We start from the raw sequence: 259,674 nt of genomic DNA on the forward strand, positions 1-259,674 counted from the left end.
CGAACCCTGGGAGGTAGCACAGGTGGGTTGCGGTTAAACGTCGGGAAAGTCCTAAAGTCGGGTTATTGTGGTACCCCGACGGGGTGCCCTCCAGTGATAAATCATGCCTGCGCTTGACTATTTCCCGATACGTTACCCTACACCCACTCCTATTGGTCCAAATTCAAGCCTCAATTAACCCCTATCCCTTTAAGGGGTATAAAAATGCCAAAAACATGAACGGTACACCAAAGGCCGTTATAAAAAGTCAAGGGAAGTATGTATCACGATATTCACAATTTATCGAACAATGTTATTGACTCGGCTAGTTATAAACAAAAAGGTTTATTCGTCACAAAGACGGGCGGCTTAGGAGACAATGCCTTCGCTCAAGATGTCCAAGTGATTGATGCAACTACATTTGAAAGAAGTCGAAAATATGAAATATATAAAATATAATGCTATATATCTAATATTTTTATTCAGTTTTTTTTCTATAAAGTCTAGTAAGTTTACCTCTTTATTTGTTGAAAACCAATCCAATCTTCTAGTTCGAAAGTAATTAGAAAAATATGGCATATGTTGGAATACTTCGGCCGGTGATCCCGGGTCCTTTCAAGGCGAACAGATCGATTATTCAACCTCAACCAGGTCCTGGAGGGCGGATGAATACACCTCAGCACATAGCGACGGGAGGGCCAGTGGTTCAGCCTGACGTTGATGAGCCCCTCACAGAATTCGGGGACTATGAGCAAATCATATACAGCCGAGAAGTAGACAAGGATCCCTATCGTTCTCACTTTTCCGGATTTAACGCCCCAGCCAGTCGTGGTTCTATAGGCGGCGGACTCGGAGGGTTTAGCTCTGGCGGTTCCGGCAATGGTGGTTTTGGTCATGGTGGCCCTAGCGGTTCTGGTTCATTCAGCGGTCCTAGTGGTGGTAGTGGGCCAGGTAATATCAACCCGAATAACTTCATCGATGACGATAACCCCCCTCTTCCTCCAGGCCCAAATCGTATAACGGTTGGTCTTGAAATTGAGTTTGCGCTCGCTGTAACAAGACGCTTCCAAGGCTTACAGGATCCCCATCCGAATGATGGGCGGTGGCAGAGTGTGAACCTCGTAAACGAAAAAGACAATAATCCGCTTTTCCGCCTTTCACTCCGTAATTTGGTAATAGACACGTTAAGACGAAACGGAGTGGTAGCAAATAAGACACAGGAAGACGAATTCGATATTTTCGATGACCAAAGTTGGCTATTTGACCTCAACGACGGTCCTGAATGCCCAAATTTAACGATCCTTAACTATTGGCAACCATATTACGAATGGGACCAGCGGAAAAGTCTGCAAGATAACTGCGTTTCGGCCGCTCAGGTGATGAGCGCCCAGTTCATTAAATTCCACAACGATAATAGTCTCGAATTTCATAGAACGAGGGACGAAACCTTAGAAGAATTTGCAGATAAGAAACTTCCACTCTTCATAGAGGGTCTAGCTTACCAAGAACATCCTGATATTGGGAAGATTAACGAGGAGATAGCACGTCTCTGGCTGGAGATTCTTGAGAATGAACGAAAGCGATTTGAAGAGAGTGAAGGGAAGTTCGTTGACAGTAATTGTGTCCAGATTCCTGGGGCAGATCCGAAGTATTATGCGTGGACATGTTCCGTCGATGAAAGCATAGCAATAGACTCGGTAATTCCGCGGCACTATGTAATCCCAAATGACTCGCTTCTACCTCCAGCCGATCCCAATTTTCGGCTTATACCACTGCCGCCGGGACTATACAAATGGTGGCCAGGAGAATTAAAATCACCTATATACGACTACGACAATCCAGCGACTTTAGAAACTATCCGCAAAGCAGTAAGTATTTTAAGAAAACTGATATCGGGCATCCCATCTCCCCTATCTTCAAGAAATTGGTGGCTAACTTGTTACTGCAGTGTGCCGCTCTTCGAAATACTTACCGGATTCATAAACCAATGTCAGCTTTTGGTACAGGATTACACGTCCATTTTGGACAGGAAAGAGGTTGGACACTTTTACAGCTTAAGAAGGTATTATCTCTCTTATTTTTACTATTTGGATTTTTTATATTTCAAGTTGCTATCGCTTTCGAGCCCTTAGGCTCAGAGTTGGAAAAATATGAAGAAAGGCTCGCCTCAACGCATTTCAACAAAACGAACCAATGCTAACCAGATACGTTTTATAGTTTACAACGCTTTGGTTGCTCCTGGAGCAATCCCTCGAGAAGCTACACCGAAAAGATCGCTCGCATTACAATGCATTCGCCTGTCCATTAAGGAGTAGATGCCCAATTAGTCACGCACTCTTTGGGAACGGTCAAATGGCAATTCAAAATAGACAACGCCTCCCAGATACGAGAAACAGAAACCCGCAGCGATCATATGAGTACAAGCAACTCATGAACATGCATGTGCCTTTTGACCTCCCAGCGAGCAATGACTTTACCCAGGCGGTACGAGAAATCATTGCCGAGGTTTGGCAGTACGATACCATCTCTGGTTTGAACGATGGGATGACCAGTTATAGGGACTACGGATACGTTATGTATCGTCTCAGGGGCCACAAGATCACGACGGGTGCTGACAATGCTATGCAGACACTTGAGGTGAGGCTTATGCAGGGTACATTTGGTATGTTAAGTCGAAAGTTCTCTTTCCCCTTCTCTTTTCTAAAGAATAAACCGCTAACTCTTGCTATTATTACAGACGCTGACCACATCTGGAGGTGGATGAGTATCTGTCAGGGCATGATTAGATTTTCTAGGGACTCAACCCCCCAACAATTCAACAATGGACTGCGGCATATGCTCTTATCTACGGAACATCCTGGACGTGTCATGAATATACCAGTAGACTATTTCAACTGGTTTAACAACCACAAGGATGCTAATGGATACTTCAGATACCCTGATGATGACGTAGTAAACGTAAGTAACACCTTGTTCCTTTCCCCTTTCCTTTTTAGACGGTCTCAGGGATGAGGATTTTCTCATGCTTTGGGAACGTTCAAGCCCCCTCACTCTTTTCCCTTCCTTAAAAGAGATTGCTAACCCTTATTTTCTTTTAGTGGGCTGATCCTTTCATGGTCCCCGGATATGCCGATGTGTACACCGGCCTCAGTAGCCTATAAGTACCTACCTAGGTAAGTTCTACAGTGAAGAGAAAGGGGACGGAGAGTTAGACTCTAGTAGATATCTGTAAGTATGAGTAGATTGCTCGTAGATAAAGATCACCTTGATAAATACAATTCCGTCTCGTTGACCAACCTAGTCGGATCGGTTGAAGGACCGGTAGCAGCAGTAGAAGGTGCTTGGCTAGGCAATTAAACACTGTACCTACCGTATCACCACTATTTTGAGTGATAGCGGTAAATTAACCGGCCACGACGCATTGAGCAATCTCAAGGTTAGGTACCCTCCGCACATCAAATCGTAGCAAGTAGTATTGAAAAGAGAGGTCTAGGCCAATTCATGCGTAAGTGGACAGTCTGAGGATATCTTGTTAAATTGTGTATCCCTTTGAGGATATCGTTCGCTAGTAATAGTCGGCAGCAAGTTATAACATCAATGTATGCACGGAGAACAATATAATGTCACGATCTTTTGCCTGTATTAGTTATGAGCATTGATGGTACACAGGCCGAACCATCCAACCCAACGCCGAACTAGCCGAACCATTTTGCTTCCGAATCATGTCGTAGCCGGGCTTCGGCACTAGAGAAGCAAGTATATACCCCACCCTTCAAACCTTCAGCCACAAACTCAGCACGCCTTTCGCGTACTCGACGATCTCGTCGCCGCCGAGCTTCGACTCGCCGTACAAGCGGTCGACGAAGGAGATGGGGACCTCGGCGACGGAGAAGCCCATGGCCTTGGCGCGCACCATCATCTCCATCTGGAAGGTGTACCCTTTGCTCTCGGTGCTCTCGATGACCTTCTGCAGCACGGCCTTCTTGTAGAGCCGGAAGCTGCCGGTCAGGTCGCTGACGCCGGGGCGCAGGACGGTGTCGGCGAACAGGTTGGCGCCGCGGCTGACGAACTTGCGCTTGAGGTCCCAGCCGTACACGCCGCCGTCGCCGGCGTACCGCGTGCCCGTGACGATGTCGAAGTTGCCGGCGCGCTGGCGCGCGATCATGCGCGGGATGAACTTGGGGTGGTGGCTGAAGTCCGCGTCCATGATGATCACGAAGTTGCCCGTCGCGAACTGCAGGCCGTGCACGTACGCCGTGCCCAGCCCCAGCTTGCCCGTGCGCGTCTTCAGCACGACGTGCGGCGCGTACGCCTTCACCAGCTGCTCCGCTACCACCTGTGTTCCGTCCGGCGAGCCGTCGTCGACGATTATGAGTTCCCAGTCGAGGTTGCTATGAAACCGGTATGGTTAGCCTTTTTGTCTCACTAGATGAGACAACAGATATTATGGAGAACACAAGGGCTTTGTTAGACATACTTCTCGGTGAAGGTTCGGTTGAGCAACCAGGTGACGATGGGAAGATTGCGGCGCTCATTGTATGTCGGTAGGATGACCGAGTACTTGTCGTTCGTCGCAGCCGCCTTCTTCGGAGCCATTGTTATCGTATTTGTAGAATTTGAGACGGGTAGATCGAAACGAAATAATTGAGTTCAATATCGACCGAGGATTACGTCGAAAGTAGGTTGCGGGTATAGGTGAAAGGAGTGAACTGGAGTTGGCAATCGGCCGTCGGTCGTCGCGTAGCTTGGACAATTAAATTGGAGACTTGAATTGAACACGCTGCGACGTGACAACTTTAAACATTATAGTGGGTCACGGGGGAGCTGGTCATATGACTAAGCAGATCTAGCCCCTTTTTACCCCTTTTTGGTGTAACCTCTATTACAATCACTAAATACTGATTAGTTGCCTATTTGAGCGAATAAAGTCACCAATCTCTCGGTCCCCAAGCTATAAACTGATTAACGATCAGAATTCAATTTTTGAACGAGGGAATACTTTTGGAAGCAAATTAGGACGAAAATTAGTATCAGTATATGATGAGATAATCAATTTAATGCAGTCCCTAAATCTTGTTTCTAAATCAGGGCACTACCAATAGCTACGTAGGCTGATAGGTTATAAAGTCGAAGCCGAAAGCAAAGAAAACAGGTTGGCAACACCTAGGAAATCTAGCATCTAACCCAGACAAATCTATACGGGGCTCCCATCCTTCCTCTCCCTCGTGCTAGCGCGCGTGTCTACGGTGTGGTTCTTCCCGATGCTCCGCCAGCTCTTCAGACTGCTAAAACTAAACGTGTGGTGGAACTTGCGGCCACCCTCCTCGCTGCCCTGGGAGAAAGCACCCCGTACCACCGCCGCGTCCTCAAGCAGTCTAAATTGGCGCTTAGTCAACTTCCACAGTTCCATACCGGCAACGAATATAATAGTCGCGGCAAAAACCAGGCTCCACTCCCAACTGATAGCCGTGTGCTTGAAGACATTCGTGTTGACCACGGGAATGTAGACGACAGGGAACACGCTGACGGCGCCTAGGACCACGGCCCAGAAGAGGAACCTGTTTTCGTAGACGTCCTTAAACAGCGGGAACTTGGAGTCGTCGTCCGGCTTCAGCCGGAACATCGACCGGCGGATATCCTTGAACTCCCAGGCGCTGACAAGAATCAGCCACGTCAGCTCCGCGAACACGGTAGCCCGCGCGCGGAACACGGGCTCGCATTCGGGCGAGAACGCGCGGTTACAGTCGACGCCCAGCTGCCCGTCGTTCACGCCGTAGATGATGATGACGAAGGTCATGAGCGACAGCGTGCCCATGAGCAACCCGTAGACGAGCATGTCGACCAGGATCTGGTTCGTGAAGACGCCGCGCTTGCGGTCGTGCGGCGGCTTCCGCATCACGTCGCGCGAGGCCTGCTCGCGGCCCAGGCCGAAAGCGGGGAATGACGAGGTCAGCATGTTGATCCAGAGGATCTCGAGGGGCGAGATCGGGAAGACGGAAAAGCCGGATTGGTCCTGGAACCCGAGACCGCAGATGAGGAGGATGACTTCGCCCACGTTGGAGGTGAGCAGGTGCAGGATGAACTTCTGGATGTTGTCGAACATGCGCCGGCCCTCGCGGATAGCGGCAACGATGGAGTTGAACTTGTCGTCTGTTAACACGATCTTCGCTGCGGATTTGGCTACATCGGATCCGGAGCCCATTGCGATGCCAACGTCGGCGCGGGATAGAGATGGTGCATCATTGACGCCATCGCCAGTCATGGCCATAAAAGCGGACCGACGGCGCAGTGCTTCGATCATGCGTGTCTTCGTATCCGGAGCGCAACGAGCAAGCACGAGCGGTAATTCGGGTAAGGCATCGATCTCTGCATCAGAAAGCTTGTCGAAGTCGGTTGCCTTCTGCACGATTACATTGGCGATATCATGACTAAGAACGCTGAGGTTCCTGGGAATAATGCCTACTTCCTTGGCAATGGCTTCGGCGGTCGCAGGGTGGTCACCTGTCAACATATGTACCTACAATGTCAAGGGTTAATATTAGGTAACAGCGGGTACTGAAAATCACTTACTCTTATTCCAGCAGAAGAACATTCGGCAATCGCTGGCGTAGTCTCCTTTCGTGGAGGATCATAGATTCCTGCTAGACCTAGGAGCGTCAGGTCATTCTCAACACGCTTGCGAATATCATCATCGCTCTCGTGATTTTCAGGCGAGGCCTTCTCTTGATACTTCCCTTCCCACGGTCGCGAGGCTACTGCAAGAACACGCTGGCCCTGGCTCGCAAACGTGTCCATCTGTTCCAAAACTCGCACCTTGTATTCATCAGTTAGAGGTTCCTGGGAGCTTCCAATACCGACAGTAGAGCAGAGGTCAAGCACTCGTTCGACGGCTCCCTTGGTAAACACCATGCTATGCTCGATGTTTGGACCGTTGTATATAACCGACATACGCTTGATACCGCTGTCAAAAGGAAATTCGGCAACTTGCTTCCAGCCTTCTGCTTCCTTAACTTTTTTGCCTTTCTGAAAGCGGTGAGCAAATACTTGTAAAGCGATTTCCGTCGGCTCGCCGGTGACTTGCCATTCGGGTCGGCCATCTTTAGGCTCTAGCTCGTGTCTCACTGTAGCCAGATTACAGAGAGCTGCAGAGAGGAGAAAAGCTTCTAGCTCAGAGTTCATAGTAGCTACTTTCTCGTTTCCCTTCTCAGGTTCAGAGCGATGAAGCTTTTCATCTGGCACGTCGAACTTGAGAACGGCGGCACTACGCTCCTGGTCAAAGTCCCGCTTTTCGGACTCTTGGCTCTTATCGTCAAGCTCTGAGAAAGTGACAATACCTTCAGATGGGTCGCTCGGATGTTTCGAGTCCTTTACAGTATAAATCGCCTTGGAGGGAATCCATACTTTCCGAACGATCATAGCCCCTTGAGTCAATGTGCCAGTTTTGTCGGAACAAATGTTGGTAACGCCGCCAAGTGCTTCAAGAGCCGATAAGTCTCTAACAACGACATTGGCTTTTCGCATGACTGTCACGGCAACGACCATGGTTATAGTTAAGACTCTGAACATGAGTATAGTGTTAGCAATGTTCTTTTGTGCACGAATGTGGCAAGAGAACTTACGCAACGAGAGACTCGGGGATAATAGCAATTCCAGTACTGATAGCATAAATGACAACTTCCTTAGGAACATGAAATTCATTGACTGCGAATACGATGACTGCAAGTAAAAGGGCGGATCCGAAAAGCATATAAGCCAATTTCGAGAGCTTAATCTGAAGGGGCGTCCCTTCGGTTAACCCAAGGAATTTACCTACGAAATCATATATACGCCTAGCTAACCCGATAATCGGCTGTCGCTTCCCGTACTTCTTATAATTCATAGAGCGGCCGGCTTTGTGATGCTTCTTCGTGGTTGAAGCAGCAATCTTGCCAACTTCGGTCTGCATGCCGGTGGCAATGACAATGCCTCGACCACGACCTTTCCGAATGGTTGTTGTGCCGTAGGCAACATTAATCCGGTCACCAATTCCCAGCTCTTCATTTTCCAGGTGTTCGACTATCTTTTCGACAGGGACAGATTCGCCGGTAAGGGATTGCTCGTCAGCAGCCAGATTCATTGCTTCAAAAAGACGGACATCGGCAGGAACTGTATCACCCATTTTGAGAATGACGATATCGCCAGGAACAACTTCAGCACTGCGACTGTATTAGCGCCTCTTCTTGAAGTAATAGGCAAGGCGGGTTTACTTAGGGACGACTTGAGTCCTACCGTCACGGAGTACCATAGCGCTAGGGGCGGAGAGGGCTCGGAGAGCATCCATCTTCTTCTCTGCGCCGTACTCTTGGTAGAACCCGATTGAAACATTCAGCACGATGACGGCAAGGAGGACGCCCCCTTCTACCCAATCGTTTACAGCAAAGCTCAATGCCATAGCAAAGAAAAGAACCTAGACCCTCAGGTTAGCCATATATCCATCCCTTTCTTCCTAGTAATAGTAACATACCAAGATCATAGCATTGAATAATTGCTTGAGAAAGATCTTATACCAAGGAATAGCCCCACCAACATCTAATTCGTTAGGAGGGTAAATCTCTTGCAACTGCGTGACCTTTGTAGAGGAAAGGCCTCTTTCCAAATCTGTATCAAGTGCCTTCTCGACATCTTGAGTAGTTAACAGAAATGGATGGCGCTCGAATTGGCCAGCCATCGAAGTAGAGTAGGAGTTTATACGAGTATCCTCGGTTCGGAAACTGGGTCTTCATTAATGATATATTAAGTAAGAATGGTCGTCTATAACATAGGTAGTTTATCAACTTGGAGCAACTGTTGGCTTAGCACGGTTGTCTTCTAGATGATCCTACACTAGATCTCGTGTCTTTCAATACCATCCGAACCTGGGGGTATAGATCTCTTTATAACTTTAGACGAGAGCAAGAAACTCGTTCAGTTGAGGGGTCTACGCCACCAAAGATGCAAATTCTTCAGCGTCCTGTCGTCAGCGCCAAGTAAACTAAGAACACTTATCACGACCATGATGTTCTAGGTATACTTGTGAAGATGATAAGTCACATCGAGTGATGTTTAGTCCCAAATCGAGTAAGCGAGTGTCTACCATTGGTTGAGATGAGTGAAGGAAATAGGTAAAACCCGGATCCCAAGACATGCAAACGTCAGAACTGGCTATCGGTAACAGCATAGAACACGGATGAGGCTCCTAGACAAGAGATAACCGAGGGTTTTCGTGCGAAGTGCTTTCATATAAGGCTTGGTCCCAAGGCCACTGAAGCCTTGGCTTCTCAACACTAAGACTTGGCTCGAGGTATAAGATCATTTTAAGAGGCTCAAGAACTTGCGATTGAGTTGAATGGCGTGCTTGGTGTGGAGCTAGTTGTCGAGTGAAAGGAGTTCTGCACGTGCTAGTCGCGCTAAGTGGTTGTATTCTAGCCACGTGACACGAAGGCCCCTCGCCCTAACTCTTGGCCAAAGTGTCTTGGCGGTAGAATCTCGGTTAATCGGCACCATGTTTTGTTCTGGTCATGTGGTCCGAGCTTTCTTTCCTGTTAGGAGCTCGAGCCACTTTCATCGGAAGTATTTCCCCAATCGCTCTCCAATCTTTTTTTCCTTCGATCAATCATCGATGCATCACATCATGTCTTGCGCATAGTGATCAACATGAATCGACGAGTAAAATTACTTCTTTTCGGCAAGGTGGATTGCAGATCCCCATTCTCCTCCACCTAAGGCGCTCACCCGCTCTGCCCGCCCACCTATCAGACTTTCTGCCATGAGCCTCAGCTGCACGTATACGACACAGTATCCAACGCGGATAGAAATGTCAAGAATATTCCTACGCAAATTTTACAATTCGAAGCGCTACTCAATTGATTGACCTGTGCAGCTGTGGTGCTGTGGATGTTTTTCTTTTGTGTGTAAAGCACATGCAGTTCAAGTTGGTTGGCTGGTTGGGATGACCAGTCAATAAGTCCGACATAGTGGGTGTCATCCCGAGAAGCTGACAAATGGGGGAACGGCTTCGTCAGTCAATACAACAACGTTTGAACTTGCCGGAATCAAGAACATACCAGTGTTTGTTTCGGCCCGCCGTCTACCTTGCCTCTGAGTTGAGTTGAGCAATCCGTAGACGGATAGATGGATGGGTGGGTGGATGGAAGCAAGTAAAACTACCTAACCGCTAGTTGGCTAATTTGGGTTGATTTTATTATTAATACATTGTTGATGTGCCGTACAAATGTCCTGGCTTCCAAGGTATGGTCTGATGGAATGTTGGGTAAATTCTACTTGCTACTTACATATTTAGGGTTGACTGGTCTGACTGGTATGGACGACCAGATCTAGTTACAACTTTGCAACCTCCTGCAGCTTCCCCTCATTGGATCGGATGCAAGTGCTCCTTAGCTCCAGATATTTTCCCCCTTACTCCCCTGCTCCTTGACAGCCCTGGCCGTGGCAGTTGCTATGGGTTGTGTTATGTTTGTGTTCCGGTTGCGTAAGGATCTGGAAGCAAATGTGGAAGCTTCGTCCTCAAATAGTTTTCCCGGTGCCGTCGTGGCTTCTGATTCGTTCGTGCTACTAAACTGTGAGATGGATCAAGAAGCTTGATCGACCTCACCTCGCCTTTTTTTCCAGTTTCTATTTCCTTTTGTCTTTCTTTCATGTCAGCTTCGAGCAGCATCTTAAACACCTCACTATACCCAACAACCATCTTATATCGTAACATTGGATTCCCACGTTTTATAATTCGCATACCCCGTTAACGCCGGATGTCCATATAAATCACCCTACACACTGTGCGCAACCTTTAGCCGGCTCTTCTGACGTCATCAATATGGCCGAGAACAACACCAACGGCATCGAAAAAGGTATTGATTCCATTAATTCTGTATTTTTATGCCATAAATTTTTCATGCGACCTTCACTCAAACTCAATTGGGCTTTTCTGGGGCTTCGCGCGCTTTCCGCGCTGGTGCGACTAGATCGCGACATTGAAGTGGCACAGTGCGCTAACGTTTAGGACCAGTTGCAAATGGTGATGCGACAATTGCCGAGTCGCAACCTAGCATTCCACCAGCTGCTAAAGAACCCGTAGACGCAGGAGACGATTCCACGAAGCCGTCGATTGCGACAGAACCCGCGACTAAGACCGCGACTGACGCTACGACCGGCACTGCAACCGTCGCGCCTAGCTCCGAGCCTGCGGCGCAAACCGATGCTGCCGGTACTCCCACTCTTCCAAAAGAGGAGTTGACCGAAAAGGTCGGCGAAGCTGAGAAGCTAGCTTCGCAACCGGAAAATCCGGCCGATTCTGCGCCCACCCAGACTACCACAGACACTACGACAGCCGGAGCCTCGTCGCTTACTAACGGTGAAACCAAGGAGCTCCCCAAGCCAGTCACCGCTGAAGAAATTCGTGATCAGGATCTGCCGGACGCTGCTCCTACCGAGATGACTGGAGCACTTCCTGTTGATGAACCGGCGGAGAACGCGCCAAAAGTTGATGATGCGCCGAAAGCTGATACCGTTCCAGCAGTTTCCGAGGCTGAAAAGTCGGAAATTAGCACCGGAGATAAGCGCAAGCTTAGTGAGGCATCCAATGATGGTGATGATGCCGCTGAGAAACCTGTGGAAGACGCGCCGGTTGAGAAGAAGCAGAAAACTAACGGAGCTACTACTAACGGCCCGCCTAAGAAAGTCGGTCGACCAAAGAAGGACAAAAAGGAAAAGAAAGCCGCTCCGTCCGTAGGCAGAACTGCAAGGAAAACCCGAAGCCAGGGAGCAGCTGATTGAATGACCTGTGATATCGTCCGAAATATAAAATTCTTCGTCATTCCCTCTTTACCATACATCAATTGGGGTTGCTTTGCTTTCTGTATGTTTATGGAACCAAATGGGGCGGGCGCTGTGTGGGAGTCATGGCTTCTCTGGTCTAAAAAGGCGGAATGTTTTCACGCCCATGCTTTTGTGTACATATTTGACTGCTGAGGATCAAAGAAAACTATTAGATGCAGGACTTTCCTGCTGATTTCGGACTTGTCCTCTCAATGTTAGCGAGCACCAGAGCAGCATTGCGCATTACTGGTGATGTGGACGTCAAGATGTAATATTATACTGGACTGTGGTGAACTGAAGATAAGGTGGAGTGCCTTAGCTTCCCGTGCCCAGCATCTAGAAGATATCAATGGGATAAATCGATAGAATGATCTTGTTGATATGTGTTGGCATTGTGAAAGTTGATGAGAGGTCCTCACTTATGAAATACAGTGAAGCTTCAATGCAGAATGCGTTGCTCTCAACGCCTCTTATTTTAGCTCCGAAGTTCACCTACTAACTGAAGTGACTACACTAGAATATGTGTACCTACATACCTACCTAGGTCTGGTTAAATGCGACGATGAAATATCGAATAGCTGCATATCACTCCATACATAGGTACACTAGATTAGGTAGTTCAATGAGTAACTAATATCGATCTGGTGTCTTATTACCATTCATAATTACTATCGTCAATCTCTTAAGCAATCCATTGCACATGATTAGTACCTGAGTAAATCTAGAAGATATTTAAGTGTTTGACTTCTGGAGACTACGCATAGAACTACGTAAACTTTAGCGACGGAGACCTTGCTAATTTTCAATTACCTACACTGTGAACGGACTACGTACGTATTTTGAGACTCAAGCCACATCTTTAGCGTAGCTTATTATGGTATGCCACATATCGTTTGATGACCTAGTCCTCGCGGACGCCATCTACGTTTTAAGTCTTCATAATAGTGTGCGTATTATCTGACTTGGATAAGCTTGGCTTTGGAAGAGTCAGTCAGTTAAAGTACCTACTATAGGTAGATATCGTAGGAGATGCTACGACTGGCGTGATGGTATCTGGAGTTTCAAGAGTCCTCCAGGACGTGAAGTAGAGTGACGATGGCTTTCTTGAGAGTACTAGATAAAGACAAAAATTGAAGATGATCTATAGAAACGGTAACTGTGGCACCTGGGTAGCTCATTGAGTTGCATCTATAACTATGCCGAAAATTTCTAGGCGACCTCGATCGCTCTCTTCCTACCTGGTGCTGACGCGCTGTGCGACGCGATAGCCCCAGCGCAGTAACTAACACGATAGTGCCAACTCCGGATTCGAGCGCCTCGGATTGATCTTGTGCTGGCACATTTCATCGAGTGGAAACATGCGCACATACTGAGATTAGAAACGGAGGCCGTCAAGATATGGTATGGATGAAGATTGGCACTCGCACTTCTAATCACGAATAATTCATTCTCCTCTGAATGGTTGAACTGGTTAAACTACGGCACGGCACCTCCGTGACGGCGTTGATCATGTGAAACATTCCGGCGTCGAGCTTACCCGCCGGGTCACAAGTCTTATTCAAGAATGTCGTTGGAAAAAGAGACTGAGGCAGCCGGTCATGACGTCCGAACTAACTAACCGCCGTATGTAACTGTAAATGGCGATATTCCGGCCATTTCATTGGTTGTTGTCTGCGGTCTTTAAAAGGTTCGACATTTACGAACTGCCAAGGATGAGGTTCTGTGAATTTCCAAGCCCCATTCCCGACACCCTGGCTTAGGATCGGCGGACCCCTAGTAGTACGTTACAGAAACCGGTCCTTGGTATTTTCTAGAAACTTAAACTCCTTGTATGGTACATGAAGTTATTATATTTGAGATTGTGTTGGATCCAGTTATTGATCGTCGTAGAGATGTGTAACTATACTAAAATTGCAATTGTAATGGCTCTTCGAGTGATGCACATACAGAGGCACATGATAAGTTGTTGGATAATGACATGCTCTCGAGGACAACAATGATGGATGTCTTGCATTAAGTATCTACCTACTAGTAATGGAAAGCTCGTATTCTGGAATGACCCCACTAACTCACCATTAGCACCTATTGGGTTACTTAGATACGCGGCAGTGTTGTCCCTAGTTAATTCTGAACGATGGGCTGGTCAAAAATAGAACATTTGGTTGGGAATTGAATCGCCTAGCCATTCTATTGGATACTGCACCTGGTCGAGACTCTCTTAAGCTTGACTTTGTCCAGGGGTTAAAAGCGGGCCACATGCAAGATACAGTGAATACCTGGTAGATGCATCTAAGCAACTTTATACGTGCTTGGCATAAGAATTATCATTTTCGAATACCATGCACATAGTAAGAAGGCTTAGAAGTTTTGTACACCTATCTGAATCAATTTGAAAGATCATCCAACATAATGCTAGAATCAGCGGGAGATGATCTATATATAAAGTTATAGACAATGCTATGGGAGCACCTGCAACGTCACATGCAATACACGTGGTCATATACTATGTATATATCCGTGCTGCCCGTGATAGGCATGATAGGCTATTGAATTTACAAGCCGTCAAGAACCTTAGAATGAATGCCGAATATTATTATTTGACAATGACAATTCATCTAAATGAAGGCTTATTTTATACAGACCTACCTACATATGAAGTACCTGCTAATGTGAACGGAATCAGAAATAACCGAAATGTTTATCTTGATATGTACCTCAGTACCCAGGTTTGACGTTTCGTTAGATGAATAATTCCAACCATCGAATAATACATACCCTCAAGTACCCCTAAAATTTTCGTAACTTGAGCGCCCGGGTTACCGTTAGCGCAGTTAGTACATCTCGACGTGTCCCAGACGGCGAATGCGACCTTTCGTCATTCTCTCTATGGTCCCCTAGGCCTAGAAGAGATCCCAACAGAAAGTCATCTGTCTTTCTCTAAAAAATTCTCATAACTCGCATCCATCCATAACACTCGCTTTTTCACCCTCCCGAATAATACGTGGGGATACCTTCTTTTCTACGGATATGTATGCACGTGAGCAGTGCATAAGTACTGAATAAGCGGTAACCTGGAACCGACGCCTATCACGCCTATCTAATCTAATACGTTCCGAGGTCGTCTCTCGCCTCGAGCACGTACACCAGTACCGTCGATTCTCTCGAAGCCAACCTACGTAATACAGTCTTCTTTATCCCTTCGACCGTGTAACCTATTCAATCATCGACTCAGAATCGCGGTCGCGTCGCTCGTTTGCGCCCGCTTTGTGTGCCTCCCACCCTCGCTATATTACGATTACAACGACTGCCTTTGTTAGGAGATAATAACTTGTCTTTTACCCGGAAAGAGACTTCCTTCGTGACTTGACTCCCACGAGATCAACATAATCCGAGGATATCTTGCTGATATATCACACATCAACATCTCGGGCGTTTCCTATGCGATTCTAAATACGCCTAAAAGATTGATAACCGTGGGGGCCCCATAAAGGCCAGGAGGTAATCGTTGGGAACCACTTCATCTACTGACCCTATACGGGTCTATACGATAGGATGGATGTCTGGGGTCAAATACGGCACGTAACCTGGAGGCGGGACTTAAATGCGGGCGAAGAGTTGCTCCAGTTGCTGCGGAACCCTTTTAAACAGACGGTAAAGAGACAACCTTATCTGCTTCGATTATAGAGTATAATAACTGACTCTACTCCATATTAGCTTACAGACGGTGCCATATGGTCTGCCTTGGGCACATCGGTAGGATTTACTGCCTTCATAGCTATCGCTTTCTCCTTTCTGCGACCATATAATTCCGTCGTCTACGCACCGAAACTCAAACATGCCGACGAAGAACATGCGCCGCCTCCAATCGGCAAAGGGTATCTGGCATGGCTCCCGCCCTTATGGAAGACGACCGAGAAAGATATGATCAACCACGCTGGCATGGACGCTGCCATATTTATTAGGTTCACTATTATGTGCCGTAACATTTTCCTCGTACTTGGCGTTGTTGGATGTGCTATCCTCTTACCGGTATACTACACGCTTAACAGCGACAAGACAGGCAACCAGAAGTGGTTCATGAGACTCACGCCGTCTAATGTCAGCGACCAGCCTATCTGGGCATTGGTAGTGACGGCCTACCTATTCAACTGCATCATCATCGGATTTCTCTGGTGGAACTATAGGCAAGTTCTACAGCTTAGGCGGTTGTATTTTCAAACCAAGGAATACCAGCAAAGTTTATCTGCACGGACCTTGATGGTCAGTCTTCTCTATTATATAATGCTTAACGATCGTGATGTAATTGACCAGCCTACAGTTGAACGACATCCCAAAGAAGTATGCGAATGATGAAGGCATCGCGAGAATCATCGATGATGTAATCCCCCACGCCTCGTTTGCTAGGACTGCTGCGGCTCGCAATGTTAGGGACTTGCCCAGTTTAATCCAACAGCACGACCATACCGTTCGGAAGCTTGAGAAGGTACTGGCTATATATCTCAAGGATCCTCAAAACCTGCCAGCTGGCCGACCAATGTGCAGACCTTCCAAGAAGGACCCCTCGTTCAGCACTTATCCTAAGGGGCAGAAGGTCGACGCCATCGAATATCTAACTCAACGGATTAGAGAACTTGAAGTTGAAGTCAAAGAGGCGCGAGCGAACATAGACAAGCGCAGTACCTTGTCGTACGGCTTTGCTAGTTATGACGACATCGCTGAAGCTCACAGTATCGCATACGCCCTGCGTAAGAAGAAACCCCAAGGGGCTACGATCGTATTGGCGCCGAAACCAAACGACATTATTTGGGATAATATGCCTCTCACACCGGCGAACCGAAGCTGGAGAAGGATTATTATCAACCTTTGGATTGTGATGCTAACATTAGTCTGGATTGCGCCCAGTGCGATGATTGCTATTTTCTTGGTCAACTTGAGTAATCTCGGATTAGTCTGGCCGGCCTTCCAAGCCCAATTGTCCGCAAATACTGGCTTCTGGTCCATCGTGCAGGGTGTGGCGTCTCCGGCCGTACTGTCTCTTGTCTATCTGGTACTCCCTATCATCTTCCGCCGGCTTTCTATAAGAGCTGGTGACCGCACGAAGACGGGACGCGAGCGCCACGTCGTCGGCAAGCTATATGCTTTCTTCGTCTTCAACAATCTTATCGTCTTCTGTCTCTTCAGCACCATCTGGAATTTGGTTTCTTCCGTTGCCAACGATCCCCAGAAAGCTTGGGACACGCTGTCGGATTTTGGCGTGACCTTATTCGTCTCGCTATGCGACATCTCCTCGTTTTGGGTCACTTGGTTGCTGCAGAGAAACTTGGGTGCCGCCGTCGACTTGGCCCAATTATGGACTCTCATCTACAGCTTCTTCATGCGCAAATTTTCGAGCCCTACGCCTAGAGAGATGATCGAACTTACGGCACCCCCATCCTTTGATTATGCCAGCTACTATAATTACTTCTTGTTTTACTCTACCGTAGCCTTGTGCTTTGCTGGTCTTCAGCCCCTCGTTCTCCCGGCCGCTGCGTTGTACTTTTCCATCGATGTGTGGCTAAAGAAATACCTGCTACTATACATCTTTGTCACGAAGACGGAGTCCGGTGGGATGTTTTGGCGGGTACTGGTCAACCGGTTCATTTTCGGCACTATCCTCTCCAACTTGGTGGTCTTTTTGACAGCTTGGGTGCATGGTGATGGTATCCACACGATGGCCTTCGCATCCGTACCTTTGCCGTTTATCATGGTTTTCTTCAAGATCTACTGCTCCCGAACCTTTGATGCCAAAATCCACTTCTTTTCGACTAGGAACATCCAGAAGCATCCGGAGGGGGCAATGTCTAAGGATCCGTTGCGATCAGTTGGTCTTGCTACTCGGTTCGGCCACCCGGCTCTTTACAAGCCCCTGATCACGCCGATGGTGCACGCGAAGGCCCAGAATATTCTGGCTTCTATATACAAGGGACGCCTGTCGGATGGTCGGGACGCCTATTCGGGAGATACGATGTCCACGTCTGGCTACTCCGACGCCTATATCATGAACCCGATGCACGCCGGCAAGCCTGGAAAGGCGGCACACCTGCCAGGATTCGAAATAGTCCCGGAGTCGAGGCTTGATTTCGAGTATTACAAGACACGCGCCGAATTCGCATCCGAACATGGCGGCGGCGATATTTTCGGTCGCTCCAATGATATCATGCGCCCCGGCACTCCTGGTAGTAGTGCGTGGAATGGCAGCGAACCGAATTCTAGGTCCGGGAGTCCTACAATTCCGAATATTCCTAGGATGGACAGCCCGGGTAGAGTGCTGTCACCTAGCGCGGATATAGGCATGACATACCCGAGTGGCTACAACCAACCGTTAGGTAGTCCCTATGTCGTCGAGACAGGACCCGGTCGTTCGCGTAGCCCATTATACTCGCAAGGGAATGATAGTGCATCTAACTTGGTGGGAAATGCAGCAGCGATGCCCGTCGCCGCGCCTATAAGAGAGCGCAGCGTAGAGCGTCCAGGCAGAGCGCCAGGAGGGGTAGGAATGTTGGGAGGTGGCCCACGGGGATACGGCGGTCTACCTCAAGAAGAAGACTTCGGCCCCGAGCAGCACGATCCCATGCAATATAACTACTTCCGAGAGGCACGGGCTCCGCGCAAATTTTAGTGGGCGGGAAGCTGTAGCTTCTTACGAAGGAGGGGGCGGAGGGGATGACTGTACATACGATCCGGCGTAAGATCATTAAAAAATAACGCGTGGCTTTTGTTTATAGAGGGGGGTTTCCTCCCCAGGCGGCATACCTTGGCGGTGACGGCGTTCTATTTTACTTGCTCTTCGGTTTTCTTTTTCCCCTTTTCCTTTTTTAACATGGCCACGAAGAGGGTTAGTCCTGAAGAAAGGGCGGCCGATGACGAGACATTCCGTTACTGAGTTATAGGCTGTAATAGAAGAAGAGACGCATGATGACGATTTAACTACCGAGTTGAGTTCTCGCGGACGAAGACGGGTTGTCTTTTTGAGAGGACCTCGCTTGTTGTTTTTTAATGGCGATTGTGGTACCTACCTTGTTTATAATATGCGCGCCGCGGGAGTGAGAGAAACGCTCACGAGATCAGGGCCTAAATACCAGGTATTAATATTCAGAACATTTCAGTACTGCGGTCTTATGGATTCGTATGCGAGCGGCTGAGGATGCGATGGGTACCTTAGGTACACGAGGCTTTCGGCTAGGCGCTTTGGTGTGCCTAGGTAGGGGTAGATATGCAACCTCCGTAGTCGTTGTCACTTCTCAGATTCTTAGGAGGCTTGTCGGGGCGTTTTATTGGGTAACTTAGCATGTAGTATTTATCGCCAGCATTTCACGGCATAGACTCTTGTTGGTTGGTTTGAACAGTTGACCTGCGACCTGCAGCCTTTCCCCGCAAGCTGTAGAGCCTGAGCTTTACGTGCAAACGAAAATGCTTGCTTTACATCCAACTTATTGAAGTTTCCTATCTAATAATTTCTAGGCCTCGTCCTTCTGTGGTGAACTTCGGATTTGATTCTAAAGATGCCTAAAGTTTCGTACGACGTGTAAGTCTGTTACCAATCGCGACAATGCACCCGATGCTAATCAATGTGTGTGGTTTATAGCATCGCGGCCTCGAAGCCGTTCAGGTTTCTCGTCGGGCCGGATAAGAAAGAGTGTTTCATGCACGCTAACCTAGTCGCGCGAATGTCTAAGCCCCTATGGACACTAGTGAATGGCAAGTGGAAAGAGAGCGAGGGATGTTTGGTAGATTGGTCCGACGTGGACGAGGAGACCTTCGTTCGGTTCTGCGAATTTTCTTACACGGGCTATTACCAGGCCGCCGAGCCTTTTTCTATAGAGCCCCCTACGCCGACTCCGCCGGAGGGGAAGGAAAGTGGTACGAAGCTGATATCCCTCTAGTACAACATAGTCACTAACACATATTGAAGATAAACGACGTATGGAGACACCGAGTAAAAGTATACCATTGATGATAGAAGAGCCAGCGCCAGAGCTAATGGTAAGGGATTCATGGGGAACCCTTATGAGGCCACCAAAAAAAATCACAACAACCTCCAAGAAAGATGTTATGTTGGATGATTTCAAGAGATATGTTGATGAGGCAGTGCCAGACAGTGCACCCTCGGAAGCATCAAACACAAACCCCTTGATGAACTACTCTGAAGTTTTCTTGTCTCACGCTCGTTTATACGCTTTTGCCGACTGCTACGCTATTGACGACTTGACGAAACTATGTATTCGCAGATTGCACCGTGCATTACTGAATTTCAATCTCCACGGGGGAACGAGGGCGGCCGATGTTGCAAAGCTGATCGACTTTTCGTACAAGAACACGCGGAGTGATACGGTCAAGCAAGACAAGCTGAGGGGCTTACTTTCCGCATACATTGCTTGTCATGTTGAAGAGATCTGGCCTAACCTCTACTTTCGAGATGTTATCGAGTTGGGGGAAGTAGCAAACGATATCATCGGCAAATTACTGAGAAGGTTGGACTAGTCATACCTGCTCCAGGAGCAGACATTGATAGATAGGTTAGGAAGACGCAGTGGGTCAAAAGTTTGCGTGATACTTTACGCGGTCTCGACGACGACTACGTTATTGAGGTCCTAGATGGCAAGCTCTACTAACAATTGTATCAACTTACATCTTCTCATCCTCAACAATTCTTCGCATTATATTAGCATCGTGAAAATTGTGTCTACTGAAAAGAAAATATTTCGTTAATGGTTCATCTACTTTCTATGGATGAGGAGCTGGTCTTCTTCCATCACCTATGAATCTCCTTGGACATGGCGCCAAATACTGGAACCCTTCACTGACGGATAGGTAGCTTTAAATACACATGTGTATGCGCCACGCCAGCGCATAGTAGGCGCGCTCTCGATATTACAGGGGTGCGGATCCCTTAGTATCAGCTGGTATATATGGCCCCTCAAAATCGAAGACCAACCCAGAACGAGACCAGCCACAGAGTAACTCGTCTCTTCAACTTCACTATTTATAACATGCTCATATTTGAAACAACAATGATATGGATCCAGTGAGCGCAATCGGCGTGGCCGCTGCCGCTGTACAGTTCGCCGAAATTGCGATTAAAATTACGAAGCGCATTGCCGTCTTCGCAGTATTGCGCGATGTACCAGAGGACGCCGAGGGGCCTAAGGCTTTTGTAGAGCGCCTGCGCAGCCAGCTTGGCCTTCTCAACACTACCATTAGACGAATCGAGGAAGGGCTCATGGGCTCTAACGAGAGCTTGCAAGACAGCGAATTATTAGAGCTCAGGGATTATATATCGAACCTCAACCGCCACGGCAAGAGACTTGATGGATTGCTCAACAAGTATCTCCCGAACGATGGCGCTTCGGCCCCCGCTAGGCTGCTAGCAGCTCTGAGGAGTATCGCATCTGACACTGAGATCAAGTCCGCGATGGATGGCGTCAACGAGCTACTCCCACTATTGACCACATTCCTTCTCACTTCGATATTCGCGAAAGGCAGTCTCGCTTTTAGCCAGTCTAGGAATATTGGGGTTGAATTGGGCCGTGGTCCTACGCACCCAAGTTTCAGCGCGATCTATCAGGTTTCCCGCCATGAGGTCCGGCATTTTATTGACAGGCCTGACTTATTGACCGAGATCGATCGCATTTTCGGCACTGAGCAGACACAATTGCCTAAGATTGCCATATTACAAGGCATGGGCGGCCAGGGGAAAACACAACTTGCTATCCGGTACTGTGGAAAAGCTCGCCTCCAAAAGAAGTTCCAGTGCATATTATGGGTAGATGCTTCTACTAGGGCCTCGACGGTGCGTGGCCTGGAAGAAATCTCGGAAAACCTCAACGACAGCAATCAGACTTTGTTGGACTCCGACGCTCGGGTGGCATTTGTGAAGCGCAGGTTGACGGCCGCGAATCTATCGTGGCTCCTAATATTCGACAACTACGACAATCCTGCTGCATTCGATCTTCGGGAGTATATACCTAAAGGTACCCTTGGAAATGTACTGATTACTAGTCGAAGTGAGGATCTGGAGAGGGTTGGGCCGGTGATGCGCATTTCCGGCATGACTGAGGACGAGGCAATTAAATTGCTATTCACGCTACTCAATCATGCCGACAACGAAAGGAACCGGACCGCTGCGGCTGACATTGTTAGGCGACTAGGTTATTTACCTCTCGCTATCGACCAAGCCGGCGCATATATGAAGGCTGAAGGTGTCCCCTTGGCAGATTTCCTCCATTGCTATGAGCAATCTGCGAGGGATGTCCTTGAGTCGGTTCCGAATTTATGGGAGTATTATGAATCTACTACCAATGAAAATGGAGAGGGCATGAAAAATACTACGGCGAAAACGGTGTTTACGACATGGAATTTGTCATTCACGTTATTGAAGCCTGATACCTCCGTAGGTGCTTTGATGGTTACCATCCTTTCACTACTAGCATTTTTCGACGAACACGCGATATCAGAAGAATTCTTCGAAGTTTATTACTCCGCAAAGAAGCCTGACCAGCAACCGGAATGGATATCTCTCTTCACCGACGAGGAAGGCCGTTGGTCAAGCAAAAAATTCGACAGTGTGATGAGGACGTTCCTGCGGCTGTCGTTGATTACTTCACTCAACACAGAAAGGGCAGACACCAAATATGCTTTGATATCTCTTCACCCTCTTGTCAAGGATTGGATCAATCTGCGCCAGGAAAAGAGCATCCACAGGGCGAATTTTACGACATTCACGAAGATTCTAGCGGCTAATCTCTCGGCAACATTCTGGGAAGACTCGGTTTTTATTTGGGGGTTTCGAATATCTGTCGATCAACGGCGGCGATTAGCTGAACATATGACACCTTGGATGGATATGTTTAAACGGCATAAATCAGATATGCGGCCTACTATTATCTGTGCAGAGCCTGAGCGGGACTTGACGACTATTACGGCAGAACAACTTATAGCTAAATTCATTTATGATATCGACCAACATGAGAATAGCTATGAACTGTCGCGCTGGCTTTGGGAGTCATGTGACATATCGAATAAACATATGCTGCGAGTCAAGTTCGACGCAGGCAACCAACAAGTCATATCTCTTCGCGCAACGGACGAGGCGAGAGACAAGAGTCGAGAACTTTTGCAATATTGGAACTCAGTACTTGGTGCAGATAGCTCGACAGACTACATGCTTCATGAGAGCCGTCTCGTCTTCGTCACGTCGCTGGTACAAAGTGTCCATGTAGAGGACAAGCAGGAATGCATCGACACCTGCAAGGTCGAATTGGAGAGACTACCGAACGACGAGGAAAATATGCCACTTAGACATCGTTTGTTAACCGAACTCGCATATGCGGCGCATTATTGCTACCAGAAAGATATCTATAAAAAGACGTGTGAAATCATGTTAGACGAGACGGGGAAACGTGGTGGTGACGACTACCGGAAGAAAATATGGTCTCATAGAGTCTGGGACGCCGTCGTGATGATCGTTACTGATACCTTCAACGACCCAGACCTCGCAGATCGCCTCAGTCTTCTTGCGCTTGAGTGGGCGAATGAAAAATATGGTATAAATCAAACTTACATCGTTCGATTCTACCTTTTAAGGGCGCGAGTCCTCCTGAATATGGGGAGGTTCGTTGAAGCTGAAAAGATGACACGAGATTGTATCGCGATCGGTGGAGTCAATCGCAACCACTACATCCAAATCCACCAGATACTAGGCCACATCCTTAAGCGTCAGGGGAGATTCGAAGAAGCCTACGAAGCTTACAATTCGGCCCTTCTACAAGTCCAGGGGTCAAAGGTGCAAAACGAAACATTGAACCTGCTGGATTCATGCGGAGAGGTTGCCAGCTGGTTCAACCTTGGACTTGCCGATTCCCATTACACGCTAATGCTATCGCTTGCTAAGAATATACACAATTGGAATAGTGTAATCTACACCACAACGAGGTTGTACTGGGTCAAAGTAGCAATTGGAACCAAGGTCGCTTTGCAGGACGCCGTGGAGCTGCTTCTCGACGCACTGACAGTGTATGGAATTGAAATTGTCTACCAAAAAGATTACACGCAACCGACGCTTCTGAGAGAAATTCATACTACTATACATTTAGACGAGCCAGAGTCAGTGGAACATTCAAATGGAAACGAGGCGGTTCATAAAGCACTCACGGAGGACTTTGGTGGCTTATACTGTTGTGGCCTTGATCTTTTAAATTGGTTGGCAGCGCGACTGCTAGGGACTGGGCATATCAACGCGGCTGAACGCGCTTTTCAGCTCGCTAAATCCGAATTCGAAAAAACCGCAAATATGGATGACTACGCAATAACACGATTTATCAACGGCATCTTTGATTACACGAGATTGCGTTTTGTAGTTGACAAAGACGTCCGAAGAGTACGAGACATCCTAGACTGGGGGAGGATCGTCATTCGTACAAGGGTGAAGGGAAGCATGGAAGAATACGACGGTTGGTGGGAGTACCAAACGACGACTCTTCTGGATCTAATTGAGACTCCTATACAACGTGCTAGAAGGAGGCAATCTAAGGCGATACGGAAGATATCTCATAGATTCTCGAGTATCATGAGTTTGAAGCGCTCTAATTCACGTTCACGCCTGTCATTACAGCATGGGTTGGTTCCCGCACACAATATCACTGCTTCACCAGCTACGCCGGTCGTACCTCAGACACAAAGCGACTCCATGGCAGGTGCGTCTCAGTCATGATCGGATTTTTCTGAGATGCGTCACATATTACGATTTATGAATGACATAGAGGGACTTATACGACCCTAATCATCCAGATCAGGGTAAGATCATTTCATGGAATAGTTTTGCTAGAGCTACGATGGGTTGAACATGTAGAAATATTTCGACTTCAAGTTTGAATTGTCATTATCAATGAGGATTAGCGTGGCGTACGGCTCTGATTAAGTATGAGGAGGAGGCGAAGCGTGAGTGTAATGGTTTATAGAACAAGCACCTAATTGAATCAATCTTGAATGCGCTACAACCTCCTTTTCTAGAGTCAATAGGTACTTTTCTAGGTACCTAGTATACATTACTGCTTTTTTATTATGTTATTATAGAGGAGCAGTCCGGGAAAGCTCCCTCTCTATTAGTATTTTATGGTGGTACCTTTTAATATCCCAATCATTAACACATTACATCGATATATACTATATTCCATAAGAGTCCTATCAGTAAACCTAATCAATCCGTTACATTCCTTCCAAGCGGTCCGTATCCCACGTTCACGTCATTAATTATTGCATAGTAAGTTAAGTCTCGAAAGCCTGGCGCCCGCGGTCTGTTCGCTGTAAGCTCAGCTCCTCTGTAAGAAGAGAAGACACGAGGCCAAGTCCGGAGAACCCAATCATGACGTAGAAAACGGCGCGCATGGCTGTGAGGTAAGTTTGTACAACGGGGCCGAGGATGTCGGCGGGGAGATCTAGGGTCCGTAGCATCGGGATGAAGGCTACGGCGTCGTGGGCGTCCCTTAGGGCGGCTAGCGACTCGGGAAGTCCCCCGATGGTCGCGATGACCGATCCGAACACGCTGCTAAATACCGTCGACCCAATAGCCAGTCCGACTAAACCTCCAAGACACCGCATTGTGAGAAGCAGCGCGATGGCGTGGCCGGTATCATCGACGCTTGGCACACTCGCCTGCATGGGGATATGTAAGAGGCGCAGAAGAGCACCGATACCTATACCCCAGATGATGGGTATGCCGTAGCGCATGCCGGTGGACGACGACTCGTCCAGAAGGATGAACAGGCCTGTCCCCAGCGTCACTAGTGCCCATGCCAGCCATATCCTATGCTTATACCCGAAGCCGGCCTTTCCGATCGCGATTACAGAGCTGATAGCGCCTACAACGCTAGCGACGCTCGTAGGCAACAGGGAAACCGCCGACAAGATACGAGTGTCGAGCATGACGGCCTGATAGAAGAGGGGTAAGTATTGCAAGAGCGTATACAACGTCATTCCATGGACAAAACCACCACATAACGTCACTATCGCCGTCCTCGAACGGAAAAGTCGGTGTGGCATAACCGGCGCCTCGGGCTTGGCCTCGTAGATTGCGAAACCGGCGAGAACGGCGAAACCTAGGAGCAGCGGCAGGATTGTCTGATACGACTTCCACGGATACAGGGAGTCGGCCCAGCTTATAGGCAGGACGAACAACGTACATCCGACAGTGAATACCAACATACCACTCCAATCGAGGCGCTTCAGCTTAGTTTCGAGGGTCGATTCGAGTCGTTTGAGCTTGAGGAAGAAGAGCAGCAGTGGACAGGAGATGCCTAGCAGCGGCAGGTTGATCCATCCTATCCACCTCCAAGTGACGAAGTCGCTAAACAGAGCTCCAATGGTCGGACCAAGGATGCTCCCGATGGCAATGGGTAAGGACATGATTCCGAGGTATAAGGGACGCTCCTTCAGCGTTGTCATGTCGGAAACGATGATCTCGCCGAGAACGTCGAGCCCGCCACCGCCTAAGCCCTGGATTATGCGACCGGCTATGATAGCGGCCATATTACGAGCGAGGGAAAAGGTGAGGGAGCCGGCTGTGAAGAGAAGAAAGCCGACGTACAGAGGCGGTTTGCGGCCTATGACATCGGAAATGGTCGCGTATAGGGGCTGGCTGACAACAAGGCCTAAGAAGTACGCAATTCCCGCCCAAAACGACTCTAGCGTGGTCCCATGAAGCTCGGATGCGATGGCCTAGAATATGTTAATACACCTCTACAAGTTATATTCACCGTGCTCTGTGATGCTCTCTACAACATTCGAATTGGGGAAAAGTGGCTAGGTCCTACTTACGGGAATAGCCACGGCAAGAGTCGTAGCATCTAGGGAATATAGAAAGACTAAGATGTTGATAGCAAGAAAGGAGAGATAGAATCCCAGAGGCTTCCCCCGAGATTCTGCATCTTCCGCTGTGTTGGCGCCGGTTTCGACATCATTTGCTCCAGGCGCATAGGTCTCGCCCGGCCCGATCTCCGTCTGTTCTGTGCTAGCACCCGACGTCTTAGGCTCGGTGCTCGACGACTCTCTTGCGCCGTTATTCACAGCGGCGAGGGCCATTTTACTTTCGTAAATCTCAAGATAGAAACGAGACGCCTTTTAGGTCATTGATGTTGCACATGAAAAGAAATGACGTTGGACCTTAGCGTCAGCAAGCCGCGAAGCAAGGCGGGACTCGGATCCCGATAAGTGAGAATGACTGCAATTGAGCGACTGAATACTTAGTCATGGACAAATGCCAAAGTCGAGGCACCGCTTAGTCCAGTGTCGACATAGCTAATATATCAGCGACATATCTTCGCTTGCCTGTGCCACGTGAACTTGACTTAGGAATGGGCTGACTATAAGTGTTGGTTTCTGTTGGTGTTTTTCTCCGAAGTCAGATTTGAGCATGGGTCATTCGAGCCGGACCGCCGGCCGGTTGAACTAGGACATAGGAGAATACCCCTTAAGGAAATAGGCTAAGCCGGAAATGGCGTTAGCGCAGCTAGAGCTAGAGTTTGGTAGGCCCAGTTTTATTCTTCGAATCTGTTTCCAGAGTTAACGAATGCACTTAAGCGAAATTACAGAGGACAATGCCGATCATTCCGTTAGGCAACTACTTTTCAAAGTTCTCAACTTCATTCATTACAACTCTTGATAAGCTACTGTCTACATCCTATGATATGAAGAGGCCTCCTATCCCCTTAACTGGCAATAGTCGGTGACCATCGCCGAGGCTCAAGTCGTAAGACACAGCTAGACGAAAGGGAAGTAGAACGGGATTCCTAACATTACCCGGACGACGATGTGCAGCCAACTTAGGTAGGGATCAACAGGCCGGGTCCTAATCCGACTGACCTTAACGGACTCCTGACAGGACAGTGATATCATTTTACATTGTATCTGCGATGACGCCCAATATTCTTGTTGCACTACTTTTCTTACGGACGTTATGCTTGGCGCTATTAGGTAAGCTTATTCGTCCTTGATCAGTTTGAGCATCACGTGTAAACCATACACCGGAGCTAAAGTGATGGCACCGCCTGCTATAACGTCTTTCTCGTCCATGTCGAGTTTCCACTCGAAGCGGGAAATCAGGGCTGCCAGGAGGCACCTCAGTTCGGCCCTAGCGAAGGTTTGCCCAATGCAAGCTCGCGGGCCATGTAAACTACGAAGACGGAGGTCAGTCGGGTCCCAAGTACATCCCGCGAGCAGGGCACGTTCTAGGAACTGAGGTAGCCCAAAAGGGGGAGGAGACGGGGACAAGGGTAAAGTAATGCGTACAAGCTGAGGAATTCATAGTTACTGGTAGCGCCACCTGTATTATTCGGGCGTCCATCCTTCTCGATCCACCGCTCAGGTTCAAACTCGGCCGCACTTGGGCCCCAAAACGTGCGGGATCTGTTGATCAGCCATGGTGAGATTAATATTTCGGTGCCCTTCGGAATGGAATGACCGGCCAGGGATGTGTCTCGAGCTGCGACTCGGATGGTGACCGGGATGCTTGGATATAGACGAAGCGTCTCGTTCAGCACTCCATTGAGAAATGGAAGGCGCTCTAATGTTCCCGAGATATCTAATTTGCCATCCACTGGATTCTCGGTAGATGCAAGTGCATCGCGGACTTCGCGTTGTAACCTGCTCTGCCGAGCCGGGTCGAGTGCTAGTAGATAACACGCCCAAGTCAAGGAAAGTGCGGACGTATCATGCCTAGAGATACATTTAGTTTGATCTACATCGTTGGGGCGGCGTACTTATTGAGATACATACCCTGCTGCTAAATACGTGAGGAGTTGATCGCGGATAGCAGTGTCCGAGAAATTTCCAGATTTGATAAGCAGCGACATGATATCGATATTATCGCCGTCGTTCTTTCGAATAGCCTCTCGTTTATCACTAACGAGCTGGCTACAGGTACGCCGTAATGTTGATCCGGCATGTTCGAAAGCTTGATTCATCTTCCAAGGAAGCATTCGGACGAATCGAACGGAGAACCACGCTGACAGGATGAAATATACCAGCATCTCTTTGCTCGGGTTGAATATAGTCTCATAGCTTTCCACTAGAGGATCATTCGAGTTGTTGAGTGTGTTGAAGTCTCGTCCTAGCCCAGCGATGCCGATGATGTTGAGGGTGACTTTACTCGCCCAGCGGGACATCTCAGCCTTCCCCATCAAGGGCTCAGTGGCCACATCATCCTCAGAATGCTGCTTTCTGATATTCTCTTCCAAAGCATCAGTGAATGCAAGCGAGTTCTTCCATATCATAGGATATAAATCCTTGATGCGGCGAAAGCTGAATGCACCAAGACTGTTCTTCCTGAGAAACTTGTGGTCTTCTCCCTCCGCTGTAACTAATCCACTTCCTATTACACCACTGAGAAACTTGCGCATATTGTGAGGCTTCTCGAAATCATATGAGCGGTGCACTAGTAGGTCTGCCAATACGGATGGCCCAGTGATCAGTAAGCGACTTTCAGTTACCTCCCTCAGCGCTACGATGCCGTCGTTCGGTACATCTTGAATTATATCCAACAGCAGCTCAGCCTGTGTTACCTTGGTGGCCAGCCGAGCGTAGATCATTCGGGGTAACCACCACTAGACAATTATTGTGTTAATCTATATCCAGTTCGCATTCTATCCTATGGGAATTTGGCGAACAGACCTTGGGCCTCGGGAAATGTCGCAAGGGACTGATAAAATCAGGATATATGATCGTGGAATATACGAATAAAATGGCATAATTAACGATAAAGACAAGCGCAATTAACTTGACGGTTTCTTGGAAATATGTGGTACCAATATACTTGGGCAACACCTTTGATATCAGTATTGATTCAATGCCAGCTACAAGAGTGGCGCCCTGCAGGCTGAATATTGATGTAGCCATCCTCTCGTTAACGTCTGGTGTCGGCTTTGCCGTGAAATAAAATTTATAAAGCCCTAGAATGTTTTTGGGATTATTTTGGAAATAAAAAGTAATTTTCTAACGAATTTAGAAAGAAACCATTGGGCTGAACAGTGCATCCTTCTCTCCTATGGCATCGGTGAGCCATATTCGTTGGTCAATGGATCATCCCTAATCGTCAGCTCTTGAACATAACCCCTGCCTCCTATGCTATTCGGCCGAAGACCCTAGAAACTACTTAATTTGATATAGGTATGATAAATTCTCTAGGAATAACCTTGGGAGACAGTCTCCGAGTATTCTACCCTAAACTGCCTAATTAGCAGACGAAGCAATGATCCAAGAGGATCTTTAGCAAGTAGAATATATAATATGTGGTGGGAACGACATTATGATTAGGTAGATGCCGACCTAGCTGTGTAGGTCCTAGGGCAAGTGTAGCTCGGCGCCGGTACTCGGGTCCCTGCATTAGTCGGTTCCTCTACTCCGGGCACTCCGGGTTCCAATTGTAGCTGCTGCATCTATCATAGCAGTTCTTGTGAAGGTTGCACCTGCCCATTAGAACCCCGCGCGGCCGGATTCCGTGTCGAAGCAAAGCGGATTCCGTGGCCGACCCCGCCCTTGGCAGGGTTGTTGTAATAAACAAGATATTTCCGATTACATAATCCAGGATACAATATTCTCTAATCGGGGCTCTTGGAAGATTAATGCATTAATGCATATTGGTTATCTGATTATTTTCTAGGTACCCTAATGAATCCGCCGCCATTACCAACTCATTTTTAAAAATCGTTACGGACTTATATGAATACTATTTGCTTTATACATCGGCCATCAGTGCATATATCTGCTGAGCAGCTTTGGGAACCTTCGACTTTCCCTCCCCCTTTTCGATGTCGATCATCTCCTTGGCCCATTCGCAGATTGAATTAGCCAGCAACTCTACCTCTGCTTCGGTATTCCTAGCATGGAACATGAGTCTAATTCTGCTTTGACCCTTAGGAACAACAGGATAGTCGATAGGAAATGCCGATATCTTTGATAATTGAAGGTGAAAAACTAGCCAGAAGTTGTAACGCTGGCGAGTCCACACCGGGACAATATGGGTCATAAAATCACGAAACTCCCAATTATCGCTGATAGGGATCGATAGGATGCCCATATCATTGGCCTCATCCCAAATTTCATGGGATGTTATGGTCGTCAGGAAGTGCTTGACCAGATCCTGAATCTTCTCTTGAGACTATCCTCAATGTTAGACTCCCTTTTCATCCACATTGCAAAAGAGAAAAGTAGGTATCTATGAAAATATAATCGAAACTTTCTCACCTCCTGTGTCGCACCGGACTTTAAAAGATTATACGCAGAGCGAATTGCGGCTACTGCAGGGAATGAGGGAGCAGTGGTGTAAATGACGGAGCGCGCAAAATTCAGAATCGCTAGCCTCACAGACTCGCTTCCTAATATAACAGCTAGGAAATATGGCTAAGCATTATTAATCAATCAATGTGGCGGTCGATTGAATCTTACCTCCCGATGAAGCCAGCGCCTTTCCGAAAGTATGTAGTCGGATTGCGATCTTGTCTTGAATGCCGAGCTCGCAAATGAGACCGGCGCCGTTTGGGCCTATTATCCCAGTCGCATGAGCTTCATCCACGATGAACACCGCATTCTTTTTCGGGCAAACTTCGTTGGCGATATCGATAAGCTCTTCTATAGGACAGATGTCTCCGTCCATACTATATATCGATTCAACGGAGATTAGCACCGAGCGCGACCCATCCCTGATCATGGACTGTGAATCGACGACGGATGCCAACGTGTCCCTAAAAGAATCTACATCATTATGGCGGAAAGGCATTCTGCAGAGAGCCAGGCTATGGGTCATGCCGTCATGTGTGCTTGCATGGACGAGCTCGTCGTAGACAATGGCATCTCCTGGTCTCGGGATAGCAGTATAGATGGCACCGTTGGCTTCATACCCCGAATTCAAGATAATGGCACTTTCCGCGCCGTGAAAGCCGGCGATTTCCTGCTCGACCTGCTCAATGTAGTCATAATTCCCATCCATCAGCCGAGAGCCCCCAGCATACAAGGAAAAGTCAGGGTGTCGCGCAAGTTCCTCTAGGAACTCGGTGCGCAACTGTCCTGAGGACCCCAAGGCAAGTAGATCATTGGAACAGAAGTCAACAGCCTCATCCGTCTTCCACGAGCTCTTTGTTCTCGTAGCCATGGCATGGTCAGCCCTTCGCACGTCTAGAGCCTCTTCGAGATTTCGATAGAAAGTGGGGGCATCTTTCATTCGTGGGGCCTTCGGTTTCTGGGCCTTGATCCACGAAGCAAGGAACTCTGGCGGGGACATCTTGAATCAACAAGGTCTGGCGAATGATAATTCAGCCCCTTGCAGTAGTTTAAGTCCTATATGATGGATTCTTGTTACCAGCAACGAATCGAGGTATTTGTGAGGCCAAATTCCATTCGAACCTGTCGAGTAGGGAAGTAGACTCCGCTGTAACGCGTGTGAGCCTGTATCCATCCCGTCTCGCCCGAGTTGATCTTAGGTTACATTCGGCAGCGGAACCCGACCAGGATCGTAGCAAATCGTCAGCACGATTGGGTTGGTGGGTCATTGTGGACGTCCCGTCCAACTTCCGCAGCAGGTCAGAACTCCATGGGTCTATGAATGCGGCTGACGAAAACTACAACACCCCGGTATTGCATTATTCAAGAAATAAAGACGGCATCATGGGTGCACCAAAGACTTTGAAAGGAAAGGTAGGGAGTTTCCGTGATTAAATGATATGATGTTTCTTGAAAGCCGCAAGGCAACCTTGGAAGGTAGTGCTAACGTTATGCACAGACTGTTTTTGTTACAGGGGGTTCCGGGGGGCTGGGTAAAGCAATATCTAAGGAGTTAGCTGCACGAGGTTAGCAATATGATTAAGCCATTATCCCCTCTTTGACTAACTCATACAGGTGCTCACATTACGATATTTGCTCGTAGAGAAGGTCCCCTTGAGGAGGCGAAGAAGGACATACTCACTGCTCGCTTGAGCGAGGACCAGGAGATCAATGCCGTATCGCTGGATCTCGCTGATGCTTCAAAGGTTGATGAAGCGTTCAGAGCCCAACCCCGAATTGCAGATGTCCTGTATTGCTCGGCGGGCGGGAATCATTCCGAGAACGGCTTTCTTGCGGACATCGAAGCCAAAGACCTTGACAATTGCATGAAAAACAACTATTATTCATCTGCTTACGCTGCCAAATCGTTGATTGACATGTGGTTGGCGGATGATAAGAAGGGATCGCCCCAAGGCGCTCAACCGCGATTTCGCCAGATAATCTTCATCAACAGTGCTGCTGCATTTCTGGGCATACCGGGCTCCATTGCTTATACGCGTATGCCCCCCCCCCCCTCCCCAATTCCTAACCCGAAGCGAGATATCTAACTTACACCTCTGACAGCTGCGAAATGTGCCGTCCGTGCTTTGGCGGACACGCTAAGAATGGAAGTCCTGCGCTATAACTGCCCAGCTTCAACCTACACCATCCACTGCGCTTTCCCGGCCGACTTCGTCTCTCCCGGTTTCGTCCTGGAGCAGAAGACGAAGACGCCGCTGACAAAGCGTATCCAAGGCTTGGATCGCCCTTTCGAGGAACTGGAGACCCGCTTTCCGTCTTCCGAGAAAGTTGCTACGCTCATCATCGCGGCGGTGGAGAGGGGTGAATTTATCATCTGCGAGGACTCGTTTGCTGCATCGGCCCTGTTTACTAATATGACTGGACCCTCGCCAAAGAGGGGCCTTGGGATCGTGGATTCCATCATGGGTTTGCTGGTCGGATGGGTCGTCTGGCCGGTCTTGAGAAGGAGATGGGAGTCTATGTGTAGACAGGATGGTGAAGAATCTAGGAAACAGGTAGAGTGAAACCTATGACATTGGGTCTGTTTATCTTACTGTCATTATGTCGTTACATTAATATCATGGGAAAGCTATCTGTTTCTGAGTCCATCTAATATTTAGCCCTTTCTTACCTAGAAAAGTGTCGAAAGTCCCGCTCCCGCAGATCGTAGCGCCTCTATAACGTCTTCAATAAATTTACTCTACAGCTCTTTATCATCTAGGTTCATCTCGCCAAGATCGATATCACATCCTATACATCTGCGTATGATGCGGAAATAATCAACCCCATATGCTTAACCACTTACTCAAGCATAGGTTAATTTCAGCAGGATGCTATAATAAAGTTAAAAGATGGCATGGACTACCATACCCCCATAATCATATAAGGGGTATTATTATAGCTAGTTTTGTGCCACCAGAAAAACAGGTTGGTAGAACGTTCAAACATGGTCCAGATAGACCACAATAAAGAAGAAAGATAAGAAGGGCAAAAGAAGAAGTGGTGAAGGATATTTATTGTACTGGCATTGAAAGAGATTTTGGAAGCTGCGGAAATAATTACCTAGGTACGCTAGCGTGGGTGCTAGCTTTGCTCCTTTACGGCTCTCAGGGTTAGCTAATATCTAGGAAATCCATCATTCTTGGATGTATTTCCTAGTCGCTTCTCATGGCTCACAAGTCCTGGTTTAAGGGAGACCGATGCAATGTGCATGAATTTGACGTCCATTTCATTTCACTGAAGCCGTATATCTTCGACTGTCATAAGACTACACCCTAGAATTTTCTTGGAGCAGGTTCACTAAATGGGCTGTAAGTGTTGAAGCTCTTAAGGCATTGGACAGTAATCTTCAGAGGGGCAATGCAAAATTCGACCAATCATCATTACGTTTCGTTGATACTAGTAAACTTTAGGGGTTGTTGCTAAGCCGAAGACCTCTGTATGAGCGTATGCTACATATGAGGTATGTAATAGAGTTTATTTCCTCTTAAATACATAATATTGCTATAGCCATATTTCCTAATAATAAGGCGTCGGGGCCGGAATCCGTGCTTACGGGCAAGGTTCCTTCGAGGGATAGGGGTTAATAATTCCGATTAATGCATACCATAGGCTCTAGGAGAAGGATGTAGTGTAAGATGCTGAATTGTAGATCTTATAGATCTATTAGATCTAGCAATTTATCCATATCCCCTCCAAGCTCCAAGCTAAGGGTATTTTCTGCGGAATTCCACAGAGCCTGGGATTATGCTTACTCCAAACACGACAACTTCGAACGGTGCGGGAGTCGAAGAGCATGTCGTCCCCAGTTGGCCGGAACCCAATGACAAGGTCATGGCCAATGAGTCTCCAGTCAATGGAAATGAAGGTACCAAGCATTTATCTAATGGTGTAAAAACCAATGGAAATCCTACCAACGGCGAATCTCTTAACGAGTGGTTGAAGAATGGCCACCATACAAATGGGCACAATGTTGCCGACGTGCCTGTTTGTAGCAACACCGGAAGCGGCACTATGCCCATTGCGATATGTGGCATGGCCCTTCGTCTCCCAGGTGGATTGACGACGCCTCAGGAGTTATGGGAATTCCTACTTACCAAGGGCGACGCACGTTCCCGGGTGCCCCAGACTCGATACAACCTATCCGCCTTCTATTCTCCTACTGGAAAACCAGGCACAGTTTTCACCGAGCATGGATACTTCTTGGATGAGAGTGTGGATTTAGGGGCGTTAGATACATCATTCTTTACGATGCCGCGGACAGAAGTTGAACGTGCAGATCCCCAACAACGGTTATTGCTGGAAGTCGCGAGAGAATGCTTTGAGGACGCGGGCGTTACTAACTGGAGAGGGAAAACGATAGGTTGCTATGTAGGGAATTTTGGCGAAGACTGGCTTGAGATGTTCACCAAGGAAACTCAACAATGGGGTCTGCACCGAGTAGTCGGCACTGGTGACTTCGTACTTTCGAACAGAATCTCGTACGAAATGGATTTGCGTGGACCGAGGTATGTCAACATCATTTGATCCATCATGCAATTTCTGACTAGGTATCTACGTAGCATGACTATTCGTACGGGGTGTTCGGCAGCCCTTGTGGGGTTGAATGAAGCCTGCATGGCTATCTCTAGGGGTGATTGCGAAGCTGCACTAATTGGTGGCGTCAACCTCATATTAGCGCCGAACATGACTACCGCCCTGACAGAACAAGGGGTCATCTCCAAAGATGGTTCCTGCAAGACCTTCTCAGCCGAGGCTAATGGATATGCTCGTGGTGAAGCAGTCACTGCTATTTACGTCAAGCCGTTGAGTGATGCTATTAGAGATGGAAACCCAATCCGAGCGGTCATAAGAGCGACATCACATAACGTGGATGGGAAGACTCCTGGAATGTCGCACCCTAGTACCGACGCGCAAGAAGCATTAATGCGAAGAGCTTACGAAGTCGCTGGCATAACGGACTTCTCACAGACAGCTATGGTGGAATGTCATGGTACAGGCACGCCGGCCGGCGACCCCATAGAGACTCAAGCTGTTGCTCGAGTATTTGGGGAATCTGGTGTTTACATCGTACGTATTACGCTTAATCGTGAACTCGCTCTTATAGGACTTTCTAACATCCTTGATTTCAGGGATCATCGAAGCCAAATCTAGGGCACTCAGAAGGCGCATCAGGGCTCGTAGCAATAATTAAGATGGTACTAGCCCTAGAAAACCGGACAATACCACCTAATATTCGGTTTACAACACCTAATCCAAAGATTCCGTTCAAGGAAGCGAAGCTCACGGTTCCTCTGGAACCTACTCCGTGGCCAGCTTCTCGACTCGAACGTGTGAGCATTAACTCCTTCGGTGTAGGTGGCGCAAATGCCCATGTGATTCTAGACTCTGCTGCTACCTTCAACGCGTCTGCCACAACACAGAGCACGCCTACTACACCACAGTTACTACTATATTCCGCGAATACCTCGAAATCACTCACCAGGGCTATTGATAATTATAAGCAATGGGTAGAAAAGCATCCGGATAAAGTTGCGGACTTAGCCTACACGTTGGCTCTACGGCGGGAGCACCTACAGCACCGAACATTTGCCATCGTCAACAATGGGGTGGCCGAGAATGCTGCACCACCTATCAAAGCGGCCCTGAAGCCCAATGTTGTGATGGTTTTCACTGGTCAGGGCGCTCAGTGGCCGCTTATGGGTAAGGAGTTATTACAGTCTAACGAAACCTTTAAATCCGCGATAAAAATGCTAGATCAACATATAAGAGCTGTAACGGGTAACGCGCCTCCTTACTCTATCGAAGAGGAGTTACTTAAACCGGCTAGGAAAAGTCGACTCAACACGGCAGAACTTTCTCAACCCCTCTGCACTGCTGTTCAAATTGCTCTCGTCGACACGTTCAAGGCCTATGGAATTGCGCCAAGTGCTGTTGTTGGCCACTCAAGTGGTGAGATCGCGGGGGCGTATGCTGCTGGTGCCCTTACAGCCGCAGAGGCAATCATCGCCGCCCACCATCGCGGTGCTGTAACAGCGAAGCAAAAGCGAGCGGGAGCTATGGCAGCCATAGGAATGAGTTGGGAAGAGACCGAGAAACACTTAACTCCTAATGTCACTATTGCTTGTGATAACTCGCCTAAAAGTGTCACAATCTCAGGCGACATGAAAGAAGTTAAGGCTGTAGTTGCGGTCATCAAGAAGTCAAACCGAGATGTATTAGCCAGGTTGCTACAAGTTGATAAGGCATATCATTCATATCATATGGCGGAGATTGGGGAAGACTATCTCTCATTGATCGGACAACAGGTAATCGGGAATGAGCCTACGGTTCCTTTCTTCTCCAGTGTGACGGGCAAACTGCTGAACGGAGAACGCAATCTGGGATCAAAATACTGGCGTGATAACCTAGAATCTCCTGTCCGATTCAGAGAGGCCGTTATTAGCCTATTAAAACATGAGGTCGGAAAGAACGCCGTTTTCCTCGAGGTCGGACCACATTCAGCTCTCGCGGGCCCCCTAAGGCAAATTTTCACTGAGGTCTCTTCACCCGCTCCATACGTTGCGGCGATGGCGCGCAATCAAAATTGCATATCTTCACTTTTAACCGCCATCGGAAAACTTCATTCACTTAACGTGCCGATCGATTTTGGTGCGGTATTTCCAAGTGGGACGTGTCTTCCAGATCTCCCTCGGTATCCATGGAATCACGAAGAGAGCTACTGGTACGAACCTCGGCTATGTAGGGATTGGCGTCTGCGGAAGCATCCGTATCATGACTTATTGGGAGCTCGTTCCACCGAGAGCACCGAGATCGAACCTGCTTGGCGCAATATGTTTCATCTTTCTAATGCGCCATGGATTCGTGACCACAAAGTTGGGGACGACGTGGTGTTTCCATTTGCTGGCTATATCGCCATAGCTGGAGAAGCTGTGAGGCAGATTAGCGAAGTAAACGAAGGATTCAGCATTCGGAATATCTTGGTTAGTATGGCTTTAGTCTTGGGTGAAGGCAAACCGACCGAGATGATCACTACTTTCCGCCCACATCGATTAACCAGTTCTCTGAATAGTTCGTGGTGGGAGTTCACTGTCTCTTCCTTCAATGGCCACATATGGACCAAACATTGCACAGGCGAGATAACAGCAATATCGACAAGCCTTAGACCGGCCGAAGCAATTAATGAGCTTCCCCGAAAAGTGAATGCGCGAAAATGGTATGAAACTATGCGGAAGTCTGGGTTGGATCTTGGAGCGTCTTTTCAATCGCTTGACGCCATAGAAACATCGACCAACTCCGAGAACCGAGCAACCGGAAGAGTGATCAATGGCCGACAGGGGGACGAGGCGAGTTATCATATTCATCCTACGGTTATTGATGGGACCCTGCAGATTATGAGCGCTGCTGCTGTGAATGGCTACGCACGCAAAGTCAAGAATTGGCTTCCGACAAGCATTGACAAGCTTAGTATCGTTCGGTGTGGTTCTGATATGATAACAAGCGTGTCGGCGAAGGCGACAAGTAACCATTCAATTCTCGGAAGCGGAAGCTGTACTTCTGGAGATCTTACAGTCCTCGAGGCCTCTGGCATTCGCATGACTCCTGCGGACGGCGCCCTTTCGAGTGATGTGGCGGATACTCACGCCGCAGCGCGATACGAATGGTGCCCTGACATAGACTTCTTAGATGTGAAGGATTTGATTCAACGACCAGTCGATCGCGCGCCTCATATGGCTCTAGTAGAGGAGCTTGGTTGCCTTTGCTTATTGTCTTCTCAACGAGCGCTCTCTAAACTAGGGGCTCACTTAGGTCACATACAGAAATATGCGACGTGGATTGCTTCACAGAATCAGGCGGAAGATTTAATTGGATTAGATGACGAATCTTTACAGGCCCAGATTGAACGACTTGCAGCTTGTCTCTCTGGAACTCCTGCTGCCTGTGTCGCTATCGTTCTTCTCCGGATATCGACGAAAATCGATCTCCTAGTGTCGGGTCAAGCATTATCAGATATTCTCTCGGATGACGAGCTTACTGGACTATATGAATTTATTAAACAGGCAGATATATCGGCGTTTATCCAATCCCTGGGCCACTCAAAGCCGAATATACAAGTACTTGAGGTCGGGACCGGAACAGGTTCGTTAGTAACTAATGTTCTTCAGAATCTTACTCGGTCTGACGGGCAAGTTCTTTGCTCGAATTATACCTTTACGTCTACCGGCTTTATTTCTGGGAAGGACCAGGAAAAGCCTTTCCCTAACATGGAGTACGCCACTTTAGATATCAGCAAGGATCTCGAAGAGCAAGAATTTGAAGGCCGCCAATACGATTTGGTCATTGCATCGAACGCCGTACACATAACCAAGAACATCCAAGAGAATCTGAAGAATATCAAGAAGCTCCTTCGTCCTGACGGTCGGTTACTACTACAGGAATTGTGTCCATCTTCAAAATGGATTAATTATATATTCGGATCTTCGCCTAACTGGTGGTACGGTAGCGCTGATGGCAGGCCAAGTGAGCCTTACATTGGTGTGAAGAGTTGGGAGTCCGAACTTCTGGCTGCAGGTTTCGGTCGAATTGATGGGATAATCTTGGACTCAGATGAACCGCACCAATTGACAGCGACTATGGTTGCAAGGCCTTCCAAGTCCACGGATGCTACGCAGAAATGCGTGACAGTGCTATGCGCAGAAGATGAAAGTGGCACGAGCGAGATCGTTAACCATCTGGAGAAGAACGGATACGAAATTACGAAATGTAAGGTAGGCGATTCCCCGCCTCCTGGACAAGACGTTATTTCTCTTCTTGATGTAGCCGGACCGTATTTCGAAGGGTTGGACTCTGCTCGTTTCGAATCTTTCAGAAAGTTCCTTCGTGGCCTTCAGGATGCCGGACTCTTATGGATCACGCCCCTTTGCCAGCTCGGATGTGAAGACCCCAGATACGCCCAAGTCCTTGGATTAGCGAGGACGATGCGCTCAGAGATGCTAATTGATTTCGCAACTTGCGAAGTTGACAATTTCAGTTCGGCAGCCGATAAAATAGTCCAAGTTTTGGCCAAATTCCAGAGGCGTGATGACGATGATGTCCTTAAGCCAGACTTCGAATACGCGATCCGTGAAGGGAAAATACAGGTTGGAAGGCTATATCCATTTGCCTTGAAGGATCAACTATTGGTATCAGAATCTAATGACAAGGCCGTTCTCGATGTTGGCACGCCAGGGCGCCTTAAAACATTACACTGGGTGCGACAACCACGCCAAGATATCCGTAGCGACGAAGTAGAACTTGAAGTGCACTCCGCTGGGTTGAATTTCCGGGTAAGACGATGCTTAGGGTATGACTTGATTATTATTTATATGCTAATAGCTGTATTCTAGGATATCTTAGTCGCCATGGGCATAGTCGAGCTCCCTGAACGCCAATTTGGGCTCGAGGCTGCTGGCATCGTGACCCGTGTGGGAGCCGATGTTAAGAATATCAAAGTCGGGGATCGGGTCTGTTTCTTGAAGAAGCATGCGTTTTCAACCTACCTCGTTAGCGAAGAAATGTTCTGTGCGAAGATTCCGGATCGCTTAAGTTTCGACGAAGCTGCATCCATGCTCATGCCCTATGTTACCGCTATCCACTCCTTGATAAATGTTGGGTGTCTTGAAAAAGGACAGGTAAGTCGTATCGACCTTTATCCTTCGGGCCTGCTAACAGTAAATAGTCCGTCCTAATACATAGCGCATGTGGCGGAGTTGGGCTAGCTGCCATCCAGATATCTCAGATGCTGGGAGCAGATATCTATGCGACCGTCGGTAATGATGAAAAGGTGCAGTTCTTGATGGATAACTATCACTTACCAAGGAACAAGATATTCAACTCTCGAAATGATTCATTCGTGGAAGGGATTATGCGCGAAACGCGGGGCGCTGGCGTTGATCTAGTTCTCAACTCCCTTTCCGGCGAACTTCTACATGCTACCTGGACCTGCGTTGCCGAATTTGGTTCTATGGTTGAAATCGGAAAGAGAGATCTGATCGGCAACGGAAAACTTGACATGAATGCCTTCTTGGCTAATCGTAGCTACTGTTGCGTTGATATCGACCAGCTCTGGAAGAAGCCGGCTTTGATGACAAGGTAAATAAACATTGGCACCGGGATTGCGCGATACTATATCAGGTTGACTATATGAGCTAACGAAATTATACAGACTTATTCGATCGACCATGGAGTTTTATGAAAAGGGGCTTACTACTTCTATCCAACCCCTGAAGATATTCCCAGCGACCGAAGCCGCAGACGCATTCCGATACATGCAAAAAGGACAGCATATTGGTAGAATCGGTATTTCTTTACGAAACTCAACAGAAGATCGTGATATCCATTTCGAGACCATTTCGAGACCTAAGACTCTAGACTTCGAAAGCTCCGCATCTTACCTTTTGGTTGGTGGACTTGGAGGCCTTGGGCGTGCAATCTCTACATGGATGGTCGACCATGGTGCTCGTGAATTGATTTACCTCTCACGAAGTGCCGGCGAAGGGCTAAGTGACGGATTATTCGTTACTGAGCTTAAAAGTATGAATTGTGATGTTAAGCTTGTGAAAGGAGACGTCACGAATCTCGACGATGTCGCCAAGGCAATATCGTCAGCAACATATCCATTGAAAGGCATCATTCAATTGTCCATGGTTCTTCGTGACCAAAATTTCGAGGCTATGACTTTCGATGAGTGGAATGTGGTAGTGGCGCCTAAAGTCCACGGAACTTGGAATCTTCACAATGCGACGATGGCAGCAGGAGCTGATCTTGATTTCTTCGTCCTGTTCAGTTCGCTTTCAGGGATCATTGGACAACCGGGGCAAGCGAACTACGCCAGCGGAAATACATTCTTGGACGCCTTTGCGCAGTATCGAAATGTATTGGGGCTTGCTGCCTCTGTTGTGGATATCGGGGCTGTTGAAGAGATTGGGTTCATTTCATCGCAACAAGGGCTAATGAACAAGATGAAATCTACTGGATTTAAAGGTGTTACTGAACAAGAACTTCTTGACGCGATGGCACTTGCCATGGCTCCTCCAGAATTTCGTAAAATTTGGTCCAGCGGTTCTCATTTTGTTGATGACAATACTTTCGTCCTTGGCCTCAGTTCGACAATCCCGCTTAGCAGCTCCACCAATCGAGCAATTTGGAGGAGGGACCGCCGCATGGCTGCGTATCATAACGCCTCGAGCGGGAGTGCAGACGCTGCCGCTTCTAACGAGATTCTAAAGACTTTTCTCGCTAGTGTTAAAGCCGACCCGTCTCTTCTCAAAGCAGCAGAGTCTTCTAAAACGCTTGCTCTTGAAATCGGAAAGAAGTTATTCGATCTACTACTCAAGCCACAGGAGGACTTGAACACTTCCCTGTCATTGGTTGATTTGGGCTTGGATTCGCTAGTAGCAATCGAGCTGCGCACCTGGTGGAAACAGGTTTTCGCCTTTGACATTAGCGTCCTCGAGATGCTGGGCATGGGTTCACTAGATGCCCTAGGCCAACATGCAGTAGAAGGCTTATTGAGGGTTTTAGTGGAAAATGTTGATCAAAAGGGTTCCGAATGAGGCCTGAGAGTCCCCCCCTGAAGGATGAACTAGGGGGCAACTTTGGATATCCTGGTGTCTTGTCTGTATTATTAGGTTCCTTTTGAAGATAGGCTCTATCAGCTGCCGTTTATGAAGTGCTATTTTCTCTCCGTCGCAGAGAATTATCATATGTCACATCCCAATCCTTCTCTATCAGCGTGAAGTGGACTAAGTCATCCTACCAGGAGATTTTCGCGCTGCTTGGCGATCTTGAACATGTACCCATATCCACGTCACAAATATGATAGGTAAACATATAGTTTTCAATTCACCGTTAAGTCTTCTCTGAAAAAGGGTCAATATATTAGGTAGGTACCTAGTAAGGGGTAGTTCCAAGATATGCTCACGGAGAGCTCCGGCTATCCCCTGAATGGGAAGACTTCCCCTATTCATGGTTTCTATCATCCGCCGTCGCACAATGTTTCTAATGTTGGGTTACCCCAGATCCCACAAAATGGCATCCAATCGCAAATAGCGAATACACTTGCAAGTTTGTCAACGTTGGAGCATTACAAATGATATTACTACATCTGCGGTTACCAATACCACCCAAGGGGTATGGGATCTATCGATCAACACATCAGGTTACATTCATAGGCGCATGTTTTAAATTCAAAATGTCACCTTTGAAGATCTGTTTCAACTTCTATTGGTCTTAATAAGATCGAAACGCACGTGGCAGTACAAGAGAATCGTGCGGAACAAGGAGCCGCCTTTACATGCACAACCGGACTCGATCCGATGTCACGGATCACCAATCTTGGCTCGGCCGAGTACGCTGCGTCACCTGTACTAGTTTCGACCTCGGTCCCGGGCCGTATGGACTATGTAAGATAAAGAAGGTACTTGGTATCGATAGATATCATCGGTAACGCAACAAGTAGCTGGGGGTCATCGCGGCACTTGCAGCCAATGCGTGCTACAATTGGCCCCTGAATCTGATCCTGATTGCCTCAAGGTAGCTTAGCTTCGGGTAGAGGAGACCAGTCAGCAGATAAATAACCATCGCTACGGTAAAAGAAGGATTTTGGGTTTACTTAACCAACTAGTACATACCTTGCGCCTATCTAATCCTTCGGCCCGAGATGCCTATTCAGGGTGTAGAGCCGCTCGTCATGTCGAACGTCGTTGCATTAAAGTATGAAAGAGGCGAGGTATGTTATAAAAACATCATTCTTGCTGGAAGATGTAATACATATATGTTGTATCATATCTACCTGACGGGACGAGATACGACCCACTAGATCTAAGTACGCACTTCGTGTCAACCCACCATCTATATCAAGCTAGTCCATCAGGGCTCCTGGCGCTTTTTACCTACTTGCTCGCCTATAACCCAGACGCGGCAGGATTCTACTAGCGTACCCAAGCTAGCAGCTTTTATCCCAATACCTAATTATGGCGAAGTGCTTTGATGGCGTAATTAACGTTGCAATATCGCGACTGGATTGTCTAGGCGGAGCTTACAATCGAGTTCACCGAGTCTGTAAGTAAGAATAGACTAGTCTAGGCCGAATCAGCGTTGGGTATGATCGTGATTTTTAATGGGTTGACGGATACGCTGAGGCTTACGGGAAACATCATATCTCGGAAGCCATGACCAATAAGCACTCTAAAGTGCCGAATAAGTCAAGGAAAAGGATCATTCGTACATATGGCACAGCCGCTCGGCATATGCCATGATATAGCCAAGCTCTGTGATTCTGTATGGGATGACTCCTTGGTGAATAAATATACTATTCGACAAAGCCTCGTACAGTATCTCCATCGACCCACACGCCCTTGGCATACCAGTATTACATCCTTTCGGTGCGAATTAGGTTCTACGCCTCCTTCTTACGTCGGATGAACAAGCCAAGCCAGGTAGGTATCGTGCAGCTTGACCGGAGCGGGCGTATATAGTGGATGGTTACAATCTAGTGGGTCAACGTAAGGCGTCTGGTCCCCAGCTTTAAAGCTCGAAACATGCAGAACGTGGCCCTACCGTTCTTCATATAAGCCTGCGCAAATAATCCACTAGCAGGGGTTTCACCCAGGACTGTTTCTCAGCTTCGAATAGGCGGACCCCTTGGGGACCGTTGAAGCGCTAGGAGCAAGCAGTTGATTGCGTAACATTCGAGGATTTAGTGGAATCACCAGTAAGCGCATCGAATTACGTATGGGTTTGAGCTGGGTCAGATCAAGATAGAACAGGTGGGATACCAAGACATAGGTAGCATTGGCCTTACGGCAATGCCCACCCAAGCTTGTTCACTGGGTCGGGAAATCTAACTACAGGAGGAACACTAAGGCCGCTTGCCTTGGACCCCAAATCCTCTTAATTACCCAGGTACCGACCAGGTTCGGAACTTTGGATGCGAAGGGCTGATTGAAATGAGCGGCATCCGCCTTATGTTGACATACATGGTCATGGGAGGCCGTTCCATTGATCATGTCTTCAGAAAAGCGTGTTCGGACACACGAGGAGGTAAGATCTCGAATTCATTCTGTAAATGTCTACCTGTTAGGTAAAGAAATCTAATTCTAGTCAGATGTCGAGGGAGACGAGCGGGAAGGATTACGCAGGTGAGCGGGGATCACTAAGACCCCAGTTACGTTGGCGTGAACGATAGCTAATCATCATGTCGGTAGTATGTGATCAATGCCGAATTAAGAAGATACGATGCGGGAGAGAGAAGCCATTTTGCTCAAACTGCACACGCCTTGGGCACAGGTGTGAATGGTCCGGAAATGGCAAGAAGGGTAGTCAAACGGCTCTACTGTAAGAGTTGATTGGGTCGAGCGGCCTCAAGTACACAATTACTAACATATGATAGAAGCCATACCATCGAGGGTTTAAGCAGACGTCTTGAAAGTTTAGAAGTATGTGGACTATCCCCGTTTTGTTTCCACATAGACTTATCACCTTGGGCAGGATGCACTGGCAGAAACACAGAACAGCGTGAAGCGGCTTGCAGCCGGCACTCCAATCCTCACGGACGATCCCGTAGTGCTGCAGCCCAGTCACACTTGGCCTACACCAGAGGACACCAGTCCTATAACTTACAACGCACCTATTTTCAAGAGGCCTCTTGGCCACTTTCTTAGGGGTCAAAACGTTGAGAACACGGAGAGGTACTTTGAACCCACGTCGCTCGAGTCACTCTTGTACAATATAAGAGACTCTATCATCGAGCCCCTTGTCAGTGGCGGATCGCAGAATCAGTGTGTGAGGGAACACGCCCTACTTGCGCAGCAAAAGTTCGATCTCTTAGTGATTCGGGAAGAGAAGACTATTCGGGATGGGACTCTTCCTACAGCGCCTCCTATTTCCATCTTAAAGGCTATGATTGAACCATATTTCTCAACCATCAACCCTCATTTCCCCATATGGACTAAAGAATCGTTCGAGAGAGTTGTCACATCCCTACAAGAGACAGATTCTTCCGATCAAGATCTAGGGCGGGTTGTATGTTCCAACAATTTGATACTGATGACCTTAGCGGCAAACCTGTTACATCCTCCTCGTCCGGATAAGTCGAACAGGTCTAGGTCGGTGCGCAATACCTCCTCTATTGATCTCGATCTTACGAAGGGTTTCCTCGCAAATGCAAGAAGAGCAATAGAGAATGCGGAACTCTTACTCTCACCTCGACTCGTCAACGTTCAAGCCCTCTTATCTCTAGTATGTTCTCCATTGGATGCATACCTTCTAGAGAGTATCGCTAATATGCGGTAAATAGTGTGTAGTAGCGCAAGAACACATGTCGCCAGTCGTCTTCATGAGGTTATTTAACATGGCTATGCAGTGCGCAAAGTCTATCGGGGTCCACAACTGGGAAATATGCGCCCGAGAACAAGAGGACACTCGAGAACAACAATGCGTATCGTACTGCCTATACATCCTAGACAAGGCGGTCTGCTGGACAGTCGGCGCGTCGATTTCTATCCCACTATCCGATATCTACATCGATACAACGTTGAAGTCGTCCCATGATATGACCATAGATAGCCTGATTGCTAAAGCCAAGTTAGCTGAAATTCAAGAAGAAATATACTTAGAGATATATGCTCGTCGAGCTCCAGCAAGGACCGAGGAACAAGTTCAACTGACTATATCCAAATTCAATCAGAAACTGCGAGATTGGTTGACCGAGTCTAATAAAGATCAGCAAGATCCGAGTACCACCGCGCCTCAAGAGTCTATCTGGAAAATTGAACACTCTATCGGGTTTACCTGTACCCAGCTATTATATATGTGGCCCTTTAGAGAACACCCAGATGTCACATCTCAACGCACAGAAGTCAGCAGGAGATGTATGAGGCTTTTACTTTGCTTATGGGGCTCTTCCGCGGAGCTAGGACACCAAGGGATACTTCCGCGGTTAGCATTTCTGGCTTCGACTGAACTCCTATCTTCTGTCCTGGGGAGACTAACTTTGTTAATATAGCATCGTCGCGTCTTACCCACCTCTGTACCTTTACGAGATCTCTGCGCAGATTCTCAATGGGGACGAGGAACAAGATTCGTCAGACGTGGAACTGCTGCAATCATTCGTCGAAATGCTTCAAATCATAACCGAACTACAAGAAGAAAACTCATACAACAGACGATTGTATGAGGTCTCGTCCATTCTTATGGAAGTCGTATCTGCCAGAAAAACCCAAAGTAAAAGGCGAAAAATGCATCACACTCCACCATCATCGACCTTGCTCTCGTGTTCAGCGTCATCGACGCGTACGCGTCGCGCATCTCCTTATACCCCTTCTCCAGATACCATGCATGCTCATTATAACGAAAACAACACATCTCCTCAACTTCAAAATAACAGCCAAGATACTTCGAATATTGCAAGTTCAAGCTTCGACTCGTTAATGTCCCCGGCCGATTCAGGGGGTTGCGCAGAAGACCAACTAGCGACACTGATAGGATCGCTAGGGAAGGGACCGTTCGAAAACTTCGACCTCCTCGATTATAGCGATACTCAGGTATCAAGAGGCGAAAACCTTGTGGAGAAAGAGATCTGGTGGGATTGAAAACCTGTACTTTTCACTCTCACTGTTCATCAAAACAGGGAGCAGGCACTTGTACACAAGGGCGTGTGGTAGGGTGCTTTATGGACACGAGGGCGTATTAGACCATGGCTTTCTCTATAACGAGAAATGGTAAAGAGGTACCTAGGCGCCGGGAGGTATCTCTCGGGTATTCGAAAGGCATTAGCTACCTAGTAAGGGAGCTTATATACCTGTGTATATAGGCCCCAGGTTTGCGCCATAAGGACTAAGATATTATTCTGATCTTTCGGATGCGGCGTTCTTTTTTCCTGGTTTCATGAGTTCCAGTATGAATCTCATGCCATCATTGCAAGGATCCGGTGGACCCCGAAAATAGACATCGTCGACGAATATTTCGACAGTTAAGCCAACATTGGACTTCTCGAACTTTTGTCCCCAAGAATCTTGAAGCTGCGCACCGTCAATTAACAACTCAATTGTGGACGTAACCTTGTCCATCTGAGTTAAATACTCCTGCGGATATGCATCCCATAACGGCTTGGGTAGTAAATTTGTCCGTACGGACCCAGGACAAATGGCGTATGTCCTTATGCCATCTTCTTGGTAGAACAACGGAGCTACTGAACGCATGAAATTTAAGATGCCGGCTTTGGCTGCTGCATATAGAGGTGTACTTGCTTGGGGATACTAAAACGTATAAGAAAGATATCTTTTTATAATTACGTACCTCCTAGGAAGGTAGTTAACGAAGAAGGGCACTTACTATACCAGCGATGCTTGATGTCATAAGGAGAACGCAGTCCTTGGCCCCATTCGTGTTTGCCCTGAAGTAGTGTTGCGACAGGTAACTCGTCTTGACCACCCCTTTCAGATTGACATCCATACTGGACTCGTCCGGTTCCGGTGGTGGCGATGAGAGCTCATGTCTTTCGAAGAACTCCCCCTTTTCCATAACACCAGCATTCGCAAAGACGAAATCGAGTCGGCCCTCGGTCTTGAAAACGGCATCGAAAGATGACGACAGAGATTCCCACGAGGCAACGTCGACTATATGAGAAACACAGTTACCTAGTTCAACTTCATTCAAGTCGAAAATGTGCACACGCCAACCCTTCCGCGAGAAGACGTCGGCGACTGCCAGCCCTAGTCCTGATGCACCGCCGGTGATAATGGCTACTTTGGAAATCGGCATTATCGGTACCTAGGTGCTGTATAAATACATAAGGATTCAAGTTGAACCGAATTGATAAAGTACACGGGAAGATCCAGGCGTTATATCTTATAATTTGTGAGCCCCTACTACTTGGCTTCCGTCCTGAAGACTGGAAATATTGCCAGGGGGATTCCCCGCACCGGCACTTTTCAGAAGGTACCCCATTTGTCTCCTGTTCAACCCTCTTCTTGTCAGTTCTGGTATTTTAGTAGGTATAGTAGGGTAGGACATACATACCTACAAGGTAGCCATCGAAATATCTTGATAGGGGCAGGCTATTACATAGGTACCTACCTAAGTACCTAGGTACCATGAGGTACTTAAAGATGTACGAATGGATGTAGTGTTATATGCCAGCACATGCTATGGTCGTAATAGACATCATGAAGTAATTAATTCAGTATACCCTTAAGAGCTTTGACACATATAGACGATCATACTTGTTGGCGCAATAATGACGTAACGCAAATTTCAAAAGAAATACGTGTGCGAAAGCCACAGACTCGACGTTGCCGGCTATAACGTTATAGGTTCAATGTTGTGAAGGGATCGCAGGTCTACTAACAAAGCTTCGAGAAGGATGTCGCGGAACACACTGATTGATGATCGGGTACTTATCTGCCCCGCAGTGGCTTGATCCCTGTGAAGAGCACGGCCCACATCCAGGTTTTAGTTGGTGATAATGGAGCCCCAGGCTGCTTCGGATTGGTGCAAAGCGCAGTAAGACAGCTGTAAGATAGTGGCCGCTTTCCCTTCTAGGCAGCGGAATCAACAAGGATCTCCACTTGAAAGTCGCGACGCCAACTCGAGTGCAGCTTCCTCCAGTTCATGATAGCAAAACAGCCTCTGGTTCTTTCCATTTTCACCGTACTTCTACAATATACATATACTACTGTAACCCCGGGGAACTTAAATAAACCTTGTAATACACGTTTTCCCTCCGTCCTCTTTTCGTGAATTTATCTTCTTCCTACTCATTTCATCCTTTTTTGTTATGAGCTCCTTCGCGACGAACACGTACCTTTCAACTGAACAACGATGCGCCTACCTGCTTGATTCGAATCTTGTTGCCGTCGTCGCTCGCCGTGATTATGGATCGCAATCCACCGAACTCTCCGAGAGTTCCGGCTACGAAGGCTAACGGAAACATCAACGGTAATGGTAACAGTAACGGGTTGGGTATCGGTCGCGGTGGTAGAAACACGACACAACCCTTCAGCTCCCGACGAATACCTCAGAAAAGTCCTAGCAAACCTGATTCGAAAGACAACATCACATCCGACACAGATACTAGTCCTAATACTGGCTCACGACACCCCTTATATTCGAGCCCGAAATACATTCCTCATAGCCACGGCTTCAGCGCATCAGCTAATAAAATTTCCGAGTCACCGCGCGAAACGCGAATACCTCAACCTAAGACCACAGCAGCTATTGCATCATCTTTCGATCGACAGAATAGCCCAATAAACAACCAAAGAAACAAGCAGAGACATCCCCAGACCCAATCTCTGGATATGCGACAGCCTTTGAACCTTAAGTCCGCCTTCGAGCTAGCTCGGCAGCAAGAGGCGGATGACACTCTCGACGATACCATTAGTATTAAGCATGCCTTCAATATGGCTAGCGCTGAGATGAACGGGCGCATAGACGGTTCCCCTAGTCCCGCTCCACGGCGCTTGCAGTCGAGACAGTCGTACAGCGCAGCTCCCCAGAGAACTTTGACGACTGGTACGAATAACGATCTTGGACGTCATCTTCAGCAATTCGATCGAAACCACCAGCTTAGTGCAGGCAATGGACCACTTAATGGCTTATTCGGTAGGAACAGAATTGGGCCTAAGGTGTCGGAAACCGGCAACGTCCTTGCTAAGACGACTAGCGACAACGACCTGAGAGGTTCCCCGGTGCGTCGCAGGGACAGTCAGCAGAATGCCATCTCAAGAGCGGATGAACATGCCGAAGCTGTTATACCTATTCCATCTATCGAGCACCAACCAGCCAACAATGATCGAAGCGACAGGGCTTCTTCGACTAAGAGACCGGCGAATCCGTCACCCGAGAAGAGCTTTAACTGGGAACTCGACGCCGACTTTACAGCTGGTGATCTCCAGATTTCCGAAAGTCCCCGGATACGAACCGATCAATCCAACGGAAGGTCTCGACGGACATCAAGTATTACATCTACGGCTAATGGCACGGCAAATTCACGCCGCAGCAACAATAGGATTGACGAGATTCGCCAGAAAGAAATTGAAGCTGCGAATGCTGTCTTGCCGGAAGAAGATGCATCATCGTTCAGGCGATCGAATAGCCGACTTGATGAGATACGAGTGCGAGAGATGGACGCGTTATCTAAGCGAGCAGTGGCTACGAGCAGGCTCGACGAGATACGAGTTAGAAACTCTGAGGCGCGAGAGGAGTCGCCGGAAACTGGGCGAACCTCTAACAGGGAAGAACCACGAGGTGGTTCACTCCAACTTAGTAACGAACATGCGAAACCCCCGGAGAATCAGCTGGGATTGAAGGCAGAGGAAGAACAAGTCGTAGATACCCCCGCCATTGTACCTCGAAGCACAAGTGAACAGAAACCTAACGAGCCACCTAAAGAGAGGGCAAATGCTTCTAAGACCGAATACGACAGAAATGACAGCCAACTATCGCGAAATGATTCACAAGACTTACTCCGCCGTCTTGCGCGGGCAACCAGCGCTAGTCCTCCCTCTGAGAAAACCGAACCAAGAGTTATTTCGGATACCCTACCACCGAAAGAAAGGTCTGATAGCAGAGAGAATAGTCGTTCACGTTCAGCTCGGGAGGAAAGGAAATCTAGGAACCTAGAGGTTAAGAACCTGGAGGTTAAGAGCTCTAGAGAAAGACCGACGGTTGGATTTGCTGGTTTACGATCAACTTCGTCTAGCGATTCTATTCGAGAAAAGGGGAGCAGCTTGCATGGCTCGGAAATGGATCCGTTGGATCGTATTGAAGCTGAGTTGAGACTTTTTGCCCCCCTTGACAACTACTCCGAGAAGGGATCTGTTCGAGCGCCATCTCCTGTTCCGTCGGAGCCGGCTGAAGAGGAGACGCCCCGAGTAAGCAAAGTTGACCCCTTGACTCAACCAACACCACGTGTCACCGGGGCATATGTTGAGACGCCGGCTACCGTTCGTGTCAAGCAAGAGAATCATGTAGATGAGGAAAAGGTGTCAGATGCCCCTAGCCGCACCCTGGATCCAATTTCGAAGCCGCGCAACAGAGATTCTAGCCAGCCGTCAAATAACGAAAGCGTTAAGCATGAGGACGATGATATTACAACTCTGAGAAGAACATCGGTGCCACGATCCTCTTCGGTGCCCACAGCTTCGCGTCGCGCTAGATCTGTTTCTAGACGCCGTCAGCCTCTGCGCCCTATAATCAATACAGCCAAACCTCCGACGGTAAAGGATGACATTCGTGCTATTCTACGCATGAACCAGATTGACGATTCAACCCTCGAAGACTTTGATTCCATTCTTGCCAACCAGGATATTGATGACGAAGAACTTCAGCAAATGATGGATGACACCATCGACAAGATCGACAAGGATCCTCAGCTGCCAGATCTCTCGGAGCGGGATTGTGAACTTCAGATCTATGATAGAATGAGCAAGTCACTGAGGACGGGTCTCCTGGGAATTCAGTCCGCAAAGAAGGGGATTGAACGTTTAGAAGACAGGGTTATGCATACCGAGCTCAAAGCAGAACAGACTCATACGGACCAAAATACCTCCCAGGAGAAATCGAAAATACATATACCCGTCAGTTCAAGCAGCTCTGCTCCCGTCATGCTCACACTTCCTGCTCTATACCGAAGAGATCCCAAACTCAGGCCAACAAAGTTCGGTATGCTAGCTATCGCAATGCTCATATGGTACACTCTAGAGTCGATCTTCTGTGTGCTTTACGTACCTCAGTATAATTGTACACCGGAAATACCCTGCGACTGGTCACCGAATGAGCCGTATTTTCCGTACGCTATGCCATTCATGCTAGATGAGTGGGCTACCGGAGGAAAGGGGAGAGCCCTAACATGGAAGGTCGGCGAAGAGATAGGAGACATCTACGCCGAGGTCTCAGACTGGGTGACGAAGAGAGATTTTACCCAGTTGGATGAGAAGTTTATGAACGTCTGGGAGCGCAAGCGACATCGGAGACGATTACGGAAGCGCGGCCTGGTTCCAAAATGGGTGGCGCCTCCGGATTACAAACCCAGATTTCCGCAATGGAATGCAGCGCGCTTAGCTATGGAAGCTACCGAAGAAGGCGACTATGACGCGGAGGACGAGACCATGGAGGCGGACGAGAGGCTTAGGTGAAACAACATGCCAACAGTCATAGCAAACCTTTAGATCTCACGATCTGCTGTGGGGAAACTGCCCTGTATACTATTTCCAGTCAGTATCTATGCTATTGGCTGTTCATAATACCATAGGCTATACGGGATGCGATTTTGCATGTGCTAAAGGTGGGACACAACTGGCGTTCTTTGGCTTCGGCTTTGCAGTTTTTCGTCAAAACGGCTTCAAAGGGCACGGAGTACTTCACGGTCAAACCAGCTTACGACGTCTATGTGTAGGCTAAGGCCACAATATTGAAATGGAAATCGATTTGATGGCATTTCGCGATGCACTGTTTACATGAACTCAAGTGCTAAGCCTTACTATTCCTAATTATCTGCTTCGTCGAATTAAAGCGTCGCTTGTGGATAAAGTCTCAACAGGTTCGACTCATAAATATTTATGCCATAGCTCTCTAGGTTTGTATTACGTCGGACTCCGACGTCAGCTCTCCGACGGCGCTTCAATTGTTCATTCGTAGAATCAAAACGTGCTAACTTTCATCACAACGATTACCGCTTACGCAATTAAGTTTCCGGGACAGGAAAACATGAGATCTAGCCGTCAGAACGAGATTTGCCGGTACCGAGTCGACGCCAGCTGATCGGGGTCTTGATGATGAAATGGAAGATTTTAGTCTGAGACGATTTCATACTAACCCCTTGGTCCACAATAGCTGAATTCCCGATTAGGCAATGGAAACGAATTGCAACAAAGCCGCTAAGACGTCAAGACGTCGAGACAGACCGCTATCGCGATCTGATGTCATGAATGCCGTCATTGTCTTTCATGTTGTGTGTGATGGCGCACAGCTAGCCGTAGCTGCAATAGCTCCAGGTGGTATTGTTGTTAGAACGCAAGGGATGTATTCGAATCTCAAACCATGAGCTCATCTACTCTGCAGCACCTCTAGACATTTAAGACACTACTCCTCCCATTTCACAGTAACAAAGTCTATCCTTACTTAAGAAATTACACGATAACTTATCCATTACAGCCATTACTAACTTATTCCCAATAACTTTCCACTTTAAGCATAATGACTTCATACACATCACAAGAACCGGAGCATATTCCAGGCTCCTTCCCAACAGACGACATGCTTTCCACACCCGTCGAACACACAAACCTCGCTTCTTCAACACCTCATTCACATCACAATAAATTGCATAAACGCGATGATCCCAGGGGGTGGACCGACGAGGGCAAGACTGCTCACGGACACCAGCATACTGACTCCAGCGTTGGCCTTACCGACAGGAGTGGCCTAGACTATGATACTCGAAATATAGTCAACGAAAAGGCTTTCCACTCAAACCAAACTCCTTTACAAGGACATACAGAACAAGGCAATCCATCCAGCATCACTGATTCACAGAGAGCCAATCAACATGAAATCCACAGGAAACCCGGCGTCATGACTGGCGCCTACAGTCAACTTGACGAGGACAATAATCTCAACCATCCCAAATCAAATGCGCCATATTCAACCCAGCAACAAACCGGTGTAGCTAGGGGTGTCGTTGGCCCGACTCCAGGAACAGGCGTCTTAGTTACGCCAGAGGCTGAGGCCAAACTAGGAAATGACAATCGTAACATGGTCAAGCAGAGTCTTAGGCATTCAAGCGACCTCGAACATGATGATCCATATTGGGGCGATGTTCCCTATGGGACTGGAACTTACAACACCATTACTGGTCACGGAAGCTCCGAGACACCTGACATGGGGTCCGTTCATCCCCATGGTTCCCAATTACACCATGACCGGGAGCAGTCAAACCCCCTTTCCACTGGCCACATCACTCCCCATGACGAATTAGCCAGCCACAACAGTTCGAAATTCAAAGAAGGCGCTGCTACTGGTACTGCTGCTGGTGCCGCCGCTGGCGCTGGCCTCGCGGCCTCCAAGCTTCCAGAACACCAAAAAGGTCATCATCATGAGAAAGCGGACATGGAAGAGTCCTCTTCTCATAAGAATGATGACAACAGCACCTCGACCGGAAGCAAAATTCTTAGCTTTTTCCAATGGGACAATAAGGAAAAGGATAGTAGGCCTGAGAGACATGAGGTTGAGAAAGAACATGAGCCCAAACAACAAAAGCCAATCCACAACGACAAGCCTCTCACAAAGAGGGATGCCGGAGCAGCTCTTGCCGCAGCTTCGGTGGCATCGGGTGCTAAGGATAATGATCGTAAACATGAGGACAGCAAAACTGCGTTATACGGGCATCCGGATGATAAGTTTGACAGTCGTGATGTCGTAGCGAAGGATTCCTACGTTACTACTGGCAATACCGGTCCTCACACTCAGAGCACCTCGCAGAATACTAACAAGGTGCTACCGATGTCCGACAATACGACTAGGAGGGGTCATCCTTCCAGTTCCCAAGTAGAGCCTACAGAACATAAAGACTCAAAGTTTGCTTACGGCCTTGGAGCTGCGGGTATAGGAGCAGGCGCTGGGTATGCTATTCATGAGCATGCCAACAAAGACAACAATCCTAACAGACATTCTACGCAGCCGGCGTACGAGAACACCATGGTGCCACCACCCAAGGCATCTACACAGCCGATGCATTCAAGCCACATCGACGACAGGGCTCAACATAGTATGGTTGCGGGTACAGCAGCATCTATCGCATCCTCAGGACAGAGGCAGACAATGCCACAAACCAACCCCAGTGCCCAATCTTCCCACACAGATCCCAGCCACCAGCCTCAATACTTCATCTTGCCGGATGGAACTCCGTCGGGTATGAATATTGGCGACCACTCGGGTGCACAGACCCACTTGGGTGAACAGAGGAACACGACGACCGGAACCTCAAGTGTCGCACGGGACGTCGCAGCAAAGGGCGACCACACCGGTGCCAAGCTCGCCGCAGCTGGCGCAGGTGTCGCCGGTGCCGGCACAGCCGCTCATCACGCCAACAAGCAGAGCCACGGCAAGAACACGACGACCGGGTCGCGCAAGGCTATGGATCTTGATTCAAACAACGTCCATGAACCGTACATGCAGGCCGCAGGAGCTCAATCCCACATTCCGACTGCTACCAGCCATCACGGCGAGCAGCAGCATATCCTCAGAGACACCATGCGTCCCAGCAACACGGCCCGCGACCAGCACGCTGACAATAATCTTGCCGTTTCATCGCCGGGCGCTCCCGGTACTATAAAAGATGGTAACCGTACGGGAGCCAAAGGCACTGCCGCCGCTGCTGCAGGTGTAGCCGGAGCCGGAGCCGCAGCGCATCACCACAATAGCAAGAACGTCTCTGACAATAATGCCGCGCCTTCTAGCACGACCCGCGAGCAGCGTTCCGCTACGACCAGCTCCCACGCCCCGCACAGCGCGTCCTCGACTACTAAATCGCACGCCCGGAACCGCGCGTCGACGGACTCGAGTCATGACGGGCAGTACAATGTTCTTTCGTCCGGGACGCCTTCCGGTATTAACCGCGAGCATCTCGGACACGAACATGGAAGTTCGGATAGTGGGGAGGGACTCGGTGGTTTCGAGACTGGAAGAAACGCGGTTCATCCCCCGGCTATGGAAACAGGGGCGGGTATTGGTGCTGCGACGAAGGAGAAAGAGACGGGGACGGGGTTGAGGAGGACGGGTATGGCGGCCGGTGCTGGCGCTGGTGCTGGTGCTGGCACAGGGATGGCTGCTGCTGCGGCTTCGGCGTTGAAGGCTGGGGATCGTGTGGTGCATCGGTGTGGCAAGTGTGGTGAGGAGAATGATATTACGGGGTATTTCCGTGAGTGATGGATGATGATGGGGTGAATTGAATGACGAGGCATGAGTGTGATGAATAGGGGTATGTTGGGCCATGAACTGGGGTTCTGCTGTTAATTATGATCTGTTTTGCACTTGTTTTAAATATTGATATCGATTTCATGGGAAAATGTCAACAATACGTATATGAAGAAAAGTGGCTTTGTTGTTTTTCTTCAAGTCAACGTCGTTTCATGGCAGGTGACTAGATCCTGGTGGCAATGTGAGATTATCATTAGAACTAAATACTTCCTGTTCGAGCTTCTGTCAGGTAGCATGTTGGATGACAAGTAAACCTTCCTCGTCAGCAAGCACACGGCCTTTATCATCTAAGATACCTACTCTATGGTCCTCTCCAGTATGCTGTCAAGGAAAAGTGTTAGCTGCTGTTTGACACCTAAGGTAAGTAGAATCTTGCCGTAGAAGGAAAATCGGTCAAGGCTTCATCACTCAACGTACGTAGTTGTTGAGCTTCGGACACTTAGGTATTGAGCAAATTACCAGTCAATGATTTGGAATTAACCCGGCTATTATAAGCGAACTGATGGGAGTAATTTATAATAATAGTTCTGCCACGGTTATTAGCTTAAATCCGACCAACAGGTGGCTGAGAGTTGAGCTGGCTATCAGGATCGTGAGTTCACTTATGTGAGCCAGGAATTTTCTTTCCTAAATCAGTCAAGGAAATAACACTCACAGTCATGTGTCTCTTACGTAGACTTAGCTGACTTGATCTGTTGGGCTACGATGATGCAAGACCTAGCGTAACTCCTAGGCTGAGCCCCCGAAATGTTAGCTTATAAAGAGATGAACCCTTCTTTCCAGACACAAGAGGCGAGTAGTTATTTACAGTCACTCTGATACCTACTCAGGATTCATAGATGACGTGGACGTTCATTATATATAGGGTCTATTTACATGGAGTACAATGAAGATTTCCCCTAACCTCCAATATCCTTCTTTATTTTCATATCAAATTTTGAAGGGGATTAACGATCAAAATTGACGGAAATTTTTAACATCTAAAATCCTTTTCACCATGGAGAGCTCAGACCCACCCGAGTTTCCCGACTTTGAAGTCGAGTCACTAGATGACGCGGAAAAGATCTTAGCCGTATTCAAGAAGATCGAGGACTACTTCGACAGCATCGAGACTGGGGAGATCCTGCCCACAGCCACGTACGAAGTGCTCGTCAAGGCTCTAGACTGGTTCCCATATGCGTTGAGGAGACTTGAAGAGGGCAAGGAAAAGTTTACTGATGACCCTGAAACGAAGGAGATAATCCAAGACGCTTTGGACATCTTGAATACTATACACCCAACAATCGAACCGACCATTAACGACAGCGACGAACTAAGAGAGCGCGAAGGGGAAGTCAATGGATCTTAGGATGTTAGCATTAGAAATCGGCGTGGTAGTCCTACATAGGTTAGGGCATATCTACACGGTAATATGGTCAGACTATCAAGGAAGTTTCACCCCTATTTAAACGGGAAATATTATTATCAATATGAACTCCCCTTTCCATGAAACGTACACTAAAATTTTTCTTATGATATTTCACCCGATTATATTCCTCCCTGGAAAAGTTCTTAGATATATGACAACCTTCTTAACTTTTAGTTTCATAAAATGTACCTAGAAGTATCTATATAACCATCATTCTTGATTATGACTCTTGTCCTTGTTTATTAGACAGCTAATAACAGCTTGATATTCATTATGGCAAACTAATCACGTAGTCAAAAGAGAACCTTTATTTAATTCAAGCAAATGCTCTGAGTCAATTCTGTTGTTGACTACCTAGATCGTTTGATTTATATATGACGTGTCCGCAAGGCAAGCGGGTAGGAACCTTACTATATATAACACCTGTGATCAATGTCTTCGTTACCCTTTTGATAACCAGACTCTAATTTAGTTCCGAAGTTATAACCGCAGATAAGTATGAATTTCCAGGGGCAAGATCTACCAACCACTTCAGTCCCGCCCGGCAATATATCTCGTGGGAGCTATAACCTTACTAGTAATGATATCGAGTGCATTCCTAGCGAACTTCGCAATTCTTACTGCGCGCATTTTTACGTTGAGTTCTTCGAGATCCATAAAGAGGCACATCTGACACCAGAATATCCAAATCACGCCATGATCGGGATCGAATTCGCGGAGAAATGTGGTGAATACGAGGGAGTTGTCATAGATATAGTCGCAGATTTCGATGACATCGTTAGCCGAGGTGACCTCGACTTCTCAGAGCACACGCCTGGTAAAATGGTCATTCTGCCTCTCGAGTACAAAGATGCTTCTCCGATCACAACTCGTACTTTTCAGTTTTCTCCCCCGCCCCAGACAGCTCCCAGACTGTTGGGGGATGTGCTCGCAAGTATAACGAAGGCCGGACTCCAGCACTTTGACTTTAGTGGAGAGATGGGAGGTCCGCTACTGCGTGGGTGCCGCGACTTTATGTAGGTTGGAGCTTGGACGGCGATCGAAACGAAAAGATTCACTAATACTAAGTATGAGATAGTTACCAGGTTTTCATCCATCTGATAATTTCTGGATATACTGAAAACCGAGTTAGAATGACCTGGCCGACCCCCCCGCTCCCGTTGCAGGTACAATACCTGTCTGATATCATGGGAAAGCATTATAGCGACGAAGGAGATGTCGAGCATCCCGTCCGTAGAGGTCGATTCCGTATCTACCAGCGTAAACTGATTGGTATTTCACTACCTTAAATATTAGGTAGTATTGTAAAGAATGAGACGTCACAGTTACTTATAATTCGTGTTGATGTTGGTGTTAGTGTTGGTGTTGATTTGCACATAGAGTTGAGCAAGTTGAAGATTCTAAATGCCCCCTGTTAGTCAAGATATTCTCTAAGGAGAGCTGCCGCACATACCAATTAAAGTTGACTTATACATCTTGCGTGGATAGTAGGTACGAATATCGCATGGATTATCCTTTTGTTCACGTAACACAGCTTCGCCGTACTGAAGTCAAGAGGTGAGATTTCCTTACAATGCAAACCCGTCTTAGAAGGAGGACAGAGAGTAGTTAGTGGTATGAGTAAGACTTGGATGATTTGTGTGAAACCGCACATATTTTACGTGTGCGTGATGACTTGCTAAATTTAGAATCATTCTACATCGATTATTTGTACTGAAGGTCTATTCAACCATCTTGGCTACAATCATGAATGTGTTCTTTAGAACTGTAAATCTTCAAGATTTGCAATTCTCAAACTACCTTTTCATGATGACATACACCGTTGTTTATCTCTGGTAAGGCTGGGCCTATGTAATGGTGTATGTACCTAATAATATCTTTTGGTGGCTCATTGGCATTCAGCCCCTTCGCTTCAGGGGTCGGGGCTCTCTGCCTTACCAGGAAATAGAGCTCCAATCTAACCCAGTCTAACCCCAGTCTAGGGCTGAAGAGCATTAAATGAGCAACCAACAGCACTTAATGAGTCCAGGCTTTGCGCTAGGCGCAGCACCTGGTCAGGCAACAGTTTAGTGCAGCTGTGATTCGCTGCGTAGCCGATGATCCCTGGGTTTTAGAGTCGCGCCAAGGGCAGCTTTACTTATCTGTACCAAACAAAGAAATGAAACTAGCGTAGCTCTGCCCGTGGCTTGCCCGTGTCTGCCTCAGCTGTGCCGCATACGGCATATTTAGCTGTACAATAGATCCCAGCTGCCTGGGTCCCTTACCAAATGTTGACTCGACTCGAGAGATCTAATGCGGTATGACATCTGTAGCGTCTCGTGCTATGGCTAGATAATCACTACTCTGTAAAGAGATGAAGTTTTAATTATGGAGTCCTCGACCCATTTACTTGGCGGACTTGTACCTCGTGAGATGTTTATTAATTTAGAGTAACCCTTATGAAGTGGATGTTTTGTTTGTTTCCTTCTTTAACTAATCCCACCTTTTGTTGACCTGCCTTTCCCGCCGAGAGATCTCGACTTTGTCCACGGCATCCATATAGAATATTAAAGTCCATTGTCTGCCTCCCTAGGTAGAAGCTAGTTGTCAGATGGACACTCAAGAGAAGATTGTCTACGTCGCGCCTGAGCATACCCAAGCTAGCCAACCTCAACCTCAGTACCAACCGGCGATGCAAGGACAGCCACCTGTAGGAACTTACGTGCAACAACCACTACCGCCACCGCTATCACCGCAACCGAAAGGGCTACCCGAAATGCAACAACCCCAGATGCAGCCTCAGATGCAACCCCAGATGCAATCGCAAGCGGACTTGCGCGCATATCCTCACCCGACCGCATATGGCCAGCAGGGTGGTGAATGGCAAGCGAGTCTTTGCGATTGCTCGCCATGCACAAGCTGCCTGCTATCCACATGTCTGCCATGTATCCTGCTCGGTCAGACGTCCGAACGGATCAGGGACCCCTCGATGCAATCGGCCGACATGATGAACAGCGACTGCATGATTCACGGTCTCATCACCGTCTTTACCGGTTGCGGCTGGATGTACGTTTTTTTCTTCCCCCTCGACCAATTTTTTTTTTACCCATCACTTGGGAAGGCAAAAGAGCTGACGTTTATTTTATTTTAGCTACGCGTTGATGAAGCGAGGCGAGATCCGCGAACGATACCAGATCGAAGGCAGCGGCTTTAGCGATTGCTGCGTTTCGTACTGGTGCCCGTGCTGCGCGCTGATCCAGCAAGACAACGAGGTTAAGGTGCGCCAGCGCGGCGCTGCGCCGGTAGCGCAGGGCTACCAGCCTCAACCCGCCATGCAAATGCCGGCACCGTCTTACCAACCATGAGCGCAACTCCTATAAAAGTTAATTAACTTTGAATCTCTATATTGGAATAATTGGCCTCGACGAAGTGGAAGCGAGATTAGGAGCATTCTTAATAATGGTGTGCCGATATTGCCGCGATTCTAAAACTCAGATGAGGCAAGAGTTTATTTCGCAGCGGCGGATGATACCTAGGTGAATATCGGTATCCCAGTAGGATAAATAGGATTGGTTATACCCAGGATGGATTGTATATAATAATTTAAACTTCGTCGGCGCGAAACAAGTCTTATAGGTGCGATTTCTTTTGAAAATATCAGGCCAACATACGTAATTGTGCATGCTGGTTCCGCGGCCCCGGGTACACATCTGCCTAAAGCGCACCGTCCGGACGGCGGAAGGCGGAAGGCAATTCGCATAGACGATCCCCAGAAACAACCCCTGAGCTTAGTTAATATGGTTTAGTTAATTAGAACATTTCATCTTCTAGCCTTTCCTTTCTACACTACTCTGTAGGCACCCTTTCTGATATTTTCACTTCTGAGTTTCCTAGGATTCCATGTCGAGAGCTATAGTTTCAGGCCGTGCAACCTGCGACCACCTTATAGCCTCAAATCTTGGTCCGATCTGAGATTCCGTAACAGCGAGGGGCGCGGTTTAAGAGTGGCACAGTGCAGTGGACGATGGATTGTGCATTACTCAAGAAGCCAACCTATTCGTCGCTGTCTCCATACTCGCAAACTTGATGAACCTCGACCCGCTGACTCTGATATAAATGCATGCTCCATGAGATGGCGCCCACTAGAGCGGGTGGCTTATAGGACGACGTAAACGGATTCAGCGGATACGGATGGAAAAAAAAAAAACCTGCACGATTTCCGTAGAGACTGATAAGTGCTTCAATAATGCCGACTCCTTTGCGATTTTGGGCAGTGCTCTGTATTGGAAACCCAGAGCAAGGAGATTGACGACGACGGCAAATTCACCAGCCCTCCAACTGGACAAAGGAGTAACATAAGTTCTGTGGGTTCAGGGGCTGGGCGCGGTTCAGATGCCATGAAGAATGATGCGGCAAAACGGTTCATGTAAGATGTAGGACGATAGTGTTTTGAGCAGATAGTAACGTAGAATGGTTAGAGATGGCCCAGGATTTTGATATTTCGAGGCAAGTTCTAATAATATCGCGATGAAAGTCTTAAGACGGCGCCAGTCGCTCAATTACCCACTCTTTCAGTATGTCTTCGGCGGCCGTACCTTGTGCCTCCGGTCTCTCCCAGTTCACCGTCAACTTGCCATACGCTCCGTCTCTCAACAGCCCTCTCAGCGGCACAAGAGCCTCCATCTCGTGCCTCCGCCAACTCCTGTGCCATGAACCGAGCGCGTGCAGCTCGACATGCACCCACCTTAGGCCCTCCAACTTCCGCATATCCTCCCAAATCTTCAACCACTCGCGACGCCAGAATTCCTCTCTCCTCACGAATCTGCGGCTCAGCCTCCGCTTAATCCAGCCCATATCCGCCGGCAGTGGCTCAATAACCGGCGGATGGCCCCGCCACGAGCGGAACTCGAGCCGGCGAATCCACGACGCGTATGACGTGGCGGCGAGCAGCGTCACTGTGTCGCGCGTGCACACGGAAAACGTATTGACGCTGTAGAGTACGGGAAGCGCCTCGGCGTACGCGCGAGAGCACGTCACCAGCAAGCTGAGCAGGCGAGCCTCGCGCACCGCGGTAACCCGCGGCCCTTCGTCTACGGGTCTTTCGAGCCCGATGAAGCGCGGGAGGCCCTGCGTGCTGACGGGGATGGGCGAGCTGTCCAGCGCGAGGCGGAAGATCTTGAGACGCAGGTCGAGGGGGAGCTTGGCGAAGAGCGACGACTGGGTTTGCGGGTGCCGCGGGATGGGGGGTCGTTGTTGCGCCCGCGGTGGAGGGTAGATCCATTCGTACGGTATGGGTTTTTTGTCGTTGGGGCGGCGACGTCTGGGACAAAGTAGAAAAGGCATCTGGGTGGATTGATGAATGTAAGGAAATTGTAATTCCAACGTCCCGTAAGCAGAGGAGGTTTCTAGTATTTATATTTTTATTACGTTCTGGGTGTTGGTGCAAGTATTTATGCTGCGCCTTATTGAAAAAGGGGGGTTAGTTACGACGTTTACACGTATAGTAAGTAGGTAGGTAAAGTAAAGGACTCTGGGAGGCATCCCACCAAAAACATCCTCAGTATGCATATATCTAAGAAGAACAGCACAACATTCACGCAAGGATCTCATTGATTCTCGTAATTAAACATATGTAGAGCGTTCTACCTCTACCTGACATGCCACAACCCCGAGAACTCGCCATTTACCTCTGTAAAGTAGAGTTGCGAACTACCTAGGTACTCAATCAGCCGTAGCGCCCATCCATTCACTCCTCCAGAGCCAGAAAGATCCATAAATTCCCGGGGCTCCGTGGTCGATGCCACATATGCCTAGGGGCGTGATTGAACCCATCAAGCGATGCTCGCCCAGATAATTTTGTCTGGGTGTGAATTCGAAAGTATGGTACACATCCCGGACGATAACTCGACCACGCATTCTGCGAACTGCATCCGGCGCCGCCCCATCCGGTACTTCAACCGAGTACTCTTCGCCATTGGCGGTGACCTTGCGGAAACGTATTCCCTTCAGAGTCGGTTCGGGACGATAATCATTCCCCTTGAGGAAATAGACATAGGAGCAGCACCATTCCCCTTCGTCGAAGCTCCGGAATAGATCACGTACGCGCGCGTTGTACCAAGACCACCACTCATAACCACAAAATGCGTCGAAATAACGACCACTTTTCTCCTTCTGGGCCACGAGACTAGGCGTAATAAGGGGAAACCTTGGCTGTAGAGGCGTGAATCCTTTTTGTCTCGTGTTTTCCATCTTGCTTCGGCCACCAGAATGCCAAGAGTCGAATAATTCGATCTTCTTAGGATCTGGGAGCTGGACGGGAACTTGAAGCAGCACCCAGATTACAGAGTTGGTGTTGGGGATATGTATAGGCCTGCCTGCCCCCCCGTGTACGGATGTGAAGTGAATCTTTCGAGCCATGAAATCCATGATGTGGAGCGCCCATGTCTGTTTTTCTATCCAGGCCTCGTTGAACTCTGGCTGCCGCGCAGCGCGGAATAAGAAGGTCCTCGCATATTCATATGGGACTCCGCCATTTGGTCCGCCTGACTCGTGGGTTTCAAGGGTGTTCATAGCCAAGACGAAAGAGAATCGCAGAAAGGTTTCGGAGTCGCATCTCAGGAGTCGCCTGGAAATAAAGAGCAACTGAAGGATCCGAAGTGTGTAACCAAGCCATGGCGTTGTATCTAAATGTGCGATTGTATTAGATAAATCACCCCGTACGTATTGTATGGAAAAGAAAAAAAGAAAAGAAGAGGAGAGAGAGAGAGAGAGAAATTGATACTAACATCCCCAGATTGGCAAAGTCGCATGGAAACTTATCAGTCCTCGCAGAGACTTCTCGGTGTCTTCATCCACGACATATTTATATTTCTCATCAAACTTCACAGTCGATGCAATCCGTCTCAATTCTGACAATGAATCTGGAAACCGGGACACTGCCACGGCCAGGCAAAGCCATGTCATCCTTGGACCTTCGTACTGTTGGCCAGTCGTTCTCGGTCTGTCGATATAGTTTCTCATAATTTGTACTAATGCGGTCTTGTCCTTGAAGGCTGTGGACGTGAGCTTGGGAAGCTAGCGGCTCGTGGTTAGCTTTTAGTCGGAAGATATCTTGGTGGAATGTAATCTTACATGATTCTGGAAGGACATCTCGAAAACAGCGGCAGTGTTGCAAACCGTATTCAGGTGGCGACACGTCCGGCTGAGAGCTAGAATATCCGAAGCCGGACACCATCCAGCAATGAGCTGGATCAGCTCGACGGGTAGATAGACTAATGGCGTCATGGTGTGTAGGGACACTTCGGGTAGAGCGAATTGATTGGACGGTTGGATGAGTTCTGAGGTGAAAACGAAGTGTAGAGAATTAGGATTAGGATTAGAATCAGGTTAATGCTTATGCCAATGATTATATATATTTTTAATGCCATGTTTCTACTGTCTACCGTACATATCCATTGATGCTACCGCTTTCACCACCTGCCTGGCCTGAGCACACACAGTTGGGCATAGCAACGCCAACTGTCTCTCTGGTGACAGACAATAGACCGGTGCATGGACCAGGTTCAGGTGACTGCGAGATAACTTACTGTACGATATTAACTGGCGTCTTTCCGAAGAGACTGAACTGCGAGGAAGGTGCATGGTAAAATACACCGTCATTTATATATTCCTTACATACCATAGCGGGAAATAACGTAGCCTAACAATCATTTAAAAGTCAAACAATCATTAATACACCCTAAGAAATTCAAACAATCATTAAAAACTAAACAATCATTGGCAATATAAGAATTATTACTCGCTTTTACAGCTGGCAAGTAACTGTTAAGCTAGGCTCCTAAAGCTATCAGCCAGGTAGTCTATACGATAACAAGGCTGACGATAGATTATAGTCCCCCTATAACCCACCCACCACCTTACAACCTTCGAACTTTCACAAAATTTCTAAGGTTCTAATATCTTCAACATCACCTACCCCCTCTACCCCCCTCCCTCCCCTCCTCCCCCCCCGCCCCTCCTACCTACAACAACAACAACAACAACAACAACAGCAACAACAGCAACAACACTAAAGTCAACACTTGCAAAAAAACTTAGGATTTTTTTCCCTTCTCACACACATCACCTACTACACACAAAAAAAACTTAGAATTTTTTCCTTCTTCCCACACTTATACACACACACATACACACAAACATACACACACACCTACACACACACCTACCTCTTACACATACACCATCCACTCGCATAATACTTTATATTTTTAACTAATACTCATGTATTAGATCTATCAAATAATCCTTATATACTAAGTCACCCTGATACTAACGCCAGTAGATCTGTAGGGTGCAGTAAACGCGTAGACCTATAGGACTATAGATCTGTTGACTAGTAGGACCGTAGATCAGTAGACCTGTAGACCTGTAGACTTGTAGGTCTCGTCCCCCGTCCCTGCTAATAATAGCAGGGACGGGGACGAGGAATAAGAGACCTACCTAAATACACCTTCCAATGATTATTCACACCTACCAATGATTATTTACTTGACAACCATAGGTAAATAAAAGCATTATAGTGATAATGGGTAATGGTTTTCGCGGAAGGTAAATCATTGTTCAATAGCGGGGGTTCCCGGTATGGTAATTTGACCTCCTTTTCTCGGATTACTAAGCAGTCTTGACAGTCGTGAAGAATGCTTCCACTAATTAAGGTTGGAGACCCACATATCTTCTCGGCACCTTCCTAGGTACTTGGGTACACAATGAACCTTGTCTTTTTTTGGCCATTCTAATCAATTACAACGTAGGATTTCTTACGTAATATTGACAGCAGCGGGGTTCATGAGGGACACACAAAAATAGCTACGAGTATGTACGTTGATAGGGTCCCTATTCGTTCTCAAATTACACAATGTAGCCCAAGCCCAAGCCCAAGCCCAAGCAACCCAACACATGCCTGCCTACCTGAGTACTAATTCGCTCTGCTGCCTTTTAGCCGCGAGAAAGAGGTAATCAGAAATATTTAAAATTATTTTCGAATTTCTTTAAGAATGGTTTGCTTTCTGGATTTGCCTAATGAGGTTCTCATCGCCATCCTTGAGCCCCTCGCAACCGCCGACCTCCAATCGCTCATTCTCTTACAGCTCACAAATCGACGACTCCATGCACTGGTTCGAGATGTCATATATAATATTCAAAATGTCTCAGCTGCCAGTCATAGTACTCACTTCGAAGAAACGCAGATACACCCCTTCCTAAAAGCCAAGTTCAAGGGATTGTTTAATACAGCAGATTGTTTCACAGCGGCGGAAAAGGGCAGGCTAGCATATCTTAGTCTCAATGGCGATTATATTCTTCCGTTTCGCAGGCTCCCGTGGGCACAACGCCAGGACAAGCGCCAGGTGTATTTCCGTCCCGAGGCGAGCTGGCGCGATCTCAATCTCACTTTTGGACAAGCCCCCATCACACACCTTGACATAGTCAAGAGCTATTCAGCTCCGGAAGGTGATTCTGTCGATTACTATCAGCTGGAAATGCCGCCGTCCGGTATGACAATGGGTCTTTTCTACGACGTTCTTCTGTGCGACACTGGCACGTACCGCCGTGAGACAGGAAGTTGGGAATTGATCGTCGGAAAGCGATTGCGCAGCTACGATGTCCTATCTGAATATGAATGTTTTATCCCCGATGATCGCGAATTAGTGGATTATGGCAAGGAGGCACGACAGGCAGCCGTGTTGTATGTGCGAGGTGGTCCTGTCAGCCGCAATATCACTAGCGAGGCCGAGGAGAATGAATGGATCTCCAGCAGTCAGAATAAGCAACGGCTGCTTCCGTGGCAGGGGCCGATCCAGAACTTTATATTTACGGGGTATTACGATTAGATCCGTACAATTAGGAATACGCATGGTCTCCAGCTCGACTCGATAGCATATCAGTTACAACACACTTGCAACCTACGGTCTACCCAAAGAACCAATAAATGGAGTTCAAATTGAAAGCCACTCGGGCCACTGTCCACCTGCCTACCTAGGATAGGGGAGAGAATAATTGCCCTGGTTTTCTACTAGAACGGCGCTATTTGAAGATCCCGCATCTTAGCGCCATCTCGAGTCATACCATAAATATTGTAGATTTGTATTACATACCTACCGGGTATCTCGTTTCGAGACAGCCTTGTAGGCTCGGCGAGGAGTGAAAGCCCGAATCTGACCGGTTTACTAATTCACTCAAGGCTACCGACTTGACATCACCCCGACTGCCGAGAGATCTTACATCTAAAACAACTCAATCTGACATATATCAATTGTCCGAACCAATGAAACCTGTGTATCGTCAAGAATTGGATGTTGATTTCCAACGCAGTATAGTAATTGCACATGAATAATCATGATTAACAAGCAAACTATCCGTCACAACGGGAAGATCATGGAAACAGCAATCAGTCAAAATTGTCGTAGATCTGTCCGTGGCGGTAAAGAGAGAAGTCCTAGAGCCATCGCTGCTTCAGCTTCATGCACCTAATCTACCCGCTAAGTTAGCATTGTAACTGACTAGCACAATGACACGTTTCAGGGCCGGTCGACCCATATCCACCGCCCCTCATTCGGACGATATCCCAACGTCAAAGACGCGACAGGACGTAACCTTGGCGGGAAGAGACAGGTAGAAAACCCAGCTGATGACTAATTCGTGCATAAATTAGACGGCAAACCAGTTTCCGTCGCGGGCCCGTTGTTTCCTGAAGCTTCTATACGTAGTATAAATATTGGACGCAGGAACTTTGGTAAGAGGGGTTTGTTCTGAGGGGTTCTTTTCCTATCTCCATCCCGATCACAACATTTAAACTCCCCATTGCAACATCAGATAAAAATCTCTTTACTTACCACAACTCTTACAACTTGACACCAACTCAACTTCACTCACCTAACAACCATGGCTCCTTTCGGCAAGATTTACTCCTACCCCAACAACTTCCGTGTTGAGCGGGTAAGTCTTTTCTCTTCCAGTTCCTAATCTTTATCTCCCAATCCCGAATCCCGTGTTGTCGAAATCTAACAGTCGTCGCAGGCCCAAGTTGTTGCCGCCTACAATGGTCTCGAAGTCCCGCGCGTCGAGGACTTCAAGATGGGCGTTGACAACGCGTCGCCCGATTTCTTGGCCAAGTTCCCCATGGGAAAGGTCCCGGCCTTCGAGGGTGCGGACGGGTACTGCGTTGCGGAGTCTGCCGCCATCGCCACCTACATCGCCCTCTCGGGACCCAAGAAGGACCAGCTGATGGGCGCCGACGCCAAGACCCAGGCCACGATCTCGGAGTGGATTTTCTTCTCGGAGAGCGAGCTGGTCGGCAACATGCTCCCGCCCGCCGCCATGGTCGTCTTCAAGATGACACCTTACAATGAGCAGCTCTACAACACATGCGTCTCGCGCGCCGAGCGTGCGCTGAAGCGAGTTGAGGTCGCGCTCCAGGGCAAGAAGTACCTGGTCGGCGACCAGGTCACGCTCGCCGACATCCTCGTCTCCGGCGTGCTGTTCTTCGCCTCCAAGTTCCTGATCGACGCCGAGATGCGCAAGGACCTTCCCAACGTCTTTTCGTGGCTGCAGCACCTGGCCACGCTCCCGGAGTTCAAGCCCCTCGGCGAACTGTCCCTCTTGGAGACTCGTGCTAAGCCTTGAAAGAAGTATTGATCATTGACGTCCGTGGATGAGAAGGTCAGCGATTAATAATGTACATCAATCTTCGCGGCTGCATTTCTCGAACACTGTTGTCAATAGTGTAAGAGAGGGGTTGATCAGAAGCCAAGTCTGAACTAGAGTACGCCCTATGTTTTACATGTCCGTTCGGAGGAAGAGTGGACCAGTCAGCGCGATGATGATGTCAAATAACCAACCAAAATAAAAATATATTTAAGCTTACAAATACCCTGCCCCTTCACGCTGATTGTTTGATTACATGTTCGACCCGGAAAGTCTTTCATTTATCGCACTGAGGTAGGTACCCGTTAGTCGGTGATTATTGCCCTGTTTGTCAGGGAGAAAACCTTGTGCGACGGGTGTGGGCCGGTATCCCTTCCCGTTTCCTTCCCACGCCACATGCCTCCTTCCGCCCAACCGTCTCAGCAGATTGCCTTTTTCGTTCGGTGAGCGAATCCCGATTGGCAAGGGCGGCTAGCCTAGCCTCTGCAGGGGATGGCGCCCACAGCGAAATATGGCGCAAGGGCGCTGAGACTTGCAGCGACGCAGGCCCACGCCCACGCCTTCCCGATTACAGGACCACCTCCGGTTCCGGCAAGTATAATTCGGACCGGGCCCTCGTCTCGGAGGGTCCTAACGATCTCATACCCTTTGTTGTCACACGTGCGACTTTTCCATTTTCAAAGTAGAAAACTCAACTTCGTCGTCGTTAAAAGAGACCGCTCCGGTTCTATGAGAATAAGGTGGCGTAGTACTATAGGTTTGATCCAAAGACGCTTCTTGACGACCATCATGGCGGCGCGGAGCGAAAGTACCCACCACGTCGTCGTCGCCCTAGAATCCTTCTTCGTCCCCGTCCCACCCTTCGACTTCCCCGCCGGCCACACGTACGAGCTGCGGGAGTACTCGCGGACGCGGCCCGACGAGGTCGCCGCGCGGATCAGGGACGCGGACATAGTCCTCGTCACCATAGCGCCCGTCACGGCCGCCGCCTTGAGCGCCGACGCGTCGCCGCGCCTGAAGATGATCGCCGTCGTGGCGTCGGGGACGGATAACGTCGACTTAGCTGCGTGCGGGGCGCGCGGCATCGTCGTCGCGAATACGCCGCATTGCAATACCGTGTCCGTGGCCGAGCACGCCGTCGCGCTGTACTTCGCGACGCGGAGGTCGCTGGCGCTGGCGCATGCGCTGGTCCGCACGGGCGAGTGGCCGAAGAAGGGCTCGTTTAAGGACGCGCTTAATGGCCCGGATGGCAAGCCGCCGAGGACCTGTCGGGATGAGACGTTGGGGATCGTCGGTTACGGCGCGGTGGGGAAGGCGATTGAGCGGACTGCTAGGAGCTTGGGTATGAAGGTCCTAATATCGGGGCGAAAAGGGGTGCCCACGGCACCCGAAGGCCGCACTCCATTCGAAACTTTGATCCGGGAATGTTCGGTCATTGTACTGTGTTTGCCGCGGTCTCCCGAGACGTTGAACACGATTTCGGAGGTCGAGCTTAATGCGATGAAGCCTTACGCGGTTATAGTCAATGTCTCGCGCGGGGGTATTGTGGATGAGAAAGCCCTTGTAGCCGGGCTTAAGGCGAGGAGGATCGCCGGATATGGTACGGATGTTTATGAGACGGAGCCGGCCGGTTCTGAGAATAGCCTCTTGGTGGGACCTGACACGGATGGTCTCAACTTGGTCACTACACCGCATGTCGCGTGGTGTGCGGAGGATACGATTGCTAATTATAACAGGGCGACGAAGGAGAACGTTGAAGGATGGCTTAGGACTGGCCAACCGAAATACCCGGTGTTATAAATACGATGAACTTGCAGACGAGGGGCACCAATTATCCAGGGACACTGCATTGAGCTTTGCGGGGTGCATAGAAATAGACATAAGATAGGTATGCCGAGTATACACAAACAAGCTATAGAAGTTGGAACCATTTGTCTTCATACCAAGGTTTGCAACGCGCGTTTACGAGCACCCTAACAACCTGCCGAGTTAAGTATGATTCTACACATTATGTCCTGGAGCTGGTGATAATCGTATACTCCTAGTCAAGGTTGACGATTTACATAGGGAAACCTTTTTTATATTACGAACTAGATGCTTTCCTAGGTAGGTGGTATTATGCCGAGCTATTAACATTCAGATCTGGTTGTCGAGCCCCAATGCTGGTAGATTCTTTGCCGTTAATTTCCGCATCCGCTCACTCTTTGCTCTTCGTACCTTCGAGCAGAGAAGCTTGGGAAGCCTCAAAGCTATTGCCTTTGCTAAAATGACGAAACTTGTCTATTCGATCGACTAGATATCGTCATGAAGCCCAAAATACGCCGAGGAGCAGGGGTCTGTCCCTAGGTAGCCTACCTGGCTCCGTGTCCACTCCGCACAACCAAACAGCTTACTCGGCTCACCGCTTGGCAAATGGGACGGCAATTTCCCAAATCCCTTCCGGCGCGGTTCCCGGGTCCCATCTACAATGTTCTCAGCTGGGCCCCATGCAGGTAATAGCGAAACCCCCCCGGCTTCTTTTTCAGGGCGAGTCAGACGATGATGGGGCGTAACGAAGTAGGATATTAATACGAGGCGAACGAAAGAATCTATTCCCGGTTTCTAGAACGGGATAGGGGTGGTCACGGGAAATGAATATAATTCTATATTTATGTACGATGCCCCTTGCCCCAGATTGAAGCTTCTTTCTTTTTTTCTTTCCTTTCCGCTCCAGCTTCTCCAGCTACTGACGTGACGGATCATGATGATGCAGTACTTGGCAAGATTAGCTCTGGGCATATTCGCGATCGCCGGTCCCGCGCTCGCCGCGCAGGTCGACATTCTAGACCTGCAAGACGGCGACTTGGTTCCGGGCAAGTATATCGTGAACCTGAAGCCGGCCGTAGACATAAAGGCCCACCTGAGCTGGGTGCGCGACGTACACAAGCGCAGCCTCGACTTGTGCGTCACGGCAGGGCTGGAGAAGACGTTCAGTTTCGCCGGCTTCGCCGGGTACGCAGGCGAGTTTGATGACGATACCATCGCGAAGATATTGGCCGATGCAAATGTAATTCATAATCCACCTAAATCTTTCCCTGTCACCTAAATAACACTGCTAACATTATTCAGGTCCTATCTGTAGAACAAGACAGAGTAGGCCGTATATCAGCTCTAGTACAACAGGGCGATGCGCCATGGGGTCTCGAGAGCATATCGTCGCGCACGCCAATCACCGACACAAACACGCGAGGCCACACATACTCGTATGACAGCACAGCCGGGAGCGGGACGTTTGCATATGTGCTGGATTCCGGCGTCCTGACCAACAACACGCAGTTCAACGGTCGCGCCATCAAGGGTTATAACGCGTGGAATGGCACGGAGTCCTTCGACGACCACTTCGGCCACGGCACCCACGTCGCCGGCACCATCGCCTCGGAAACGTACGGCGTAGCGAAGCAGGCCACCGTCATCGACGTCAAGGTCGTCAGGAGTGTTGTAAGTCAAAAACTCAGGACCTCCCAAATTCCCCACGCTTTTAAGCTTACGCGGAGCGGTAAAAAATTATAGGGCTACTCGACGCTCGCGCACGTAATCGACGGCATCAACTGGGTCGTGAACAACGTAACCGGAACGCCAGGCCGAGCGGGCAAATCAGTCATCAACATGAGTCTAGGTACTTCCCCTTCACCCCTTTACCCTTCACCCCAAGTCCCTTACCCTTTCCCCCCCTAATTTTCCTATCATCTAACAAACCTCCCCAGCATTCTCCACCTCCACCTCCCTAAACCGCGCCGTCGACGCCGCCAGCGCATCAGGCATCCTCTCCGTCGTCGGCGCCGGGAACGACAACGCGCTCGCCTCGACGCGTTCCCCGGCCTCCGCTAGCACCGCGCTCACCGTCGGCGCCGTATCCGCGAACCGCACGCGCGCCCCCTTCAGCAACTACGGGCCGGAGGTCGACGTCTTCGCGCCCGGCGTAAACGTCGCCTCGCTCTGGAACGAGGAAGGCGCCGAGTCCGTCAACTCCGGGACCTCCATGTCGTCGCCGCACGTCGCGGGTTTAGCTTTGTATCTCAAGGGGCTCGAGGACGGGCTCGACTCGCCCGCCGCCACGATAAAGCGCATCAAGCAGCTGGCCCAGTCGGACGTCGTCGTCGACGCCGGGGAGGGAAGCCCTAATCTGTTGGCTTATAACGGTATTACAGTGCCGACTTATTGAAGGGCTTTTACGTTTTATGAGGGATGGGGGGTGGTTGTTACTGGGTAGTGGCGGTGAAACTAAATGTAGATCGAATGGGTACCTACCAAAATGTATTCGTTCTCTTAGTAGCCGTCTCACTATCATATTATCTATCCTGTTGCTTTATTAGTCTCTAAAATGCATCAGCCGAAATAAAAATGATAATACGGGATATATAGCCTGGGAGAATATGGCTGGTAACATATGCGCGTGAGGTTTGCGCGGTCACGAATCACCTTGTCACATCAAAAGTTGAGATCGTATGCATCATCACCGGGACGATTATGATAGGAAAGCTTCTGCATTTCTCGACCGAGTATCAAAAGCTTGTGTCCTCGGTATCAACCTAATCCTAGTACAGGCATCGAAGCCTCGATGCCGAAGATGGAACCCTGGTAAGGAAAAACAATCGTACATGCAAAGTCGCGTTCCCCCCCGTACCTATTAGCAAGAACTTTTCTGGCCCTTTCCGTGCCATGCCCCCGCCAATTAAAACGAGAGTAAACGGTACCCTCAATCATTCATTAGAGTAGAGAAAGTATCAGCCTAATAGTTGGTGTATGGCATGACCACCGCCACCATTCAGCCTTACCCGCATTCTGCATCCAGGCCGGTTTCGTCTGCGATTCTGCGGACTACGCGATGCCTAATGGTAGTTGCCGCCCCAACCACCCTGTTGTTGACGGCCATAGTAATTCCCGAAGGCTTGGTTGCCTCCGTAGCCCCCGTAAGGCCCATTACCGTGGCCCTGTCCAGCGGTACCACCGATTCCATAGCTACCCGCAGATTGGTTCCCGTGGAGGCCATGGCTCAGGTGACTAGGATATCCGCCGTAGCCGCCCATGCCCTGCTGAGCCGATTGAGGAGGGGGAAGACCAGATCCTGCGGGCGCGGTGTTTGTAGCTGATCCCGGCCGTGCGGCAGCTGCGAGGGAAGGGCTTGGGCCGCCGGCGGCTTTCGTGTCACCGTATGGCTTTAGGTCGTCGTTGCCAGCTGTGGTGCTCGATGCTGGCGCGTTGGGTGAGTTGAAAGATTGCCCAGCCTGAGAAGGGTAGGCCGAGCCACGCCCGAACGTGTCATGCATTCCGCCAAATCCACTTGTACCAAGGCTGCCAGGCGCTACTGACTGAGCAGAGCCTGCGCGACCGTAGTTGTCGATGCTAGAAGCTAGACCAGTCTCACGAGCTCCGAGAGTTGATTGGCCAAAGCCGCTAGTCGCAGGAGACGAAGCGTGATCGTAAGGACCCTGTGGGGACATGCCGTACTGATGAGGTTGTCCATAGAGTCCACCCTTACCATAGGGGCCACCGCCGTAGCCACCTTGCCCATAGCCGCCACCATACTGGCTCATATATTGAGCATAATAAGGACTGGAGTAATAGGGATGAGAATACGGGTACTGGTTAGTGTGCGGCTGTTGGTGGAGATTCGACTGGGGCTGGTTAGTTTGGCCAGCAGCCTGCTGACCTGCTTGCCCAATAGGATTCGGGGTGTTGTGGCCGCTGTTATGAGACTCCGCGGCGGCAGCAGCAGCGCCGTATCTGGTCGGCTGAGCACCGCTTTGAGGGTATTGGCTCAGATTATCGTTCTGGCCAGCATTATAGCCACCAAATCCGCGGTTCGGTGCGTTCGAGGTTTCGTGGTGGTTCTGGCCACCGTGCTGCTGTCCATACTGTTGGCCGTAGTAGTTATTGTACGAGTTTCGGCCCTGGGGGTCAGCAGTATAGTACGACGAGTAGTCACTCGGCGCGGAACTGAATGCGCCGGTGGTCGGGGGTCCTGCTGTTTGCGTAGTGGGCGTAGGGAAGCTGTCGAGACCAGCCGAGGTAGTAGCTGTCTGTTGGCCGAACGTGTCGTACGGCTTCTGGGGGAACCCAGCCGGTTCCTGCACGTTAGTTTGACCAAAGCGTCCGAATTGTTGGCTGTTGGCAGGCGCTTGAGGCGCTACATGAGGATTAGTTGAATGCTTGATCTGGGGGTACTGTGGATACTGCGACATACGTTGAGCCGTGGTAGCAGCGGGACCGGTCGGAGGAGCTACGGGTGTTGCTAGAGGGTAATTAGTGTACTGGTTCATCATATAGAAGAATTCATAGGGTGTTGTACCAGCTGTGCCAGGTGCCGGAGGAAGTGAGGCGGCCGGCTTCTGGGCAGGCGGGAATGCTTCGGGCACTGCAGCCGGCTGGGATACCGGAGGCAACGAGGCACGAGGAACGGCGATAGGCGATTCGGGAGGCGGCTGAGTTCTAGTTTCGGGATCCTCACGGTCGCCGTCGATATCCTCTTCGCCACCATTTAGACTGAATGCGCCAAATTGAACAGCAGCCCGATCAACCTCGCGGTTTCCGGGCATGCGAACAGCTTCTTCTTGCTCCAGAAGACGCTTCTGGTAGCTGGGCATACGCGGAGCAGGACGTTCTGTCGCCTTGATCGCCGTCGTTGCGTAACCACTGGCAGCAGGTCGTGGAGTCTGGTGCTGGGCTTGCGAAGCTGAAAGTGGAGTGACCGATGCACTTGGCTGAGGTTGTCTTGGGTCCCACGAGTCCGCCGTAGTGCTCGCAGCTGTGTTAGTCGCTGGAGGGTTCGACGCGTCGGGCAGTTGTTCAAGATTAACTCGAGTCAGATCATCTTCAGGAGGGGGTAGTGCCGCTTCAGGCTCAATAACCTTGGGCGGCTCCGCAGCGGGAGGTTGCTCGATGGTTTCCTTAACCGGTTCCTCGACGGCAGGCTGAGGCTCGGGTTCAGCGACGGCAGGTTCAGCCGGGGGAAGGGGCTCAAGGGGTTCGGCGGGCTTAGGGGCGGGGACTTCTTTCGGCTTCGGGACTGGTTTCGGTGCGGTCGACTGACGAAGCATACTAGCCCAGGTCTTCTGAGTATTCTGTGGGATGACGGTAGGCTTCGAGGGGGCAGATTCAGTAGTAGATGCGGTGGTAGTAGTCGTAGCAGTAGGTGTCGTGGTAGTTTCGGTGGTTGATTCAGTTGCTCCCCAGGCAGAAGGAGTAGCATCGTCATTCGCAGCACCAGTCTTCCAATCGGCGGATTCTTCAGTCGGGACAGAAAGTTGCTGGTTGTCCTTGGATTGGTGACCGTTTGTAGGAGGGTGAATGGTAGCTCGACCTCTGCCACTGCCTCTACCTCTCTCACTGCCGCGAGCACGTCCACCTCGGAAATCAGAGCGACCGCCACGAACAGGTCTGCTGTTACCGGAATCGGTGACGGTAAGAGGCTCCTTAGCCTTAGGACGAGCGGTGGTCTTCTTCGGCTTCGATACTTCGCCCCATTGAGAAATGGTACCTATAAGAGATGTGATATTAATATTGTGAAACAGGGTGGCAAGGGAGAGCAATGAAGGGTTAAAAGTAGGTATGAAGTGATGGAAAAGGCAGAAGCTTGAACATACCATCTGCGATTCGAGTAGCAGCGACTTCAACGTCACCATCCGTCTCTTTGAGAGCGTAAAGGATATCAGCGTCGGACCAAGTCGGGAAGAGTTCCTTGATAGTGTCCAGCTTCAAACCATACTGCTTTCTCAGTTGGCTAACATCACCGTCGTCATCTAAGCTGGTCGCGTCTAATGAACTGAACTTGTCGCCATTTGTGCGTCTGTTCGCGGGGCCACGGCTAGCAAACCCTCCTCTGCCACCTCGGCCACCACCTCTTCCGCGAGAGGATGGTGCCTGGGATCGAGCCTGGACCTCAGCCATCTCTTAAGCTAAGGTTAGGCTGTGTGAAAAAAAAGAGATAGAAAATGAGAAATGATTCCCTTCTTAGAAGGGTTTGTCAATAATAGCAATCAAATCAGCGACTATGTCGACTTGACAGAATGCTATCGATATGGAGGAGGGAGAGTTCGTTGTGGATGTTGAGTAGGTAGGTTGAATGACGAAGGAGTGGGTTGGTTCCAGGTTGGTTATGGTTGGATGGTGGACGGGAAGAAGGTGTTTAAGTTTAGAGAACTAGGGTGGCGCGTGTGGTGGCACTGTTATGCGATCGACTCAACCACAGGCAAGGCTGACAGTGTTAACTTTGCCAATTTTTTAATTGACGCGCAGCGCTAGGCGAATTGGCCAATTGTCTGGAGACAATGGCAATCGGTGGTGAAGTAAGGAAGAGCTTCAATGTAGCGGAAAATGTTTGATTATTATTGTGCTTTGGGATTTTGTAGTACGTGAGTGTTAAGAACCTGAATACAGTCCAGAGCTTTGCAGCGAAAAAGGAAGTGCACAGGGTGAAATGTGGACCCTATGAAGGCTTTTTCGGCTGTTGGATTATCTGATAGTCCTGAGGTACGGGGCAGCTGGGCAGCTGGGCAACTGCGCATCCGGGCTTTTGCACTTGGGGCACTGTATCTGGTATTGAACGTTTAGGAGAATGCACTGACCCAAATCGGGCATCGTACCTACCTTTTGCGTGTTGAGTACGTACCTGGCCTGAGCACGTCTAGCCTGACAGGTAGGTAGGGATTGTACCCCATAGACAGCGGGTACTTTCCTGAGTCTTCTTAATATCTTATTGGCCAACCACAGGGATGGAACTGTGTAGAGGCACGTGCGAGTCAGCGCCTGCCATTTACGCACCTAACGGTATGGGGAAGCTTGGCCTAGCTAGATTTTGAAGGTAGTCGCTTAGGGTAACTAAGATCGATCTGCGTGCCTCATACTGGACGTATGCGGCATCACCTGAGTACTGTACCTAAGGCTTTAAATATTTCATGTATTGAAATGGATATCTTGGAATGCTTCTATATACATACTATACAAATACACAAGTGCATGCCAAACCACATTAACTTATGTATGTCAGAAATTGGAATTACTTGTAGAAATATCATTCTTGTTTGTTATTAAAGCAGCATCTAAGGGTATACATATGTGACTACATAACAGCCACATCAAATATCACCATTGATGGGCGCATATATGTACTTAACAAACCGTTGGAATTTACTAGATGGTACCTACCGATTTCACCTTTCCGGCAAGTTGGAGAAGGTTTAGCTAGCTGTCTCTTAGCGATACAACATTTGAATGACTTATGAACCCGGCATGTAATTGCCGTGATTGAAACGAATATCTTCGCCCAAGTAAATGATAGTCGTCGCTCTCCTTGCTTCATATTGGCGCCTAGTCATTTTGTTTTTCCTACCTACCTAGCAGGTAAGTAGTCTTAAGCTAGATGTCTGGCTAGGGGTACTTTAAAAAGTAGGTGATGGTGAAGAAACGTAGGCAATACTATGCGCAGACATGTTGTCGTAACCCTTGACTCCTTACTTGGACTATTGAAGACCTATCCTGTACAATTGCACCGGTATTTTTAGGGATAACCCCCTGTGTTTTGCATGGCTCCTGAAGGTATGGGTATCTACCTAATGAGTAGGTATGCATGATCATTGCCTGACTCAGTCGTAAGACGAGTCCGTCACATCATAGTGCCGTCTATCTGATCTTACGCAGTACATGGCAACCTTGAGTTCCAAGTTCTACATACATATCGGCTTGCTGCTTTGGCACAACATGCTAATAGGTAACTAGAATATTTGCATAGATAGGATTGGGAGAAGCAGCAATTGTATGTAGAATCTGTATGTCAAATGAAAGATTTCATAAAGTACAGCTTGAGGGCTGGATTGTGCACCTACCAAAAGTATTCATCTGTTCTATTGTAGGCTATGCCGAAAGTGGCTTAGCCCCAGAACTTTGACAAATAGGAAGGCACGTATCTAAATAGGTACTATGTACATGATATTCCTATTGATGTTCCACCACTTTAGTTGAAATACTCAACCGTGACCTCATCCACCATTCAATCAGCGACGACAACGTGGATGGCTACACAGGACTCGCGCGAAAGATCACACATCGCTCGCTCCAGCGCTTAATCCTCCATGTCGATTCAGCCGATCAGCTTCCCTCCTACAAGCTCTAGTGGTACAGGTACTCAGAAGCTGGGAAGCTTGAACATCCCCGCAATACCAGACCCGAATCTCGTCATCGGCACTGTTACGGCCACCGTCGCCGTCACTGTCGCCGTCACAAGCCACTCAAGATGGTGGTTCGAACGAATTCGCTGAAATCTCTCAAGAATATCCTCCCGAAGATCCACCAGTCATTGCCATTGAATAATCGCGAATCCCGGCAACTACTCGAATCCATTACGGCCTCCTTCCGAAAGAACCTCGACAAGGAACACCCGTGGGAGACCAGTAAAGATGACTCAATTTCGCAGAAAACCACACACCTGAAACAAGATCGTCCTCTTCTTAAGTCAGCCTCTACCTCTTCGAATCGTCCAACGGAGAGACACCTCCACGCGATCCTCTCTCACCCCCTCTTTTCCCACCAAGAACGCGAGAAGCCAATAGCCGGTGTCGACCCGTTTCATGTCTTCGATACAGCTGTTTCGAGGGGTCTGATGACACCGCGTCGTGCAGCCGGCTTCCTCGCTAAGGTCCGGACCCAGATCGAAGCTGAAGGTGGCGATATTCCACAAGCCATGGCGAAATCCGGCGCCGGCCTTCGGGTTGTCCGGTGGATGCGAACGTCAGGGTTAGAAAACAGACTTTATACTCTTTCGAATGTCGAATTCTATTTCTTCTGGACTCTCGTACCTTTCATGTATGCCGAGGGTCTTGAAGAACTGGTCTGGACTTGGGTAGCGCGCCTAGGGTCGCAGAAAGAGACTGAAAATACTGAAGACTTCTCTACCACGGCCCTGTACCGCCTGCTGCAGGCTATCAACAGACAAAAGGGAGTCCCGTATTCTAGGATACGCGGCCTCGATGATGCCTATGAGGCAATGTTACGGGCATATGATATATTACAGCCAAACGAAAACCAGGTAGCGTTTGGTAGCTACAGGAAGGCCTGGTCGGATTTGTCCTGGCGCTCTACGGTGCTCGCCTCGCGTTATCCAAAGCCGTCAGTTGATATATTTGACGCTTTCGTCAACGTTGGACGCTCTCTCAAGACCCCAATAGATATAGCTCATCTAGGATTGCATCACCCCCAATCACCGGACCACTGCGCCGCCGTTCAGTTTATGCATCACAAAATCAACGAAACTGAGCAGACCGACGATGACTCGCTAAATAGTCCGTTATATCGGAAGAGATTCGTCTGCTTAGCCTTAGATACGGCAGATCGGCTGAAGGAGGTTGGAGATGTCGAGGAGGTTTCCTGGATCGAACGCCTCCTTACGAAACTAGGCAATGATTTAAATTCTAGTATCTCCAATATCTTGAACACACAAGATGACCCAATGGGATCGGAATTGCGTACATGGCATACGGCATAATTTTCGCCAAATGGCAACGAGGAGACAGCTATGAAATTGGGCGGATTTTTATACCATAGCATGGGAAGGGATATGATATCAGGGTTATATCGGCGTTTAAGAGAGCTTGGGCAGCTACCTCATATCCAAGTATTGCGTTTACACAAATTCGATTACAAATATGAATACGTATTTAAATGATCCAATATATTACGCATTCATGATTATGGGCAGGAAGCAGTGGTCTAGCAGACAAAGGTATGTAAATCAAGAAATACCAGTATATAACCCAGATGCCATATATCCAAATAGCATAACAGAGAAACAAGGACAGGGTATCGTACAGTAAATCCAAGAGAGCTAAGCGAATGCTCAAGGCTCATCATACGTACAAGCCATCTCTCGTATATTCCATTCATCCATCCAGTCCCTCCCTTGATGCTGTCATTACGTACTATATATCACACTCGCCAATAGATCATTTTTTGGGAAAAAAAGGTAGACGATGGAAGACCCTCACGACTCCTCCATCTCCATCCCATTAACCACGCGCAACGCCCGTCTCGGGCCCAAAACCACACTAATAAAATTCGGCTCCCGCCCATCGAGCAGCGCCTCCGCCGAGCTCCCGCTCGCCGTGCTGCGCGTCGCGCTGCTCTTCGATCGGCTCACACCCCCTGCCCCCGCGCCTCCGCCGAACCCGTAGCTGTCGTACCCCCACGGATACCTATCCTCGCTCGGCCTCGGCCTCCCCGACCCGTTCCCCGACCCCGAGGTCCCCGGGCTGCGGTCCTCGCCCTCGCGGCCCGGCGTCCATTTCGGCTCGCCTAGTTGTTGGCCGACCCAGCCGAAGCGCTCGACGCCGGCGCCGGCGCTGCTTTGGGGCTGCCGGCTCTTGCGCAGTTTTTCGCGTAGACCGGCCGCGCTAAACCCGTTAACATTGTGATTATCGTTGTTGTTATTGTTGTTGTTGTTGGCGGCGGTGGTGGTAAGGGGGTTGTTGTCATCGTCCGCTGCTCCTGCCGCTGTTGTTGCGGTTGTGGCGCCCGAGTACCGGTTCGCGACCGCCATGTGCCGCTTGTACGCCGCGACCTGGCGGCGGTACAGCCACGCGCAGAAGCCGAGGTACAGGGCGGCGAGGCCCGCGAGCCCGGCGATCACGCCGGCGGTGATCAGACCCCCTTTAGCGCCCGCGGGGGCCGCGGTCGGGGCGCCGTTGGGGTTGTAGCCTGTGGCGCCGGGGCCGTTGGTGATGGTCGCGGTGCTGCCGGCTTGGGTGATGGTGAAGACGGGCGGCACGCCGGTTTTGAAAGGGCCGTCGGTGGCGGGTCCGGAGGCCGGTTGCGTTGCGGTTGCGCCGCCGTCGGATGAACCTCCTATCACTGATTGTACGACGCCGGGGACTTTATACCCGTAGCTGCCGGCGAGGACGCTGTTGTCCGGGTGCGCGTCCGCCGGATGGTCTGCCGCGTCGAAGGAGCTCTTCCATTTCAGGTTCGAGGAGTCGAAGTTGTAGATACCGGGGCTGTCGCAGGCGATCTCGGTACCGACGTAACCGCCGATCACGATCATCTGACCATCCCGGGCAGCACATTGATGACCGGCTCGAGCAGGCGGCTGCGTACTTGTGGTGGTGTCGACTTTGATCCAGGTGAATGAAGGGACAGTCAGGATCCACATATCCGTATATTGAGTCTGGTTACCGTACGGAAGCAGGTTTTGTCCTCCGTACATGTAGATGTTGAATGAGCTGGCGTCGGAGGCTGAATAGATGACCGCGCACGGATTGACCCTTACCTGGGGCGCTTCGCCGGAAGTCTGTTGGTGGTACCAAGTGCTCGTCTTGATGTCGTAAACATCGATGGTGCTCATGGAGGAGAAGGCATCGGTAGTTTCGTCGCCACTGACTACTCCTCCGCCTAGGCCGAGTAAAATTCCATTAGGCCCCCAGCCAGGAACGTACACGAGAACACCGTCGGCTCGTTCGCTAAAACCTTCTTGATTTTGAATCCCGCCCCAAGTGATGTTGCGATAAGCTCCTCCGGTAGGAGCGCCAGAGGAACGGAGTGAGTCGACCCCGGAATTCGCATAGCCGGGGTGCGTAAACTCAAGTAGGCTCTTCAAGTAGACACGACCGACCTGGTTTGACCAGCCCGGCGTGGTGGCCCAGTCTAGATGACCACCGAAATACCAGCTGACGCCTAATTCGGGGACAGAAACTCCAGCTCCTTCTGCGGCGCGTTGTACTAGAACGCCTTCAGGATCTGAGTAGTTCCCGGCTGACGTTTTGGGATCTTCAACCTCGGTCCATGTCGAAGAAGCAACATCATATACCCATGTCGAAATCGTGGATGGCAGCGTTACGGGGCTGTCGGAAAATTCGCCGCCATATAGATATAGACGATTCAAGTCGTTCCAAAGATAACCGAGGGACACGGCTGGGGGGCCCGATGGTTGCGGGAGGCCTGTCAGAGCTGGGGAGCTGATATCCCATGATTTAGTGACATCAAGGGCAATGAAGTCGTTATCTAGGTATGTATATATCAGCAAGTAGTCGCCATTGTTTCTCGTATATTTCACTTACTCCACGTGTTTGTTTCCTGATCGCCAGTAGTTTTCGCCCGGCCACCGTAGTAATATATTGTCCCATTGATGAGAGCACCTGGTTAAGGTCAGTCCCGTATCGTAGATAGGAAGAGGCTATATCGTGGGCCCTTACTTTGGGCGGCCCATCTTGTGCAGACACTAGTAGGGCTATTCTGGCGGTTTTCGAGGACGATACTCGGGGCTGGTTTAGTCACCCCTGCGTCTGCGCCGCTAATCTCAATCTTCTGGCGGCCATTATGAAAACTAATAGTGGGAAGAATAACTGCAATAAGTAGAAGGATCATGGGGAGCCTGTATAGCCCTGTAAAAGTGGGAGGTGGCGCACTGGAAGCTGTTTTGATTCTTGGACGCCTCTTCGGTGCCAATTTAGAGTACCACTTCACTTTCCCTTTCGACGAATCCTCACTATCAGGGGTCTTCTTTTCGACTGGCGATGCCACCTCTGAGGCCGATTCTATTCTTTCACTTGGTTCAACCTCTTCACGGCCCTCGGAAGTCATGTCTTGCTGATCCTGCTGGCCGTCCTGTTCCTCTCCAAACAATCCTACCTCAATGAACATTGATTGCCGTCCTTCCCTAAGCTTGCTAGACATGGGGAGTGTTGGGAACGTCAAGCTCTCTCTTAACCGGTCCGCGGTGACTTGCGAATTGAACCTCGGGCGCGCTGTAGGACTTTGTTTGCATTCGGGATCAGAATTTCTGTGTGGGACTGTGGTAAAAGTCATAGTGAAATGCTGCTTGGGTATCATTAAAAATATGGATATGTACGTAGGTGGTCATTTGGATCTTTTGCAGTGGGTGTCGCCACTCCATGTAAAATGGTGGCTATGGGAGGGGGGATGGCATCTTCATATATGAAATGAGGTCACATAGTAGCCCTCAAGGGTTTTTAGAGGTCGTTAAGCTGCATGGCCAACGACAAAAGGGCCAACCAATCTCTATCAAGCCACGGCTTACCTCCAGCTATAGAATTGGCAAGTAGGTATACTGAGCGTCACCAGGTAAAAGCTGGGTAATAATCGGCTGGAAGCCTCTTGAATGTAAGAGGATAGCATGCTGGCATATTAGCATGGGTTGTTGGCCCGCTACATCATGGATATGGCTATTGATAGCCATGATTGCATCAACTAGAGCATTTGCTATAAGGAACCATCAAGACCCGACGGATTGAAGGGGCAGAAGGGGGAAACTTGGAAACTTGTTCGACAGAAATCGGTAAGCATGCAGTTGCTCATTGCCGTTTCTGGCCAGGAACCGGCGGATACGTCCCAAGCGATTGGTTCTGGGGAAATGGGGCGACCAGGGGCAGGTTAACGATGACGACATACTCCAAGATCTGGTCGATCTGGATGTAGTCTCGCTGTCAAGACGTTGAGCGAAGCGTTGAACAAGATCGCTTGTCTATAAGGAGGTTTTGCTCCTAGCTGCATTCACATCCCTTTTTTGCGCTCTCCAAATGCTCGATCATGTATTGCCTACATAGTACAGGTAGAGGCGTATTATCTAGGTGTGTCATAATTGCACGTTTGTAGTAAAAAACCAATAAGAAGTTACTTGAGCGCTGAGTCATCAGCAAAGAAAATAAATATCTGGGATGTACTGTGTAATAATTATTGTGACCACATCTTTTTTCCTACTATACCTAGGTAGTAAGTATCGGAATCTTGTACTCATCCTATAATGGATTTATATCGTCATCTATGAAATTACCCAGTCACATAAATAGTACTGGGTAGGTACCTAGATTAGTGCGAGGACGTACTTACTTCAGCACATGTGGGTAGCACCTTCATATTTAGTTACTAGGTACATGATAATACCTCCAGGGCTACTGTGTAGGTGGTCCGTCCACTCTACGAAGTGCCGTGTGTAGTAACTGAGTAACAGCCCGCCGCAGCTCAGGGCAACTGCCATTTTAACATACACCACCTGGCAGGTGAAGTACCTTAGTACATAGAGTCGTCACCGACCTTGAGGATATTATTTGTTGTTTTCAAGTTCAACTTTATTTCACAACCTTACTACAGCTATATAATCTCGTCCAAGAAACTACTTCTTTCAATTTTCTTCCATCTCAACAATGCACCAACGTCCCCACCACCATTTTCTTACACACCATCAACATGGATCACATCGTCAATCGTGACCGTCAGGTCCCAAAGCGTCAACGACTACCCTTCCCGCCCGATATTTTTCTACGAATTTGTTCATTTCTATCACCATCAGATGCACGTTCCTTACGACTTTGCTGCAAGACACTAGCAAACATCGGCGCTCGGTATGGTTTTAGGAACATCACCCTTTATGTCAACAAGTCCGACTTTGACATGCTACGTGCTTTTTCTCGCCATCCAGTGATCAGCAAAAATATCAGGACCCTCACCTACATGCCTGAGACACTTCTCCGCGAAACACACCCTCTATACTATTCCATTCAGGAATATGCGAATTTCTCTGCTAGCAACTACTACATGACCAAACGCGTCAAAAAGTCTAAGCAGAACTGGCTTCCGAATGGCGCCTTGGATAACCTGCCTATCTCCATTGAAGATATCCAAGAAAACTACCGCCATTACATGATCACTGCCCAAGAACAGTTCCAGATAGTGGATGGGAAAGAAGACTTTGCACTTCTCAAGGAAGTTCTCCCCAAACTCACATCATTGGAGGGAATCTACGTTGGTAGCTCACCTTACAAAAGACGCTACTTCTCACCATTCTTCGCATGGACAATGGATCCATCGTATGAGCTACCCGTACAAGCTATAATGTACGGGCTCAGTGGCTCAGGCCTTCGACTACGCCGACTTGAGATAGATGGACTACTTCCCAGTATCCTGAACACGGGTTTCTTGCAACAGCTCAGTCCCTCATGCAAGTACTTGAAGTCTATCGATCTCTTAATCGAAGAGGACACCGAGGACTACGACGAAGTCTTTCGTGTCGATCCCATCTTTGAGAAGACTCGCCACGAGAAAGAGCCCGGCGCGTTGGCAAAGTTCCTCAAAGCCCTCCCAAACCTCGAAGAAATAGACATTACTTGGGACACGGATGATTGGGAGGCCCGTTATCCCTTACGAGAAGTTATCTACCCGGGCTCCCGATGGAGTAACTTACGGGACATCAACTTGCACAAAATCCGAACGGAAAGACAAGAGTTGATCGCTTTTTTCACGCAACATCGATTAACACTTCAGAAAGTCTCAATAGGATATTGTGTTCTGGAGAGCACCTCATGCAGAATTCTCTTGTGCCAGATGAAAGAGATCTTGAAGCTCACGGACATCTGCATTTACAACATCATGGAGGGTAGATTCGAGAACGGCGAGGACAATACTGGATTCATTTACGTTCCTAACCGTCTCTCTGACCCTTTCAGACAAGAATGTGACCCTTTCGGGCAAGAATGGTGGTTTAGTGACCCACCCGATCCCGAATGCCTGGGAACTAAGGTAGCCGATTGGTTTCTTCGCGATGCACCTTGTCCTCTCGTGCCTGGTATACAGTATCTAGAGGATCTTATGTTCGCCTCGCCCAATACGAAGTCCGATATCCATTAGCATATGAGCAACCGTTGTATTGCGTTTGCCGCTATTGCATCTCGAGTTGTTGTCAGAAGGTGGCATGGCAAGGAAACGGCACACCGGATATCTTGAGAACGAATTGCGTTGGGGAGGTACAGGGTGCTATGAAGGGGGGATGAAGCCCATAAATCGGGATGATAATGTCAATTAAGAAATTGATATTCGGACAACAAACGTCCACGACTTGCTATTCATGACTGTAGCAGAAATGTGACTCTTTAAATTGCCAGATTTATGATAAACAATTACTTTTCATTGAACAAGACAGACCGATGACAAGGCAGTTGAAAATGTTCGAGATATTCGTCGTCATTCCACTTCTTTAGTCAGGGTTTGTTTTCTTCGTGATTAAGGGGCAAACAATATCTTGGGACCTGACTCAACGTTGACGGCTAGTCGGCCTTCAACATTTATATCTGCGAGACTCACTCCAGCTCATCAGTCAGTCAGCTAAAATCACCATCTGTGCCTAAGTAGGTAGGTATGTGCCTGTACAGGTAGTTTGTAAGTCCCCCGGTTTTTATATAAGTGTTTTCTTCCAAATTTTTGGATCTTGGTTGAGAATAGCAATCCTCTCGAAGTTTGATAAACTTCCGCTGCGGTAAAATTATCAAATGAATCTGAGACAAAGCTTTGAACTCTCCGACTGCAGCCGTAGCATCGAACACGATGTTTATCATACTATTAATCTCTCTCATAACAAGCGTATATGGCCTTTGCGCACCATACCCCATGGGGAACGACTCAACCACGCTTAGCCAACCGACGTTCGCAACCACGGTTACTATTTCCGTTCGACCAGGATCGCGACGGAATAATCATACTGGCTCTGTGGTATCCGCGCCATACCCCACGGGAGCGAACCGAGGTATAGGTGCATTAACATCTCCAGCCGTTGCCAACCTATCCAATAACGCAACTGGACCGTCGTGTGGGTGGAATTGCTCCAGCCCAACAATCCAGACTCCTGTGCCGTCCCCGGTAGTTTTCAGCTCAGTACCATGGAATAACGATGACGACCCAAGTCTTCCTAGCGTGATAACAATATGGCCATGGCCTAACACTACTTCCCCGGACACTTCATCGCCGCCGCCTCCCGAAGTGCCGACATATACCCCAACGCCTCGGACCACTACCACCACTGTTAATGTTACGGGGACTCTTGGTATACTGGGATGTAGTTCTTCGACGTTAGTAACCACGACCACGTCGTCTGTTCCCGTCAGTCAAAGCACCGGTATTCCCATCGCATCAAACGGCGGTCCTCTGAATAGTCAGGGTCCGTCATCGACAACAAGCGGAAGCAATACTGCTGCAGATAATACAGCACATGCAGGACAGGCTCCGGCAGCAAACACTGGGCCAGGCACTTTGGATCAACAACCAAATACCAGCAGTTCTACCTCCGTCCCTATTACTTCGACTCTTACTACGCCCACCACCACCCCAACGGCCACCGTTAGAGTCATTCCCGTCACCGATTAGTTCGAGAACTAAACTGAATTAGTCGACGAGTTGTGGGAAGATATGAACCCTTCAGCTTTCTCTAGGGTTCGCTATGTGTGGGCGTTTAGTCTTAATATTCTTAGGCCAGGGAAATTTGGTGGAGATGTGACATTGACAAAGGGGTAATGTGCGATGGAAGGTTGATCGGTTCGTAATTAGATAATGAATCTGAAGAGCAATAATTTGCCAATTCGTAATCAATGTACTGCACCTTCTCTCCCGTTTTTTAAAAGAGATTTTGAAATTTTCTTGGGTCGCCGCCTAGAGATCGTTCGAAATGAATATGGTCCGAGTCCATACGAATCCGATATATGATCCCTGTCTCAGTCGTTTGTGTCCCGCGGCACGGCCGTGCTTGACAACGTCTAAAGACATGGCTCGTATGATATTGTGTAGTAGGGATAACGGCGTTTTCTTGAAACGGCTTGATCAACGGGATTGGATCTCTCGAGGGTGACCCTCTTCTACTGCATGCATTGACACGGTACTATCTCTGGTTGAGGGATTAGACACTTCGACGAGCGGATAATTTTCCGTGTCACCTTCGGTGGTTGCAGAACTCTCTGAAGGTGCTGACAGCTCTCCACCAGACATGATCATACACCCCTGGCAGTAGTTCGCGGTTGGTTGACGCCTGGTAAGGTACCACTCCGCCGAAATCTTGTACAATTGCCACACGCCCTGCATCAGTACTAGGTCAGCTACGATGATTGCGAGGATGAGGTTGCCCGCGGACTTGAGTTCCGGGACTTGGCAAAGGTACGTGGTTGATATGACGGATGGAGTAACACGTAATGGCCCGGTCGTGGCATTAAGGTCATCGAAACTTTCGTTTGCTGGTCCGGCCTTGAAGTTGGCCATCTCTATCTGTGAAATATTGGAGGTAAAATACGTCAAGAGCGTTGCGTCGCTAAGTATGTTGGGTGTTGCTGTTGTCTGACCCAGGTCCGTCAATATGGTTGAATAGGTCGATTTGGCTAGAGTATCCGCCTTGGTCCAAATATTAGGATACTCGCTCGTCGCATTAAGAAACTCTGCTGTCACTGGCATAGGTAAACCGCCTGGACTGATCACGTCATAGTAGCTACCGCCCTTGTCGACAATAAACCGATAATCGGCATTAAAGTATTTTAGGTCCTTAATGTCAGAGAAAGATCCGTTGAGCATGAACGAGACAGTTCCTTTACGTATCCCATACTCATGATTGTCGGTTTTGTTTTCGCGTTCTTGCTGCATCTCCCATGTGACAGCTCCCCAGTATGTTGACATTAGCGATTCACCCCACCAAAGGCTCGCTCGCGTTGTTTGATTACGGCTCAGAAAACCGCTGCCGAGAAATTTGCCAATATCCGTATAGGAGACAGTGCTGGGCACGTATTCATAAGTTTGTGTGAGATTGAAGAAGACGACACCGGAAGAAGTGGCTATTTGGCAAGTAGCATAGGATCGCAAGAGGGCACCCCATTCAGAGTAAGCGAATTGATTTGCGGATCGATCCATTGATTCTAGATTCATTTCGATCGAGGCAACAGAGCAATTCTCTAGAACATTGTTGTAATAGCTGAGCGAGGGAGAGGCGACCTGCTCCCCAGTAGCCTCATGATGCTGCCATACATTCGTTAACATGTATGTGAGCGCAGTCTGATTCGTGAATATCTGGCTATTCACGGGTAGATTGGCGGGCTCGCATGTGGGTTGGACCTTGGCAGTTAGGAAGGATGGCCAACGCTGGAGCCAGTTCCCTTCGGACAGTGTAGCGTTAGGATTCGAGGAAATCTGCACGACCAGATTATAGCCACTTGAAGCGAAGTTCAAGAAAGTAAAAAGAGCGAGGGAAACGATGCCTCCAATTATTGCACCCGGCGTAAACCAACGGAACGGGAAGGGCCGAGACACGCTGTAGCTGAAGAAGGATTCATATTTCCTATTGGACATTATACCGCTAAACGAGGTTTAAGGTGCTAGGTGAGGCGATGTGGTCCAGGGCTTGAACAGACTTCAAATTCTATAGAGGCGCTAGGTTATCATGTTTTAATTGAAATTGAGGTTGGAAGAAAATGACTAGACATAATAACTGAAAGTAGAATTCGTGACATACAAAGCTCTATAATGCATTGTGGAGGTCATGGGCATCGGGGGGACAAGGAACCGGCACCAATCTATGTTTTATGATATCTATAATAAGACCACTCTAGGACCAGGATATACATAAGTCCGAATTCATATAAATTAGAAGTCTGTTTGAGGCCGCAAAATACCGTTGCTCGCATTTCAGCCCGTCAGCTGCCAAGCGCGAGCTAATGCCTACGGGAATGGCCTCGGTATTATTAGTTAAGAGCACACACGCACCCCCTAACAGTCACATGATTGCCTGGGTCTGAATAGAACTTGGGGTCAGTTTTCTTCATAATGCATTGGATTGCTTAGGTAACCCCCCCTTCGCCCCCTGTGTCCTTCTATAACGCGCCAGACAGCCAGATATCCTAATGGCCATATGTTCCATAGGCTTGCCTATGTACACAGAAAACAAGGAAAGAGACAATCAGGTCAACCCCAGTTCTTCAAAATAATGCTAGGTTCCTCATTGCCCCGGACGACTGAGTTTCGCTGATAGTAGATCCTGTTGCCGTAGTCGTACTGGAGGCCCCGGTAGTAGTAGTAGCAGTAGTAGTAGTGTTACCAGACGCCTCGTTCTGTTCGGCCTTGAAGACGTTGACCAGTCCCTTGCCACCACAGAACGCTTTGCTGTCGCCGGTGCAGGTGGTGTTGCAGTAAGTCTGGTTGCTCGCCCACTCGCCGCCCACGTAGCTGCCGCACCAGCACTGGTTCCCCTCCTCCACGCCCGCGAAAGCGTACGCCTTGAGGTAGCACGCGTTCTCGCATTTGGGAATAGTCAACGCTGTGTCGCCGCCCTTGGGGCTCAAGTTCTCCTCGAGGATAGGCAGCGCCGGGTCCTCGACGTAACAGCCCATATCGGTCCAAGAGGTGGGTGAGGGTCCGGGCGTGACCGCCGAGCTAGTGGAGACCGTCGTTGTCGAGGAGGAAGATGAAGTGGTGGTGATTGTGTTGTTGATCTTCTCCATGGTAACGATGCAGTACGACTGATACTCCCATGGCTGGCAGTCAAGACCGACGGAGGGATTCCATTCATGGAACTCTTCGGGGGTGATCCCAAACAAACTGCGTACGTACTCGCACGGTTCGCCGTCGCTGTTGTTGTACCATTCGATGCAGTCTTTAGCCGTCTCTGGATCCCATTGAAGCGTCGGGTTGGGGGTACCACAGGCGCGGCGAAAAGCCGCCACGAGCAGAAACAACAAGGAGGTCTTCATAATAGCGCCGATGCAAACCAAATTGCTAGGTAACCCGGTGATGAAGAATGTAGGAGGGATGGACGATGGACGATGGACGATGAGAAGAGGAGCAGCAATCCAGCAGCTACTGGAGCCGTGGGCAGAAACGCCGGCTATAGGTATTCTCACTTGCTTGCATCGTTTGTTTCCCTCATGACTTTCTCCCTTGGCGCCAAGTGCAGCTCATATCGGCGTCAGTTCAGTTGTAGTCTAGAGTCTGAGTTACGGCTGAGTCAGCATGATCCCCTTACGACGATACTTTGCGCTACCTATATGGTTTCCGGGGTGGTGATCGTGCAGCGGTAGCATGTGGCGGCCTGGGCGGACTGTGCCGCAGCGGCTGAGAGACGGCGGGCGATATTCGCTTCACTAAATCCAAATGACAAGAATTGCCAAGAAAGAAGAAAGAAATAGACCGCACACAAGAACCAAAATGCCAGTTTAGTATCGCAAAATTTTCCTCACATCCTATGGACTGGCGCATTTTACGACGTGCTAACTATTAATAACCGTTGGCAACTTTTCTCCTTCCGCTTCAAGTCACGAGCCGCAGACTCTCTACTACGTAGTATCTACACTATCTACCTGCATGGAGCCCTACGCTTAGGAACTAACAACAATGTCCACATTCCATCCATTTCCGCGCCTGCCAACCGAGCTGCGCGAGTGCATCTGGGCCTTTACGATCGAGCCTCGTGTCGTAGAGGTCCGCGTCGTAGACATCCGCGTCGCATCTGACAGCTGGGCAAGAATTCCGAAGCTGGTCTCGCCCACGCCGGTGCCCGCCATACTCCAAACCTGCCAAGAAGCTCGTAACATGGGCCTGTACAAACGGGCCTTCTCCGAGCTCACCGCCACCGCCACCAAGGCCCACGCCGCCGCGGGTGCAGGTGCGGAGTCGCGCTATGTCTGGCTCAACTTGGACATCGATATGGTCTCTATCGGGAAAACCCCCTTCGAAGCTTTCGCGCCCGTCGCATTATCCATCAAGCGGCTAAGGTTCGAGCGCGAGAACTCGGACGACTCCTTCTACCACTTTGAAGCAAAGGAGCTCCGGGACTGGGTAAACACGGAGGAAATCCACGTGGTTTGTGCAGATGGGATGGAGGCCTGGCTTGGGGCTTCCCAAGATCACCCTTGGCCTTGTGCCCTGGAAAACCTGTGGTTTTTTGATCCGGATGATGGCCGGATGATGAGGAGCTTTGAGATGGAGCAGACGATTGGCGAAGCGCTGGAGAGGACTGGAGGAGTTGTATAGGTGGAAAAAAACGAAGAGGATACTGGAGAAGTATGGGCTGAAATAGGATATGACTACCCTAATGGTGCTCGTCTCAGCTAACTAGAGCTGTCTCACTGAGGGAAATCAATCAATTGCATTAATATCTACAATCGTATCGCTCTGTATACTACATCCGTGCTATCTATCCTGTTCCCCTTTCCCATGCTCTGCCTCCTCCAACCTTCCCTACTGTGCTACACATAACCGCTTCCAAATTGCCCATCTTAACGACAACTCAGGCTTTTGTCCGTCGCCCGCTTGTATGACTGTATCACTACGCGGTGGTCCCTTGCCTGCTTATTGGTCCCACCATAGAAGTCCTTGAGAAACCCCTGAATCTCTTTGTCGACGTCAGGCACGCCCTTGGCCTTGGCTTGTTTGGCCGTCTCTTTCCAATCCACAGTTTTCCACACTTCGCCAGTAGCAGGATTTTTCCCACTTCCTAGGTCCTGTGTCTGTATGTCCATCTTGCTACTTAGCGCGTCATTGGCTGCCTGGATGAGATGAGGGCCATGGTCTCCGGCCCGCGCCTCGCTGACCTTGGCCATAGTCGTGTCGAAGCTCGTCCAGAGGCCCCGGTTTCCAATGTTCCCTTTGTTCTTGTACGTATTGTTGACTGTGTTGGTGATGCGCTTGATGTAGTCGTTGTACTCCCACGCATCTTTTGCGGCTACGTGAGGCGGGAAGTTGACCACCTTGGGATTCTTCCCTGGGGCGGTCGTGAAGATCTTATAACATTGCTTGGCCGTCCCCTCGGGATCCAACTTCCCATCAGAATCATCGACGGACCAGCCGGTTTGAGTAGGAGCCTTGCCCAGGAACACCATGAGTTCGTCGAAGTTGCACCGGGTGCGACCCGAGTTCCTCTTTGGCGTGCAAGCATTCCACTTGGAGCATGATTTATTCTTCGTATCTGGTTTGGCGCACTTAAAGCCGATCGTCTGGTCCGCCTCGTCGTTGAGCCCATCGATCTCATAGGCATTGAACAGCAGCACGCGCTCAAGACATCCTTGGTATCCCCCGGCCAAGACGGCGGAGAGGTGAGCAAGAACGAGGAAAAGAGTAACTTTCATGATTGCTGCTGGTGGACAAGACTCAACAGAGCAAGGAAGAATTCGAGTCCCAGATGAAGCAAAGGATGGGCGAAGAAAAATGATTGATGAGTTTGCTCCCAATTTCAGGACCGTCCTTCAGGCTCAATATCACAGCGGAGCTGCATCTGATCATGTTCTGTTAGAAGCAGAGCTGAATCGATATACGCCATGTTACCGTATCATCTTGATCCCCGGTCCTATAGGTCATTCCGTTAATAGTTGTATTGACTATAATAATACTGTCAGCCTGGTGCTGATTTCGCCTCTTGGCGACGGTTTAGTCTGCGGCGTATACTACGCCAAGATCATTCAGTGAGGCACGTATATCCCTCGAGCCCACTTACATAATAGCCGCCCTTCGTAGGGCAGACCAATCAGGGTATTTCCAGCACGTACCAAGATTCTAACTTCATTCCCTCGCCGAATTCTTCTCATCTCGTGATGATTCATTCGATAAACCCCTGTTGATGGACCTGACTCTATCGGAGATGAGGGTACTTGTCTATACAAAGCCGTGGATATGTGGGCCTAAAGAGGCGGAAGCAATCCAGGTAATGCCAGTAGGACAACATCAACCATGTCTATGCCAAGGCTATTCTCACCGGCCTTGATGTCGATATCTTAAGCTGTTCGGATGCATGAGCTCCGCCGTCCAACGTTCGCTCAGCTCAACCTCCCCTAACCTCGCCAGTGCTCAGCCGCTTCTGTTTTCTCATCTGCCTTATATTTGCTCCCTCTTGTCCCAGAGAGTCCAAGGCCTTCATCCCCTCAGCGAACCTGCTTCCGCATTGCCATGCTATCATGAGGGCTTCTTCACTTGTTCCTTGGGCCGTCTTGGCTTCCGAGGCTTTTGCATCTCATTCTCATACCGAAATCTTCCGCCGAGACGAAGATGTAGCAGAGCTTGAGTCGTGGCTCGTGACGGCCCAGCGAGCATCACTTGATACGCGCAAAAAGTGCCCTGTGTTATGCAGCGCAACCAAAAACAGTAGCTCGAGTGCCGAATGGTTCTTATTTCCAGACGCCTCAGAGTTGGCGTCATGTAACGAGACTATGCTGCTCAACGTGGTCGTCAAGACCACAGCTGAAGACCAAACAACTCCTACGGCTATCAGGGCATGCACGGCCGACTATGGCTCGGGGGTAAAAGCTGCATTCGTCGCGGACGAGAGCAAGGCATCCCTCTGTTCAACGTCTAATCGCGTCCTGAAGGAGGCCTCCATCTACATGCACGAACCACAAGTCAGCAGCAATGCTGAGTTCTCTGTCGACCATTTCCTGGCTGCTGGGAATCAGATTACCCGCCATCTCGAGTTACAGGTACCCTCCTGCTCTCACAACGCAATCGAATTCGCCTATTCCCAATCAGCAGCCATTGGCGTATTTGCTGGAGCGGAGATTCATCAACACGGAGTAACGTAAGTACACCAGGGGTTCGAACTTCTTTAACCCACAAATCCGTCTTCGGAGGCCGAACCACTAACCTACTGTCATAGCTCGGATGTTCTCAACAATCTTCTGAAATACGCAGAGGAGAAGGCCATCTCTAAGACCACTGTCATCCAGCTGTGCGGTGCCGATGACCGCGGCGCAGACTATAGCATCGGCATTGTTGCTGCTGGTGTCGCGAATCTCCCCTTTATTCAAGAGGCTGTCAAGACATGGGCCGACGGAGAATGTGTCACTCAATCGGACGTGGGAGAGCCTTGGATGTCGGTCAACCTGCGTGTTCCCTCGCCCGTCGAGGCCACGTCAAATAATGGCACCAACGTGACGACATCATCTGGCACTACGCCCGCAAGCCTCGGGGCAAGGTCGCGCCTTACCAAGAGGGCCGACTGCAAAACAACCAAAGTCCAATCGGGAGATGGATGTTGGGCTGTGGCCGACAGGTGCGGGATCAGCCAGGCAGACTTGGAGAAGTACAATCGTAAGGACCTTTGCAGCACCCTCGTCCTCGATGAGATCGTCTGCTGCAGCAGCGGCACTCTACCTAGCACTCTGCCACCAGGCAACTCGGATGGCACGTGCAAGACGAGAACCGTGGTTTCCGGCGATAGCTGCGGCTCACTAGCCTCCAAGTGCGGTATCAGCGCGGCGGACTTCACGAAGGCCAATACTAAAACCGATCTATGTTCGACCCTGGCAGAGGGTCAACAGGTCTGCTGCACGGCCGGGAAGATGCCGGACTTGAAGCCGAAGCCCGATCCCGACGGCAACTGCGCCGTGTACACGACCGTAAAGAACGACAACTGCGCCAAAATCGCGGCAGCCCGTGACCTGACCGTGAAAAACCTGGAGGATTTCAACAAGAAAACCTGGGCCTGGAATGGCTGCGAGAAGCTCTTGCCAGACTTCAAGATGTGTGTGAGCACCGGAAGCCCACCCATGCCGGCGAGCGTTCCTGTAAGCACCTACTTTCTTACCTACTTCTCGTAGGTGTCTTGTTAAAGTACCTTGGCTGATGAGAATTCTTGACAGAACGCTGTATGCGGTCCAACGGTAAGAAAACGTCTTCCTCACCATCATATATAGGAAGTCATGATGACATTATCCAGGCTAACGTGGATATGTAAAGGTGAATGACACAGCACGGCCGCCCGCAGGAACCGATTTAAGCACCCTTAACCCGTGCCCACTGAATGTTTGCTGCAATATCTGGGGCCAGTGTGGTACGACGGATGACTTCTGCGTTGAAAAGGAGTCCGAGACCGGTGCGCCTGGAACCTCGGGCGCAAAGAACGGATGTAAGTTGCCTTTTCCCCAGCTGCCTACGTAGTTTCGTCAAGAGCCATGCTGTGGGTAAAGCATCGAGCTAACTGTAGGGATCAGGTGTCAGCAACTGCGGCAGAGATATCATCAAAGGATCTGCGCCGGCTAACAAGATTAAGGTTGCGTACTTTGAAGCTTGGAACCACAACCGCAAGTGCTTGACTATGGATGTCGATGAGATTGACACAGATGTTTACACTCACATCCACTTCGCCTTCGCTGATATCACGCCGAATGACTTCGCAGTGGATATCAGCAAGGTCAAAGAGCAGTTTGACATCTTCAAGGGCATGACAGGCGTCAAGAAGATCATCTCATTCGGTGGTTGGGACTTCAGCACGATGCCCGGGACTTTCAACATCCTCCGCACTGCCGTCCAGCCTGGCAACCGCGACAAGTTCCAGAAGAATCTTATTGCATTCGTCGATGAGCACAATCTCGACGGCATCGACCTCGACTGGGAGTATCCTGGAGTGAGTTACCCCCTTCCCTCCACCCCTGTTCTGCTTGACAAGACTAATGGGTGAGCACGCAGGCCCCTGATATTCCCGACATCCCTAGTGATGATCCTGAAAACGGTAAGAACTACTACGAATTCCTGTCCGGTATGAAGAAATCCATGGGCTCTTCCAAATCAGTTTCCTTCGCGGCACCGGCGTCCTATTGGTACCTCAAGGCGTTCCCCATCAAGAACCTGGCCAAGGACCTCGATTACATCATCTACATGACGTACGATCTGCACGGCCAGTGGGATTATGGCAACAAGTGGACTTCTCCTGGTTGTGAGAGCGGCAACTGTCTGAGGTCCCACGTCAACGAGACGGAGACCAAGGACGCCCTCTCTATGATCACCAAAGCCGGCGCCGCCTCGAACAAGGTCGTCGTGGGCGTGGCCAGCTACGGCCGGTCGTTCAAGATGGCCAAGGCGGGTTGCGACTCCGAGGAATGCCTGTTCACGGGGTCGCCCCGCGTGTCCGACGCCGCGAAGGGGCGTTGTACGGATACGGGGGGCTACATCTCCAATGCCGAAATCGACGAGATCATCCTGAGCGGCAAGGTCACCAGGCAATGGAAGAAGGAAGGCTCCAACTTTTTGGTGTACAATGACACCGAGTGGGTAGCCTACATGGACGACGACATGAAGAAGTCGCGGGCCGAGTTCTACGATTCGTATAACTTTGCGGGCACTACCGACTGGGCCGTGGACTTGCAGTATTTCGCAGAGTAAGTCTCACCATCATTGTTGCGCGCTTCCGACCTTCCTTCCGTACTAACGATTTCTAGTGGGAGCGGTGGCGACACCTACGACGAAGATTACGAGTACGAAATCGACGACGACTATTGGCCTCCGTGCCAGGGCTCCTACACCACGATTGATCAGCTCAACAAACGGAAAGGCTCGATGCCGGCCCACTGCATTGAGCAGTACCTACTAGACGTCCAGGTAGCCACCTTGGAAACAGCGCTGAACAAGTACAAGAAACTTATCGACGACGGCTACGACGAGAAGTTCACGATCTACGAGAACTACGTCACGGAACAGGTCCCCGCTCAAGTCGACCATTTCATGGCCAGCGACAAGGTGCACGACTACTTCACATGTACAGAAACCAAGGACATCACGTGCTGTAGTAGCTGCCGCTATGCGACCTGTGCCGAGACCTGCGTCAAAGGTAGTGACTGTAAGAACGGCAGGGGCACGATTGATATCACGTGCCCCCAGATGGAGTTCCAGCGATCCCTCGCGGACGGCGACCTAACGCCGATCCCCAACGCCACGTTCACGCTCAAGGACGCCGACGGTTTCTGGAAAGACATCGGAGACGAGTACGGCATCGAGGAGTCGTGGCTCAAGTTCGGCAGGCGGCTCATGCGCGTCAACAACGGGTGCCAGTACGCGGGCGAGGACGTCAACGAGTGCATGGACAGGCAGAACAACTTCTTCTACAACTACCCGCTCGCCGACAAGGTCACGGTCTACAACCCCAAGGAGGTCATCGGCGACTCGTTCCCCAAGGCCACCGACATGCTCGACCGCTTCAAGATCGTGCGCGCGTACGGGGACTGGGACGACCTGATGGAGCTGTCGGACCTGGTGGACGCGACGTCGCTGCCGGGCTACTCGACGGAAGAAGCCGTCGCGAGCATGGACAAGATCGTCGAGCAGGCGGGCCAGATCCAGAAGGCAGAGCGCGAGCAGTTCATCCTCAACTTCATCACCGGCCTGCTCTTCTGGATCCCGTTCGTGGGCGAGGCCGTCGGGGCCGTGGGCATGACGACGGTGCGCTCGCTGCTCCGGCTCATCGGCACCACCGGCGAGGCGGGGGTAGCCGTCTACGACATCGTTAATAATCCCGAGAACGCCTTCATGGCCGTCTTCAGTTTCCTGACGGGCGCCGGCGTGGGCCGCGCCGGCTTCAGGAGCGCGGCCAACTCCCGACGAAGCTTGACCTCGTCCGAGTACGATAGCCTCGGAGACGTAAAGGGGAAGCTGGACCTAGTTCAGGACATCCGTGGCGGCATTTGCCCTAGATAAATAGATATCTTGTAGCCGACGTCGTCCGGCCTATTGTCGAGAATTAAGCGCGAGATTACCTACTGTTAGAGCTTAGTGACAGCGAAGTTAATACTTATGAGTTGAATAAAACGTCCTTTATGAACTAAATGAATAATCGATTAATTTCAGCTCTGTAACCTGATTGGGCGCATCCTTGGAATAAGTGGGTCAGGCTCCGCGTAAAAATATTTCTTACGTGAGATTTGACTCGGCACAGTGTTGATGACATAAGCACACCGGTTTAATTGACTTGATTTTTTAAACAAGTATTTTAAAGAGTACGACGACTTCTGACGGTGGGTCATGATAAACTGGTAGTTCATCAACAACACATTAGACAGCAAATCCCGCCGAGATGTTCATAGATATCCGCAAGATAATGACTGTTTCACAAGGAACTTCGCATTAAACGATGATACTTGTTTAGGTAATAGTTTACGAGCATACGGATTGTAGGTAGGTAGTGAAACATAGGTATGAGGTAACCATATCCAATAGCTATTGTCTTTACTTTGGTCAAATTGTAAAGCAATACCACCTAATTGTTTTGCGTGCCATCGGGTGTGTAGTACTTACTCCACATCTGTCCTAAGAATGGCCTGCATCGCCTCAAGGGCGTCTTGCTTGTGTTGGTGTATGTCAAGAGACATGATGAAACCCCATCTGCCGGGTACGAGTTCTCTTAGCTTGTCTGGATCTAGGCCAATCTCCCGATTCTGTCCGCAAAGGATCCGGCCTGTTTCTCGGCTGGAGTCGATCACTCGTTGGCCTCGTGGTCTTCTGACGGCATCGTACGCCTTGAAAGCAGCGGTGAGATCGTCCTTGGCTTTGATGTGAGATAGAAGGTGTCCTAAGATCACGGCATCCTCGATAGCGAGACCGGCGCCAGAGCCTTGCCACGGGGTTGTTGCATGTGCAGCATCACCAACAATACAGACGTGACCCTTAGCGTAGTTGGGTGTTGATTTCTGCTCCCATTGAGAGTAGGCCTTAAGATCACCTGGTTCAAGAAGTAACTGTGAAGGGATGAGTCCATGGTCTGAAACATGACTTGAGAGCTCTTACATCGATCACTCCTTTTGCGATGGGACCGTCAAGCCAGTTGCTAAACGTTTCAGTGAGCAGCTCTTTAGTTAGCGGTCGTTTTCTATCTTTCGGTGGATCTTTCTCGATTGCTGATACTACAACCTGAACCATGGTTCGATTGTCTAGGACGTCGTGCATGATAAACGCATTATCACCGATCCATCCATATTGCCGGTCAAGCTCGAAGAACTGGTCTCCAATGACACTGCGTGCCTTTTCAAGTGGGATTAGATGCCGGCAGTCCCAGAAGCCAGCAGGCGATGCTTGGTGCTCTCCGGAGTTACCCACTACATAGTTACGGACCTTGCTGAATATTCCATCCGCACCGATAATTGCGTCAAAGTATTTTGAGGAACCGTCCTGGAAGCGAATTTCCAACTCCTCTCCCTGAGTTCGGATTTCAGAAAGCTCTTTACTTGTATGTAGAATCTCTTCAGGAAGTGGAGCGAGGATTTCGCGCAGTAGCGAAGCACGATGGACCACGATGCCCGGATCCCCGGCACCTGCGAGATCGAAAATGAGGGACCCTGAATCTGGCCCTGAGCCCTATTATGCCTTAGAACCATTTATGGAGACTTTTTGAACTCCAGATAAGACAAAAAAAGTTTGTATTAGGAATAAAGAGCAGATTCGACGTGATGAGAGCTTACTAGAACGATACGAGAGGAGTTCATCGAAACAGCACCGGCTTTATCTAGACTTTGCTTCATTGACGGAAGAATTTGATCCAAAGCCCGCTGAGCATTTGAGGTAAGACCAATAGCAGCGCCGCGCTCTGTGAACTCGGGTGCAGATTCGAAAAGGTCAAGATCTACATGAGACACCTTGATGAGTGCATTAGCAAGCGTAGCTCCAGCGAGACCGCCGCCAATGATAGCTACGCGGATGTTAGGCTGCGACATGCTCTATGATCTAAGGATGGGGAAGATTTGGTGTTTAGCAGATGAAAAGGAAGTAGTGAATGTAAAGATCCCCCGCCAGGGTCAAGAAATAGAGAGGTTAAATGATAGTTACCCCCTTACGTGGGATGCATGTTACGTAATACAAGTGGGATTTGTGCTTATGTAAGTTTTTACTCAATTTTGAAAAGGGCAGAAAGGGGTAAAATTAATACCTAGGTACCTACGTAGGTACTGGTCCCTTGGTGACACGATGGCCCCGAATTTAGTCGGGCAGTAGATCTGAGGATTCGATTGCTCGGCCTCATAATTCTCAGTCTTATCAACGCTATAACGTTCAGTTAGATCATGATAAATAATAGCGCCTCAACCTGGCTGTCGAAGCTTGGTGGGTGGAAAGTTCAACTTAAAAGTAGCCACTCAAAGCTTGACGCAACATATTAAAGATTTCCACATTATGTTGATGTGTTTTTTTTTTTTTTTGGTAATGTTAAAAGAATAGTTGTATTTCATTCTACAAGACTACTTAGCGCCCATATTCTGAAGGCTTCTGGGAGCTGGAACTTTTGCTGTCGAGTTAATTACGTGCCGGTTGTGTTTCTAGAACGTTACCTTAGGCACAGATAATCCATTATCACAGGGCTACCAGTCGAGCAGAAACGACCAACACACCTCAACACTTGAAGATCTAATTATCTCGGCTACAGGAAGGCCGACGATAGTAAAAATGCGCTACCACCAAGCCTGTAGGCTCTTCAAGACCAAGCATTGGGGGACCCTCTGGCGAAATAATATCCCAGGCCTTGACGCGTTGAAAGAGATGTCTCAATATACCTTCGTGGCATTAGATTTCGAGGGGCGGATCACCAAGGACAAGCCTATTGGCATTACTGAGATCGGACTTGCTGTCCTTGCCCCCCCTATTGCTACCAACAGCATAAGTCCAGATGCTCTTAAATATCAAGGCAAAACACCTGAAATCTTCTTTGAACAAAACTCGATCGAAAGCTATTGGATCCAAATCAAAGGAAGGGAGCGTAGCAAAAAGTGTCGAGACCGATACCATTTTGGCAACGTCCAGGAAATTGAAGCCGAGCAGGCTGAGAACGCATTAGTCACCTTACTACAGTCTATTCAGTGCCGGTCCAAGAGTCCCTTGGTTCTCGTTGGATTCGACCTCGCCTTCGAATTTATAACGATCGCATCACATCTCTCTCAAATCACCCAATATTTCTCATACTGGGTTGATTTGCAGGAAATCGTGACAGAAATCTCCAACACAAAGAGTCCCGGCATGAAAGCTACACTTCTTTCTTTCGAGTTCTTTTCAGAGGACCTAGCTATCCGTGGTAAGAGCGATCATAATGCTGGAAATGATGCGGTTCGCGAGCTGGCAATCCTTGTCAACCTGCTGTATCTAAGCAAGGGCAACACTATTCAAATTCAGGCCAAGCAGCATAGAGATAGGGATACGTTACAAAGATTCTGGACAAGGACCCGTCCATGCCCAAGGGAACTTTACCCCTTTACAGTCAGGATTCGTATTGAGGGTAAAGATTTGAGGTCTTTGGTTCCAAACTGCCAGCAACTATTTAGTCTCTTTCCTAGCTATCAACCATCAGCAGTAGGAATGACCCGGACTGGCAATTATGGCTGGGTATGTCTACCAACTGAAAAAGAACTAAAACGTTTCATTGATGAGCTTCATGGCCACAAATTCAAAGGAGAGACATGGATCGCCGTCACAGACTATGATTCTCAGATATCACATCTAACACCCAAGCAACTTCGCGAGGCCGAACGAGCAAAGCAGGAAGCTCAACGAGAGCAAAAGCAACTGGAAAGACGCGCGAAGAGGGACGTTGAATCAGATGAGCTCGTCAATATCAGTCCCGCGTAAGGAGGGATGGATTTTGAGGTACCTCATTTATGACACGTCCTCATATGATAGATCTTATACCTTTAAATGGCAGTTATGCCCAGCCAAGGGTTGGAAGGCAAGGCATGGCTTCACATGGCCTGGCGGATTAGACCTAGAATATAAAGCATGAATTGTACACGATTTTACATCTATTTGCGTTGAGCCATGTGTACTAGCATCGCTCTGAACTGAGCTTTCGTAACTGCTTAGTTGTATTTTACCGCCTTAATCCCTGGCCGGCGGCAACTTCCAGTTAAGAGATGAAAACAGTGGTATTTTTGTGTGAGATGTTTTGCAAAAGTAGGTCATGGGGATCAGGTATTAGGGGTAATCCCGTGATTAAATAATAGCCCAAGCGTTCAAGTGGCAGATACTACATATATATGTAGGTACCTATGTACAGATGGAGTGTACATGGCAGGAAGGTGCGATTAATACTGTACTAGTATTTAAGATCTCTACAATGAGATCCAAGGTCTAAGAGAACTTACCTAACCAATATAACATCTTTATCCCCTCTAATTCTTATCTCCTACTGGTTACTAAATACAAAACGGACTGTTCCATGTGACATCTCGTGTTTAAAAAATAACTGTAAACCTTGACATGCGTTCAATTACCTGCTAGGGCTGTCAAGGTCTCTCTCCCCCCCACCCCCCTTAGACCTGGTAACAATTACTGACTTGACATAATCACTCCGATTGGCATCAATCAGCTCAACAGTCATCGTGTTTTAACATGACACTAGCACTAAGGTGGTTATTTCCATCCAAATAACTTTTATATAAGGGGTGCAATTGCCCTTCATGGTGATAATATCCACACTGACAACCAATTAAGTTTGCAATAGTTAGTTATAAACGTGTCGGCTGACATCATGTTTACTCCCGGTGACTGTTGCTGTGATAATGACTAGATGCTTCCCCTACCTCCTTATCAATGTACTTACCTAGTCTTTCGCAGCTTCCTTTGAATCTCAAGAAAGTAGTCCTCTTAACAATCGACCGCTAAAATAGATAACAAGAAAATACCACCCCAATCAACAATAAGCCAAGGCAGGATGGCCGAGTGGTAAGGCGCCAGTTTCAGGTCCTGGTGGATTAGTCCTCGTGGGTTCGAATCCCACTCCCGTCGCCTCCTAAGGGGAATAACGGCGGGACAGGAATGTGTAAATCTGGTCTCATCAGAGGCGGGGCGTTCGAATCCCCCTCCTGCCATCCACATAATTTGATTCTTCTTTTTAAAAAATTCTTTTTCTGTAACGTGGAATTTTGGATAAGTAGGTCTTTGCTGAGACCCTACTTTTGACACAGTACTCTTCCTTAACCGTCACGACCTACTTTTGCAATGGACCCCCTTTTACAACGCTTATACCGCTATTACCCACCTTAGATTTTTTCCTATTATAATACTAAACCTTTAATTAAATTGTTAAAAATAGTGAATAAAAAAGATTATGAGTAGTGTATTGCGCGTGCTATAATGAATGTGTAAGAAGGCTTGTTAATTGCGGTGGCGGTTGTAAAATATAACCTTATTCCTTCCACCCTCTTGCGATGGCTTTGCGGGACTTAGTTATATTAGGAAGGAGTAGTGTACTTATAAAAATTAATTCCCGAGTAAGAAGAGAAAATAATTGATTGGATTGTAAACGAGCAAGCCTGCAGGAAAGTTCTTAATTGTGTTATTGTTCTTTTTTTTATACAATCTATCCTAACCGCTGGGGGGGAGATTAAGAAGCTTGGGGTTAGGTGGGTGGATAGGTTTTTAAAGCGGAACGTAAGGGTTATATGAATGATAGGAAGGCCTGTAAATACTAACCGTATACACACGGACAAGGAGAAGGAGATTTGGGCGTTTTATCCCTACCTGTGCGGTGTACGTAAGTATTATAATATACTACCCTTAAATAAATACAACATCGATAAGATTAGGCTTCAAGAAAGAAAAACAAACAACAATCTAGTATTCGGGACTACCGAAGAATGCTGCGTTAGAGTAGCAAAGTCAACAGCTACTTCATAAGTGACAATAATAAAGTATATATCCAGGATTGGGCATCGAAAAACCCCTGTTATTATCTATAAAAACAAAAAGCTTCAAACGTAATAATTTAGCCAAAAGGTGGTTGAATAGGAATTTACAACTATTAAAAATGGTTAAACTAATAATAAAGTAAAAGCCCGTTAACTAAAACAAGTATTTTTAGTTAAAATTAAACTTAAAAATAATTAATATAAATTATTAATCCTTAATAACCACTTTTCCCACACCAGCTTTAAATTTATATAATTAACTTATATAAATAAAATAATTTTCGTTTATTTTTTTATTTATATTAATAACTTAATGTAACTTTTAAACGTTAACGTTTTTTTTTTTAAAAAATTTATTTTAAATAAAAAATAAAATTTTAAGTTTTATATTTAATTATAACGTTAATTTATAAATAATAAATGTTATAAATTTATATTAAAATTAATAAAAAGGTTTTTTTAATTATAAATATATTAATTAAGTAATAAAAATTAAGTTTATAACTTTTAAACCTTTCGAAAATATTAATTAAATAAAAGAAAAAAAAAATAAAAGAAAAAATAATTAATCCCCGGAACCCCCCCTTATAAACTATTAAAAAATATTTAAAAAACTTTTAAAAAATTTAATAATATTATTAAACAATTAAAAAATATTAAAAAAAATAAAATAAAAATAAACTATAATATTTATAACTTAATTATTAAAATTAAAAAAAAATTTATATTTTAAATTTTAATTATCGCTACCTTTTAAATAATTAATTAAAATTTAAAAACATAATTAAATTAATTCGCTTTTAATATATATTAAAATATCCATCCTAATCCGAATAAAATATTCATTAATTTATTAAAAATTAAAAACGTTTAATTAAAAAAAAAAAAAAATTATTTAATAAATCTTTACTTAATAAGTTAATAAAAGATTATATTATTATTATAATAAATAAACCAAAAGTTAAACAACAAAAAAAAAAGTAGATATTTTTTTTAATTTAATCGTGTATCAATTAATTAAGTTATTATTATTTAAACTTTAAAAGTGGTGGTGGGATAAGATTGCAAAAGGGGGTCCATTGCAAAAGTGGGTCGTGACGGTTAAACTTACGATACTAGTGATACAAGCACTCCGACAAACGCTCTTCTAACCGCGATCCATGCAGGAGTGACTCATAAGTGTTTCGGTTTAAGAAATATGACATTCAGGGATTGCACATAGATTATCTCTTTCAGTAGAGTAAAATCTTCTGAAAGTTGGGAAGATCGAACTCGGACAGCTAACCAAAGAATATTTCCAAAAAGTATTTAATCATGGCTACCACACTCCTTCAAGGTTTCTTCATACATCCTACTTCCATTGAATCACATCTTTTACTCCTATATCCCACATACTACCCTAGCAGCTTGGATAAAGTCCGCTTTTGGCTATATATAATACCTCAACCACATTTTATCATCTATATTAAATTTCCCCCTTGAATTCATCACATAAGGAGCTGTTATATGCGATGCAGTTCTTTCATCTTTTTCTCTTGAAAAGATTTCGAACATACCTTGAGCCTGTGATAAAGAATGTTCATCAAACTTGGAATCACACCTTTTTCTTGTAACTTTTCTACACAATAATCACTTCACCTCCTATCACACAGTCTGGTGGTGCCGGATCTCTAACATAGTGAACAGTATGATCTATCAAGAGAAGGGGAGCATTGAGAATGCAGTACTAAATATACCCACACTCAGCTAACATAATCCAGGGTTAATTCCTATATGGATGGATTACCTAATTACCCCGTGCCAATCGAACAATATGGTGTGAAAACATTGAGCTCGTCATGGGAAAGGGAAAAAAAGGGTTGGCACAAACACTCGTTTGAAGAACAATATCTGGCAAGTTGAAGAGTAAGTCAAGTATATTGGACCCAAGCGACTTGTTCCTTCGATACCCTTTGCTATCAATTACTAATTAGAAGTGCCTTAGTGCGATACTAACTCACGAGAAGTCCTATGGTTGTTGTGTCTTCTTCACCTGGACCGGATATTACCATTTCAACCATTCCAACGTACCCCTAGCAACCTTCAATTCCTCCTTTTTATTTCTCATACGTCTATACTTTAACGGCGACAAAAAAGCTAGTAGAAGCATTCAACACTATTGGCGATACTGATTTCTTAGTGGAAAGTCAGACAGACTCGTCACATCTTGACAAGAGGCCTGGTGGCTTCGTTCCTCTCGACTCATCACAGAGTCGGAATTCTCCGAGCAAGCTCATTTCCCGATTCATGGGAGATATAACACCTTCCGCTCACTAGGTTAGATGTTGGTGGATTTTACTCAAACGAGCCCATTCCATTACGACATAGCATGTCCCGGTGGCTACGTCTTCATCTTATTACAAAGTGTCTGACTTTAGTCAATGACGAAGGGTCTAATAACCTAATTTACTATTTGCTAGTAGTGCGTAACACGGACTGAATACCTACATAAGGCACACAACTCTATTTGGTATTGTGGTGCTTGTGAAAGTGACTAGACCTTGTGGTGTCACTCGTACGCGTCCAATCCTCAAATTTGGAAATTTTCATTCTTTGCAATCCGTTTCCCTACCTGTGCTACGGCCGATGCAGCACGTTCTCAGACAGCCAGACGCAGAGGCACTACTATATCTCTGCGATATTGCGTCAGAATTTAACAATACCGGGATCTCGCCCCACTCATTGGATGGGACCTGTGGTCTAACTTATAACAATGGAAAATTATTCCAAGTCGTCCAAGCTCCCAATGGAACAACCAGACAAGTCACAAACGTCCAAGAAGGCCAAAGAAAAAAAGGCCAAGGCTAAAGTTACGCATATCGTTTTAGAAGTTGATGACGATAATGGCCTCCCCTCGAAGCTCGTCACAGCCAATCAGCGCACAGCCAAACGATACACGCAACAAGCGTAAAGAGCGGGATTCTTCAAAATCTCGTTAAAATCATACGTCTTCGCCCTCCAATAGGGCACGAAAGAGGCTCAAAGAACGGGTTTCATCAACTACTCATCAAACCCACACGTCTTCAGCCCAGCAGACCTATATTACACCTACAAGTAGTCATTATCACAGACTAAGCGAGGAGAGTAGGCGACGTTTAGGCTTATTTCAGGTCGGACTCGTTCGCGTGTTGTCGCGCCACGAGACAGTTGACTAGGGAGGTAACTGTACCATGGTGGAGATAGATGAGGATGATACCGATCATCAAGTTTCCCATTAATTTTGTTTTAAAGATATACGTATTCACAAAGCGATAAATTGTTGTTGGGTTGGGGATACTCAACAAAGGGTATATGACATACCTACCAAGTATGATAACTTATAGATATTTATATTTGAATACATGGGGTCTTGCCTATAGAATTTAATTAGAATAAAGACTTTGTCGATAGTGGTACTTAAGTATATATGAGATCTAGCATGCCGGGTTTCATATACCAGTCCGGGATGAGACAAGCTCGGTTCAGGGTCTGTAAGAAATGCGGGGGAGGAATGTTGGTGATAGGTGATAGGTCAAACCCGATGAAGCGTTTTAGTATACGTGGGGTATCCCCGCATGCGAATAAATCCCGCGCGAAGACCCTGAACGAGCTGACGGGCTGACGGGCTGACGGGATGAAGGGATGGGATTTTCGATCTTGGTTAAGTTGGAGTAGGGTTACGTTACGTCCATGTTCCCTAGGATAATCCTTAGGCAAATCCTTACATACCTAGTACGTAGATCGCCTGGCAATCTTGACACTTACAAATAAATAGGTACTAGTAGATTAGTAGTAGTTTAGCCTGCCTAGTTGATGGCTTTGGCCCCATCGCCGGATGGATACCTATGCTTCGATGTTGCGCATGAGACTCGAAGAATTAGGGGTCGTGCCTATGCTTATAGTAATGCATTGATCCACCAATAAAGCCGAGTTGACTATTATCCATCACAGGTTGCTATTCCGCAGAAAATAATAGCCGGTAAAGCCTTATCACAGGTACACGTGGGTGGACGAGGTGTAAAACGTTGGATGGCAAGTCAGGACGGTGGAGGATGGGTAGTACGTAGAATGTTGGGCAGGCACCAGAATTCTGTTTCTGTTTCGATGCAATGTAACCCCAAAGAATGTAACGCTGCTTGATGAACCTGGCTATCGTTCTTCTTCTTTTTCTTCTTTTTTTCTCTCACATTTTCTAGCCTTCTAGTATGAAAGGCAACACGAAAGTAAAGTTTAGATTGTTCTCCTGCTTATAAACTGCTAAGCTCTAATCCAATTCTTTAATTGAACTTTAGCGATACGTAATTATATACGATTAGCTTCGATAGTTAAGCTATGATGCAGTACTAAGTGATGCACTAACATAAAATCTACAGCAATTCAAGTTAAAGTGTTTAGTGAATACCTTAATCCATCTTATCCGCCCAGTCATCTTCAGCGCCAACCTTAAACCCGGCATTTCCGCTTGGCCTGCCCCGGTTTACGGAGGGGTCTGTGGATTCAGGGACTCGGGGTGCCTTATGTACCGAGTACATACCTGAAAATATGAAAATATTCCTTAATTCTACCTTCTTCACATATTAATTGGAATCGATGCTGTTGATGTCAGGTGTATGCTACCACTATCTCAGCATGTGATTTAATTGCCCATTGGATATACATGGATGTATATGAGCCCTTACTGGAATGCGTTTATCGAATAAGGCAATGACACTGGTACCGGATTGTCGGGACATAATTGGCAGCGCATCTTTCTTGTCACCGTAACCCCGAACAGCGAATATCCCATCCCCATCCCCCATCATCCCTGTACTTTCAGTACCCTCTTCCATACCAACAAGCTTCTTTCCTCCACTCCGCTAATTTCTGACCTTGGGACTTGGACTTCCTACTGAACAACCTGAACAAAGCTCCCTCTCTCATTTCGCCCCATACCTAGGTACTATTCACTCACGCCCTAATCATAATCCATCATAATCCCCTCCCCCATTAGGTATCTGGTTATGATCCCAAATTGTTAGAATTGTGTTCTTAATACCAATATCCTCTCGATACCTCTCCTGTCGGCGCATGCGATCCTCTTTTGGCGTTAATATCACCCCGGGTAGGAAGGGTATAGCATAAGGGCCAGGAGGGTGTATGTAGCGCGATCGAAGCGAACCGAGCCTCGCGAAGGCAAGAGAAAGGCGAGGTAAACGGACGCGACCATGCCCGAGAAACCACTTACCGTTGCTACATACGCGGCTGGCGCCAGTCTTGCTGCGATCACTCTCTTCTACGTCTTCGCCCCCAACTATTTTATCGATGGCGACTCCAACGCGAAGGGCAAGAAGGGCGTCGTAGTCGGCCTCTCGAACCCTGCAAACGATTGCTTCATCAACTCCGTCCTTCAAGCCCTCGCCGGCTTGACCGACCTCCGAATTTACCTAATCCGAGAAAACCACCGAAGAAATATAGACGAGCCATGGGTCTACCAAGAAATAGTCAAACATCCTGCATACAGAAACACTCCCGAATGGAAAATACACGGTCTACAAGCGGGCCTCGTCACTCAGGGTCTTAAGAATATCCTTGACAGCCTCAATGAGCGACCTATTTATAAGAAGACCATCTCCGCTACCCCTTTTATCAAGGTTCTCGAGAACGCCTTTAGGCAACGTATCAGTAGGCAGCAGCAAGATGCGCAGGAGTTTTTACAGGTGGTAGCTGAACGACTATGCGACGAATATCATGCAGGGAGAAGAGCTCGACAAGCAGCCAAGAAAAAGAGTGCTGCCGAGGCATCGGCTAACAAGGCAGAACCTATAGATGGCGATGCTGTTGAAGAGCGTTTAGCGAGGCTGGCCACCGGTGAGGATACGAGTACTAACACCGCCGAATCAAACGAAAGAACACCGGAGGCTGAGATAGAAGACGAGGAAGGGTTTCCAATGGAGGGCAAATACGAAAGCCAAATCGAGTGTCAGACGTGCGGCTATAAGACGAAACCGACAGAGAGTACGTTCTGCACCTTAACTCTGAACGTGCCGCAGTCGAATTCGTCTTCACTTAACTCTTGTCTGGATGGCTTCTTCAAGACCGAATACGTGGACGATTTCAAGTGTGAAAAATGTCGCCTTGTTTATGCCAGAGATATCTTGGAATTACGGAAGACGCATTCTCATTCCGAAAGCTTCAAAGCCAGCGCGCAAGAAGCAATCGCGAAGCTTCAGCATGCCATCGATAATAACCCTGAGGACCCACCACCAGACGTTGAATTACCGCCAATGCGTGACGCTCCGACCTGCAGGATTGCGAAACATACGCGGCTGACAGGTTTCCCTAAGATCATGGCTATCCATCTTTCTAGATCAATTTATAACAGCATCTCTCAGAAGAATTCGGCCAAGGTCTCGTTCCCAGAGCAGCTCCTAATGGGTACCTTGCTAAACCGCAAAAAATATAAATTACTCGGTACAGTTACGCATAAGGGTAGTCACCATAGTGGACACTACGAATCCTTCCGCCGACAAAACGTATCACTTCCCTTCTCGACCCCTAACGCCTTCCAGGCTTCTATGGCCTTTACCAAATCGGCTACGCCAAGTCCAGCCTCGACTCCGAGAGTTGCGGCGATGCAAAAGTCAGGAGAGCCTAGCCCGGTGGCCTCTACTCCTGATCTAGTCGCTTCTTCGCCGGGAGCTAGCTCGCCTAACCAGTCCATCGACGGCTTTCCACGACCGTCGACGGATTCCATACCAACTCCTCAAGGCTCGTCGACTTCTAATAGTCGATCGACGTTTCGTCGCAGCCCCACCTCATCCACAAAGGATCGTGAGTCGGATACTATCAGCCTTAAGTCGGTTGCAGCATCTGCTCGGTCGACCATGTCTAGGATATCCCACTCGGCAAGGAATAGCAGACCAGGGAGTCCTAACAAAACGCCAGTTGCGCCGTCTACGGCGAATGGGAAAGCAATCCCACCAAAAACAAAGGCAAACAAGCCAAAGCGCCAAAAGCCGAATGAAAGATGGTGGAGGATTAGCGACGAGAAGATCAAGGAGGCCAAGACAAGTGAAGTTCTAGGGATGCAGCGGGAGGTCTACCTGCTCTTTTACGAACTCGACCGCGAGAGCCCGGCGGAATCGTAGTGGGATGTCCATCGGCTCTTGGAGGACATCACGCAGGCAGCCGCTTACGATCCGAAAGACGACGAGCGGGAGAATCCCTATCTCAAACATCGGGCCGAACAGGGCATCGTAGGACGGATCCAGGTCTTTTTCTGGAAGTTGGGTTTGCTACTGAGAAAGATGGCTCGGAGGATGAAAAAAGGTGTTATACGTATGTGGAATCTGTATATGGGTTATTACGACATCGTGGACCTTGAGGCTGGCTACACGGAGCGTCAGCATGGGTGTAAGAAGCCTGGGTGGAAGAATTATCATGGATACATGGCTTGCGCAAGCACATTGCCGGCGCACCAAGAGGGGATATTTGAGTCGTCATTCTAAAAGGAGGAGAGCCATATCATACGAAGAAAATTATCGGCGACGAAAACGATACAGGACGGGGCCTTGAATGTCCCATTCGTCATAAACTGCATGGGACCATATCATTTCATACATGGCGTTAGCGGCTCATGGACGAAGTCACTTTTTCCCCCCGCTTGATGCATTTTCTGGTCCCAAGGTGGCATGATGCGAATGTTGTTGTTTTTTTATATCGCAAACCCATATTCCTTCACTTCATTCTAAGGGGGTTGCATGGATTAGGGTATGGATACATTTTTGGCTCAACATTAAAAAAAGGCATCGTCCATTCAGAGCAGTAGGTATGTACTAAGAGCGAGAACAATTGATATTATTACATTGGAAGCATTCGCTGGGGGCTGCAAAAGCTGAGTCGATACATACATACTATACCTAGCTAGCTGCGAGTACATAAAATAGATGTAGATGTTCTAGCATATGCGCAAGATTCTGGGCAGCATCTACCTACATAACAAAATCAGGAGTTGAAAATTGGTGTCGACAACGATTCTTTCTCATGTATAGGAGCCTAACTAGTAGGTATTCTACGTATACTCTAAGAAAGTCAAAAGTCGTATTAGATACTATATTGTATGAAACATTCAAATGTATTCATTCATCGTAATGCCTTGCTGGCTTGTAAACCGACGTTCTCCTCCCCGCATGCAATCTCGTTATTTCGTGACCCTATTACTATGGCAAGTTCCTTAATCGCCTTTTTGATTATCCTCGAAGTGCCTCCACTACCCTATCTTACCTAAAGATTTTCTCATTGGGGAGATATTTGATTTAATATTGTCCCTCCAGAGTCAATGTCCCGGTTTTGGTGATGAGGTACTCGTTGATGGCGACATCCTTGCCAGATTCCTTGCCGAACCCTGACTCCTTGATTCCGCCAAATGGCGACTCAGCAGCAGATGAATTTCCTATAAACATTTCGCTCACCATTAGTCTATACGGTTTCTTTCCAGCAATGTCACAGGAGGAACCGAAAACGCGAAAAAAAAAAAAAAAAAATGGCAACTCACCGCTGTTTAACCCAATCATCCCCGCCTCCAAATTCTCAAACATGCGCCAAATCCTGTCGACGTTCTTCGTGAAGCAATAAGAAGCCAAGCCCATCTACACCGGTGACGTCAGCCTTTAAATGATCTCTTACACACCTAAAGGATACCTACGCTCGTGTCGTTAGCCAACTTAACAGCCTCCTCCTCCGTGTCGAACGGGAACAGGGCCAGCAGCGGGCCGAACGTCTCCTCAGACGCGATCTTCATCTTCTGCGTCGCGTTCGCGATGATCGTCGGCTCGAAGAAGTACCCGTTGTTCAGGCTAGTAATGCGGTTGCCCCCCGTCACGACGACGCCGCCGTGCTTCTTCGCGTCTTCGACTTGTGCCGCCACTTTGTCGAGGCCCGTCGGCACGGTCACGGGCCCCATCGTCGTGCTCTTGTCCATGCCGTGGCCGACGCGGATCTCTTGCGTCTTCGCCGCGAGCAGTGCGGCGAACTCGTCGTATACCCCTTTTTGCACGTACACTCGGTTCGCTGTGACGCAGGCCTGGCCCGCGTGGCGGAATTTGAGCGCCATTAGTGCTGATGGATCACTTGATTAGCACATTAGGTGTGGCGTGTCATGCTTACGAAGGTCTTACCGTCGCAGGCTTGGTCCAAGTTTGCGTCATCAAATACGACGAACGGGCAATTGCCTCCCAGCTCGAGCGTGAGTTTCTTGAGAGTACTCGCGCAATGCGCGGAAAGGATTTTTCCTACACGAGTCTGGCAGCACGTCAATCGGCCGTGCAAATTATGGATTTAGAAGGGGGAGGGGAACACATACCGATCCGGTAAAGGAGACTTTCTTCACGGTCGGGTGTCTACAGAGAGCTTCACTGAGAGAAGGGGTATTGGCTAAAGTAGTCGGCAGCACATTGAATACGCCCTTCGGGTACCCAGCTTTCTCGGCCAGATATGCTAGTGTCAGCGCCGATAAGGGGGTCTCGGGCGAGGGCTTCGCGACCATCGTGCAGCCTGCGGCCAAGGCAGCGCTGGCTTTCCTCAAGACCATGCTAGAATAAGATATCAGTTTCCAATTCTTTTCCTCGGCATATTAGTCGGATAGAAAAATCGCTAGTAACTCACGCAATAGGAAAGTTCCAAGGGACCAGCGCGGCGCAGACACCCAACGGCTGCTTAATAGTGAAAATCCGCCTGCCGGGCATGGCGGCGGGGAAGGTCGTCCCTTGGATCCTCTCCGCCTCGCCGGCGAACCAGCGCGTGAACGAGGTCGCGTACTCGATTTCGCCATACGCTTCAGCCAGCGGCTTGCCAGTCTCAAACACGAGAATGGTCGCCAGATCATCCTTATGCTCCCGTATCAAAGCATCGAACTTAGCTAGCAGGTCGGCGCGAGTCCGAGGGGTGAAAGTGCGGTAGGCTAAGAATGCCTCGTGAGCAGCCTTCACGGCGTCATCGACGTCCTCGGCCGCCATGTCCGGACATGATGCGAACTTCTCATTAGTCCCGGGGTCTGTTCGCTCCTATGTAAGCAGGACATCAAGTCTCGAGGCACGGATTTCTGGACGAACCGATGATGTCAAACCTCTTGCCTGACTTAGCCTCGATCCATTTCCCATTGACATATGCTTGGTTCCGGAAGAGCTCCGGGTGCTTCAGCTTTGACTATTTTCTTCTATTAGTCCTCCCTTTTATCCATTTAGCACTTTATGTAGAGTAGTTACTCACGTCAATAGCCGGACTTATTTCACCCATGTTGACTTAGGATTGATCTTGGGTGTTTGGTCAAGTATTCAGATGATTCTTTTGGGTTTTATCTATGAGACTGATAAATCGGAATCCCGAAGAACGATCATCTCACTTCTCCGAGACATAGATGTCATCGTTACGCCCCTTACTTACCTAAATGGGTAGCCACACCAAAACCAGCCCCGCACAATGGCTTGCATCTTCGCCCCGAGCTTTCGGGTAGCAGCCGATATGAATTGTCTTGGCCGGGTCACCCCGTCCCCTATGCCTGATGCAGTTAGTAATGCGGACGCTTGTGTTACAATACATCTCCCAGTACCGGATTTTGTACTTCCACTAGTACCTTACTAATCCAACATTAGGGGTCACCGAAGTTCCTCAATTCTTAAGTATGTATCACAAACCTTGCCGTCGCCCCCATCGAGCTACATATACCAGCCAATAGCTGCAGATCTTTACTCAAAGAGTCAGAAAATCCTTCATCGCATGATGTTCAACATGCAAAAGTTAAGGAAGCTATCATTTCCACTAAATAGTTCATAATTGACTGTACCAGTCAGCATGGTTTTTCAACTCGATAGATTATGATGCACATGTTCTAGCCCTTGGCCAGAGATAATTTTTCGAAACGTCTTTAAACCTCGAGGCAATTACGGATAGGGATAGTTCTGCCGTATGTTAAGTCCTAGAATGTCTTGTTCCTATACTAGGAAGTCGGAGGACTGTGGGTATGTCCTACATATTAATTTTCAAGATATTACGTATGTTCCTCTCTATTCTACGCGGCCCCTTCTATATCGTGGCTATCTGTTACTATATTGGGTAAGCCTCAGCTTTCAGCCTCTCGAGGCTACAGGATTCGATGTTGCATTGGTGATCTCACTTGACCATTGTCCTTTGGCCAACTTTTTATATGCCTCATTTCAGGCTGACTTTTTTTACTTACATTATCACCGTAATTGGCAAGTGTCTACCCTCTGTACAAGCGTACGTATAGGACTTATGAGCAGAGTTAGGCTTGGCTAACGTTTATTCTTAGTATTAAATTATATTCTCCTATCTTATTGGATAATTGTTAGTATCAAAGTGCTGTACTAAAGCTCAAGATTTTACATACGCGGTAACGGAGATGAATACCTTACCTCTATTTTCTCACCGTCGCAGTCACCTGCAGGCTATATATCTTGGCGATGAATTGCCTTGTGAAATAACTTTGTCCTCAGTGCGCGGCTTGCCTTTAGTGTCAGGACCGCGCCGATATATCCGAGGCCGAGTGCATCTAGATCTACCTACTAGATATGGATAATCCTATAATAAAGCTAAGTAAGCGACCCATGCATCTCAGTTGATTCCCCGGCTTTTATATCCATCGATCAATTCTTCAAGATGATTATGCATTATAGCCGATCAGGCCCAAGAGCCTTTCTTCCATCGTTGTCTCGAGATGCTCATGGTTTGGCGACGCGTCTGCCCGAAGATATTCAAAAGAGTTACTATAAAACATGTCGGTTCATCTCAACACAATTGACTAACTCTTATCAAAGAGCCAAGTCATATATAAAATCTGTCGAGTGGTCGAGATGGATACGCGCGGGCTGTTGGGTGGTCTCTATACTCTGGACCGTCATGATACTGGGTTTCTTCGCATTTCTTGGCTTATATGGTGCTATGTCTTATAGGTTTGAGAGTGAAGACTCAGCCTGCCGATCTGACGACACTTTTAATCCTGTAATATCTGAGTATAATGCTTGGACAATATCAGGGTTCTTCAAGATAAATCTAGGCTTTGGAAGCTTGACATTTACGGAGGCAAAGATAGTTAGTATACTTTGGGACATAGTAAGCTCAGAACCTAGCTTCTTTCAGAAGATAATAAGCTAATACTTTCTTACAGATAATAGCCCGCGGGGTGCAAGCGTATATGGTGTTCATGTCCTGGCATGCCTTTACCATCTACGTAACAACGTCGATGGAATTTACCCCCGTTACCTATACGGTCTTTTTCACCATATTCCTCCAGGTCGAACCTACATTTTACTCGACGGTCAATATCGCACGAGCCTTTATCTCCCATCGTGGTCTGAGGTCTAAAATTGCCATGGGCTTTATGGTCTGGAGTATGATATTCCTTATGGCATGGCCAACAGTTGCTAGTGCTATGACTGGATATACGTCAGTCAGAGAAGCACTCGTCTTGGATTATAATGGCCATTACATTCCTTTCAGAGAATTTCAACCCATAGCATATATCATCCATGACGGATGGAGAGTTAACTTGACAGGTGACTACATCGTGTCTCTTTTTGGTTCCGGAGGAACTGCCAGTAAGGTCATGGTAAACTCCGATTGATCCACTGGGCTTACAGGACCACCAGAGGAACCTACTGTTAGTTACCGAGATGACTCCTTTTGGGGCGCCTGCTCATTTGATAGTCTATCGGTGTCGGAAGTCAATTGCTCTCTACAAGAGGCAGTGTCCAATTGTTCGTATTAACTTCGCGTCTTAATACCATTCACCATAACTAATACTTGAGTGAAACACAGATGTGTCGACTTATGGGTTCTTCGGCCTGAAGCATACGATATCTGCCTTCAACGGAACTGAGATACCCAGTCCAGTTTTGAACATATCCGCTTTTTACATCAATCCTGATGGGGATTTCTATGGTGCTTCATTTTTCAGCAATATATCGAACGCAGCCTTCGTATATAACAATCAGATATACCCCTTCACCTACGTGATGAAGAACGGAAGCTGCCAACCCATAGTAGATGTGAGTATATGATGGGATACCGGAGGGTACATCGATATATTACTAACTCAATCTATCTGTCATTCAGACCCTAAAATGGGGATTTTCATTCATACAAGTATTCATCGCCCTCTTGTCCTTAACTATTTGGACGATAGGGACAGGTATGTTGTGGTATGAAGCTCGATCAAACTTGCGTCTCCTACGCCGGGCAGTTGTACCGAAAGGTTGGCGTTCTATACTAATACTAGCTGAAAATATGAAAAAAGAAATGGACAGGGCCGGACTTGATGCACATTCATTGACGGATCAGCAATTTGAGGACGAAATTAAAACACGATTTCAAGGGGGATCTGTCTCTCTTAGATGACATTGATGATTTATCATCTATTACGGCCATTAAATAAAATCAAGGTTTACTAGAGATGCATATTTGTGGTATTTGATATGTGATATACTACACTAAGTTTAGCCTTGTTGTTCCTTGTGAGCACCCTGCCATCCAAATATATCCTAATTTGCAGCAATCACTTTCGGGGGTTCAAGCGCTAATATTTTCCTAGCCGCATGTTCAGCTGCTGAGACAATCATTGCAGAAGGATTCCCGGTCATCATTCCTGGGAATATGGAAGCATCAACAATAAAGAGGTTATCCATCCCATAGACTTTGGTATTCGTGTCGACGACAGATGTACCGTTAGCCTCTCGGCCATCATCCACTCCCATCTTCGCAGTCCCGACCCAGTGATTTGAGCATCGAGATGCTGGAACTGCGGGGATCTTCCCAAGGGCTTCGTTAGCAATTCATCTATTATTTATTTCCGCGTTATAGAAGGGGTACTGTTCATTTCTACCTCGCGGGTCATGATGGTGGTCCGTGCCACCAAAGCATAATGCAAAAGGGGCAAAAAGGGGCAAAAAGGGGTAAATATCCAAAACGCACTTACCGAGTCCACGAACTGTGCTGACGTCTGATTAGACATGGGGCGAACCCATGTAAGATTTGAGATGGGCTCAAAGTACTTGCGGACTCTCTCAAGTCCCTCGATGACAGCAGCCCTATCGTTGGCCTCGCGAAGGTAGGGCGGGACAGACACGCGAGTGTTAAGTTGAGGGGTGATCACCATGCGCCCCCTTGACGTAGATCCAGTCCCGAGATATTGTGTTATAGTCATAGAAGCTTAAGGATGCAGTTAGTCAGAATTCACTCGTGAGCCATACAATAAGTTGGTGAGTTACTATTCGAAGACCCTTCCACTCTAGCTTGCCAATGCAAGTGTCGATCGATACCGTCAGGGCCGGGGATAATTTCCCAAAACTTCCTTTGTGTTAATACCGTGACCCATTTTGTCCTTCTGGGCGCTCACTCACAATAGGCCCTAAGTTTGGTGCTGCTTGGGCAAGAATTCCAGTTCTGTTCTCTGCAATCAAGTCAACGGGATATCCATAGAGGAAGTCAAACTTAGCTTACGCAGATATATCTCCGTGTCGCTCAGGATTGGCTTATTATATGCCGCGTAGAAATCGTAGAAGACAACATCGGGATGGGCAACTTCGATATCAGTCTACACATCGCAAGGTCAGCATAATCTGCCAATTAAGAAAACCACACCAGATCAAATAAGTACTTACCCCGACATGGTCGATCAGGTTATATCCCACCGGAAGATCGATCCAGGAGTCCTCAGGTATCATCGTCGTCGCATCTGAAGTCGAATTCTTCACAATATCCAATTGGTCCTTCGGCCCAATTCCACCTATTGCCATTCAATCAGCCACCTCGAAGCGACACCATCAGAAAGGGAAGTAAAGCAGGTAAGTCAACAACCATACTTCTAAAAAGCAGCTTAGCCGAGCCAAATGCCCCAGCAGACAAGATCACGCGTCCGGTCCCCGGCGTAACCGAAACAACACCCGCATGCCCAGCCGCATTCTTAGTACACTCGATCTCGACGCCCGTCGCGCGGCTGCCGTCCCTCACGACCCGCCTCGCCGTCGTATTCATCCAGAGCGCGAACCCCTCGCGCCGACTGGCCTCGAGCAGATACGTCGCCAGCGGGCCTCCCCGCTCGCCATTGGCAAACATATGCGTGCTATGTCCGAACGTGCGGTCCTTGAGCTCGGGGTGTTCGTTCGGCACAATAAAATTCCAGCCACTCGCATTGAGTCCCGCCGCCAGCGCCTCGAACCCTTGCTGCAGGTACAGCCTGCCATCAGCGCTAGGGTGCGTAGTCCCAGGGATACGCTCGAACGCCCGCGCCGTCGCATCCGCGACGTCAGCGCTACGCCAGCCCTCCGGCCATCCGCTGGTATCCCAGTCGTCCGGGTGCGGCTTCCACCAGAGCCCGGAGTTGACGGCGACGCCGCCGCCGAGCACGCAGCCGGCCATCTGGTCGACATCCGTGCACACGACGCCGCTGGGGTCGTGCCAGATCTCGTTCGCGAGCCCGGGCACGTCGAACCGCGTCAGCGTCGCGTTGGACAGCCACGCCGGCTTCATGGTCCCGCCCCAGAGCCCCGTCGACGGCGGCCCTTTCTCGAGGAGCAGCACCGTGTGCCCGGCCTCCGAGAGCCGGTCTGCGAGGGGGATGCCGCCGGCTCCCGAGCCTACGATGATGTAGTCCCATGTCTGGTCGCCCGAGGTAACGTTGGAGCAGACTGGCGGTTCCAGTTTTATGTTAGGTCGGGCTGCGCATGGCTGGAGTACTAGGAGTCCCGGTTAGAGCGGCGGTGGGTAGATTTATTAGAGTGCTTACGAAACCATGCTGCCGTCACAGCGGCGCTTAGGTATAAATTGCCATGCATATCCACTAAGCTAAGTCTCGTGTGGTTGAGCTTTTGAAGAGTAGACGATCTCGGATTTCAGGGGAAAGCACTGATCTTTAAGACGACAGCGAGAAGTCCCTTTACCGAGCGCCGTGTAGGCGCTTCATCATCGCCAAGGACCGCGGGTATGCCTACCTAAGTCTCTCGCATCGTGAAGCGCCGCTTCAGAGTAGTCTTTTTGATGCATTAAAGTAGCTAGCGCGCTTGAATACTATGCAATTGGTTTAGAATGTAAGGATCTACAAGCCTCCTTCATTTAAGTGCAATTAGCCGGACGTTTGGTTATCAGACGCCTCATGAGACTGGGCTCGCGTAATTAGCCGCGAAATGAAAAACCTGGGGTAACGCATGGACATCCAGCTAGCCCGGGTTGCTGGAAGCTCGTTTATGGACAGGAATGTAAGTGCCGACGGAAGGGGAAAGCGGTGATGGTGTGTCAACTCATTGTAACAGGGGGCGGCGGATGTAGCCCTCGTGAGGCTTCGGGCTTACGGTGATTCTCCAAGAAGGAAATCCTGGAAGCAACAGAAAATATTCGGTCAACCCATGAAGTGAGTTTCACATACGGTAATTAATATGGCTAGTGATTGGATTGTGATAGATTTAAAGAAAGGGGTAAAATCAAGTCTAGATTCAAAGCACTAGCCAGTAATATCAACCCACTGTACCCGCAGGTGTTGTTCTCATCTGGATGAGGACTGAAACCATGTATATGTATAAGCAGACGGGCGATGCCAACATAATTCGCAATCCATGTAGACCTACATACTAAAACTGAAAAATACGGCAGCCAAACTTTTATGGTTAGTGATAGCGTATCCGGATGGAAGGTTTACTCGTCATCAGGACAAGATTCTACGATGAGAAATTTCTTAGCTTCTATTCAGACACAAGCGACCAGCCCACCTTCCAGGAATCTTCTTACAAAATCATAGCCCCAGCGCCTGCGGTATCTTTAAGCTTGTGATCAGAACTACCACCGCCACCACTCCCGCCTCCAGATCTTTTCGAATCACCGGTACTACCTTTTCCAACCTACCATGATAGGACAATCATTAGAACCAGACTTCAGTGCCGCAATTGAACGACTTACCCCAGGTTCGGACTGTTAAAAATACCTGAGATTAGTAAAAATAGCATCTAGGCGTGATATGGCATCACTTACAATCGCACCGGGTGCTTCAAAAATACCGCTGGCGAGATCAACATTTGGCAGAGCGTCAACACTACCAAGGTCGAACCCTCTCATCCCCTTCCCAGATTTATTTTGGTCTTTCTGTCCTGAAGTAGTCATATTCGTATCGTAGGGATGATATGTTAGTGGCTTGGTTGTTTTAAAGGGATTTGATGTATGCTATTGGGGAGGAATGAACATGTTTGAATGCATGCGATAACATTTTACTACATTGGTAATATATTTATCGCCTTGTGGCAATAATACGTCATTCAGTAATGAAGCTCCATTCATACGACACAATATGCGATATACTTACGACATGCTGCTGGTGACATTTTACGTCACATATACGCGATGCGACCCCCTTTTTACTGCTTAGTCATACATACAACCACGTAGACATACATCAACCTAAACCTTCAATGAAAGCTGACTTATTCAAGATATATATATAAATATTAATCTAATTATATTTGTCTCTTTATGATGAATGGCAAGAAACATCTATTCGATGATCGAGGCCAGACTGGCTACAATAAGTAACGTCTCCCCCCTCCGATATACATACTCATCTACAGTCCATGATCGCCTTGACAGATATCACGAGTAAATGAAATACGCAGATTTATGTCAGTAGAATGGTATCAAGATATCCATGTTAATGTGATATTATATCATGCTCAAGGATAAAGCATCAGGGGAGAATGAAGGTCAATTGGAAAGCCTCATGGTGTCTATAGCAAGTATCAAGTCGGTCAAGCCAAGGCCAAACAATGGAGAGAATCAAAATTCCTCATTTCTGAAGGCACTTGGGACATGTTTCACGCTAGACTTACGAGTAATTAATAATATCCAGCTCTGAACATTATTAATTGCGTCTCTATTTGGCTATGGCTCTCTAACGCAGTTCACCGCCACTGCAATCGCTTAACTTAACTGTTTGCGGGCCATCCTTCAATATTATTATAGGTATTCTCGGTGACAAGACCGGCAGAAGGTGACGGGAGCGGGACCTTGCTTTAGTCCCGGCAGAAAGCCGGGCGCATCGTGAGATACTCTGCGGGCCGCAGTGCAGGGTCTTCTTTATGCCGCGGCGGTTCCCGATCGCTAGGCTAAGAAGGTAGCTGGCATTTCTTTCCCCCTTGTTCGGAAACATACGGGCTCGAACTTTTAGAATATGGCTAATATTGGTTAGGTGCTCTAGGCAGAGTGGGTTTCCCGACGTGGGAGCTTCTTCTATGTGGATCGTGGGTTGGGAGATGGGTCGTTCATCATCGTGCTTTTGGAATTTCACGGACAGTAAATGCGTCCGATAATCCGTGCCGGAATAAACCTGATCCCCGGTAGTGATTCTATCTATAATCTTCCGAAGTAACAGAAGGCTTCAAAACACCGGATTGAAATATAATTGGTTATAATAGCTACAGGAGGATTGTGTTAGTCATCCAACTCCTAACAATATGCTAAGCATGCTCAGTTTATTGGATGCGAAAGTATCGTGAGCCATGAGGAAATATAAATATGTAACCTAGTAGTCGGGAATCGATATCTCATCATCACGCCCTTTAAGAACATTAGAATGGCAGCCAACATAATCCCCAAGGAGACTATCATTGTCGACAATGTGCTCCGTTATCCGCCCACAGGGCTGAAGGTCATAGTTGTTGGCGCTGGTTTAGCTGGTCTGCTTGCGGCAGCCGAGTGCTGGAGAAAAGGGCACGATGTTGAGGTTCTTGAGAAATCGCCAACCTTCTCGTCTATTGGTGTGTGCATCTTGGGTTCGGTCGAAGTGGTCGGGTATTTTATGTCACTAACATATCTGTGATTAATAGGCGATATCCTTTCAGTTGGTCCTTCAGCCTGGTCTACTCTCCACAACTATCCCAGCATGGTGAAGGAATACGTGGAAGTGGGTATTGATGCGTTGATGACCCCTTGTCATTTAGATGGTCGATACGCGATGGAGAAGTTCGAGTTCGAATGCAACCGGGAAGGGGTTGCAGAACATGCTGCATATCCAATCCGAATAGTAGGAATGAATGGACGTGCCGACGTTGCTAACATTCTCCTCAACCAATGCAGAAGACTGGGTATTTCAGTCACATATGGCGTATCGATCGCCGACTACGCAGACGAGGATGGTTCCGGTGTTGCTATCTCTGATGATGGGAAACGATACCAAGCCGACCTAATTATTGCCGCAGACGGCATCGGATCCAAGTCGTGTAAACTCATTCTTGGAGGACCTGTTCGCCCGGTTAGCACTGGCTATACGGTTTATCGCGCGGCTATGACATCGGCTGATTTACACGACTCGCCACTGCTTAAACAAGTCCTGGCGAAAGGTGAACGACCAGAAGGTCGACTATACCTTGGGAAAAACCGGCACATCGTCGTAACTATTTCCCAGCGTTTGCTTTCATTCGGGATCACGCTTCCCGATGTAAGTTCTCTTCTGTACAAGCAAATGTCATCCGTCTTGTGCCTGAACAGCCTCTAGGAAACCAGCGGAATCGCGCAGGAGTCCTGGTCATCCACCATAAACACTGAGGAACTGCTAGCAAAAATACCCGACGTGGAACAACTAGATCCCCTTGTGGTTGAACTAATTAAAAACCTCCCCAATAACAGGATTGTAGCATGGAAACTGTGTATGCGCAACCCCCAATCAAAATGGTCATCGGAAGGTGGCCACGTCGTTCAGGTCGGCGATAGTGCGCATAGCTATATTCCCACATCTGCAAACGGTGCTACGATGGCGCTTGAAGATGCTATCTCGCTAGCCGAATGTCTAAGGCTCGGTGGTAAAAAGGATCTCGCTTTGGCCATCAAGATCCATCAGATGCTGAGGTGAGTTTGTATATCTCAATACATATCAAGTGACGACCAATCACAACACTCTCGGACCAACTACTAACATAGGTACCTTATATAGACATCAACGCACGACACTCATACAGCGCGTAGGGCTGTTGAACAGGGCCGCCTGGCATCAGGATCGAACTGACACTATCATGGACATTGTTAAGCTGATGCCTCTAGGAAAGTGGGTATGGGGACACAATCCTGAACGGTACGTGGTTGATAATTTCCGTAAGGCTCGCGAACATATCGAGACTGGCGCACCGTTCGAGAATACCAATCTTCCTCCCGGCCACAAACCCGAAACTTGGACGCTAGAAGGAGAAGTTGAAAGAGAGAAAACGGGTCACGTTTTCGACCCGGCTGCTAATGGTGATTGGGGTGTTTGCTAGATTTGTCATGCCTCGAAGGACCCCTAGATCTTCTTCCCTCCTCTCCATTTCGCGCGTAGACAGCCATATAGATAATACCTAGAACTAGACTTTATCAAAATTCCGATTCAGTGTTGTGCAGTTGCCGATGTTGAATCGCGGGTGATAACAAGAAGATGAAATGGCACTAGGTGAATTACCCCTGTCGACTTGTTAGACAGCGTAACTTAGGAAACGCTGACTAGGCGGCTACTGTAGAATTGCATAGAATGAATGAATCGACGAATAAATCTTATCCATGATCTTCACAGATTATATGTGAAATCTTATAAACTTGTACCCCGGTAGTTTCTTTAAACTCCAATCCCCAAAGTCAAAAGCACCCTGGTTAGACGGCGCCATATGATTGGCCCAAAAATCTCCGACGGAAAGCGCCGGACCAGTCAAACGGCCGGTCCGTCCAACCCTCCAAAAAATTCACAACTCAAATGGAAAGAGAGCTTCAGCAAGCTTCCTTTTCGGCTTCCCGACAGAAAAAGACAAGCAGATCGGAGCCGGGCATACCGTCCACCCCCCGCGCCAACCAATTCCAACCGCACGATGGTACCCACGCGCCTCGCCGCACCGCCGACATGCCTCTCCTGCCTGCGACGGCTCGTCCAGCCCACCCCGTCGGCGTTCGCGTCGCTGCGGCCCCTCGCGCAGCAGCAGACCCGGGGCGCCAAGATGAGCAAGGCCGAGCAGGAAGACACGCAGGGCATTCCCGTGCGCCTGCTACGCAACATGCCCGGGTTCGGGGCTAAAGGTATGCTCTCTACCTTCCATCCCACTCCCACTCCTACGCCCTTCCTCTTCCTCCCCCCCCCACTATCTCCTCTTGAGGAGCGCGGGGTTAGTGAAAGAAGAGAGCGCATCAGGGTAACAAGTGGTTATACGGTAAACAAGCTAGCACAAGAGCAACAGTTCTAACTCCTCTCCTTAACAGACACCATAATCCGCGTGACAGCCGGCCGCATGCGCAACGAATGGTTCCCGAAAGGGCAAGCCGAATACATGACGAAGCAGCGATTCCAGGAGCTGCAGCTGACCGAAGCCGCCGTCGGCGTGCGCGACCGCACCTTCGGCTTTAGGTCGCTCGCCGACGAGTCAGAGGACGCGGACCAGGCCGCCTCGAAGAAGACGAAGAAGGTGGGCGAGAGGAAGAGCAGTGCGAAGGCGAAGGCGAAGGAGACCCTGGTCTTAACGGTGAGCAGGCCCCCTACCCCTAGCTACATACCTATATATATTTGCTATGTCGTTTGTAAGACACAGCTAACGAAACACCTTAACCAAAACCAGCCCGAACAATCCCTCACCCTCCTAAAAACACACATCCCCAGCACCCTAACCTTCACGCGAAGACCCATCCTCCAGCCCGTCGCCCCGCTATCAAGCGAAATCGCCGAGCCCGCGCCGATACGTTCGCCGTCGCTGGCCCGGCACGCCGCGACCTCCATCCAGCACGCCGCCGTCCCGGAGGCCGAGCCCGAGCCCGAGCCCTCGAAGCCGGCCCCCGTCGCCATCTTCGGGTCCGTCTCCGCCTCGGACATCCTCGCCGTCATCAAGGAGCGGCTGCTGGAGTCGGACCCGGCGATGGGGGGCCGCGTCGCGCTTGAGGCGGACGGCATCGCGATCGCGGGCCTGGAGAAGGGCGAGGACCGGATCAAACACCTTGGCACTTTCGAGGTTTCGGTCTCGGTGTCGGCGGGGCAGAAGCCTATTCAGCTTAAGGTCGAGGTGGTGGCTGAGGAGTAGGTGATCTGGCTCAGAGATGTTGGCTGCTAGGCTCTTGTTAAACCACGTCAACCGCTTAAAGGGAGCGAGGTCGGGGATAGAACGTGCGGCAGTAAGCTGCTACATTGCATCCCAGGTAGTGCGTAGGATGGATGGCACCGGCGCAAGCATGAGTTATCCGCCGAGGTGCCTTGCCAGTAGGTAACGAGGTAACGAAGGTAAAGTCATCTGGGCAAACATGTACATAAAGCAGCACATGTGGATTATCATACATATATCAACGTGTACACTATCAACCGACCCCCGCAAATCGTCAAAGTTTAACAACCCTTTATATCTCGACCATGACACGCATGGACGCAGAAATTGCTAAACTCATGATACGGGATACGTATATAATCTCAACTCTCACGAGAATGGGTACAAACACAAAGGAGACGGGGATGTGGGCTTGACATGAATCTGAGTCACTGCTCGGGTATTGTTTTTACATTCCTATCTCCAACACAGCAATTTCCCCCTAGTTCATCTGATTGTCGAATTACCTATCCTAGAACCCCTCCAAAAATTCAAACAAGCGCGACACACCGAACCGCCATACGCCGGCGCTGTGCCCCATGATAAAACATACGAAAATGGAAATATTATTCTATGTTATGCAGTTCATACTGTGCCGCGAAGTAACTCATCCATCCAGTTGGATGAGTGGTATACTTCATGTATTTATATAGGTGCGGAAGATAGGTAGAAGTTTGTTTACAGACAGCACAGCGTCAAGAGGCTAGAGTAAGAGTATTCACTTCCCAGGATAGCTGACATCCAGGTTCCAAAGTGAGTCCCATACAACGCTTCTTCTCGCAGGGCTTGTTGGACTTTCGATAGACGCAGTACTCACTTGTCTGCGAAGTTGGGAGTGCTGTAACCGTTGTTGGTGTGAGTGTACCCGCGGCTGAGTCGGTGGCCTTTGTGGACTCGTGTTCGGATTCGAGTTGTCGTCTTCTCGCCGGCGCTAGATCCCATCAGCGACCACGTCTCAAGGATCAACGAGTATATCAATTGTCGTCTCGCACCTCGCTTTGCTCGCCCTTATCCACGGCTGCTTGTTTGTCACCTGCTGCATCTTGTTGCGTTCCACTCGGTCCTGCGGCTCCTTGTCCCACTGTTGGGCTTGTGATGCTGTTCGTCTCACTAGCCAGCGCGCTACCCTTCCCGGCGCCACCGCCCCCGGCAAGTGGCAAGGCCTTCTTAGAGCCCGAACTACTACGTCTGCTCTCAAGACTCTTGCTGAGGGTTCTACTAACACCCTCAATTCCACCATTGGGGCCAAGTTTAGATTTGCCTTTACTCGGACGCATATGTTGGTGCATGTCGGCTACAACTGCAACATTATTCGCAGCCACTGTAGACCTTCCAGGCCCGGGAGTGGCGGGAGCGCCGGGTTTATCCTCATGTGCGTCAATCATCCACCAGCGCAGGCCATCCGACAGATCAAACGGATTGTCATTTTCGTCGCCCGTGTTGACGGAGTCGGTTTCCGTTTCCGATGGAGGGGCAGCTGACTGTAAGCTCTTAGATAAATCGACTACACGCTCCTGAATACGAGTTATGCGAGCTACAAGCCACTCGCGAGTGCGCAAGCGGTGGCCCTCTTGCTCGCGCAGGAAGAAATGAGGACATCCAACGTTGAAAGCAGCCCAAGCACCAGTGGTCTGGTTACGGGTAGGAAGGAATAAGGCCAAATCGCCCTCCTTGAACTGCCTGAAGGCAATCTTGTCGCGGGCTTCCTTGGCAAGGTCGTGTGCTCGTTCTCGATAATTACGGGCGTCTCGTGTCATCTTTCGCGCTGTGTGCTCGATTTCTTTGACACGACGATACATTGCCTCAGAAAAGGCATCGATGTCGAAATTGCCCGGGCCAGCCATAAATGCCTGATACTGCTCATCCTCGGTGTTCGAGTCCTCGGCGTTCATCCAGTAGAGTAGCTTGAGGTCAGCGCTGTCGGCGAGAGGGTTGCTTATTAATGAGACGGATCGTCGTATAGAAGACCCGGGATCTGACGAATCATTGGGATTCTGAGAAGTGCGCTCCGATCGTGGAATTTTCTGGATGGCCATCGATCCATCCTTTCGTGTTACGGAGAAACCAAGACGCTCAAGGAGTCTACAAAGCCTCTCATTTTGCGTATATAGCCGTTGGGTGAGATCTTTGGTACGAACATTACGCATTTCGGACCGGCTGTTGAGGGTTTCTAGCGTGGCATCGGTCGATTGCAACTTCTCTTGGAACATTCGGACTTCCTCTTCAAGACTGCCTACTTGAGATTGCTTCGATGCCAGCTGCTCGGTCAGTTCCGCAACTCGCTTCTCCTCATCTTCCAGTTTCTTCCGTAGAGTCTCTGATCCTGTTTCTCCTTCAGTCATCTTGACCCGCAGCTGATTGAGCTGCTCTCGCGCATCATTCACCTCCATTTCAAGGGTAGAGCATCTAGTCTTCTCCTTATCTAGAGTCTCACGAAGATGTACTGAACCCATCTGTTCACTAGAGAGCTTCTCCTTCGTAACATGCAACTCGGACTTGACCTCTTTGACGGTGCCCTGGGCAAGTTGAAAATCAGCTTTCACCAAAGACAGATCTTGCTCGAGGGATTTTAAGTTTGCCAGGACGTCATTAGACTTGGTTGCGACAGCATCGAGGAGATCGGCGAGATCTTGGGGAGGCTCTTCCGTTGGAGACAATTGCCCATAAAGCTCCCTGAGCGAACGAGCATGTGTTTCCGTGTTCTCGTTGAAATTCTCGGCTCGCTTATTAAGGTCCCTGATCTTTTCACGTGCCTCTTTCAATTCCCTCTCTAGGGATACATTGCGTTCTCTTTGGACTCGGGCCTCGTTACGCAAAAATTCGAGTTGACCCTGGGTCTTCAGGGCATCGTCCCTCTTCTCCTTATTGAGACGCTCGACTTCTACTTGCAAAGACCGAAGTTTCTCATCCTGTGTTATTTTTTCATTTTCTCTGGATTCACCAAAGTGCTCGATTTGATCCTCAGTCTCTTCAATGTGATCTTTCAAGGCTTTGATTTCATCTTCCAGCAACTTCCGCTCTAACATGAACTCTCTTTTCAGGGCCTCCATGTTCCCTAAGAGATCTTGTTTCGTCGAGTTAGCTTCATCTATACGGCCTTTCATGTGTTCGATCGCGTTTGCTTCTTTCTCTAAAATTGCGGACCGTTCTTTCTGAGCATTCAAATCCCCCTCCAGCTGCGCGATCCGTTGAAAAAGGGCCTCGTTGTTCTCTGATGCTATTGATCGACGACGCTCATCGGGCGCACGATTCGTCTTGACAGAACTAGTGGAGTCATTCTGCTGCGGCTGGAAGAGGTTTCCTAAGGGTGATGGTCTCGAGGCTTGGGTTTGGCGATGCAATAGATCTTCTAACCGACGTACTCGACTTTCTGCGGTCCTCAGCTTACCCTCCAGTTTGGATTTATCGCCTTGTAGGCTCCTGAGCAAATCGTCATCTCCACGAATGAGTAAACCACTTCTTCCGAGAGCTGCTTCGTGGACGCTTCCATTTTTAAAGGCCTTCAGTCGTTTTGACTGCTGCTTAGTTGGATTAGTGAGCTCGTTCATCAGTTTAGTGATATCTCCTAGCACTCCCGGGTCCGCATTATGACGTCTCAGAACTGTCAAGAAGTCGTCGAGCTCTTGCTTCGTCATCTGAGGCCAGGACTCGTCATCACCACGAAGGTTCACCTCAAATCCGAGGACGCTACTTTCGGTCTTCTCAGGACCGTATGTGCTACCAACCATCTTATGCCATTTCCTACGTCTCTTCAATTCCTCGTCTTGGAAAACAGCCATCTCGTTGAGCAACGTCGAAGAATCAACCTTTACTTTTTCCGACCATTCTCTTCGCCTTACAGCCTCGGCAACAAAAGATGCATACATATAGGGGAGCTGTTGGATGAGACGAAGATAGTCGAAGGTGGTCATTTCCTCCTCCCCTTGGTTAATTGCATTTATCTGAGTCTTGACACTATGGTGTAAGGTAGTAATTTCAGCAATTCTTCGCATGAAAGCAAGAGAAGTTGCAGCAGTCTCATTGCGTGCTTGGGTCGCATAACGAATCATCTCATCCATCTCAGAGGCTCGATTCTGAATACTTGGCAAAAGTTGTTTGGTGTGGTTGACAGCGGTCTTCGAGACCTGCGCAATGTCCCTGCTTGAATTGGTATAGGATAGGGTGGTCTGATAGTCTGTATCGACTTTTCTTGCCACCGCCTCGATGTCTTCCAACAATTGGGCACAATCGTTGCTGTGCTGCATCACTGAGCGATCTAAGAGTTTATTAAACTCTTGGAATAGCTCTTCGCTGCCGCTTAACATCTTCTCCACAACCTTGTCCAACTCGGAGATCTTGCCATTAAACTTTCGTAAGGAAGTGGCAGCGAGTTTGCCAGCTTTGCGCGTGGGTTCGGGATCGATGAGGTCCTCCAGGGTCGCCTGACGGGACCTCCGGACATCTTGGCCAGTCATAAAACGCACCATAGCCGGGGAAATATTGATACTTCGTGCTAATTCGAGATAATGTTCCCAGTTAGAAGCTAAGTTAGCATATTCCTCCTGAGTAGGAGTTGCCCATTTCTTCAGCTCCACGTGCTTAGGGTATATTGGTTTAACAGCCGTGTCAAGGTTCGCTACGGCGGCGTCGAGGCATTTTAGCATGACGTCCATTTCGCTATATCGTTCTTGTGCCGCATCGGCCATACTACGACAGTCTTCGACGACCATCAAGGCCCAGTCGCGACGCCTCTTAAATAGGTCCCGCCATGACTGTAGCGAGTGCATGTCCTCGATCGAGTTTGGGGCTTGAGATATGGCATGTCGCTTGGGTACGGGTAACTCGGAGATAAGAGAGTTCGAGGCACCGGACGACGAAGCTTGAGTTATCCTAATATCGTAGACGTATACCTCTCTCTGCTAGGTGTCAGTCTAGAAATCATGCAAGGTATAAGTAATAATTAAGGTGACAAGAGTTGAACGAACCTCTGATTGCATATTCTGGATCTTGACCGTCTTCCCTTGCGACGTAAGTGCAACGAGATTCTGGACAGGGATGGAGCTCTGCCGAGCAATCCATCCCTTAAAATCATCTAGGCTATAGAAAATATTAGTTGTTGTCTACAATATGTAGACTCGGAGAGTCGAATATGTCCAGTCATGGGTAAGAGTGGCGAGCAGGTAGCAAAATACGCACGATGTGAGTTGAGAAATATCGACCTGCAGGCGCTGGCCCGTGTGGGCTATCAACACCTGCGTCTGCGTCGCCATCGTATATACAGTCCATCCCCTAAAACAATGAAAGAGGATGATGGGACGACAGAGACAGGCCAGGTGAGATGTATCGTAAAAAGCGTGACCTCGGAACCCGAGCGACGATGAGCTACTAAGAGGAAATGCAAGTTGGGAAAGTAAGCTTTATCTATCGGAGCTCAAAATGTCAGCTGGCAGGCAGTCAGGCGCCGCTTCCACACAAGGGCACCTTCCAATTTGTGTTGCTTTCGTCACAACGGACCCACAACCTGGGTGCCGAGTTGGTTAAGCTTAGACCACCTTCTAGAGAATACGGGGGTCCGATGAGCTTATTATGTAATAATGATCTCTTCCAGGTTCCTAGATCGAATACTAAATAAAGTGATTCGATTATCTACCTAATAATTCAATGGTTTAGAATTTAACATGAAATAACTTGGACAACTTGGTAGGTACAATGAAGTCCTTGCCATCTTCCAAGTAGGTACCTAGAATAATGAATTCTTACTTAACGCTTCAGTGAATGGAGTGTAGCAGTGACAAGAATCGACTATATTCAAAGTTTGCATCACACGTCGCTGCCTTACCGTGATCTCTGCTGTGTATTGGTTAAGCCACAGTCTATAATAATACTAAGCCACACCTCTTAAACGCGATTCACCAGCACGCCCCATCATGATCTCGCGAAACATGACAAGTGAGAAAGCTGCATCGATCTTAGATAAAGCCCTTTTTCACCAGTTGTCAATGTAAACTTGTCACTCGGGTTTCCTTTGTGACTTAGGGATTATTTGCCACGATAATGGCAGATGAAACTGCTACCGAGGTCCAGACGCCACTTCTATTGTCAGACGATGAGAAGCGAATCCTAGAATTACACGATCGTCTTCAGCAGCTCCAATTAGAAATCGCCTTGTTGACAGCTCAAAAGAATTATGACCCGAGTCAGTGAATTTTCATTGGCCCTACAATTACGTCTCTGACTAACAATATTCAAGGCACAAGTCTACTCACGGAGAATGAGAGTATGGAAGCGGCCCAGAAGGCCCTTCTAGACTCTAGATCCAGATACGTGCTGCGGAACCAGGTCGCAGAAAGCATTGTAGCCGCCAACCCGATTCTACAAGCAGTCCACAACGGAACCAAGGCCTCACCCATAGAAAGGTAGGGTTCACGAACACAATTTTTCTCGGCTTTTCAGCGTTCTTCATAACTTCTAACCCTTGAGTCCACTTCCGTAGGGATTTACTTCCCGTCTTGGAGCAGCGTGACCAGTCGTCTTCAGTGTTGTCGCAACAGTCTACAGAGTTGCGAGGGCTGCTAGACGAGATCACTGAAGTAGAAAGCCAGAGTCTGCGGCTTGGCCGCGAGAATGTGCAACTGGCGGCGGAGCTGCTCGATCTCGCCGAGCAGACGGACCGGAGCAAAGCGGAAGCTATCAACATGGACCCGGAGCGGGCGGCCGAGATCTCGCGCCTGGAAGACCAGGTCAAGCTGAGTAGACAACGATGGCGGGTCTTGAAAGGCACTGCGAGCGCGGTAGTTGCTGGTAGTGGGGTTGACTGGTCTAGGGATGCCGAGCTGAGAGATATCGTACTCGATCCTGAAAATGACGACGAGGTATGACCAAGAAAGAATAGCTGAGATTTCCGTGAGAGAGGCGGAAAGGAGTAGTTGTTCAATGATACCCATGGGCCATAGCATGACTAATATGTACGCCATTCTCGCCTTCGCGTAATATAGGACTCACCATAAGGATTTTGGTGTTGTCAGTAATCTCATCACATGTTACTATGTACGTAGCAACTCTGCCGACTATAGATTACGCTATCATCACCCTTATCTGGACCCTGACTGGCGGCGAGATCTTCAGCACATAAGAGCTGCTGCATCCGTTCCTAATCTGATAGGGCTTAGCGCGACCTGTCTTGGCCGAAGCTGGTATAAATCACGTGAAGATGCATCTATTTTGGGATTCTAGAAGCAGCGTGTATCTCATGCAGGCCTCACGCATTGACATGGCTCCGTGGCGTGGAAGGGGGGTCATAACTCCGGTACCTCTCGAAGTAGCACACCAAATTTCTAAGTGCCATCCAAGCTGTTATGCTATTTGCTCAGGAAAGTTCCGATGGAAATAAAGGCAGGATGATTGTGCAAAACAAACCATCTTATGCTTTAAATAGTCAATAAGCGCTTGGTAAAATGGCGCGTCAGAGCACCGAGGTAGCTTGTGTCCCGACTCTAGGGACCAGAGACTAGAGAGCTAACTAAAGCAATTTTGCCTCTTGCCGGAATCAAGGCTGTTTTGCCATATGGGCCTATGGACTCATGGTGTGTTCGATAGTGGGGTACCTTGGGAGACTCGAAGAGGTCATCATCGTCACGCTAACGAAGACACTGTAATCAATATGGAAAGCGGGATACGCGGGAGCACAGTGTACGATGCACATGGGCCCATTTTGTGAGCGTCTCTATTTGGTGTAGCGTGTGGTAGTATAGGTATGTATTCGATGTTCCCCGTGGAATGGAATGTACCCGTCTATATATGTGGTACATACCTTGGCTGATTTCCGCGTCGATGATTTTGGTTTAGCAAGACACCCGATGCCTCACAACTAGGAATGAGAGACAACGTTCCGGCTTGTCGCTGATAAAGCAGCATGGTTGACGGATCTAGGCATGACCGATGTTCCAAGCGCTGCAAATCTGTGTAATCCTAATCAGAATGGCGTGGAGCCTACCAGCCAGACCGCGCTCACGTTCCCCCATCTATTGGAGGGAGGTCCAGTCCTATGTACGTACTTATCACATCAAGAAAATGATGGATGTTTGGAGCGATGTCATGCAGCAGCAGAGATCCCCTATCATGAGGGAAGCATAACGGAATCCTCATGATTAAAGGGACCCCTTTTTTTGTCACCCTCTCTTTCGATCGTGCTTCATCCCTGGACGGGGTTTTTTCTTCTTCATTTGAGGCCATTTGTTCCCTGTGTATGCAGATTGTAATGGATCCTTAGACGGCTATTGCAAATACCTGCCTATATGTATGCGCCTCGATAATAAGGTGTTACAACTCCAAATCCGTGCGACAAGCTTGCATTGTTCAAATTGCTACAATATAAGAAAATGGAGTTTTTGAAGGATGCGCAAGCATACCGAGTAGGCTGGCCTACGGGACTCTGCGGTGTGGTGTTACGCCAGTGCAACAACCAGGATAGCTGCAAATGCAGAATTTCGAGATCATTGGTCGATAGAATAGCGGTGCTAATATTTGTCTGTGTAGACGCACTTGGCCTGCGAGGCCCCCAGTTACTTGCCAGTTACTTACCCAACAGTAATATCGTATGCGTACGAATTGGTTTACGCGATCCGCATATCTTATGATGAGTCTCGTCTATATATAAGTTACCCAATAGTGGTCAAAGCTATTTACCTATCCAGGCCGTCTAGGTCGGTAGACATCGTAATCGGTTAGCGAGAAGCAGAGTGACAGACCAACAAGACGCACAGAGGCCTTTTGCATCTAGATCGTCCAGCTTTTTGAGAATGCAAAACTTGCTGATAGAACCAGAGCCATAGAAGAGGATCATGTTGAGGCGCCTTGAGCAATTAGTAAGTTAGCAAGTTGACTGGCGTGTGTGGAATGATTGTGAGTGGCTGTCAAGTTCCAAGGTTGTGTGATGCGTCAACTTTGTCTAGGTGTCTAGGGGTTGGGTAGGTCGGATAGGTTGAATAGAATAGGGCGAATGCGAAAGAAAGGGGAGAGACAGAGAAATCGACCATAGCAGACAGAGAGGGGGAGTGTCAGACTCCCAGAACAGCAGCTAGGAATTTGTGTGGTTGTAATCAGCTGCAAAGAACCAGACCAGGCAAAGGCGAAAAAAAAAATCATCCACCAGGGAATCCAAGCCCTGATAGTGGCATGGGCAATGACCATGTACTCTCACGCTAACAAGGGACTGCAAGGTACTTTCTAGCCTGTATGGATGTGTATCAATCATCGTACAGCCTGTAAGCCTGTAGCCTGTAGGCTATGTGTACCTCTTCTCTCTGCTCCTTTCGGTGTTTGAGCTCTCTGCCTTTTTGTCTCCTTTTTTATCACACCCTTATTATCACATAAATTCATTCATCATCGATTCCCAGCGCCTTACATGCTGATCCTTTCTCAAGAAGATCTAAGGGTAGCCAGGTGCATTTTAAGATTCCAGGAAGTTAATGTAGTAACAGGTATACATGTCGAATTATTGGTGTGTTGGTCAAAAAACAGAAAATAGAAAAATTGGAGGCCTTCTGTGTTTTGATCATTTTAGGAATGGAGTAGGTCGAATGGATGCTGATTCCCGATGCTTTGACTAAAAGAGAAGAAGAAAAAAAACATTCAATAGTAAATTGAAAAGAGGAAAATCAAATCAATAAGGCCGCCTATTCCCACTTGAGGTAAGGCAAAAGTTTAATGTATACAGTATCAGGGGCTAGGCTAAAACTTGGTAGGATGATGTTGTGATGTACTTGATGCCTTCCCTCTTTTGTTTAGTCTGATTCCAATCTGGTCACGTCGGAGAAACCGCGACCATTTCCGCGTGCAACTTTCATTGAGATCATTGAAACATGAGAGGCAGAGAAGGAGGGACAACAGCGGAGAAGGCAAAAAGAGAAAACCGTGAGTGACCACTGACCACTTCAAGACTATGTACCTCGCTAAGCAAAAATGGGTGGGGTGTACTTCATGTAACAGGAAAGGGTAAAGGCTGGCCATGCTAGTAGTTGCTACTGGGAAGTAGGGAAGTACATAACAGATTGAATGACCGAATCAATGAATAAAATTCAACCAAGGAAAGTGATACAGTAATAACAAAGCGACATGGCATACCTTCCTCCAAAACGCCCACTTACCTACTAGGTAAAGTAGCTCTTACAGTACAAGAGGCACTGTAGATTTGAGGTCACCTCCTTCCTCCTTCCTTGCAAGTTGTATGTATCTGTTGCTGATTGCAACGTCCTAAACTACAAGGGCCTAACTTCCAAGGGCCGCTAAGGAGTACCTTTCAGTCTAATTTTGGTGGGAAAGGTACCCAGCCACCCCAAAGACCAAAAAAAGACCAAAGACAAGCCCACACACAAAAGTTTCGTTGACCAGAGAACAGCCAGTGGTCGCGGTTGCTTTCTTGAAATTCGCTTGGTTTACCCCCTAGCATGTAGAAAGTAGATATCTGCACTTACCTAGGTACAGGCCTAGGTATGCAGATATGAGGTAGGTGTGTATGTACAGGTCTACCAGGTCTACCTAGGTCGGTACAATACGGTGGCAGGTATGTACGCGCATAGTGGTATGTAGGTAGCAGCAGAGGTAGTAGCAAGTAGCAGTAGGGAAATAGTGTGAAGACAGGCGAGGTAGGCACGGTCTTGTTCGCCCGCCTGCCCGCTTTTTGGTGCAGACCCCCCTCCCTCTTTCGCACCTTTCGCACCCTCCCTTAGAGAAATTGGGGCAGTCTTAAGTCTTGCCTGGTCTTGCTCTCACACATTGTCCACACAATCACCCACACGCAGTAAAAAGGCAGTAGGCCAACGCTTCCCCCCATACAAATTTCCCTCTCTTCTCTCACATACAAATCTACCACCAAAATCGTCTCCCATACAATCGCACACCACACTCAACCTCAATACCTGCACATACAAATTGTGAGTACCTCTATTTATATGGCACTTCGCAGCAAACACAAAGTCACCATCAACCACATACTTCTATTGCGCTCGCCTTGGTCGCATTAGCTGTATCAATTTGAACATTGATAATTGCTATGTTTTTATCAATGTTTGCATCGTCGTCGAAACTCATTTGAAGCTCATTATAGATCTTCTGTTGAGTTTAGACAGTTGCACCATCCACTTCTCTTCGCCCATCGTCATCAATTAAAAAAGAGCCCACCCTGCACTTTTAGACTGAACGATTTGACTGACTGCGATTGCGCGCAACAGCTTCGTTGACCACAACGTCGTTATCCAATTACTTTCAAACTTGTTCAAGGTATGCGGATGATCCTATTTGGTTCGATTTCGAGCTTCAAGACGCGGTTTTTACGCGTTGGCGGTCGCAATTGCATTTGCGACAGCTTCGCATCGCGACCGGACAATCGTGCATCAGCCAACCACCACTCTATCCATCTGCCCCTCATCCACCACTATCCAAGCTATCGCGCGCTCGCTCTCATCACACGATTAATTCTTCCGCTCTCACCACAACGCATCATATCTCACAACTTGCAACATTACTTGTTCAATGTCTGAATTATGTAGACTAACATACTATTTCAGCACCACCATCCACCATGCCTAAGGAAACCACCAAGCGCGGCAAGACTGGAAAGGTCGAGAAGCGCAAGGGGAAGAAGGGTAAGTCGTCCCATGAACAGTTTTACTCTCGCATGCTCCGGGCATGGCTTGTGTAAATTCGGTGTCCGACTCGATAGAAATATATCGTCTTTGAAAGCACATCATGCTTCATGGATGGTAAATCTAATTAGTCACGCGTCGCATTTACTAGCTATTGACCCGATCGCATTTGCCATCATACGTGTTCACTAACATTTAAATAGACCCCAACGCGCCTAAGCGTGGTCTCTCAGCCTACATGTTCTTTGCCAACGAGCAACGAGAGAACGTCCGTGACGAGAACCCTGGTATCTCTTTCGGTAAGTTTTAATGTCAATTTGTCCAACTTTCTCATACTAACATTGTCGCAGGACAAGTCGGCAAGATCTTGGGTGAGCGGTGGAAGGCTCTGAACGACAAGCAACGTGCCCCGTACGAGGCCAAGGCTGCCGCCGACAAGAAGCGATACGAGGATGAGAAGCAAGCCTACCAGGTATGTATCTAACTTACGCCCCTTCTAACAAGCAGTGCTGAACGTGGCTGATTAGGCCGAATCCGATTAGGCTGGCGGTGATGAAGAGAGCGAATAGAAGCAACTCATCTCAGGTCTCCCTATTGATCGTAGTCGTTACGAGGGTTCATGATGAGATGACGAAATGGTCATCGGCCCAGGAAGCCTTGACCGTAGGGGATTCATAAGTTTCCTTTCGAGTCTAATGCGTATGGTATCGGTCGGTGTTGCTGCACAGGGAAAGGGACATTGTGCTTTAGTTTTCTCAACATTGTTTTTACTGATGACTGGGCCAGAGTTCGGGGATTACTTTGGTCCAGTGGAGTTGTCGCTTACAAGAGCTATTGAAGCTACAGGGCGCCAAGTACGAAAACAGTAAATCGGCGCTTCTCGACAACGCAATGTAAAATAGTTTGCTCTTGCAATTCACGCAGCAAGTTGTCTGCATTCGTACTATATTGCCTGGCGGTTTCCTTGCCAACTTGAAATGAATTGGTGAATGCGGGCAGAAACAAAGATTCGATCCCACGTGGCCGGATATAACCCGAGTCGACTTGCCCCATGCTCGATAAGTAGATGCATAGGAGAATCTTGATCCATAGATCTGGACGGGTTGTTAGGGCTGTCAGGGGTCTGACCGAGGTGTGGGAGCAGATATGGCCAAGGTCCATTCTCCAGTTATTTGTTTCCTAACTCACAATGAGTCAACGACACACCAAACACGAGGCTACAAAGTAATAGGATGTATGGATTGCCTAATATATAATATCATAGGATACCCATAGCCCCTGAATAGTTGTCACTAGTCAGAACGACGTGGGGAGTCGTTGTGTTCCTGTTGTTGTTTCCCAGAACTTAGGTATGTCTAGGAAAATTCCTACATAGCATTTGATTCGACCAATTCAGTCATAAACGTTTGAGGAACAGGTGTACTAGACCGAGAAACAATATCTGGCTTAGTCCAGTCATTACTCCCACATCATATGCGAGCACAGGTATCATCGGTTATACAGCATAACTATCTCAAATGTATCGACACCTCTTACATAAATTGTCTAGATCAACTCAGATCTGACACTTGTGCTAGCTACCCAACCTACCTAGGATTGGGGATGCATGCAAGCTATTGGGAAGCAACGCAACGAAGCATCGAGTTTGATCGCACGCTATCGGAGCTTCGATCGGAGCATTGCAGCGGTGCTTCAGTCAGACATGGAGATGATGCTGCCATCCTCTTCTTCGCCAGATCCTAGCCCAACATCCTGCATATTCGAGCATACACAGCATTCGGCTTACCCTACGACTATCCGACAGCCCACCGTACAACGTCATAGGTATTTCATATTCATATATTAAAGCGTTTGCATTTCTCATATTCAGATTTCAGATGAGTATAGTTCAGTCTCTCTCTATGACAATCATGATTCTGCCGCTCACTAAGCGCCAACAACCGTATATTCCGGACTGAAACAAATATATCATGTAGCCAAGCCAACTGCTACTACACATCAGCGGCTACGAGACAAACCGCAACGGAGGTAACAAAGTATCACCGACAAGTCAGAGAGCCTCATCGTGCGTTTTTCTCCCGTCATTGAACCTCTGTCTGTTCCGGTTCGCGCCAGGTCGCAGACAAACAAAAGCGGCTCGGCAAGCATTATCATGGCCTCTTTCTCTCTGCCCCTCCCTCCTCGTTCGCTCATCCAGTCCGCTATCTTCTTCCCTGCATATTATTCCATGCAAGCGCTCCCCTCTCCGCGCCGCGAGCATGGTAACACCATGGCCGCTCTACGCCTGATCCGGGTATTGCGACCAAACCCACCAATGAGTTGATGCATATGGTCTTGCTGCCGGGCTTCGTGGCAGTCTCTCACTTGAGTCTGAGAAATGTTTGAGAGTGCCGATTTCTTAGAATTGCCTACACTGGCAAACATCCGAGCGGCCGGACAAGCCAATTGACTTTTTTCTATTTAATTTTTTTTTCTTCCGTCATAATTTCTTTTCCATCTCACACATCTTGATTGCCCTATCACCTATTTATGTACGTGTGCGTCGGCTGATTCCTTCGGTGGTATATGATTGCTATCATATCTACGAACTTCTCGGAGTAAAGGGATTACTGTCATTTTTTCTCAAATTTTATATATGCGCTCAACAGCGGCGGCAAAGGCCCCTGGCTGAATCACGCATGCGCTGTTATCCAGTCAAACTTCCGTATCTAATAAAATCCACGTCTGAGATTGTGTCCTGACTTCGTGCAAGTCATATCTTAGCAGTGTATAATAAATAATTGCCCTCCTACAATATTCGCAGATATTCGACGGCTGCAAATACGAACTCCACACGCACTGCACTCTTCGGAATCGAGCCCTTTCTCTATTGGGGAATGCGCACCTAACACGTCACCCCACAGTCGTTGGGCTCTAGACTCACGTTATATGAGATATTGCAGCAGAAGAGATCTCCATTGACGGAGCAGATTCTCACCACCTCTAATTCTAATAGGTACAATAATAACTCCTCCTCATCCCTTTGCTACTGAGTTCATTCTCATTCTTCCCCTCCCCCCACACGCACGGCCAACTGGCTAGCCACTTGCGGAGACGACGATCATCTCAGCGCTTATCAGCTACTGAGCGAGAACCATAATACTAAACGGCATAACGCCCCATATTACGCCGCCATCTCGACATTTATATCAGCCAGGTTCCCTACACCTCTCAGTGATATCACTCATTAGTAGTGCATAGCCTTGGTGTGTAACAAGACATCGTCCCATGGTGGGCTGTGGAGGAGCGGTTTTTTAAAAAGGGTTTTCTTTTTTTCCTTCCGAAGTGAGATAAGGGATCTTAACTACTCGCCATCATGAGACCATAAGTGCCCCAAACACCATGGACCCTATTCTACGCCGTACCCGAACACCTACCGCCAGGTTGGCGGCCCAGCAGATCAGCCCTCAACTACTCAATGGCTGTTTTCACGAGGCTGACCGTGCCGACTTGGTCGGTTTCAACCTCCAAGGCTTACGAAATGCTCTCCATGAGAAGTTCCATCCTCACCTGAACGGGATTATCGAGGAAATCTATAACACGAGCCGACTTCTTCGAGACCTTGCAGAACAGGCGCAGATACACCTCTCTCAGCTGCCCGCCGTTTTTGATTACCTCAACGTCATCCTGCCATGCCTCTGCAAGACGCTACGGGATATCAATACGTTCTATGAGGATAAGTCAATGAACAAGGAACACCGTTGGAGAGCGATGTACCATAAGTTGAGCAACGAACTCCCCGGTACGACTTTGCCGGCTAGGTTTATCATGTACAACCAATTCCTGAGACTGCTCCAAGATCTTATGACGAGGTAAGACCTTTCTCAGATGACCCCTGAGTGATGCCTCCTTGTAACCTAGCTACATAGGTCCCCGAACTTTGACTTGAATGCAATGGAGTCTCTGCGAATCCGCATCCTTCAATTACGTGAAGTCAGAAAGATCCGTCAGTAGCCCAAACACCCTGTTCATTGCAGATAAACTAAACCTTTCGCTTAGCCCCTCCGAATCCCATTAGAACCGATCTCATAAGACGAGACGAAGCTTTGGACTTCTGGAACCGGGAGACTGTAGGTCCTTGATTCTCCTTTTAGTGAACATGGTATTAAAACCAGGACAGAATTCACATTGGGCCGAGGCAATCTTTACGCAACCACTGCCGTCCCGGAGGGAGTTCAAGGTTCAAGGACGGTAAGCCATTATGCCGAAGTAGAGTATTCGACCTAGAAGTTGACATCATGTAGCTCAGATGCATACGGTCCTCTGCGGAAGCTTGGCCATCTCCCGCCGCTCTCGCGAGATGTCAAGATACTAGTCAAAAGGTAACTAGTTGCGTGCTTCATCTTTCATCATGCTGGCTCCCTTAATATGGCATGTACCCCTTACTAACAAATACCTCAGATCGTTTGATAGTGACCGCATCTCGGTTATCTTCTTCCTGCAACTGAGAAACCAGGCACCGTCTCTATTAATCCGCTCGAAAGTTGCCAGTCAAAACTGGGTATCGGTCCTCGGCGTCCACGAACTTTCTATTCGGCGAGAGGGCGAAACCGTCTTGCACCTGTCCACGTGGAACACGGCGGAACAGCGGATCGTACCCTGGGCAGACCTGTCCTTCTTGACCTGGGAAGGTTAGTAGAATTCGTTGCTCATGACCCAAGCAAGCGGGAACCAAAACTAACGAGGTGTAGAAATGGTGCTGTTCTACTGCACATTTCTGTGCTTGAGGGTTCGCAGCCAGCTCACGCTCAAAGTGAGCCCTGCCGAGTTCCACCTCCGCAAGGAAAAACGCCTATTCCAAGCGTAAGTCATAGACAAACTACTCGCTCGATAAAGGAGAGAAAGCTAATGTACGCTTTATAGCCAAATCATCGATGACGGATATCAGCACGTTCTTATGGTGTTCGAGGATACTGTCACCGGTGGTTGTCGGCTCCACGCGGCCGTCTGGGAAGGCAAAATGCGAGCATGTCCCGTCTGGACGGCATTCAGTACGTCCACCTACATCTCATATTTCTCCCCGACCATTCAGTAACTAACAACCGCTTCTTCAGTTCCCCCGAATGTGTCTTCGTCCTGGCTCCTCCGCAAGTCCAAGCGGTGCATCTGGCTGCGCGACATCCAGCCGTACGTGTTCTGCGAGACGTATCGGCCAATAAACCAGCGCAGAGGCAAGTTCAGCGCGTACGAGCTACGCTTCGCGCACAAGGAAGCCGCCACGCGATTTCAGGAGCTGTTCTCCTCGTCGCCCGAGACATCGGCCGCGTCTATCCCCGACTCGCCCTTGGATAACGATGTTACTACGACTGAAGGTAGTCAGTAGACTGGTCAGAGAACAGCCAGCGAGGATAGACAAAGAGCATGGTTCTCTTGAGACGATAGCCAAACAATAACAACCTTATGGACTGCCCTTGAAAGCGCAGGGACGGGAATCTATGTCGAAAAGGAGACGACCGCCCAACAACCCCACTAAAATACCTGGTGTCGATTTGAATATTAACTATCCTTCACATTGTATCTACGCTTACTCAGCCCACCCTCCCTCAAAAAGTTGCCATTTCCGCTTCTTTGCTTCTTCGAATGTCCCATATTTGCGACACCGAGCAATAAAAAGGAAAGAAAAAAATATTTACCTACTTAACCTGCCAACCCATTCATCCCCTACGCTCTTACGAGAACACGACATCAGACGGCAGAAACGCATCTACGGGGATGAACAGAACCACGAGATAACGACGCCCACGACGCACGACACTTTTTTTTCATTTGTGTTAACGACTTTTACGAACGACGAGATTGACGACTAGCGATGAAACTAGCAACGACAATAATGAGGCGAGAGAGGCAGATTGAGTGATGATACCCCCCTTTTTTCTTATTTATTTACGTAGCATCTAGCGAGTCTTTGATTTTTATTTCCTTGTCTACTCATCTGCTTTTTGTCTATTCTGATTTGATTCGTGGAGGTGTTGATAGCGAGTACACTGAGGATGCATTTACATAGGTGCGTTAAGGAGTGAGGTTCGTCGATGGATCGGAACAGAGGTTTCACCTGAAGGGATACCCATACCTTCTATGACAAGACTATTTGATTGATTCTTGGGGAAATTGATATTCCTTGTTCTCCGTATCATAGTGAAGGGGGCCTACGTGATAGCGCAGCGTGCCTACTCCTTATCGCACACAATATTATCTGCATATTCCACTATCTTTATAGGCTAAGCAGCCTGGAATTTTGGTGCCACGCACATGGGTTAGCTCGAAACTATGTGTCAAACGATGATCATGCGATAGTGTAAACTTTCTGATGAAGAGAAACGCGTGATTTTTTCAATCGATGATACCCTCGGGGTTACTGGTCCTGTGTTATATAGGGGGCCTAGGCCCACCTTGCGCTTAGCTAGATAGCCGGCCTCTAGGGAGCTAAGCGCGGCTCGGCCCGTTGTCCGGGATGTTCGCTTTTTGGGGGCCATTCATTCAATGTCAAGACCTCGAAAAATAGCTTACATACATAGTAGCTTATTACAACATGGCCGCTACCGACGACGAGGTGAAAGGCACATTATCGCTTATTGAGAGCGAGAGGTTACCCCATCCATCGGGTCCACTTCTTGAATTATTTGTTTCTGAGGCTCTTCACCCCGTCTTAGCCGCACGTTGTGTGAAGTATAGATTGCTAGCTGGCGAGGCATCTTCATTAGTGGACGACTGGTCTTACATCATTGAGTCTAGTAAGTTTATACCCAAATTTGTTCTGCTTACCTTCCTGACCGTCAAATAGTTACCCAAAATGGCCATCCTCCACCACGGCCTCATATCACCCAGCAGCACCTGATCACGAAACGAGACGGCGGCAAGTGTTGTATCACTGGGAAGGTTGGCACTTGGCGTGATCCCCTTATCATCGCACCTATTCTTCCGGTCCCATCTGGCTGGGATACAGACAAGGTATATTCGTTACCGTCGAGACTAAATATAATCATGGGAAAGCTGACGATGGCTCTTGAAAGGCTAACATAAATGATATGCTCGGTGCTTTCTTCGGACCGCCTTATCGGGATTGGTGGCTATCTTATGTTAGAAATCCTGGAGGCAGAATGCCTGAATCCAATCACTGGCTGGTCCGAAAGTCTGCAGCAAAGGCATATGCTTCAGGGCTTGTCAAGTTAGACAGGCTACAACCATCAATGGTTGAGGTGAGTTCCAACTGGTGAATTCATCTATACTTCCATTTAACAGCTTGCAATAGTACCATCTGAAGCAAGTCGCCATTGGACTGGAGGAGCCGATCGAAGTTGACGGTAACTATCCATTGTTAGGTGATCACTCACGATCGGGCCTCACTAAGGTCGACCCTCGCTTCGTCGGCTCCCAGGCTCGACTATGCAAAAGCATCCAATTCCTCAACCTTGCCAGGACATTTTCATCGGAAATTCTGCCCCAACCATCGAAACCATTAATTGATCTTCCAGCACGGTACCCAAATATTGCGCCGCAAAATCATTGGGGTCTTTCGAGTTTGTGCACGAGCGCTTTCCTCAGACTTTGGCTTTTGGTCCCCGCAAGAGTCAGGATGGTTTGTTATAAGACGTTACGAAAGCTTGGAAAGCATCTTTATGGGGAGCCCGATGACTACAGTACCGTCCAGAGATTGCCATTTGGGCTATACCTGAAGTACAATGGAGAAGCTGGCGAAGCCCGTAACGAGTTCAACGCCTTAGGGATAGTTCGTCGACACACTTCAATCCCAGTTCCAAAGGCAATCGACATAGTTTTCAAGCAAGGAGATTTAAATGACCCGTTCTTCTTTCCTGGGGCATATGTGCTTATGTCGAAACTCCCTGGTTTACCGGTAGCACACTGTCAAAACATTCTTTCGGAAAAAGATATGGAACGAATTTCAAATCAATTGAAGGGCTACGTAGCCCAACTGAGAGACATTCCTCGATCGGTCACATCGGACAAACTAGACGTGGCCATGATATGCAACACCCTTGGGGAGGCATGCAGGGACTCCCGTATCCGGGGCGCACAACCTTTTGGACCATTCGAGGATGAGGCAGCATTTAGTCAGTTGCTGCGGTTTCCAGACGACCCTGCTCGCCGTGGGCACAAAATCGTGTTCACGCATGCGGATCTCAACCCACGCAATATCTTGATTGATCGGACTGCACAACCGGATGGAAGCATCGGTTGGGGCGTGACAGGGATTATAGATTGGGAATTCGCGGGGTATTATCCTGAATACTGGGAATACACAAAGGCAATGTTTGAGGGGTTCAGATGGTCGCTACGGTATAATAATATGGTGCATGGTGTGTTTAGGGAGTTTAAGGATTATTCTGCGGAGTTTGATGTTGAGAAAAGAAGCTGGGAGTCAGGGGATGCCGTTTAGGTCTCTATTATGTCAGCTGTATTAGGTACCTATTGAGGGGCAAATGATATCCGGCGTTTAACCTACCTACTCTGCACACTGTGTAGGTATTGTTTGAAAAGATTTTGAGCTTACCTAGATCTCAGTTTTGAGATCTTAAACATTGGTACAGTGCTAGTCGCACCTTTCTATCAAGTAACTCTATCTGTACCCTCCCATATGTACCTATACATATTGGACCTAATTTAATCCACCATCATACGTCATTCCATTCCGCCATGACTGCATTAAACATCCCCTTCCTCACCATAGAACCCTCGCAGCCGCACACCCACACCATCGTCTTCCTCCACGGCCGCGGGGACAACGCCCGCAACTTCGCCGCCTCGCTAACCCACGCGCGCGACTCCCGTCGCCGCACCCTCTTCGAAGCGCTCCCCTCCTTCCGCTGGGTGTTCCCGCAGGCCCCGACGCGCAAGTGCGCCAGCTCGCCCGAGACCTGGCCGCAGTGGTTCGACGTCTGGGACGTGCGCGACTTCGCCCTGAACGAGGAGCTGCAGGCCGTCGGACTGAGAGAGGTCGTCCCCGCTATCCGCCGCGTGCTGGCTGATGAGGCCGCGCGCCTGGGCGGCCGTTGGGATCGTCTGGTGCTCGCGGGTATAAGCATGGGCGGCGCGACGAGCGCCCACGTCCTGTTTAATCTGGATGTGCCCCCGGAGGCCGGAGGGAGGCTCGGTGCTTTTGTCGGCTTCTCGTGCCGGTGTCCGTTTGCTGGTCGCAGCCTTGCCGGGATGAGGGGTGTGCTTAGTCTGGAGGGCGTCCCGGACCATGGTCGCGTCGTTCAGAATACGCCTGTGTTGCTCGAGCATTGTGTCGACGACCCGCTCGTCCTAGTTCAGAACGGCCGAGGCCTACGAGAGACTCTACGTGGGTATGGCGCCCAGGTTGAGTGGAAAGAATACCCCAATGGTGGACATTGGTTTCATTCGCCGTCTGGTATGGATGACGTCGTGGATTTTCTGAGCAGACACCTTCGGGAGGACAGTTCTGCAAGCATCCCTACAACTCTGCAACGAGCATCACCTGATGCCATGGATCTATCATAGAACATAGACTATGGTCGTAGCCGATCAAGTCAAAAGAATGGTCGGCCTAGTTTCTGGAATTCTATGTAAACCAGAAAACTTTCTCGGTGACCATGTTCAATAAGCTTATTCTGGAACATGTCATCGATGTGTGAGACCGTTTCAGATCTAATACGGCCCTGATACAAATTCAACAAAGCCGTACGTCCGAAGGAAAACAAGCCCGACTCAACCATTAAAACGTTGATTTTTGAGGTTGGAACTACCGTGCGATGTTACAAGTCGACTGAAAACGTAAAATGCCATCGTGCATCTCCGTCTTGTCGTCTGTCTCTCGAAATACAGCGCTTTCTCGACGTGGATATAGAAAAGAATGCCCAAGTGTGCATCATGTTACACAATAAAAAAATGCAGAAATTTGTTAACTTCGCAACTCATATTAGCATCACTGTCAGTTTTATGATGTATAGGACGAATTGGACTAAAAATAAGAAGCCATCGATTTCCTGCACTAACAACACCAACAATTGTGAAAAAACCGACTCAGACATCATGTATCATGTCATGTAACGAGGCGGAAATAAAAGGCTGAGGAATAACGACGTTGTTGCGCTTATAGCTCTAACTACACCTTCCAGGGATGCGGTATACATACATAACTAGCCCTTCCTCTGTCTATGGCTAAAGGGCTAGCTGCCAACATGGCGGCCTCGTACAAGCCGGCTCCCGATCCTTCTGGGCTACTAGCTAACCCTGGCGAGACCTCTAGCTACCAGCTCTCACGGAGGAGGCTTCTGACATGTCACTTGGAACACCTGGTGTTACCGACCATACCGAATTATGAAGGTAGCGTACCGGAGAACAATCTTGACAATAGGAAACGAGGTTGATCTGAACGCCTTTGAAAAAAAAAAAAAAAAATAATGATGTGGATGGAACAAAAAAAAGCTCAGCCCCGAACTGAATCGGCGACCTACGAAAAACCCCGAGTCCGCTGTAGTAGGAATATACCCATCTACCACAGCGTGGCTCGAACGAGTTTTCTCTAGCCTCAAGTCACCCACTAGATTTCAAGACTAGTGAGGTCGGCTTGAAAATTTAGGGATTTAAACCGCTATATAAGCCTTGGTATCGAGATCCGAAAATCTCCCGGTTGCCGTGGGCAGCGACGGCGAGATTCGAGATGGTGGTGACTCACGGAATTACCATGACAATGGACACTGTTACCTACCTAGGTACCTAGTTTTATGCCAATTCAAGTCGAGGCCAAGTACAACAATTGCGTCATGATCTGTACGCGTGTCAATTTCAGAAAATGATAGTTCCGGCGTGCATGACTACCTACACTCGTTCGGGTATCTGATACTCAAGTCCACGATTAGCCGTAGCGACAACCCCAAAGATCTGCGACCTAGACCAGGACCACGTTCTCAACTATCAAGGGTATGCCTCGATAGTTTGTATTTAAATGATCATCGTGGAGTTAGCTCTTTGAAACCTTAAGTTTAATATCTATAATGGGACGAAAGCTTTCTACGATAAGTACTAGTGATGGCAATCATTGAGGAACTCTAAGCTTTTCTCCACCCTTTCCGGGCCCATCCATTTACGAATGTTTACCTAAGGATTTGGGGGGAAGACCAGCTTTTAGTCTGCCCAGGCTCAATTCCTGTCAGCGCTATTGGTATCGCGCTACTAACAGTCTTTCTCCTTGAAATACTTTCTAGGCTACTAGGTAGAGTAAGGTCCCGCCATTTGACACGAATGACACTTCACTACATGACGCTAGGGTAGGTACGGTGGCTGGCCTTGGTAGATGGGAAGATCAACTTTGTCCCCGAGTCACCCTACTCAAGTAAGACGCCTCCCGGTTTGGCCAAACCTTACGAATACAGATTGTAGGAGTAGAATAGAGCGCTTCCTTCAAGACAAAGGTTTCAAAGGACCGTTTCTTCTAGAAACCATATTTCAATATTCCCAACTGACATTTTCCAAGATAACCGGTTTAAACCTGTCTCAGTACTTCAGACAGAATTACTATATGTTCGGCATGAAAGACGAAAAGGCAATACACTGCGGTATCACAAAGTGGGATGAATTCATGCCTGGAAGAGCTACTGCTTTTGGACATTTCTCCATGTGTTCTCGAGTTAGAAATGCTGACGACAAACTTCAACAGGGACTAAAGTTTTCAGAGGTACCTAAAGCGAGCATTCAAGTTATAACAACCCCTGTATGCTACATAGATTCATGAAGATACACGAGGATATGCTCATGGGATATTCTTACTACTAACCCATCAATGAAAAGCTCATTTCATTTTGAAAAATCGGTTGAATAGCTCCTCGGACCGACACGCCTACCCCTTAAAAGTTCGTTGAAAGTGTCACGTGACACCCGCATGTCTCTTCATGTGAATTCTCAGTAATGCAGGTACTGGTGAGGATCGACGGTGAGCTACATATATAGTTGCCGTAGGCAGGTTGATTTTCAGATGGGCGCATGGACCCCTGGTTCTCGCGTAACCGACATGGACTTGGAACATATCCAATGGCAGTGATGTTAATCTGCCGCCTGTCAGCAATGACTAAGGGCGGGTGTCAATTCATGACAATGTGCTTCTACTTGACAGGCACTAGGTCTAATCGAAAGCACTATTCGTGAAAACGTGAGTGGCGGTAACTTACTATGTAATAGTGCGAGAACCGAGAGCTCGTCTCCAAAATTGCTTGACAGATTTCGCGGTGCTATGTCGGATACTCTAACTTGTCTAGGAAAGGCAGAGGTCAGAATCAGGGGTCTTCCCCAGTCATTTCGACCCAATGCCAACCCGACCGTTATGTACAAAAAAAACAGGGTATTCTTGTCTCTGATTCGTACCATAGGTAGTATGATCTCGACGCTGGTCGCGCATTGCTCGGGCCACGGAATGCCATTCCGCAAAGCTATTGCGCCATCTTTTCAAGTCCGTTCTATGCGAATCAGACGCACCAATCATAACCCTAAGTTTTGTTCCTGGATTGTTTTATGTATGTATAAAGTAAAGCTTGTTCCCACGTGGTGTAGGAGCTAACGGGTTACCAGGGGCATGAGATAAAAACACGTGAGAATTGTACCCAGTTCGGCGGTGGGGGTTTGATGCATCAAGTGTTCGTGCCGCGGATCGTGCGAAGCAAATCATATTTGATGTTTACATAACAGAGTAGGGGATTATAGGTATCGGGCCTTTAAATCTCGATCATGTCTGCTGCTGAATCTCCTTCATAATAATATGTTGTATCAACAATTGCCGATGTCCACTCATACGGTAGCATCGTTGGGGCTGGCATGTTTGAGCCGCATTACGAACTTTGCGGATGGAACGCTTGTACGTAGATAATTGTGGGAATACCGAGGAGTTCTTTGAAAAAAAGGGTATTAAACCCCCAATCCCTAGTAATACGACATTGAGTAATAGCGCACTATATAGTGCTGGTGCAATCCGGGGCTTGTCTGGAGAGAAGTCGACTACGCCCTACGTAGTGCTAGCCAAGCCTGTCGAACTCCTGACCGAGAGCTATGACGTGTGGGGCTCCGGATTAAAGGAAAGTTACCTTGGGTATGCCTGCAAATTTGAACTGGCCCAGGCTCATCCAGGTCGGAATATGGGTAGCATACATAGCACACATACCTCCTACAACGGCTGACCGGCCCCGAACATCTCGAAAGTTGATGTCTGAGAAAGGCACTACGGGTTCTCCCCGTCGCTAGAGCGGGTGTCGTACGAAAAGATGTAAATGCAATTCATATCTTGATTCTAGGCTTTTGTAACATGGTTATAAGGCTGTCTGAAGACTTCGACCTTCCACTTTCGAATAGCACGGTGGCTCGCGGCACGTCGGCACCGTCCACTCGTCCGGTCAAATACGTGGGATAATTTTACAAGACATCTGAATTCGGTGGTTGCTTATATAATTAACGACAGACATAGTGGACCTACCTAGTAATGATTGACAACGGAAATGACCCGATCGACGAACTGTGCGCGGAGGCTACCGATAAGAGTAAAGACTATCCCCTGGAACTGATCAGTGCTCAACCAAGATCTTATTATTCCCGGAAATCTTATTGCCCAGTAACGCGTGTAGATGCGCCTCTCAGGTCTTGGCATAAACGATCGCGCAAATGCTGATGATAAAGAGACTAGTCCTTATGACGATTTACTGAGGCCAGGCCGGAAATAAACGTCTTTCTGCTAGCCCTGCCGTTAGTCTCGTCCTCTCCGTTGGGTAAGTGATGCGGATTCAGCGCACCATACAGACCATAGTAGTGGCGTCGAGTCGAGGTCTGGGGTCGCTGAGTAGGTACCTAGTCTAATTACCATGCACCTACATATCCTTATGTAACATTTCTTAGATGGTACCTGGCAGCCCAGTATGTAACGTGGAAAAGTCGTATCCCAGAGATATAAGTGCCGAAGACCTTACCGTAGGCGGTGATTCGTCCATCTCCACTAGCGCATCCTCGTAAAAATCAACTAACCGTAACCCTGTGAAATGCAGGTAATGTCTTGGGGAAAAGGGGACATGAAACCCGAGAGCTGGACTAATGCAGTGACGAGCTGACCTCAGTCGTACGCTGCCACATCGAAACCGCTGCAAAACATTAGTCAAAACAAACTTTTTGGTGTCCTGGTAGCTATATGAGATTGAAGGCGTATAATGTTTTTTCCGCCACTGATCACCTAGGTAGGACCTGCTGTGGAACGGATCACAAGTTGTTCTTCGTCCTGCTTTATACCTAGGAAATTCGTACCCCTCCCTGCGGATGCCTTCTACTCGCCTCCCCGGGTCCGTGTGTAATATTGCTTGTCTCCTTTAGACTGCATTGAAATCCACATATATGGGCATGTGAAGTACACTACCGTCCTAGATCCGGGGTTAGATCTAAACGACTTCCCCAAGTGCTTAATTATTAAAAGAACGCCCAAGTAAGCTTTCTTTGGAATTTCAAGAGAAATTCTTCTTACTGATGCGTCAGGGATATGGAAGCTTATACGTCCACCAATAGTCTATAGAGCCTCGAAGGCTTATATGACTATTGTTGTTACTTTCATTATATCGATTGTTTTGATTGAATATCATTGAAATACATCTAATTCGCATCGGCCGATATTCGTAGTAACATTCACTGACAACGGTTTTGGATTGATGATAAAGGAGGAAACGACAACAAGATGGCGACGAACAGCGATGGAATACCGTTGGCCTACTACGAGGCGCCGTACAGTCTCCTATCCATGGACAACCAAACCTACAGCGGACTTCTAGTCATAGGGACCCTCGCTGCTATCTCGCTGCTCTTTACAAGTGCTCTTCTCAGTTTCATAACATGGCGTATGGTCAATTGGAAATCCCACTATAGCAGTCCCGTCAGTCGAAACCAGTCGATCGTTCTCATCTACCAGCTCATTCTCGCCGATCTCATACAAGCACTCGGGTTTTTGATATCATTTCACTGGGCAGCGGAGCGTAAAATCACCGGGCCGAACAGTTCGTGCTTTGCACAGGGATGGCTGATTCAACTTGGGGATGTCGGCAGCTCCTTTTTCGTCCTCGCGATCGCGGTCCACACGACATACCAGGTCATTCTCTCGAGAAGTCTATCTTATGGGGCCTTCGTTTCTTGTGTGCTCGGTGTTTGGGGACTATCCGTCGGCCTTACGTCCCTCGCGCCGATCATCGGCGGACGTTTTGTGTTCATGAGAGCTGGAGTCTGGGTGAGTGGAATTCCTATATTGACCACCAATCTAGGATGGATAATCTGACTATGGAGTTAGTGCTGGATACAATCAGATAGAGAAGGACTGCGTCTTTCTCTTCACTATATTTGGATTTTCATCGTCGAATTCGGCTCCATTCTAGTCTATGCTGTCTGTTTCTTTTACCTGTATCGCCTCAGACGCAGAGAAGCTCTGATGTCAGGTCGAAACGTCGAGAGCCTGCGAAGGGCCCGAGCCGCTATGTTGGCGTACGCAATAATATACACTCTCTTGAGTCTACCTTTAGCGTAAGTAATCCCTAACCAGTCCCCCGACGACTTAAACTTACACACCCTTAAGCGCTGGAAGAATGGCTAGTATGTCGAATAATACGCCGTCCGATGGATATTATCTATTCGCTGGTGGTCTTTTCACCTGCTCCGGTTGGGTGGATACCGTGCTTTATACTATAACACGACGAGCGCTACTCTTCGACGAATTAAACGTTTATGGACGCCGACCTGGAGCAAAGGTGGGCAACGGCACGCGTCACGCCAAGGACGCCGGCTTCCAAAGGCAGAACAGTACGGAGTCTATTCTAGCTAGTCACGGCTTCGGGAGTATTGGGGGGATCAAGTTGGAGAGAACCGTGAAAGTCGAGCTCGCTGATGTGGAAAGCGGCACCAGCGGATCAGGGAATGGAGGGCAAGAATACTATGCCACAGCAACGGCAGAGGTCATGAAATCCTAAGATGGAAATAAATTATTGTTAGCGTTATGTAGACAATAGATCGCAGATCTGATTCTACAGCTAGGATCTCGAATCTAGCGGGGACTAACCTTGGTCATGATAGATTTCTTCAGTTCCTAGCGTATTGCACTTAGCTTCCGCTATATCGCCATATTCATGTTTTTATGGCCTCTTATTTGTTTGACATATTGTTACCTACCATAGCGGGAAAATACGTAGCCTAATAATGATTTGAAAGTTAAATAATTATTGATATACCTTAAGAAATTCGAATAATTATTGGAAACTAAACTATCATTGGTAGTATAAGAATTATTACTCGCATTTACAGTTGGTAGGTAGCTGCTAGGCTAGGCTTTTAAGGTTGTTAGCTAGGTGGTCTATACAACAACAAAGCCGACAATAGATTATAATCCCCCTATAACCCACCCACTACCTTACAACCTTCGAACTTCTACAAAATTTCTAAGGTTCTAATATCTTTAGCACTACCTACCCCCCTCCATCCCCTCCTACCTACAACAAACAGCCAACACTAAAGTCAACACTTGCAAAAAAAAACTTAGGATTTTTTTTTCCTTTCTCACACACATCATCTAGGTACTACACACAAAAAACTTAGAATTTTTTTTCTTCCCACACACACACACACACACACACACACACCTACCTCCTACACATACACCATCCACTCGCACAATACTTTATATCTTTTACTAATCCTCATATACTAAGTCACCCTAATACTAACGCTAGTAGATCTATAGATCTGTAGAGATTAGTAGTATGCAGTAAACGCGTAGACGCGTAGACCTATAGGACCGTAGATCTGTAGACCACTGGATCAGTAGACCTGTAGACCTGTAGACCTGTAGACCTGTAGACCTGTAGACCTGTAGACCTGTAGACTACTAGGTAATAAAACAGTAGGACTGTAGATCTGTAGACCTTTAGACTAGTAGGACTGCAAACCTGTAAATTTGTAGCCTGTAGACCTGTAGACTCGTAGGCCTCGTCCCCGTCCCTGCTAATAATAGCAGGGACGGGGACAAGGAATAAGAGACCCACCTAAATATACCTTCCAATGGATGTTTTAACCTTCTAATGATTATTTAAACCTTTTAATGATTATTCACACCTACCAATAATTGTTTACTTAACAATTATAGTCAAATAAAAGCATTATAGTGATAATGGATAATGGTTTTCGCGGAAGGTAAATCATTGTTCAATAGCGGGGGTTCCCGGTATGGTATCTACCTGGGTACATATGATTTGATTGTTGTGAGATTTCCACGCAAACCAGAATTCATGTAATTTGTTGTTTGGTAGATGGCTAAGTCTATGTTAACTCTTTAGATACAGATTATTATCCTGTTTGCCAGGAGTAAGCCCTGGTAAGGGATCAGACCGACGTTTGTTTGAGGAGTTGAGATTTGACGAACTTGTGCCATATATTAAGGCAACTGTGTCGTTAGAATCCGCCGCTTCTCAATCTACAAACTCCTCGTTACTAAGAGCAATAAATACTTGTCAAGTCCTTCTCATGGCGTCCAAGTTCAAAGCGATTATCTTCGACCTTGAGGGCGTTCTGGTTGAATGGCAGCGCCCTCGGAATACCAAAGATTTTCGATGCTCAGGTTTAGAACTACCCAAGATTAAGTATTCAAGTATCTGGGAGAATCTGAATACTGGCAAGTTCTCATTGGATGATGCATATGAGGTATTGCAATACTTCTAAATTATGTACCTATTCCTATTCGTTGAACGTTAGCTAATATTAAGAAAGCATTTTGCCGAGGAGGAAATGGAGGAGAAAGCATACGTAAAGTTATGCCTCGAGAAAGTATTTAAATCAGTAAGAGTCAACGAGAGACTCGCCAATTTGATTCGAGAGCTGAATGCGTCGGCTCATTATCTCAAAATTTGTGTCGTGGCTAATGTTTGTCGGGTATGTTTCTCTTGTCCAGGATGAATCACCATAAATCTAATAACGATACGACAGGAACATTTCGAGATCATGAAGAATGCAAATCTCCCATGGGAAATATTCAGCTCCGTCTTTATATCGGGAATCTTAGGCATGAAGAAGCCTGATCTATGCTTTTTCCAACATGTTATCAATGCCGTTGGACTGCACCCGAGTCAGATACTAATGGTTGATGCCGAGGCTTCAAATCTTTGCGCAGCTAGGTCTTTCGGCATATATGGAATTCCGCCGGATGGAACTTCGGTCGGACTTGTTCAGACCCTGAGGAATTTGATTTTCAACCCGTTACCAAGGGCCGAAGCATTCATGAAACCCAGACCAAGAGTATTTGCGAAACCCGACCCTAACAAGCGCGTCTCTATTGTCGAGGATCGTAACATCATCATGAACGAGAATATTTCGCAACTCATGATAGGGGAACTCCTTGGCGATAGAATCTTATGCAGAGAATGGTCCCCGGAGGTTGATGACATCACTGTCGCAGAGGCAGGCTTCTACATATATCTAAGACCTGAAGGACCGTGTCCAAAGGGTTCGGATTTCCATCCCAACGCAGACATCACCTCGATAGCATACCTATCCATTCCACGACCTCAACGTATCGAAGAGCTACCTCACGTACACTTGATTCTGGAAGCGATGGCGAGCAACGTCGATTCCGATGGTATCTTACAAACATACTTTGATCACGAAGTACCGAGAACTGACCTAGAGACATGTTGCAACATTCTTAGACTTTTCTACAGCAAGGATCGTGAAAATGACCCGCGTATCAAAAAGACCGAGAAGTGGGTAGCCCAATGTATCAAGAACAGAGCTTATACCTACGGGAGTCGGTGTTATACGACGCCAGAGACTTTCCTGTACTTCGTAGCTCGTTTATGGTCCGATTATATGCCGGAATTTCTGTACGACTCGGATATTGAAGACTGCATCATCGAGCGGCTCAATATTCCCACAAACGCATTGGCTCTGGCGTTTCGTATTTCGGCCTGTCAGCTCATGAAGGTTGAACCGCGCCTATATCGCCAAGACTTGACGAAGTTCGTGCTTCTACAAGATAAAGATGGTGGATGGCCGGCAGGTCATTTTTTTCGTGCCGAGGGAGTGAAGAACTGGATCGGCAATCGAAGCTTGACAACCGCCTTGGCGATAAAAATCTTTCGTTGGGAAAAGGCAAACTCTAAGTCAACTGATGGTTGGCTATCCCTTTCATGAGATGATGCCTACCTAGGTATTGGTAACTGGAACGGGATGCGGCGTATGAACTATAGCTGTAAGCCACTGAAGAGTTCCCAGAGATCTGGTGGATATTTTCAAGTACCTGATAACTGTTAGAAAATATTGATTCTTTCGTTTGAGCTATTGCTATTAGGTAGATGCCTACCTAGGTGATTTGTTATTGTCAGCCACATCTACCTACGATTACCCTATTTGTATGAACCGGCGCTGCTGATTGGTCCTAGCCGAACTTGATGTTACACAGTGGCATAGGATTATTCTAAACAACCTTGAAGTCACCTTCAATTTGACACACTTTAAAATCATAAAGCCTCTAAATGCTGGTACATTATGCTTATCTCAAACGTGGTATCATTTTACGACATCAACATATATATACACTTACCCATTACCCCGGGTTTTGGTCAACGTCTAAATGCCTTTTATCACCAACTTTCAAGAGACGACAGTTTAGTCACCACCGCCTTTCTTAGACTTCTTAGCCTTTTTAGGTTTCTTCTCCCCAAATTCCTCCTCGTAAACCTCTGCCGCCGTCATGCCGGCTTTCCGCTTGCTCTGTTTAGACTTCACGCTGACGACAGGATTAGAGCGCCCCTCTTTTGTCGCTTTTAAGACCTGCTTCTCCGCTTCTTCCCAACCGGGCGCATCGCCTTCGATCTCGTATCTGAAGTATAGTGTAAGTATAAATGTTAATTCAGTGCGTGGAACGATCTTACTGATCGAGAGGGAGAGAATCTATAAGTTCCCTCTGTTTCGCTCGTAATTCTTGCAATGCCTCATCACCAGCTTCGTCCAACTCAGCGTCCAAACTCATTTCTAATGGTGCATATTTGTCATTTACGGCCTCGTCTTCGTGAACTCCAGAAGCGTTTTCTTTGCTGACTCCGATCGCATCTGATTTCGGCATATTCGTCTCGACGGCTGATGTAATTAGCGATGAGAAATGTGCCGTGATTTTCCGTATGATTTTCATGAACATAGCCAAGCCTTGAGAAGACTCTAAAGAGAGTTCTGTGCATATGGCGCCCACGTCTTTCCGCTGCAAACCAATACCTAGCAATAGAGCTCGCTGTACACCCGTGAGCTTGATGCTTGGCTTCAAGGGGCCTGTGAAGTAGAGATCTGCGAGCTTAGGAACGAGGTCAAGAATGGCGTGGTGGTCTAGTACACCCCTCGTGTACGATTCTAATCGTTTGCAATCGAAAGGCGTTAGTAATCTATCTAGCTCCGATTTGGTCAATTCAGGTGGTTGGTTGGACGGAACCAATTGAGCGCCAGCTGTAGCAGACTGGTCTATGCTCAATGCGAGGACGCAGGGGAATTCTCGGAATTTATAGGATAATAGAGCGAGAAAGCGGCGGTGGAAATCAGAGGCGAAGGCCCCAAGCCATTCTCGGTCGTCCTTTAGTGGCCTAAGCATCACGCAAGTATGCTCGCCAGTCAGATCGTTGGCTGTTTGTCGCTATAATATTGTCAGTAAAGATTTCTTGGGCATGCAAAATGAATCGTTTTAGTGCAAAATGCTTACCAGGTACACGGGCGCGAAGAGGGCGCGCGACCAGAACTTATGGAGCGGTTGAGTTAAACCGTAGCTGACACCAACATACTCGAGGTCCTCTGGCTTGCGTTCCGCTAGTCTCAAGAATAGGGGCTGCATCTTTTCGATATCTCGAACCTTAATATCTTCATAAAGAAGACCACCATCCTCTTTCGAGGTATCTTTCGCGGCGTTGGTAGTCGCCTTGGCTGAGGCCTCGCCGTCTTCTCCAAGGTTTATGAATTTGCCTTCATAGTAGTCAATTAGGAGCTCGAGAGCTTTCGTGCCGTAACCCATTGAAACGCAATCTGGATGAGTTGCTATCCGAACTATGCGCGCACCGGATAGAGAAGCAAAGTCGTCTTGGAACTGTTGGCTGACTAGCCAAGGAATCAAATCACCGGCAGGTCGCTGACCCCTATCCAAGCCTGCCATTACACTTTGTTTGCTGATATTACCTTCAAGCGCTATCTGAATTACACACAAAGGCTCAGGTAATCCGTTGTCTTGAATAGTAGAGGAAGTTAAAACGAAAAGCTCGTGCGCTGGAGCATCGCTCATGAGTTGCATATCGTCTGGGGTGTTCTTATAGTGGCTGGTCACGAAAAGGGCCACCATTTGTCGTAGAAACCTTTCCGGTACTGGGTGGAAGGAGAATAGGGTATCGCGGTTAACGTGGAGGAGTTGGCATTGAGATGGATCGGGGAATATGTTATTTTTGGGCTTTGAGGGCGTGACATCTAAGCAGAGAAGAGCGTTCAACCACTTTTCAACTGCATCACCCTTCGCATAACGAATCGGTTCGGCAAGAGTGACTTCCTTAAGAGACCTTAGGCCCCGGGAATCGCCATCCTGGGCTACGCTAGTCGCAGCCTGCTCTTTTAGTTGCTTGACGAGTTTTAGTGATAGCGAACGCCCAGTACCTTCATAACCGCTTATTGTTGAGGCCATGAAGACTGTGTAAGGTCCAAGGAGCTTTCGCACCAACGCTACCAAAATTAGCATACATCAGTTACTTAAAGGGATAGAACATACGTAGTGGAATCGCCGCAGCTTCATCGATGATGACAAGTTCAGCCTGCCCGAGTACATGGGCATCTTGAGGTCGGATGTATTGGATAGTCTGTCGGTGGTTGCGGAAAATATTGACCCTAACAATCGCCTTTTTGAAATCTGGATTTGTGGACTGAATGATAGAGTAATCTGTATGGTCCTGATAATTCAAGGCATCAAACGCTTTAAATACGAATTCGAATAGGGTACCTAAATTTTCTGGAGAAGGAGATGTGACGAATATGTTGCTGTAGCCGTAAGATACAGCGGCCGCGATAGCGACACCCACTATTTCTGTTAGCTTTTCGCTTTAAAGGGGGGATGTTAGTAAACATACATGCAGCCGATTTACCACGACCACGAGCCGCCGTTAAGGATACAGTATTGCGAAGCGTTTTGGCGGATATAGCATCAACGAATGTAATCAAAGCCTCTGCCTGATCTTTTGTCCGCGCAAGTTTGACTAGGGATCCTATTGGCTGTGTGTCTTGGAGCGAATCCTTGATTTTCTCTAGCTCTAATTCCTCAGGGGACTTTGACTCTTCCACAGGTGGCAAAGGTTTAACCCCCCTTCCCCCAGATATCGGCAAGACGTTTAATTCGTCGTCAATAACAAGGCAAGACTCGCATCGGCCCAGGGAAAGCAGAAAGCGTTCGTTGAACCTCGCAATGACATCGTGATGGGCTTCGGTTCGGTATCGCGAATGTACATCCATTGAAAGGGTGTACAGTTGCCTCAAACTATCCATTCCTTTCAATAGTAGGATGACCAAGCCTCCTCCCTCGACAGTCTCGATAGTGCGCGCCAAAGTATTCGGGGTGAGGGCCTCAAAATCTTGGAGGATGCACTGTTCACGAGGATTAGTATACGCATGCGATGGATGGCACATTCACCACAATTCCTTACCATGCCAAATGTCCTACCTAAGATCTTTTCAGTCTCCTTATAGTAAACATATCTGACGTCATGAAGCGAAACGAAGAGCTCAAACGGATCTTCAGTGTTTGCATCTCTGATGCCGCGCTTGATTTCCTTCTTGATCTTATTTTCTCGCTTCTTCCGGTGACTGGTAAAGCCGAGGAGCTTGTTCTTATAGGCCCAAAGCACAGATTTGTTTTGTCGCAAGTCCGCTTGGGACATTATGAAGTGGAGTTTGACAATGGCATCTTTGGAATGATCGCCAACGACGACGAAGAAGCTTCGCTTATGCTCGGCGAGGCCATTTCGAATTAGAGTAGGAATGCGCGAGTCTCTATAAGAAGCCAAGGTTAGTAAATGAATAAGGAATCCGAAATTGTGGTTTCATCCCCTAAGATTGGACATACACAGCTTTCCGCGACATATTGCCGTCCTGTTCCTGCGCACAATTCTCTAAAATCGAAGCTTGTCTGCTTGATCTAGATATTCGAATATCAAGATCTGGCGCAAAAAAAAGTTCTAGAGAAACGATATTCTGCCGGGCGGTGAAAGATTCTGCCGAGCGGTAACCCCACTAGCTCCATTTAAAGTGGAGCCCTATGTGACACTAGGTACCTAGTAGTAAGTGGAATTCCGATTACAGATACATGAACAATGTTTTATTCCATATGGAAGGTTTCACCTGATAAAATATTCATATTAAAGGAATATACCTAGTAGATTCATGAGAATAGACGGACATGACTGACAGTGTTCTTCATAAGAGACATTAAGCTAATCTACCTGGGTTGATAGTGAGCTCTTAAGAAGCGATCTATTGTCTTCGTAGGAACAATAGTTTCCTAACGTAAGCTAAGAAGCACACGCAAGCAATATCGCAACCCAGCACAAGAAGAGTAATCTTACGCAGATCGAGCGTCGGTACCTGGCACGCCTTCTAAGCTTACGAGGTTACGAGGTCACACGTACATACAAACAAAGTATTGGATTCGGGGTATGGATGTGACAATACACATGGAACGGATTCTTTTCGTCGCGTAACCCGACCAAGCAAACAATCAGAAATCATCGCCGCTCCTAAGAGTCCCTCGTACAGAACAACACAACGCCCAACTACCAATCCAAGCAGTCCAAGTAAAAAAGGACAAGAGACAAATGGAATCAAAAAAGGCGTTGTCTCGACAGACGCAAAACCCGTGCATGATATCACATTAGACCGATCCAAGCCCAAAGCTAGGTAGACATTAGGTACCCAGTAAAGACCCCATCTATCCATACATCCATGTATTCCCAAAGCCCTTTGTTCGTAGCCTCGTTCTCTCATCACCGGCGACTCGGCGCATAGTCCGCCGGGTTGTAAGCGTAACTCCGGCCAGCACGTGAGTCCGATCTATACGCACTCCGGCCCTGGTTTTGGTTTTGATGGTGGTACTCCTCCATAGTCTCCTGGTGCGTAGGTAACTCGGCCGCGAACCCCTTGTGATCCAGTCCGGGCGACGCGAAGCCGGCGCTGCTCGCGTCCGAGGAGTACGAGGTCGGTCGCGAGCCCATGAGCGACGGGCTCGGCTGGCTTTGCGACCAGCTCCACGCTTTCAGCTCGGGCGAGTGAGACTGCACCGATGCGGGAGAATTCCGGCCTTGGTGGTGTGGGAGCGTTGGTGACGGTTGAGGCGGTTGCAGGTGTGGCGACGATTGCGGGTGGTGGAAGTCTCCTGGCAGTTCCATGATGAAGCCCTGACCGCTGGGGCTGGAAATTGGGCCTTGGCTCGCCGGCAGTTCGGCATACTGCTGATTCATCTTACTAGTATTTTGGTCGTATCCCCCATTCATTTGTTGGAATTGGGCCTGCTGCCAGTGCGCCGGGTAACTTAGCGAGCTCGCGGTCCCGGGCCTGCTCCCTTGCTGCACGGAAATTGGTCGTGGTACCTGGTATGGTATCGAGGGCGACATGGGCGGGTGGAACGGAGATCCTGGCGACATCGGTGGCGATTTCATCCCTGCGTTCAAACCGCCAGTGTATGTCCTGTCGTTTGGATTGAAGGTCTTCATCTTTCCGTCCTCGATCATAGCCTGCAACACGCCGGCGTCTAACAGCTCGGCCTTTTTGATGATCCTCTGCACCATCTCTTTGCTAGCCGCCTTCATCTGCGCCTTCACCATGCCGACCATGGTGATGTTACATCTAATCTCGATATCCTCTCTCAGGTAAAGCCCGTCCGCCGGGGCGCCTAGCGCAGCCAATCCCATCTCCTGAGGCTCGGGAGGTTCTACACCCGGCTGGTTCCCTCCGATGCGATACTTGTTTCGGAGGTCGACGCCCAGCGGGACGTAAATGTGCGTTTGCAAACCCCACGGCAAATCATGAAAGCAGCCATTGAAAGTGAGTTTGCCCGACCCTAGCTTCCCTATGCCAGGGACATACTGTATTCTCTCGGAGATCTCGTACCATGTCGAGAAATACTCGTCGGCGGCGGCATTGCGAGGTGCTTTGATCTGCTTGTATTCGAGCACGAGGGGATTGAGCGTGATGACTTCGCCGTGGCTGTGGAGAATGTCGATGGCTAGTTGGCGGGGTATGAAGGTAGGGATCGGTGTTATAACCGTATATACCTCTTTCTTTCTGAGCACCATCGCGACGGTGCGCTAAAAGTCGATTATTTGTCTTTCGGTCTCTTGATCATGGAGTTGAGGCGATTACGAAAGGAGGAGGAAGAAGAAGGCTGAAGAGCTAATGTCCCTCAAGCCTTTTTTTTACACACGTAAGCCCAGCCAGGTCGATCGCATAATTGTTGCTGCGCAAAAACGATAGGCTAGGAGGTTTGCGCTCGTACAAGGAGCCCGGGTTTTTGCAAGGTGGTGCAAGGTGATTGCGGACGATTTGGTACTCGGGCGTCAGCACTGTGGGTGATACCAAACTGCTTTGGATTCTAACGGCACCTCCGCTAATGCAACGCAAACTAGTATTTTATTTGACAGTGATGCTAGGAAGTATTATGTGTAGGTGGGAGAAATTGGTAGGTAAAGTCTTGGGTAGCCTTCCATTTTCGGCCCCCCTACCTCCCACTCTATGCAGTCCTTCAATCTATTCTTAGTCGTACTAGGCCAACATCACTGCCCTACTGTATACTTCAAAAGTGTCGGGCAAGTGAACAGCCGGTCCTTTAAGCCACGCTCACCCCCTCCGGATCCGACAGGTTGGGCCACCGTTGGCAGCGCTTGGTTGGCCTCAGGATGACAGATAACTGGGTAATCCCGCATTATTTTCCTGCTTTTCCCTCAGAGCTGCGTCACGAAAGCGAGTCATTCCTAACTCCTCAAATGCCCCGTAGGGCTCGATCATCTTGTCACTGTACGCGAGTAGGGTTCTGCATTTTATTAAACAAACATACCTTAAACGTTTTATGCATTATACCAAAACGGTTTTATAGGCTCATAAAACGTTTTACGGAACGGAATAACCTATCGGCCCCACATATTACATACATACAAGGATTATTTACCTTAGTACCTATTAAAAATAAATCCTTAAACATTCAATACTTAATAAGCAGAACTAGTCTATATTAGGTTTAGTGGCAGGGTCTAGCGGCTGACTAATCAGCAAATATTTTGAAGGTAATTTTGTTGTTTTAAGGGCACGCGACTTGACGTATATGAGTGCCAGCGTGCCAGTTTTTGACCTGATTGAAATAATAAACAAATAGATTTATAATAATATCGAGTGTAGTTTCAATTGAATGTAAGGTTAGCTTAAATCAATTGATTAAAGCATCGTGTATGTTTGAAAGGTTTAGAAGATAGGCTGACTAATTAGGTTAGTAGAAGTTTTTAGCCTTAAAACAGCATCATACCGTTTACTATACCATTTAGTATGGGTATAATGGCATAATGATGGTAGGTTTTATATTAAACGGTATAATGGTGCCAAAAAACGTTTTATGCAGAACCCTACGCGAGATCTCACTCTATCGCAATGTCGGTAATATCGGTTTAATTCCTTGGGCCCTAGTAGATCAGGATCAGCCCGCTTAATAGCGCTGGTGATCGGCAGAGCTGAACTAGCTCGCAACGCCATGCTACCGTCAGCATGAACATCGCAGTCGGGACTAAACTACATAAGTCCTTAGACGGACAACCATGGGTCCCTTTGATAAGGCTAAGGGCAATAGTGAAGTATTCCCAAAAGCATCAATCTCACGATATGATAGGCTAGGTACTTAATTATGGGCTCTTCTAGGTGCTTGTGCTTGCAGATTGCATATGCCCTACCTAGAAATGTGCCAATCAAAAGAGTTAAGATTTACCGACTTCGCTCCAAATGCCCCTTCAAAGGTCCCTTCAAACACCATCAGCGCTGCGTACTCATATTATCAACTTCTGGGTAAGGATGAGATTCACGTCTAGGAAGACGTAGCCAAGATTCAATATACGGCCCGTTAGATGTCTAGAAGTTGTTTTAGAAGTTAGACTAGTACATGATTTTCGTATAACTTTACCTACTTCAACGCAGCATTATCACCTTCCTCTACAATTACTTACCTAGTAGATTGCGGTGCCTCTTCAACTACCGAGCCCAGCGAGCTTTATAGGTACCCGTAGACTTAGATATGAAGATTCAAGAACAATACACGATGAGTGTCACACTCCTCCCCGTACAGCCACCACAGCATGAAATCCAAGTCGAACGGAACCAATTGAATTAATTGCAGTTATCGGAGTATTTTGCACTTTACACCGGTCTCAACGGTCGGTGTAAGTTACAGTTAACCGTTCTACAACTTCACCAACCAGGACTTTTTATTGTGGGGACATTGGTTTATCGGGGAATTTGACATAGCCAAGCGCCGAATTTATGCACTTACTGTATGGTTCTACCAAGGTGCGACTAAATTTAAACGAGTGCAATTCATAATTCGCGTCTATCCTACTTCAAGTAAACATCCAGTTGATAGCCAAACGAAAGTACGTCCCGTTATGCCCCAAAGACCCTGAAGCGCCCCGAACGGACAAGTCTCCTATCATCCTCATAATTCCAGCTTCCAAAGTAGGTGAGACCAGTCTCTTTGCTTCAACAGGTATCCAAGGGCTGATGTCACAATGTAGACATGGTGAGAACCAAAAGATTAGGAAAAGAACGACGTTATCGCGTAAGTCAAACTATCAACTTCAAACAATGACTCTTCCTCGGCATATGGTCCATGCTCTTTCCTTTTAAGTCTCAGATACCCTCTCCCCCGGGAGAAGGAACTCTTGGAAGGTAGGAATCCGGCCACCGTTCTTGTGGAACCCGGCCATTTCCTTCGGGGCGCATAGAGCAAGTGATATCAAAATGCCGGCGCTTCCAAAAGAACCATCTTTCTTGGCTCAAGCCACCGTTATCCGGCACTCCAGCCTCCTGTGCAAGTGGACCGAGACGTCCAACCTCTTGGGGGTAGTCGGAAAAGTTGTTCGCCGAAAGCCTCATTATTGGGTCCCGGGCCTTCAACAGCCAAAACTCAGCACACCCCAGCAGATCTAGGACAGTCAGGTCTCGGATCGTCCTGTTCTCGTCTTCTCCATCTTCAGAGTTATCGCTGCCCATTTCGCGTGGGGTCTCGAAAGCTTCTCGCAAGACGAGAATGCCGACAGCGCTAAGCTTGTCGCTTACGATGTTACCGCCAGCTACCGTGGCGAGCACGTAGTGTAGGTTTCGACGTTGAGAACGACTCATAACCGCAAACTCTAGGTTCCAGAAAAAAAGCATTTCCTCGGCGAAGAATGGCATATCGGTCCACAAAACACGGTCTGCCATAGATGCCACGACTGTTTGGTTGTCCTTAATACAAGTCATACCACCCACTCCGTGTAGGAGCATGAGCTCAACGACTAGCCTGTCCCGGTATTCGACGTTACAAAAGCGAGCAGCGGTATAGATATGGGCCCACAAGATTCGAAGGTGCCGTGAGAGGTTCGGTTTCCAATCGGTGTCGGACACCCCAGCTTCTATCGCAGCCTTGAACTGGTCTTCGATGTTCCAAAGAAAACTGCCAAACATTGACAGTATCTGATCCAATTGATTATTTCGTGCCTGGCGCTTTACACCATCGCGCAGCCCTTTCGAAAGCCAATCGGCACGAATTGTCTCAACGTGGTCTTTGAATTCCTGAGGAATACTCCAGGAGCTAGGGGCTGCCATAGTGAGATAGCGGATGGACAAGGAGTATTCTTGAATATCGAATATATCATAAAATAGTTCCTTGCCTATTATTTCCTTGGTCCTTCAAGATTCTGACAGTAGCTGGCTTTTATGGTTCTAGGAATTCAGTCTACTTCCCACCTTCATCTTTGTACCCTCCAATCAGTGCACGCGTTCGTCAATCGACTTCCAACACCAGAGCACAAGCCCCTGTCACATGATATGACGCCGATTCGTGGTTGGCAAATGAATTAATGTGCAAGCCTACATGGCTGATCTATCCGTCTTGAGTGAAAGGTAGCAGGCTGCGGCCTTTGCCTTCATCTTTCCAAGTACCATTTCGGTGCTTTTTTTTTTCGCTAACCAATAAGAAAGTCTATTCGCGATGTACTGGTATCCTATTGGCTAATGCAAAAATGTCACCGAAACGACATCAGAAGGGATGTGCTTCGGGGCGGAGGATCTTCCAATCGTTGGTACTAGGATCCGATCGAAATTCCAGCTTCAGGGCAGGGTACTGCTTAGGTATCTACATGGATGAGATGTTTTGTACGTCTGTCATATTTCTTCGCACGATCACACATTCTGATATATTGAAAAAAATCCTTGGAGTGGTAGTACTTTAGTTAAAGCCGGATATTATGAGATCATCTTGAGAGGAGTCAGGGGCTTGACTATGTGTTCATTCAATCCAATTTTGCAAACTTTAGAATTGGAGAAAAACCATCTTGTTAGCTATTTGCCGGTTGTAGAATAAGATTAACCCAAACTGCTATGTAAAGAACGACGTTGTCCATTAGAACAAATCCATTACAGAAGATCCATCCTGATGTAGCCCTTGGTCTACGCCCCCATCCCCCGGGTCTCAGAACCCAAACGCCGGGGAGATATGGAGGTGAAATCTAACATCGCAGCAACCTAAGAAGGAAGGATGTATGTGAGAGGCCACAACAAGTCATCAATGACACATCTAACCCTCGATTTCTAAACCACCATAGGCTAACAATGTTCATCTTATTGACCATGATCGCCATAACAATAACAAATTCCCGGCGGCGGGTTATACATGCAAGCTGGCTTAGTCACATATCTAAACCCGTTGAAGAAGCTGAGGCTGAAAGTCGCACGATTAGAGCACTGTCGAGTTAGCTAGGAGGATAAGTATTCATATACAGTGACTTACTGGAGTAGACGGGTCACATTGGCACCAGTTTTGCTTATTCGTGAAGCACACCCCTCCGTCGCCGACGTCACGAACGTAGCATTTTTGGGACTGTGGACTGCACCACTGTATACTTTTGAGCCTTCCTGTTATATACGTAGTGAGAGGAGGGTAGACAGAAAACATACTCCACTTCCGGCCCTTTTCTCGATAAGCGCGGTATCATTGCCATTCAGGGAACGACCTCTAGAATTTCCAATGACTTTATCAGTTGTGCAATAGTCGTCTCGACCCTCCAATATGGTCTCCCCTTTCTCGCCAGTTGGGGTAGCAAGAACAACATTGTGGGTACAAAAGAGTAGGACCCCGAGAGTAAGTGATTTCAAGAAGAACTTCATTTTGTATCAAATATATGTAGAATCCTTGATATATATAGGTCTCTCTAGAGTAGGTAGTTGAGCAAGTATTCAATGGTAGAGAAAACGAAATATGGTTATTTTCTTGCATTCTTATACCACTCGCGACTCATCTTCCACTACTTTGTGACGATAGCATTGTTATGATGTTGTCCACTCCATGGACCTTCTTGGAGTTCTATTTTTACGCTCGAGGAGCAAGATTCACGCACATAGGCATAACATGTTATGCTGACTTCTACGCGACATGGACATGTAGAAGCGATTTGCAACTGAAGGATTAACTGGATCATAAAATGGCATGACACCTTAAGAGCCCAGTGTTTGTATCCAAGTCAGTCCGAAATAGGTAGCTAGGCCGGAAATCTCTCCATTATTAGTGACAATATTATCTCTAGTAAATCTACATTTCAATGGTTCTGGTACTATTGAGGGCTTGTAGCAAGCTCGTGACGTATCTAATCGATTTTCCGACCAAGGGGAAGAGGATGTTGGTTGGGTTGAACTTACGCGTGTAGTGAAGTCATAACTAACTTAAGATATCCCTTGGTTTGGACAGTTAAAGAAAATCCCAACGTAGCCGTCGAAAAATCTTCTCTTCTTGCTTAAAGCATGGTCAAATCTTTATAACCAAAATCCTCAGGATGACTTATCCTTGTGATCTATCAACTAACCAAAAACCTCACCCGTTCCGTCACAATCAACCAGCCAATCAGCTCACAGACTGATTTAAATAGAAAACTTGACGATCTCGATTACAGCCTCAAGATGTTGGTTGTTGATGGGAAACGTCTTTTGACGGTGAGATAATACTCTTCCCCGAACGTAGCCCGGCAGCAAGCGTCCTTTGTCTTGCTTCGATCATCGCTATATTCGTATATTAAGGCCTTTAGTTGATAACCCCCTCGACGAGCACATTTCATTAAAGCCAGTGTGTTCGTATCAAAACTCTCTCCCGCAAGACATCAATACTAATCGTTATCTTCATAGTCTGGTTGCTTGAGGTATAGCATTTTTCTAATTTAGAGGGAAGATTTCGAACGAGTAATGCCTGTGTTAGATACTTGAGCAATGGAAATGAACTTGTGACTCGTAGAATTAAATGCCAGCGTTGCTTCTACTTTCGGTCCAATAATTAAGATTCGAAGCCTCAATCCTTCATGTTATGAAATAGTAGGAGATCGGCAACTTAGATATTCCTATGCCTCTACTATGGAGAGCTACAATGCATCATGTTCGCAGTCAAGGTCCTTATCCTTCGTCATCGCACTTAAATCCGCCAACATTTATGACAAAATTCACCACGTACGATAACAACGAACAGCCGGGACTGAATTATCTGTCCCGTTACAGCTCAGAATAGCCAATGCTGTTGTGCTTGAGGGTCTATATAAACTCTTCAACGAGCATACTTCCCTCGACTCGACACAAGGTATTCATCGACGCTACAACTTGGAACTTTATAACTCATTGACCTCGTATTACACGTCCCTAGTCTTCATTTAAATTATAAGAGATTCGAATTTTCCTACACTATCGCCATATTACCATCACCAGTCACCATGAAGATCCCGACTTTTCTCATTTTAGCATTCGGCGCCATTACTGGCTCCGGCGTTCAACTAAGCGAGGATATCGCGGACGGGCTCTTCACAGCCGACTTCAGCTCCGGAAACCTCAGTAACGTGGAGATGCTCGCTCTACACGAGCGAGAGGAGCCAGCGGACATTAACACTTCGCCAAATCCGCAGTTCGGATCCCGCATCACGCAGCGCTCGCTCCCCGTCACCCAAGCCTCGTGCAGCGACTTCATGTTCGTCGACTCAGCAGATTACCTCCAGTCGCTTCAGAAGCTGCAGAACTACTGCAACGCCAAGCCAAACGTCAAGTCGAAGGGCATCGTCGGTTTCAAAGTTGGCTCAGCGATAGCCTATATGTGCAACTATGGCAAACCGATCCAGTGTCTGACCGATGAACTCAATGACGATATGAACACTCTCAACACCCGATGCCATAGTCAACAGAAAACTGGATTTGTTTGGCATAAAGGGGTCAAGAAGACGTATGGACGGAGTCTCTTGACTGAGAGTATCTGTGACAACATGTAATAATCAAGCTTGTAACTGTATTTCTGGATATCAGATGACGTTAAGGTAGAGGTAGTATGCGGCCACTCTCTTTCAGGGCTTGGGCATTGTTTCTACGGGCAACTCTACTATCCTTTAAACCCAAATTCTACATTCTTTAGAACAGACATCCCAGATTTAGATATTACATGCGAAAGCATACATGTCCTTACCTACCTATAATTATCCAAAATTTTTATAGGCAATAATAATGGGAGAATTCCCATTGTTAACGTAGCATACCCATTCCTTTTTAGTAATTAGATTCTGAATAAGTCCGAAGAACGAGACTTTCAGGGGTTAATCATTTTCTGGCCCGATAGTCTTAGACAGAACCAGCAAAAGATCTTCCTCACCTTCAAAACTTGGATCGAGTTATTTAGGGGAAATGTATGCTGCGGATCTAAGGGAAATTTGTTTTATTTTTTATCATATCGGTGCCGGTTACAGTGTATTGACACCATAATCTCAAGAAGCTAGATACTCTCAGAGCCGTAACATCCTAATGCATATGCTAATTCCAATCCAGACGTTTGGCTTTCTACGTCTTCACATCAGGTTCGTCACGTCCCACATATTCCTTGAACTTCAATAGATCTGTTGCGAACTTGATTTCATCCTTGAGGAAGACCTGAGCATCCTGGCTATACGTCGAGGGATCTTTGCTGTACTTCTCGATATATAGACGAATGGTTGCTCCAGATGAACCAGTTCCAGACAGCCGGACGACGATACGGCTGCCGCTGTCGAAGCGGGCATAGAGACCCTGGTTTGAAGACACAGAACCGTCCAGGTCAGTGTAAGAAAAGTTGCCCGCATCAGTAACTGTGCGCTCTGCGGAATGTTAGTCAATTTTTCAGCACAACAGTAGCATATAGTCCTGTTTAGATACATACCTCCAATCTTGCTGCCCTTGAAGTTGGGGTCAGCAACTAAGTCCTTCAATGTTCCAACAACCTTGTTCGCGCCGTCAGAGTCCACGTTCTCGTAGTCGTACCGGGTGAAGAAGACTCGGCCATAGGTTCTCCAGAAGTCTGCCTGGATTTGCTTGATGCTCGGTGTAGTCCCAGGGTTGGCTTCTCCTAATCCGGCAATGATATTGAGCCATGCGACGACAGCCCAGAGACCATCTTTCTCACGAATATGGTTACTTCCTGTGCCAAAGCTCTCCTCACCACAGATACTTAGCTTATCTGCGTCAAACAAGGCACAGAAGAACTTCCAGCCGGTTGGAACTTCGTAGCAGTTCAAGCCCTGGGCTTTTGCGACGAGGTCTACGGCACCCGACGTTGGCATACTGCGAGCTAGACCATAGACCCCCTGCTTCTTGAAGTATGGAATAAGTTGCGCATGATGAGCTATGATAGCCAGACTGTCGCCGGGTGATACGAAAGCTCCTGCACCATAGATCATGTTTCGGTCGCCATCTCCATCGGATGCTGCGCCGAAGGGAATGGAGTTTTTGTCAACGGCTTCTACTAAGGAATGGGCGTAGGTGAGATTGGGGTCCGGATGCCCGCCGCCGAAGTCAGGTTTAGGGACACAGTTCTGTGTAGAGCCTTTGACGCCCAATTCCTCCTCGAAGATCGCCTTTCCGTACGGGCCAGTGACACCATGTAAACCGTCAAAGAGCACTTTGAAGTCTGAGTTGTCGGCGAAGAACTTCTTGATCAAGGGGAAATCGAAAATGTCCTTGAGCATTTGCATATAGTCAGCCGTGCTATCGACGATTTCAACCTCCAAGGGGCCGTAAGTCTTGGTTCCAATCGTGGTGATGTCCACATCGGGGATATCGGCGATCTTAAAGGAGGTTAAGGTCTTCGAAGTCTCAAATATCTTGTTCGTTACACTCTCCGGGGCAGGACCACCGTTAGATAAGTTGTACTTGATACCGAAGTCTTGGTCGGGCCCTATTTAGTGTGGGATTAAGGAATTAGAGATGTAGTCATAGCCTAGGTAGATCCAGGGATCACGCTTACCGCCGGGGTTGTGGCTAGCAGTCAGAAGAATACCTCCTGTTGCCTTTCGCTTTCGAATGACATGACTGGCAGCAGGTGTTGAAAGGATACCATTTTGGCCGATTAGCAACTTCTTGACTCCATACGCAGCTCCAATTTTCGCAATCAGCTGGATAACTTCGGGGTTCCAGAATCGGCCGTCACCACCAACGACTAGAAATGCACCTAGTACACACACATTTAGAAATTATTACGGCGGCTACTTAGTATATATTTATCATGCTCACCCTCGGCACCCTCCGGGATGGAGAGGAGGATGCTAGTGACGAAAGACTCGCTATAGTTGGGTTGTTGGAAAACCTTAACCTTCTTTCGAAGACCTGAGCTGAGGGGATATCAATAAGCTGTCCAAATAGGAGAACGAAGGACGACGTGGTGGCGTTCCTTTCTTCTGTGGGTGACGGGGCATGGCTGAGGGTTGTGGGAGGAGAGACAGCGGGGTAGCTCAAAGAAGGCTATTCACATACGTTCCAGGCTTCTGGTCAGCAAAGGACTTGAACTCGACAGACTTGACGCTCATGATGAAAAACTCAGATCGTATGCAAAGAGAGAGTACCAGACGGTTGTTAGCTTGATATGCCAACGCTTACAATGAAGCTTCAAGGTTGTGAGGTTTAGAATAAAACAGGAGACAGGGGGTGAGGGGAATCAATAAAAAACATATGACGACGTTTGGCGGGGTTAAACGTCTACAGGGAAACCAAGCTACGGGCTATTTTAGAAAGTGGAAGCTACAGAGGTCACAGCAAATAGAATTGATCTAATAGCGCAAGCACGGTGATCTCATTTTCATGTGGGGTGTAACCACAGAGGCGAAACTTCGTTTATCGAGTTAGTACCTCATTTTTATCCGCACTATGTTGATATGCCTATATGCTCATTGACATACAGTAGATATACAGTGAATATTCATTTCCATACCATACCATGCAGCACATACATACAAACGCTCTCCCCTATCAACGTTATTAGAAACCGTCAATTAATCTATCAATCACCTTGGTCACTTTGCATTTACCACGTTCTAGACAGGGCTAGGAAGCGACCATTATTAGCCAAACATTTTGCCACGCGCGATCCTAAGGCCAATATCCAACACTTGACAGACTTCCTGTGATAGGAATTAGGTATCAATTCCGTATTTATCGCATCACATCCCATCCGATATCGCGTCAGCCACTTTCGTATATGGCGTTCCGAATAGCATCAGTGTTGAAGAAGAATTTTCATCTTCAATAAACGGCTTTCTCTTATTTGAACGAGTTATGAGAATCGATTCACGTATTGTTATTTGCTCGAACAGCTAAACCCTAGTCCCACAAATTCCAACTTCTCCTGTTCCGTGTTTCGCTCACTCGGTAATTTTGGCGCTGTTGAAAATTACATCCTTGTAATATCGGGCTTCAGCGATACTTTCCAGGATATCTTCTTTGGCCTGGTGCAATCCCTGTTTCGTTGGCGCATTCCGTATGATATCTCTAGGACACCATCGTCGAGCAGCCTCCTTCAGAGTGCTAACGTCTAGGATCCGATGGTGTAGATAGTCAACTACCTTCTTATAAGGTTCTTTTCGAAGGAATGCTCGGTCAGCATGAACACTGTTACCGGCTAGCAGTGCACCTCGCTCTGGTATGTATTTCTTGATATATGCGAGAAGCTCATCTGCTGCCTGTTCTGGCGTCACTTTAGATGCCACTACTGCTGCTGTTAAGCCGCTCTTCGCATGAGTACGAGTGCACCACTCATCCATCTTGTCCATCCTCTCCTGCGATTGATGGACGACTGTTCCCCAGCCATTCTCGTCCACGACGTCTAGCGTGCCTGTGGTTATGATGCAGAAGATCTCGATAATTTCCTCTTGATCAGGGTCGAGACCTGTCATCTGATCATGTATGTCAATTACATTGCCCCGTCATGGGGATTAAAGAACCAGAAGAGATACCTCGCAATCAATCCATACCAACGCTCCGTTACTTGCCATGGTTATTACAAAAACGTGGAAGTGACCGTTATTTTATAGGAATTAGTATGGGGGAAAAAAGGGATTATTTGTATAAAGTTGGTAAAACGTTAATTTCAATCACTTCTAGGAAGGTGATGGAGTTTTTGATGTAGATAAAAAATATCCTGCGTCAGTGTGTGATTATGTAAGCATCAGACCTACCTTAGCAAGACAACTGACTATATCTACTATTAATACTCAGATACATTATATTTTTATATAAAAAATCCTTTCTATACATGTATCTGATAAATCAAATCTAACTTCTATTTTTATACTCAGTAGATCTTTGTAGTGGCGGACCCAGCTTCAATAGAGGTGACTGGCTTTTTACCCCTGAATCCTACACGACGCACATTAGAAGACACAGCTTATGTTGAAACATCATTCTGCCTTATCCAATGTAATATCACAAGTCATAATGAACACTAGACACTAGGTTAGAATTCATGAATTCACCATCGCGAATCCATCTTTCTTATTAGACATTGTGATAAAGGATGAGTAGAGTATCAGAAGACAATTTCATCGACAAGAGCCGAAACGAAAATACATAATGAAAAAATAGGTGAGTGGCTACTCAGTTCCTTGACTTATTAGCACATGTGTCATCTCTTCGTACTCCTTAAGCATTTGCCCCTCAAACCTAACATTGGCTTAACCTAGGCATGTTCTCATTCAAATAACCTCGTCATCATCCCTTTATCGCCTCCACACCTCAATAATACCCCTCAGACCGGATGGCGACGGCACTTTCCCGATGAAGGCTTATGCTGAGACTTGGGTTCACTTGTGGGATTGATGGATGTTGGTTGGGACGTTGATGATGCGAGTCCAGACATTTGATACGTCGATTCATGCGCGGATATAGATATTATTGTGGAACTATAAGTCGTAGGGTGTAATGGGGAGGGGAATAACGATGACGTAGATGAAGTCGAGTATGTCTTTTTTGTAGACTCGTAGCTCGAAGAGGTTTCACCGATAGCGTATAACTCGGTGCTGGAGCTATCTATCGACGTAACGCTAGATGATAGCTGTTGTATGAATGACCCTTCGGAGGTCATGGAAGGCAGGCTGTCATATGTCGCTGTTTTGTCTTGTTGAGACTGCCATATTCTAGTTGATTCAAGGGTGGAAGGCGAAAATGGGTACGAATTGGAAGAGATGATGTTCTTGGATAGTGAGCTAGGTAATTCCACGGTATTTGAATGACGGCCATGGCCTGGTTTCTTATGAACGCGGCGACATGAAATCAACAGTGGAAATAAAAGATAGACGAAATGCATTGCGTTTTCTCTCTACCGACTGGGCGTACAAATGGATCCGAGTAATCATGGAATGTCTGACCGTGGTAGAAAGTTGGGTAGAAGGGTGTCATACCTATTTAACTCTTTTCAATTGCTAATCGGCACCCATAACAACATTCAAGGACAATATAATATCTCCGCCTATAAACACATAGAATCAGGGGATCTGCTGAGATTTTGCTGATAGTTGCTTAAAGATTTTCATGCTAAGTTAGATGGTTTTAAAGGATATGCTCATTTTATATTAACAAGCAAACCCCGAGTCCTGAATGGTTTGAGGGGTGACACATAATCAACTTAAGAATGAATCTTCATATAACCCCTTTCTTACTTTATGAAACTAATTACGAATATCAATCTAATGTTGAGCAAACCGACTTTACACCATAACTCCCTTGTTTGTGTTACGGTGATGAGATCTTCTCTATACCATAACCAGCCTCTTACTCGCGTAAGTAAATGGATCTCTTATAATCGTTGGTAATTCGGAAACCTGAAGCTTTCAGATGATCTTGTTCAATAAGAAAAGCCTTATGGATACACATTTCAACAATATGTCTCTCGAAGGCGGATGTGTACATGGAAATACTATGATTTGCGGGGCAGCTGGCTCGCAGCTAATGTCAGCTTAGAAATTTAGTGCCTTAGTACGGTGTGCGCCCTTTTGTCGACGAAGCCGCTGACTCCTAAGAGACCGCCTCGACTTGACTGGGAATAGGGGCTTTAAAAATGATTTGAAATATTCGAATTAATCACATCTTCACAACCTGAAAATCTTATTTCGCCTTTTGAAAACACCTTAAAATGGCCAATCCCGAAGATCCGCCGTTCTCGTGTATCCGCTACCTGCCCACAACTGAAGCTTATGATCGATGGGCGGCAATCTACGACACAGATGGCAATTTTTTACAAGCACTCGATACTATCGAGTTGAAGACATTGTTTCCGCAATTCTTACGATCGATATTATCCCCTAGACCGTGGCGCATCGTGGATCTGGGCTGTGGTACGGGCCGCAATACTACGCTTCTTCTCGCGACCCCATGTATAGAGGAAGTGATTGCGTTAGACTCAAGCAGAGGAATGCTCGAAGTAGCGAGATCACGACTGCATCAGGCACTGCATCAGGCGGGTGATGGAGTTAGTACACCGAGTAAAGAACCAGCGAGAGGAGTCCCTCGGCTGCATATGGAGGTTTTCGACATGCTCGCTTCGCCAGTGCCGCCTAAGTCCGCGCAACAGGCCGACGGTGTGATCTCGACTCTAGTGGTCGAGCACGTGCCACTCCCGACATTCTTCTCTCAAGTGTCACAGATTCTGAGGCCGGGTGGCGTGCTCCTGCTAACCAATATGCATGCGCACATGGGTGGGATTAGTCAAGCTGGATTCGTGGACGCTGAGACAGGCGAGAAGATCAGGCCAACAAGTTATGCTCATACGATCACGGATGTCGTGACGGAGGCGAGAAGATGGGGTTTGGAAGTGGTGAAAGCGGGAGATGAAGATGAGGCCGGGATTAAGGAGACCAAGGTCGACGAGATCATGATTGAGACGTTAGGCCCTAGGAGTAGGAAATGGGTTGGTGTTACATGCTGGTTCGGAGGCTTGTTTAGAAAGAGGGCAGACCAATAGAATATTATATCTCGACTGAAGGCATCGCTTCCAAATCTCAAAGATCATATACGAGGGAGCTGACCTCGACGAATTGAGATTGCTCTCTCGCCTTCTATTATCTCGTCAACCTACCAAGCTTGATCAAAGAGATCAGCAAGAGCTTGAAGCCATCGAGTCGCCTCGTATTCTCATCAAAGTTCCTATTGATGGGCGCAATGAAATCCATTAAGGATTAAGATGTCTAGGGCCATAACTGCCCTGAGTCTAGGAAAGTCTATTATGAACTAGTAGGTACCTAGTGCTATGCATAATAGACAATATATGTAATTAAACATGATAGCCTATACGTATTGATGTTGTACCTGACTCTTCTAGGTCGCAAATCAATTCTTATCTCAACCAAGTTAAAACTTTCAAATCGGCTACTTCGGTAATATAATTTACTTCATTTATATTGAGACCTTTTACGCCGGATGGGTTACTACCATTTCCAAGCCTTATTATTACATCATGGTAATGAAAGGTACCTTGGTAGACATGTTAGATAATCACGGCTAAATGCCGGCAATACGAGCGCCATCCTTGTAAGTCGCAAGATTGGACAAATCAGGTATCCCAGGATCATCTTCCCAAGTCCCAAGCTGCCCGTGGACCGTCCACCTGCGCTTGTCGTCATCCCTTTAATGCGACACATTGTTCGACTTCACAGCTGCATCACAAACACCATTTTCATTGTCGCGATACTTTTGGTCAATTTGTGACGTGCTATCTGTAACACGAGCAGATCCTGCACCTATCCATTCGATATATCCCCGAGCTTCTACCTACGATCGATACGATACCCATAGAACTCGGAGAGGGTTGCTAGGAGCTTCCCTGTCCCATGATCAGAGCTCCAAGCTATTGACAATTTGAGACCTCATCAATCAACCCACGAAACTATTTAAATCCCGGCACTAAGCTGGGGAGGAGGAATGGTCGAGAAAATCCGACAGAAACAGCTACAGCTGCTTGAATGCAACCCTTGAATCCCTTCCTCGCCTCTTTCTTCAAACCAGGAAGTCCTATCGTCACCCAGTGCACTCCCGTCCACCACCATATCCTTCTAGTCCCAACTACCGAGTTTTTCCTTACCTCCCGCGAAACCGAAAGCGGCCTGTCTCTTTCAGATATCGTAGGATCTGAAGACTTTCTGGGAAGCCATGTACTCCGAGTTCCCAGTCCGGCTACCGCTGCGGGAGGGAAGGACACCGTCGGGAACTTGCGCGAACAGAGGGGCAAGCCGAAACAGTATTCAACGTTAAATGGGCGCAGTGTTGTCATTAAGGATAACTTTGTCTATAGTAATAAGGGTAGGTGGAAACCTTTTAACGATGCCACCGACCCTTTTTAGCGCTTTGCCTTTTGTCTAACCCATCACATCGTGGCAGGATTTAAGACGCTTGCTCAAGCACAGTTACTGAATGATTCCGTTTGGTACGCTGATAGCATCGAACCACGGCAATGGCTTATATACTATATATCGCGACCCTTAATCGGCATCTGGGCAGACAAAGAGATACCGCGTGCGATATTTATAGAGGGTATGGCCAAGAGGAAGCTTGCGGAAGCTAAGCAGGCAGCAGCTATTGAGAATGGCGAGCCCAGTTTACCACGAAAAAAGGAGATCCAGAGTTTTCATGACCTTTTAAATCATTTCCCGATGATCGCAAGGCAAATGCAGCCCGGACTAGAGAAACTGTTTAGGGAGTTCACGACGATTTTCGAGAGGCCGTTGCCCCCTCCCCCATCTGCGACACATATCCCCGACCCCCTTCCGGACGGTCCTATTGTGACTGCTATGAAAAGGGCCCGTTCTAACAGCTTGTCTGCGCGAAGAAATAGTTTAGAAGGCCAGGAAAGTGAAAGTTCTCGACCAACTGAGAACTTCTATGCCGAGGACGATGAAGATGTTATGAGAGCCTCGTTAGAGACGGCGGTAACAAATGCCATTGACCTCTTTCAAAGTGTTGACAAGCAGCAGCTTTCTATGCTCGGCGCGACGACTGAACTTACTGGGCCAGTCGTTGAACGGCTGATCGAACGCTACGTGAGCGAGAGTGTTCATAATCTTATCTGGCCTCGGCTGGCTGCGATGCGGCGTCCAGATGATCTTGAACTTGAAGCAAAGATACGGCAAATGGAATTTATCGACATATCACAATTAGGCATCTTCATTGAAGGCGGCCCCAGAGCCAAACATGAGCTTACGTTCAGACTCGGTCACGCAGTCGACGAGTTCCGTAAGATGACTTCATCCATGTCTCCGCAAGAAATGATGGAAATTTTATTGTCGACGATGAAAGCCGCCACGCAGTTGACTGAACAACCCCAGTCAAGTGCTCAACCTAACCCGACATCCGAAAAGCCTACCATCACCGTTAATGCTGATACACTTGTATCCCTGCTTTTATTCGTGTTGATTCGATCTGGCGTGAAACACCTTCAAGCTCGATTGATCTATATAAAACACTTTGTCTTCATCGACGATGTGGATAGTGGCGAGATAGGTTATGCTCTCAGTACGTTCGAAGCAGTTCTTCAATATCTGTCTACAGATTCAAGTAGCTTAAGAAGGGCAAGCCGTCGGAATAAAGCACTGTGGGATGCGGCTAAAAGGGGCGACATGGATGAACTCAAGAGAATGATGGACCCAGATACAAATTCTATCGACGAAGAACATCTCGACTCTCCGATCTCGGGCCATGCACCTTCGGTCAGCTGGAGCATGGTTAACGGCTCGTCAAGGAGATCCTCGGCAGCCTTCACGCCATCAGAATCTTATTCCCAAGGATCAGGATTAAGCCATGTGTTTCCATTTCAGAGCCAAGCAACGAATGATTCTTCAGCCCCCTCGGCGAAAAGGATCAAGAGAGTCTCTATGGATACTAGGAGTATGTCAAGTGGTTCTGAATATTCTTATCACTCTAGAGCTGGGAGCGTTGTCACACTTGGAAGTGGCCTAGAAGGGGATACCTCGATTGAACGATTGTGCCAGACTGAAGATGCGTTCGGAGAATCCATTCCGATGATGGCTGTTCAAAATGAACGAGCCGAAGTATTAAAGTATTTGCTTTCACTCGATGATTATTTCCCAGCCAATGTCATTTTGGACGATTGCAATAACGAAGGTACCAGCCTGTTAAGCGCTGCCGTTCAACTCGGCAATACGGAGTTAATTGATGCGATTCTCGATTTTGTCGTGGCGTCGTCTCCCGAACCGCAGATTCGGAATTATCTATCCTTGCAGGACAGTCGGGGCCGAAGCGTCGCACACTACCTATTCCACGCGCCGTCCTTAATCGCGCGCATCGGTAAGTTGCTTCCTTGGCGGCAAAAGGATAAAAATGGTCAAACGCCACTGTTTGCTCTTTGTCGCTCGTACGACCACCAAAATTACCACGATATGGTCGAGGCCGGCCTCGAAGTAGCGACACATGCGCAGGGCGATAATCAGCCACTTCACCTAGATCAGCACGTGGACTCAAAGGGAAATACCCTCTTGCATATCATCAACGATCACCAATTGGCGGTTAAGATTCTTATACAGTGCGATATCGATGTCAATGCGACAAACGACAAGAAGTTTACCGCTCTGATGGTAGCGAGTAAATATGGTCGCTTCGAAATGGTTAGAGCGATGTATTCGGATCCGAGAGTAGACGTATACGCAAAGGAGCTACGGGGACTCACCGCAGTAGAATTAGCAAAGGACGACGATGTTCGGAATAAGATTGACGACTTGACATTATTCACTATGCCGCCTGCGGAAGACGGCCGCATTACGGGCGTTGTCAGGTCATTCTTCGTTGAAGACGCTACTATTCGACTGGTCCTCAAATCGGGTGCCCCCGTAGATCATGAGAGCTACACTGTCACCACATGTCGTCGCTCCTTCGCGGACTTTGAGCGCCTAGCTAATTTGCTATCTGTGGAAAACCCAGCCTCATGGATACCCAAAATAATAAGTCAACGGTCACCATTCCAGATCCCTTCGAAGCCTTCAAGGGCCGTATTGAAAGACCTCCAAATACGGACGGACTCTTTCCTTAAAATTCTCTTAGCCCATCCTACCTTTGCGACGCATGAAATGCTATGGGAGTTCTTCCTGGTACCCGACGTACAAACAGACATGATAGAACAGCGTAGCCGGTTAAAAGCCGCGACTAGAGCTGAGAAGGTGAGGGACGAGTTCGAGCCTCTAGAAGATATCCGCGAAGTAGAGCAGTTTGTGGATCACGCCCGAGATATGGTTCGCAGTGTCAACTACTCAACTAAAAGTGTTGCACGGCGAGCTAACGCTATCGGCGTTGTTACTAATGGTATGGACCACCACCCCTAAACCAGACTATCGTTCAATATTAACAAGTTTGCAGACTTCTACGACGCAGCGAGCGAAGTATCACGAGAAGTCGCTAATCTTGCATTTGTCCCGCCAAGTCATATTTCTGCGTTCGAGGCTTATGTTTACACACTTATACCACCACAATCTAATCCGTCATACTTATTTCATAATTCTTTCTTAGCCGTCCAATCTACTATCCAGGCTATGCTCGCATCTCTATCCCGACCACCTCAACTTGTTACCCAAATTGTATCTTGCCGTAAGGCAATAGAACGTAATTACAACTCCGTCTCGCGCTCAACAAGATGGCCCCTCGGCCTGCTTGACGAAACACGTCAGCGAATTAACGAGGATAGAGAAGAAAAAGCAAGGCGCGCTCAGACCGAGGTGGATACTCTGAGTAAAGAACTCCGGTACACGCAGCAGACGGTAGCAAGCGAGCTAGCGGGATGGGAAGAGATGCACGAGCGTATGGGCCGCAAAGCCATACGGGAGTTCGCCAGGGGCATGCTCATCTTGGAGCGTGAGCGACTGCAGGGTCTACGCAGGGCACAGCGGAAACTACAAGATTTGGATTTGGACTTTGGCAATGGACCCCAAGGATCAGGTGTTCGTAATAATGAGGAGGGCGCGGTAATCGAAAACGGCGTTGGCAAGGATCCAGCGGAAGGCGAGTCTAGTACATCCGGTGAGGCGTTTGTGGATAGAGTAGAGTAGATCTCGGTGACGGTTTGAGGTGGTAACTCGGATACCTCAGTAAAAGGCCGTTGTATAGCAATGCTGAACTTGTCGCAATTATCACCGCCACCATAGCTATCCACGGATGTGTGTACCACCCGGGTCGTAGCCTTCCCGTGCTCGCGCCGCAATCTAATCATCATCCCTCACATCATATCGTACTACCTCAGAATGGGAAAAGTGACAAGGTGAAAAATCGGGAGGCAGCCCAATATCATATTATACCCAACTTGCGAGGAGGGGGTTATGGTGCCTTATGCCATTTTTTCAGCTATGCTAATGTGGCTTTGCTACTTTGAAACAGGCCTGATCATCGACGGGCGCTTCGCTTCGGCGACCAGGTTGGACGGCCTGCCAGGTAGCATCCATCCCAAGTAACGTAGGTGCGAGGCGCAAACTAAAGAAAAGAAGGGAGAAGAGAGACCCGGCCGCAGAATAACGACCGCGGAAAGGAAATAAAGCTTGCACTTTCTGCATACATCGAGATCTTGGTGGTTGTCCTAGGGTCTTTTTGCCTCTACGTCGTAGTTTCTCGGCTCTTCATGCCGGGCGGCCAATCAATCGAGAGATAGCTCCTTCGTAATTAGTTACGTAGTGTTTCTCTTTTTGACATACCGAAGGTCAAGTATCTGAAGGTGAATGTTTCCAAGACACAGGTTGCGAAGTTGTTGAGGCGTGGTAATCTGTACACACGTAGGTGGTCGCAAAGAGAGTCACTCCCAGCCACTTGATATTCACATCGACTTATCATCTAGACACAGATAGACACAGATTACCATCCACCATCCATCATCCCCGTAAGCATCCATTGTTACTCATACTAAAGCAGCCCGTTTTCGTACACGTAAGTGTGCGCGGACCCGTATTCTCATCGTGATGGCGAATATCATTGATCGTCTAGAAAGACTAGAAGCATGCAGAGATAGACAAACATATGACCCCCATGCATGCGATAGCAGGGAAAGATGACTCACTCGAACGTGGAGAAAGAAAATCTAGCTAGACTTACCTGAACTACTCTAAACGGGAATGCGGGAAACGACATCTCAGCGAACGAGAACGGTCCCGGCAGTGTAGATCTGAAACGAGACCCCAAAAAGGGAATGGACTTGAAACGAAACATTCTCTTCCCTTTTCTTCTTCTTGTTCATGACACATGTTTGTTGCCCCCCTCCTCCCGCCGCCGCCCGCTCTGCCCGCTATTTACATGGCACCGGGGTCGGTTGGCCGATAGCCAATCATGGACCTTGACGCGTCGCGGTAGCTGCGAATAAGTTACTTGTAGCTACTTCCCGTGGGGCTAAGGGAATCGGCGAATCAGGCACGAGTGCGGGGGATGGTGGGGCCTTTCGAGTGTGGATCACGCAGAACGCGGCTCTCTTTCGTGGCATTTACGCGCCGGAGGAGGCTGTGCAGCTCTTTGGCTTGGGCTTTACCTTTCTTAGTAACACCTAAGGTTAATTCTTACCACATGACATCTGATCGCAGTCGGTCCACGTTCATCCACGGATGTCGTTCAATTTAAGCGCGCTTCTCTTCTTTGGTCGAGATTAAGGTTGCAATCGGACAATTCCATTGAAGATGATTTTCGTCGAGGAAGCTTGCGGAAGGATCATTAAGGAATGGATATCGGTCCTAATGAGGCATGATGAAGGACGATTATCATACGTATGAGATCTCACGATGATCTCTATCTACTAGCCGCTGAAGAAAACGAATGCGAGTAATTCAAGTAATTCTTACTATGTACGGACCCAATATGGCTTACGTACATACGGCGTCTATACATATTATCGAGATGAAAGCTGTGGAACATGGCCTGGAAGCTTGCGCGTTTCGATCAAGGCCGTCTTCGGCGCCTGTCTTGCCTCATCTCGCGCTGCTCTATGTCCGGTTTTCTTAATATTGCGCGGGGTCGGAGTAATGCTCGAGATTATTATTCTTGTTCTCACCGGATACTCCTTTGGCTCACCTTGGAAGAAAGCTCCACAGCAAATTTGGTGTCTGCCGCCCATCCACAGAGTGGAAGATCTTCCCCAGGTTCCATCTGTACCCATCTGTACCCATCCGTGCTCTGTAAATAGACGCGCGCAAATCAATTTCCCGCGCTAAACATGGCGTTACCTGCCCCCATTCTCCGCCAAACGCACAGACACACGGAAAGCCGATTGCCCAGGTGGCTGGTTTTCTGGCTGGGTCTTCGCCCTATCTTATCACGAATCCGGCTTTCTCGTCAATGCCCAGCTGCTTCTCTACTATTTTTGTCTCGGCAATTAAATTTGGCGAGCGGTTACTGAAATGAAGGCAAAGCACTCTTCGGTTGTATCCCGCCAGAACTGAAATTAAGCTTAAGCGCAAGCGCACATTGCATTCTGGCAGATCTCTGGGCGATCAGGAAATACAACTTAGGCCTTGTCCAGATCGGTTACTGTTTCTGGCGAATGCTGCCGAACAAGAACGAAGGATCCCGGAATCTCGACTTTCCTGTGGCGGAGTGCGCGGTTGCGAAGATTGGGTAGCAAGCAGAATGCGCGCCGCCTCTCCTCGCCGTAGCGCAATGCGACGCATTCTAACGATAACAAATCGAGTGCACCGAGGACGGAAGTGTTCTCTAGTAGTAATAAACAGGGAAAAATATCTATGGATGTTGAATTTTGACAGTCTCAGGGCATAGAGCAAGTGGCTGTGTGTCGCGATCCCGTTCGCTATAGCGTGCAGAACACGGTTGTATGTAGCAACGAGCGTGCCTCACTCACGATCGTGTGGCGCGCTCGCGCGTTATTCTGGCGTTATGCAGGATACATGCGAAAACCATCCCGCAAATGCATCTCGGTTCCACACAAACGACGGAGACAAGCCGAACTAATGCACAATGGAACATGTGTCTATTTCTAATATGAGTCACACTGGCGGTATCTGGATTAGTTCGCTCGAACATGCCTGCATTCCTGTATATCGAGCTCTTGCATTCTGCCAATATGGAGACGCAAAGAGTGGGAACGTTATACTGATCGTGGAAGATTGGCAGACGACGGTGCTATCAAATTCACTGTCCAGATTCGACAGCCAGTAACAAGACCCCGGCCTTGACATCTGATAGGTCAGATCGTCGTACCCACGATTGCCTCTTGTGGCAGGGGTGTTACGGAGCTACAAGCCGAGCTCTATACTGTGCCGTAGCCGCCCATTTTGCGCAGATCTCAACGTGCTAAGACGGGTTCCCGCTTACCGTATGCTGGATGCCCTGGATGCCCTGAATACCACCCTGCGCTAAAGATCAAGAAATACGTACCGCGTAGCCGCAGAGCTGTCAAGCCAAAGCCCACTTACACAACCTCGACTATGGGCCGACTCGACCTGGCCCCGTCGACCTGATCGTTCGGGCTTCCACGTACCGCACTACGTACATGAATGATACCTCTAAATCCGAATTCTAGTCTGCTTCTCCAAGTTTCAGGTTGGACATCTTGCATCTGTGGAATACATCATCGTTTAGTACAAGGCGAGTTCCGCCGAGGTGATTGGCATCCCGGCCTATCCATGTTCGGCCATCCAGCTTCGAGGATAAGAGGACCGGTCCTCCTCCTCCATCGGTTCTCCTTTCGTTCCAGTTCTTCAGTATCAACTCTCTGATCTAATAGGATCAAATTGCATTGTTTTTTCTTTCATATTTATTAGATCTCTCCTGAGGCAGGCCGCCAGTCACGCGACCCCAAGATTTCTCTCCGCTTCACGGCATCTCTCATCTTACCAGTCCTGAACAGACATCTGCATCTGGAGCCGGCTCTCCTATACACATTCATTCTATAATCTATAATCGCCTTAGTTCTTGTCTAAGCAGACAAGAACGCATACATAAACATCGACATGGCTACGTGAGTTTTGAAGCCACACTGCTGCTCGTGACAAGATGTAACTAACAGGCGTGTACACAGTCTGGAAGCAGGCATGTCTTTCGACTTCATATTTCCCACATGCGAGCCTACCACGCCGCCGAGCTTTTCTTTTGATCCGTCCTTTCTGGAGATGCCTTGCAATCCCGGACACGCTCGCTCAAGCTCGTATAGTTCTTACTGTTCTACTACTGAGTCGTCGCCCTCCGACTCGGTCAGCACGCGTGTAACGACGCCTTCCCGCTCGCCGCCGCCAATCCGTCAACATGGCCCCATCTTGCTACCTAAGATCCGTTCCCAGGACCAGGCCATTGACTCGCCCCCAAAGCGTGTCAAGACATCTCCTGCGCCGGCTCCCAAGCCTAGCCGCCGCGCAGCTTTCCGCCCCACGCATAACAGGAGCTTCACTAACCCAGAAACGTTGAACCAATTTTCAAACGCATTCTTTCCGGCCCCAGATGACCAAAATACTATGTCACAATCATTGTTGTGCTCTCCCGTCACGTTCCCTCAAGATAGCATGGGCCATTCTCGCCGCTCTTCGGCTGTGAGCCTCGACGGCGCGGTGCTTGAGAAATATGGCTTCCCTTATCGCCAGATGCCGGCATACGTCCCAGCCGTCACCCAGCCCCAAAACGACCAATTCTTCTTCAGCTATACGCCTCGAGCTCCTTCGCCATTGAGCCTCTCATCTACGCCCACACCTGACCCAACCCCGTCCACCACTCTCATGAACTACCTCTCAACCTCCAACCCCGCCCCATCTCTAGTCCGCACCATCTCATTCCCGCTCCGCGACCCCAACACCAAGCACTTCTGGTGGGACGTGCGCCAAATCCGGCCGTGGACCAACTTCAACATCAACACCATTCTCTCACTCCCCGGCGCCTCCGGGCTCCTCCACTGCCCCGTCCCGCAACCCCTCCTCCAGCAGCCGTCGACCAGCGCGCGGCACCCGGAGACCGAGGCCGCGCTGCACAGCATCTACGCCTCGTATTACATCCCCAAACTAAACTCGGCGCTCGCGCTCACCTCGCAGCGGCCCATGCACCTCAGCGTGCCATCCGGATCGGCCGCTTCGAAGGGAATGTCGTCGGCGGCGAACGACCACCTGTTCGTGGCGAACGTGGCGGGCGAGTCGGCGAGCGCGGCGGCCATCTTCGGCGGCAAGCCGACGGCGCGCGTCGTCGGGCTCGTCAAGAGCTTCGACCGCTTCAACACGGGCATGCGCGTCGAGGGCAACGTCAAGCGCGTCGAGTACCTGCGCGGCCTCGCGCACCTGCACCACGCCATGCGCGAGCACGGCACGCGCTACGGGTTTATACTCACCGAGATCGAGCTCGTCGTTTGCCGCAACGGCGCCGAGGGGACCCCGCATTTCGGGTTCTTGGAGGTTACTAGCGTGCAGCTTAATGCTACTGCTGAGAGTAGTTGTGGGGAGGAAGGAGAGACGCCGCTGACGGCGTGTCTCGCGCTTTGGGGGTTGTGTGTTATGGCTAGTGATGATGGGGTTAATGGCCATGGACTCAGTTTTGGTGGCCAGAGTGGTATGGTCGCCTGGAGGGCGGAGATTGGAGCCCCGGCTGAAGGGACGAGGAGGAAGGCCCTGCCGAGGGATGACTGGATGCCGCAGCCGCAGCTGGCGGAGAAGCGCGAGGCGAAGCGTGCTAGGGGGTGGGTGTTCCCTGAGGAACCGGTTGGGAGGAAGGAGCTTGGGAAGAGGGGGGTGCGGTACGGTGGTTGTTAATAAGATACCTACCGGGTTTTGTTTTTTTGTGGTGGTTGCATTTACATAGGCACTCCTTCCTAGGAGCCATAGGGATTCTTCCCGCGAACGAGCTGGTCTCGCTTTCGCTGGGTTTTTTGGGGGCTGTGATGAGAGACGAGGCATGAAGTTACGAACAACTGCGGGTTTTATTTACTTGCTGGGTGGGTACAGATGTTTGGTTGAACTTATGCTTACGCAGTAGGTTGGTTACCCCCGATGCTCTCTGCTCGGGAGCCTGGTTGGTAGAATATTAGTTACTTTAATTAGGAAAATATCGTTAAATTACTTATATGCCTTTGCGAGACTTGGTCTACTGGGACTTGTGATAAGGTAGTCGTGGGAAACATTCGTTTCTATGAAGCTCAGTATCTCTCGACCTAGGGCTATCTTACACCCTAAGTAAACATTCAAGGTTCTCTTTCGGTACCATCTACTTCGAAGGATTGGGGCAAGCAATGTGATATATACTGCTATTTCGCCTCGTCTATATATCCAGTTTTAATCGTTTACCTTGGATAGTAGGTATCTCAATGGAACGTTTCCATACTTGGGTAGTCTTCCACCTAACAGTAACAAGCTCGAAATGGCCATTTTAGACAAGATACCTATTACCTGCTTTAGTTCACCGCTAAGGCAACGTTTGAGCTGGCTTTAGATATGGGTCAATATATACCCCTATTGATAAGACTATGATACGCAGCAAGTATAATAATAAAAATAGATTTCAATATTTTGAAAACAGATATCGAATTACCCGTCATACTCTATCATTGTCTTACTTGAACAAAGAATAGAAACTTGTGGAAGTGCGACCTCACATTCCAATCCATCTCACGACTCGACCTTCTAAATGTCTCAAGTAAGGGACGTTGGCCGCAGAAGGAAACAGATACACGACTTAATGTACCAAGTTACAACTTAGTCCTGATTATCCTGAGGCTATGTAAACCAGACCGTTTGCGGATATAGCCAATATGTGCTATATATCGGCATTATGTCAATGTTCCAAGCCAGGACTCGTCCTTTCAAAAGACGAAAAGACAATGAACTACCTAACGTTTTTGTCTCTCAAAACCATATTCTAATATCACTGTTGGTCCTGCTCTTCCTGCCAAATACCACTAAGAACACAAGAGAGGAACAGCGAATACCCTCACACCCTTCCACCATGTCGTCCCGCTACCCCAAGCGCAAGCGCGCCGCCATCGACTACGCGGCCATCGCATCAGGCAACACCCAAGCCCCTCGCACATCCAAGACGGGCAAAGCCCAGGCTCTCCGGCTCCCCAAGTCGAAGCGACCAGCAACTTCGCCCTCGCCCCCCAAACTTTCTAAATCCTCCTCTAAAGCCGCCAACCCTGCTAGAGCATCTAAAACACCCAAAGCCCCTAAGGTTAAAGCAGCCGTTAAGGCCATTAAGGCCCCAAAGCGCCCCGTCGTCGAAAGACCCGAGCCCGAGCCCCTGGACCAGAATTCAGACGGGGGCCCAGACCCGCCGTCGCCGGACCCGGAGATCGATCCTGAGCAGCTAAGCGCCACGACAGCGACGCGCACATCCTACGCCACCACCACCACTCCCTCGACAGAGTTCGTCCCACAATATGAGCAGCAGCAGCAGCAACCCACACCCGTATCCATCCAACCCAAACCCGGCCCCCGTCCGCGGTCTATTTTCGACCCGGACCCGGACGTAGACCAGCTATTCCGAATGATGGATCAGCAAGAGCAAGACCTAGCATTCCTAGACATGGACACAGACCCAGAGCCGTTCCCGGACCTAATAAACGACTCCTCCTCCTCCTCTATCTTCTACCAGCCGCGCACGAACCCGCTAACGGAGCTGAGCGTGCAAGAAGTGGTGGATTTCGTCGGCACCGTGATATACTTCGTGCGCGCCGTCAAGCGCATCCGGATCGACGTCGCGAACCCGCTGTCCGTGACGCGGGCGCTGGACGCGCGGGACCGCGTGTGGGACGACCCGGCGCGCGACTGGGCCAAGTACGGCGACCGCGCGTGGCGGCATCGGTTCCATGTGGCCGACGGCCTGTACGAGATGCCGTTGGGCCACGTCGCGGCCTTGGTAGATGTGGTGATGAGGTTTAAGGAAGACCTTGATGACAAAGGCATTCACATCGGGTTGTGAAGCAGGATTGTTTCCGTTAGAATGACTTGGGGCTTAGTATATCTGAAAAGGGGTTGTATTACATTTACGATATCCGTATGCGAAAAGCCTTTCAGTTCACTGAAATCAATATTAATAACTACGAACTTGGATAATTCTATTTAGAGAACAAGTCAAAATTGGCTCGCCTCAAAAGATTGCTTCGCCGGCTTCAATTGTATTCCCGCTTTGAGCTGGTTATAAATAGCAAGTAGTTGATCTCATTCGTGATATCTTTATTTGGTCCCGCATAACGGAGGCATGAATTCTTAGCTCATTAGATAGATCTAAATTCGCTCTTTAACCCTTGGCAGCACCTGCCTTGATCAGCAGGATATCGCCGTCCTCGACTACGTATTCCTTGCCCTTAGTCATAATCTTACCCTTCGCCTTGACTTCAGACTCGTCACCCAACTCCTTGAGGACATTGAAGTTGTAGACCACGGCCTGGATGAAAGTCTTTTCGAAGTCTGTGTGAATGACACCAGCGGCCTGTGGTGCCTTGGTGCCGACACGGATGGTCCATTGCCTTACCTCGTCAGTACCAGTTGTGAAGAAACTAGCAAGGTTCAATGCCTTTCGCATCGTTGTGATAATCTTGGGCAATGCAGATTCAATGCCGAGGTTTTTGCATTCCTCAGCAGCTTCGGCATCGGTAGCGAAGTGAGTAAGACGTTCCTCAAACGATATAGAGATTGGGAGGATAGGGTCGCCAGCCGCGTGCTCCTTCATCCACTCGGCAATCTTAGCAAGATGCTTATTCTTCTTGCGAGTGTAGTCCTTCTCTGAGAGGTTGACTAGGTACACCACCGGCTTCGCTGAAAGGAGGAAGAGGGTATTGATTACTTCGACCTGTTGACTATGTCAGCTGCGTTTCCCCTCAGATTGCAAAGATGAAATTTTATAGGATTGGGTAATCAGAGGATTCTTTTATCTCAGTATGCGCTCTGCGTTGTATTATTGAGGCATTCGAAGAGCTGGGATTAGATCAGGCGCTATGGCCCTTGTTCATCATATTAAATGAGATTGAGGAATTAAAGAAGGTTAAATCTTACCTCCTTTGGTGTCCATGTGCCTTTTCGGACATCTTTCCCGTCCTTTAGCCACGCGAGAACCTTTTCTATTGTTGCTTCGTCCTCTTTCGCCTTCTTCAACTCCAGACTCTGACCACCCAAACGGGTCTTCTTCTTGGAGTTCTCTAGGGCCTTCTCGGTGAATTCGATATCCTTCAACCGAAGTTCCTCGGCAATGATATCTAGATCTCGGACGGGGTTAACGTCACCCTCGACGTGGATAATCTCCGCATCATCGAAACATCGAACAACTTGGAAGATGGCATCGACAGCTCGAATGTGTGATAAGAAGGCGTTACCAAGACCGGCACCAGTCGAGGCACCTCTCGTCAGACCAGCAATATCATAAATGGTCAGGTGGGCGGGCACTCGCGACTTGGGGTTGTACTTATTGCACAACCAGTCGTAGCGCTCATCCGGAACAATGACACGGGATTCTTCCGGGTCGATGGTGGCATATGGGAAGTTCTACTCCTGCCTGTTTAGCTGGAAACGCAGTCGACGGTCAGAGAGCACCGACTTACGGCAGGGTTACCAAGACTACACTTCGTAATAGCCTGGAACAGTGTCGATTTGCCGACGTTGGCTAGACCAACGATACCACTCTTTAAGTTGTTTCCCGGTCGACCGAGGAGGATCTTCTCCTCGACAACTTGCTTCTTGGGAGGCATTGGTTTTCGTCGCTTGGCGTAGGTACGAGTGGAGATGAGTACTGCTGTGCAACTAGGCACGCGGAGAGGGAAAAAAGCAGAGCTAGCTGCTACAGGTCGAAAAGTTTGGAATAGAGAAGCGAATGGAAGGGTGGAGGAGAAGGAAGACACGACGACGGTTCTCGGCTGGTGGCCGGTTGGGTGATATCGAATTGGACAAATACTGATATATCTGTCTAATACTCGATCACCATCTATTTGAAGTATTGTTGGCACTCGACTGCTGCCCTCGAGAAGACTTTTTTTATCGCGCGGGTTGGTACAGCTGTCTTGTCCTTTTTCCTCTCCTCTTTGGAGGGGCAGTTGGGAAAAAAAAGCTTGCTCTTTGTGGTGGAGTTCTCAATTAAAATTGGGCTCAGGAATTGCGCCGGAATCCGGCTGACCTATTTCGCCGAAACTTTGGGACTCTGGGCAAGACTAGGCTGAGACTTCTGTCAGATGATGGCACCTGACGCGCAAGTGGTAGTCAGCTAAGGCAGCTACGAAGGTATCAATTGTCTCAGGTCTGCCTTGTTAGCCTCTTCAAAGTGGAGCATCGGCCAATGGTTTTCAGCCATTTCGCGACCGAGCTACCGGATTCGTCGTTTATTGGCTGATACGTCAGCTAGCTGTGGCTTACGTTCTCACTCACTAGATCCTCCTCACTCGGCGGTTTGTATCGTCTTCGTAGTTGCCTCGAGCTAAGTTACTATGATCTACTTCCTACAACTCGCAATGAATCGCCAACTTCTGCCACGTAACTAGAGTTTACCATACATCTAGTTAGTTCCTTTGTGTGGAAGCTGTATTAAGCCTTCGCCGAGGAGTAGAAGATTACATCCTTCCCCACTGCGCTAGATACTAGAACTTGATACTTCGGCTGTTTCTTTCACCTATCGCCACTTGTATTAAGCCTCCAAGATGTCCTCTAAGAAGTCGACGTCTAGTAGATCTTCAAGGCAGTCTCACCGATCAACATTGTCCTTATCGAGGACAGAAATTGTAATTAATGTCTACGACCTTTTACCTGTAAGCAATTAGTCTTTGTAGCGGCAGTTTTCGGGAATAGCTATTAACTCAACACCAACCACAAAACAGGCCGGTCGCCTCTCCTCAGTTTTGTGGACAGTTGGTGCCTCATTGCTACATTCGGGCGTCGTTATAAACGGGAAAGAATATGCCTACGGTGGACACGACCAGCCTGGCATGACGGGCGTTTATTGGACACGGCCGAAGACGGAACCCCCTGGCGGCACATTCAGGACCGAGATTCTGCACGGATTTACCTTTGCGACACAAGCCGAAATCGATTCTAGCATTCGCCATGCTTCCGACGAGTTCCAGGGCACCGCCTACAACCTGCTCACCAGAAACTGCAACCACTTCACCAGCTACCTTTGCCAGAAGCTTACCGGTCGGCCCGGCCCCGCCTGGCTCAACCGTGCCGCAAGCATCGGAGTTGCCCTCCCGTGCGTCGTCCCCCGCGACTGGGTCGAGCCGCCGGATTTCGAGACCGCCGAAGGCGAGCTGCTAGACGACGAAGGATTAGACGACAACGAGGGCACGAGGATGCTACGACAGAATAACGCAAGGAGATTTGCTACGCCCGAAAGCGAAGAAGAGGGAGAGGACTCGGGTTGGGACGGCGAAGAAACACACCGGGACGTTAGGCATGGCAAGGGGAAAGGCCCGGCGAAAGATACAAGCGGGCGGACCCTGCCACCAGCAGAGAGAGCGCCTTCGGTAGGCAGGGGAAGCATGTCTTAGACGGAATGGGGGGCGGCCTGGTTTGAGGGGGTGCATTACAAGGCGTTGGAAGTGATTATGACGGAAACCCGGTTGGGTGGCGTTCTTCTGGGGTCTGTTTTGATTGATACCAATTGGTCGCTCTACTGCTCGAGGCATCGTATGTCGATTTTACGTCAATTAACTGCATGTTTAACAGGTGCGCGATTTTGCACTTTTGTACATAAATGTACATAACAATGCGGTATGATATACACTGGCTGTCTCGTCGACTATGTCCATTTCTAGTTCTTGTTCTATCTCTCTAACCCAGTCTCCTGGGCTTGGGACTTCTCGTGCCGCCAAATTTCAGTCTTGTGGAATCTGATACCATGATGATCTTATTCCTTAACATACGACCCTCGGTGCCCAAGAGAACCTTGATTGCGGCCTCGCGTCCAGCACCGAAACCCCGCAGCACGACCTCCAGGCTCGTTATAGTATTGTGCCAGTTTCCTTGGTGCAACTTGTCTATTACATATGACGTAAGTTGGTAAGCAGCGTCGTAGGTGCTGCGCTTCGACTTTTTAAAGCCGATATTGCCAGTCGACATGCTGATGATGGCTTGTCGATTGGGCTTCGTCACCGTGACATGTGAGTTGTGCTTGTGCGAGTATATGTGGAAGTGGAAAGGCTCGGTCGCCGGGCCCATGTCTTCCTGCTTGTTGGCTTCATCCTGCAATATTTGTTGGCTCGTGGGTTGGTTGCGTGCCTTTGCGACAGCGTCTTGTGCTAGAATCCGTTGTAGCGCCGCCGAACTAGCTCCGGGACTTGGTCGTGGAGGTCCCGCCGATTGCGTTGGTGTAGTGCGTGGTCTACTGAGAGATTGGAGGAGTTTGTTTGGCGACCATGAATTGGCATTGGTGTTGGATTCTTCCCGTCGTAGACATGTTTGAGAGAATGAACGGAGGCATTGGCGGGTGGGCTGAGACGAGGATATACGAGCGCGGGTGGCCGCCAATAGGCGACTGGATGGTTGGCTCATTGTAGCTGTAGATGCATGAAGTTAAGTTCGTCCCCCCGTTTTGCGTTGGGAATCTTTAGGGAAAGCCGTTGTGAAACGGCCTCGCCGAATCCAATTGTCGTCGCCTTTGCGTTGCGGCTGATAAAGCTCGAAATTAATTTTGACAAAACAGAACTTCAATTGCGCCTCGGAGCGGACGAAATCTAGACTTTCGGGTGTGACCTCTTTTTCTGTATGGTGATTGGCTGAATGCATAGACTATCGCTCCTTTGGGTTAAGCTTTATTGTAAAATACTTTATGGTTCGTTAGCTTAGTACATAATTTTTCTAACTGCCGGGGTCGCCCGCCTTCCTCCATTAGATCAGCTGCAAAATAAAATTCCTCTGTCGGCGTTCATCTTTTTTTATCCTTTTCAAAGTTAATGGTCTTATAAGACCCCGCCTCTAATATTGCGAAATGACCTCTCTCAGACAGATTACGAGGAGCGCACCTTCGCCGGCTTTCTTAGGAGCACCTTCGCTCGCCACTTATTCTTATGGCAGATCTCCGGCCTACAGGCGGTTATTAGAGAACGCCGCTGAAATCTCCAGACCGGCAAGCAAAAATGTAGCGCCACTAAAGTTTTCTCGAGTTCCCTCATTATCACACCCCTCACTTCGATCACCCTTCGTTCCCGAGACCATAGCTACTTTACAATCCCGAGCTTTCCACCAAACGTCACCATGGTACCAGGAGCCGCAACAAGCCGCGCAATCCGCCAAAGCGGATACCAAGTCTGCAGATCCAAAAAAAGACACCGGAAAAGCTGCTCCAGGTGCGGAATCTGAAGCAAAGGCCGGATCGGAAGAGCAAGCAAAGCAACAAGAGGAACAGGGTAAAGAAAATGAGGAGAAGGAGAAGAAGGAGGAGAAGAAGGAAGACTTGCCGCCACCACCACCTCATGGCGACAAGACACCATGGCAGGTGTTTATGGAGACTATGCAAACGGAGTTCAAAGCTTCCAAGGAATGGAACGAGTCAACTAAGCAGCTTGCCGACTCTGCTCACTCTTTTACCGAAAGCGAATCAGTCCGACGTGCGAGGCAAGCATACGAAAATACCACCGGCGCTGTTTCGTCGACAGCGGGCAGAGTATTGAAGACTTCTGCAACCGCTGTCGGAAAGGGCGCGGCGTGGACATGGGAGACTCCTGTAATGAAAGGCGTCCGAAAGGGAGCTAATTTGACCGGGAACATGCTCGACAAGGCAACAAAACCCATAAGAGAGACTGAGGCATATAAAAATGTCAAGAACGTCATCGACGACGGGAGCAGTTCTCGGTACGGTGGTTGGATCGAGAAGGAGGAGCGAAGGAAAGCCAGAGAATTGCGCGAGAAGCAAGCTCGTTCCATACACGGCAACGCAGAAGAAATGGTCGAAGATCCAAAGTAAGCCCAAGAGAGATGAGCCATCTTATTGACTAAGATCTAACGATTTCTAGTGCTGGGACAAACATTACACTCCACAAGGACGCTGCATGGAAGGAAGCGTGGCGTGATTTCCGAGATCAGAACAAGTTTGTCCAGGGAATTTTTAACATGAAGAACGTTTATAACGAATCTGAGAACCCCTTAATCACGACCGCACGAAGTATTACTGACCGTGTTGCTGGATTTTTCGCCGAGAACGAAACAGCGATGGTCATCAAGAAATTCCGTTCTATGGATCCCAATTTTCAAATCGAGCCATTCTTACAGGAGTTAAGAGAGTACATATTACCAGAGGTGCTTGACGCTTACGTCAAGGGTGATACTGAAACGTTAAAGCTTTGGCTTTCCGCCGCTCAGTATTCGGTGTACGAAGCTTTAACCAAACAGTATCTTCAAGCTGGGTTGAAATCAGATGGCCGGATCTTAGATATAAGACATGTGGATATTTTGAAAGCCCGTATGCTCGAACCTGGTGAGATTCCGGTATTCATCATCACGTGCCGGACACAGGAAGTCCACGTGTATCGCAACGCCAAGACGAACGAGCTTGCCGCCGGTATGGAAGACAGAGTGCAGCTTGTCACGTACGCGATCGGTATCACACGAACTCCCGAGGAGGTTAGTAATCCCGAAACAAGAGGTTGGAGGTTGATCGAAATGCAAAAGAGCGGAAGGGATTACATTTGAATGAATCTCTTCTCTTACTTACTGAACGATTGCGCCACGATATTTGTTTATAATACTGTACATTACCGGCCAGGAGGCGACGGAATCGAGACTGTAGCAGACGGTCTTATCACACCACTCTGAAATGGCAGCCTTGGATTAGGGCAAAATAGGCGTTAGGCGGCAAGAATAGCATGGATGAAATGTATGATAGACAAAAAGGTGCATATATGGTCGGGCATGAGAGACTGCGATGAATCTTAAGCAGTATGCCGCAATACGATATTCTCAAGAAATTAGGGGGAGCTAAGTGAGACTTTCTAGCCCAACGTCTACCAGATCGTTCAGAACGACTATCATGCCATTTATCTACGCCACATCTTGGTAACTACCTAGGTAAGTTGGTTGCTCTATTCACTCGAATAGCTACGAAGCTCAACTACTTAGTCTAGGTGTCTTTAATTTGCTTTCATTTCAATGGTTTGAGATTGAAGGAGAGAATTGGTGGGGTACTAAGACGTCAAGATAGTCAGCGCCTTCCCCGCCTACCGCTTGCGGCCTAAGAGACCTAAATAAACGGGGATCCCGTAACTTCAAGACGTTCTAATTATAAGCACACCCCTGTATTTCTCAACTTTATCGGGTAGGTACCTACATGTAGGTAGGTACTTCGTACCGAAAGTTTCGCGGTCATCCCCAAAATCACAAACCGCCACAAATCAACATCAGATGAGACGATAATGGTCGAACGCGCAAGGCCGCTTGCTCAATGAAACTCCAACGTCGAAGCGCTAACGATGCTCTCGGACAGCCTGGCATCCGCGCCTTGCTCCTGCTCGTGACGCTCGTCTCGCTCTACTCGATATACGGCTCGCTTTACTTCTACCGTGATCCGCTTTCTATCTTCTTCTCCGAAGATCATGGTTTCGACCGTTTCTATTCGGCCACGCGCCAGGCCGAAGCTGACGAGTTTCTTGATGCGGCTCTAGCAAATCCTAGTGCGACTCAGCAACAATTAGGCACGGCCGGTGCGGATCCTCAGATTTGCGCCGTGTTTATTACGGTCGGAAGGGATATGGTGGGGCGGCAGTATATCGACAGCGCCGTGGGATCATTTCTAGCGAACATGTCGCGGGCCGAGAGAGGGTCCACGCACTTGAAATTATTCTTCGCCGACGTGCCAAACCCCGATACGCAACATAGGAGCTATACAAAGTTGGCAGAATCTGGCATCGCGGACGAAGTATTCACCTACAACACCACGCTATCCCCGCAGGAAAAGGATAGTAAGATTCGCGAACTCATGCAATTTGCCAAGGATCGCCAGAACAAGCACGCGCTCGAGAGAAAGACGGTATATGATTATGCGTACGCCCTAGATCGATGTGTGCAGACAACCAATGCGCCGTATATTGCACTTTTCGAGGGCGATATTCTGCTTGCTGATGGATGGGCTGCGAGGACTCTCAAGAACCTACGAATCATCGAACAAATGATGAAGGATCCTAGGCGTCACGACCCTCAGAAGGGCCAAATTGAGCCGGGCGGACCAAATACGTGGCTGTACTTGCGTCTTTTCAACCAAGAACGGAGCTTTGGGTGGTCGGGCGGCCCAGGCTTCAAGAGTAATAACGTTCACATTACATCAGTTGCTGTGGCTATTCCTCTCCTACTGGTCTTGCTTCTAGCGCGAAGACAGCTTCCGCGACACCTAGCCCGACATCTGGATTGGTGGACGTTGCTAGTGATATGTGGCCTTGCGGTCCCGCTCTTCATATGGCTTTTCTACGCATCCGGGAAGGCAGCCCTTATCGGCGCACCGCCGGGCGTCCACGAAGAGTGGTTTGGATGCTGCAATCAGGCGCTAGTCTACAACCGCGAACACGCGAAAGGCCTCGCAACCTATATGAAGGTCGCCTCTAAGCATGAGTCACCTGGTAGGAGTGATATGCTTCCGAAGCAGTTCGCATGGGACCATGGTTTAGCGAGGATAAGTGCGTATCCAATGCTTGCTCAACACGCAGGTAGAGTGAGCGCGATCGATACGAGTAACGACGAGGCGAAACGGGTTTGGAGTATGGCGTTTGAGGATTTTAAGCCGACTCGGTTGGCTAAGGAACACTTCAGGGATGTACAAGATCTGTTTGGATCCGAGGCTGCCGAGCAGATGATAACGCATTGGTCTCCAGGATACATAGTATGAGATTATGAGAATACCGCGTTAGTGTTCAGTCTGAATAATCCATATAATAGCTTCATTAACAGGTAGCCTTCTCGTACCCTAACCCACGCGGACTTGGCACAAAACAAGCTCATGACCCTGGTGTTCGCCAATCTGTAGAGGCCAAGACACTAACTTCGGTACTTACAGAAAGCTTAGTTCGAGGACTGCGCCCCTTTTATACTACGCACTATCTTTGTGAGTCATCGTTCAAAGGAGATATAGCGTTCACTTTAGTCAGTCCATAGTCCTACTTTGACATTCATCGGCGATTCTTAAAAGTCATCAAGACAGATACAGCAACCCATTCACATACACAATGGCCGAAGTAACAGCCGAGGAGGACACACCATGTCAGGAGAGCATTAGCAGCCGGCCCTTCAGATTTCTAGACCTACCCCTAGAACTACGGAACGAGATCTACGCACACCTCTTTCTCCAACCCGAACCCATCGACTGCTTCCGAAAATGGTTCACCACAGCGCCGCGGCATCTCCGGCGCCGGGCCAACGAGAAAGCGCCGGACTGCTGCGGGTTGAACTACGGGTGCGCGCACTACGACGCGCGCCTGCGGCCGCGCACCAACGTCCTGCGGGCCTGCCGGCAGGTCAGCGAAGAAGCGCTCGACGTCTTGTACGCGCGGAACGCGTTCTGCGTCGAGCTTGAGAGCACCGCGCGCTTCCTGAAGTTTTTTAGTATCGGTGAGGCGAACCTGCGCCGGATACAGCTTCTGACGCTCAGCGCCTCGACCGCGTACGACCAGTACCGGATCGCGCGGCCGTGGGAGACGCAATGCCAGTTCTTCCGCGCGGCCACGAGCGAGGCGCCGCTCTGGGCGGCGCTGCTAAATGGCCTGACGACGCTGCTGTTCGTGATGAAGATACCAACTTGGGGATGGCACGGCGCGTGGCCGGTGTGGGTGGCGCAGTTGGAGGGCGTGCTGGGCTTTGTGGGGGAGCACGTGGACGAGGGGACAGAGGTGATGATTGACGATAATTATTCGATGTACTTGTGCGAGGCGGTGGACAGGTGCTTCAAGAAGGGGTTCCGCAGGGTGAGGACTAAAGAGGGAGACGGATATTATTGGAAGATACGGTTCGATCCGGATAATATTACGGAGCCGCTGACTACCTAGTTAATGGAGTGGCTGGGGATAGATAGGGGTAAGTGTAGAACGGTGAGCTTAGGACCGCCAACTACCCGATTACTATGTTCACTAGAATCTAACCATTTTCATTGGTATGTGGCGCCGATTGAGAGACCTTACCGGCTAATTGTGTTCCGTTTGTGTAGAGTAGTCGATTCCGTGTTTGTCATTGGAGTGTTGTTAGTTCTTGGCACGTTCTTCAATATTGCCCCTTTTTACTTACCCATCTAGGTAAGCACTCACATATTTTCCGATTTCTCATGGCTATTCTCGTGGCTAATGACGAAAAGAAAAGGATACCAAATACTCTTATCGAATATATTAATACAGAATAAGCGAGTCCCATTGCAACGTTCATATCTCGATACATCTTACTGGATCGGTTAATGGATAGTTGGCAATTCTTGTCGACCGCCCTCGATTCGTCGCATCACCCGCATGCACGCGCCTCACAACACATACCAGCCAACCAAATTCCGCAGTCTTCGCTCGATGCAGCTGGCCTATCACGAAGCACCCAGCCGAATTGACAATTCAGAGCTCTTCCCAAAAGTAACCTTAGTTTCCAAGGAAACTTCTGACAACCCGCAGCGGCCCAGCCTTGCCCTTTGCACCAAAGGAGATGAGCTTGAGCGACCTTAGGCCGAGAATACCGCGTGTTCTCGCGCTCCGTGCTCTGACTTCGCTATCGTTTCTCGATACCCAAGCTCCGGCTTAGATAGGTACCTAAGACAGATAATAGCTATTTGAGATTACCTAGTAGACTAGACTAGGCCCGTCTACCTATGATTACCGTGTAGCTGCAATCACAGCAGCCGCACAACCAATGCCCCCACGGCGCATATCAGTCCCTCCACGGCGTCGCGCGAGGCGGCCCGAGACCCCGCCCCCGGCATACACAGAACACGACATGAACTCGTCGGCGCCCTACGAGCAGGACGGCGGCGCCGCCACCATTGCCACCGTCACGGACGTCGGCCTGGGCTTACCCGCCGTCGTCAGCAGCCCGCGCTGCCAATCGACGTTCTGCTACCGCACGGTCACGGTGGCGAGCCACTACTGCCGCAAGCACGAATGCAACGTGAGCGGGTGCGTGGCGCGCCGCGAGAAGGGGCGCGGCAAGCGCTTCTGCGCGAGCCACCAGTGCCGGTGGCGCGGCTGCGACGGGCCCAAGGCTCACCCCTCGCACTACTGCGTCCGCCACACGTGCGAGGCCGCGGGTTGCAACACGCCTAGTCCCGAGGAAGGGTACCGGTTCTGCGACGCGCACACGTGCAAGATCCAGCGGTGTCCCGGGCGCCGCGAGGCGCCGTCGAAGTATTGTGGTAAGCACCGGTGTAGAGCGGAGGGGTGCGCGAGGCCGTTCGCCAAGGCGAGCGATTTTTGTACGGATCATAAGTGTGAGGTTGATCGGTGCCGGGCGGCGAGGAGGAGCGGGAGTAACTTGTGCGCGCGCCACGAGTGTTCTGTTGAGGAGTGTAGTGGGCGCAGGTTCGAGAAGAGCCAGTATTGCGGCGCGCATAAGTGTGTCACGAAGGGGTGCGTCGACCCGCAGATCCGCGATTTCAGACATTGTGAAAAGCATAAGTGCCGCTCGTGCGAGCGGCCGTGTATCCCCGAGAGCGGCTTCTGCCGCCGCCATAAGTGCTGGAAGGCGCGGTGTCTCGAGGCCCGCGCCGAAGGGTCGACGTGGTGTCCGCGCCACGTGTGTCAGTGGGACGCGTGCGTCGAGCCCGCGCTCCGGTGCGATGGGTTCTGCGGCGACCACACGTGTTCGGTGGGGGAGTGCCTCGAGAGCGCGTACAAAACGGAGGACACTACCAGTGATTACTGTCAGAATCATACCTGCGCCGAAGAAGGCTGTCTCCAGAAGACTTCGAAAGCGGCGTATTGCACACAGCACGAGTGCCAACGGCGCGCGTGCCCGGACTCGCGGTTCTGGGATGACGAACAGGGCGGAAGGGAACATGCGTGTTGCAAGACTCATACGTGCGACCACAAGGAATGCTACGCTCCGACCGTCCGTAACAGAGCTTTCTGCGAGAACCACATTTGCTCATTTAGCGACGGTTGCTTGCTACCCAGGGCGCCGAGTTTGGGGTGCTGTGAGGCCCACAAGTGCTATGAGGAAGGATGTCGAGATCCTTGCATTCTAAACAGCTTATTCTGCAAAGCCCATGCCTGTAAGAGAGGCGGTTGTACCGAGGGTCCCATAGCGGGAGGCCGGTTCTGCACGCGGCATTCCTGCGTTCAGCCCGGTTGCGTGGAACGTGGTGGTGACGGCGGTTTCTGTAAGGAACATGTGTGTGTCTGGGAAGTAGGCTGTCTAAACGGTCGCGGCAGTGCAGAACAGCTTTACTGCGAATTACACACGTGTACGCAGCGGGATTGCTACGAGAGATGTAAAGGGGCCCGCGGCTTATGCGCCGTGCATGCGTGTCACTGGAGTCAGGCCTGTATAAATACGCCCATCAACTCCGGCGACTTCTGCCAACGGCACACCTGTGTCAAAGACGGATGTGCCAGAGCTAGCGTGGTTGAGGATAGTCTGTGCGGCCGCCACGCTTGCTCTTGGAATTCGTCGATCTGCCTTAAGCCGCGATGGAAGCGAAGCAGCTTTTGCGAGGACCACACGTGCGGGGAGATGGGTTGCGGATTCTCTCGGGTCCCTGGCGGATCGTATTGTCCTGACCATTCCTGCCAAGCGTCCACGTCCTGCAAGGGGCAGGCGGAGATGGGAAGCGACTATTGCATTGACCACAAGTGCAGCAGGCCGAACTGTAGACTGAAGAGCGTGGGAGGTACGCCGTTTTGCAAGAACCATAAATCTCTAGGTCCCCCTATAGGGATCCACGACCTAGCAAGCCTGCAAAGGTAAGGGATCCAAATCCCCGTAATACGTGAAGTTAGCTTACCTGTGTAGCTTTCGATCGCGAAGCCCGTACGGGTTCATCGACCCCTTAGTCGCTGCATCCCTTACAGATATGAGGCCACCAAGGGCAAAAACTCCAAAACACATTTCCAAGCAACGGCAATGGGTATAAGATAGTGTATCAATCTTGTTGATTATTCGCGTTAGGATGTTGGTTTAGACTGTACGTACAAGGGATTCATTTTCTGGAAACTAATGACTGTTATGTACTACGACGGGTTCACAGCTTCTACGATTGTTCATTTTTGGGGGGCATGAGACATATGTCAGCATTAGCATTTGCATTGACACGATATGAGACTATGAGTAATTTGATAATACAATCATTTTAGATGATGTCGTCTCTCATGAGTGTTGAACCTAACTAAACCGAGAAAACCTTCAAGAGACACAGGCTACTTGGCTCAGGGGTAAACCACAACCAAGGTCACTCTTGTCCACGGCCGATCAGGATCATAAGCTTTAAATTTCGTCAGCTAGAAGTTTTATTTGCTAAGTTTTGCGCGGAAACTTACCAGTATTCCCTTCTGGCGTCCATCGAAAATCATACATGCCGTTGAACGGACGAACACCAACGTTTCCTCCGACTTCCTCATCTCCTCGAGACTTGAAGGCCAGCTGTGTCTGCAAGGCATCTGTGTCAGGGTTACAGCCATATACAACATCGAAGATAGCGCGCGGATCGCCGCGTTCAGTCATGAACATCTTGGTCGTGTTATCCTTCACCTCGTACTATATCCGCAAGAGCAATGATTAGCCCAGTACACCAGACTTTCGATTACAAGTTGGGTATACTTCTCCATTAATGACTACACGTCGGATTGGATCCCATGGCAATGTAATCACACCATCGACGAGCGTAAGCTCGCTCGTAGAGTTTCCCGCAGGACTGACGAAAAGGTGTTGATCACCGCCGCCCCAGTCCCAAATATTTAGAAAGTGATTATGAATGTCTGGAAATGAGGCATTCTGTATCTGGAGAGAAAAGCTTTCGGTGATGTTGTTCGGTAGTACATCTGTAGGAAGTTCACACGCTAGGACGGCGGCGGCATAGACAAGGATCGAAGCAAGCGATGTATTCATCTTGAGGAGCTATATTGCATCGATAATTTCCAATAGACTTCTAGACAGGAGTCTCAGCTGTGAGAGCATACCTATAGGTAATTATATAAAGGGGGCCCAGAAGACTGAGAGGAAAGCTGAAGTTGAATTTAGTGACATGCCAAGGCCTTATACGAGGTCGCGCATGTGAGTTTGGCAGGAAGGTAGTATTGTCGCCCTATCACCACGTTGTATTATTAGGTCTAGACACTCGACGAAGCTTACTTGCATTAAGTGTTATATGCATCACCGTCCACCGAACGGCTGCATGTTTGCCATCAGCCAGCCTCGAGAGTGTACCTTTCTAGTCCATCTAGAAGAACGTGATCATCTCCATGAGCTTCTTTGGCTCATATTGAGGTCCTCATTAATTGCAATCCTTCTTTCGACTTAGATTACATCGAGACTCATCCTAAACAGCATTGAAGGATCGAAGGAGCACCATCCACTCCCCTTACACAACGATAGGTCGATATTTGAAAGTTCCCTTTTCATATTGCCGTGAATCTTTGAACCTCAACCTCCCCTAAAGTTGTTGCTAACTCATGCTGTTGCAGAATTTTCTGTCAATATGGCCAATGGGCTCGTGTGACAGAGCACGATACCAGTGTCATGGCAGCAGCCCGAGGGAGCTTCGAGGATCTTGTACGATCAGAAACTCACGTATAGAATGATAATTCTGGGTTTTAAATCTGTGTACCACATACGTGGATACCTATAGGCGCTGAGCGTATTTCCATAATAGACAGAACTGTATAAAGGGTTGAAAATAGACACTTCAGCGGTGCAAAAGAGGATAGTTCTACGCCAACCCCTATCCTACAGCCCTAGATCCCAGTATCATAACCCTCCAACGTCAACACCATTATAGAAATCATAAGTTTTCATTCTGTATCTCATAGTACATACATCAGCAGTTGAAGTAACTCTCCTACCCTCAATATTTTGCAACCCTAATCATGCAAATATACCGGTATCGTAACCCATCCATCCGTAGCTCAACACCCGGATTTTGAACCAAGTCATCAACCATCCTAACCCCTATTTCCCTCCTCCCCTCCTATTGCCGTATCCCATACATTTGACCATAACAAGTATCCTCCTACCCCCTAAACCTCATTACTAGCATACTCAACCACCGTACTCGGCAAAAACTCCTCCTTAATACTCCTCACGCTCACAAACCGACTAACAATATTCACGCTGCCCGCCTTATCATTCGTCCCGCTCGCCCTCGCGCCCCCGAACGGCTGCTGTCCCACCACCGCGCCCGTGCTCTTACAGTTAACATAGAAATTCCCCGCCGCGTTCCGCAGCGCCTCCTCCGCGGCCCGGATCGCCAGCCTGTCGCGCGCGAACACGGCGCCCGTGAGCCCGTACTCGCTCGTCTCGTCGACCAACTTACACGCCTCGGCGAACGCCTTCTCAGCGCCGCCCTTCGCGTCATCATACACGTAGACCGTGAGGATCGGGCCGAACAGCTCCATGCTGAGCAGCTTATGCGCCGGGTTCGTCGTCAGGTAGACGGTCGGGTGGACGAAGTACCCCTTCGAACCATCGTACTTACCTCCCGCCAGCAGCTCGAGTTCGGGGTCGTCCTTCGCGGCGTCGATGACGCCGCTCAGCTTCTTGAAGCTGGGCTCGTGGATGACGGGGCCGATGAACGTCTGGGGCTCCCACGGCGCGCCCACGCGCAGCTTGTTCGTCTCGGCCACCAGCTGCTCCCTAAACTCGGGCCAGATCGACTTCGCCACGTACAGGCGGCTCGTGGCGCTGCACTTCTGGCCCGAGTACTCGAAGGCGCCGCGCACCGTGTGCACGACCGCGTTCCGCACGTCGGCCGACCGGTGCACGAGGTGGAAGTTCTTGCCGCCCGTCTCGCCCACGATGCGCGGGTACCCGGCGTACCGGCCCTCGGCGACGCCCCGCCCGATCTGCCCGTACAGCTGGCGGAAGACGGCCGTGCTGCCGGTGTAGTGCAGCGCCGCGAACTGCCTGTGCGCGAGCGCCGTCTCCGTCACCTCGACCGGGTTGCCGGGCACGAACTGGATCACGTTCTCGGGCAATCCCGCCTCGAGCAGGATCTTGTGGACGAGGTGGCCCGCTGCTACGGCCGAGTCAGACGGCTTCCAGATCACCACGTTGCCGAGGAGCGCGGGCACACCGGCGAGGTTACCGCCGATCGCGGTGAAGTTGAAGGGGCTGACGGCGTACACGAAGCCTTCGAGGGGTCGGTATTCCATGCGGTTCCACAAGCCAACCGAGTTGTGGGCGGGCTGTTGGGCGTACAGTTCCTCCGCGTACTGGACGTTGAAGCGGAAGAAATCGCATAGCTCTGCGGCGGCGTCGATCTCGGCCTGCCACGCGTTCTTGCCCTGGCCGAGGATGGTCGTGGCCATGATCTCGTATCGGTACTTGGTGGAGATCAGATCAGCTGCCTTGAGGAAGACAGCCGCTCTGTCGGCGAAAGGGAGATTCTCCCATGCCGGTTTGGCGGCCAAGGCTGCCTCGATAGCTGTGTTGACGTCGGAGGGACTAGCAAGGGAATAGTTCGCTATCGCGGTGGAGTGGTCGGAAGGGTTGTACTGTGTAGATCTCCGTGATGATTTTACCTGCTCTATGGGTCAATTACTAAATAAAAGGGGGGACCACGGTTAGAACCATATATACCTCCTTACCCCCTATTACGAGCGGTATTTCTATGGTACCCTTCTTCTGTTGAGCAGCAATTGTAGCCAGTAAGCCCTCTCTTTGTGCTGAGCCCTTCGCATAGGTATGCTATATTCCAAGTTAATACCAGAACGTTGAACGGCAATGATGATTTGAGAATTCGGCACCTCTAACATACATTAGGCTCGTTAGAAACTTTTGGTATCTTGAAAGCAGCCAACGTCAATCTAGCATTGGTCGTGCTCAATGCCCTCGCATTTCTCGGGGACCGGAGAGTTGGTAAACATCTTGAACAGACTTTGGAGGACAGACCAGAGCTTCGTAATGCTCTTGTGAGGCCGTATGTCTTCAGTGCAGACGACATCTTGGAGATAACTAAAGTAAAGACAATTATCACCAAGTCTAGTTCTCTTATTATTGGGAATGATAGAATTAAAAGGGAAATAGGTATCTTAGTATGTCGTTATATTTAAAACGACCTGTTGCCACGAGAAATTTCCCCAAGGTTAGGTAGATTAGCTATCACGTATTATAACTCAATCGATAGAGCTCATCGGCGTTGCGACTCCGACGATAATGATGTATACTCTCGCTTTGTCGCGGCATAAACGAACGACATTGCGGGGCAAAGAAGCTGCGAAGTTATAATTGAAAGGATTGGCCAATGAGAAGCCCGATATTTGCTGCGAACGAGCCGAATTCGGCATGAGCTTCCAAACCATCTACCAGGCCGGCGGCACGCTAGCTCGATTTCTTACTCTGGCAACCAGACCCGACTACTCTTCTAGATGCACTAGTAGAGTTACCCGTTCTTCCTAACGGCCTTTACCATTACTTAATTCGTACGTTCGCGGGACAGTCTAATAGGTCTAGGCATACGCAGTTTTTCTGGACCACGACACAGGGGAGATGCGGAAAACCTATCCATTATTTGGTCTTTTCACAACACCTAGGTAGAGATGCCTAGGTAGGTAGAACATGCTACAAACATGATTATTAGCAGTAAGGTATAAGAGTCCAAAACCACCGGTATGGGAATCAAAAACAAATGCAATGCAGCAGTCCTCTTGGGTATTCAACTTTCTTATCCTTCTGTTGGGTATGGGCCATATTGCCCCAATCCTAAACTCGTTCCTTGGTTAGGCCCTCTAGAGCCAAGAGCAAGGCGGATCACGACTCCACTCTACTAAACATTTGCACTCGCGTGCCATCTTCGCCACGAAAACTCCATAGCAACCCGAGACAACCCGTCTCAAATTGCTAAGCAAAACACATTTCTATACACACTAACGGTCGAGCTAGGTTGACATTCCTTGGGGGCGTTCAGGCACATCGGGTATCGATCCTGGTAGCGAAGGGATGCTGGTTGCCGGAATAGTACTTGCGGCTCCAGAAGTGCCTGGGCGGCTTCTGTGGGAAGTGAGATGGTGATGGTGCGCGTTTGTCCCAAATTTTCCAGCCTCATAATCGAGCGCCGGAATTGTAAGACCATATGGCTGAGTTTTGCCCTCTTTATCGTGTTGGTCGATCTCTATTCGTATGCACACGTCGAGGCCTCCATCGTTACTCTTGCCATGTCTCTCGAAATCGGCAGCCTTATGTTTGGTTCCCGCCCCGGATTCGCCCTGAGAGAGGAATTGGTGGCCATGCTTTCCATCAAATTTATTTTCCGGGGTATTGGCGTCTGCCGCCTCTTCAGCGCCGTTAGCAGCCTCGCCGCGGTTGTTTGGCGAATTCTCCGTGAGCATGGCATAGTTTCGGCTAGGCATGGTAACATTGTTGGATGATCGTGTCTTGCTGGTCTTGCCGGGGTCCTTGTCGAAGAGGGCCATAAGCGTTTCGTCGGTGTCCGGGTCAAGGTGGTGGATTTTGTTACGACTTGCTAACAAATTGGCAATCGCTGCCGGCGGGGGTTTGTTAACAATGGCGGAAGAGACTACGTTGACTATGTAACGGTGGTCTTTCTCGACAGGAATATGTAAGTTGGGGTTCGAGTAGAAGCGTCCCAGAGCTGCCAAGTGAACGTCGCCTCCTAGAATGGTAAGTCGAACAGAGAACTCGGCACAGACTCCTTGGAGCCGGTGAACTAGGGCATTTCGCTCCTTCTTGTGTGTTCTAGCCGTGTAGTGATCATCTAAATCGTCAAGAAGATCCACGCTACCATCGAAGTGGTTGAATACACCACCACCTATTATCGCCATCAACAATCGCTATCACTTGGGCAACACTCGGGTTTACTTACCGAATCCAAATCTTCTATTCAAGAATTTCACAGGCGCAATTAAAGGGCTGCTGAACACATTTTCGAGCCAGGTAAGTCGCTGTTATTGTTAGCGGGTTATAACGACACCATAGACGACTATCTTACCGGATACGCAATGGGGATGCCCAGTAACAGGATCAAATGTCTAAAGGGTTGGCCGGCTGCTTGTGCTGCCCCAAGCTCTTCCCTTACACGGTTGAAGATCAAATCGTACGTTTCCTCATAGTTCACCTGGTGCCGTGTACGCTCGGTACGAGCATCAATGCCCATGAACGCGATTCTGGCGCCAAGCTTACTGAACATATTCATCGAGTGCTGCGCGACGTATGGACCAGGCTTGCTACCAATGATATAAGATGAATCAAAAGCCTGCGGTTTGACATAGGTATCCACAAGTTGTTTTGGATCATCCTCCTCTCCATGGTCCCCTGCTTTTGGCGCATCTGAAGTGAATGTGGAAGCAGGTGGTGCTAGGTGATGTTGGAAGAGCATGTAATATTTGTGGGCAGTACCGCCAATGCCTCGGAAGACATCGCAGTTCATGAAGTCGTTGACGTATGAACCAAACCCGTCAATAATATCGTGGTCATCCCAAATATTCAGTTGTGGTATTTGTCCGTTCGCGGCCGCGAATGGTTCAGTAGAGTACCACCGAATGTAATTCTTCAGGTAGTAATCGTCACAAGCTTTGCGCAAGCTCTCGGGGAAGGGAAAGTCGCGTCGCTTCTTCGGGTTCCCTATATCCGTCCACTCCCGTAGAGGTCCCTTAACACGGATACCATCGTTGTAGATCTGGTCGCCGCCTCCTATCATGACGTGGAAAGGTGATTTTGCATGGTTTCTCATCACGTCGTTCCATAGTGCTGGCCCACTCCATGCGTCTTCGTCAGTGCCTACGCTGAAGCCATTGCATGAATGGAACATAATACGCATCGACTCGTCGATGGCTGGAACGAAGAAGTAGTTAGTCTTGGGCTTCGTCTCGCTCTTGTAACGAACGTCGGCGATCGAGTACGCCCACTTCGTTTCCGTGTCGGCAATGTCGCATTCGAGAGGAAACGCCCAGAACGTGCATCTCGGGTCGGAGTAGAGACAAACACCTGCAATATCGGACCCATGGTTGGTGGGAATCGCATTAGACCCTACCTTCTCTCCATTGACCGCAGAGCCCTCGTTAAGCAGGCCTTGTTGTCCGCGGGCTACCTCCACGCGCCCAAGGCTTAGGGTAGGTTGAAAGTTTTGTGTCTTGCCGCCGCCTTCGGTAACAACCAAAACGCTACCGTACCAAGTTCTATTTTCCATGCGTCGATAATTCAGCAGCGGACCGCAAACCACCTCTTTCCCGTCCTGGCCATCCGCTGCTTCGTGTACACCATCGGTGCCACCGACCACGATGGGTTGGTAGCCTGTTCCGTCCGCCGCAGTTCGACTACCTTCAACTCGGTCCTTATTCAGAAAGTCGGATAACTCCCTCGAGTGGCCGCTAGAATGGGGATCTCTCGCCGCCTTTGCAAAGGACGAAGACTCCTGATGCCTCCATTTATTGGCCGAAGCATAAGGATTGCGCTGCCCCTCTTCGTCGAGGTTTTGATCGTGTTCGTGTGCGGCCATGGTGTTTTGCAACTGGGCGAGGCTGACGACGACGTCTGAAGTAAACACGTTTTCAAAGGCCTAACTACGACAAAAAGTAATGACAATCTAGAGGTAAGATTATGTAGGAAGTTCGCTTGTCGGTGTGGCTAACAATGCAGGCGCTGACAATGCAGAATTCCAGGGCTGAGCTGCCAAGAACTCCTTTGACACGAAGCTCGCGGGTGGAACGCGACAAGTTGCTGTGTTTGGGTGAGGCCCTACGGATTGGCGCAGAATCAGAAAACGACGAAAGACAGAATTTCGGCTACATGCACCATAGCATGGGATATGTAAGAGGCGTTGATAAGGTAACGAGCTATTGTTACCAGTTCGAGGGATCAGGGTATCACCTAATAAACAGGGACTCAGGACTCAGACGTACGCCAAGACAACGACAACCACGCCGAAAAGCAAGGGGACTAGGGGAGAAAAGGGAAAGGGTTCCCAAGATTATCAATCGATATTTTCAAAAGTGCCCTCGATATACTATTTACTAATTAGAATTACATGCAGGAGTTAGTCATCTGGTCATCCAAGGACCAACGATGCGAATGGAGAAAAAATGCGAAAAAAGGAAGGGGGCTCTAAATAATTTTTGGTTGAGATTGTGAGACATCGTGTGCCGATTCCGAACAATGAAAATCATAACAAGTGCAAAAAATCTCACGATCAGCAGTATCCCGTTGTTATTCCTGACCACTAAGCTACCAGCTAAAGCTACGCCTGCCTTAGCATGCAGATACCTCGGCACCTGATTGGAGAGCCCCGGGCAAGTGGGGACATGGGATTGACTTTAAGTCGGTCACGACTGGTCGGTCATGGGCAGTTACACTCCGATTTGCCGTGGTCATAGCTCTTTCTAAGTGGTTCATCCCAATTTGGAGCAAATAAGGCCCGCTAGCGTTACCACGTCGATCTACAGACCGCTCGTAGATTGACAGGGGAGGCCTCTCAGGCGATCCAGCCTTGTCTGACTTAGAATTGAACGCTTTCTTGGCTTCCCTCGAATCTGACATGATATGGTATGATGGACCATCTTGCAGCTGACCGTTACCAATGGGACATGTCCAATATTATTTGGCGACACGAGTCTAATTAACCCGACCTCTCACACATTTGTATCGCACATATAGCATCACACACGGGTACGCGGCAAGGCGTAAATATCATTTGCCTATAAGCCGTATCATACTTATTTAGGCATGGACATATTAATAATTCCCAGCTAAGCTTTCCAAGATTTCCTTGGTAGCACTTGCATTAGGCACATAAATTATTCCCCTACAACTAACTAACTACAGTTTGCACTATATTTTAAGGTCTAGGGGATGACGTAGTTCCCGATTGCTTGGGAACGAATACCATGTCCGTAAACTTTATCAGCCTCTTAAACACGTGAAACTAAATAGACGTTTGTAAGTGCCAGGCCTCCAATTGAAGATACACAAGGTTGCATGTGTTAAATATGTTCTCGGCTTTCAATGTGCCATACGAATGTATATACAAGGAGTATACAAAATTTAAGGCCGGCCACTCGTCGGTGGCGTCTTCGGAGCTTTTACTTGTACAACTTTCTCCAGCGCACCCATAGTCTTCAACCTCTCAGCCCTTATTCTCTCCTTCTCATCCATGTGCTTCTTCACGAGATCGGCGCTAACCACGCCGCCCAGCATGCCTGCTAAGTGCGACACCACGTCCATACCGTGCGCCTTCTTCGAAAGCAGCGGCAAGACGTGCAAGCCTAACATCAGACCGATAAAACCAAGCCCCTGGGGACCGGATATTGGATCAGGCGGGTACCCGAACAGTTTGAACTCGTCGTTTCTGAACAGCCAGAAGTATGCGGTCGCAATCCCGTAGACCGCCCCAGACGCTCCCAACGTCGTATAGTTTAGTCCTCTCATCAGTACTAGATTTGCCAGACTACCCATGAAGCCCAGGGTTCCGGAAGCGAGGTATATAGCAAGAAAATTGCCTCGTCCGACCTCGTCATGGAGCCGGGTGCCAAAGAACCAAAACACCACCATATTCATGGCAAGATGACTGAACTTGTGATGGGAAAATATAGCTCCGACTAACTGCATAGGTCGCGGCGTCGCAGCGACTACGATCATGTATCGGTTGAGAATATACCACAACGGCGGGAGCTTCCAACAAATCCAACATGCCAAGTTGATCCCGATGAGAGCGAGGCAGGTTGCCGCAGCTGGAGGAATATCCGGCCATAGCCTCTTCGAACGTTTAGGAGGTGTGTACAAGGTAGCGTACGTAGCACATGCCGCCAATACCAAGAGAGTCATCGCAAGGGAAGGGAGCAAGCGTTCCCAGGCCTTCATTTCCGGGGGTTCTTCTAAATCGCTCGTTGCGCGCTCGGTCCATTTTTTCATGCGCGGGCTTAATTCCCTCCTCGGCTTCTCCTGCTGAGTTTGGAGCGTTCCGACATTCTTCAGAGCCTCCTCTTCCTCGCGCTTCTTCTGTTCCTCTGCTAGCCGCTTCTCCTCTGCTTCACGCCTCGCTATATTTGCGGCGCGGATTCGGTCGAATGCGCCTTCTCCGTATGGGGAGTCGCTTTTACGTGGTTTGGGGAGCTTCCCAGCTAGGACATTCACGTTTTGCACTTCGTTCTTAGAAGGCGGGTTCTGCGGACTGGTTTCCTCGAATTGTTGCTCAGCATCGTCTTTGCCTTGCTGTTCCTCTAGATACTTGAGTTCGTCTTCGGCTCGTAGACCAGCATTGATAACCTCTTCTACTGGAATATTGGCACGCAGGTATTTCAATGCCTTCGCTTTATCCGATTCGCTGAAATGAGCCGTATTGACTTGCAGGTTCGGGTCTTCGAGAGTCCCCGCTACCCTACGGCCATGCAATATTCTTAGAAGCTTGTTGGCTTCTCGAGAAGGCAAAGGGTGTCCGAATATCTGATTGACCTCCCTTTGGTTGAGGTCTTCTTTCCGGAAGGGGAGCCCTTCGGCATCTTCGTATGAGTCGGGTATGTTTACGTACTCCGTGATCGCGCGAAACCTAAACAATGTTCCAGCAAACCTCCGAGGTGAAAGGTTATACGAAGGGCGATTAATAAGGATTCGTAAAGGACTATGGGCCCCATTGCTGCTATATCGGAAACATGGTGCTAAAGGATTATGTGGCGTCGAGATTGAGCGAGTCGCAAAAGAAATGCCCGATTTTCCAGATTTGCCAGTAATGGCCCGCAAGCCGAGGCGAAAACTTGACGGCGGAGCAAATGAGGGGAAAATAGGCATGGTACCTAGATCATACCATCATGTCCTTAAGTCTATTTTGATCGCGTACGATCCATGAGGTCTCTAAAGGCGATTTTGGTCTAAAGTTCAAGCATGGCCGATGGATCGGGCAAATCTTTCTATCATCTATGATTTCTAAATTTCAATGCGATTAGTCGCGGCAACTTCGGTGGATGATTAAAGCCCCGCATCGGTACAATTGGTGCTAAGGAACTTTAATTCGGACTGGTACGTCTCTTAAATGCATAACTTGATATATCTCTTGCTAAATGCATTCATTTGAATATCAATTGTATTCATTCTCTTCACATATTTTGTCGTATTTAAGGAGTGATGATCCTCCAATACAGAACGTTTAATGTATATCTGAGTCCTCCACCATCGTTCATCGCAAATCACAACTCTCCCATATTCCGTTGATCTTCGACAGCTGCGACTGGGGAAGCATCGAAGTTCCTGATCACGTCATAGTAGAATCTCACAGCTTCCATATGCGAAAACATATCCATCCGCTCATCAACAGTGTGGGCATTAAAGGTGTGGCCCTGGCGGGTAGGCGTCCAGCGGTAGATGTTGTGGCTTAAGTCTAAGGGATAGGATATCAGCAACTATTGACAAGCTCTCGGGTAAATCAGAGACTTCACTTACTCAAATAATGACGAGTGTCTGTGTTGCCAGTCATCAATTCTCCTACCGGAACAACTTTACCGCCTTCAAAAGCAAAGCTGTGCTGGATTGTCCCCGAAAAGACGTCCCAGACAGGTCCATACGTAGGCGAGACTGGGGCCACCAAGGTAGCCTGAGAGGACGTGAGTGTGAGCGAGCCATTGTACTCAACCTCATACATCGGATCAACAACGCCATCCTCCATATTTTCATATAATTCGAAATCAGGATTGTTGTCTTCTCCTTTGAAAGCGGACACTGATAATCCGAACTTCTTTATAATGGGCTGAAGTTGTTTCAGGATGTTAGCCTTGACTGCCGGGATCGAATCCTGAGGCGCAATACGGTGGTTAACACCAATCCGGATGTACTCGGGCATAGCATTGATTTTTACTCCCCCATAGAAATAATCAACTGCTTGGGATGTCTGTATGCGGTATTGAGTGGCCCGATCGATCGTTGCCAGCTCCTCCGTCAATGCACTCAGATCCCCCTTGTTTATCAAGCTGGTGATGTTCGGCGCTGCATCAGGGGAGTACCTCGCCTGGCAGACGAAGTGGTTATAGATCGGTGATCCTTTGATAAGTTTGGGTTTCCACGGGTTGGATTCCAGCTGGTTAACAAATTCAGACATAATGCCAATACCCGTGTGTGGGAATGGAGTCGATGAGTGGCCACCATTGACATAAAGCTCCAACCAGATGTCGACGTGACCCTTCTCCATCACAGCAGGAAGAGCGTCTATGCAGCGTGGTTAGCTTAACGACGCAGTCAATTATTTTCCCTCGATATCACTCACATAATGTATCATTGCCAAGTAGTTGCAGTCCCATTCCCCCTTCATCAAGAATCATATCAATTGACTTAGGACCATATCGCTTTTCTAGGAATTTCCCGATCTCACCAGCGCCTCGTTGACCCGAGCACTCCTCGTCGAATCCAAGTGCAACGATTATGGTTCGTCTCGGTACCCATTGAGGGTTCGCCAGCAAAGTATCCAAAGCGGACATGAGGCCAGTCAAGCTGTTCTTGTCATCGGACGCTCCTCGTCCCCATAACCATTGCCCATCAAAATGGGCAGAAAATGGCGGGTACTTCCAAGTGGAAACGGCATTGACAGGTACTACGTCTTGATGAGCGGTTAACATAATGGGTTTGAGCGCAGGTTCTGTTCCTTTGATTGTGTAGACGAGGCCAAACGTATTCACCGTCTCGCGATCCATTCGAAGATGTCTATAAGCGTGAGATTAGCCGAAGAGGCTAGCGAGTAGCTGTATACCATAAGACACCTACACATTTGGATATAGAGCAGCGAGAGCTCTATGTAGGTCATAGAACACCTCCCATCTGTCATCTTCGCCAGGCTCTCCGCCGTCATCGTACGAAATAGACGGTATCTTTACAATAGTGGAATGTCTTTTGACCTGTAGTTGCAAAGCCTTTTCGTCGGAGAAGATATCCCGAGCAGCAGGCAAACCGTCTTTCGAAGGGTCTAACACCGACGGTAAATCACATTTGAAATCGGCTGGCGTGACACCTTCGAGGACTTGCTGGGACTCATCGTAAAGAATTGAGCGACCCAGAGCAACCGCCGGTAAGGCGCTGGTTACAAGAGCCAATGTAGACACAATCATTTTCCCTGTCGTCCACGGGCAAAGAAGAGAAGATGAGTTTCAATTAGCCTCTACTGCCAACAGCTAAAAATGTACAAGTAAACCCCCCAAAACTTGGCGACGGGATCGGGAGGCGAACATGATGGTTTTACTTCATCCATATATCATAGCTATGCCCTATTACCCCGACCCCCGATTATAGTGATAGGTATGTACGGTTTCATCCTGCGGGGGACGACCAACGACAGCTCTGAATGGCCAATTCAAATAATTATGAGGTTTTCGATGGAGATAAGATACGACAGTACGTAATTACACACTAGGGAGATGCCGATTTAGCAGGGCTCTTATCGCGCCATTCGAACTTTCCTTGGACAGCCGAAACGTCGGAAGTCTAGTTGCCCAAGTTGGAGAAAGATACGACGAGGCCGTGGCGACCTTGTTTAGAGCTCCATTCCGAGAAGGTATCGGTTGTGACCGACGACCCGCATGCCCCGCACTCACCGTAGCTAGATACCTGGCCCAAGCTCCCAAGCTCCTAAGCTCCTCAAAGATCCCCGCAAAAAAGTTTCTACAGTCTCTTATCGATAGGTAGGCAGCTTAACTTCATAGGTACCTAGATACATAGTATAGGTAGGCAACTTCTGTATTGCGACGACTTCAAACAAGAACCAAGTTAAGAAGAAGCCCTCCAACCTCCCAACTTCCCGCAGCAAACTAGGCACTACCAAGTTCTCTCTAAAGAAGCAAAAGAAATAAGCAGCCACCATGTCCTCAGAAACACAACCCATAGACCCCGCCCGCTTCGCCGAAGCGCTGAAGGAGCTCTCGGCCGAGAGCCTGGCCCTGAAGGTCCTCGAGCTGCGCAACGCGATAGCGCACCTGGACTACTCGAACGCGGAGCTGAAGCCGTACGCGGAGGGGCGGGCGCCGGCGGGGGAGCCGGACCCGGACTGCGCCGAGGCGATCGCCGAGAACGTGGCCGTGATCGCGCGCATGCAGGACCGCATCGAGCGCGTGCGCGCCGAGGTCGAGAGTCGCGGGCTCAGCTGGCGTGAGTTCCAGGGGAAGCCTGATGATGAGGAGCAAAGGGAAGGAGGAGAAGAAGGAGGAGGAGAGGGCGCTGCGGCGGGTTCGAGCGCTAACTTGACGAATGGTGTAAATGGGCATGGGACTGGTAGTGGAGAGGCCGAGCATCCGGCGTGGCGGGACGGCACGTTCCAGACGGGGACTATAAGCCAGCTTAGCGATGAGGAGCGTGAGCTACTCAGACAGCTGGAGAGCCGGATACCGCTTGACGATGATGAGGAGGAGGATGATCCGGAAGGGGGTATGCATCTATGACCTTTGGTGTCTCATTGAGTTTCGGTATGGGGTTACGAGAAAGGGCGGCGGGTCAACCTTTTTAATAGCTTGAGCAGTAGTCATTAGTGGCGTTAAGGGTTGGGCTGTGATATCGAGAATTATTTTCTTAAGGGAACCGGTTGCATTATGCGGAATAGGAGTAAACGAGATGGTCATAGAGGAGTGTACATCCCAAGTATGCGAAACGAACATTCATAGATTAAAAGATCTATGCTTAAGCCCACCGTTCCATGTGCGCATATTCCCAATTCCGTTTCAAAAGATATCGATTGGACCTCATTTATTCGCCCTATTTGGGCTGGAGAGAATATGTAGCTCCTACTAAACCCCCTAAGTATTCTCAAGAACGTCTCAATAGCGGTTGAATACGTATCATATTTGCAAGTCATGCACAGATCTTACGAGCTTCAGGAGGGAAATGACTAGAATTGATATTGATAAAATATCATGTAGGAGCTCGAGGTCCCATGAACATTGTATGGGAGCGATTATAAGCTAATCTAGTATGAATAATAAAAAAGGATCGTGTGTGCAGCGAAGAAAAGGGTGCATGCACTGTCTGTCTGTCCTTTGAAAAAAAAGGAGAGTAATAAAAAAAATCAAGAGGAAAAAATGGCAAAAAGCTTGGCTTGCGACTCGAACCAGCGGGATCGACCTGAACAATTGGCAGTTGCCGCCACCCTAGTGTAAGTTGGAACGAGCCTGGGCCTACGAAAAACCCCGGACAGTTTTTCTAATCCGTCATCTACCATGACCACTAGACCAATTGCCATCTCAATCTCCAGTCATATATCAGGACTGGAAAACTTGGACAATATTCAGGTATATAAGCCCAACATCGGTAGGGTGGCCTGTGTCAGGTGGCCTGTGCCAGCTGCCCGTTGTTCTGGCGACGACGAACCTTGAGATGCTGAGTCACCCTCCTAAAATATTGTCATAACTAACTACCACTCCACTTTTATAGGTACTTGGTCTGTGTACCTTTTTACACAAGAACCACTCTTACCCCCTTACTATCACTCCTCACTCCGGAAACGATGACGTCGTGGTCGTATCGGACATCGTCCTCGGTCGTCTCGTATAACCGCATATGCGGGAAGACTCGCAGCGTAAAAGTCGCGACAATAGTGTACATCTCGCAGAGCGCCAGACTAGCATCGCCACCACTTGTTAGCATTCTGTATATGCCCACGACCGAGGCCCGACAACCAAACCCCAGGTTTGGATAGTCGGTTTAGTCGATTAAGGAAATCAAAGGGGTTGAGGTTGACCTAGGTAAAAACTTACTTCATGCCCAAGCATATCCTCGTCCCCTTATTAAACGCCATCAAACAGCGATCCAAATCCCTCCTCCTCTTCCCCTCCCCATCCAACCACCGCTCCGGCGCAAACTTAAACGAGTCCGGGAAAAGGCTCTCGTCATGGTGAATTAGATACGTGCTCATCCCCACCGCATACCCGCGCGGAACCACATGCTCGACCTTGCCGCCTTTCCACTCCCCGCTATACACGAGGTCCTCCTCGGTCGCGGCGCGCGCCGTGCGGCTGGAGACACCGTACGAGAGCCTCAGCCCCTCCTGCACGACGGCGGACAGGTACGGCAGCTTCTCGAGGTCGGACCACGGGGGAATGCGCAAGGGGTCCGGGACGGCGGCGCGCAGCTCGTCGGCGAGGCGCGCGAGCGTGCGCGGCTGCGCCAGCAGGAAGTAGGTTATGACCGACAGCGTCCAGCTGACGGTCTCGGTGCCGCCGCTGAGCACGGTGACGGCCTCGCCGACGATGCGGTCGGGCGTTTTCTCCGCGGCGGGGAGGTCCGAGTGCAGCAGCTCTTTGAAGATGGTGGGGTACTTTTCGTCGATGACGCCCGCGTCTGAGTTGGCTTTTGTTTGCTTGACGTTGTTCGGGATGTCAACCTAGGGGTTCTGGCTGTTAGTTGATTATGCTTCATTCGAGCTTACGCAATGTGAGGGAGGAAGTGCCGCTTACTCGCAGCGTCTTGATCATCAGGGACATGCCCGCGGGTAAGTAATTCAAGAGCCTATATCCTGTCAGCGTCTTTGACGGTTCCCTTAACTCTCTGGAGCATTCGTCAGAACTAACCATGGCATCGCCAAGAGAGAATGCTTGAACATGGGGAAGAAACGGCAGATATATGTTATGTTCAAAAGCGCGTACAGCGGCCCACGAAAGTTGGGCGCCCACCCGTCTCGCTCGAGAAAGTTGAAGCTCTGGCCGAAGCAATAACCCGATATGACGTCCGACGTGAAGCAGCTGTAAGCCTCCTGGATCAGGAAAGGCTCGCCTTTGTTCACACCGCTGAGGAGCTTCTCGCAGAGGCGCTGGGCGTACTCTCGGATTTGAGGCTCGTACTGAGAAATCTGAGGCTTGGAGAAGTATTTGACTAAGGGTGCGCGCCGGAGGCGATGGTGGTCGTGGGGCGTGGTCATGAAACCGGACCCTGCAAAGCTATGTCTTGTTAGTTTCGTGCATACAGCAAATGTTGGCGAGGGAAAGGGGCTTACGGTGAACCTCTGGTTTGGTGAGTTGGCTTATCACGCTTCCTGCCACCCGCCGCATAGATGGAGTCGACAAAATTGAAGTCGCTACAGTGAATCTCATCTGGATTTATACGAACCATGGGGCCTGAACTCGAATCAGCATATAGGTTATCTCTTTACACCTTTAGCAGCAGATAGGGGCTCAGCACCATAAATCTCATGCATTCTTTTTATCTCATGAGTATACCGCCCAAACCTCACACAGTCGTACCAAAACTCAGGAAGGTATGTCGCCGCCGCCAATTTAGGACCAGGAAACCGGCTGAGAGGGTGGAATGGAGAGATATTCCATGCTGCCCGTAGCAGTTGGTAGACCATCCAGCCGCCGAGGAGGATAAGGGCATTGCGGATTGTCAGAATCTCTACCACTTCTTCACGAGAGGGTATCTTGGATAATATATCATTGACAACAGTCATGGTGTTGAATTTTAAAAGTTGTCAAGGGCTAAGTGATGAATCGATCGACTGAGTCAGGCATACGACTATCGCTTGATGTGCCGAGTCGCTAGTATCGAGGCCTATTTATATACCCACCATCTACCTCAAGCAACCCTCACAATTGCGGGGATTATGTATGGTATATGAGTAAATGAAGCGGGCCTCGAACAGAATGTGTCGACAGCATTTTCGTTGTCGTCCGTCACAATCCGCCGCCCCTATAGCGGCTCTCCACGCGGAGGCGGAGGCGGTCGGTAAACTGCGGTGGTATCCAGCAACGTCACGGCATCCACCATGGTGCTGAATCGACGATAACACACAGCAGCAGGTAGCTATTCACAAGGCATGCGATAACGCCCTCTTCCGATGGCTTGCATGAATGATGCTAGATCATCCACTTATAATGCCTGCACGATCGCAACGTGCTCCCCATAGATGCAGATGAGATACCACACGTATACGGTTATCCGGGGCTGTCATCTCTATGTAGGGTGATCTTTTGGTACCGGAGTCTGGGCATGGTGTTGCGGTGGCACTATTCCACTGACAGGCTTCGACGCCGTCGATACCATATACGATAGAGATTACCACGAACCACTACCAAACCGGCGAAATTAACAGATCGAGTGACATATTTGAGGGTAATCTGTCTGACCATTGTGAAACGATGAAGTGATAAAATGATGTTACCAGCAGAATCACATACATACATACCTCAGATAGATGCACGGCAGTTTGTCTCTCGGACGTGATTTGTGGTAGTTCCAAGCCTCAATCCGTTCTGAGTATGCCGGTACGTTGACCGTTATCACACGTAAGCGATCTATACTCTTATAGGCCTTCCATTTGCTGTTTCTTCTGGTGGTGCAACGGCTATACCATCTTCCAAGGGTGTCTGTTTGGCTCTTGGAGAGGATAGTCTTGTTACACCAAAACTGTCTTAGTTCTAGGTAACGTGCCGCGCTGACCCAAGAGAAAAAGCAAATACCTTAGTATGTAAGATGACCATTGACGAATGCAACATGTGAGAACTGACAGAGTTTCTGCGTTGGCTGTGTAACTCGAAATACCGGATGGAAGGTCTAATCAGCTGGTTACGTAAAAATGGTAATACTAGGTAATTCTACTTGAATGTAAATCCTGGACCTACAATAACCGAGTGATGAGTGACATCAGCGGCGTTTGTACAGGAAGCAATTCAGAAATAAGGCTGCGGCTCAAAGTTGTCTCCCGATTCCTATAACCAACCAGGCCAGCCAACCCGCGCAGATAACTGGGAATCTGTTATTATGTATGTCATTCACAATATAGCTAGGTAGCTTAAAGTTTTTATTTGTTTTTATTTATTTTGTTTTACTTTTTTACTAAAAAGCTTGGAGTTCCCCTATATGACTTTCCCAATCTCGTAGCCAAGCCTATGTTCCAACTAACTGATAAAGTTGACGGACTCTTACGAGAAACAAATATAACACAATTTACGAACTGATCTATTTATTTAAGCTGTGGCTGCATCGCATTGTACCATCGCTAACGAAGGAGCTTAAGGAGGCGTCAGGATCGTCGCCTGTGGGCGTTGCGCCAATCTAGCCGATTAGGACCTTTGACCCTCCGCGTTCGGAGTGTAGAGCAAGATAAGGCAGACACTTCTTCGGATATTTGCTACCAGGTCCATGGCCCGACCTACAGACCCGAGGAATCACTTTCACAAAATAAGTTTCGGGATAAGAGAAGCCTTAGAGGCTTTGGACACTTATGAACTCAATCATTCGAACACTCAAGGAATTTATGTTAATGGACAGCTGGTTTGATGCTAAGATACTAGGCGCAAACCAAAAAAGAACCCATCAAAGAATTGTCGAACGAGGGCCGAACCAAACGCCATGCAAGCCTGCAAATGCGACCCTTAGACCAAAGTTGCCATGCATTTTTGAAGAAACCGTGATGTAACAAACCGCCCGCTATTTCTACAACCACCTGATCGTGCGGCACTATCCGCTTGGCGAAACCCGAACTTGCCAACACTGTGCTACCCGAGGAAGCTGTAGCTCGATGCTGCCATCCGACTCGGCCATCTGTCTATCCCGATGACACTATGACGAGACTGCCAGTGGCGGGCCTAACGTAACGGGAGAGGGTTTCTGTTGTCCATCTTCGAGGTTCTTCCTGCTAGGTGTGGCGGGATTTGTTCGGGATGGGCTGGATCCGCTCGTGATGTTAGCAAGCGCGTAACTAGCCGATCGGGTGAGTGCCTCTCCGTCTACTTCTAGCGACACACTCTCCTTCGAATCCTTCTCATTTTCCTGGGAACTGGATATAGGTTGTAGCTTTGGCTGTCGCGCTGCTCTCCTACCCCGTCCAAAAGAATCCGAGCTTTTCAGGTGGTAGTACTCCTCCTCGGACGAGGAGTCAAAGTCGGCAGAGACCGGTGGCCGGGCCCGACGACTTTTCCGCTTCCGGGGCTCGTCCGAGGCATCCGAGGATTCTAGTGACACGCTCCGACTTCTTGGAACTCGGAGACTTTGCTGTCCCCGGCTTGAAGCAGTGTTCTTCCTAGTAATAGTCTTGTGAAGCGTTGTGGTGGAGTCAAAATCTGAGGGCAGCTCGCCACTCTTGAATTTGGCCTCCATCGCTCTTTCGTGGACCAGTCGGCCTAGGTTAGGTCCGTCACTCATCGTCGTCTTGCGGCTAAGATGACTCGCCATGCTTCCACTTCTACTAACCGGCACTTTACCTTCCATGATCTTCGCAGGTGGGGGTGGTTGCAGCATCCACTTGTTACCGTCCTTGTGTACGGGCTTCTGTCGCACGATTGGGGGGTGGTAATCGTTGACAGGAGGGTTTCGTGGTGCAAAATAGAAATTATGCCTGTCCTCGTCGGTAACTGGTTTCGGCTCCTTCCCTAAACTTGCATCAAACAGTCGGCCGGCCGATGACCCCGCTTGCTTAATAGCGTCCATCAATTTATGAGTGCGGGATATATCTTGATCTTGACCCCACAACTCTTCGTCTTCCCTCTGGTAACGTTTTCGGTTCCAATCGTCTGAATAGCTAGTAGAAAAGCTAAGTTTACCATCTTCGACGGCCGTCCGACTACTACCTGGGCTTAGACTGTTGACTTGGGTACTGCTTCCAGCGGCGCTTGTGCTCTCCTTGCCAGAACTACTTAGGCGCTTTTGGCTTATGTTTTTATTTCCACCTCCATTATACTTCTTCGCTTGTATGCGGGGGCCCATCATGATTTCTTCGGACCAATATGGATTCGTGTTGAAAGGATCTGGGTGAAGGTATGATCCAGGGTTCTCGGCTTGGATGCGTGCCTTCTCTTCGCGTTCCTTCTTGGCTTTCGCCTTGGATTGCTGATGATGTTTCGCTTGGAGACATGGCGCACAAGATACGAGGTAAAATATGGCGGACTGAACAGCAACACCGAACGACATGATAGGTATGGAATATTTGTGTGTGCCTGTTGAAGGCCTACGTTGAAAATGAAGGGACTATCCTTGGTAACAGCATTGGCGAAATAAGCTAGTTCATAAGATGGTTCGTAGACGGGCGTGTCGAAGTGGGAGGTTTAGAGAAGGCAGTTCGATATTAGCGGCGAGAGGAGGCTTCGTACGTCGTTCTAAGTTTCGGCTAACAACACAAGACGAATTCTATTTTTGGTAAGGCTAAGTTCGAAAGGGGTGGAAGGTGCAATTGGTCGTTTCTGAATACGCCAGGTAAAGAGAATTCGTCGGTATAGAGGGGGAAAAGTCAAATAATCATTAAGTTTCAAGGTCCAGCGCGTGAGTGAATGAGCGAGTGCGATTCGTATAGTATAAGGAAATGGGACAAGTGATATGCGGTAGGCGTCGGTAGCAATCTAAAATTGCTCAATTGTATCGTAAGACTAGGAGCTGGACAAGTCGAGGCTTCTAAGTGCTTAAGTTGAAACCAAGGCAGAAACTAGTGTGGTGGAACAATGGGATGAGAGGATAGCAAACAATCGGTATGGGCGGAAGTCGTTGTCGTGTTAGAAGGCGAAGTCGAATATAGAAACAATATAATTGAATTGACCCCCTGATAGAAGGTAGAAAGAAGTCAGTCTTAATTTACAACGATAATATAAAGGAAGACGACTCTTCAGCTACCACCGGCAGCGTGGAGGAAATAGTCGACGAAAAAGGGAAGTGAGGATGTTGTAAGTTGTAAATGGTAAATCAGCGAGTGGAGAGAAATTCGGGAAGTGAACTCAGGATGTCGATGAACAAACGTAAACTAGCAGACGGCGGACAGGCAGGCGACGATGGAAATTGGGAAAGGTGCGGACGATCCCACGCACGTTTCTGCATTCCCTGCATCCTACGAAATAATGTATGGTCCGGGTTGGATGGGTTATGTACGATAGTGGACCAATTGAGATAAGTTTGGGGGATAAATGGGGCAGGATGGGGACCAGGGGAGTTAGCTTCACTCTGCATGTTTCAAAGGCGCAAGCGCCACATCTTGGCTTCCAGCGAGGCAGGTGCAGACATTGCAGGGGTGGAGGAAGCAGGGTTCTGTGGTGGCGTTCCCCTCGATCCATGCCACTTGGACGGGATATCATTGGACATCGAATAAACTCAACCACAGAAGGTGGGGTTATTCTCTTGAATACATACCTACCTGGTAGGTAGCAGTTCGAAAGCCATACACCCCCGGCTGCCCCACCACTATGCAGTATAAACGACCCGCTTTCATTTGCGCCTGCCTTTATGCTCTCGGGTCCCTATCGGGTCCCGCCCTTTCCTGCCTTCGAATTGGAATTTGGATAATCGCTCGCTTGGCAGTGCAATGTCAGCAAATGGCACGTTTTACCCTTGTCCGCCACGGCTAGTTCACCTGGCCTGTGCTTTACAACTCGTCAACTTGCATACTCCCCGCAACGAATCCCAGGTACGACTGCAACACTCGCATTTGGATAGATGAACCGAAATGCATAATGACCTCCGTTAAGATTCCAAGATTCCCCAAGATTCCCAGAGAATTTCCCTCAATCACACCTGTCTCTTCTTTCGCCTCTTCTGCCTCGCGTCTCTTTGCCACGCAAACTTTAGTGGCTAAGCAACTGAATATGAGTATGAGATCTCACCTATCCGTAACTCACACGTATGAGTGATATTGGACAATCAGAAGATTGCTGAACACAGCCATACTGCGTACCTGATAAATAAATAGCCACACGTCAGATTCCACCTAATCCCACTTACGACTGCGCCTTTTCAGCGTACAACATCCACCAATCGTCTTCGGAATGCATTACTAAATTTGTGTCGATGCATCGACCCATGAAATCGGGAAATGTAACTCAACTGGCATATTCTGGAATGATTGCTGCTAACACAACAAAAACCTAAACAGCCCGAATTTCTCGAGCTTATCAAGTTTGAAATTAATAAAGTACAATATAATTACACATATTAAACTCATCAGTCAATTAATTGACTTCCAAAACTTAGATTTGTGCAGCGTGTTACATGTGTACACGTGAATGAAAGTCTGGGTTTCACGTGAGCCATTGCAATGCCGGTTAATATTCTCCTAGCATTAGGTGCATCCATGTTTAAACGTTGATAACTAGTAGGTAAGCTAGGCTTTCCGTCATCTAACGGAACTGATATCCAAGTGATATATCAGTGAGCGCCAATATGATAAAAAGAAGCCAAATAATAACCCTTTAACGAAGACAGAATAGAAAAGAGCTAAATGCTAACCATGATAACAGATCCGCTCTTACATACCAGGCTATTTCGGTGTCTGGATCTACGAGATATCTCATCATCTTTCTTAGCTAGAGCCGGGATACCGAGATATCCATATAAATGACCTAGGTAGGTAGGTATATAATGGTCAACAACTGCCTTTTTGGATTGTCAAGTCGATGCTAGCTCGACGGGAAAAGCCGTAGATCTACTACGACCTATTGATCACCTTCTAGCCATTATCAATTGAATCCATTCAGACCAATTCAGCTACATTTACTCTAGAACCACAGAAATCTATAATATAACTAGGGCATGGCACATATGCTTAGATCGCGTCACGGTTTCACCAATAAGCAGACACGTTAAAAAGGAAAGTATGCGCATCCATTGTGCTACTCTGATCTCATAGCTACTTCGAATTTTTAAGAAAATAGTGCCCCCATCTGTCCGCCAACTGTGGGCACGAAAACATTAGCACGACCTCTCCACATCTCAATCAGGCTGAAATGGGAGTCGGGTAGCACGAGATTGTCGCGCCGTTGGTGCAGAGATCAGCTGCAACGAGTAGAAGAAGAGAAAAAAACGTAGTCGTTGATACAAAGCAAGGGCGGTCAAGTTCTGTGTTTCGTTCGGGCATCCAGCAACAAAGTAGAAAAATAAAACGAATCTCCCTTGCCCGATCCAAGTCCAAGCCCTTAATTTTTTGGTTTCGCGATGCCTGACGTCCGTGTCTGTAGTGTGATTGATTCGATGTAAAGGCGGTGATGGTACGGTAATGGTACGGTGATGGTGGAGAATACTGTACAACAGGGGGGTCGACCGTTGAAAGAAAAGGGGTTAAGTCATGAAATCTATGCAATATTCACGGCGGGTAAAATGTATAAAGAAGTAGAGTGTGCCGGTATCGAGGTGCCCAACGTCCCAATGTCTCAACTTCATACGTCCCACTCTTCCTCGTCATTATCATCAGTCTCCTCAGGAGTGAGAGCAGCAAAAGAGGAGTTGCTGCTGGTTAGGATCGGCTTCTTGTTGGTGCCGTTGACCGGGGCCGAAGGCTTGGCGGTCGGAGTGCTACCACCATTTGTGGCCGGTGCTGAAGGTGTCGACGTCTCACCGGACACATCCTTCTTCTTTCCCTTCTTTTTCGTCTTCACCTCGTTCCAGGAGTCCTCTTGTCGAAGCATCTCCATCTGCTCCTCCTCGGATGGTACACCGGAGATCCAAGGGTCGGCTTTCTCCTTGATCGGCTCAGCAGCCTTCGTGGCAACAGGCTTAGCAGCCTTCGCGGGCTCTGCCTTTGGCTTCTCGTCAAACGTATCTAACGGTTGAACGGTGTTGTTGTCGCCATTGGTAGGCTTACCATTCCAGGCATTTTGAGTGTTAGCTGCGAAGGTGGAGCCGTCCTTAGCGGCGCGTCCTTCGGCAATGCGAGCAGTTCGTCGCTGCTGTTCCAGCTTGACCTTTCGCTCCTTCTCTTCCTCCTCACGAGCAGCCTTAGCAGCCTCGGCCTTCTTTCGGTTCTGACGTTGCTTCTTTGTCTCGACTACTTCGGGCGCCTTCTGCTTTCGCTCCTTAGGCTTCTTGGCAGAGTCAACATCAGTTAGACGAAGGACGGAGGGACCGGGTGCAGTAGGTTCAAGCATATCAGATACATCTCGGCTATCAGCAGGTACAACGACAGGAGAGGCTTGGGAAGACAAGTCATCATCGGCATCACCGGCGTGGGAGGAAGGGACTGATATCTTTCCAGCTTGTGCTTCGGAAATCTCCTGTGCCTTGGACTGCTTGACAGACTTTTGTTTCTTCTCATCCGACTTCTTGGTGTTAAATTTGGTTCCAGCGTGAGTAGTGGATAGTTGACGAGCAAATTCCCGGTCAGCTTTCTTATCGGCGGCCTCGACCTGTTCGCGATTGTAATCGATGTTTGATGGGGCAGGTTGAGTCGGTGCGTCTGCCGGGGCTTTCGGCTTCGGCTTTGGTTTTGCGGGCTTCTCCGTCTTCTTCTTAGCGTCACTTCCTAGACCAACTTCATTCTGTTTTCCTGATTGTCTAGTGAAGGAACCACGACGTTCAGTTCGCTTCTGTAGCTGCTTCTGTTTACTACGGTACCAGAAAAGTCCGCCAAGTCCAATCATGACCGCCCATCCACCAATAGTGGTGAGGGTCGAGTGAGTGGTAGAAATATCCATGGTAAACGGAAATCGTCGTAAGCGCAGCTACGTATGCGCCGTTGACCAGATGGAACCGATGGCAGAAGGTAGACAAATTGATGGCAGCACGAAGTGCCTCGAGAATGAAGGCGTTAAGACGTCTCGGCGATGTCGATGTGTTCAATTTGCGTGTTTCGTAAGACACACACCGGACGTACGAAGAGCTCGGAGGAGCTAAACCAGTGACGGAAGGTGATGCGCCGATTATGTCGAGCTCTACTGCACTGCACAATACAAATAGGAAAGAGTGTGGACGAGCACACCCGAGAAATGAAAGGTGGCCGATGCAAGCTTCTGGTGAAGCTGAATCAGCGGCGAAGTGCTTAAAAAAAGGAAATAAAAGGATGTATTTTTTATGGTGACGAGTTATACGAAATATGGGAGGAATAAAAAGAGGAACAAAGTGAATGTGGTCTGTAAATTTTTAACTTTTTGGCTTTGCGTTGGCTGTCAAGGTTGTCAGGGTCAGTGGATGGGATGGATATGAACAGATCGTGGTCGCCGCGTGGTAACTTCAATAACTTTAGGGGATAAGTACCTAGTCGTAGCTAGTAGCACGGATAAGGTTGTGCTGTCATTAATGATCATTGACCAATCAATACGAGTCTAGATGTAGAAGGTTATCCATTTAAAGGGGCCAATGTTGGACAGCTGTCCAATACAGTACAATGGCAGTGGGTCTTCATAATGTATAATTGCCCAGGTGAACTCTACATCCGCTTATTCATGGCGCCAGGGCGCTTTATCTCGTTATTGTATTAGCGTCTCACCAAATTGAATTTGTGGATACGAAAGAACACGGAAAGCCCCTTAAAAAATCGACGAAGCGTAAATCCTATTCGCTTGGCCTCGCATTAGAGAATGAACTGACATACTTAGCGCAATTTGGTATGGATGGCGCGAAACCATTCAGACATCTGTGATTTGAATGATTGAATACAAAGCATATGTAGGCGACGACTGTTCGGTTGGTCAAAAACTTCCGTGATGCAAGCTGCCAGCTCTTTCATTTGAGTACCTTTTTTTCTACTCTGTCACTCACCAGTCGGTTAGCCTTCCTTACTACGAACATTGAGGGATGTACATAGGCAACTTGCATATCTTACGCAGATCCAGATCTCAACCAAGATCAATCTGACCAATAGGTGGTATTGGCCTGCGATACTTGGAAGCTGTCATTCACTGTAACCTTTCTATTTGTTGAGTATATCTGGAGCACCCTTTGGTTTTATACATTACTGATATTCATATAATATTTGGTTCACTGCTTGTTGAATCCTCTCAAGACTCTAGTGTCTAGCTACTCCTAATTGGCAATGTTACAAGATCTCCACCTTGGCATACTCGCTACCTTATCCTACTTGAGCAGGTCATCACTTATACGGTGAAATAGATTGCCTATTTGTGTATATGCGCCCAGGTATTTTTATTCTATTATTAAGTTTCGATTTCATGTGCCTACGCCATCACGAATTTCAATATCCATTTATCTAATGCGCTTCATGTGCCATATGTAGCAAAATGGGCGGGACTTAGCCACATGCGTCCGTTACTCGTTAAATTCGAAGAAGCGAGCACAATGCGGCAGCATAAGTACTATATCGCTATTCTCTTAGTTTTTCTTATCTCATTTGACTAGCATAAAACCCAATTCTTAGGTCAGCAATTAATTTTCTTGTCTCTGTTTGACGGGATGTATTCATCGACATATTGTAAATCACGAACAATACAACAATAATAGGGACAAGTCGGGGCGTTAATACATTCCGTCTTCCGGTTGCCGGAGGCTTGCGGGATCGGCTCCCCACCCGTTGGTCACCGACGGAGGGCGCTAGCGTCATCGGGTCGCAAATACCTTTTGTACCTAAAAGGGCTTAATTGGAGCCGCATCTTATCGCCATTTCCATATCTCTATACTTCCAATCTTGGCCTCTAGCTTTTCCACGTACCTTTTAATAACTTCAATTTCATATCGTAATTATATATATTCGAAATTCTAAACTTTCACTAAGATTATGGCTCCGAAGAAGCTTATTATAGACACCGATCCAGGTAAGTAGTGGAAGCTAAGATACAGAGCTCCGTAGCTTCAAAATTGAACCCTAGCTAATCTCTACTAGGTGCCGACGATGTCATGGCCATGCTTCTAGCCCTGGCAGCCTCGCGGGAGGAGTTAGAGGTGGTGCTAATTTCGGTCACCTACGGCAACGTGGCATTGGAGGCTTGCTTACGGAACGTGGTTGCTATGTTCCATGTCCTTGACAACGAGATGGAGTGGCGTAAGGCCCAAGGAAAGCCATTGGGTTTCGAAGGTCTACGCACTTACAAGCCTATCGTTGCCGTCGGTCCTGAGCACGCCTTGGAAGAGGAGATTTTGATGGCGGATAACTTCCGTAAGTCGAGATATATGAACATGTGTCAGGCTGCATGAGAAAACCGCGACTGACATGACATCTACTAGACGGGGCCGATGGATTACATGGCGTTCACGAGGCTGTATGTTGAAGAGGCCTTATCTTGCTGGGTGTTAACATTGGCTGACATACTATACTAGCACCCACATCTGTCACCAGCCGATACCTGGAAGTCTCTATTCAGAGACGGGCTTCCAAGCGGGGCTGATGAGCCCTCTTATTTGAAGTATTTCACACCTTCAAAAACTCCATCACACAAGGAGATCCTACGGATCCTAAAGGAGGAGCCGGCTAATACTGTCTCGATTTGCGCTCTTGGCCCGTTAACTAATCTGGCGCTAGCTGCCTCGGAGGACCCCGAGACCTTCCTCAGGGTTAAGGAAGTGGCTGTTATGGGCGGAGCTGTGGAGTGTGAGGGTAACGTTACGCCGGTTGCCGAGTTCAACACCTATGCCGATGCTGTTGCTGCTGCCCGGGTATTTGCTTTAACATCGCCGAGCCCTGCTTCTACCATGCCACCTATCCCGAAGGACAAGGCGACTCTCCCGCCGTACCCAGAAAAGCTTTCCAAGACCTTAAATATAAGTCTGTTCCCCCTCGATATCACTACGCCCCATCTCTTGAACTTCGGCTTCTTCCTGGAGAAAATCGAAGCACAGCTTGCCAATAATAGCCCATTAGGGACGTGGGTTAACACGTTCATGGCTGGCATTTTCCGTCAAATAACCTCCATGGTTGGTCCCGACGTAGAACCAGGACTGTCACTCCACGACCCCCTGACCGTCTGGTATATGCTCACGGGATCAAACCCGGCATGGACGCTGGCCAAAGGGGCGCCAGAGGACATACGTGTTGAGACATCAGGGCAGTGGACTCACGGAATGCATGTCTCGGATCGCCGCATTCTTAGGAAGCCTGACGGCGTGAACACTTTTGAAGTTCCGGGAGATGAGGATGGTTGGTTGAGTTTGAAGAGGGGCAATAGAATAAACAGGTATGTTACTAGTCCGGGTGAAATAGCTTTTGCGCCATTCCTGATGGAGAGGATATTCGGGTGAAGGGGGTAGTATATATGGAGCGCGATGAGTTCACCAGATATATATATGATGTGACAAGGGCAGTAAAGGTGTCAGCAGAATGCAAATATGGGTATCATTAGGCAAGAGGCATACCCTATGTGTGAATCTTCAAGAATCCCCTCTTCTGTAAATGCAATTATCCTTCCTCCAACGCCAGACCTATGATCTTAAGAACCCAAAGCTTTAAGGTTTGGTTCATACGCGATTCCAAATCCGCCTCCTATATGTGCTTGATACCACCAATTGCTGAGCCCTTCACCTCTTGCCAATTGATGCTTTCGTCGAGCGCCTCGTCCACCAAGCCTACCACGCACACATTGTCACCTCGAACAAGATAGAGACCTAACGGAACCTCTGTGGATGGTTCTGTGTCGTCGGAGGTTCGGATAACACGTTCAACTGTCTGGCCGAGGACCTGAGCATGTGGGGTCAGCCAGGGATTCACGATCAGAAATATGATACTTGTGTTCTTACCAAATTTGTCATCTGGTCGCAGCTTAAGAGATTCCCCACCAGGGTCCGTGAGTCTGCCGTAATTATCAAGACCTTCTCTAGTAGTCGCATGTTAGACAATTCACGCAGCAAGCCATGTTTCGGGTTGAAGATTGAGACCGTCAAAGAGAGAGCAACGCGACTTACTGTTGATATACCCGCCGAGGTTCGACATCTTGACAATTAAGGCAGTCGGGCTGAAGCTTATTACGATGTAAAGACGTAGATTGAAGAATGGGTACGGTAGGCTTGGAGGGCGTAACCTTAAGCTTGGTGCGGCTGTCAGTCAGGCAGCTCCAAATGCGTCGATGGATACTACGGCTTCCAAGATTTGAACCTCTTAGAAAATAGAGATGTAATATTCAAAGCCACACATTCACAAGTTATTGTGGCTGATCTAATGTGATAAGGTACGTACATACACTAGTTTATCCAATCTTTGGGGCTCAAACTGAGATCGGTTAACGGTTTCCCCACAATCATTGTCCGACGTACCTAGGTACCTTATGTAACACTCCGCTTAACCCCGGACCAATGATTATTTTCGTCCCTTTGTGACTTCCGAGGTGGCTTAGCTTTCATAATTCCCTTAGTTTTGCTGCCCTTAATTTTTAAACCCCGTTGAAAATCCTCCCTAATTAACCTGAGGCTCAGTCCATTATTCAGGGGCTTACTATGGTATGGAGGGTATTAGTTAACACAGGCCTAAGTATTTTTAAGTTTCTTGGCAATCGCAGGGGTAAGAAAAGATACTTACGCCTACATTCATTGAAGGGACTAGTACCAATTTAGTCTAGTGGACTGCTTCACGTGACGAATTGGTACTTTGGGGGGTGTTAATTAATTGGCCTGATACCGTAGTAAGGTCGTATTCTTTCTCGGACCCTCCCGAATTCTTCTCTTTATTCAAGAATTGACGATGAGTTAAAGCATGCAGGCAACCACCAACAAATACTACTTTAAACATTCTCATAGTAACAGAAACTACATTTCGGCTTGCCTCCTTTTTAATACCTTCCCGACTTGTGCATCCTCGACTCCAACGGGTCCGATCACAGTCGTCTCGTAGCCAATGATGGCCAATCAATTGGTGGCAAACGTTTGAAACATCTAAACTCAGCTGGGATTTTTTGTTTTTAAGTGACGCAGCCGCTGGACTTCCTACTCGGGTGATTGGCTCCCTCTGTTACCCCTGGCCGTTCCTTGCCGTTGCTTGTACATCACCACCAGTCTCGTACTAGCAAGACTAGGAAGGCCGGCGAGTTAAAGCAAGTCTTTTCCGTGGTCGGTTCACGATTCAGGGGCTCTTACGGCGCTCCATCGTTACCCCTTTGGACCTCCAACCTGTCATTCTTTTGCCAAGCTAAGCAAGGTAAAGTTCCACGTCAAGAAAGGATCCGCCATATGCAGTTGGTGAGAGATCTCTTTGTCCAATACACTCGTATGGTATATATCATGGCTTTTTTCCCCATTCCCAGCCATCTATCTCACTCCACGTTCCTACGTTCCTGACTTTACCGTCTGTCTCACTCTTTCATTCGTGGCGTCTGGCAACTTTTCACTCTTTTTCATTTTAGATATAAGGGATTTACTCGCCCTTGTTTCCAAACAATTACCTTCTTTACCAAGTACCCTCAGTGGTTCCCTTTCACTCTTTCTATTTTCGTTGCCAAGCACGACAAAGCCACCACCAATCGGAGCCCACGACCGTGTAGTTGGAAAACAATACGGAACCGACGATTCGACTTGAGTCTTCACTTATAAGCCAGCGCAAGACCCGCTATATTCTTTCTGAGAAAGACGTTGATCGATTTTTTACCTTTTCCAAAAACTTTTATCAGTTCTTTCTAGAGGAAGTCTCCAGCCAGCAACCATGAAATTTCAAGTCGCTACCATTGCCGCCGGCCTCCTCTTGGCCGGCCAGGCGGTCGCCGCCCCCGCCCCTAGCGCCCCCCTCAGGGCCAGGGATGGGAAGACGGCGGCAGAGATCGTGGCCGAGATCGCGCCCGACTCCAAGACCTGCGACGGGTCGGCGGAGTGCCGCACCGCCGACCAGGCCGGGCCCCTACTCGCCGACGCCATGGTCAAGTACGGCGTCTACGCCCCCGGCCAGATCGCGGGCATCATCGCGCTGACGGCCTTCGAGTCCGTCAACTACAAGTACAAGCACAACGTCTCGCCCGGCCGCCCCGGTCAGGGCACCTCCAACATGCAGCAGTTCAACTACAACCTGATGTACGCCCAGTCCATCCCCGAGCTCAAGAGCCAGGTCGCCGGCGTCGACGCCAACGCCGCCGACGACAAGAAGAACGACGTCCTGGCCCTCGTCAACGCCGACGAGTACAACTTCGGCTCCGGCCCCTGGTTCCTCACCACCCAGTGCACGAGCGACGTCCAGACCGCCCTCGCGAAGGGCGACGACGCCGGATTCCAGGCCTACATGGGCTGCGTGGGCGTCACCCTCACCTCGGACAGGACGGCTTACTGGACCAGGGCCAAGTCTGCTTTCGGCCTTGCCTAGGTTTTCGTTTTCGATGGGTATTTTTAAGGACTCTCTTGGCCATGCATGGACGAAAATATGCGGAGTTGAGGTTCGGACATTTTGATGAAATGGCATTTGGCATTATCGTTTTTACGTCGCATCATTGAGCAAGGGAAAAAAGAGATAGCGGTTCTGTGCTTCGGGGGATTCGGTCGTCTTCGCTTCTGTGTATATTGAATTTATCCATGATTTTTATATAAATGATGTTCATGGCATGATTGTGATTATGGTTATGATTTTCATGTGATGCGTCGTGAAGCGGCAAGATTACGATCTATTATTATACCAACGAGTAACTCGTCGACTACGCTATAGACAGGCCCGGCTCTAGCACTTGAGGGTTGCGATCAGTCCATAAGTGCTAGCTAAAGCTGTGCTGGAACTAGCTTGCTTGCAAATCCTAATACTTATGGAAAATACATCGGGTCTCATCCAATGCTTATTCGCGATTCACCTCGGTGTACTCCTATATTGATGCTGATTCAATTGAGAGCGATAGAGTATTAGAGGAATGTATATGCGAGAGTATAAGATATGTAAATACCTAATTTGTTGAAATTTTGTTATTGAAAAAAAAAAAAACCAGTGACAGAATACACCTGGGTGAGGTCTCGGCTGGCTACTTCCATTGGCAACGACGTCAAACCGATCTAGGATAGAACATCTGAAGTTGTCTAGGTAGTTATTGTTTTATATCAATATTTATTATCTCGCCTGTGTAATGTGCCCTCGTTGGCTGAATTGACTCCATTGACATCTGTAAGTTAGTATGTATGGTGGCTTTGGACTGAATGATCTATTATGCCTTAGGCTACGAGTCTAGCGAGCCTACTTTTCATAGTATCTAATTTTTTAGTCCGAGCAGGGCGGTATTCGAATCTAAGTTTACAAATGGTCTAGGACGCTGTCGTGCTGTTCTCTTTCACCTAATGATTTTGTTCAATGAACTCGTATCCTTTAAAAGGACCGAGAAGTTGATACAGTAATTGAAGCCCCGGAGGAGAGTTGTTTGGTTCATGCTATGTAACCTGGACATCATCGACGTTATATATGCGTACACATATCCCCCATCACTAAATGCACTTTTGTGACCTCCTATGTAAACAAAAAGACGCTGCAGATGCCGCACCTAAAATGTACCGAGATATAAGGGCTGATCGCGGGGTATCTGACATCCATATCACCAATCCATCACAACCGAGCGCCGTGTTTAACTTCCAAACAATAATATGGTTAGTGAGGCTATGAGCCGGGCGTGCTTGGGTTCAGGAAGGTGAAAGAACCATCTGAGGATTCTTGCTGGGATTGCTGGTCGGGATTCCCCGCGAAGAACTGGAATGAAGATTGGTCTGGTCCCCAAGTTGCAGTCTGCGCATAGTTCTCAAAGGCGTCCTATTTAAAGATAGTTAGTATGACATAATATGGCACAACGTGTTGTTAGTTTAGTAACATACCCAGTCGAAGTTATTATTATCGATAGCCATATTGCCTCCTCCGCCTATAGTAGTGAACATGGAGAATGGCGATGCAGCATTATTGACAATGCCACCAGTATCAGGCTGGAATTCGGGCGTAAGCCCAGTCCCCGTTCCTGTCCCGAGACCAAGATCGATATTCGGGTAAGTGGTTCCACCAGGGGACTGGATACCGGACGTCACGCCTCCGGAGAGCATACCGAGTGTCATAGCAGCAGAATGCTCGGGTAGCATTTCAGCACCGAAGGAAAAGAGGCTTTCCGGTGGTACTGATGATCCTCCTGCGCCGGCCGGACCTGTATCTGGATTCTTGAGCTTCCCTAACATGATCTCAAGAATATTTGCAGCCTTGTAAGCTTCTACTGATTCGTGTGACAAAGACTTCCAAATCTCCGAGACCTCTTCAAGAGAAGCGAGCATTTCCTGTCGTTGCTCGGGTGTCCAGAAAACCCCGGCCTGACAGCCCTGGCGTTTGCTATGCGGGCCATGGTCATGATGGAGATCGAGAACAACCAGCATAGTAGGAAGTAAGGTGTCTTTCGATGTGGCCGAGATATACCATTTCATAGAGCGAAGGCGGCCGTTTGGTTGGCATTCGCGATATATCGTTCTTAAATGCTTCAAAATTTGCAACGAGGCCTCAATCGCGCTACGGCGGGAGTGGGCATATCGTGGATGTTGTCGAGCACGCATCATGTGCTTCCTGTGTAACATGCACATAACCTTCTGGTACAGGATGTCTAAGTTGAACCTCGCGATAATGAGTGTTACCGGATCGTGAGACCCCTCTAATGAACGAATTTTTAGATGTGGTGGAAACTCCTCCATGATTTCACGGAGTCTTCGATCATGAAGTAGGATCTCGTCGTAGCTGACTTGCTTGCCCACTCGTGTGACGGCTTGGAGGATACTTCCAAACTCAATACATAGTTTGGTCTTACCGATCATATAAGCAATCGGACTTGGTTCTGACATGGGCCTAGATGTCGGAAGAGTTTTAGAGTTAGGCCCGAATTCTTCGTCAAATATGTTGTGGGGGAGCTTCGTGTCGGTATCGTGCTCATAGATCATCGTAGGTAGAGAAACCTGTCTTGTAGTTAGTAGATATCCATGATAATAACAATAATTTTAACTCAGATCTCATTCATTTTAACTTACTTGATACGAGAACACGATGTCCGCCATACGAAGTAAAGCCCATGTTCGACGCCGCATTTCCTATGGTGGTGATATCAGTAGGTTATTCTCATGCAGATAGTATTTGAAGCTTGAAGAAATGATACATACTCCTTGAAATGGTGTAACTGAAGGGAACCAGTCTGCATCTCGATGATAACCCATCCGAAAAGCTAACCTTGTGATGATACCTGTGATAATCCAAAGTGAAAGATCCGCGTCCCAACGGGAAGAATACTCGCCAAATAAATAAAGGAGGAGCGTTTCCACTGTGTACTCGACTGGCTTGGTATAATCCGCTACTACCAAGCATTGTACCGTTCGTAATCGGTATTCTGCTGCAAGTTCCAATGACCTACCTTTCCACTCTGGAGGCTCGTCCCCTACCTTGTGATAACTAAGCATTGCAAGACATAACATAGCATAGAGGAGACCTATCCACATGATAGTTGACTTGGACGGATCTTGCCAATGACTTCGTAGTTGCTGCTGAAACGTAGGCCCATGGACTATACTAGCTGCAGTATCCAAAGAATTGAAATACCTTGAGATCAAAGTCATTATTGCTGTCCTCGAAGGGAGTTCTGCTCTTAATTCGACTTCGGTGGCTGGCGGAGCAGACAACAGAAAAATAGGCGAGTCTCGTGCAGTTGCTGGTTTTGAGGACATAACTCTTTGATAGCTGTTCTCGAGCTCTTTCTTATGAGACGAGTAGAAGTTCTTCACTTCAGCAATGTCGGCTAGGAGAACATGCCAATGTTCCTGTCCGATGTACATTGACTTCCCTTTGTCCGCGTCGACTTTAAGCACACCTAAGGAGGTGGCTAGCCCATCGTCTACATCGCTGTCGCCATCATCGGGTTCGACTTCATCTCTCATAGCACCCTCATCTTCTCGTTCGATGTGAGGTGAAGAGCTATCAGTGTTGGATGGAGCTGCAGGCGCGGTAGCTGAAGCGGTAGAAACGTCGATATTGGCGCCGCCATGCATCAAACTTAGGACTAAACCTTCTAGACGGTCAATACGGTTCTGCATATCATCAGGAGTCGAAGAAGCTCCAGCACTACTTTGATTTTTCCTCCGGCTTGATGGAGTAGCATAAACGCATGACTGTGTGTCACCTCTCTTTACGCAATTCTCGCAGCTCGGAGTTCCCCTGTTACATTTCAACCTGTTGAGCAGGTCAGCGACGCCGTACTGTACAGAAAACTGCAACGTGTTGGATTAGGGAATCGGAATGGCATTTTCAAGGGCCGGTTTTACTTACTTTCTTGTACGGCATGGATAGCAACTGAGCGGCACCCTATTTCGACGACGAACCACCCTAAACTGCTCCTCGGGCGAATGGCCCGAGGATGATGTCGCAGCAGACGGAGGTGTGGGGGTCATTTTCGAAATAATTTGAACCAAATAGGTAAGTAAGAAAACTCTGTTTTAGGGTGCTCGCTCTTGTGTGAAAGCTGTATGCCGGACTTAGGAAGTTTTAATGTTATAAGGGGCCAGCCTCTTTTTCAATCCACGTAAGCCACCTCCCAGAATGGTGACCTAGGACTGTAGGGATCGATAGAGAACAGAAACCAATGAGTAAGCGTCAATGGTTACTTGAGAGGCAGTAGGCTACCGTCAAGGGTTTGTATAATTCGGAGATAGGGAGGCTCTTGCAGAAGGTTCAGGGGTACAGCAACCTCAGTGTTGCCGAGGGTGATGCAATATCCGCCCAATCACTAGCCGCAGTAGCCAATGGGACTTAACAACCACAGATAGACCTAGTAGGGAAGAAGATCACAACTGAGTGGCCTTGCGATCGTAGACGCCTTAGCCGAGGGCAAGCTAAGGCGATCTCACTACTCGAAGTGGAGTCAGGCAGAGAACCTTACGCAGTTTGATATTCCGATCCAATGCAGATGCGCTGCCGAACAAATAACCGGGAAGATATCCTGGGGGATAATGGCGCGCGGCGTCGGGGTCGGATAAGTTGGTCGGTTGGGTGGACCTAGCTATAAAGGACCTTGACTCTCCCACGTATATTTGAAAAGTCGCCTAGAATTCGATCGCAATCTACCGACTAGTATAGAAGGACTAACACTATAGGTGCCTAGTACTTCCCGTCGAGCGAAGCGCAAGTTGTCTCAGGGAGAGCGACCATAGCGCACAAGCGACTTCGAGAGGTGGTTGATGGTATCGACAGCGATACTAGATACTCTAGTTTTCTTGGTAAGCAGACGCCTCACTACTCAGAATTGCTACATCGGCGATACAGAGGAGATTTGGGTTTTTCCTACAAGTCTATAGAAAGCCGTCTACCACAGTAATGGAGGTGGTTACATTTGGTACTCCAATGATAGAGTTGAGGGTGAGACAATATGACTGTTGTATCGTATGTACATAAAGTGACGAATACGTTAACCTTAGCTAGGTAGGTAATTAAGGTAAAATGAAGAAACTGGATAATCCTTCCTCTACAATAGTGTTGGAGAGCAGGGAGAGGTAGAATAAAGCGAAGTGTAGAAGAGGAGGAGGAAGAGAAGACACCGTTTCTGAGGTGTGTTAGGTAAGATGAAAGTGGTGAGGATTGCGACGGCAGCGCCTTGGAGGGTAAAGATCCAATACATAGCACTAATGGTGGGACGGTGGACAAGTGGGTACCTTAGTGGAGGTGCCATAAAGAATGGCGTTAAACCGGAAAGGGATAGTGGGGGAGATTTTGGGGATGGTGCACAAACTCCCGGATGTCTTAGTCCGGCTTAGCTATCTCAGCCCTCAGCCGACTTCTAGAAAATAGAAAAATAAACCCTCTCCTGATCTCTCCATACCAACCAATTGTAACGCATGACTGAGTAGATGACAGTATTTCCATGATATTACCAATTGTTACTCAAGAGTTGACCCTATTCTTCCGATAGGTAGACTTCTCTATGCGGATAAATATTTCGACGAGATCTAACCTGTCTTTATAAATGTTTAGTAACTTCCATGAATAAATCTTCAATTTTCATTTCTGCGCATAACCTGCTTCATGCAAGGCTACCAACAGGAAAATTTAGTAAGGCCCATATGACTCATACATGCTACATCTTACCTAGTTGGGATGTGGCATAACGTCGTAAGCTGTACGTAGGTGTGCTGCCTATTTTTCATTGTGAAGGTCTATTAACAACTACCTAATGAGAATAATTCATATAGAAGCGGACTTTAGCGATTATCTCCGTGTTCAAATATGTGACTGTTTCCTTAATGCCTAAGAATTAACTTTACTTTTAATTTCTTCTTGGCTCTTTTCATGTGATATGAGGAAAATCTAGACAAGTATTTCAAGCACCTATATGAATTTACGTCAGATACCATATCAGGCTAGTAAGGTAGTGATAACTCAGCCAACAGGAGAAAGATATGATCGAGGTTCGCATTTGACTTGCAGTGACGTAAAGTATACCATTATCATTAGTTCAAAGGGACACTAATTAAATTAGCTTGAGCTTAATCTTGAGATCTTACTAACCATGTAGTACCCGTATAAGTAGATTGATGGCATAATGATCAAGACATCTATGTTCAATATTCGATCGGATATTATTACTCATCTCTTGCCAGTCGCCTTCTAGAGACCTACATATGTAATATGCTACGATGACTGCGGTTAACTCTGGCAACTCTGTACTCTGCACAATACAACAATATATTCTATATTAGCCGTGATATAAGAAATTTTATCTTTTCACTTCACGATTATCTGCTAACCGTCATAGTAGCTTAAAACGGTATGTAGGACAAAAGTGTTACACGGTCTCTTCTTCAAAGCGGATCGTACCGAACCTTATATTGAGCACGGAAGGCAATGGCGAAAACGGGGACGTCAACGGGGGAAAGGATGGCCGAAACCTAACCTCCTCTCAACTCATCCATGACGTCCATCTATTACTAAAGCCCATAACCGGTGCCCCGAACAAACGGTGCATTTCGGCGATTAGCGTGCCGGGCCGATGCATTTACCGCGGCAGGAACGAGATGAATAACGGGTAGATACAGCTAAGATAGAGTAGTCGCACTTGCATGAACTGGGCCCCGAGATCAACTGCGATCCAATCAGATTGTCACGAGGGTTACACTAGACTCCGAATATGGCTAATGGTCAATTTTGAGGATTAGGTACCTAAGTATCTAAAGATAGCAATCGCGACCACTTGAGGTCGCATATTTCCGTATTCTTCCTCACTTCAACGCCACGAACAATATACCAAGTATGAGTTCAAAGCTTGTTAAAGTTGGAGAAAAGTCTTACCGCTCATGCGAATCATCTTGTGACTGATTTCTTGTGACTTGGATCAATTATTTACCTGCCGCCCTATTCACCTAAGCCTCCTTTAGTCAGCCGTGTTACGAATTGCTAAGACGCGATGCCTCGATGAGTCTCTAGATGCTTCACGATGCTGCCTAAGAGACGACACTCATTACTGATTCGAAGTACCTGATCTCTCTAATAAGCTCGGGCGCCTTCGGCGTTGTGGAAGAATGACCATCTACCGTTCTCTGCAATCCCTATCGCCGACGGAAAATCGATTTCTGAGTACTGATGAGGATGAAAGTCTAGACTTCGTTGGCGGTGAAGAGGACAATGATGTGACACAGCACCCTTTACTTGTGTCTGAGAGTGGCGACGTCGAGGAGGTGACAACAAAGTCCGCCGAAGTCCACCAACGCCAACCGCGGTGGATAATCGCTGCGTTTATAATTGCCTGTTTCGGAACAGTACTTCCTCTGACGTTACTGGCATTATCGCTCGACCTTCAGGGGCGACCAACGCCATCTCCTATAGAGATCGCATTGGGTGCCTCTCTTCGACGCCCAGACGAGGATTACATCCTAGATCCCGAATGGGACTTTGGAGCCCCCAACCAAGTACGAACGTATGATTGGGTCATCGTCGACAAGGAGGGCAATCCGGATGGTGTTGTAAAGCCAATGATGACGATCAATGGGCAGTTCCCTGGTCCGTTGATAGAAGTCAACGAAGGTGATGTGGTTGAAGTCAACGTTCATAACTCGGCTGTCAACTCCACCGCCATCCATTGGCACGGCATTTTCCAGAATGGCACGAACTGGATGGATGGAGCCGCGGGCGTGACTCAATGTCCTATTGCCCCTGGAGCATCGTTCCGATACAGGTTCAACGTCACTGGTCAAGCTGGTACTTGTAAGTATTTTCTCCACCAAGAAACCCGAAATTTCATCGTTCTCGTTACCCCGTATCGTTCCATGATGAAGACGCTGATTCATCACATGCAGATTTCTATCACGGTCATCAAGGGGTCCAGGCTCTCAGCGGGCTCGTAGGGCCGTTTGTGGTCCACAGTAGAGAAGAAGCAACGTATCAGCCCGTCCCTTATTCGTCGGACCGCGTCATTCTCCTCCAGGACTGGTATTATGATTCAGACAGTGGGCTAATGCGAGATGTTTTATCTCCGGGCGTCGAGGATGCACCAATACCCAATACAGCTTTGATTAACGGTGTGAACCAAGCTGACTGCTCGTACCATCCCAATCGGTCGTGTTCGGACGCGGACAAATCTTTACCGAACCTGGATTTGGCCCCTGGCCAAGGCCATCGGTTAAGGTTCTTGAATGTTGGGGGGTTTGCCTGGTTCCAGGTAGCAGTAGATGAGCATGATTCCCTGCCAATTATCGAAGCGGATGGAACCACCATTAAGCCCAACTCTGAATCTATGCTAGTGATTGCCCCAGGGCAACGTTATAGTATAGTCTTGACAGCAAACCAGTCCAGTGAAGAGGCCTTCTGGCTTCGAGCCAGAATGATAAAATCTTGCTTTGCAAGTCAAACGCTCCCAGAAAATGGCATCGATGAGGCAAAGGCCATCATACGCTACCGGGCCGAGGGAAAGAGGCACGATGACCACGGGCCCTCTTCCCTGCCCACAACAAACTCGAAGCTTCAGTATATCCCGACATGCAGAGACTTGAGTTCCACGACTTCATTATCACCTCACCCAGCTAAGCCAGCTCCTGAATATGCCGACCACTCGTGGCATATACGCGTGAACCTCGCCATTGGCGACTGGCGACTGCAAAGAGGCGTCATGAATTCCTCCTCGTTCCGACCGAATCTTAAATCGCCCACTCTGCATCGCGTACTCGATGGACTCGCCTCAAATAATGAGTCTTTCACTCAAGCCGGTATACTAAATTCCGCATTCGATCCCGATTCCGAGTTAGTCGTCTCTCACACCGGTGCCGCCGAGACCGTCGATATCATTCTACAGAACATGGACGAAAATGCCCATCCCTTCCATCTTCACGGCACACAGATGTGGGTTTTGGGTGCCGGACACGGATACTTCCCTGGTTATGACGCATTTGGTCTCAAAGATGATGGCAAGGGCCTTCAGTTTCCCACGGTGACGCACACCACCGACAACCCCCTGAAACGAGACACGGTGACGGTCGAGGGCTTCGGGTGGGCACTTCTTCGCTTTGTCGCAGACAACCCAGGTGTGTGGCTTTTTCATTGTCACGTAATATGGCACTCGGAAGCAGGCATGGGAATGCAGTTCATCTCCCGAATAGATTCTATGAGGGAATGGGAACTTCCTGAAGAATCAAGGCAGCTGTGTAATGCATCTGAAGAGGAACTAAGGAAAGGCGCTCCACCAAAGGACGAGGTATTCTTCGGTTTCGGCAATAGTGAGAGAAGATGAAACGGGGTTGTTTATGTACAGGATGCTCTTGGTCCCGCCGAGGATTTTATATAACACGAGACCAAAACTACATCGGAAAGGGCGTAGTAATTCGGCGTTATAGGATGGCGATGGTGGCCACCTGCAGGCTACGGTTTTGTGACGGGATTTAACACAAAGTCCATGGTGTACATAAGCATTTATAATCCTCCAGGCGTGTATTACGGATACCACGTAGAGGTTATGTAGATAGATACGTGGAAAGATACATACTTTTGTAGGATAGTCGTAGATATATTATGTGTACTTATACGTTCAGAATTTGCTCGGGGAACAAGTAGCCTCGTTGAAGCATCATGGAGATAAGCCCAATGGAATTAGGTACCTAGACATTTGATATGATAGTTTGAATTGATTAGTGAACATGCCCAAATTTGTAACCCCATCCTAGGTTATCTGGTAATGAAGGACATAGCGGATATAGATAGATCTACACGCCCATCCTATTCTATAGTTGAACTTATATGTACGAGTCCAGAGCAGTCTCATGCATCTTATCATCAGGAGATAATTCCGTGGGCTGGTATTCTCGGTCCTACGAAATAAAGCTAATCTCGTCCCCCCTTTATTATTGATATATATCGTTCTTAACTCCTAATCTTCCTTAATTCAGTCATAATAGTCTTTTACGACGTCTTTAGTTCATTCGATCCATGTATACGCATAGTGTCCTAGCATATGAGTCTTGACCCTCAGTATGTGTATGGGGAGCTCTACCCGGTTTCTTGCATACTCAGGGATATGCTGAGAACAAGGGAAGTCAGAGTACGAGATAGATTGTGTGCGTATTGCTATGGTAGGTATCCAATATACTTGTCTACGACTCAGGTATGTCCATAAAGGTCCATGCAGGAGCTGAAAGTAAGGACCAGAGAAAAACCATCCATGAATCAGGATGAGATATGTGCATATCATTTTCAACCTTCTATCTTGTACCTCCAGTAAGAACGAGAACTAGTCATCATGTATGAATATCTCCTTAGTTTGTGAGCTTCCTGGGTTAGGTAAGGGAGAGAATCTACTTGGAATACAGTTAACTGGGAATTTGCTACGTAGGGGCGGCATGTTTGGACCGAAAAAAAGAAAAGTATACTGCCACGGCAACGAAAAGTAGTAGGAGACAAGACTCATACGCCGGGTGACACACAAATTTGTAGGTAGCCGGGTGCACTACGGTAAAACCATAAAGTTTCTAGCCCCACTCACGTGTCGTATCCCCAAGCTCGTCGGCGCGTGCCAGGCAACCGCGCCTGCCCACCGAAGCATAGGCCATATATACCGTCTTTCTCTCACCTTCCTTCAAGCCGGATCCACTCCCAGTAGGTCATTATGGCCAATGGTCTAGTTGGTTGTGGAGATGATGGATTAGATAAAACCGTCCGGGGTTTTTCGTAGGCCCTAGGTTCGAGCCACGTTGGAGGGCGCCAGCAGGTCTACTGGTCAGGTCAAGTCCCTGGTTTCTGCCGCAAGCCGAGCTTTTTTGTCATTCTTGGATTCTTTTACATGCCTTTTTATTTTTTTATAGCCATTTCATTTAACGTTTTATTTCATTTCACTCCTTCCATTTTCACACCCCTTTTCCCTTGCAATCACCATAATACTACTAAGACGGCATGACTAGAGACATCATTTGAATTAGCAGCTGTACTTAACATATATTAAATATGGAGGACAGTGGTTTATCTATGTTAGTTCAATCCAGCTGCAATTCGAAATGAAGAGTCCGAAGTGAGGTAACGAATACGTACCAGGGCTCGTCCTGGAAATTTAAAGGTACTATCTATGATCAAATGGCATCAGCCCAAGTATGTTGGTAGGTAGTAGTTATTATAAAAACAATACTAGCCAATATATTTACCATTCACTAAGGGATGAACGTAACGATCAACCAGGCTGACAGTACCTAGGAGGTACTACTGAGCACGGAGTCATGATCAAGTAGGTAAACAAACCCTCACCAACCATAGGTAGATTAAGGGGCAACTGCAGTAATTATAGAAATGGCCAAAAGAAACCCCGGAGAAGCTTGAAAATACGCATCCCCTACGACATTCTCAAATACTCACCCCTGGTAACGCATATACCACACACTATATACGTAAAGTCAACGCCAATATTGGGTCAATTCATTCGTGTTGTGAACATAACGGGCGAAGCTATCTGTAGTTTCTAACAAGGCCCCTCGGCGTATCTACCGCATCGACTACGAGATCCTTTCGAGCTCTTAGCTCCGTAAAGGGGCGCGTGAATTCCATCGAGTACCTAACGTAGACGCCGAAGCATAAACCATCCCATATGGTCCTAGATATTCCATTCCATGGAAGTATCTCACCGTTGTGCCGATTTTCCACTCCTTCCACCTCATGGAGGCACAACTCAAGTCATTAGTTAGCATCCCCGACCTCGCGTGCGGATCAACTATAAGTCATTTCTTTAACGACGAACCCATTTCTGTATTTTAAACATCGACGACCGGTTATGCCGCAGCAGCCTCGTCCTCCTTGAGTACACTAAACTGCTTGAAGTAATCGGGGTTGCCTTCCAGCTCTTCCTTAACCTACAGACAAAAACGGATTAGCCACGAACCGCATCCACGATATTATGTAAGGTCCGATATATATATAAACTTGTAAAAAAACTTACGATATCCAACCCGCCGACCAACTCGCCCGAAACCCACAGCTGCGGGTACGTCGGCCAGTCGGCGAACTTCTTCAGGCCCTGCCGCACGTCGTCGTCGGCCAGGATGTTGAAGAAGCCGTACTTGACGCTACGCTCGCGCAGGATCGCCACCATCTGGCGCGAGAACCCGCACTGCGGCGCGCTCGGCGTGCCCTTCATGAACAGCATCACGGGCGCCGCCTTGACCAGTCCCGCCAGCCTCTTGTTCAGCTCCTCCTCGGGCGTGAGTTCCTCCTCTTCCTGGCCGCCCGCCGCGACCTTATCGACGGCAGCCGCGGCGCCGTTTGTCTGATTATGGGTGTTGATGTTGTTGTTGGTCTGGCTCGCGCCGCTCGGCTTGATCTGCTTCTCAACGGCGGTACGGACGAGGGCGGCGTTGCTACCGCTGATGCCCTCGATGACCTGGTCGTTGCGCTGCAGGACGACGTACGGCACGGCCATGACGTCGTACATCTCGGACACGTCGCTGAGGTCCTCGGCGTTGATCGACACCCAGCTGGTGGCGGCGGGCTCCTTGTCAAACTCGTCTTGGAGGGTCTCGAGGACGGTGCGCATCTGCGCGCACGGCGCCGCCCACGGGGCGTAGAAGTAGATGACGAGGAGCGTGGTCGAGGGGAGGGATCCGACGTGGGCTTGCCACTCGTCCAGGGTTGTGATCTCCTTTAGAGGCGCCATCTTTTTCTCTTTTCTCGTCGAGTTCGAGGGTCTAGGGCAGGGGGAAAAGAAGAAAGTAAATCAAGGGGTTCAAGTCGGGAACAACTATTTGTGGTATTTTTTTGAATGGAGAAGTGGTTTGCCTTTGCCCCTCCGATGAATGCGCCGGCTTTACTGTTAAGGTTTCGGTGGTAACTTAAGGTGGGCTGGACGTGGCGCTATTGGGGAGCTAACAACTACAATCCAATGGCGGGGCAGTTGATTACCTCTTTCTGCACTTTTTACCCCGTGAGATCTTATCAATCAGCTCACAGAAACTTCGGGAGGGTATTGCGTCATTTTGGGTGATTTCTAAACACACGTAACTCCCTTTTAACGGTCAGGGCGTTACAATATCATCTTACGAGATATGTGATATAAAACAGTACTAGACTGAGATTGTTGATCCTATTACCCATAAAAGGGGACTGATGGCGAGATCCCAGCTACGGTCACCCACTAGTACCACGTATCAAGTCTAATGATAATTTTCTATAATCGATAAAAACATCGTAACGTACCTCTAACGTGAAAATGAGGAATTACTAGGTACCTCTTCCTAACAGTGCTGCTCAGCATTCCCTGCCGTGTGACGATACGCAATCTCCCCTTAATCAAGTATTGAAATTGATTTTTTGAGGACACTGGGACAATCAAATTGGGGTGTCATCGGATACTTGCTGCCTACCTCCTTACCTGTTAACTATGGGACATTAACAAGATATCGTTGAAGAAACCTGTAGACTATGTCAATGTGGTATATATGCATACCGTACTGGGTAGGTAATTATGGGGTTTGTGTTCAAAGGCTTTGTGTAATGTCTCGCCTGTGGATCAAGAATTGTAACCATATACGGTAAAAGCATAAAACACTTTTGATGGTGCGTAAATCGCAGTCAGTTTATAGAGGTACAATAGTATCGTTTCGGATGAAACGTCGCAATATGAGCTGTTGATGTACTGGTAGAAACTCTGTCTCTTCCTGCTTGTCATTTACCTAGCTTAACGGGTTGGAAATTGGTTAGGTAGGTAGGTAAGTAGGTAGGTACCTACATACTAGGTATGAAGTTAGCATAGGTACTGTTTATATAGGAGCATATTGCACATCTTAAGTGACCCTTCTCTCAAGGCTTGGTCTCGGCACTCGGAGAAGTCGTGCTGGCCACAGACGTAGATCAGTAGTAATTAGTTGATTTTGGTATATAACCGTTAGCTGAGCGTGCCATCATTTCATGAAAGCGCAAATGGCATGAGTAGTGATACTCATGAGCACTAAATATTAACGAGGCCGGACGAGAGGTAAACTTCGTCCGCATTGCTAACAGTAACCTTTAGTATATTTCACTAAAGAAGCAATTCGTCCCTGTTGGGTCCTTAAACACATCCCGGTATCCCGTCATGACTCCGAACGCACTCTATCTTAATAATCCCCATCCCCGTAGACCTCGTCCGCAGAGAACGTTATTAGCCTCCTGTTTCCAACTCCCAGGGGTTTGATATGCAGCAAATTTTGACCATAGGAAGTGTGGGACCCAGGCGTGTTTCGTTCGCCGTAATCCTAGTCCGCGGAGCTGGCGGCCCTAGCATGTGAATCCATCATTACATCCTGTTCATCCCCTATAGATCCGGCTGTCTCTCTGCTCTTGGTCATTTGGGCATCCGCCTCTGCCCTAAGGACTAATTCACGCCTCTGCCACCAGTCTTCTTCGATCTGGATGACTTGATCAAGTAGAGCTTCCTTCTCTAACCATTCCTGCCTGTAAATGTCTTCCATCTCTTTGCACTCTTGTTTTAAGGCTTCACCTTCTTTCATTGCCCACTTGACATTCGCCACGCATAGTTTGTAGAGTGTCTTAATGTCCATAGCCAACTCGTTATTCGAGAAGCCTTGTTGCTCTGTCAAGGGAGTAAAAAAATCCGTCATGTCAGAACCTGCGTCCCCGTCATCGACGGCATCGTCTTGGCCGGCAGCATGGGATTGTGGAGTTTTGATAATAATCTTCAACTTCCCCGACTTGGGCCCGGATTGGGTCTGCATACTCTTAGGCACTGGGTCCGATGGTCGCAAAGCCTCAGTCTCGTGAACAGTCCGCATATGCTTAGCTAGCGCATCAGACCTGGTAAAAGCGCGGTCGCATTCTGTTACCATCATTAGTAACTTCTCCTTCGTATGCTACGAATTTACAAATGAATTGACAGTGTTTACCGGGCAAGTAGCAGTAGAAAGGCTTCTCTCTTGTGTGACTTCTCATATGGGCCTTCAGTGCGTATCCGCTTGCATGCGCCATGCTTTTTCTAGTACAACCAACCCATTCGCACGTGTACTTCTTCTGTCGGCTCTCGATATGATCGTTGTGGATGTGCTCAACGAGTTTGTCCATATTGCCTAAGTCGCCTGCTCGACATCCATCCCAGGCGCACACTGTGACTTGCTCCTGGAATTCATCTTCGTCTAGCTTTGCGTTTATTGGCGAATTGGGAATGTCTCCGGAAGTATCTGACGAGATGTCGCCATCTAAATCATGGTCCGACTCTTGTTCGGGTTCGGGTTCTGGCTCGACATGCACGGAAGACGATGCTCTCGACTCTCCTAGTTTCTGTCGTTTCGAAGGGGGCGGCGCTGGTTCGTCAACAACCTCGGTATCGTCAAAGTCATTGCCCGCTTCAGGCGAGTCGGACGATAGAGAGCTTATCGACGAAGAATCCGACAATAACACCATGGTGGATTACAGCAGCTATCGGGCTGTGGGCAGATCGTCGGAGTTGGCGAAAGGCGCGTACATGCGTTGGGAATTGATGTGTTTTCCGAGCGCAACCTTACGCGATTAGATTCGAAGTTATCGTGGAATATTTGAAAGATGAAGATGGATTTGGATAGGTTTAGAAATAAATGGCCGGAGAGATGCAGGAGGGAGATTAACCGCGATTAGATAGTGACTGTAGAAAGTTAAAAGAGGTAAGACAGCAAACAATAGAAGCAGGAGGCGACATACTCTAAATTATTTCAGCGATGCTCTTGCCGCGCAAGGACAGCCGCGTTGGAACGTTAAGTGCATGTATGCATGATGCGAGTTCGTTCTCGCTTCTAACGTGGATGTATGAATAATCTGGTTAGATGCAGGGGTAAATTTATGTAAATACACGAACTTTTGTAGCGCAGATTTAGTGGTGCTAGTGGTGCTCCTAGTGGCACCCGACAGCTGCAACAGGTACGAAGTACGAGGGTCTGGATGGTCTACCTGAAGGAGCGATATGGATCCCGAGGGCCGGGCACGAAACTGGACTGGCACTGCCCACTTTCTGTCGTAATGGAGCAGCGATTGTGCTTGCCAACTCGCCCATGTGCCAGGCACGAATCCAAACTACCAATAAATTGGAACTACAAACAACTTCATCCTTTTAAAAGCCCCAAGGTCTGACATGTTACTCCCACAATTGAAATCAGGACAGTTCTACTCATCCTCGCTTTATTAGAGTATCCCGTCCAGGCCGGCCAGGTATCACTCAAGCTTGACCAACTTGAATATACTTGAAGCTTCCTGGTCCCTCGCGGTTGTGAATTTGTTGCTGTGACATCACCTCCACCTCCGATTTATTTCTCCTATCCCGACTTATACTATCTCGAAGAAACTTCACATTGCCAAGAAACGAGGCCACCGCCCAAATAACAACACTTCACCAAAATGGCTTCATTGAATCTTTCTACAAACGGCCCTTCAATTAAGAGCAGCTACCAGGGCGTTATTAACGCCCCCGCTCCCCCGTCAGGCAGCTCCTCCACATATGGTCAATGGGCTCTATTCTACGTCCAAGCCCCCTTAGCGAATGCCTTCCAAGATAGCGCAGGGAAGGAAAGTGTTCTCAAGGTCCAATCGACTGGCTCCGGTGAGCTAGACGAACTTATCGAAGACTTCAACGAAGGCCGTATTCAGTTTGCCTTCCTTAAAGTCAAAGACCCGAATACTGGTTTGCCTAAATATGCACTTATCGCATGGGTCCGTGTGCTCCTTTCCGACTTTATGTTATTACGACCTGACTGACATCCTACAGTGCGGCGGCGGTGTTCCCGAGAGGACGAAAGGCTACTTCACTAGTCATCTGAATGCCGTTTCTAAAGTTCTTCACGTAGGTAAATTATTCTATACACTGGAGCAAAGCGTTAACCAATCTAGGGATACCACGTACAAATTACTGCTCGTTCCGATGTCGACCTCGAACCCGCAAATATTCTCCAGAAAATTTCTGATGCGTCTGGTGCCAAGTATACCGTCGGTGGAAGTGCACCGGTGAAGAGTGGAGGGGCGCCACCTCCTGTAAAATCAAAGCCTGTCTTCTCTACGACCTCAACCGCTACCATCTCTTTTAACCCCATAATCGCTGCACGAAATGCAAGCTTGAGGAAGACCGATGATGATGGTTGGGGAGATGCGCCGCAACCTTCCCGGTCTGAACTTGAGAAGGTGGAATCAGCATATAAGCCGACCAAGGTGAACATGGCCGAGCTGACAAGCCAAAAGCAAGAACCTTCAAGGTTTAACGGTTCGGGCAAACAAGATGATAGACCTAGAGATGTAATTGGAGGGGGATATCAGCCAGTTGGAAAGGTCGACATTGCTGCTATTCGAGCCGCCGCGAGGGAGAAGCAAGATGATCGGCCCGCTCCAGTCAAGGGTGCCTATGAGCCAGTAGGCAAGGTCGATATTGCCGCGATTCGGGCAAAGGCTCAGAAGCCAGGCGACTCTGAGCCTCAACCTGAAGCTGAAGAACGGCCGAAGCCTCTGTCAGAGCGAACCGCAGCGTTCACCCAGGCGGAACGGATCACGGAACTTCCTAAACCCAAAGTTGCTAAGAAGTTTGGTGGCGCCTCTGCTTTTATGGGCACCAAGCCACCCACTCCTGGAGGCTTTGGTGGTCCCGCATCTACTCCAGTCGCTCCACCTGTTGGATCTGCGAGCCGAACCTTCGCCGACCAAGGAGGAAAGACGCCTGCCCAGATCTGGGCCGAAAAGAAGGCACAGCAGGGTGGTGCTCCTAGCGCTAGCAAGCCTGTAGCATCACCAATTGCCGCGCAGACAAGCGGAGGAGGTGGGTGGCAGAGTGGTTATACTGGCAAGAGCTGGGCACCGGTTCAGACGCCTGCATATAGTCGTGGCATCTCGGGACAAAAGACCGGCGAAACTGAGACTAGTCAAGAGGCTCCAGCATCTCCAGGAAGCGTTGGTGCCTTACGTGACCGTTTCAAGGAGTCACCTCAGATAATTGCTCCCGCCCCATCAGCGCCAAAGATTCCGACGCCTGCTGCCGAGGACAACGATCGGGCACCGCCTCCGCCCCCTCTGGCATCGCGACCCTCAGAAGGCGCTCCATCGGGTGGATTCGCACTTCCTGGTATGCCTCCTCGTCCACCTCCGGTTACAGATGAAGAGGAGGAGGAGGAGCCTGAACGTGCACCTTCGCCTGTTCGCATAGCGGTGCCCGTCGCCCGTGGTCCTGAACCCGAGATCGAACCAGTGCATGAACCACCTCGATCACTCCCTGTTCGACCAATCGAACAAGAACTTCCCAAGGAAGAAGAATTACCGGCTGAAGAAGAGACTCATGATCCCCGCGCTGCCGCTACAGCTGTCGCCGAGTCTCAGTTTGGCCACGAGCAGGTGGCCGAGGCAGCCGCTTCAGGTGGAGGCGGACGCGCCTTAATCCAGTACGACTACGAAAAGGGAGAAGACAATGAGATAGAGCTCCGTGAAGGCGAATACGTCACAAACATCGAAATGGTGGATGAGGATTGGTGGATGGGTACCAACGCTCAAGGCGAGACTGGTCTATTCCCTAGCAACTATGTCACCCTCGTTGAGGGTGAAGAGGAGGAGCAGGCCGCGGTACCTCCTGCACCTGCAGCTGCCGCCGAGCCCGAGCCCGCCGCCGCAGCCGACAATGGGCATACGGCTACGGCTCAGTTCGATTACGAGGCTGCTGAAGATAACGGTAAGTGATCCCCGTCAAATCTATCCAGGTATATAATGGTGGGATAATATGGCTAACGAATGTGGTAGAACTGAGCTTCCCCGAGGGGGCTACGATTACGAACTTGGAATTCCCCGATGAAGATTGGTGGTTTGGTCATTACCACGGAGCATCTGGACTGTTCCCCGCCAACTATGTGGAACTAGACCAGAAGTAGTTGCCTCCTACCCTTTTTACTCTTCACCTAAAAATGTAACGATGTGGTATTACGATGGTATAGCAGTTGTTGATTTGGAGAACACCTAGACAGGGGGCGATAGTTAACAATGCAACGGAGACGAAGTGTTGAGAGTTTGTTCCCGCTCGTACGTAGTTGAAGCAAAAAAAAATAAAAGTTCCTCGATTATAACTACAGAGTTATATCAGTTTACCGATATTAAAATACTACTATGTAGTGGATTCGAGTTTTCTACCCCTGGCATCTAAAGACATCTTAAACCCCTCTCAGCCCTACGATTAGATCTGCTTCGGCTCTTCATAAATGTACGGGGTTGTTTGATAAATTCAAGTTTAAGTACATACAAGTCTAGAAGCAACGAAGCACCAGCGGGTGTCTACTAGTGTTAGGTCCGAGATGTCTCGTTTGAATTCTTGCCAATGCGTTACCTACATAATCAACATGTAATAACTGAATTTTATTATATTACATGGATCTGAGGTATGATTTAGAATTGTGCATACATATTTATGATAGGTCATGGCTGCGTATAGAGGTGCCGCGGCTAATAAATAGGCGCCGTCTATTGCAGTCGCAAGAAGACATCGTCTTTCCTCGACAGGGACTGGACCAAGGTCGCCGCAAGATCTTGGCAGTGACGCACTGGTACCCAATGGAGAAGAAGAACTCATTTACAATTCATAGATTTCGGAGCATTAAATACTTACTACGCCTAATCGGATACCTCGGCCTTCTTAGCGCGAACTACCATAGCCAGCTGCATAGCCTACCTAGTGTACACAATACTATTACAGCCTTCATCTTCCCGGCAGCCCGGATAGGCACTTACTACTGCTGCCGCTGCTGTTACTTCGTGCCCGAAATGGCTGGGTTGTGGAGAACTAGAAAGCTCTCCAGCGCATACGTAGGCTGCCTGTGCCACTGCCTACACCTGCGCCAGCGACAGGCACACGCCTTTATGTAACAATGCATCGCCAAGACAACCACTGCCAATACGTGGCTGAGGGATGATTGGGGGAGGCCGCCAATGGGAGATCCCGAAACTTACCTAGCAGCCTGGCTATTAGACGTGTGCTTTACCTACTAGGCATTCAATCCTCAGTGCGATCAAGGAGCGGTCTAGCTTATGTGCTGTCCATATCGACAATCTATTTACGCACGTACATTGAATTGGGCATGTATGTATTACCATTTAATCTAGTATTTACGAGGTCAAAGCAGATCTCGTCGTCGCTGATTTTGTCTTTTGTTGCGGAAAGGAGGATTCTGTGTAACGATTTTCTGACCCCGAAGAATAAAGAGAACTAAGGGGGTCCAGTTTCAAGTCCTGACGCGTTTCGGAGAGGCGAAGATGGGAGAATACCACTATAGACTGCCAGGTGAATATGTACGTGCACATGCATTACATATGTACATTTTGTACATATCTGAATAATCAAATAATGGCCAATACAAAGATCGTATGTGCCACATTATGTGGTTATGTATGAGTGTGTGCAAATCGTATCCATACTACTAGGTATGATTGCATATATAATGCTGAGCCACACCGTATTGCGTGCCGTATTGCCGCAGTGGCTACCCTCTTAGGTACTTAAACCTTAGGTGCAATACTTAGCCCGCTATCCGAAACAGCAAAAGAAGCGCCGGAAATAGTACTAAGGTACCCTACAATACAATTGTGCTTTGCAGGTACATCGCGTCTCCTTGAAACTCTTTCTAAAAGAAGGAACCGCCTGACCATCGTAATGCAAAGCCGTCCCTGCTAGACCACCTTTTGATCGTACATACTACTAGCAGTAGGTACATATTTGACCCACCACCTTCTTTTTCGCACACCTTCACCTCTTGACTTCTTATTGTTACTGGACACTTTTCTCATCAACACCGTCAACCTTTTCGTCGTTCCTAAATCTTGCGACATCGCAATCCATTCAGTTCTATCATCGACCTTCGAGAAGCAGGAAGCATCTCACCACAGCAAATCAAAGTACGTATTGGCGCATCGGGCTTTAGAGGAATCTCATTACCTATTTAAGAGATCATTCAAGCTTTCAGGCGCAAAAGCCTTCGGGAGATTACCCTTCCCGCACCACCATCATTCTTGGCTTTTTCTAACTAATTTCATCGTCGCAGACAACCTCAATTCACTTCTATCAACCAAACTAGTCTAGATGGCTAGCCACGGCTATTACAACCAAGACCCCAACCAGGGCTATGGTTACCCTCAACAGCCTCCCCAGGTATGTCATGATTGAATGAATCGCTTCAACATCCCTAGAACGACTACGTCGCAATTCCATCGAGACACCCAAATCTATCCGCCAAGGCTCTACTCAGCCCGTACCTGCATTGCACCCCGCGAGCTCCAAGCCGTTGTGTCAGCACGCAATGCTAGATTGAATGTCACCTTGGACCTATGGATGACCGCGCGCATTTCTGTTCGCATGTCACATAGCAATTTCTTGGCAAGTGAGAAGCTAACTCTATAAATGAACAGGCGTATGGACCTCCTCAAGGACCCCCTCAAGGCCAGTACTACGGTCCTCCCCAAGGTCAGCCCCAGATGCAGTACCAGCAGCAACCTCCACCACAGCAAAGGAAGCAGGGCGGCGGTGGCTGTCTCCAGGGCTGCTTGGCGGCATTGTGCTGTTGTTTCGTGTGCGAGGAGGGATGCGAGTGCTGCGCCGACTGCTGCGAATGCTGCTTCGAGATGTGTTAAGGTGTTTACATCCCACTCGATACGATAATGATGCCTTGAGACAATGGGGATGACATATCGGCGGTTCTTTGACGAAGTCTGTTTTGGTAGGGGGGTTCGAATAATATTGCCTGCCTGCTTACCTAGTAGGTACGGAGGCTGCTACCATGACGGTGTCGACACTCACGAGGAAGAAAACTCAATAGGATGATTTGGCTTTAGCAATGGTAATGTGAGCACCATTACGGCGTCTCCACTACCAATACATTGATTTTTCACTTCAGGGGTAAAATGGGCTTTCGAGATTACCTAGTTCA

At 48.5% G+C, this 259,674-nt stretch overlaps 87 protein-coding genes and 1 non-coding gene across 88 annotated transcripts in view; 52 read left to right on the forward strand and 36 right to left on the reverse strand.

Moving 5' to 3' along the window:
* Positions 1 to 334: 334 nt before the first annotated feature.
* On the forward strand, positions 335 to 3,140 carry F4807DRAFT_467626 (uncharacterized protein; the record flags this gene model as incomplete). Its single annotated transcript, XM_048002511.1, has 5 exons — positions 335 to 1,847; positions 1,928 to 2,041; positions 2,197 to 2,641; positions 2,717 to 2,937; positions 3,078 to 3,140. Exons 1-5 carry the CDS (start codon positions 552 to 554, stop codon positions 3,138 to 3,140), a joined length of 2,139 nt encoding a protein of 712 aa, XP_047853861.1. The 5' UTR covers positions 335 to 551.
* Positions 3,141 to 3,374: 234 nt separating this feature from the next.
* Positions 3,375 to 4,738, reverse strand: F4807DRAFT_426390 (family 2 glycosyltransferase). The gene is made up of 2 exons (XM_047998049.1): positions 4,457 to 4,738; positions 3,375 to 4,370 (listed from the first exon to the last, which is right to left on the reverse strand). The coding sequence occupies exons 1-2, from the start codon at positions 4,573 to 4,575 to the stop codon at positions 3,752 to 3,754; spliced, it is 738 nt and encodes a 245-aa protein (XP_047853862.1). The 5' UTR covers positions 4,576 to 4,738; the 3' UTR covers positions 3,375 to 3,751.
* A 265-nt stretch (positions 4,739 to 5,003) lies between these two features.
* F4807DRAFT_426392 (potassium/sodium eff) lies at positions 5,004 to 8,503 on the reverse strand. The gene is made up of 4 exons (XM_047998050.1): positions 8,226 to 8,503; positions 7,599 to 8,174; positions 6,550 to 7,537; positions 5,004 to 6,496 (listed from the first exon to the last, which is right to left on the reverse strand). The coding sequence occupies exons 1-4, from the start codon at positions 8,408 to 8,410 to the stop codon at positions 5,174 to 5,176; spliced, it is 3,072 nt and encodes a 1,023-aa protein (XP_047853863.1). The 5' UTR covers positions 8,411 to 8,503; the 3' UTR covers positions 5,004 to 5,173.
* Positions 8,504 to 10,296: 1,793 nt separating this feature from the next.
* Positions 10,297 to 11,973, forward strand: F4807DRAFT_91149 (uncharacterized protein). Its single transcript, XM_048003641.1, has 2 exons — positions 10,297 to 10,859; positions 11,018 to 11,973. The coding sequence occupies exons 1-2, from the start codon at positions 10,826 to 10,828 to the stop codon at positions 11,782 to 11,784; spliced, it is 801 nt and encodes a 266-aa protein (XP_047853864.1). The 5' UTR covers positions 10,297 to 10,825; the 3' UTR covers positions 11,785 to 11,973.
* A 3,405-nt stretch (positions 11,974 to 15,378) lies between these two features.
* On the forward strand, positions 15,379 to 18,484 carry F4807DRAFT_460560 (DUF221-domain-containing protein; the record flags this gene model as incomplete). Its single annotated transcript, XM_048001540.1, has 3 exons — positions 15,379 to 15,477; positions 15,541 to 16,086; positions 16,145 to 18,484. 3 exons carry the CDS (start codon positions 15,379 to 15,381, stop codon positions 18,482 to 18,484), a joined length of 2,985 nt encoding a protein of 994 aa, XP_047853865.1.
* Positions 18,485 to 19,240: 756 nt separating this feature from the next.
* Positions 19,241 to 20,535, forward strand: F4807DRAFT_426401 (uncharacterized protein). The gene is made up of 3 exons (XM_047998051.1): positions 19,241 to 19,390; positions 19,451 to 19,725; positions 19,778 to 20,535. Exons 1-3 carry the CDS (start codon positions 19,368 to 19,370, stop codon positions 20,344 to 20,346), a joined length of 867 nt encoding a protein of 288 aa, XP_047853866.1. The 5' UTR covers positions 19,241 to 19,367; the 3' UTR covers positions 20,347 to 20,535.
* A 291-nt stretch (positions 20,536 to 20,826) lies between these two features.
* F4807DRAFT_426403 (uncharacterized protein) lies at positions 20,827 to 24,855 on the forward strand. The gene has a single exon (XM_047998052.1). The coding sequence runs from the start codon at positions 20,882 to 20,884 to the stop codon at positions 24,572 to 24,574; it is 3,693 nt and encodes a 1,230-aa protein (XP_047853867.1). The 5' UTR covers positions 20,827 to 20,881; the 3' UTR covers positions 24,575 to 24,855.
* Positions 24,856 to 27,253, reverse strand: F4807DRAFT_426405 (MFS general substrate transporter). The gene is made up of 2 exons (XM_047998053.1): positions 26,677 to 27,253; positions 24,856 to 26,577 (listed from the first exon to the last, which is right to left on the reverse strand). The coding sequence occupies exons 1-2, from the start codon at positions 26,938 to 26,940 to the stop codon at positions 25,129 to 25,131; spliced, it is 1,713 nt and encodes a 570-aa protein (XP_047853868.1). The 5' UTR covers positions 26,941 to 27,253; the 3' UTR covers positions 24,856 to 25,128.
* Positions 27,254 to 27,479: 226 nt separating this feature from the next.
* Positions 27,480 to 30,280, reverse strand: F4807DRAFT_426413 (cytochrome P450). Its single transcript, XM_047998054.1, has 4 exons — positions 29,527 to 30,280; positions 28,633 to 29,459; positions 28,147 to 28,572; positions 27,480 to 28,030 (listed from the first exon to the last, which is right to left on the reverse strand). The coding sequence occupies exons 1-4, from the start codon at positions 29,749 to 29,751 to the stop codon at positions 27,838 to 27,840; spliced, it is 1,671 nt and encodes a 556-aa protein (XP_047853869.1). The 5' UTR covers positions 29,752 to 30,280; the 3' UTR covers positions 27,480 to 27,837.
* Positions 30,281 to 30,589: 309 nt separating this feature from the next.
* Positions 30,590 to 32,131, reverse strand: F4807DRAFT_460565 (putative aminotransferase; the record flags this gene model as incomplete). Its single annotated transcript, XM_048001541.1, has 3 exons — positions 30,590 to 31,012; positions 31,099 to 31,241; positions 31,300 to 32,131. The coding sequence occupies 3 exons, from the start codon at positions 32,129 to 32,131 to the stop codon at positions 30,590 to 30,592; spliced, it is 1,398 nt and encodes a 465-aa protein (XP_047853870.1).
* Positions 32,132 to 32,514: 383 nt separating this feature from the next.
* On the forward strand, positions 32,515 to 33,695 carry F4807DRAFT_460566 (putative short chain dehydrogenase/ reductase; the record flags this gene model as incomplete). The annotated part of the gene is made up of 4 exons (XM_048001542.1): positions 32,515 to 32,544; positions 32,630 to 32,696; positions 32,746 to 33,168; positions 33,235 to 33,695. 4 exons carry the CDS (start codon positions 32,515 to 32,517, stop codon positions 33,693 to 33,695), a joined length of 981 nt encoding a protein of 326 aa, XP_047853871.1.
* A 1,103-nt stretch (positions 33,696 to 34,798) lies between these two features.
* Positions 34,799 to 43,018, forward strand: F4807DRAFT_426419 (fatty acid synthase S-acetyltransferase). The gene is made up of 6 exons (XM_047998055.1): positions 34,799 to 35,678; positions 35,733 to 36,240; positions 36,303 to 40,496; positions 40,557 to 40,841; positions 40,889 to 41,301; positions 41,375 to 43,018. Exons 1-6 carry the CDS (start codon positions 34,918 to 34,920, stop codon positions 42,762 to 42,764), a joined length of 7,551 nt encoding a protein of 2,516 aa, XP_047853872.1. The 5' UTR covers positions 34,799 to 34,917; the 3' UTR covers positions 42,765 to 43,018.
* Positions 43,019 to 44,795: 1,777 nt separating this feature from the next.
* F4807DRAFT_91319 (uncharacterized protein) lies at positions 44,796 to 47,927 on the forward strand. Its single transcript, XM_048003643.1, has 7 exons — positions 44,796 to 45,252; positions 45,317 to 45,350; positions 45,417 to 45,546; positions 45,602 to 45,647; positions 45,700 to 46,449; positions 46,508 to 47,148; positions 47,216 to 47,927. The coding sequence occupies exons 1-7, from the start codon at positions 45,217 to 45,219 to the stop codon at positions 47,799 to 47,801; spliced, it is 2,223 nt and encodes a 740-aa protein (XP_047853873.1). The 5' UTR covers positions 44,796 to 45,216; the 3' UTR covers positions 47,802 to 47,927.
* Positions 47,928 to 47,959: 32 nt separating this feature from the next.
* On the reverse strand, positions 47,960 to 49,317 carry F4807DRAFT_91305 (3-beta-hydroxysteroid dehydrogenase). Its single transcript, XM_048003642.1, has 3 exons — positions 49,231 to 49,317; positions 48,544 to 49,175; positions 47,960 to 48,467 (listed from the first exon to the last, which is right to left on the reverse strand). Exons 2-3 carry the CDS (start codon positions 48,970 to 48,972, stop codon positions 48,054 to 48,056), a joined length of 843 nt encoding a protein of 280 aa, XP_047853874.1. The 5' UTR covers positions 48,973 to 49,175; positions 49,231 to 49,317; the 3' UTR covers positions 47,960 to 48,053.
* A 490-nt stretch (positions 49,318 to 49,807) lies between these two features.
* Positions 49,808 to 53,710, forward strand: F4807DRAFT_426440 (uncharacterized protein). The gene has a single exon (XM_047998056.1). The coding sequence runs from the start codon at positions 50,085 to 50,087 to the stop codon at positions 53,346 to 53,348; it is 3,264 nt and encodes a 1,087-aa protein (XP_047853875.1). The 5' UTR covers positions 49,808 to 50,084; the 3' UTR covers positions 53,349 to 53,710.
* Positions 53,711 to 57,309, forward strand: F4807DRAFT_426443 (uncharacterized protein). The gene has a single exon (XM_047998057.1). The coding sequence runs from the start codon at positions 54,409 to 54,411 to the stop codon at positions 57,136 to 57,138; it is 2,730 nt and encodes a 909-aa protein (XP_047853876.1). The 5' UTR covers positions 53,711 to 54,408; the 3' UTR covers positions 57,139 to 57,309.
* An 877-nt stretch (positions 57,310 to 58,186) lies between these two features.
* On the forward strand, positions 58,187 to 58,537 carry F4807DRAFT_460573 (uncharacterized protein; the record flags this gene model as incomplete). The annotated part of the gene is made up of 1 exon (XM_048001543.1): positions 58,187 to 58,537. One exon carries the CDS (start codon positions 58,187 to 58,189, stop codon positions 58,535 to 58,537), a length of 351 nt encoding a protein of 116 aa, XP_047853877.1.
* Positions 58,538 to 59,041: 504 nt separating this feature from the next.
* F4807DRAFT_426446 (uncharacterized protein) lies at positions 59,042 to 60,342 on the forward strand. Its single transcript, XM_047998058.1, has 3 exons — positions 59,042 to 59,881; positions 59,927 to 59,997; positions 60,051 to 60,342. Exon 1 carries the CDS (start codon positions 59,096 to 59,098, stop codon positions 59,615 to 59,617), a length of 522 nt encoding a protein of 173 aa, XP_047853878.1. The 5' UTR covers positions 59,042 to 59,095; the 3' UTR covers positions 59,618 to 59,881; positions 59,927 to 59,997; positions 60,051 to 60,342.
* Positions 60,343 to 60,873: 531 nt separating this feature from the next.
* On the forward strand, positions 60,874 to 62,275 carry F4807DRAFT_426449 (PLAC8-domain-containing protein). The gene is made up of 2 exons (XM_047998059.1): positions 60,874 to 61,642; positions 61,728 to 62,275. Exons 1-2 carry the CDS (start codon positions 61,188 to 61,190, stop codon positions 61,939 to 61,941), a joined length of 669 nt encoding a protein of 222 aa, XP_047853879.1. The 5' UTR covers positions 60,874 to 61,187; the 3' UTR covers positions 61,942 to 62,275.
* A 786-nt stretch (positions 62,276 to 63,061) lies between these two features.
* Positions 63,062 to 64,048, reverse strand: F4807DRAFT_426451 (uncharacterized protein). Its single transcript, XM_047998060.1, has one exon. The coding sequence runs from the start codon at positions 63,917 to 63,919 to the stop codon at positions 63,113 to 63,115; it is 807 nt and encodes a 268-aa protein (XP_047853880.1). The 5' UTR covers positions 63,920 to 64,048; the 3' UTR covers positions 63,062 to 63,112.
* A 249-nt stretch (positions 64,049 to 64,297) lies between these two features.
* F4807DRAFT_467628 (uncharacterized protein) lies at positions 64,298 to 65,860 on the reverse strand (the record flags this gene model as incomplete). The annotated part of the gene is made up of 3 exons (XM_048002512.1): positions 64,298 to 65,259; positions 65,362 to 65,650; positions 65,708 to 65,860. 3 exons carry the CDS (start codon positions 65,858 to 65,860, stop codon positions 64,298 to 64,300), a joined length of 1,404 nt encoding a protein of 467 aa, XP_047853881.1.
* Positions 65,861 to 67,488: 1,628 nt separating this feature from the next.
* On the forward strand, positions 67,489 to 69,085 carry F4807DRAFT_91448 (uncharacterized protein). The gene has a single exon (XM_048003644.1). The coding sequence runs from the start codon at positions 67,630 to 67,632 to the stop codon at positions 68,461 to 68,463; it is 834 nt and encodes a 277-aa protein (XP_047853882.1). The 5' UTR covers positions 67,489 to 67,629; the 3' UTR covers positions 68,464 to 69,085.
* Positions 68,990 to 70,512, forward strand: F4807DRAFT_91457 (glutathione S-transferase). Its single transcript, XM_048003645.1, has 2 exons — positions 68,990 to 69,568; positions 69,650 to 70,512. The coding sequence occupies exons 1-2, from the start codon at positions 69,515 to 69,517 to the stop codon at positions 70,253 to 70,255; spliced, it is 660 nt and encodes a 219-aa protein (XP_047853883.1). The 5' UTR covers positions 68,990 to 69,514; the 3' UTR covers positions 70,256 to 70,512.
* A 256-nt stretch (positions 70,513 to 70,768) lies between these two features.
* F4807DRAFT_451736 (uncharacterized protein) lies at positions 70,769 to 72,076 on the forward strand (the record flags this gene model as incomplete). The annotated part of the gene is made up of 2 exons (XM_048000257.1): positions 70,769 to 70,893; positions 71,026 to 72,076. 2 exons carry the CDS (start codon positions 70,769 to 70,771, stop codon positions 72,074 to 72,076), a joined length of 1,176 nt encoding a protein of 391 aa, XP_047853884.1.
* Positions 72,077 to 73,016: 940 nt separating this feature from the next.
* F4807DRAFT_467635 (subtilisin-like serine protease pepD) lies at positions 73,017 to 75,127 on the forward strand (the record flags this gene model as incomplete). Its single annotated transcript, XM_048002513.1, has 4 exons — positions 73,017 to 73,322; positions 73,385 to 73,753; positions 73,826 to 73,931; positions 74,020 to 75,127. The coding sequence occupies 4 exons, from the start codon at positions 73,017 to 73,019 to the stop codon at positions 74,475 to 74,477; spliced, it is 1,239 nt and encodes a 412-aa protein (XP_047853885.1). The 3' UTR covers positions 74,478 to 75,127.
* A 17-nt stretch (positions 75,128 to 75,144) lies between these two features.
* F4807DRAFT_451738 (uncharacterized protein) lies at positions 75,145 to 78,202 on the reverse strand (the record flags this gene model as incomplete). The annotated part of the gene is made up of 2 exons (XM_048000258.1): positions 75,145 to 77,792; positions 77,899 to 78,202. The coding sequence occupies 2 exons, from the start codon at positions 78,200 to 78,202 to the stop codon at positions 75,145 to 75,147; spliced, it is 2,952 nt and encodes a 983-aa protein (XP_047853886.1).
* A 2,076-nt stretch (positions 78,203 to 80,278) lies between these two features.
* On the forward strand, positions 80,279 to 82,038 carry F4807DRAFT_91572 (uncharacterized protein). Its single transcript, XM_048003646.1, has one exon. It carries the CDS (start codon positions 80,544 to 80,546, stop codon positions 81,789 to 81,791), a length of 1,248 nt encoding a protein of 415 aa, XP_047853887.1. The 5' UTR covers positions 80,279 to 80,543; the 3' UTR covers positions 81,792 to 82,038.
* A 248-nt stretch (positions 82,039 to 82,286) lies between these two features.
* On the reverse strand, positions 82,287 to 85,102 carry F4807DRAFT_467638 (uncharacterized protein; the record flags this gene model as incomplete). Its single annotated transcript, XM_048002514.1, has 3 exons — positions 82,287 to 84,298; positions 84,355 to 84,432; positions 84,490 to 85,102. The coding sequence occupies 3 exons, from the start codon at positions 85,100 to 85,102 to the stop codon at positions 82,287 to 82,289; spliced, it is 2,703 nt and encodes a 900-aa protein (XP_047853888.1).
* A 1,286-nt stretch (positions 85,103 to 86,388) lies between these two features.
* Positions 86,389 to 88,284, forward strand: F4807DRAFT_91619 (uncharacterized protein). The gene has a single exon (XM_048003650.1). The coding sequence runs from the start codon at positions 86,501 to 86,503 to the stop codon at positions 87,935 to 87,937; it is 1,437 nt and encodes a 478-aa protein (XP_047853889.1). The 5' UTR covers positions 86,389 to 86,500; the 3' UTR covers positions 87,938 to 88,284.
* On the forward strand, positions 88,284 to 89,671 carry F4807DRAFT_91590 (uncharacterized protein). The gene has a single exon (XM_048003649.1). It carries the CDS (start codon positions 88,631 to 88,633, stop codon positions 89,444 to 89,446), a length of 816 nt encoding a protein of 271 aa, XP_047853890.1. The 5' UTR covers positions 88,284 to 88,630; the 3' UTR covers positions 89,447 to 89,671.
* On the reverse strand, positions 89,672 to 91,630 carry F4807DRAFT_91589 (uncharacterized protein). Its single transcript, XM_048003648.1, has one exon. It carries the CDS (start codon positions 91,400 to 91,402, stop codon positions 89,897 to 89,899), a length of 1,506 nt encoding a protein of 501 aa, XP_047853891.1. The 5' UTR covers positions 91,403 to 91,630; the 3' UTR covers positions 89,672 to 89,896.
* F4807DRAFT_91588 (uncharacterized protein) lies at positions 91,629 to 93,119 on the reverse strand. Its single transcript, XM_048003647.1, has one exon. The coding sequence runs from the start codon at positions 92,797 to 92,799 to the stop codon at positions 92,029 to 92,031; it is 771 nt and encodes a 256-aa protein (XP_047853892.1). The 5' UTR covers positions 92,800 to 93,119; the 3' UTR covers positions 91,629 to 92,028.
* On the forward strand, positions 93,120 to 94,201 carry F4807DRAFT_91646 (uncharacterized protein). Its single transcript, XM_048003651.1, has one exon. The coding sequence runs from the start codon at positions 93,440 to 93,442 to the stop codon at positions 94,076 to 94,078; it is 639 nt and encodes a 212-aa protein (XP_047853893.1). The 5' UTR covers positions 93,120 to 93,439; the 3' UTR covers positions 94,079 to 94,201.
* Positions 94,202 to 94,207: 6 nt separating this feature from the next.
* On the reverse strand, positions 94,208 to 95,391 carry F4807DRAFT_426490 (uncharacterized protein). The gene has a single exon (XM_047998061.1). It carries the CDS (start codon positions 95,170 to 95,172, stop codon positions 94,324 to 94,326), a length of 849 nt encoding a protein of 282 aa, XP_047853894.1. The 5' UTR covers positions 95,173 to 95,391; the 3' UTR covers positions 94,208 to 94,323.
* Positions 95,392 to 95,994: 603 nt separating this feature from the next.
* On the forward strand, positions 95,995 to 100,625 carry F4807DRAFT_467639 (putative glycosyl hydrolase, family 18; the record flags this gene model as incomplete). Its single annotated transcript, XM_048002515.1, has 7 exons — positions 95,995 to 96,611; positions 96,690 to 97,599; positions 97,675 to 97,695; positions 97,772 to 97,940; positions 98,026 to 98,438; positions 98,501 to 99,189; positions 99,250 to 100,625. 7 exons carry the CDS (start codon positions 95,995 to 95,997, stop codon positions 100,499 to 100,501), a joined length of 4,071 nt encoding a protein of 1,356 aa, XP_047853895.1. The 3' UTR covers positions 100,502 to 100,625.
* Positions 100,626 to 100,802: 177 nt separating this feature from the next.
* Positions 100,803 to 102,576, reverse strand: F4807DRAFT_426500 (salicylate hydroxylase). Its single transcript, XM_047998062.1, has 3 exons — positions 102,259 to 102,576; positions 101,588 to 102,154; positions 100,803 to 101,538 (listed from the first exon to the last, which is right to left on the reverse strand). The coding sequence occupies exons 1-3, from the start codon at positions 102,508 to 102,510 to the stop codon at positions 101,095 to 101,097; spliced, it is 1,263 nt and encodes a 420-aa protein (XP_047853896.1). The 5' UTR covers positions 102,511 to 102,576; the 3' UTR covers positions 100,803 to 101,094.
* Positions 102,577 to 103,032: 456 nt separating this feature from the next.
* F4807DRAFT_467643 (uncharacterized protein) lies at positions 103,033 to 104,407 on the forward strand (the record flags this gene model as incomplete). Its single annotated transcript, XM_048002516.1, has 1 exon — positions 103,033 to 104,407. Exon 1 carries the CDS (start codon positions 103,235 to 103,237, stop codon positions 104,405 to 104,407), a length of 1,173 nt encoding a protein of 390 aa, XP_047853897.1. The 5' UTR covers positions 103,033 to 103,234.
* Positions 104,408 to 105,482: 1,075 nt separating this feature from the next.
* F4807DRAFT_t80 lies at positions 105,483 to 105,562 on the forward strand. Its single transcript has one exon. It is a non-coding gene; the product is annotated as a tRNA-Leu (tRNA).
* A 5,936-nt stretch (positions 105,563 to 111,498) lies between these two features.
* On the forward strand, positions 111,499 to 113,688 carry F4807DRAFT_91690 (cysteine proteinase). The gene has a single exon (XM_048003652.1). The coding sequence runs from the start codon at positions 111,687 to 111,689 to the stop codon at positions 113,607 to 113,609; it is 1,923 nt and encodes a 640-aa protein (XP_047853898.1). The 5' UTR covers positions 111,499 to 111,686; the 3' UTR covers positions 113,610 to 113,688.
* An 834-nt stretch (positions 113,689 to 114,522) lies between these two features.
* F4807DRAFT_426507 (aldehyde dehydrogenase) lies at positions 114,523 to 116,968 on the reverse strand. The gene is made up of 8 exons (XM_047998063.1): positions 116,728 to 116,968; positions 116,571 to 116,664; positions 116,125 to 116,512; positions 115,823 to 116,051; positions 115,638 to 115,761; positions 115,166 to 115,578; positions 115,016 to 115,109; positions 114,523 to 114,913 (listed from the first exon to the last, which is right to left on the reverse strand). The coding sequence occupies exons 1-8, from the start codon at positions 116,752 to 116,754 to the stop codon at positions 114,777 to 114,779; spliced, it is 1,506 nt and encodes a 501-aa protein (XP_047853899.1). The 5' UTR covers positions 116,755 to 116,968; the 3' UTR covers positions 114,523 to 114,776.
* Positions 116,969 to 117,852: 884 nt separating this feature from the next.
* Positions 117,853 to 120,094, forward strand: F4807DRAFT_91772 (uncharacterized protein). Its single transcript, XM_048003653.1, has 5 exons — positions 117,853 to 118,587; positions 118,643 to 119,072; positions 119,124 to 119,231; positions 119,293 to 119,522; positions 119,590 to 120,094. The coding sequence occupies exons 1-5, from the start codon at positions 118,135 to 118,137 to the stop codon at positions 119,869 to 119,871; spliced, it is 1,503 nt and encodes a 500-aa protein (XP_047853900.1). The 5' UTR covers positions 117,853 to 118,134; the 3' UTR covers positions 119,872 to 120,094.
* On the reverse strand, positions 119,917 to 122,349 carry F4807DRAFT_426516 (putative cellobiose dehydrogenase). The gene is made up of 8 exons (XM_047998064.1): positions 122,258 to 122,349; positions 121,335 to 122,207; positions 121,134 to 121,258; positions 120,973 to 121,066; positions 120,873 to 120,922; positions 120,741 to 120,819; positions 120,449 to 120,681; positions 119,917 to 120,281 (listed from the first exon to the last, which is right to left on the reverse strand). The coding sequence occupies exons 1-8, from the start codon at positions 122,304 to 122,306 to the stop codon at positions 120,015 to 120,017; spliced, it is 1,770 nt and encodes a 589-aa protein (XP_047853901.1). The 5' UTR covers positions 122,307 to 122,349; the 3' UTR covers positions 119,917 to 120,014.
* Positions 122,350 to 123,112: 763 nt separating this feature from the next.
* On the reverse strand, positions 123,113 to 123,700 carry F4807DRAFT_426522 (uncharacterized protein). Its single transcript, XM_047998065.1, has 3 exons — positions 123,493 to 123,700; positions 123,421 to 123,432; positions 123,113 to 123,362 (listed from the first exon to the last, which is right to left on the reverse strand). The coding sequence occupies exons 1-3, from the start codon at positions 123,619 to 123,621 to the stop codon at positions 123,249 to 123,251; spliced, it is 255 nt and encodes an 84-aa protein (XP_047853902.1). The 5' UTR covers positions 123,622 to 123,700; the 3' UTR covers positions 123,113 to 123,248.
* A 1,383-nt stretch (positions 123,701 to 125,083) lies between these two features.
* Positions 125,084 to 126,758, forward strand: F4807DRAFT_451747 (uncharacterized protein; the record flags this gene model as incomplete). The annotated part of the gene is made up of 4 exons (XM_048000259.1): positions 125,084 to 125,267; positions 125,337 to 125,947; positions 126,005 to 126,354; positions 126,440 to 126,758. The coding sequence occupies 4 exons, from the start codon at positions 125,084 to 125,086 to the stop codon at positions 126,756 to 126,758; spliced, it is 1,464 nt and encodes a 487-aa protein (XP_047853903.1).
* A 579-nt stretch (positions 126,759 to 127,337) lies between these two features.
* On the forward strand, positions 127,338 to 128,531 carry F4807DRAFT_460599 (uncharacterized protein; the record flags this gene model as incomplete). Its single annotated transcript, XM_048001544.1, has 3 exons — positions 127,338 to 127,542; positions 127,723 to 127,982; positions 128,076 to 128,531. 3 exons carry the CDS (start codon positions 127,338 to 127,340, stop codon positions 128,529 to 128,531), a joined length of 921 nt encoding a protein of 306 aa, XP_047853904.1.
* A 5,661-nt stretch (positions 128,532 to 134,192) lies between these two features.
* On the forward strand, positions 134,193 to 135,629 carry F4807DRAFT_426529 (centromere protein H (CENP-H)-domain-containing protein). The gene is made up of 3 exons (XM_047998066.1): positions 134,193 to 134,763; positions 134,818 to 134,983; positions 135,061 to 135,629. The coding sequence occupies exons 1-3, from the start codon at positions 134,622 to 134,624 to the stop codon at positions 135,443 to 135,445; spliced, it is 693 nt and encodes a 230-aa protein (XP_047853905.1). The 5' UTR covers positions 134,193 to 134,621; the 3' UTR covers positions 135,446 to 135,629.
* Positions 135,630 to 140,145: 4,516 nt separating this feature from the next.
* F4807DRAFT_451749 (Non-histone chromosomal protein 6) lies at positions 140,146 to 140,751 on the forward strand (the record flags this gene model as incomplete). Its single annotated transcript, XM_048000260.1, has 4 exons — positions 140,146 to 140,209; positions 140,413 to 140,508; positions 140,560 to 140,681; positions 140,737 to 140,751. 4 exons carry the CDS (start codon positions 140,146 to 140,148, stop codon positions 140,749 to 140,751), a joined length of 297 nt encoding a protein of 98 aa, XP_047853906.1.
* A 2,279-nt stretch (positions 140,752 to 143,030) lies between these two features.
* Positions 143,031 to 146,174, forward strand: F4807DRAFT_91900 (uncharacterized protein). Its single transcript, XM_048003654.1, has 9 exons — positions 143,031 to 144,060; positions 144,118 to 144,194; positions 144,248 to 144,318; positions 144,369 to 144,439; positions 144,493 to 144,570; positions 144,650 to 144,879; positions 144,940 to 145,051; positions 145,112 to 145,239; positions 145,303 to 146,174. The coding sequence occupies exons 1-9, from the start codon at positions 143,591 to 143,593 to the stop codon at positions 145,569 to 145,571; spliced, it is 1,506 nt and encodes a 501-aa protein (XP_047853907.1). The 5' UTR covers positions 143,031 to 143,590; the 3' UTR covers positions 145,572 to 146,174.
* A 603-nt stretch (positions 146,175 to 146,777) lies between these two features.
* F4807DRAFT_460604 (uncharacterized protein) lies at positions 146,778 to 148,643 on the forward strand (the record flags this gene model as incomplete). Its single annotated transcript, XM_048001545.1, has 4 exons — positions 146,778 to 146,979; positions 147,030 to 147,196; positions 147,259 to 147,444; positions 147,498 to 148,643. The coding sequence occupies 4 exons, from the start codon at positions 146,778 to 146,780 to the stop codon at positions 148,641 to 148,643; spliced, it is 1,701 nt and encodes a 566-aa protein (XP_047853908.1).
* Positions 148,644 to 148,717: 74 nt separating this feature from the next.
* Positions 148,718 to 150,056, forward strand: F4807DRAFT_92170 (alpha/beta-hydrolase). Its single transcript, XM_048003655.1, has one exon. The coding sequence runs from the start codon at positions 148,901 to 148,903 to the stop codon at positions 149,726 to 149,728; it is 828 nt and encodes a 275-aa protein (XP_047853909.1). The 5' UTR covers positions 148,718 to 148,900; the 3' UTR covers positions 149,729 to 150,056.
* Positions 150,057 to 154,330: 4,274 nt separating this feature from the next.
* Positions 154,331 to 156,444, forward strand: F4807DRAFT_426581 (G protein-coupled glucose receptor regulating Gpa2-domain-containing protein). The gene is made up of 3 exons (XM_047998067.1): positions 154,331 to 155,465; positions 155,526 to 155,755; positions 155,808 to 156,444. The coding sequence occupies exons 1-3, from the start codon at positions 154,923 to 154,925 to the stop codon at positions 156,196 to 156,198; spliced, it is 1,164 nt and encodes a 387-aa protein (XP_047853910.1). The 5' UTR covers positions 154,331 to 154,922; the 3' UTR covers positions 156,199 to 156,444.
* Positions 156,445 to 157,744: 1,300 nt separating this feature from the next.
* On the forward strand, positions 157,745 to 159,471 carry F4807DRAFT_467652 (HAD-like domain-containing protein; the record flags this gene model as incomplete). Its single annotated transcript, XM_048002517.1, has 3 exons — positions 157,745 to 157,921; positions 157,988 to 158,149; positions 158,204 to 159,471. 3 exons carry the CDS (start codon positions 157,745 to 157,747, stop codon positions 159,404 to 159,406), a joined length of 1,542 nt encoding a protein of 513 aa, XP_047853911.1. The 3' UTR covers positions 159,407 to 159,471.
* A 409-nt stretch (positions 159,472 to 159,880) lies between these two features.
* F4807DRAFT_451755 (DUF699-domain-containing protein) lies at positions 159,881 to 163,363 on the reverse strand (the record flags this gene model as incomplete). Its single annotated transcript, XM_048000261.1, has 7 exons — positions 159,881 to 160,094; positions 160,147 to 160,892; positions 160,959 to 161,956; positions 162,003 to 162,308; positions 162,358 to 162,868; positions 162,928 to 163,273; positions 163,347 to 163,363. 7 exons carry the CDS (start codon positions 163,361 to 163,363, stop codon positions 159,881 to 159,883), a joined length of 3,138 nt encoding a protein of 1,045 aa, XP_047853912.1.
* Positions 163,364 to 163,655: 292 nt separating this feature from the next.
* Positions 163,656 to 166,005, reverse strand: F4807DRAFT_92385 (uncharacterized protein). The gene has a single exon (XM_048003656.1). It carries the CDS (start codon positions 165,568 to 165,570, stop codon positions 164,263 to 164,265), a length of 1,308 nt encoding a protein of 435 aa, XP_047853913.1. The 5' UTR covers positions 165,571 to 166,005; the 3' UTR covers positions 163,656 to 164,262.
* A 1,959-nt stretch (positions 166,006 to 167,964) lies between these two features.
* On the reverse strand, positions 167,965 to 169,322 carry F4807DRAFT_92399 (uncharacterized protein). The gene has a single exon (XM_048003657.1). It carries the CDS (start codon positions 169,112 to 169,114, stop codon positions 168,158 to 168,160), a length of 957 nt encoding a protein of 318 aa, XP_047853914.1. The 5' UTR covers positions 169,115 to 169,322; the 3' UTR covers positions 167,965 to 168,157.
* A 2,932-nt stretch (positions 169,323 to 172,254) lies between these two features.
* On the forward strand, positions 172,255 to 172,800 carry F4807DRAFT_451758 (uncharacterized protein; the record flags this gene model as incomplete). The annotated part of the gene is made up of 1 exon (XM_048000262.1): positions 172,255 to 172,800. One exon carries the CDS (start codon positions 172,255 to 172,257, stop codon positions 172,798 to 172,800), a length of 546 nt encoding a protein of 181 aa, XP_047853915.1.
* A 422-nt stretch (positions 172,801 to 173,222) lies between these two features.
* Positions 173,223 to 175,557, reverse strand: F4807DRAFT_426592 (phosphoglucomutase 2). The gene is made up of 5 exons (XM_047998068.1): positions 175,304 to 175,557; positions 175,064 to 175,161; positions 174,798 to 175,001; positions 173,715 to 174,728; positions 173,223 to 173,652 (listed from the first exon to the last, which is right to left on the reverse strand). The coding sequence occupies exons 1-5, from the start codon at positions 175,354 to 175,356 to the stop codon at positions 173,360 to 173,362; spliced, it is 1,662 nt and encodes a 553-aa protein (XP_047853916.1). The 5' UTR covers positions 175,357 to 175,557; the 3' UTR covers positions 173,223 to 173,359.
* Positions 175,558 to 175,686: 129 nt separating this feature from the next.
* On the reverse strand, positions 175,687 to 177,041 carry F4807DRAFT_426602 (ribonuclease H-like protein). The gene is made up of 2 exons (XM_047998069.1): positions 176,779 to 177,041; positions 175,687 to 176,718 (listed from the first exon to the last, which is right to left on the reverse strand). Exons 1-2 carry the CDS (start codon positions 176,815 to 176,817, stop codon positions 176,188 to 176,190), a joined length of 570 nt encoding a protein of 189 aa, XP_047853917.1. The 5' UTR covers positions 176,818 to 177,041; the 3' UTR covers positions 175,687 to 176,187.
* Positions 177,042 to 178,823: 1,782 nt separating this feature from the next.
* F4807DRAFT_426604 (S-adenosyl-L-methionine-dependent methyltransferase) lies at positions 178,824 to 179,881 on the forward strand. The gene has a single exon (XM_047998070.1). The coding sequence runs from the start codon at positions 178,953 to 178,955 to the stop codon at positions 179,778 to 179,780; it is 828 nt and encodes a 275-aa protein (XP_047853918.1). The 5' UTR covers positions 178,824 to 178,952; the 3' UTR covers positions 179,781 to 179,881.
* A 769-nt stretch (positions 179,882 to 180,650) lies between these two features.
* Positions 180,651 to 185,012, forward strand: F4807DRAFT_92500 (VPS9 domain-containing protein). The gene is made up of 3 exons (XM_048003658.1): positions 180,651 to 181,114; positions 181,193 to 184,123; positions 184,178 to 185,012. The coding sequence occupies exons 1-3, from the start codon at positions 180,778 to 180,780 to the stop codon at positions 184,861 to 184,863; spliced, it is 3,954 nt and encodes a 1,317-aa protein (XP_047853919.1). The 5' UTR covers positions 180,651 to 180,777; the 3' UTR covers positions 184,864 to 185,012.
* A 3,056-nt stretch (positions 185,013 to 188,068) lies between these two features.
* Positions 188,069 to 190,838, forward strand: F4807DRAFT_426607 (uncharacterized protein). Its single transcript, XM_047998071.1, has 2 exons — positions 188,069 to 188,759; positions 188,820 to 190,838. Exons 1-2 carry the CDS (start codon positions 188,752 to 188,754, stop codon positions 190,522 to 190,524), a joined length of 1,713 nt encoding a protein of 570 aa, XP_047853920.1. The 5' UTR covers positions 188,069 to 188,751; the 3' UTR covers positions 190,525 to 190,838.
* Positions 190,839 to 191,298: 460 nt separating this feature from the next.
* Positions 191,299 to 192,757, forward strand: F4807DRAFT_467659 (uncharacterized protein). Its single transcript, XM_048002518.1, has one exon. The coding sequence runs from the start codon at positions 191,540 to 191,542 to the stop codon at positions 192,686 to 192,688; it is 1,149 nt and encodes a 382-aa protein (XP_047853921.1). The 5' UTR covers positions 191,299 to 191,539; the 3' UTR covers positions 192,689 to 192,757.
* Positions 192,758 to 192,777: 20 nt separating this feature from the next.
* Positions 192,778 to 194,805, reverse strand: F4807DRAFT_426612 (putative GTP-binding protein). Its single transcript, XM_047998072.1, has 3 exons — positions 194,304 to 194,805; positions 193,762 to 194,247; positions 192,778 to 193,558 (listed from the first exon to the last, which is right to left on the reverse strand). The coding sequence occupies exons 1-3, from the start codon at positions 194,448 to 194,450 to the stop codon at positions 193,007 to 193,009; spliced, it is 1,185 nt and encodes a 394-aa protein (XP_047853922.1). The 5' UTR covers positions 194,451 to 194,805; the 3' UTR covers positions 192,778 to 193,006.
* Positions 194,806 to 195,389: 584 nt separating this feature from the next.
* On the forward strand, positions 195,390 to 196,235 carry F4807DRAFT_460619 (DUF862-domain-containing protein; the record flags this gene model as incomplete). Its single annotated transcript, XM_048001546.1, has 2 exons — positions 195,390 to 195,497; positions 195,567 to 196,235. The coding sequence occupies 2 exons, from the start codon at positions 195,390 to 195,392 to the stop codon at positions 196,233 to 196,235; spliced, it is 777 nt and encodes a 258-aa protein (XP_047853923.1).
* On the reverse strand, positions 196,218 to 197,477 carry F4807DRAFT_426616 (translational machinery component). The gene has a single exon (XM_047998073.1). The coding sequence runs from the start codon at positions 197,236 to 197,238 to the stop codon at positions 196,519 to 196,521; it is 720 nt and encodes a 239-aa protein (XP_047853924.1). The 5' UTR covers positions 197,239 to 197,477; the 3' UTR covers positions 196,218 to 196,518.
* Positions 197,478 to 197,560: 83 nt separating this feature from the next.
* Positions 197,561 to 199,748, forward strand: F4807DRAFT_92640 (Tim44-domain-containing protein). Its single transcript, XM_048003661.1, has 2 exons — positions 197,561 to 198,645; positions 198,699 to 199,748. Exons 1-2 carry the CDS (start codon positions 197,675 to 197,677, stop codon positions 199,372 to 199,374), a joined length of 1,647 nt encoding a protein of 548 aa, XP_047853925.1. The 5' UTR covers positions 197,561 to 197,674; the 3' UTR covers positions 199,375 to 199,748.
* Positions 199,749 to 200,033: 285 nt separating this feature from the next.
* F4807DRAFT_92634 (uncharacterized protein) lies at positions 200,034 to 201,800 on the forward strand. Its single transcript, XM_048003660.1, has 2 exons — positions 200,034 to 201,573; positions 201,725 to 201,800. The coding sequence occupies exon 1, from the start codon at positions 200,123 to 200,125 to the stop codon at positions 201,554 to 201,556; it is 1,434 nt and encodes a 477-aa protein (XP_047853926.1). The 5' UTR covers positions 200,034 to 200,122; the 3' UTR covers positions 201,557 to 201,573; positions 201,725 to 201,800.
* On the forward strand, positions 201,779 to 203,095 carry F4807DRAFT_92628 (uncharacterized protein). Its single transcript, XM_048003659.1, has 3 exons — positions 201,779 to 202,737; positions 202,868 to 202,952; positions 203,012 to 203,095. The coding sequence occupies exon 1, from the start codon at positions 201,894 to 201,896 to the stop codon at positions 202,707 to 202,709; it is 816 nt and encodes a 271-aa protein (XP_047853927.1). The 5' UTR covers positions 201,779 to 201,893; the 3' UTR covers positions 202,710 to 202,737; positions 202,868 to 202,952; positions 203,012 to 203,095.
* F4807DRAFT_426631 (uncharacterized protein) lies at positions 203,021 to 205,962 on the forward strand. Its single transcript, XM_047998074.1, has 2 exons — positions 203,021 to 205,595; positions 205,645 to 205,962. Exons 1-2 carry the CDS (start codon positions 203,548 to 203,550, stop codon positions 205,763 to 205,765), a joined length of 2,169 nt encoding a protein of 722 aa, XP_047853928.1. The 5' UTR covers positions 203,021 to 203,547; the 3' UTR covers positions 205,766 to 205,962.
* On the reverse strand, positions 205,963 to 206,935 carry F4807DRAFT_426632 (uncharacterized protein). The gene is made up of 3 exons (XM_047998075.1): positions 206,449 to 206,935; positions 206,169 to 206,385; positions 205,963 to 206,113 (listed from the first exon to the last, which is right to left on the reverse strand). The coding sequence occupies exons 1-3, from the start codon at positions 206,734 to 206,736 to the stop codon at positions 206,058 to 206,060; spliced, it is 561 nt and encodes a 186-aa protein (XP_047853929.1). The 5' UTR covers positions 206,737 to 206,935; the 3' UTR covers positions 205,963 to 206,057.
* A 928-nt stretch (positions 206,936 to 207,863) lies between these two features.
* F4807DRAFT_460625 (delta-1-pyrroline-5-carboxylate dehydrogenase 1) lies at positions 207,864 to 209,788 on the reverse strand (the record flags this gene model as incomplete). Its single annotated transcript, XM_048001547.1, has 3 exons — positions 207,864 to 209,366; positions 209,425 to 209,532; positions 209,603 to 209,788. The coding sequence occupies 3 exons, from the start codon at positions 209,786 to 209,788 to the stop codon at positions 207,864 to 207,866; spliced, it is 1,797 nt and encodes a 598-aa protein (XP_047853930.1).
* Positions 209,789 to 210,198: 410 nt separating this feature from the next.
* On the reverse strand, positions 210,199 to 213,981 carry F4807DRAFT_426637 (uncharacterized protein). The gene is made up of 3 exons (XM_047998076.1): positions 211,793 to 213,981; positions 211,667 to 211,745; positions 210,199 to 211,612 (listed from the first exon to the last, which is right to left on the reverse strand). Exons 1-3 carry the CDS (start codon positions 213,296 to 213,298, stop codon positions 210,723 to 210,725), a joined length of 2,475 nt encoding a protein of 824 aa, XP_047853931.1. The 5' UTR covers positions 213,299 to 213,981; the 3' UTR covers positions 210,199 to 210,722.
* A 451-nt stretch (positions 213,982 to 214,432) lies between these two features.
* F4807DRAFT_426639 (rhomboid-domain-containing protein) lies at positions 214,433 to 216,806 on the reverse strand. The gene has a single exon (XM_047998077.1). The coding sequence runs from the start codon at positions 216,577 to 216,579 to the stop codon at positions 214,840 to 214,842; it is 1,740 nt and encodes a 579-aa protein (XP_047853932.1). The 5' UTR covers positions 216,580 to 216,806; the 3' UTR covers positions 214,433 to 214,839.
* F4807DRAFT_426640 (carboxypeptidase S) lies at positions 216,807 to 219,449 on the reverse strand. Its single transcript, XM_047998078.1, has 5 exons — positions 219,372 to 219,449; positions 218,539 to 219,322; positions 218,045 to 218,478; positions 217,228 to 217,986; positions 216,807 to 217,165 (listed from the first exon to the last, which is right to left on the reverse strand). The coding sequence occupies exons 2-5, from the start codon at positions 218,877 to 218,879 to the stop codon at positions 216,975 to 216,977; spliced, it is 1,725 nt and encodes a 574-aa protein (XP_047853933.1). The 5' UTR covers positions 218,880 to 219,322; positions 219,372 to 219,449; the 3' UTR covers positions 216,807 to 216,974.
* Positions 219,322 to 220,442, forward strand: F4807DRAFT_426645 (uncharacterized protein). The gene has a single exon (XM_047998079.1). The coding sequence runs from the start codon at positions 219,627 to 219,629 to the stop codon at positions 220,200 to 220,202; it is 576 nt and encodes a 191-aa protein (XP_047853934.1). The 5' UTR covers positions 219,322 to 219,626; the 3' UTR covers positions 220,203 to 220,442.
* A 660-nt stretch (positions 220,443 to 221,102) lies between these two features.
* Positions 221,103 to 223,719, reverse strand: F4807DRAFT_92805 (cytochrome P450). The gene is made up of 6 exons (XM_048003663.1): positions 222,931 to 223,719; positions 222,746 to 222,866; positions 222,324 to 222,689; positions 222,210 to 222,261; positions 221,511 to 222,136; positions 221,103 to 221,374 (listed from the first exon to the last, which is right to left on the reverse strand). Exons 1-6 carry the CDS (start codon positions 223,196 to 223,198, stop codon positions 221,209 to 221,211), a joined length of 1,599 nt encoding a protein of 532 aa, XP_047853935.1. The 5' UTR covers positions 223,199 to 223,719; the 3' UTR covers positions 221,103 to 221,208.
* A 1,519-nt stretch (positions 223,720 to 225,238) lies between these two features.
* F4807DRAFT_92781 (uncharacterized protein) lies at positions 225,239 to 227,033 on the reverse strand. The gene has a single exon (XM_048003662.1). It carries the CDS (start codon positions 226,654 to 226,656, stop codon positions 225,310 to 225,312), a length of 1,347 nt encoding a protein of 448 aa, XP_047853936.1. The 5' UTR covers positions 226,657 to 227,033; the 3' UTR covers positions 225,239 to 225,309.
* Positions 227,034 to 229,132: 2,099 nt separating this feature from the next.
* Positions 229,133 to 231,244, reverse strand: F4807DRAFT_92884 (uncharacterized protein). Its single transcript, XM_048003664.1, has one exon. It carries the CDS (start codon positions 231,129 to 231,131, stop codon positions 229,878 to 229,880), a length of 1,254 nt encoding a protein of 417 aa, XP_047853937.1. The 5' UTR covers positions 231,132 to 231,244; the 3' UTR covers positions 229,133 to 229,877.
* Positions 231,245 to 233,167: 1,923 nt separating this feature from the next.
* On the forward strand, positions 233,168 to 234,624 carry F4807DRAFT_451776 (nucleoside hydrolase; the record flags this gene model as incomplete). Its single annotated transcript, XM_048000263.1, has 4 exons — positions 233,168 to 233,204; positions 233,273 to 233,545; positions 233,614 to 233,648; positions 233,707 to 234,624. 4 exons carry the CDS (start codon positions 233,168 to 233,170, stop codon positions 234,622 to 234,624), a joined length of 1,263 nt encoding a protein of 420 aa, XP_047853938.1.
* A 114-nt stretch (positions 234,625 to 234,738) lies between these two features.
* Positions 234,739 to 235,497, reverse strand: F4807DRAFT_426658 (Sm-like ribonucleoprotein). Its single transcript, XM_047998080.1, has 2 exons — positions 235,120 to 235,497; positions 234,739 to 235,060 (listed from the first exon to the last, which is right to left on the reverse strand). The coding sequence occupies exons 1-2, from the start codon at positions 235,207 to 235,209 to the stop codon at positions 234,866 to 234,868; spliced, it is 285 nt and encodes a 94-aa protein (XP_047853939.1). The 5' UTR covers positions 235,210 to 235,497; the 3' UTR covers positions 234,739 to 234,865.
* A 1,063-nt stretch (positions 235,498 to 236,560) lies between these two features.
* On the forward strand, positions 236,561 to 238,085 carry F4807DRAFT_92896 (uncharacterized protein). The gene has a single exon (XM_048003665.1). The coding sequence runs from the start codon at positions 237,011 to 237,013 to the stop codon at positions 237,656 to 237,658; it is 648 nt and encodes a 215-aa protein (XP_047853940.1). The 5' UTR covers positions 236,561 to 237,010; the 3' UTR covers positions 237,659 to 238,085.
* Positions 238,086 to 238,921: 836 nt separating this feature from the next.
* Positions 238,922 to 241,719, reverse strand: F4807DRAFT_460636 (fungal-specific transcription factor domain-containing protein; the record flags this gene model as incomplete). The annotated part of the gene is made up of 5 exons (XM_048001548.1): positions 238,922 to 239,071; positions 239,134 to 240,240; positions 240,313 to 240,372; positions 240,442 to 241,501; positions 241,598 to 241,719. 5 exons carry the CDS (start codon positions 241,717 to 241,719, stop codon positions 238,922 to 238,924), a joined length of 2,499 nt encoding a protein of 832 aa, XP_047853941.1.
* Positions 241,720 to 244,549: 2,830 nt separating this feature from the next.
* On the forward strand, positions 244,550 to 247,448 carry F4807DRAFT_426664 (putative multicopper oxidase). Its single transcript, XM_047998081.1, has 2 exons — positions 244,550 to 245,521; positions 245,614 to 247,448. Exons 1-2 carry the CDS (start codon positions 244,840 to 244,842, stop codon positions 247,038 to 247,040), a joined length of 2,109 nt encoding a protein of 702 aa, XP_047853942.1. The 5' UTR covers positions 244,550 to 244,839; the 3' UTR covers positions 247,041 to 247,448.
* Positions 247,449 to 249,125: 1,677 nt separating this feature from the next.
* On the reverse strand, positions 249,126 to 250,633 carry F4807DRAFT_426665 (glutaredoxin). The gene is made up of 2 exons (XM_047998082.1): positions 249,723 to 250,633; positions 249,126 to 249,636 (listed from the first exon to the last, which is right to left on the reverse strand). Exons 1-2 carry the CDS (start codon positions 250,434 to 250,436, stop codon positions 249,556 to 249,558), a joined length of 795 nt encoding a protein of 264 aa, XP_047853943.1. The 5' UTR covers positions 250,437 to 250,633; the 3' UTR covers positions 249,126 to 249,555.
* Positions 250,634 to 251,629: 996 nt separating this feature from the next.
* F4807DRAFT_426667 (uncharacterized protein) lies at positions 251,630 to 253,494 on the reverse strand. The gene is made up of 2 exons (XM_047998083.1): positions 252,661 to 253,494; positions 251,630 to 252,593 (listed from the first exon to the last, which is right to left on the reverse strand). The coding sequence occupies exons 1-2, from the start codon at positions 253,172 to 253,174 to the stop codon at positions 252,013 to 252,015; spliced, it is 1,095 nt and encodes a 364-aa protein (XP_047853944.1). The 5' UTR covers positions 253,175 to 253,494; the 3' UTR covers positions 251,630 to 252,012.
* Positions 253,495 to 253,705: 211 nt separating this feature from the next.
* Positions 253,706 to 257,137, forward strand: F4807DRAFT_426670 (uncharacterized protein). The gene is made up of 5 exons (XM_047998084.1): positions 253,706 to 253,867; positions 253,929 to 254,449; positions 254,505 to 254,579; positions 254,627 to 256,439; positions 256,508 to 257,137. Exons 2-5 carry the CDS (start codon positions 254,138 to 254,140, stop codon positions 256,633 to 256,635), a joined length of 2,328 nt encoding a protein of 775 aa, XP_047853945.1. The 5' UTR covers positions 253,706 to 253,867; positions 253,929 to 254,137; the 3' UTR covers positions 256,636 to 257,137.
* A 120-nt stretch (positions 257,138 to 257,257) lies between these two features.
* On the forward strand, positions 257,258 to 257,759 carry F4807DRAFT_93086 (uncharacterized protein). Its single transcript, XM_048003666.1, has one exon. The coding sequence runs from the start codon at positions 257,309 to 257,311 to the stop codon at positions 257,618 to 257,620; it is 312 nt and encodes a 103-aa protein (XP_047853946.1). The 5' UTR covers positions 257,258 to 257,308; the 3' UTR covers positions 257,621 to 257,759.
* A 486-nt stretch (positions 257,760 to 258,245) lies between these two features.
* The window catches only part of F4807DRAFT_426673 (uncharacterized protein), a 1,527-nt gene continuing 98 nt past the window's right edge, over positions 258,246 to 259,674 (forward strand). The window contains exons 1-3 of the mRNA XM_047998085.1: positions 258,246 to 258,646; positions 258,793 to 258,899; positions 259,157 to 259,674. The exon at positions 259,157 to 259,674 is cut by the window's right edge and continues 98 nt beyond it. Of these exons, the coding sequence (XP_047853947.1) occupies positions 258,831 to 258,899; positions 259,157 to 259,378 (291 nt within the window). The 5' untranslated portion in view covers positions 258,246 to 258,646; positions 258,793 to 258,830 and the 3' untranslated portion in view covers positions 259,379 to 259,674. The remainder of the gene's footprint in view (positions 258,647 to 258,792; positions 258,900 to 259,156) is intronic.

The sequence above is a fragment of the Annulohypoxylon truncatum genome, assembly GCF_022578515.1.
Source record: "Annulohypoxylon truncatum strain CBS 140777 unplaced genomic scaffold F4807scaffold_17, whole genome shotgun sequence".
Taxonomy (NCBI): Eukaryota; Fungi; Ascomycota; class Sordariomycetes; order Xylariales; family Hypoxylaceae; genus Annulohypoxylon; species Annulohypoxylon truncatum.

Coding starts and splice junctions, on each gene's coding strand:
- F4807DRAFT_426670 (XM_047998084.1), top strand. CDS start 254,138: ATGGCTTCATTGAATCTTTCTACAAACGGCCCTTCAATTAAGAGCAGC. Junction 254,450..254,504: donor AATATGCACTTATCGCATGG/GTCCGTGTGCTC, acceptor GACATCCTACAG/TGCGGCGGCGGTGTTCCCGA. Junction 254,580..254,626: donor CCGTTTCTAAAGTTCTTCAC/GTAGGTAAATTA, acceptor TAACCAATCTAG/GGATACCACGTACAAATTAC.
- F4807DRAFT_467659 (XM_048002518.1), top strand. CDS start 191,540: ATGTCAATGTTCCAAGCCAGGACTCGTCCTTTCAAAAGACGAAAAGAC.
- F4807DRAFT_426639 (XM_047998077.1), bottom strand. CDS start 216,579: ATGCCTATTTTCCCCTCATTTGCTCCGCCGTCAAGTTTTCGCCTCGGC.
- F4807DRAFT_93086 (XM_048003666.1), top strand. CDS start 257,309: ATGGAGAAGAAGAACTCATTTACAATTCATAGATTTCGGAGCATTAAA.
- F4807DRAFT_426440 (XM_047998056.1), top strand. CDS start 50,085: ATGGATCGCAATCCACCGAACTCTCCGAGAGTTCCGGCTACGAAGGCT.
- F4807DRAFT_426640 (XM_047998078.1), bottom strand. CDS start 218,879: ATGATTGTGTCTACATTGGCTCTTGTAACCAGCGCCTTACCGGCGGTT. Junction 218,479..218,538: donor GCTGCTCTATATCCAAATGT/GTAGGTGTCTTA, acceptor TCACGCTTATAG/ACATCTTCGAATGGATCGCG. Junction 217,166..217,227: donor AGACACTCGTCATTATTTGA/GTAAGTGAAGTC, acceptor CCTATCCCTTAG/ACTTAAGCCACAACATCTAC.
- F4807DRAFT_91690 (XM_048003652.1), top strand. CDS start 111,687: ATGCCCGAGAAACCACTTACCGTTGCTACATACGCGGCTGGCGCCAGT.
- F4807DRAFT_91900 (XM_048003654.1), top strand. CDS start 143,591: ATGGACCCTATTCTACGCCGTACCCGAACACCTACCGCCAGGTTGGCG. Junction 144,061..144,117: donor CTCCAAGATCTTATGACGAG/GTAAGACCTTTC, acceptor CTAGCTACATAG/GTCCCCGAACTTTGACTTGA. Junction 145,052..145,111: donor GAAAAACGCCTATTCCAAGC/GTAAGTCATAGA, acceptor TACGCTTTATAG/CCAAATCATCGATGACGGAT.
- F4807DRAFT_92170 (XM_048003655.1), top strand. CDS start 148,901: ATGACTGCATTAAACATCCCCTTCCTCACCATAGAACCCTCGCAGCCG.
- F4807DRAFT_91589 (XM_048003648.1), bottom strand. CDS start 91,402: ATGTCCAATAGGAAATATGAATCCTTCTTCAGCTACAGCGTGTCTCGG.
- F4807DRAFT_426604 (XM_047998070.1), top strand. CDS start 178,953: ATGGCCAATCCCGAAGATCCGCCGTTCTCGTGTATCCGCTACCTGCCC.
- F4807DRAFT_426592 (XM_047998068.1), bottom strand. CDS start 175,356: ATGAGCGTCAAGTCTGTCGAGTTCAAGTCCTTTGCTGACCAGAAGCCT. Junction 175,162..175,303: donor GCTGACCAGAAGCCTGGAAC/GTATGTGAATAG, acceptor ATATCCCCTCAG/CTCAGGTCTTCGAAAGAAGG. Junction 174,729..174,797: donor TGCTAGCCACAACCCCGGCG/GTAAGCGTGATC, acceptor CACACTAAATAG/GGCCCGACCAAGACTTCGGT.
- F4807DRAFT_426401 (XM_047998051.1), top strand. CDS start 19,368: ATGCCTAAAGTTTCGTACGACGT. Junction 19,391..19,450: donor CCTAAAGTTTCGTACGACGT/GTAAGTCTGTTA, acceptor TGTGGTTTATAG/CATCGCGGCCTCGAAGCCGT. Junction 19,726..19,777: donor GCCGGAGGGGAAGGAAAGTG/GTACGAAGCTGA, acceptor CACATATTGAAG/ATAAACGACGTATGGAGACA.
- F4807DRAFT_426632 (XM_047998075.1), bottom strand. CDS start 206,736: ATGAATACATCGCTTGCTTCGATCCTTGTCTATGCCGCCGCCGTCCTA. Junction 206,386..206,448: donor GTGTAGTCATTAATGGAGAA/GTATACCCAACT, acceptor TTGCGGATATAG/TACGAGGTGAAGGATAACAC. Junction 206,114..206,168: donor GACGCCAGAAGGGAATACTG/GTAAGTTTCCGC, acceptor CGAAATTTAAAG/CTTATGATCCTGATCGGCCG.
- F4807DRAFT_426665 (XM_047998082.1), bottom strand. CDS start 250,436: ATGGCGCCTCTAAAGGAGATCACAACCCTGGACGAGTGGCAAGCCCAC. Junction 249,637..249,722: donor TGGTCGGCGGGTTGGATATC/GTAAGTTTTTTT, acceptor TTTTGTCTGTAG/GTTAAGGAAGAGCTGGAAGG.
- F4807DRAFT_92500 (XM_048003658.1), top strand. CDS start 180,778: ATGCAACCCTTGAATCCCTTCCTCGCCTCTTTCTTCAAACCAGGAAGT. Junction 181,115..181,192: donor CTTTGTCTATAGTAATAAGG/GTAGGTGGAAAC, acceptor ACATCGTGGCAG/GATTTAAGACGCTTGCTCAA. Junction 184,124..184,177: donor TATCGGCGTTGTTACTAATG/GTATGGACCACC, acceptor ACAAGTTTGCAG/ACTTCTACGACGCAGCGAGC.
- F4807DRAFT_91772 (XM_048003653.1), top strand. CDS start 118,135: ATGATTATGCATTATAGCCGATCAGGCCCAAGAGCCTTTCTTCCATCG. Junction 118,588..118,642: donor TTAGTATACTTTGGGACATA/GTAAGCTCAGAA, acceptor ACTTTCTTACAG/ATAATAGCCCGCGGGGTGCA. Junction 119,232..119,292: donor ACAAGAGGCAGTGTCCAATT/GTTCGTATTAAC, acceptor AGTGAAACACAG/ATGTGTCGACTTATGGGTTC.
- F4807DRAFT_426645 (XM_047998079.1), top strand. CDS start 219,627: ATGTCCTCAGAAACACAACCCATAGACCCCGCCCGCTTCGCCGAAGCG.
- F4807DRAFT_91619 (XM_048003650.1), top strand. CDS start 86,501: ATGGATCACATCGTCAATCGTGACCGTCAGGTCCCAAAGCGTCAACGA.
- F4807DRAFT_426616 (XM_047998073.1), bottom strand. CDS start 197,238: ATGAGCCAACCATCCAGTCGCCTATTGGCGGCCACCCGCGCTCGTATA.
- F4807DRAFT_92634 (XM_048003660.1), top strand. CDS start 200,123: ATGAAACTCCAACGTCGAAGCGCTAACGATGCTCTCGGACAGCCTGGC.
- F4807DRAFT_426612 (XM_047998072.1), bottom strand. CDS start 194,450: ATGCCTCCCAAGAAGCAAGTTGTCGAGGAGAAGATCCTCCTCGGTCGA. Junction 194,248..194,303: donor GTAGTCTTGGTAACCCTGCC/GTAAGTCGGTGC, acceptor AGGCAGGAGTAG/AACTTCCCATATGCCACCAT. Junction 193,559..193,761: donor GCACATGGACACCAAAGGAG/GTAAGATTTAAC, acceptor CATAGTCAACAG/GTCGAAGTAATCAATACCCT.
- F4807DRAFT_426413 (XM_047998054.1), bottom strand. CDS start 29,751: ATGGCTACATCAATATTCAGCCTGCAGGGCGCCACTCTTGTAGCTGGC. Junction 28,573..28,632: donor CTCACGTATTTAGCAGCAGG/GTATGTATCTCA, acceptor ATGTATCTCTAG/GCATGATACGTCCGCACTTT. Junction 28,031..28,146: donor AACTATGAATTCCTCAGCTT/GTACGCATTACT, acceptor CCGTCTTCGTAG/TTTACATGGCCCGCGAGCTT.
- F4807DRAFT_91448 (XM_048003644.1), top strand. CDS start 67,630: ATGGTTTGCTTTCTGGATTTGCCTAATGAGGTTCTCATCGCCATCCTT.
- F4807DRAFT_426658 (XM_047998080.1), bottom strand. CDS start 235,209: ATGCGACTACTAGAGAAGGTCTTGATAATTACGGCAGACTCACGGACC. Junction 235,061..235,119: donor GCGACCAGATGACAAATTTG/GTAAGAACACAA, acceptor CCACATGCTCAG/GTCCTCGGCCAGACAGTTGA.
- F4807DRAFT_91572 (XM_048003646.1), top strand. CDS start 80,544: ATGGTGGTTCGAACGAATTCGCTGAAATCTCTCAAGAATATCCTCCCG.
- F4807DRAFT_91319 (XM_048003643.1), top strand. CDS start 45,217: ATGTCTTCAGAAAAGCGTGTTCGGACACACGAGGAG. Junction 45,253..45,316: donor GTGTTCGGACACACGAGGAG/GTAAGATCTCGA, acceptor AATTCTAGTCAG/ATGTCGAGGGAGACGAGCGG. Junction 45,547..45,601: donor GGTAGTCAAACGGCTCTACT/GTAAGAGTTGAT, acceptor AACATATGATAG/AAGCCATACCATCGAGGGTT.
- F4807DRAFT_92640 (XM_048003661.1), top strand. CDS start 197,675: ATGACCTCTCTCAGACAGATTACGAGGAGCGCACCTTCGCCGGCTTTC. Junction 198,646..198,698: donor GAAATGGTCGAAGATCCAAA/GTAAGCCCAAGA, acceptor AACGATTTCTAG/TGCTGGGACAAACATTACAC.
- F4807DRAFT_92399 (XM_048003657.1), bottom strand. CDS start 169,114: ATGGCAGCCCCTAGCTCCTGGAGTATTCCTCAGGAATTCAAAGACCAC.
- F4807DRAFT_426516 (XM_047998064.1), bottom strand. CDS start 122,306: ATGCATGGCAATTTATACCTAAGCGCCGCTGTGACGGCAGCATGGTTT. Junction 121,067..121,133: donor ACCTGATCGACCATGTCGGG/GTAAGTACTTAT, acceptor TGCGATGTGTAG/ACTGATATCGAAGTTGCCCA. Junction 120,820..120,872: donor CACCAAACTTAGGGCCTATT/GTGAGTGAGCGC, acceptor ACACAAAGGAAG/TTTTGGGAAATTATCCCCGG.
- F4807DRAFT_426637 (XM_047998076.1), bottom strand. CDS start 213,298: ATGGCCGCACACGAACACGATCAAAACCTCGACGAAGAGGGGCAGCGC. Junction 211,746..211,792: donor GCATCCCCATTGCGTATCCG/GTAAGATAGTCG, acceptor TAACAATAACAG/CGACTTACCTGGCTCGAAAA. Junction 211,613..211,666: donor GAATAGAAGATTTGGATTCG/GTAAGTAAACCC, acceptor TGGCGATAATAG/GTGGTGGTGTATTCAACCAC.
- F4807DRAFT_426581 (XM_047998067.1), top strand. CDS start 154,923: ATGGCGACGAACAGCGATGGAATACCGTTGGCCTACTACGAGGCGCCG. Junction 155,466..155,525: donor TCATGAGAGCTGGAGTCTGG/GTGAGTGGAATT, acceptor CTATGGAGTTAG/TGCTGGATACAATCAGATAG. Junction 155,756..155,807: donor CTCTTGAGTCTACCTTTAGC/GTAAGTAATCCC, acceptor CACACCCTTAAG/CGCTGGAAGAATGGCTAGTA.
- F4807DRAFT_426602 (XM_047998069.1), bottom strand. CDS start 176,817: ATGGCAAGTAACGGAGCGTTGGTATGGATTGATTGCGAG. Junction 176,719..176,778: donor TGGTATGGATTGATTGCGAG/GTATCTCTTCTG, acceptor ATACATGATCAG/ATGACAGGTCTCGACCCTGA.
- F4807DRAFT_426403 (XM_047998052.1), top strand. CDS start 20,882: ATGGATCCAGTGAGCGCAATCGGCGTGGCCGCTGCCGCTGTACAGTTC.
- F4807DRAFT_426405 (XM_047998053.1), bottom strand. CDS start 26,940: ATGGCCCTCGCCGCTGTGAATAACGGCGCAAGAGAGTCGTCGAGCACC. Junction 26,578..26,676: donor CTCTTGCCGTGGCTATTCCC/GTAAGTAGGACC, acceptor AACATATTCTAG/GCCATCGCATCCGAGCTTCA.
- F4807DRAFT_91457 (XM_048003645.1), top strand. CDS start 69,515: ATGGCTCCTTTCGGCAAGATTTACTCCTACCCCAACAACTTCCGTGTT. Junction 69,569..69,649: donor ACAACTTCCGTGTTGAGCGG/GTAAGTCTTTTC, acceptor CAGTCGTCGCAG/GCCCAAGTTGTTGCCGCCTA.
- F4807DRAFT_91590 (XM_048003649.1), top strand. CDS start 88,631: ATGTTTATCATACTATTAATCTCTCTCATAACAAGCGTATATGGCCTT.
- F4807DRAFT_426529 (XM_047998066.1), top strand. CDS start 134,622: ATGGCAGATGAAACTGCTACCGAGGTCCAGACGCCACTTCTATTGTCA. Junction 134,764..134,817: donor TCAAAAGAATTATGACCCGA/GTCAGTGAATTT, acceptor ACAATATTCAAG/GCACAAGTCTACTCACGGAG. Junction 134,984..135,060: donor AAGGCCTCACCCATAGAAAG/GTAGGGTTCACG, acceptor CCACTTCCGTAG/GGATTTACTTCCCGTCTTGG.
- F4807DRAFT_426490 (XM_047998061.1), bottom strand. CDS start 95,172: ATGAAAGTTACTCTTTTCCTCGTTCTTGCTCACCTCTCCGCCGTCTTG.
- F4807DRAFT_92884 (XM_048003664.1), bottom strand. CDS start 231,131: ATGGATATTTCTACCACTCACTCGACCCTCACCACTATTGGTGGATGG.
- F4807DRAFT_426419 (XM_047998055.1), top strand. CDS start 34,918: ATGCTTACTCCAAACACGACAACTTCGAACGGTGCGGGAGTCGAAGAG. Junction 36,241..36,302: donor GGGAATCTGGTGTTTACATC/GTACGTATTACG, acceptor CCTTGATTTCAG/GGATCATCGAAGCCAAATCT. Junction 41,302..41,374: donor AAGCCGGCTTTGATGACAAG/GTAAATAAACAT, acceptor GAAATTATACAG/ACTTATTCGATCGACCATGG.
- F4807DRAFT_426667 (XM_047998083.1), bottom strand. CDS start 253,174: ATGGTGTTATTGTCGGATTCTTCGTCGATAAGCTCTCTATCGTCCGAC. Junction 252,594..252,660: donor TTTCTACTGCTACTTGCCCG/GTAAACACTGTC, acceptor TGATGGTAACAG/AATGCGACCGCGCTTTTACC.
- F4807DRAFT_92385 (XM_048003656.1), bottom strand. CDS start 165,570: ATGGTGCTCAGAAAGAAAGAGGTATATACGGTTATAACACCGATCCCT.
- F4807DRAFT_426631 (XM_047998074.1), top strand. CDS start 203,548: ATGCCCCCACGGCGCATATCAGTCCCTCCACGGCGTCGCGCGAGGCGG. Junction 205,596..205,644: donor GACCTAGCAAGCCTGCAAAG/GTAAGGGATCCA, acceptor TTACCTGTGTAG/CTTTCGATCGCGAAGCCCGT.
- F4807DRAFT_92805 (XM_048003663.1), bottom strand. CDS start 223,198: ATGACTGTTGTCAATGATATATTATCCAAGATACCCTCTCGTGAAGAA. Junction 222,137..222,209: donor TGATGATCAAGACGCTGCGA/GTAAGCGGCACT, acceptor CAGAACCCCTAG/GTTGACATCCCGAACAACGT. Junction 221,375..221,510: donor AGGATATGCTTGGGCATGAA/GTAAGTTTTTAC, acceptor TGGCGATGCTAG/TCTGGCGCTCTGCGAGATGT.
- F4807DRAFT_426522 (XM_047998065.1), bottom strand. CDS start 123,621: ATGACTACTTCAGGACAGAAAGACCAAAATAAATCTGGGAAGGGGATG.
- F4807DRAFT_91149 (XM_048003641.1), top strand. CDS start 10,826: ATGGCCGAGAACAACACCAACGGCATCGAAAAAG. Junction 10,860..11,017: donor CACCAACGGCATCGAAAAAG/GTATTGATTCCA, acceptor GTTTAGGACCAG/TTGCAAATGGTGATGCGACA.
- F4807DRAFT_426507 (XM_047998063.1), bottom strand. CDS start 116,754: ATGGGTGAAATAAGTCCGGCTATTGAC. Junction 115,579..115,637: donor CTTGGACCAAGCCTGCGACG/GTAAGACCTTCG, acceptor GTGATCCATCAG/CACTAATGGCGCTCAAATTC. Junction 114,914..115,015: donor GATGATTGGGTTAAACAGCG/GTGAGTTGCCAT, acceptor AAATGTTTATAG/GAAATTCATCTGCTGCTGAG.
- F4807DRAFT_426664 (XM_047998081.1), top strand. CDS start 244,840: ATGACCATCTACCGTTCTCTGCAATCCCTATCGCCGACGGAAAATCGA. Junction 245,522..245,613: donor CACTGGTCAAGCTGGTACTT/GTAAGTATTTTC, acceptor CATCACATGCAG/ATTTCTATCACGGTCATCAA.
- F4807DRAFT_426390 (XM_047998049.1), bottom strand. CDS start 4,575: ATGGCTCCGAAGAAGGCGGCTGCGACGAACGACAAGTACTCGGTCATC. Junction 4,371..4,456: donor AACCGAACCTTCACCGAGAA/GTATGTCTAACA, acceptor CCGGTTTCATAG/CAACCTCGACTGGGAACTCA.
- F4807DRAFT_426451 (XM_047998060.1), bottom strand. CDS start 63,919: ATGCCTTTTCTACTTTGTCCCAGACGTCGCCGCCCCAACGACAAAAAA.
- F4807DRAFT_426392 (XM_047998050.1), bottom strand. CDS start 8,410: ATGGCATTGAGCTTTGCTGTAAACGATTGGGTAGAAGGGGGCGTCCTC. Junction 8,175..8,225: donor AGGACTCAAGTCGTCCCTAA/GTAAACCCGCCT, acceptor ATACAGTCGCAG/TGCTGAAGTTGTTCCTGGCG. Junction 6,497..6,549: donor GTTCTTCTGCTGGAATAAGA/GTAAGTGATTTT, acceptor TTGACATTGTAG/GTACATATGTTGACAGGTGA.
- F4807DRAFT_426449 (XM_047998059.1), top strand. CDS start 61,188: ATGGACACTCAAGAGAAGATTGTCTACGTCGCGCCTGAGCATACCCAA. Junction 61,643..61,727: donor TTTACCGGTTGCGGCTGGAT/GTACGTTTTTTT, acceptor ATTTTATTTTAG/CTACGCGTTGATGAAGCGAG.
- F4807DRAFT_426443 (XM_047998057.1), top strand. CDS start 54,409: ATGACTTCATACACATCACAAGAACCGGAGCATATTCCAGGCTCCTTC.
- F4807DRAFT_91646 (XM_048003651.1), top strand. CDS start 93,440: ATGTCCACATTCCATCCATTTCCGCGCCTGCCAACCGAGCTGCGCGAG.
- F4807DRAFT_426500 (XM_047998062.1), bottom strand. CDS start 102,510: ATGTCGCAGCCTAACATCCGCGTAGCTATCATTGGCGGCGGTCTCGCT. Junction 102,155..102,258: donor ACTCCTCTCGTATCGTTCTA/GTAAGCTCTCAT, acceptor AAGGCATAATAG/GGCTCAGGGCCAGATTCAGG. Junction 101,539..101,587: donor TCGCAAAAGGAGTGATCGAT/GTAAGAGCTCTC, acceptor ATCCCTTCACAG/TTACTTCTTGAACCAGGTGA.
- F4807DRAFT_92896 (XM_048003665.1), top strand. CDS start 237,011: ATGAAATTTCAAGTCGCTACCATTGCCGCCGGCCTCCTCTTGGCCGGC.
- F4807DRAFT_426446 (XM_047998058.1), top strand. CDS start 59,096: ATGAATTTCCAGGGGCAAGATCTACCAACCACTTCAGTCCCGCCCGGC.
- F4807DRAFT_92628 (XM_048003659.1), top strand. CDS start 201,894: ATGGCCGAAGTAACAGCCGAGGAGGACACACCATGTCAGGAGAGCATT.
- F4807DRAFT_92781 (XM_048003662.1), bottom strand. CDS start 226,656: ATGTCGTTCGGTGTTGCTGTTCAGTCCGCCATATTTTACCTCGTATCT.
- F4807DRAFT_91305 (XM_048003642.1), bottom strand. CDS start 48,972: ATGCCGATTTCCAAAGTAGCCATTATCACCGGCGGTGCATCAGGACTA. Junction 48,468..48,543: donor CATCAAGCATCGCTGGTATA/GTAAGTGCCCTT, acceptor TATACGTTTTAG/TATCCCCAAGCAAGTACACC.
- F4807DRAFT_91588 (XM_048003647.1), bottom strand. CDS start 92,799: ATGAAGACCTCCTTGTTGTTTCTGCTCGTGGCGGCTTTTCGCCGCGCC.